This window comes from Balaenoptera acutorostrata, chromosome 7, assembly GCF_949987535.1.
Source record: "Balaenoptera acutorostrata chromosome 7, mBalAcu1.1, whole genome shotgun sequence".
NCBI classification, from domain to species: Eukaryota; Metazoa; Chordata; class Mammalia; order Artiodactyla; family Balaenopteridae; genus Balaenoptera; species Balaenoptera acutorostrata.
The window spans coordinates 108,502,695-108,744,385 of record NC_080070.1 but is presented as its reverse complement, the minus strand read 5'-3'; the positions used below and the strand labels follow the sequence as shown (position 1 = coordinate 108,744,385).

The 241,691-nt window shown below is 47.3% G+C and overlaps 7 protein-coding genes, 1 long non-coding RNA gene, 1 other non-coding gene and 1 pseudogene across 21 annotated transcripts; 6 read left to right on the top strand and 4 right to left on the bottom strand.

Annotated features, from left to right (window-relative positions):
• The first annotated feature begins 1,311 nt into the window (after positions 1 to 1,311).
• On the top strand, positions 1,312 to 3,850 carry PURB (purine rich element binding protein B). The gene has a single exon (XM_007187785.2). The coding sequence runs from the start codon at positions 1,481 to 1,483 to the stop codon at positions 2,396 to 2,398; it is 918 nt and encodes a 305-aa protein (XP_007187847.2). The 5' UTR covers positions 1,312 to 1,480; the 3' UTR covers positions 2,399 to 3,850.
• Positions 3,851 to 18,115: 14,265 nt separating this feature from the next.
• Positions 18,116 to 18,222, top strand: LOC114238574 (U6 spliceosomal RNA). The gene has a single exon (XR_003623906.1). It is a non-coding gene; the product is annotated as a U6 spliceosomal RNA (small nuclear RNA).
• A 9,249-nt stretch (positions 18,223 to 27,471) lies between these two features.
• Positions 27,472 to 38,431, top strand: LOC103002779 (histone H2A.V). The gene is made up of 5 exons (XM_057550041.1): positions 27,472 to 27,652; positions 31,466 to 31,543; positions 33,697 to 33,810; positions 35,896 to 36,025; positions 37,227 to 38,431. The coding sequence occupies exons 1-5, from the start codon at positions 27,650 to 27,652 to the stop codon at positions 37,286 to 37,288; spliced, it is 387 nt and encodes a 128-aa protein (XP_057406024.1). The 5' UTR covers positions 27,472 to 27,649; the 3' UTR covers positions 37,289 to 38,431.
• A 10,762-nt stretch (positions 38,432 to 49,193) lies between these two features.
• Positions 49,194 to 53,245, bottom strand: PPIA (peptidylprolyl isomerase A). The gene is made up of 5 exons (XM_007187700.3): positions 53,105 to 53,245; positions 50,992 to 51,022; positions 50,815 to 50,903; positions 50,273 to 50,445; positions 49,194 to 49,439 (listed from the first exon to the last, which is right to left on the bottom strand). The coding sequence occupies exons 1-5, from the start codon at positions 53,171 to 53,173 to the stop codon at positions 49,307 to 49,309; spliced, it is 495 nt and encodes a 164-aa protein (XP_007187762.1). The 5' UTR covers positions 53,174 to 53,245; the 3' UTR covers positions 49,194 to 49,306.
• Positions 53,246 to 74,362: 21,117 nt separating this feature from the next.
• Positions 74,363 to 90,542, bottom strand: ZMIZ2 (zinc finger MIZ-type containing 2). 7 transcript variants are annotated; one of them, XM_057550383.1, is made up of 19 exons: positions 90,482 to 90,542; positions 83,913 to 84,047; positions 83,638 to 83,752; positions 83,117 to 83,319; positions 82,648 to 82,873; positions 82,161 to 82,409; positions 81,831 to 82,007; positions 81,100 to 81,177; positions 80,742 to 80,910; positions 80,011 to 80,155; positions 79,724 to 79,934; positions 78,975 to 79,080; positions 78,624 to 78,781; positions 77,899 to 77,966; positions 77,582 to 77,650; positions 77,067 to 77,311; positions 76,396 to 76,556; positions 76,072 to 76,311; positions 74,363 to 75,362 (listed from the first exon to the last, which is right to left on the bottom strand). In XM_057550383.1, the coding sequence occupies exons 2-19, from the start codon at positions 83,960 to 83,962 to the stop codon at positions 75,255 to 75,257; spliced, it is 2,778 nt and encodes a 925-aa protein (XP_057406366.1). In that variant the 5' UTR covers positions 83,963 to 84,047; positions 90,482 to 90,542; the 3' UTR covers positions 74,363 to 75,254. The 7 variants fall into 7 exon arrangements, with proteins under 7 accessions (XP_057406366.1, XP_057406370.1, XP_057406365.1 ...); XM_057550387.1 differs by lacking the exon at positions 90,482 to 90,542 and adding an exon at positions 90,116 to 90,398 and having other exon boundaries at positions 76,155 to 76,311; XM_057550382.1 differs by lacking the exon at positions 90,482 to 90,542 and adding an exon at positions 90,116 to 90,394 and having other exon boundaries at positions 83,913 to 84,050.
• An 18,148-nt stretch (positions 90,543 to 108,690) lies between these two features.
• On the bottom strand, positions 108,691 to 188,103 carry OGDH (oxoglutarate dehydrogenase). 6 transcript variants are annotated; one of them, XM_028167853.2, is made up of 24 exons: positions 188,004 to 188,103; positions 172,977 to 173,225; positions 158,265 to 158,456; positions 156,613 to 156,703; positions 150,028 to 150,072; positions 141,928 to 142,043; positions 138,788 to 138,942; positions 138,515 to 138,661; positions 137,898 to 137,988; positions 137,342 to 137,521; positions 133,214 to 133,342; positions 125,183 to 125,362; positions 124,691 to 124,843; positions 123,863 to 123,965; positions 123,305 to 123,433; positions 122,803 to 122,953; positions 122,435 to 122,562; positions 122,092 to 122,270; positions 121,545 to 121,616; positions 120,830 to 120,958; positions 120,149 to 120,221; positions 110,209 to 110,372; positions 109,856 to 110,010; positions 108,691 to 109,776 (listed from the first exon to the last, which is right to left on the bottom strand). In XM_028167853.2, the coding sequence occupies exons 1-24, from the start codon at positions 188,091 to 188,093 to the stop codon at positions 109,656 to 109,658; spliced, it is 3,222 nt and encodes a 1,073-aa protein (XP_028023654.2). In that variant the 5' UTR covers positions 188,094 to 188,103; the 3' UTR covers positions 108,691 to 109,655. The 6 variants fall into 6 exon arrangements, with proteins under 6 accessions (XP_028023654.2, XP_028023653.2, XP_028023656.2 ...); XM_028167852.2 differs by lacking the exon at positions 156,613 to 156,703 and adding an exon at positions 156,372 to 156,474; XM_028167855.2 differs by lacking the exons at positions 156,613 to 156,703; positions 188,004 to 188,103 and adding exons at positions 156,372 to 156,474; positions 186,629 to 186,775.
• A 51-nt stretch (positions 188,104 to 188,154) lies between these two features.
• Positions 188,155 to 197,636, top strand: LOC114238562 (uncharacterized). Of its 2 annotated transcripts, none has more exons than XR_003623885.2 (3): positions 188,155 to 188,403; positions 195,902 to 196,029; positions 197,241 to 197,636. It is a non-coding gene; the product is annotated as an uncharacterized LOC114238562 (long non-coding RNA). The 2 variants fall into 2 exon arrangements; XR_003623884.2 differs by having other exon boundaries at positions 188,155 to 188,556.
• A 3,362-nt stretch (positions 197,637 to 200,998) lies between these two features.
• TMED4 (transmembrane p24 trafficking protein 4) lies at positions 200,999 to 205,386 on the top strand. The gene is made up of 7 exons (XM_007187705.3): positions 200,999 to 201,005; positions 201,780 to 201,957; positions 202,184 to 202,950; positions 203,153 to 203,253; positions 203,366 to 203,491; positions 203,751 to 203,897; positions 204,333 to 205,386. Exons 1-7 carry the CDS (start codon positions 200,999 to 201,001, stop codon positions 204,480 to 204,482), a joined length of 1,476 nt encoding a protein of 491 aa, XP_007187767.3. The 3' UTR covers positions 204,483 to 205,386.
• A 3,261-nt stretch (positions 205,387 to 208,647) lies between these two features.
• On the top strand, positions 208,648 to 218,251 carry DDX56 (DEAD-box helicase 56). Its single transcript, XM_007187706.2, has 14 exons — positions 208,648 to 208,736; positions 208,826 to 208,987; positions 209,579 to 209,739; positions 209,885 to 210,055; positions 210,169 to 210,259; positions 210,840 to 211,084; positions 211,331 to 211,450; positions 211,961 to 212,074; positions 212,172 to 212,266; positions 213,403 to 213,476; positions 213,604 to 213,693; positions 214,392 to 214,497; positions 217,016 to 217,089; positions 217,504 to 218,251. Exons 1-14 carry the CDS (start codon positions 208,677 to 208,679, stop codon positions 217,579 to 217,581), a joined length of 1,641 nt encoding a protein of 546 aa, XP_007187768.2. The 5' UTR covers positions 208,648 to 208,676; the 3' UTR covers positions 217,582 to 218,251.
• Positions 218,252 to 218,383: 132 nt separating this feature from the next.
• Positions 218,384 to 218,822, bottom strand: LOC114238563 (cytochrome c oxidase subunit 5A, mitochondrial-like; annotated as a pseudogene).
• Positions 218,823 to 241,691: the final 22,869 nt, after the last annotated feature.

Here is a 241,691-nt window from a genome sequence, read left to right as displayed (position 1 = left end):
TGCAGGGAAGTGGTCTGGTTAGCAAGAAATTAGAGAAGGAGCTTCATGGACACCTTTTATGAAGGCCAAGTGATGCCTGACATCACATTCCTTCCCTAGGGATTTGAAATGTCCAAATCCTCTCCAGGATTGAAATGGTCAAGGCCCCAGATTTGATGTTTTCCCCTGGACCCTCCTGTGTTTGGTTGATAGCTATTATATAATTTTGTTTGATTGGGTCTTTTTTATGAAACAGGAGAAAGGGTGATTAAATACTTGGGGAGGGACTTCACTGGCGGTCCAGTGGTTAGGACTCCAGGCTTCCACTGCAGGGGGCCCGGGATCGATCCCTGCACCGTGGCCGAACCACGGCCAAAAAAAAACGCCCCCCCCAAAAAAACCTCGGGGCATGCTTCTTCTGTGCCAGGTGTGCTTTTATGTGCATTATCTCATTTAATTCTTACAGCAACCCTACAAAATAGGTACTATTATTCCCATTTTACAAGTGAGGCAACTAAGAGATTAACTGAAATGCTCAAGACTTCACAGCTAGTATGGGATTCAGATCCAGGCAGAGTGACTCTCAGCACACACCTCCTCCCACCGAAAGACATACTTTTTTACTTTTAAAATCCATTCCTGTTTCTTCACACAATGTAACACATGAAACACGTATTCTTCTTGTAAAATGGCTGTCAGTCCCTGTACACAGGTGTTTGCTAAAAGTTAATTCCTTTCTTAAGCGCTCCATCCCCACTACCACTGCTTAGTTCAGGCCATCATTTTTTCTTATGCTGCTGTGACGGTGACGATGTTATCATGCATGTTCCAGGCACTATGTACGATATTCCACGAACTAAAAATAAGAGTGCAAATTTAATGAGCACTCACTATAACTCAGGTATTACGCTAAATATCACTCACGGCTTATCAGCCAGCAATCCTATAAGGTTAGTTTTGTTTTGAGTACAGATGACCCCCATATCCTCCCTCCTTTAATTCCTCTTTGCTTATAAATATAATAACTGTATCATTTCCCTAGAATAAACCGCACCTATTTAAAGCGTACATTTCAGTGAGTTTTGACATACTTGTGAAACCACCACCACAAACAGGACGCAAACCGTTCCCGTCGCTCATAAACTTCCCGAGCTCCTTCCCAGCTTAGCCCGCCCTGACCCCGGGCCCACGCGGGCCCGTGACGTCACTGCCCTGCGCCCCGCCGTCGCTGTGCGCGGCGCTTCCGGCAGCGAGGACGTGGGGGGCGGGGCGGGGTGGTGTCACGGAGGCGCGCGCCGGAAGCGGGCCCGGCGGAAGTCGCGGGGCGGGGCGCGGGGGCGATGGGGGTTGGCGGCGGTGGCCGGCGATGAGCACCGGGAGTGCGTGAGCAGGTCGGCGGGCGAGGCTGGGGGGCCCCGGAGAACGAGCCGCAGGGCGGAGGGCGGGGGCGCGAGCGCGGCGGGCGGCGGGCGGCGGCCTGGGCGCGGCGGCGGCCGAGAAGATGGCGGACGGCGACAGCGGCAGCGAGCGCGGCGGCGGTGGCGGGCCCGGCGGCTTCCAGCCCGCGTCCCGCGGCGGCGGCGAGCAGGAGACGCAGGAGCTGGCCTCGAAGCGGCTGGACATCCAGAACAAACGCTTCTACCTGGACGTGAAGCAGAACGCCAAGGGCCGCTTCCTCAAGATCGCCGAGGTGGGCGCAGGCGGCTCCAAGAGCCGCCTCACGCTGTCCATGGCGGTGGCCGCCGAGTTCCGCGACTACCTGGGCGACTTCATCGAACACTACGCGCAGCTGGGCCCCAGCAGCCCCGAGCAGGTGGCAGCGGCAGCGGGCGCCGAGGAGGGCGGTGGGCCGCGGCGCGCGCTCAAGAGCGAGTTTCTGGTGCGCGAGAACCGCAAGTACTACCTGGACCTCAAGGAGAACCAGCGTGGCCGCTTTCTGCGCATCCGCCAGACGGTCAACCGCGGCGGCGGCGGCCCGGGGCCCGGCGGCCTGCAGAGCGGCCAGACCATCGCGTTGCCCGCGCAGGGCCTCATCGAATTCCGCGACGCGCTGGCCAAGCTCATCGACGACTACGGCGGCGAGGACGACGAGCTGGCTGGGGGCCCGGGCGGCGGCGGCGGGGGCCCCGGGGGCGGCCTGTATGGGGAGCTCCCGGAAGGCACCTCCATCACGGTGGACTCTAAGCGTTTCTTCTTCGACGTGGGCTGCAACAAGTATGGAGTGTTCCTGCGCGTGAGCGAGGTGAAGCCGTCCTACCGCAACGCCATCACCGTCCCCTTCAAGGCCTGGGGCAAGTTCGGGGGCGCCTTTTGCCGGTATGCAGATGAGATGAAAGAGATCCAGGAGCGGCAGAGGGATAAGCTTTATGAGCGACGCGGCGGGGACGAGTCAGAGGGAGAGGAGGTGGATGAAGATTGAAACGCCTAGCTTCCCTTACGGGCCTCCCCACCCCACCGCTAGAGAGCCCCCCTTCCTGTTCATCCCAGTGAGCTAGTGGAGGGGGAGCAAGGGAGGCTCCAGAAGGAGAAAACAAAATTTAAAATAGTTAATTAAGAGAAATAACCATAAGAGAGAACAGTTAACGGACAATTAGAGAAAAGCAGTAAAGTTCCAAGGAATTGACAGCAACCTACAAAGAGAGGACAGCAGCGCCTCCTCACCTGAGCAAAAGTCTCAGCTTCTGTTGCTTCCCAGCTGGGGTTCCTAAATCCATCAGGATAATCCTGGGTGGGGTAGATCCTTGCACATTGGCCAAGGAACACCTCTTGAGTTACCCAGACCCACTGATGACAGCTGAATTTGTATTATACCTGGGTAACCTGGTCTTAAGATAGTGTCTGTCCCTTCACCTCATTGAAATCAGCGTTTTGGATCTAGATCTTCATGGAATTCTTGTGAAGAGAGAGGCATTTGCAGTTACCCAGTTCTGAGGGTACAAGTTTTATGAAAAGGAATGCAACTTTTAAGAAATCATAGACAGGCAAAATAAGAATTCAAGAAGCCACCAGGGAATACAGAAACAAATCGGATCCATTTTTTTTTAAATGGTTTTGCATGGAACCTGGAACAAGGCCCATGTCTTGTCTTTGCAGAATTATTTTCCGGGATGCAAATGGATTCAGATGTCAGTCCTTGAACTAGAATCCGTTATTATAATATTTTGGAAGTTGGCAAAATTTTTTCAAAGATAAAAGCAGTTTTTTTACATTGGGGGTTGCTGAGGTAGGCACATGAAGAAATCAGGCATAAAGCACAAGGAAAACTGTTTGAGTGGATTGGTTGCTGCTCACTAAAGTTCTTCCCCGATCTCCAAATATGGAGGTCATGTCTTAGATATGAATGAGAGCCAGATCCCCGTGGCTCCACCGTGTGAGCCAGTGAATTATGGCTAATTCGGCAGTTTCAGCCACTGGTTGGCTGGATTTTAAACCGTAAAACTTGAAGATATCTACAAAAGGAACAGTGGCTACAAGCCTGAGCTTTAATGGAATATAAGTCCTCACAGCAAAGTTCGAAATAACCAAAACTGAAGTCTTCATCTACCTTCAGTTTAATCTGTGGATTTGTTTAAATACTAAAGATCCTCAGGTCCAGAATTCCAGCAACATTTATTCTTTTAAAATAAATTTTTAAGAACTTGATCCATTGTATCAGTACCTCACAATCAAAGTTGGCAAACGATGGATGAGTGATTCAAGCACCGTGCCCTTTGGAAGCTGAAATCCATCTGAATGGAGCTGAAGTGAACGTGAATATGCTGACTATATCCTGGAAGCATTTTTATACCATCTTGAAATTTCAACAAACTGCCTTTTGCCAGTTTATCCAGCTGTCTTTCAAGAATAAAAGTTGGGGTTTTCAAGGATCGCCTCTTCTATATTTTAAATGGATTTTCAGTATGATCTTTACTAATCAAGTTAATCCCACCCCATCAAAAGGTATTCCTAGAAGTGTCAGAACCTAGGTAACTGAATTGAATGGGAGCTAATGTTCTTTGCAAAGTTTTCAGGTATATTTTGTGCAACACCTTCTCAACCAGGAGGCAAGTAACCCCACTTCCACAATCTTAGTATTTTTTTTTAACTGCATGCCTGCCCTTTATTTGAGCTGCCTTTTAATTTATTGCATACCCTTTTTATTATCTTATTTTGGTATTCAATCTATACAGTCTTTTTGTATTTATTGGGAAATGAGTAATATACAAAAAGGTCGTTTTCATGAATTAGTGGCTGAGAGGGAGGGAATAATTGTGTATATAAAATTAGGCTTTTTTAAAAATTAGATTTGATTCAGAATATCTGATCTTAGATTTTTAAAAAATAGTGGAAGAGCCACAAACATTGGTGCCCTTTTCAGACTATTTCTCTACTCTCATCATCCACAGTAGACTTTTTAAACAGATTTTTTTTAAAGCAATTTTTTTTTTTTAATTTTTCTCCGTTGCAAAGAATGTTTCCTAAATTGTATGGGAGCAATAGTATTTTTGATGTTTTAATGACATCCGTATACTTGTACTGTATTTTGTACTACAAGGCAGCTGTTTTCAATAATGTCCTGCTGTATTTACCTATGTGTTTTGAGTGTTTATTTCTTTGCTGCGGAGAACAAATCCCTAAATAGTTTTAGTAAAGGAGCTGAGAAGCTAGCGTTATTAGGTTTGCAGAAACTGTTTAAGTTTCAAACTCTGAGGCAGCAATGAAAATTAAGGTTGCAGCTCTTAGTTGATTGCTGTAACTTTTTCATTTTCAAAACATGTATAATTCCTGTAGAGACCAACTTGTTTTCCTGCTTCAGTGGTGATTCTGTTGCTCAGCTGCCGTGAGCCAGTTCAGTTTTGCAAAGGTGCAGTACCTCTCCTTTCTAAGGGGTTGGTTTATTCTTTTTTCTTTTCTTTTTGTTTGGCTGAATTGCAGTAACTAGCCTTGCCCTTTCTAGTCTGTAGAAATGACAGGGTCTTCACAATCCTTCACCAGTGGCTACTAAGCTATAATTAGCTGAACAGAAAGAATGTGGAAGTGGTCTGAGGCATATAGAGTATATGCCAAGAACACTACCATATATGGCATCAGCTTTGGTTACCAGAGAAATTTTCTTAGTCATTAGACCATATAACAGTAGTATATCATATGTAAATCTTTAGATATCAATTTGAGAATCCTCCAAAAAAAGGAGCAAAGAATGCATAAGCTATGTGTTGGAAAAAGTAATTTATATTAAAATTTTGACCTGCCTATGTAAGATTAAGTGGTAAACGTCATAGTGGTGGGTTTTTAAGTCTTAACCAATCTCAAAGGTTTGTTTCTCCTGCAGGGGGTGGTTCACGGTCTCTTCTCACTGCAGGAAGATTACAGGAGGATGTGGATTAATTGTAGCATTCACTGATCCTCATTCCAGTACTAGGGACAATAGAAATCTGCAAAGCATAGAGACTACACTTTTGGTGTGTGGTTTGTTAAACAAGGTGATAGTAACAGGCTAGCTTTCAGAAGTCATTCAAAATATTGCTTATTAAAGGAAATGATCTTTGTTAATTTCAGTCAGAAAATGGCATTGTACAGACTATGGGAAACCAATCTTTTTGGTTTTGTCTTTCAACCACTATTATGAACAGTGACTTAGGGCTGTTTTTCAGCTTTGGCAAACATCCCAGCTAATCACATGTTCAAAACAGTCATATTCCTGAGAAGTAGGGAACTAAAATTCCTTTTCAGATAATTGGTAGAATGTTTGTTTCTCAAACTACTGCAGTTACAGACATGAGAAATCAAACTTTAGGAACAGAATCAAAAGAGCAAAAATCTGTGTCAAGATACTCCTCTTCCCTTCTGGTTTCTATTGTCCCTACCTATCATTCAAGTAGAATGGCAGTTGTAGTCGGCAAAGAAGATTTTTCAGTGCACATGCTGCACAGTACAAACTGTAAATCTGTATGGTACCAAAAAATCAAAGTGAAAACCAAACCAAAAACCCGGACACCCTATGTTACTATGGGAGGCATGTAGGTGGTGTAAATGACTGTAGCTGTGGTGCACACATGGCTACTTGTCAAGTCACTTTCCATAATTATTTACTGCAAAATGATTGAGAGGCTTTGGTGCAGGCAGCCTATTAACCTACTACTTCCTTTGTTACCTCTCAATCACTTTGCAATAAATTGCAGGTCTTTTAAGAGGTTCAAGCTTCAGTTTTCTCAAAAAACAAAACAATTTTCCTGGCTTATCTGAAAATGCAGGGTTGTGGGCAAAAGAGGCTGGTTATAATAATGCCCTCATATTGAGTGGTCTGTAAATGGCTGCACACTTCAGGCACTATAGTTGCTGAGGATGCTTTGTTACATGTGACCTTGACTGGCTTTACAGGGGGTAGAATGTGCTCTACACAAGGTATTAAAAGGTAACTGTTCATTTGTGTCTACCTTGCTCTTGAGGTGGATGAAATTAAGAAGCTTGAGTGTGTAAGCCATGCACATAGGTATTCTTCACTGTAAATTTTGTTTTCATTTTTAACCCAATTATGGTACTTTGTCCAATGCACAACTGATCTCTCAGTAGATATTCATTTGAAACTAGTGTGGCCTTGATCGGTGAGAAGGGGAAGGAAAGAAGTGACTTTTTGCTTATGTAAAATGACTCGTTTGCCGAGAGTCATTCTGCAGCACTCTTAGTGTCTAATGCGTTTGTGATCAGTCTCCTTGTTGATTGGGGAAGTTAATGTTTTTGACCCTGGAGTTATTAATTCAATTGAGTTGTCTTCTGTTTTTAGGAAGTATCAGAATTGCTGTGATAAATAACAAAGTTGACTGCTTTGATGTCCAATCTCAGGTTTTAGAGTATATATAGTGGTGTAAAATTCCACTGTTAACTCTTAAGACAATTTTAATTTCGTACACCCTAAACGTCACCTGCATAAGACCTGTTCAGAGAGCAGAGCCTCCCATCTTTTTGCTCCTTTTCCACTTTGTACTTCACTTGAGAAAGTGTCGCGTGATTTTACATTGTATATTTCCATTTTAACCCTGACATATTTCTCAAAGATAAAGCACTTTTTGATCATGAAATACATGGAATCTTTGTGTGATATGGATCATGGTTTCTCAGGCTCCCCTAGGTAATTTGCTTATGAATATCATTCTAACTGTGTCAGAAGAGTGGAAATCTTTGCTAATGTTATAAAGTTTGTATTATTGATCTAGAATGCATTTTGCTAGCTTCCAATGGATGGGAGAGTAAATAATGCTGCATTCACAATATAATAAGTTACTTTCCCTTGAGCCTTAAGGTAACTTTTTTTTCTGTCAATAACAGCACTGAAGTTATAGTAAATGAATGAGATTACCAGTTTTCAGGGTTGGTTTTAGAGTACTGTAAATCAATTAGCTGTCTTCCTAAACAGTTACTATTCCCATTGAATAAACTGGATAATGGGTTGTGGGGGGGGGGCGGGGGGGTGGGGATTGTTTGTAGAAAAGAAAAAAAGAAAAAAAAAAAAGAACCACATTTACCTAAAGAAAAATATAGACACAAAAGAAAGAAGTAATGACAATGCCTCATTTGAAATTCCAGACATAAGGTGGAAATGGCAAATTATAACCTCATTTCCCTGTTTTTAATCTAGAAAAGCAAAGTCATTAATTTTCAAGTGTTAGCCCCCAGAAGTTTCAAGAGATAGACTGAATGATACTGATGTTGAGTTAAAGCAACTTTAACTAAATAGCAGACAGATATTGATGTATCAAGAGAATTCTTCTTGATACATCAATATCTGTCTGCTATTTAGTTAAAGTTGCTGTTCCCAGCCCTCAGTCTTAAAACTTAGTTTCATTACTGATGAATTTAACAGACTCTTATTTCAGTAAATGTGGTCCAATTGTCAGTATGAAAATTAAATTTGGAAAATACTACTGCATCATGAAGACTTATTACTCTAGTAATTTCCAGTTGATATCTGTACCCCTGATCTAAGTAAGACCTTTATAAATGTATTTTATATTTCCTAATGAAATAGAGAATATGCCATCAATGTAATCACCTTTATTTGCAATCTTTTACTTTTCATTTGAAAATCTAACTCACGCCTCTCGAATTAGACATTCCAGTGGGGATAGGTAAAGCCATGTTAAAACAATAGCAAATGCCAAATTGGTAGTGTCACTGCTCAATAGACTTCTAATAACAAGAGAGCAGAGCTTTATTTGATGCAAAAATGTTATTTTTTTCCATAGGTGATTCTAACAAATGATTTGATGAAAGAGTATGACTGTACTTTTGATTAACGTGGGATTTTGCGTCTAGGAACATATTTCATTTTCCCTATGTTACATGTAAAATATCCATTGACATGGATAAGAGAGGGCTTATCATACCTTTAGTATGATGAAATGTGGGCCCAGAGTATTGAAGAGAAAGCAATAGACCTATTCAAGTTCATTGTCCACTAGCATATTGCAAAAGAAGGAGTTTGTCTTTTTTTTTCTTCCCTATTTCGAAGACATCAATGGGTAAACCTTTCAAGAAAATTGATTTAGATCATCTCTTATTTCTTAAAGGCAAACTCTTATCCACAGTCTTGCCCTGTGTTTCAAGATCAGGCTGGCTCAAAGAATCTTTACACGTACTTGGAAATAGAGTGGCAAGTAGTAGATTTCTTCCCTTTTTAAATTCCTTTTTCAGGGACATATAACTGCAGGGAGAGTCCCAAGAAACTTGAAAAACAGGTACGTTTGTATCGTAGGAATTTGAGAGTTTCATTTTAAACTGTTCAGATATGAGGCGTTAAACCCTTTTCTCCCAGCCCACGTGTCACGTCAAAAGCTCTCTGGATTCCTAGAAGCTAATAGATTGGGAAAAGTCCAGAAAATGATATTAAATCAGTACAGGGCACACTTAAAAAGAGTTTTGCATGTTATGGTAGCAGGCAAGTAAATTTGAGTATTTTTCCGATGATTATCAATATTTGAATAATAACTAAAGTTACCAGTGTATTTGGACTTCTTTTTTCTAAAGTTCTAGAATGATTAGTAGGAATTTATTCTTCCTTTTGCACCTTCATGCAGATGTTTTTCCAAGACCATTTTTAGAAGTCTGTCCATCTTGATATATATTTCCAGATGACTCGCTTTCTATAGTAACCTTCATTGCCAGTCATATCTACCAGGGGCTTCCTTAGACTGGATTCTTCTTCACTCCAAAGTTGGGACTGATGTCCTGCCAGTAGAGAAGTAATTTGAATGAATTAAAACCAAATCCTGATAGCAGGAGACAGAGCTTCCTGATCTAGATGTACAACTAGAGTTTAGGTTAGAAGTTACTTTAAAGGGGGTTTTGGGGGATGTCTTCAGTCTCTGTAAATATCCACATGCTTGTGCATTGTAAACCAAGTGTGTACTCCTATGTATGAATTTGTAGAACTGATTTCTGCTTCAAGAGAAGCTGCACCTTTAATTTTATAAGGTCCCCTACACCTGTTACCCTATAAATATTTGTAAATAGAACACTAAAATTTGTAGTGATAGGATCAATTTGGGAATATCTGCTGAGAGACCAAAAAGTTCATTTTTTTAAGTACCTTGGTTAAAGAGTAAAGATTATTCCTCTTATTTTTTAAAAGAAGAATGCACTTTAACAAACACAGAGCTGCATGGTCAATTCAAACAAATCCGTGAAATGCAGTACCCATTCAGTAATCATACTTCCTGGAAACCGTTCAAAGAGTGTAGATGGGCTGTTGATCTCACTGCCTGGAGGTTGAAGCTCAGATTCCGGTCAATTTAAGAGATGAGCAGGGCTGCTTCAAAAGAGCAATGTGAATACAGCCAGAAGCTTCAGTCAGGTCTGTAAAATGGCGGGTCCCGTATTTACCACTAACTAGCAAAACTGACAGAAAAACTCAGAAAAAAGAATCCTTACTGCTGGTGTGCACTCCTTACAATAGCAGACTTTTGCAGATGGAGTTTTACAGTCTATATTTAAAAAAATTGTATGTTTGTAACAAATAAAGTATGCGAAAAAGTGAATGATAATCTTGTGCTGGTGTCTCTAATTTAAGGGATTACGTGGTGACCAGGAGGGAAATACCACACACCATCTGCTGGGGTTCGTAAATGGGTCTGGAATTGGGTGAGTTCCCACTTGAAATGACTTAAAAGCTGTTGCACATTTCATCTGAAATACAGCCAGTTCTAGACCCTCTGGGTTCCCATAACCCTTTTCTAGTTAGTAAGCAATCTATGGAGTAAATCAAAGTTGCACATAGTTTCATGCTTTGGTTCATATTCCAGACGGGCCACTTGTTGCTTCCCTTAATTTCTTCCTATTCTACCTGCTTTTAGTCCCTATCACTTCCAATGGCTGTAAAGAAACTGCTACCCCACGTGTTCACTCATCATTTATCATAACTGACTGCTTAGAGAGTAGATTAGGCCAGTCTCCTATACCCCAAACTAAAGGAAAAATAAAAATTTTATGTCCATACATCCTGGCTGTAGTTCCAAATTTTTTGGTCTCACGAACCCCTTTACGTCCTTAAAATTTACTGAAGACCTTCAAGGAGCTTTTATCTTTCAGGGCTTTATCAATTGATACCATATTAGAAACTGAATTGTTTTCAAGACAAAAATAACATAAGTACATGTTCCATCTGCTGTAGAGCAATGACCTCACATCATTTAGCCTCTGGAAAACTTAAAAACTTGTGAGAGAATGAAAGTGAACAAGGCAGCTAACAATGCTGTTAGGAAAGTAGATTAGACTTCTGGACTCCCTAAAAGTCTTGGGCCTCTGGAGCTTTCTGGATCACCCTTTGAGAACCACTGAACTAGACTGGTATGTAAATCATGCTTTTCTGAAGATAAGGGGTGGAGTTGGAAAAGACCTAAGATAGCTTAATCCTTTAGTTCTCCCTATGATCTCTTTGTATTAGAGGCTCTTACTATAAATTACTCCTATCACCACCCCAGCCCACACACATACGTAATTTTCCTGTGACTGTCCACTTCTTTGACCTGGCAGTGCTCAATGCTGGCTGCAGAACCACTTGGAGAGCCTTGAATATTCATGCCCAGGCACCATCCAGACCAACTGGATCAGAATTTGGGGGACATAAACCCAGTGTTTTGTGTGTTCTGTTCTACCTTTTTTAATTCCTGAGCTCCCCCAAGGGAGTCTAGTCAGGGATGAGACCCAGTGGCCTGTGGTATGAAGAGAAAGGGATGAAGGGCTGGGAATCTCTGCTAGAGGGAAAAAAAGAAACTCAGGATGGCAGAGCATTCCCTGAACGTATGGCTTTCACCTTGTGACTCCTGTTGCCCACGTTACCCGCACTACCACTTAAACCCCCCAATAACTAATCATGGGAAAAGTTTGCAAATGGAATCATGGAGCATTGTATTGGTAGACCCCTCACTGGGGAAATCGGGCTTTTACTAGCACAGAGAACCCTTCAGTGTGCACTGGAGTCGCCTGGAGAGCTGATTACTGAGCCACCTGACACCCCCCCACCCACGCACGCCGCCAGGTTTCTGAGCGCGCAGGTCTGGGTGGAACCTGAGAAGCTACATTTCCAACAAGTTCCCAGGTGATGCTGATGCTGCTAGTTGAGGATCAGTCTTCGAGACTCGCTGCAGAAATCACAAAAGTTCTGGTAAAAATTACCTCACTTGCCACCAACTGACAGAGGTCAGGAAGCCTTTACCCTGATGCATTAGTTCTGCCATAGCCCCGCTGAATTTTTTAGCTTGGTATGAAGTTGTCACCTAACAAATTTAAGGACTAGATGTAGACAGGCTATAACCTGAAGAGTTCTGTTGGAGCCAGCGCCTCAAGGAATAGGGGTTTTACTTCATAGTTTCGGTATTTTGGATGTTGTAAGCTAGGTTCTATCCCTAAATCTGTCATAAACTAATAGCGTGACTGAGCTAGTATCTTTAACACTTAAAAATCCTAAGGTCCTGCAACAGTGTCTAGTTTCCCCAGAGAAGGCAAGCCTTTGGTTCTCAAGAAAGTGAGAGCCACCTGGTGGTCAGTGATGAAATATTTTTAAATAACCTTTGTGAGGTCATACCATTTGTAAATTCATTCATTCAGTTCATTATTAGGTAGCTACTATATGCCATGTATTATACTAGGTGTAGAAAATATGGTCCACGGTCCGAGTGGAACTTACAGTTTAGTCCGGAGAAAGAATAGAAAGCTTTTAGAAGGAACTAGAAGGAACCAAGTCACATTGGGCTGAGGTATATTTAGGGTTCAAAAGTCCTGGTTTACGTGACCCTGGGTCTCCAGGAGGCTAGGATGGGTTGCAGCTCAAATTTACTAGACATATCTCCCTCCTCAGTAAAACACCTCTGTGCAATCTCAAATCCTGAGAAGCCGGGCTTCCCTGGTGGCGCAGTGGTTGAGAGTCTGCCTGCCAGTGCAGGGGACACGGGTTCGAGCCCTGGTCTGGGAGGATCCCACATGCCGCGAAGCAACTGGGCCCGTGAGCCACAATTACTGAGCCTGCGCGTCTGGAGCCTGTGCTCCGCAGCAAGAGAGGCCGCGATAATGAGAGGCCCGCGCACCGCGATGAAGAGTGGCCCCCACTTGCCGCAACTGGAGAGGGCCCTCGCACAGAAACGAAGACCCAACACAGCCATAAATTAATTAATTAATTAATTAATTTAAAAAAAAAGTTAAAAAAAAAAATCCTGAGAAGCCGCTTCCCCAGACCCCAGGGAGGCAGTGGGCCCAGCGTAGGTGGACAGAGGAAGGAAGGAGAAGGAGAATCAGCTCAGAGCCCTGGTCCGTGTTCTCATCATACAGTTAGGACCTGGGAGGGGCGAGGTTCCAACGCCGGGGCATGGGCTCCAAGCTCACACGGAGAGTGAGCACTAGCAATGGGCTTCAACCAGGTCCAGCAGGTGCTCCTCCTTGCTCGTGCTTCCATCAAGAAGAGATGAAGAGGGACTTCCCTGCTGGCGCAGTGGTTAAGAATCCACCTGCCAATGCAGGGGACATGGGTTCGAGCCCTGGTCCAGGAAGATCCCACATGCCGCGGAGCAACTAAGCCCGTGCGCCACAACTACTGAAGCCCGCACACCTAGAGCCTGTGCTCCACAACAAGAGAAGCCACGGCAATGAGAAGCCCGTGCACTGCAACGAAGAGTAGCCCCCGCTCGCCTCAACTCGAGAAATCACACGCATAGTAGCAAAGACCCAACGCAAAAATAAATAATTTTTTTAAAAAATTGTCTAAAAAAAAAAGAGAAGAATTGATGAAGAGGGACTTCCCTGGTGGTCAAGAGGGTAAGACTCCACACTCCCAACGCAGGGCAGCCGGCTTCGATCCCTGGTCGGCGAGCTAGATTCCCGCATGCCACAACTAAGGAGTCCACATGGCACAACGAAGAGCCCGCGTGCCGCAACTAAGACCCGGCACAGCCAAAATAAATAAATAAATAAATAAATAAATTTTTTTAAAGTGAGAAGTTCCTAATGAGATCTGAGTAAACCAGTCTCCCTCACTAGTAACCAGGCCTCAATCCAGGCAGTTGAGAAATAAAGAATTAGATTTGGGCTTCCCTGGTGGCACAGTGGTTGAGAATCTGCCTGCCAATGCAGGGGACACGGGTTCGAGCCCTGGTCTGGGAAGATCCCACATGCCGCGGAGCAACTAGGCCCGTGAGCCACAACTACTGAGCCTGCGCGTCTGGAGCCTGTGCTCCACAACAAGAGAGGCCGCGATAGTGAGAGGCCCGTGCACCGCGATGAAGAGTGGCCCCCGCTTGCCACAACTAGAGAAAGCCCTCGCACAGAAACGAAGACCCAACACAGCCATAAATAAATAAATAAATAAATAATTTAAAAAATAATGACTCCCTTCTTTAAAAAAAAAAAAAAAAGAATTAGATTTGCAACATCATTCCTGGCCTGGGCCTTTACTCCTTAAAGAGACAGCACCATTGAAACCATAAACGAAGGTATTCCCCACTCAAGAGGTAATTTCTCTTCCGTAGTACTCTGGTAGACCTCTCAGTGGGCCCAATAAAGGGCTCCAAACTAGTCAGTGGCAAGAGTGAACACACATCTAAATTGGTTCTCTCATCTGCTATACCACACTGCCACAGAAAGGAGAACACTCCTATGCTAGGAGCCTAAGATGACACATGATGAACCCACAACTATTCCACAAAGCTCTGCAGAACCTCATGTGATTTCTGCCCGAAGGCAGTCAGATGTAGAAACTGTGGGTCACACTCATTGTTTTCAGGATATGTATCTGAGAACAAAATTTAAAATAGTTCCCCAAGTTGAAAAAAAAAAAGATAAAAGAAAAACATGCCAATTTGATTCATTTGTATCAACGATCGAAAAATAAAATGCTAGTCTTCCATCAGGGCAAACAGCTTAGGATCCCCAACTCAATCATAAGTACCAACAGCACACCCTCTATCTGTTAAAATCATGTCCTCGCCAGAACACAGATGGTTACACAAGTCACACTGCCGGAGTGGACTGGAAGCAGATAGGTACACAATACGAAATCAGTGGCATAAAGCAATGCGGACCTGAAAATAGCTCCTTTTATGTCATTTTGTATTTTCCCTATCCTAGGTGTCAAACCAAGAAATATCCAAGTCAGTAAGAATGAGCAGTGGTCCATTTATTCAACTATAGATCAGGATTCCCATGGGTAGTTTATAGAACAGAGGTTGGGGAGGATGGACCAAAGCTCTCGAGCCCATCGGTACAGGACTGGCCAAGACACAACCATCACACAGGCTTCCCCATCTTCTCAACTTCGGGACTCTTCCAGGAAGTTCTCCCTAGATATCCCACCCTCAAAACTGCCCTGTCCTTGGCCTCATTTATTCACTACCCCTCATAATTGACGGGCATTGTTTTTGGCAGTTATAATCTCCAAACTTTCTTTCATCATAAAAATTAATGCAGGGACTTCCCTCGTGGTCCAGTGGTTAAGACTCTGTGCTCCCAATGCAGGGGGCCTGGGTTCAGTCCCTGGTCAGGGAACTAGATCCCACATGCCGCAACTAAAAAAAAGATCCCATGTGCCACAACTAAGACCCAGCACAGTCAAATAAATAAATATATTTTTTAAAATTAATGCATACTTATTTTAACAAATGTGAACAGAAGGGAATCACTGTAAAGAAACAAAAATGAATGTGCTCTCTTTCTCCAAACCCACTTCTTAAAGGTAACTACTGTTAATTTAGCATACATCCTTTTGAAATTTTTCGATAGTTTAAAAAAATCTCAACAGTATTAAACGGCCAATCACATTTATGTATGTATTGATATATATTGAAAAAAATGTTGTATTAACTAAATAGGTTTAATAAGGAGTTCATGTTAGGTACATTGATGGCTGTTTCCTGTGGTATTTTCTTTTTTTTTTTTTTTTTTTAACTGTTTTTTGTTTTTTGTTTTTTTTTTTTAATTTTATTTATTTATTTATTTATGGGTGTGTTGGGTCTTCGTTTCTGTGCGAGGGCTTTCTCTAGTTGCAGCAAGTGGGGGCCACTCTTCATCGCGGTGCGCAGGCCTCTCACTATCGCGGCCTCTCCTTTTGCGGAGCACAGGCTCCAGACGCGCAGGCTCAGTAGTTGTGGCGCATGGGCCCAGCTGCTCCGCGGCATGTGGGATCCTCCCAGACCAGGGCTCGAACCCGTGTCCCCTGCATTGGCAGGCAGACTCTCAACCACTGCACCACCAGGGAAGCCCCCCTGTGGTATTTTCTAATGTACATATTTTTAAGCTGTGCCACAAAGCCAACAACTCTTAGGCAGAAATTAAATTGAAAAGCAATTTAATTTTCATTATTTTAGGTTCCATTCAATCTGGCACAGGCAAACATACCTTCTCTGGTGGTAAAACAAAGAACTCTCCAGCCTCCAGATTTAGAGAAAATGTCTGTATTCCGTGAGTTCTGATAAATGGAGCATTTGCTGGTTGCATTTCATAGATCTGTTCTACTTTGTGTGTATTTCTCTTTCAGGTAAACAACTTGCATATAAAATTAATAAATCAATAAATGAAGTGATTGCTGAGAATTCATTCAGCTGGGTACAGGGACCCAGTTACCCTTAGCTTTTGTGTTAAGAAATTATTGTTATGAATAAGAAACTTTATTAGGTTTAATTTGTTATATGACCTACAGTGAGGTATTTTTGTCTGTACATTAAAAAAAATTATACCTACATCTAGCTGCTTCTGATCTTGAAGATTTTGCTCAGAATTCAGAAACCACCCTTATGAATATATAGTGTCCTCTATAATGCATAGTTCAGAAGAGAAAGGCAGATTCCCCACCCTAGTATAAATAATGTAAAAAGAGAAAGCATGTTAGGTTCTGAGGAAGAATAGCAGAAAACAGTCTTCTGACAGAAGGAGATCTGTTGTCAGCAATGTGGAATGTTCTAGTCCAGCAGCTGCTGATTTTCCAGCAGTGAAAACCCAGCTGGTGACATCACTCAGGAAAGTGACTCATCAGCGCAGTGGGATTTCATTTGTCTACTCCTCATCCCACACCATACCTTTTCTAGTGGGGACTGCAAGTTCTCTTTCGGATACAACTGCTCAACTCTCCCCAACTTTTGTCAGCTCAAGGTTTTCTCTTTTGTGGACAAGAAACAAGTTTGTGGGGAATTTGGGGGGCTTTTGTTTTGGAGTTTCTACACTGCACCTACCATTTAGCCTTCAAAGGTCACACTTTGATGGGGCTAGCTCTTCTATTTTCCCTAAAAGCTGCTTTCATCTGCCCTCTAAGGACCAGACCTGACGTTGCTAGGGTGTGTTCCAGAGTAGAGCAGGAGGCAGTGGTCATTCTTTCTTTAAGCCCAACAGGGGGCCTTTCCACGTGCCCATCAAGCCCACAAACTTGGTCTTCCCAGGATTCAGTGACCAGGCATTGTGATGTTTTCACTGTACTAACTTTGAAACAAGGAGCACATAGGTTACTATGCTCAGGAGAAGGTACTCTACCATTGTTAAAATTCAATAAATATTAATAGATGACTGACACACAGAATGTTCCAATTACAACTCTCCAGACTGATCCAGGTTCCCAGAAGAAGAGCTAAACTCTCCATAACTGGCAGTTTTTCAGTGCCCTGTGCTAGAACTATTTATTTTGTGGCATTATAGACTTACTTACAGGCAAAGAGTGGCAACAGTTAAGAAAATATGACTATTCTGCCATGGCAGTTTCTGGATCCTTTATTTGGGTCCCGGGGATTCTGAATACATCAAGGTAAAAGCAAATCACGCGTGTATAAGAAATAGATACAGACAATTCATAGAAAAAAAAGTTATACAAATGGTCCATAGTAATATGTTCAATCTCATTCATAAAAGAAATGAAAATTTAAGCTATACTGAGATACCATTTCCCACCTACCAAATGAGGAAAAAAAAAAAACAACCCAACAGTCTGACAACAAACTCCATTGGCAACCATTGGCAATTCTGTGGGTAAACAGGCACATTCATATATTGCTGTGGGACCACAAAATCCCCTGTGAAAACATTTGGCAATACCTAGCAACATTATCTAAGAAGTTACCCTTTGATCCAGCAATTCCATTGCTAGGAACCTACCCAAAAGATAGCTATAGGTTTTATAGAAATAAATAAAAAATAGAATTTATATTTCTTACTCATTTTTTTTTTAATTTATTTATTTATTTTTGGCTATGTTGGGTCTTCGTTTCTGTGCGAGGGCTTTCTCTAGTTGCGGCGAGCGGGGGCCACTCTTCATCGCGGTGCGCGGGCCTCTCACTATGGCGGCCTCTCTTGTTGCCGAGCACAGGCTCCAGACGCACAGGCTCAGTAGTTGTGGCTCACGGGCCCAGTTGCTCCGCGGCATGTGGGATCTTCCCAGACCAGGGCTCAAACCCGTGTCCCCTGCATTGGCAGGCAGATTCTCAACCACTGCGCCACCAGGGAAGCCCTCTTACTCATTTTTGACCAAATGTCTGTGTTAAACTATTACATACTATAATCCTAACCTTTTCTTTTACAGCAAGCTGAGAAACTTTTTACTTGGAATAACAAGAGAATTTCTTATACTTTTGTCTTTTCACTGACTACAAGTCAAATTTGAGGAGCCTCAGAATATTGTTTAAAAAGAAACTATAGGATGCTCGCTTCAGCAGCACATATACTAAAACTGGAACAATACAGAGAAGATTAGCATGGCCCCTGCGCAAGGATGATACGCAAATATGTGAAGCGTTCCATATTTTTTGAATGGGTAAAGAAGATGTGGCACATATATACAATGGAATATTACTGAGCCATAAAAAGAAACGAAATTGAGTTATTTGTAGTGAGGTGGATGGACCTAGAGACTGTCATACAGAGTGAAGTAAGTCAGAAAGAGAAAAATAAATACCGTATGCTAACACATATATATGGTATCTAAAAAAAAAAAAAAAGGTTCTGAAGAACCTAGGGGCAGGACAGGAATAAAGACGCAGACGTAGAGAATGAACTTGAGGACACGGGGAGGGGGAAGGGTAAGCTGGGACAAAGTGAGAGAGTGGCATAGACTTATATATACTACCAAATGTAAAATAGATAGCTAGTGGGAAGCAGCTGCATAGCACAGGGAGATCAGCTCAGTGCTTTGTGCCCACCTAGAGGGCTGGGATAGGGAGGGTGGGAGGGAGATGCAAGAGGGAGAAGATATGGGGATATATGTATATGTATAGCTGATTCACTTTGTTATAAAGCAGAAACTAACACACCACTGTAAAGCAATTATACTCCAATAAAGATGTTAAAAAAAAAAAAGAAACTATAGGGACTTCCCTGGTGGTCCAGTGGTTAAGAATCCACCTTCCAATGCAGGGGAAACAGGTTCCATCCCTGGTTGGGGAACTAAGATCTCACATGCTGCGGGGCAACTAAACCCGAGCGCACCGCAACTACTGAGCCTGCATGCTGCAGCGAAGATCCTGTGTGCCGCAACTAAGACCTGATGCAGCCAAATAAATAAATAAACATTTTAAAAAATAGAAAGAAACTATAGACAGGTGGGTTTTTTTTTAATAAACAGATGGTATTCTATACACTATTTTATCTCTTGCTTTTCTCTTTAACTTTTTTTTTTAATTTAATTTTGGCTGTGTTGGGTCTTTGTTGCTGTGCGCAGGCTTTCTCTAGTTGCGGCGAGCAGGGGCTACTCTTCCTTGCGGTGCGTGGGCTTCTCACTGAGGTGGCTTCTCTTGTTGCGGAGCATGGGCTCTAGGCGCGCAGGCTTCAGTGGTTGTGGCATGTGGGCTCAGTAGTTGTAGCTTGCGGGCTCTAGAGCTCAGGCTCAGTAGTTGTGGCGCACAGGCTTCGTTGCTCTGTGGCATGTGGGATCTTCCTGGGCCAGGGATCGAACCCATGTCCCCTGCATTGGCAGGCGGATTCTTAACCACTGCGCCACCAGAGAAGCCCTCTCTTTAACTTTTAAAATAGATGTTTACATATTTCAAAATCAAAGGAATATGAAAAGGAAATTGAGAAGTCTTGTTCTTAACTGTCTCCATCCATCCCCAACCTTCCCACAGGTAGTGTTTGTTCTAGACAGTCCCATTTTTGTCTGTTGTCTCAGTGTCCCATTTGTCTAAGATTTAGCATTTGCCCAAGACTTTGATTTATTAAAAGGTAATATTTCTACTTTTATGAAAATAAGCAGAGATGAGTTTTAAAATCGAGAAATGTGAGTCCTCCAACTTCATTCTTTTTCAAGATTATTTTGGCTATTCTTGCTCTCTTATATTCCCATATGAATTTTAGGATGGTTTTGTCAATGAGTACAAAGAAGCAAGCTGAGATTCTGGTTAGACCTTTAATTTTTTTCACCAATGTTTTGTAGTTTTCAAAGTATGTCTTGTGCTTCTTTTGTGAAATTTATCCCCAAGTACTTTATTCTTTTAGATACTATCATAAATGGAAGCGCTTTTCAGTTTATTCATTGCTAATATATGGAATACAATTGACTTTTTTAAAGATTTATTTTATTATTTATTTTTTATTTTATTTTGGCACGTTGGGTCTTAGTTGTGGCACGCGGGATCTTCGTTGAGGAATGCGGGATCTTTCATTGTGGCGTGTGGGTTTCTCTCTAGTTGTGGTGTGTAGGCTCCAGGGCGCGTGGGCTCTGTAGTCCGTGGCACACAGGCTCTCTAGTTGAGGCGTGAGAGCTCAGCAGTTGTGGCGCACGGTCTTAGTTGCCCCATGGCATGTGGGATCTTAGTTCCCTGACCAGGGACCAAATCCGCGTCCCTTGCATTGTAAGGTGGATTCTTCACCACTGGACCACCAGGGAAGTCCCACAATTGACTTTTTTTTTTTTAAGCTTCTTTTTTTTTTAATTTTTATTTATTTTTGGCTCTTTTGGGTCTTCCTTGCTGCATGTGGGCTTTCTCCAGTTGCGTCAAGTGGGGGCTACTCTTCGTTGCGGTGTGCGGGCTTCTCATTGCAGTGGCTTCTCTTGTTGTGGAGCACAGGCTCTAGGTGCATGGGCTTCAGTAGTTGTGGCACACAGGCTCAGCTGTTGTGGCTCACGGGCTCTAGAGCACAGGCTCAGCAGTTGTGGCGCACAGGCTTAGTTGCTCCGAGGAATGTGGGATCTTCCTGGACCAGGGATCGAACCCGTGCCCCCTGCAATGGCAGGTGGATTCTTTTTTTTTTTTAATTTTTGAATTTTATTTATTATTTATACAGCAGGTTATTAGTTATCTATTTTATACATATTAGTGTATATATGTCAATCCCAACCTCCCAATTCATCCACCACCACCACCCCACACACCAGGCAGGCGGATTCTTAACTGCTGTGCCACCAGGGAAGTCCCACACAATTGATTTTGTATATTGTTCTCATATCCTGCAATCCTGCTGCACTTGTTTCTTAGTTTCAATAGCTTTTTTAAAAAATTTTTTTAAGATTTTTTAAAAATAAATTTATTTATTTATCTTTGGCTGCATTGGGTCTTCGCTGCTGCACGCGGGCTTTCTCCAGTTGCGGCGAGCGGGGGCTACTCTTCGTTGTGGTGTGCGGGCTTCTCATCGTGGTGGCTTCTCTTGTTGTGGAGCACGGGCTTCAGTAGTTGTGGTGCACAGGCTTCAGTAGTTGTGGCACGCGGGCTCAGTAGTTGTGGTCACGGCCTTAGTTGCTCCACAGCATGTGGTAACTTCCTGGACCGGAGCTCGAACCCGTGTCCCTTGCTTTGGCAGGTGCATTCTTAACCACTGCGCCACCAGGGAAGTCCCAAGATTTTTTTTTTGATGTGGACCATTTTTAAAGTCTTATTGAATTTGTTACAATATTGCTTCTGTTTTATGTTTTGGTCTTTTGGCTGCAAGGCATGTGGGACCCTAGCTCCCCAACCAGGGATTGAACCCACACCCCCTGCATTGGAAGGCGACGTCTTAACCACTGGACCACCAGGGAAGTCCCTCAATAGCTTTTTAGTGGATTCCTTAAGATTTTCCATATATACAAGATCATGTCATCTGTGAAGAGATAACTCTTTTTCCTTTCCAATCTGGATGCCTTTTATTTCTTTTTCTTGCCTAATTGCCCTTACTAGAAGCTCCAGTACAATGTTAAATAAAAGTGGCAAGAGTAGACATCCTCATGTTGTTCTGGATCTCAGGAGTGAGTATTCTTTTACTGTTAAGTATATTAGCTGTGGGTTTTTCAGATGACATATATCAGGTTAAAGAAGTTCCCTTCTAATCCTAGCTGTCGAATGTTTCTTTGATGAAGAGTGTTGCATTTTGTTATATGCTTTTCCTGCCTCCATTGAGATGATCATGTAGTCTTTGTCCATTATTCTATTAATATGGCATATTGATTGGATTAAAAGGATATTGGCCAGTGGGGTTTTTTTGTTGTTGTATCTTTGTCTCATTTTGGTATGAGTAACACTGGCATTATATAATGAATGGGGAAATGTACCCTTCTATTTTTTGGAAGAGTTTGTGATGGATTGGTATTAATTCTTTTTTAAACATTTGATAGAATTCAACAGTGAAGACTGGGCTTTTCTTTGTAGGAAGATTTTAAGTCACTAATTCAATTTCTTTACTTGTCATAGGTCTATCAGATTTTCTATTTTTTTCTTGAGTCAGTTTCGGTAGTTTATTATATCTTTCTAGGAATTTGCCCATTTCATCTAGGTTATTTAATTTGCTGGCACACAATTGTTCAAAAGTGTTCCCTGATAGTCCTTTTTATTTCTGTAAGGTCAGTAGTGATTTCCCCTTTAACTTCTTAGTAATTTGAATCTTCTTTTTTTCTTGTTCAGTCTAAAGATTTGTCAATTTTGTTGAACTTTACAAAGAACGAACTTTTGATTTCATTAATTTTTTTCCTATTGTTTTTCTTCTCTATTTCATTTATTTGTCTCTCTAATCTTTTTTTCTTCATTCTGCTTGCTTTTTGTTTGCTCTTCTTTTTTGTCTTATTGTTTAGGTAAGCAATGCATGCACATTGCACAAATTCAAGATGACCCAAGCTTTTTGTAAGGAAACTATTTTCCTGTAAAAATATTTGCTGCCCCTTTCCTTTACTTTGGATTTGCTTCAACATAATCCAGTGGGGGGAGGGGCAGATGTAAATATGAATGTAAAATAAAACAAAAGTGGCCATGAGTTGATGATCATTACAGTTGTGTGAAGGGAACATCAGGTTCATTTTACTATTTTCTTTACTTTGTATATGTTTAAAACTTTCCATAATAAAAAACTGGAAATATATATATCATAGGCTTATCAGTCAAGGTCCATTCAGGCTGCAGAAAACACACGTTATTTGAACAGAGAGAACTAACAAAGTATTGGTAACTGGATATAAAGTTAACTGTTAAAGGGTAAAAAGAGAACTCTAAGGTGTCATAGAGGTTAACAAATAGCAGTTACCTTGAAGAAACAAAGGGAAAACCTTAGAAACCTAGAGGAAGGGCCCTGTGAAGCTAGAAGAACTCAAACCTCTGAGGAAGGAGCTGCCTGGTTGCTGGTGAAGGGGGAGGGAGCAATGAGGCTGGTTTCACAAATGTTGGAAAAGCTGATTTAGCTGCTCCTACCAAAGGAACTGCTGCTGCCAGAGTAAAGAAGCATTGGCTGGGTGATGGTGCTCGGAGGAACAGAAAGCACACAGAAAGGAAAAAGTCCCTTCTCCCTCCTCCACTCTTGGAGTTTCCCTCTAGTGCTCCCTACTGGCAAAGCCTAGCAGGGAAGCAGAAGGCAAAGCAGAAATGTTTGCAGAGTCCCAGCCTCAGGATCACAAAACTGAATGTAGGTAGGTGGATACTGCATCCTGATTGACCTCATTAGAACCAAGCAGGTTCTGGCTCATGGAAATAGCTGCCCAGCCACTGGGATCTGGCATAAAACTCCAGAGATTTTTTTTTTAATATTTATTTACTTATTTTTGGCTGCACCGGGTCTTAGTTGAGGCACAATGGATCTTCGCTGCAGCATGCGGACTTCCTTAGTTACAGCATACGGACTCTTAGTTGCAGCATGCATGCGGGATCTAGTTCCCCAACCAGGGATTGAACCCGGGTCCCCTGCAATGGCAGCTCAGAGTCTTACCCATTGGACCACCAGGGAAGAGCAGGGATGTTTTAAAAAATAAAAAGAATTTGACTGTCCTTTATTAGAGTGACTAGAATTTCTGTCTCTTAAAGACTTTATAATATTTGGGGGAAGTACTGCAGTGTTAAAGGGAAATTTAAAACTGAACACAGGGATTAAAAACTCCTGGAATCTATGTAATCATTAAGGCTCTCCTCTCTAAAGGCTAAAATACTTTTACTATCCTGACAACACTGGCTGCCTGTGCACAGGTAAAATGGATAACTGGAGAAGGGATGGGAAGAGTCTTTTCACTGTACAGCCTTTGTACCTTTAAATTTTTGTACATGTGAATACACAGCCCTATCAAAAAGTGACTAAATTTTTGCAGAGAAAAGCCATTGTCTTAGATCAGGCTTCCCAGCAGACTCTAACTGCCTTCAAGAAGTTTACTGTGATTCCACAGTAACACTCTTGGCAACATTACTATAAGAAAATGAAGGAAGCAGGATTAAGTAGAGGGAGAAGTTGAACTGCCATACAGTTCAAGCACTGGTGTTAATCACACAGAAAATTCTGGAGCTGGAACGGCCCTTCAGAGTTGTCCCAAATTAAGGTAAAGCAGCTGTGCAGTTATCCCACTTCCACCAGTCGTCGGAAGTAGGCTGCCCGCTGAAAAGGGGTTAACCTTGGGTGATGCAGCTCCTTCTGGCTATGTACAATTCCGGGGAAGAGTCTACTGGGCAATGATCGGTCAACACTCTCAGGAGCCGAAGGAATAAGTGCCTCAGTTTTGAAAAGGGCTTTGGAACTCTGTACCATAGCTTATACTATACTGGTGGTTCTCACATTTTAGCGTGCACCAGAAACCCCTGCAGGGCTTGATGAGCCCCACCCCACTTTCTGATTCAGTAGGTGTGGGTTGGGGGTCAGAATCTGCATTTCTAACAAGTTCTAGGCGGTGCTGATGCTGCTGCCTAGGGACCACACTATGAGAACCATTCCACTGTATCTTCCTGGGTTGAATCCAGCAAAGCTGAATCGTTTGGTATTTATAATTTATAGATGCTAGTACCTAAGATTCTCTGGTTAGACGTGCTCCTTATGAGCTCATGCTGCCTTCTTTGCAACCCTAGTTCACTGTAAATTAGACTTTATTCACTAACACACTTGCTTTATAAAATAGTTAATAGGCAGTTTTTCTGTTTACAGATGCCAGAAAACTTCCATCCATTTTCCTTCAGTCTGTGGGCCTCAATATTTCGTTCATCTCTAAACAGGATGTATAAATCACTAAAGGGATTACTATTGTCTGTGATGAGAACCAGTTTCTGTCAACCTGACTCCATTTTCATCAAATCTGAATCAATGACACGAAGGCTAAGGGGTAGAGAGTGGCAAGTGAGAAAATGAACTTCCTGTTAAGAAAAGAAGGTAACATTTATTGGATATTTATTACATACTAGGTACAGTGCTAAATACTTTCTCATACGTTACTGAATTAGTGCTCGGTCACAACCTGTAAAATAGGTATTGCTACTTTCAGTTTTACAAATGATAAAATAGATAATATTAAATCCCTCACCCAGATCACACAACCAGTAAGTAAAGGAGTCTGGATTCAAACTCAAGTCTTTCCACAGACCACAATGCCTATCTAAGTGGCTTAAAAATGAGTTAGTATTCTTTCTTTTCATTAGCCAAGTGACATTTTCACGGTACTAGGTACTGTACCAAGCAAAGAATGACAACCTAAAAAAAAGAGTTCCGTGCGCCAAGGGAGACCAACACAATTCAGCATGACAAGGACTGATGACAGTAGAATACACGGGGTCATACAGGGCACTTAATCCAAATCAGGGATGTCAAGGAAGACACACTGAAGAAAGTGATGTCTGGGTTGGCCCTTGAAGGATAATTAAAAGTTAGCCAGGGAGAAGCTGAGACTGAGGACTGCTTCAAGCAAAGGCATGTGCAAAGGCAAGATGGAGTTTCAGGGGTGGTAGGGAGAAGCAACAAAACATAAGATGAGCAGGGGCCAGAAAAAGGTAGGGCTTTCTATGCCATGCTAAGGGTTTGAATTTTGTTCTCAAGTCAGTGAGGTTAAAGGAAAATATAGTAAGATTTGTATTTTAGAAAGAGTGGAGGATGCAATGAAGGAGGAAGAGAATAGGACATTAGTTAACAGGTTTTTGCACTGATCCAGGAGAAAAATGACAAAGGCTAAACTGAATCAGTGGCAATACACAGAGCAAAAAAAAAAAAAAAAAAAGCCAGATTTGATATTCAGGAAGTAGAGGGATCTGGTCAGAATTACAGCAGCCAAACTAGCCTGCTGTAAGTCCCTTCACAAGGGACAAGTCTTTCTCACTTCAAAAGCCTTTATACTTGCTCTTTCTTCGTGGAACACTGCTAAATTACACCCTTTCTAAATTCCATTTACTCTGCTTCTGTCTCTCAAAGCACTCTGTTTCTTCCCTTCCATGCACTTGCATTTCTTGTAATTCACACATCTGCCTGTTTACTTCTTTAACATCTGACCCCTGCTGTCAAGGACCGTTAGGGCAGGGACAGGTCTATTTTGCCAACCCCTGAATCCCCAATACCCAGCACAGCGCCTCCAAACAGTGCCAACACATCACTCGGTGACTGGTTGACGGGGAACTCACAGGTGGATGCCTTGGCGGACGTGTAATGCCAGTCACCAAGGCCAGAAACAGGAAAGGAGGGGCAGCGATTAACAGCGGTTACTGCTTCCTGAATTAACTCCTAACTCCTCCACCTACTTGTCAGGTTTTCCATTCATCCGGGCAACCTGCTCTCTGCCTCCAACTTGACAGGCCCCTCCTTCCTCACGCTCGTCTACACCTTCACTCGCATTTTTCCAAACTCTTATTTAGAAGCTCAGCCCCTTCCTCTCCTCGAACTCAAGTTACATTTCCTTAAAGACTCTCTTCCGTGTCAGACGGAAGAGAAATCTCACTTTGGGACAGCATCTGCCCACCTGGTGATGCTTCTGAAATGCCCGCCTGGGGAAATCCCGCCAGAACCGAATCTCCGCGGGGACGGACGGCTCCGCACACCCGGAACGCTGCCCGGCGCGGTCAGTGCAGACAACTGTGAAAAGAAGCAAAGGTTTCAAACTGCAGCGGGTGAGAACTAGCCCCGAGCCCGGGCCTGGGCCCCGGCGACGGCGGGCTGTGCCGTCCCGAGGACAACCGGGCCCGCACGCCGCATGGTGAGGGGTCGGTGGGCGGGTAGGGCAGCCGGGGGGAGCAGCCATGGGCAGGCAAGCCCTCCTTCGCGCCCGTCCCTCAACTTCGCAGGGGGAGCGGGGACACCGACCCCATTTCCGAGTTTATTTCCTTTTCGTTGGGCGGCTAACCTAACGCCAGCGGGAAGGCGCTGAGGAGAAGGGCTGCCAGGCCCGGAAACAGTGCCCGCCGCGGAGCGAGTCCCCGCTAGCACGGAGAAACCCTCGGAATCTGTGAAAAGCAGCCAGCAGAAGCAACGACAGCAACCGTTTCCTTCCCAAACAGGTCTCAGAAACCGCAGAGCCGATGCTGAGAAAGGGCGGGAAAGCCAAAGCCACCACCAATTTTTCCACCTATTGGCTAATCCCGCTGTCGTTCCCGCAGGCCCGCCTTCCTTGCTCGCGGGCGATGTTCTTACTGGCTGACTTCCGCCAGCCGTCCGCTCTCATTGGCCAGTCCCTCCGTTCGTCAGGCTCGGGCCTTGGAGACAGGCGGAGAGTGGCGTTTGGCTCCGCCCCCGGTCGCGCACAGGCGCGTCTGTGTTGGGGTCGGAGGCTCCGCCTCCGCGTGCCGTGTGCAAAAACAAACAGCCGTTAGGGAGGAGGTGCTGTGGGGCGGGGTTTGGTTAGAAGGAGGCGCGCAATTGGGCGGTCGCCGGGTTTCAAACGAGCAAGGAGAGCGGGCATTGGTCGGGGTGGCGCGAGGCGGGCCCCGGTTATTGTCCGGGCTCCGGCGGCGGCGGCGGCGGCGGCGGCGGCGGCGGCGGCGGCGGTCGGTGCTGCTGGAGCGGCGGCGGCGGCGGCGGCGGCTCGGCGGGACCGAGGGCGGGAGCGGCCGAGACCATGGTGAAGTCTGTGGGGCGGCCGGGTGGGTGGCGGTGGCCGGGCGGCGCCGCTACCTGTTGAGGCGGCGGGCGTCAGGCGGGCGGGCGTCAGGCGACTACGACGACGGCTGGGCTGGCGTCAGGCGGCGGGGTTCCCCGCGGTCCCGGCCTCGCCCGCCGCGGCGCCGGCGCGAATTGAGGTGCGCGGGCCGAGGCCGGGTGGCCCTGAGCGGGACAACCCTGGCGGCTCTGCAGCACCTCCGCTGCCCCTGCCACCGACTTTGACTCCTGAATTGTGCGTTGGTAAAAAAAAAAAAAAAAAGTGCGGCTTTTTAGAAACGCGAGTAGAGGGAACTTGGCCCCTTGTGAAGTTGGGAGGGAAAGGCGCTGGAGGGTGGCCGTGCCCCGCGCGGGAGCGAAGCAGCGACGCCGAGGCGACGAGCAGTGTCCGCCCGAGCGCCCTCCGGAGACAGCCCTGCCCGGGGCTGAATCACAAACAGAAACTGTGGTTATTGTGACGTTCTCGCGTCTTAGACCTGGCTTCGACCCTGTGGATGGTCGCACCCCGTCTCTAACTTGTAGTTGTGCAGTTAACGGAAGCGCTTCCGCCGGCCGACTCAGGCACAGATTAGATCTGCTCTGTAAACTGATTTGCTCGAGCGGATGATTCTCTTGGTCCTTGCTGGTGTCGAAGGTGTCACTCATTTAATTTCTAGCGACCTGCCACATATTGGCTGTCCCTTTACCAGCATCTAAAAATACATGCACGATGGCATAAGCTAAAAATACAGGAGGCGTGGAGTTGTCATTCTTGTTTTGAGAATTTTGAACTTGAGGGGACGTGAGCATGTGTCTGTTGAACTGATACGCAAGTTTCTTGGCATCCAGTTTTCAACTTTTCCTGAATGAAATAACACTCCAGCTGGCTCCATAGGCGTATTTTCTACCGAGATGCTTAACCCAGGTTAATACTAACTCAGTTCTTAGAATCAAAAATTTTATGGTGCTTGTATTTTGTTTCTCAGTCAGTCATCAAACGTATTAAAATGAATGTGTGAAGTTGGAGGGTGTATATACAGAGTTTGAGGGGGTTGTGAAAAGAAGGTAATTATTTACTGTACAATTTTATATTCGCACAAGTTTGATTCCATAAGACTTTGTTTTTGTTAAGTATGAGAAATGTATCCGGAAACCACGGAAATAGTCATTTAACTTACAGAGTTGTTTTTTTTTTTTTTTTAATATTTTATTTATTTATTTATTTTTGGCTGCGTTGGGTCTTCGTTGCTGTGCGCAGGCTTTCTCTAGTTGCGGCGAGCGGGGGCTACTCTTTGTTGCGGTGCACGGGCTCGAGGCACGCGGGCTTCAGTAGTTGTGGCATGTGGGCTCAGTAGCTGTGGCGCACGGGCTTAGTTGCTCCGCGGCATGTGGGATCTTCCCGGACCAGGGCTCGAACCCGTGTCCCCTGCATTGGCAGGCGGATCCTTAACCACTGCGCCACCAGGGAAGTCCTAACTTACTGAGATTTTTTTAAAAACTGATTTCATGTCTACTTCCTTAAAAAGCAAATAGGTAAAATAGCAAGTATGATGTATTTGAAGTGATAAAATTGCTTAAGAGCAGTAAATTGGGACGCCTGGGAAGTTTTGCAGTTGGTAGCTTTTAATGGATAACTACTACTTATTTCATAATTCAGTCATAGACAGTGATTATAGTTTTAGACTCATGCACCAATAGAGAGGTTTTTTTTAATGTATTTACAGCAGGGCAAATAGAGCTGAATAGATTTATTTGAAGAAGTGAGAATATATGGTTACTCCCCCATATGGTTTTGGGAGATAAACATGCGGGGGGGGGGGTGATTTTTAGCCTAAAAAGTATTTTAAGGAAACCATTACAAAGGGACAAAGGGGATGCCATTTCAAAGCTTACCTTCTGCTTCAAAAATATCCTCAAACAACTAGCCAGTCATGTAAACTGATTTCTTTAACTAATTTTTCTTTTAACAGAGAAGAAATAATAGATTTAAGTAGTAAAATCAAACAGCCCAAAAGAGAATATTGGTTTCCCTCTCAAGTCAGATCCTTAGTATTTCGTCCCTAGAGGCAAATAACTTTTCTGATGTATTGTGTGACCTTCTAGAAATGTATATGTACACACACTCTACAGTACTCCACTTTATGTAAACAAAAGCTCACTGCACTTGCATATACCTTGCCTTTTACACAAATATGTTTTGTGAGTTGTTCCTTATCAGCACATGTCTGTAACTCATTTGTTGAAATGGCTGCATAATATCCCATTGCATGTATATACTGTGTCCTATTTGTGACCATTCATGTTATTTGAGAAATATTTCTTTTATATCAGTTGAAAGTAGTATTTGTTTAACCCCTTAAGAATGTTTGCATGTCTTTTTTTTTTTTGTAAAATACACATAACAGTTGACCATTTTGCCATTTTTAAGTGAACTGCCAGTCATCTCCAGAACTTTTTCATCTTCCCAAATTGAAACTCTGTACCCATTAAATAGTAACTCTCCATTCTGCCCCTTTCCCCAGCCTCTGGTGACCACCATTCTGCTTTTTGTTCCTATGATTTTGACTAGGTACCTCATGTAAGTGGAATCATACATATTTGTCCTTTTGCTTATTTCACTTAGCATAATGTCTTCAAGGTTTACCCATGTTGTAGCATGTATCAGAATTTCCTTCCTTTTTACAGCTGAATACTATTCTATTGTGTGTATGTACCACGATTTTGTTTATTCATTCTTCCATGGTGGACATTTAGGTTGTTTCTGCTTTTTAGCTATTGTTTATAATACTGATATAAACAAAATAGCAAATAGTATAGAAAATATGTTTGAGTCCCTGTTCTCAATTCCTTAGGTATGTGCCTAGAAGTGTAATTGCTAGATCATAGAGTAATTCTCTGTTTAATTTTTTTTTAAGATGCTTTTTTTTTCTCCCCATAGAGCTAAGTTCTGAATATTTCTGTGGAAATGATACACACTGACATTTTTTAAAATTATTTTATTATGAAATACTTCTAGCATGAGAGTTATATTGACTTGATGAAGATTCTTCAGTCTGAAATTTGAAAAATATGTTCAAATTTTTAGAAATCTCATTTTTAAAAAGTATTTAAGGTTTGACCTTGTTTCTATATAAATTAATAAATGGTGGACTTCCCTGGTGGTCCAGTGGTTAAGACTCCCCGCTTCCACTGCAGGGGCTGCAGGTTCAATCCCTGGTCGAGGAAGTTCCACATGCCGCAAGGTGCAGCCAAAAAAAAAATGAACATCATCAGTTGTGGGACAAATAAAATTATTAAAAAATAAAATAAATGGTGATATAATACATGTATATTTAAAATTGAAGATCACCTAGATTTTTTTAACTACCTAAAGTAAAACTAGAAGAAATTTTATTTCCTAAGTTTAATTTTTTCTTTTTTTTAATTTTTATTGGGGTATAGTTGATTTACAATGTTGTGTTAATTTCAGGTGTACAGCAAAGTGAATCTGCTATACATATACATATATCCACTCTTTTTTAGATTGTTTTCCCATATAGGCCATTGCAGAGTACTGAGTAGAGTTCTCTGTGCTATATAGGAGGTCCTTATTAGTTCTCTGTTTTATATATAATAGTGTGTATATGTCAATCCCAATCCTCCAATTTATCCCTCCCCCCGCCTTACCCCCTGGGACCATAAGTTTATTTTCTACATCTGTAACTCTGCTTCTGTTTTGTAGATAAGTTTATTTGTAGTCCTAAATAGTTTTGAAATAGCATTTTTGATTCTTCATCTGGAACTTTTTTCCACCTAGGCTGGAGGCAAAGCTGGAAAGGACAGTGGGAAGGCCAAGGCTAAGGCAGTGTCTCGCTCACAGAGAGCTGGGTTACAGGTAACATCCCCGCTGTTGTAATTCATTATTAAATTATTTTCTTTACTGTTACAATTCATGACTCGTAGATGTTTCTTTAATTACAAAAGTGTACTTGTACTACTGGTCTTTGATAATGAGATTAATTGGTCAAAATATAAACCACAAAGCAACTGCTTTATTTGTTTGTTTGTTTGGCTGCTCCGGGTCTTAGTTGCAGCACACGGGATCTTTTTTAGTTGTGGTATGCGAACTCTTAGTTGCGGCATGTGGGATCCAGTTCCCTGACAAAGGATTGAACCCCAGGCCCACTGCGTTGAGAGTGCAGAGTCTTAGCCACTGGACCACCAGGGAAGTCCTGCAACTCCCTTTTATATAATTTGTATTCTCTTCTTCTAAACAAGGACAAGTTATGAAAAGATCTTAAATGAATTTGGTGATTTTGCTCTCTTAAAATCTATTATTTCTAGATTATAATTATGTTCCTAGTTCTTTTATAAATTGTATCAGATTGAAGTGAGTATGCTGTGGCTTTTATTTTAAAGAGTGTTTGTTGTGGTACATCGGCTTTCAGGATGAGAGAATAATGAACTGTCCACTGATCCTGTGACTCTTTCCCCAATACCTTCAAGTGTAGACTCAGTGATATACTCAAAGCATTAAATGGTTTCAAATTTTGTATATTTAAATTGTTGCAGCTTTAATCCACAAACTCAGAATTTTCTGGATGAGTAAGAATTATTCCCTACATGTAAGAGATACTTTTTAAACAGGAAAGTTTGAAGTCCAGACTATAAGGTTAGGATTTTTATCTTCTTGGCAGTAGTGAGCCATTGAAAGTTTTTGAGGAAGAGGACGACATGATCTGGATGGTACTGAAGGAGGGGGGTGGGGCGAGAACTTGTACTTGGTGGGTACGTTCTATATTTTAGAACATCATGCAAATCTCAATTAGAATTTATTTTGAAGTGTCCTTACTTTGAAGTGGGAGATGGAAGACAGATACAGGCTATTGCAGTGGTTTAGGAATAAGGTAATAACATACTTGAACTTGAGTGGGATGGAAAAGAATAGAAGGCTTGTCTATGCTCCCCAAAAATGGGAGGAGGGGTATGGGATTGAGAGGATGGTCAAAGAGAAGTTTCTCTAAGGCTTAGACCCTAAGGAGCAGAAGAGTTTGTAGTAGGGGCAAGTTATGAAATAATAAATTTAAGTGCAGTCGTCTTGAAGTTCCACTAAAACATCCATATGAAAATGTCCAAAAGTTGTAGATTTGAGTCTAGCTTTCCAAGAGAGGTGATCAAAAGAATTACAAATTTAAGGTCACTTACGTAAAATTGGTAGCTTGTGCTGTGGATAAGTTTCCTAAGTAGAGCATGAGGAAGGATCAAAAAGGCATTGGTGGACCCCTCACCATATTTGATATGGTATTTGAGTCAAAGAATGAAAAGACTGAGGAGTAGTCAGAGTTCGTATTAGAACTATGTAATTGCTTCGGCCTAAGAAGAAGTGGTTTTTGAGGTTCTCTGTGTCAGACGACATAACATGCCGGTTACTGAGGATGCAGAAGGGAGTAAGACATGGATCCTGGTCTCGGGGAGCTTAGAATTAGGGAAGGATGTAAACAAAACAATCATGCCTTTTCTCTTTAAGGATGCAATCTGGAAGTGGCTAGTAGATTTGGTAGTTAAAATGTTACTGCTCGTCTTTCAGAATTGTGCTTAACAGAAGCCAAGGTTGCATTAGTAGAAAATGGGTGACAAGAAAGGGGTTTCAGGGTTTGCCTTTAAATCTTGCCTTTGGAAAGGAGATGTCTAGACTGTAACTGGAGGCAGTTGCTGTAGACACGTGGAGACGTTTTAAGTGAAGTGTGCAGAAGGAAAGGAGCCAGCGAAAAGGAAGCAGTTGGAGCTGTTGAATGATGGAGCAGTAACAGGGTAAGGAAGGTCCTTAAGAAAGTTGGGAGTGGGGTTAATCAAAGACACAGACAAGTGGGATTAGGGAACTTTGGAGATGAGAAAGTGCCTATTCTCAGAAAGTAGAAAGAAAGGGTCACAATGAGAGAATGGTGTTGGTTTTTAGTTCATGCTTTACTCATATTATTCAGCCTTTGATTACATTCAGTGGCGTGATGTTAAGACTTCAGTGCTTCCCATTTGGATGGTCTCTTTCAGTTTCCCGTGGGCCGCATCCACAGACATTTGAAGACTCGCACCACAAGTCACGGAAGGGTCGGTGCCACTGCTGCAGTGTACAGTGCTGCAATTCTGGAGTACCTCACTGCTGAGGTTAGTGGGGGAAATGTTATATATGGGAATCCCAGATGTGTCCTGGACATAAATGGCTAAAACCCATGGAATATGGGTTTGAAATAAAAAAGACACACTCTTGTTAGTTTCTTTTAATAGCAGTTTTAGATGCATCTTATCAACCTATTACCTAGTACCAGTGTCAAATAGAACTTTGGTGTGCTCTTTTTTAAAGTTAAGTAAGGGTCAATGATCCATATTTTTAAGTGACGTGACAAGTGTAAAATAATTTAAATACCATACTACTAATTAAACGAACTCTGAAATACGTATATAATCGATAGGTAATATTTGTGAAGTTACAGCATAACTTTTTTTTTTTCTTTTTTTTTTACAGCATAACTCTTAGTTAATAAAGATTTGAGGTGGGGCGAAGTCTTGGCAGTGTGATGATAACATATTTTTTAAATATCACAACTATATTATGATGATAACAAAATTTGGTAAAAGACCTAAGCAACCTTCTGGTTCTGTGCATGGTTGTATGCATAAAATGCTGTATCTTACTCAGTTTGACTTTTCAGGAAGATAAGTTAATTGGGCAAGAGTTCTTAATTCTTAGGTCATGGACTACCACTTCCTCCATTCTAATCCCTCCTAAGGAAAACAAAAGGGAAGCCATGAAACTCCTTCAACGACATTCCAAGCAAGGGAAGTAAGTTGAGTAGCAAGCAAGTCAACTGATAGAGATAGCCAATCTAATAGAAACGGGGAAGCTTCCTACTTGGGAAAGATGTGGTTGGGAGCTAGGTTGAAAGATTTAGCTTTAACCTGTTTGTTAATTATCACTGCTGTCATTTCATTAACCTTACCAAGTCATTTATTTTCCCATTGGAGATTTAACATTGATAGTTTCAACTTCACTATGTCACAAGCAGGGATTTTGTGTTGGTAATGTTTTTGTATTGGTACTAGTTAAGAGCCTTTCTGCTTTATCACTCTTATACCAGTTTTTATTTGTTTACCTGCAGACTTTTCAGAAAGGTATGCATTTTGTTCACTCATGTAGAGGCATAGGCTTCTGGTTCAGAATTTTCAAGTCCCATCTAAACTCCCATTATCTTTATTCTTAGGAACTTTATGATTTTTTAGTTTAAGATTAAACAGCAATCATATACATAGATACATACATATGCAGTCAACGTGTATTTTCCAAATATTTAATTTTGGGATTTTAGTCAATAATAGATGTAAAGAAAATACTGAAATCTAAGTTTAGGGGTAATCACTTTTCAACGTTGGCTTCACACTAGGATCACTTATAAAGCTTTCAAAAGATACTGGTACTGGTGCCAGGCCTCACCCCAGACCAGTCAGAGTTGCAAGGGAGAATGGAGTAGAGAGAGTACTGGTGGTTTTTAAAGCACGCTGATTGCTTTGGATGTACACCGAGGCTTCCCACCACTCTGTTTAAGTGAGGAGGTTCTGTGGAGTTATTTTTGTGTTACTTCCATCAAAGGTTTTATAATGCCAGTACAGTCTATGGAGGCAAAAAAAGAAAAAGAAAAATGCAGTTTTATGGCCAACTGGGACTTTGAAATTTCTCTAGTTGAAAATTGCCCTTATAGAATAAAGGGCTTCTAGCTTATTGCCTACAGATTATAGGGCCCAGTGATGTTAAAAACTCTGAATAAGAAATTATTTTTAATTATATTTTAAAATTTTTCTAAAAGTGCTAAGCAATAAATTTCAGCTGTTAAGGGCCATGAAAAAATAGACTACATGGGTATATTAAAATATATTTCTAGATGTTCACATTTATTGAACAGATTCTTGGCTAAGGGATATTATCCCTTGTCTTTATTTCTTTCTATAGAAGTAGATTTTTGCTCAAGTTTCCAGTTCTCTTGCAGAGAATGAATATAAAAGGACCAAATGAAGTAATAAGAGTTCTATAACAGCATTATAGAAATTTGGAAAAATTTTAGTGTTGGTTTATATATGTATCTTGTGTGTTTTGTGTGTAGATGCTGTAGTGATCTTTTTAGCTATAATTGCAGGCCTAAACCGAATCCTTAAACACTTCACCCTTGTTTGATGTGCTGTCTCACGGATGCTTTGTAGGTGCTGGAGCTGGCAGGTAATGCTTCCAAGGATCTCAAAGTTAAGCGGATCACTCCGCGCCACTTGCAGCTTGCAATCCGTGGTGATGAAGAGTTGGATTCTCTTATCAAGGCTACCATAGCTGGGGGTGGTATGTATTATTTTTTCTTCAGCCTAGATTGTTAACTGGCCTAACTAATAGATAATTCAGATCGATGATCCAATACATTTGTATCACCAACTAGAGAACATAGAAACTTAAGTTCCAAAAGTGTTAAGTCTGACAGTTCTAGACTTCTTCTCATTATGATCTGAATAAATATTTCTTCTCCTTGTAGCCATATACAATGCTATTTTTATTTTAGCAAGTTCTTCATCTAAATTTCATATGTGAGACTTAAAACCTGGTGTTTAAAATATTTCCCATATCCTTTAAACTGTGTTTGAAAAATGATCTTGAGAAATTGCTTAATATGATGCTCTTGAAAGTCAGGGCTGAGATAATTGAATGAGTCAGGATCAGTGAAGGTGAGATATAAATTGGTGGTTCTTAATACTTTTTGGATCACATTTGGAGAACCTCTTGAAAGCTGTGGTTACTCTTCTCTAAAAAAAAGCACATAAAATCACACCATTTTACATACAGTTTTAGAGGGGGTTCCCAGGCCCCAGGGTGGGGACCCCTTGGTGTAGATACTTTAACAGAATCAGAATGTGAAAGGGGACTAAAGTAAATTTCGTTCTTTTTTAAAAGCCTTTTTGTTTGTTTGTTTTTTTATATTAATTTATTTATTTTTGGCTGCATTTGGTCTTTGTTGCTGCTTGTGGGCTTTCTCTAGTTGCAGCAAGCGGGGGCTACTCTTCGTTGTGGTGCACGGGCTTCTCATTGCAGTGGCTTCTCTTGTTGCGGAGCACGGGCTCTAGGCGCATGGGCTTCAGTAGTTGTGGCACGTGGGCTCAGTAGTTGTGGCTCGCAGGCTCTAGAGTGCAGGCTCAGTAGTTGTGGTGCACGGGATTAGTTGCTCTGCGCCATGTGGGATCTTCCCGTATCAGGGCTTGAACCTGTGTCCCCTGCATTGGCAGGCGGATGCTTAACCACTGTGCCCCCAGGGAAGTCCTCATTCTTTATATAATTGCTTTTTGGGGTTGAAGCCCTAAAGTGTTAATATATAGCCAGTTTAGGGACTTCCCTGGCAGTCCAGTGGTTAAGACTCCACGCCTCCAGGGGGCACGGGTTCAGTCCCTGCTTGGGGAACTAAAGATCCCACATGCCTCTCAGTGCAGCCAAAAAAAAAAGATAAAGCCAGCTTAAAGTTTTTCTACTAATACTGTTTCTTTTCATTTCATTCTAGGTGTGATCCCTCACATCCACAAGTCTCTGATTGGAAAGAAGGGACAGCAGAAAACTGCTTAGAGAGTTGTTTTAACCAACCCTCTTCCTCCCCGTCATTGTACTGTAACTGGGACAGAAGAAATAATGAGGATATGTGGAATTTTTAAAACAGTTAAGTGGAAAAGCATAGACAATTACTGTAGACATGAAAAAGAAACATTTGTATGTTCTTAGACTCGAAGTTTGATAAAAATACCTTTTCATGTGGCAACAGTTGTGTGTTGATTGGCTAGGTTTCTCCCATGTGTTTTATACAGAAATGGAATTGATAAACCATTTTTTAAAAAAATGATTTGTCTCAAAACCGTTCTGTTTGTGCTGTGTTGAAAATATTTTGCTCATACTTCAAAATTTTTTAAATTTCAAATTGGTTATATATTCAGAAAAATCTTAAAACAGAAATTGGGAATCTACTGCTATCATGATTGATACCATATTATATTGAATCTTGGATGCTACCTGTTAGTAGTAGGGAGCAATTATTTTACATACCACTAAAGAAAAAAACTGCCAATTAAACCATAATATGCTGTCAATTATGAGATGCATCCCAATTTCAGAGATGTTAGAGTATGAAAACATGCATTTAGAATTGATGAAATAGGATAGTGGAATTATTTGAATTATTTAATGAGCACTTACTATGTGGCAAGCCCTGTGCTAAGCGCTTTATTGATGAAGAAATTTTATTACCCCCATCTTAAAGATGTAGAACCTGAGGCTCACAGAAGTTAAATGGCTTGCCAGAAAACATTTATCTAATAGTTAGAAAAGGGCAGAACTAGGATATAAACCTAGATTTGGCTGACTCCAGAGCCCACACCCTTACCTAGAATTGAAGTTAAGGTTATCAAAGTTGTCTGCTTTTGGCTTAAAATTCCAGCTTTTAGTGATCTTTTATTGATACAGTAACATTCAGTAATTTGTACAATATTTTAAAAATTATTTTTGTTTGTCAGTTTCTGAGTAACTTGTAAGATTTAAGTTAATGTATCAGTTAACAGTCCATCAAAAAATTATATTTTTCTGGAAGTCTGGAAGTCTTCATTAAAAATGGAAATTCTTTAATGTTTTATAATACAACAGTATCAAAACAAAACTCTCATTTTAAAAAACTTATTTTATTATGGAAATTTTCAAAAATAAAGAGAATAGTATAATGAACCCCCGTGTACTCATCCTGCAACTTCAGCAGTTATCCTGTGGTCAGTTTTGTTTTACCTGTATCCCCAACCTGAACCCTCATCCCAGTTGATTGGTTTGAATCCCATTCCAGGCATGATTTATTTTCATGTCCACATACTTAAGCATGTGTCTCTAAAGATGGGGTACCTTTTAGACCATAACCACAATACCATTGTCTTAAAACAGCTAACACATCTTATAATAACAAATATCCAGTCAGTATTCAGATTTCTGATTGTTTCATAATTTTACAGTTGGTTTGTTTGAATCAGGATCCAGACACTATGTCTTACATTTTACTAATAGCTCTTAAATTTCTTTTTAATCTGTAGGTTTCTTTTTTATTATTATAATTTAATTTTTGAAGAAACTGAGTTGTTTGTCCTATAGGATTGTCTCTAAGTGTAGATTTCACTGAATCTTGGCACATATTTTGAAGAAGCTTCTATATTGAAAGGATCTACGATTATCCATGTGTGAAGTTTTAGTAGTTTTTAGAAACCAAAGAAGCAACAGAAAAGAAGGCAAAATAACCTATCAGAGAATAGGGTCTTTTACTAGAGTTTTCTAGATAATTGCTTCAAATATCTGTTTCCTTTTGGTAGTGTAATTATTTGCTTCCTACTGTGTTCCCAGGATTGTATTTTTGTTTTCTGATGGAAAAAAATAGAACAACTGGGCCATGTGCTCTGGGCCTCACCCCCACGTTTGGTCCATCTTGCTTCACCTATACACCCCTTCCTCCCGCTGGCTTTTTTTAAAGCGTGTCCCAGCCATCATATTGCACCTGTAATACCTTAATAGGTAACTCTAAAAGAAAGCTTTAAAAAGAGGGCTTTTTATAGTTTAAAAAAGACGGTACCTCATTGTGGTTTTGATTTGCATTTCCCCGATTATTAGTGATGTTGAGCATCATTCCATGTGCCTGTTGGCCATCTGTATGTCTTCAAACAAATGTCTATTCAGATCCTCTGTCCATTTTTAATTGGACTTTTTTTTTGCTACTGAGTCATTTGAGTTATTTTTATATATTTTGGATATTAACCCCCTATGAGATACATGATTTTCAAATATTTACTCCCATTCCGTAGGTTGCCTTTTTTTCTTCTTTTTTAGTTATTTGTTTGGCTGCATCAGGTCTTATTTGCAGCACACGGGATCTTTTGTTGCAGCGCGTGAGCTTCTCTGTAGTTGTGTGCGGGCTCAGTAGTTGCGGCACACGGGGCTCTCTAGTTGTGGCGTGCAGCTCTCTAGTTGTGGTACACAGGCTCTAGATCCCACAGGCCTAGTTGCCCCACGGCATGTGGGATCCTAGTTCCCCAACCAGGAATCGAACCTGCGTCCCCAGGCAGACTCCTAACCACTGGACCACCAGGGAAGTCCCTGTAGGTTGCCTTTTTATTTTTTTGATAGTACATTTTATTATGAAAAATTTTTACTATGCAGAAAAGTTAACTATACAGTGAATAATTCTTAACACTTACCACCTAGATTCTACAATTAATATTTTACTACATTTGTTTTATAACATCTATTCGTCTGTGAGATGGCTCTCATTTGCCTGCTGTTTTTATTCTCTGCTTGTCCAGTTATTTCTTGTTAGAGAAGTTCTTAGACCAGATCATGTTGTTCATTATATTAGATGATTGAGGGACTTCACTGGTGGCGCAGTGGATAAGAATCCGCCTGCCAATGCAGGGGACACAGGTTCGAGCCCTGGTCCGGGAAGATCCCACATGCCGCGGAACAACTAAGCCTGTGCGCCACAACTAAGCCTGTGCTCTAGAGCCCGCGAGCCACAACTACTGAGCCTGTGTGCCACTACTGAAGCCCACACGCCTAGAGCCCATGCTCTGCACAAGAGAAGCCACCACAATGAGAAGCCCACACACTGCAATGAAGACCTAATGCAGCCAAAATTAATTAATGATTTTTTTTAATTAAAAAATAAAGTGCGGTCTCCACTCGGGAGGCTCATAGCCTAAGTGGGGGGACAGAGGTGGACACAGAAGTTTCCGAGTGGGGCTTCTTTGGTGGCGCAGTGGTTAAGAATCCTCCTGCCAATGCAGGGGACACAGGTTCGAGCCCTGGTCCAGGAAGATCTGCGGAGCAGCTAAGCCCATGCACCACAACTACTGAGGCTGTGCTCTACAGCCCGTGAGCCACAACTACTGAGCCTGCATACCACAACTACTGAAGCCCGCACACCTAGAGCCCGTGCTCCACAACGAGAAGCCACCTCAATGAGAAGCCCGCGCACCACAACGAAGAGTAGCCCCAGCCCACCACAACTAGAAAAGCCTGCATGCAGCAACGGAGACCCAACGCATTAAAAAAAAAAAAAGAGGAGCCTAGTACCTAGAGAACAGACTTGTGGTTGGCAAGGGGGAGGGGGTTGGCGGAGGTGTGGAGTGGGGTTTGGGGTTAGCAGATACAAACTGGTATATACAGAATGGATGAGCAACAAGGTCCTACTCTATAGCACAGAGAACTATATTCAGTATCCTATGATAAGCCATAATGGAAAAGGATATTTTTTAAAAGGGGCATATATGTGTAACTGCATCACTGCTGTACGGTAGGAATTAACACAACGTTGTAAATCAACTATACTTCAATTAAAAAAAAACATGGTGGCCACATGGAGGACAAGGTGAAGGGGAAGAGAGCTTAGGATAGACAAACCAAGAATGAAGGGTGCCGGGTCTGGATAGACACCCCGTATTCTACTCCAGAGAAAGGGGACGGCCTTCGCCAGCTCAGCCAAGGAGGCAGGGCCTCGCGGAAGAGCCTCTTGAAGGCAGCACGTTAGAACCGTTTGCCGCAACCAGGAGTGCTGCCGCCAGAGCGGTCAAGGCTTTGGGAGGACCCTGGGCCCTGCAGCCTTGACCCAGGAGGAGGTCCCCAGAGTCACAGCTTAGTCTAAAAGTTTGCTGCCAGAGGACAAAGGGAGCCATTTAAAATTCACAAGTTGTTGGAATAAACCCCAGTCAGTTCCTGTCTTCCCTATGCCTCATCCTTCCTTAGGTGTGAAGAGGAGAAAATAAAACTTCCTGTCTCTTCAGCCCAGCCTGAGATGGTCACTCACATTTATCCACCTTTCTACAAGGTCATCGATCTGTCCTCTACAAGGTCATTGATCTGTTCTTCTAAAAGCTCATTGGTCTGAATTCTGTAAGGTTATTGATCCGTCCTCTGCAAGGTCACTGATCCATCCTCTCCAAGGTGGCTGACTACACCAGCACACCTGGTGCTCAGCTCCCTCCCAGTTGATGCCAGAGGCTGTGCTGTGGGAAAGCACTCCTCTGCTCTCACGGGGAGCTGGTTCCGGAGCTGGCGTAGCATCAAAACCCTGTGCAGCTTTCACAGCTCTACCTGTGGGTTTTCCTGCAGTCAGGATTTCCTAATATTAACCCAAACAAATGTACAACGAGAGGGCTTTCAACGCCAGCCTCTCCAGCACATTTGCTTCCTCTGCTGGCTCTGACTCTTCCAGCCAGCCCTCCGCAAGAGTGGCGAGCAGTGTTCCTTCCATAAAATGTCAAACTTTAATATCCGCGGGTACCTAAACAGGAGTTAGTCCTGTGACCGGTATATGTGCACCACTTCCTCTCGACATGTTTCATGTGCATCGTGGGAAATAACTGTAATAAACTGAAGCTGTTCACTTACTGAGTGCAGTTGGCTCTTACACAGTGAGACTGATTCTTCATTCTTTCGAATCACTAACCATCGCTGGGGCTGGTTTCCGGACCCCTGGGGCAGCCCCACCCTTGGGTTGCAGGCTTACCTGGATCTGAGCCCCCAGGGCCAGTCCTTGGCCCTCCTCCCTCCCTTTGGGGCCCAGAACAGAGGTCCCCAATCACCCACCTTTGCTCTCCCAGAACACCACTGATTTCAGGCCCGTCCAGACTGGGGGCGCCCCAGGCCAGCGCTGGAAACGGCCAGGAACGCCTGATGGACTCGAGGGGGTGGTGAGGGGTGGGTTGGGGGCCAGTGTGGCAGCAGAGTCACAGTAAGCGGCCAGCGACTTCTCCGGCTCTAAGTAGATGTAGGTGGCAAACCCAGGTAAGCTGAGGTTTCAGAACGGGTTTCCCTCGAATCCTATGTGCTTCTAGCACCAGCAATACCGCCCCACCAACTAGTGTGGGATTTCAGGGGCCCAATTCACGTCCAAAATGTTTCATCAGAGGGAGGCTCAGGAGTTGTGGCACACGGGCTTAGTAGCTCCGCGGCATGTGGGATCTTCCCAGACCAGGGCTTGAACCCATGTCCCCTGCATTGGCAGGCAGATTCTTAACCACTGCACCACCAGGGAAGCCCACAAATTCCTTTTTAAGAAATGAGTTGCTGAGGCAGCTGTAAAGTATCTGGCAGAAGGTAGTTAGTATTCTGCATTATATGAAAGACAACCCAGACATGAAAGAGACATGGCCTTACAAGAAAACAGTAGACAAATCGGAGAGTCTTTTCTAAGGAAAAATAATATGCTTAAGATATATATGGGTCAGAATTATTTTTTAAATATTTATTTATTTATTTTTATTTATATTTTAAATTTTTATTTTATTTATTTTTATTTATTATTTATTTATTTATTTTGGCTGTGCCGGGTCTTAGTTGTAGCACTCGGGATCTTAGCTGAAGCATGGGGGACTTCTTAGTTGCAGCATGCGAACTCAGTTGCAGCGTGCATGCGGGATCTAGTTCCCAGACCAGGGATCGAACCTGGGCCCCCTGCATGGGGGGCACAGAGTCTTACCCACTGGACCACCAGGGAAGTCCCCCAAATTATTTTTAACCAATACTTTTCAATTCATCACCTTCAATCCTGACTGCCAGGAGAGACTTCTGCTGTATAAACGGGTGGACAGTCACCCCTCTGCAGACAACTTAACATCTGATTGAAAGGTTGACCAACATGAACAAGAAGGTAAATGAAGGGAATTGCCTGGCAGTCCAGTGGGTAGGACTCCGTGCTTCTACTGCAGGGGGCACGCGTTCAATCTGAATCCTGCAAGCCACGCAGCGCTGCCAAAAAAAAAAAAGTATGTCTTATTTTACCCATATAATCAGGAATGATTTCTAGCTTTTGTTTTAGGAAAAGTCTAATTTTTTTGAGCAATATCTTTATTTTTTTATTGTATTTTGTTATTCTCTACTAAATTTTATATTTTATTTTTTAAATTTTTATTGAAATATTGTTGATTAACAATTTTGTGTCAGTTTCAGGTTTACAGCAAAGAGATTGTCATATATACATATATATATATATTCTTTTTTAGATTCTTTTCCATTATAGGTTATTACAAGATATTGAAAACAGTGAGTCCTTGTTGGTTATCTACTCCATATATAGTAGTTTGTATATTACAATCCCAAACTCCTAATTTATCCCTCTCCCACCCTTTCCCCTTTGGTAACCAGAAGTTTGTTTTCTATGTCTGTGAGTCTATTTCTGTTTTGTAAATAAGTTCATTTGTATCATTTTTTACATTCTACATGTAAGTGATATCATGTGTTATCTGTCTTTCTCTGACTTACTTCACTCACTATGATAATCTATAGGTCAATCCATGTTGCTGCAAATGGCATTATTTCATTCTTTTTTATGGCTGAGTAGTAGTCCACTGTGTATATATACAACATCTTCTTTATATATTAATCTGTCGATGGACACTTAGATAATATCTTTTTTCTTTTAAAGTAAATTGTTTTATTTTATTTATTCATTTTTTTTGCCGCACCATGCAGCATGTGGGATCTTAGTTCCCTGACCAAGGATCGAACCCACACACCCTGCATTGGGAGCGTGGAGTCTTAACCACTGGACCGCCAGGGAAGTCCCAATAATATCTTTCTTATATTAAGCATTTTGAAGTGAGCCAAATATAGTCATCCCTCAGAATCCATGGGGGATTTGTTCCAGGACCCCTTGGATACCCAAATCCGCAGGGTGCTCAAGTCCTTTATACAAAATGGTGTAGCATTTGCACACAACATTGGAACATACTCCCAGATACTTTAACTCATCTCTAGGTTATTTATGATACATAATACAATGTAAATGCTATGTATATAGTTGCAGAAACAATGTAAATGCTGTGTGAATAGTTGCCAGTGCATGGCAAATTCAAGTTTTGCTTTCTGGAAATTTCTGGAATTTTTTTTCCCCAGTATTTTTTTTTTTTTTTTTTTTTTAAGGATTTTCTTATTTATTTATTTATTTATTTATTTTTGGCTGTGTTGGGTCTTCGGTTCGTGCGAGGGCTTTCTCCAGTTGCGGCAAGCGGGGGCCACTCTTCATCGCGGTGCGGGGACCGCCCTTCATCGCGGTGCGCGGGCCTTTCTCTATCGCGGCCCCTCCCGTCGCGGGGCACAGGCTCCAGACGCGCAGGCTCAGCAATTGTGGCTCACGGGCCCAGCTGCTCCGCGGCATGTGGGATCCTCCCAGACCAGGGCTCGAACCCGTGTCCCCTGCATTAGCAGGCAGATTCTCAACCACTGCGCCACCAGGGAAGCCCTCCCCAGTATTTTTGATCCATGGTTGGCTGAATCTGTGGAGGCAGAACCTGTGGATATGGAGGACCAACTGTACTATTGATTCATTTTAGAATGTATATTTTTGAAATTTTAAATATTTAATACAGGTAAAAGGGATATGTGGTGACAAAGTCCTCTCTGCCTACAGGCCTTCACCCGTCTACCCAGAAACACCCACTGGGAAATATTTCTCTGTATCCTCCCAAGGGTATGTACAAGTATAAAGATACACTTCATTCTGCTTTTTACAAAAACTGTAGCATATGTTATATTGTGTTCTACTGCTCTTTGTTTTCTTCACATAAAATTCTAGCTGAGGCTGTTTTGGAGATGCACTACCTTGTTCTTTTAAATTAATTAATTAATTAATTTATTTATTTATTTATTTATTTATTTATGGCTGCTTTGGGTCTTCGTTGCTGCACGCAGGCTTTCTCTAGCTGTGGCGGGTGGGGGCCACTCTTCGTTGCAGTGCGTGAGTTTCTCATTGCTGTGGTTTCTCTTGTTGCAGAGCACAGGCTCTAGGCTCATGGGCTTCAGTAGTTGTGGCACGCAGGCTCAGTAGTTGGGGGGGGGCCAGGTTCGATCCCTGGTCTGGGAACTAGATCCCGCATGCATGCCGCAACTGAGTTTGCATGCTGCAACTAAGAAGTCCCCATGCTTCAACTAAGATCCCGAGTGCTGCAACTAAGACCCAGCACAGCCAAAATAAATAAATAAATAAATATTTAAAAAATAATTCTGACACATATATATCTTAAGCATATTATTTTTCCTTAGAAAAGACTCTCCTATTTGTCTATTGTTTTCTTGTAAGGCCATGTCTCCTTCATGTCTGAGTTGTCTTTCATATAATGCAGAATACTAACTACCTTCTGCCAGATGCTTTATAGCTGCCTCAGCAACTCATTTCTTAATTTCTTCCCACTGCGCCACCAGGGAAGTCCCTACTTTGTTCTTTTAACAGCTGCATCCTATCTCATTACGTCAGTGATTTTTAGCCAGGAGGCACTTTGGAAATTTGTGGGCCTCTGACAGTGTGGATGGGGCCAATGCTGGACATATTATAATGCCTGAGACTGCCCCACTGACTTCCAAACGTCTGGCCAGATGTCAGTGTATGTGAAAAACTCATTTATAATTATGTAAATCTAAACTCCATTTTACATATTAACATGAAGGGTTTGGTTTTGGGTTGCTGAAAAATTTGAATATCCCTGGCACTTCCGAGGCCTCCAACTGCTGTGTAATGGAAGGGAAGCCTGAACTTCAGAAGGGCTTAAAGGCTACTGGAATCATGTCAAAGAGCCACAGAGGTCAACTTAGAGGGGCTTGTACTAGCCAAATTTGGGATGATTTGAGTATCAAAAACAATGAGTGCAGGAACTTCCCTGGTGGTCCAGTGGTTAAGACTCCGAGCTCCCAATGCAGGGGACCAGGGTTCGATCCCTGGTCAGGGAGCTAGATCCCACATGCCACAACTAAGACCCGTCACAGCCAAATAAATAAATATAAAAAATAATGAGTGCAATTGTTTGTAATGCGTTTAATGAAAATCCATGAGTCCATAGTGGTAGGAGGAGGGAGAGAGAGATTAGAAGATTACTCAATTTTTGGCAACTACACAATAATTGACTCAGGGGAATTCCCTGGTGGTCCAGTGGTTAGGACTCCTCACTCAGGGGTTCAGTCCTTGATCAGGGAACTTGGATCCTGTAAGCCACGTGGCGTGGCCAAAATAATTTTTTAAAAAAATTGATTCAGGTGAAGATCATTAATTGATGCTAAAAGAAAACAATCAGGTGAAAGGTCTGGGAGCAGGGTCTTCACACAGAGGCAAAGTATCATCCCACAGGTTACCTACTCAGCAGAAAGAATACAAAGTACCTTTCCAGTGGAGCAGTCTGACCTGTTGAGTCAGTCTGAGATTATATGCTACCTGACAAGAGGCAGGATTAAGTGCATATAGCATCACCTACAACGCCTTCCTGCATAAAATGTTGAACGTGTGTCCATTCAAGCTTCTCTGCCTAATTTCCAGTTTACAGAAAATACAAGAGCCAGAGGAACAAGCAAGTAACACAAAATGGAGACATCAGGCAGCTCCAAAATCAGGGACATTCGACGAAGTCAATGTCCTGGACTGTTTAAGTTGATGTCAAAAAAAAAAAAAAAAAGCAGAGGCCAAGACCACACAGTGTAGGACTCAATTTATATGAAATGTCCAGAAAAGGTAAATCTAGAGTCAGAAAGCCAACTTGTAGTTGCCAGGGACCGGGAGTGAAAGCAGGAGGGACTGCAAATGGGCACAAGGTCTTCCTCGTGTGGTGGATCATGGTGATGGTTGCACAACTCAGTAAATTCACTAAAATTATTGTACTCTTAAAATGGGTGAATTTTATGGTATATAAATTATCTCAATAGGCTTTTTAACATTAATAAATAGAAATTACAATATGTTAAAAAGTGGAAGGACTGTTCTAGATTGAAAGAGACAAAAGAGACCTAACAATCAAATACAGTGTGTGAACCTAGGTTGGATCCTTGGGGGCCGGGGAGAGCGTTATGAAAGACATTCTGATTGTATGTAAATTATACTTTTATAAAGCTGATTTTAAAAACACCTCTAGGGACTTCCCTGGTGGTGCAGTGGTTAAGAATCTGCCTGCCAATGCAGGGGCCCACGGGTTTGAGCCCTGGGCCGCTAAGACCCCACATGCCACAGAGCAACTAAGCCCGTGTGCCACAACTGCTGAGCCTGCACTCTAGAGCCCACGAGCCACAACTACTGAGCCCACATGCCACAACTACTGAAGCCCACGCACCTAGAGCCCATGCTCCACAACAAAAGCCACGACAATGAGAAGCCTGTGCACACCGCCAAGACCCAACGCAGCCAAAATTAAAATTAAAAAAACCACCACCTCCAGAACCAGTGGGGGAAATCTGAATAAGGACCATACACTGCAGGTTTTATGGATTTTGCTTATTTTCTGAGGTGTGCTAAAGGCACTGGGTGAGCCCTACCTTACTGGATGCATGGCTGGCCCACTTCTCTGGAAGCAGCACTCGTGCTTAGGGAAGCTGAGGCCACACTGTAATCCAGGTTCTGCTCACCTTGCCTTGCTGGAGGCCTTCCTCATGTAGCAGCCACTTACCCTTTGCACAACTAGGTTTAAACTTGCTTTTCCAAAACTAAACAGTATGTTTTTAGGGACACACATAGGTGATAGATCGATAAACACAAAAGCAAAATCAGGGTGCCCTCAAAAAAAAAAAAATTGTGGGCCTCTGGTGAGGGATAAAGTATGCAACTGGGGAGGACTCCCAAGGGGAGTTCTTGATCTTAAAGGCAACCATGTTCATGAACATAAAGGCCTCATCTGGACCAGATTATGGCTCAGACTGCCAGGTCTGCACTATGGAATGAGTGCAAGACCTCAAATGACCATGAGGGCCTCTACAACTAGCGAGGGAGAAGTTCCCTAGTCTATAGACAGTTACCTGGTCACCAGTTGGTCTGGGGCAAGGCAGAGCCAGACGCCTTCTGCAGGTAGGCTGCGCCACACCAGGCCTGCCTGCCTTTCTCTGCTGCAGACTGAACTTCACAATTGAGCTGTCATAAACCCCGTACTCTGCAGTTACATTCTCAAACAGCTACAGATATCCCAAGAACATGGTCCAAAGACCCTTCCCCACAGAGGCTAAAGCTTGACATTATTTCCCTCAAGGAGGGCCACCACAGAATATGCCCAAATTAAGCTTTGTTAAAATTAGCTATGATTTTCAATTTGTTAATTTTGATGGATAACCCTAAATATGCCAAGTGAGAATTTTCCACTGTCACCCTTAAAGGAGTACTGCTCCAACCTGGTCACAATCTCGAAGTTCCATTTTCTCCCTGCCCAAGCCTACATCTTCAGTATTCCACTCACAGCTTGCCCTTGGGATACTCAATCAGCAACACTTAATTCTTGGATCAGGGAAGCAAAAAACAAGATACTCTTTTAAACAAACACAGCAACTGTTGTCTTAGAAGTAACATGTTGCTGCTTAAATGAAACCTGCATCAACACCCTAATCCAAACAAGGACAGACAACGGTTGTTTAGTTTTTATTTCATAACCATAATCTTAACTTTGCAATTCAGCTAAACTTGGAGGGGAGTAAGGAAAATATGGAACCCAAAGAAGTGCAATGAGAGGACAAAGATTATAGTATATTTTGAGCAGATGGGGATGAAGGGGTGCTCTCCTGAGCTACAGAAGGAATGGTCTGGTGGTTAAGATAAAACACAAGTCAAATTTATTATTAGATTTGTCCACAGTCAGCAATGGTGATCTTCTTGCTGGTCTTGCCATTCCTGGACCCAAAGCGCTCCATGGCTTCCACGATATTCATGCCCTCTTTCACCTTGCCAAAGACCACATGCTTGCCATCCAACCTGGAAACAGAAGAATAAACATTACTAACTGCGACCTGCAGGTAGTAATGAAACAAGAGAGAAATAAGCAGCCTGCATTGTGCATTGGGATAAGAATAGTGTCCCACAAATCAATATAGCATACCCAAGCAAGAGAAGACCAGAAGAGTGGTTTATCCAGCTTTTAGTACTAGCTAATGTCGACTAGTTAAATACTAGAAACATTTTATCCTTTTACCTAAAAAAAAAAAGTGGTAACACCAGATTACTTTAAGCCAGTCTAAAAAAGGTGGTCTCCAAGAGTGTTTAATCACTGTTTAGAATCCTAATTTTAGAATGGACCCCTAAAAATGAGCAAACAAATCACATGCTAATTAGATGAAAGCACCACTCTTAAATTCAACTACTCAACAAAGTGCCCTGGTTTTGCTATTACAGTATCTCACTTTCTTTTTTTTTTTTTAGTTTATTTATTTTTGGTTGTGTTGGGTCTTCGTTTCTGTGCGAGGGCTTTCTCTAGTTGCGGCGAGCGGGGGCCACTCTTCATAGTGGTGCACGGGCCTCTCACCATCGCGGCCTCTCCTGTTGCGGAGCACAGGCTCCAGACGCGCAGGCTCAGTAGTTGTGGCTCATGGGCCCAGTTGCTCTGCGGCATGTGGGATCTTCCCAGACCAGGGCTTGAACCCGTGTCCCCTGCATTGGCAGGCGGATTCTCAACCACTGCGCCACCAGGGAAGCCCAGTATCTCACTTTCTATAGCGCACTATCTAAATTGTGACTATTCATGTCCTTCTACTACTTTAGAGCAGGAAACAACAGGGAAAGGTTGCCTTTGCTATATGTTCTGCTCTTACCACTCAGTCTTGGCAGTGCAGATGAAAAACTGGGAACCGTTTGTGTTGGGGCCAGCATTTGCCATGGACAAGATGCCAGGACCCGTGTGCTTCAGGAGGAAATTCTCATCATCAAATTTCTCCCCATAGATGGACTTGCCACCAGTGCCATTATGGCGTGTGAAGTCACCACCCTGTGAACATAAAAGAGGAACCTGTCACTTTTCGCAACACAATTGGAAAACATGCCAAGTGTGCAAGGTTCAAACTTTAAAACTCAAGTTTAAACTAATTAGAAGGTGCAAGTGGAACCAAAATGGTAGAATTAACATTTTAGTTCATATATGCACTTAAAAAAAAAACAAAACATTTGTTTATTACCGACCACAGCAATTTAGATGGCATGGTATCAGTGCAAAATTGTCAAATAGACATATATAACAGAAAATAAAGTATAAAAGTAAACTGGCACCAATGCAGACAGACCATATGTGCACATTCTGAAGTGTTCTGGCTCAATCCCAAATTAAGAGAACCCAAATCAGTATCAGTAAATTTCATACCTGGCACATAAATCCCGGAATTATTCTGTGAAAGCAGGAACCTTTATAACCAAAGCCTTTCTCCCCAGTGCTCAGAGCACGAAAGTTTTCTGTAAAAATAAAGTGTATATGTATATAGACACAACAGTTAAAATCAGAATACCTTTGTTAAACATTCAAAAAATAAATAAGACTAACCTGCTGTCTTTGGAACTTTGTCTGCAAACAGCTGTTAAGAGAAAACGACAGCTAATGAAAAACATCTGCTTACATATTTTGTTGCTTAGTACCCTTGCCTTTAGGGGCTTCTGAATCATAAATTCATTTTCTCACTAGAAGAGAATGCTTCTCCAGTAATTACTCTGAATCCCAAATAAGAACTGCTCCTGACAGCCTTAAGGTCCTGCGGGGTTGGGTTAGCAACATGACACCCAAAGACATGCCAAAAATCCAGAACCAGGAATGACTCAAATAGTGTGAGGCTTCTAAAAAGTGACTTAAAACTTTTATGTGTATCACACCTACTTCTAAACAGATACATAGTCTCTCAAAGGTACATCACCTCCCCCAACTTCAGCTTGAACCTAAAGACAAGAACTTTCAAGAACAGTAAGTACTCCTGCACGATCAGGGAGTAAATAGCTGTAATTTTAGTCACTGGTAATGAAAATGCTACTACCTCCAATCTGTTAACATAGCTTTATGGATTGGATGAGCAGTCACTTCTTGGTTTCCAGGTCCCTTACCTAGTAGTGGGGTAAAAAATAAAGATTGGTTTCTAGAACAACTGCTTCGAACCTTTCCTGCATATATCAAACATTTTGGCTAAAAAAGCTTAAATACCGTAGAAAACGCAAGCCCTTGCATAAAGACAGTTTAAAGTACTTTATGAACTATTCCACAGACCTGTGATTTAAATCTACTGAAATCCCTGGATGTTTCTTAGAAGACTTGTTATTTAGCTTCTAAGTACTGTATACAAAACACACGGTCTCTTGTAAGTATTAACGTGTCTCCAACCCTTGTACTCACTCGTTTCCCTTTTAGACTCTTACTAAAGTTAAAGCTGCAGTGGCAGTTCCACCTCCATTCTCACCAAGGGATCTGTCAGAGCGCCTCTCTCATTTCCATTAAGCCCTGTGGCTAACCTGAGACACACAAGCTACAAAGGGTTAGGCTCAGGCCAAGTTTCCACGTGGCCCCTGGCCAATCATCAGCTGACTTCAGATAAACGTGGAGTATACATCTACTGGATGTAATATTTCTCCAGAGAGTTTTTACGTCAGGGCAAGTTTCCACATGGGCCCTGATCAATTCTTAGCTCTGACTACAGTGAGAGTGGGCTACAGACTGATCTGCATGGGGGGCTATCTAAGCTTGGACTAAGATCCTACAACCCGATCACTGGCGGCTCTTTGAGCAGTGGTAAAAGAGGATAAAACCACTTAGGGCTACACCCCAAGACCTACCATGTTGGGTTAACTGGAACGGAATCGCATTTACCGTTTGAAGAGCCCGCCGAGTTACTTAGCTACCCTGCTGTGATTACAAACTGATTAAGTACCCATAACACGCCTAAACTAATTAGGAAACCACGGGAGAAAGCCTGCCGCGCTGCCGGTCTCGACTAGCCCGTTCTGCGCGGGGACGACTGGGAGGGGCCCGGGCGCCTCCCACCCGCCGTCACCGCAGCGGAAGGCGGGCCTCGGCGCCAGCGGAGGGAAGGCGGCCGGCACATTTCCGCTCGGGGTGGGGGCGGGGAGGGGCCTCTTTTTACATCAACCTCGCGATTTTACAACACCCGGGGAAGCCCTCGAGCCGACCGACCCCGCACCCTTATCACCCACCCCTGAACTAGCAAGCGTCCTCCGAGACAAGGGATGGGCTACTATCCCCACCGGCCCTGGCGCGCCCGGCGCGGGAAAAGGCACCCTTCAGGTGCGGCCGCCGTGTCGGCTCGAAGGAAGCGGCTTCCGAGTCCTCGAGGGCGGCCCCGGGAAGGTCGCGGCTGCCCGGGGCCGGCGCCCGCCTTCCGTTTGGGGGCGTTGCCGACCCTCAGGGCCCAGCGGTCCCACGCGGCAGCCAACGGCTCGCGGCCCGAGCACGTGCGCGGCCGGAAGGGCGCGGCCGCGCCTCCCCCGCCCGCCCCGCCTTTGTCTGCCCGCCGCCCCCGGCCTCCCAAAATGGCCCCTCGTCAGGAAATGGCGCCGCGCCGCCCGCGTTCCTCAGGCGGGGTGCCTGCACCCAGCCCCTCGGCCTCACCCCCCGCCGCCCGGTCAGGCCCACCCGGCGCGCCGCCGCCCGCCCCAACCTCGAAGGAGACGCGGCCCAAGGGCTCGCCGTCGACGGCGATGTCAAAGAACACAGTAGGGTTGACCATGGTTGGGCTGCGCGGGATGTTCCGGGGTGGCGGCGTCTGCAAAGCAGCACGAGCCCCACCGCCCGCCTCTCTTATAGCCGGTTCAGGCCCCGCCCATGGCCGGTCGCGCGCCTCATCTCTGGCCAATCGCGACCGTGGGTCAGTCGAAGTGACGGTGTGGCTGGGCCTATGGGTGGAGATGGCGCCGGAGAGGAGGGACGGGAGACGCGCGTGCGCGCTGCAAGATGCAGGCAGGTTCCCGCCCGCCGACTCGGTCTCCGCGTTGCGGCGTGGGGTCGCGCGCCCGCGACTGGTTTGGGGACGGGGCTTGGAGACCGCCCTGGTGGGCCGGTTGGGTCGGTGGGAGCCCGAGAGACACGCACCTGCCTGGGCCCTGGGCCAGGACGTCTTCCCATCGCGCAGAGGGGGCAACTGAGGCAAACGCAGGCCTCAAGGTCGCGCCGCCCGCCAAGGTCGCTCGGGGTCCAGGGCCCGTGCTGCTCTGGGAGGCCAGGTGGCTTTGGGCATCACCATTTTCCCACTGCAGATGAGGATGAGGCGCAGCCGCCGCCCTCTCTCCCTTCCCCCTTTCTCCCCTAGTCTGAAAGGTTATGAAATGCTTCCAAAATACCCTACTTTCCGAAAATATCTTGTACACTCTGCTTGAATTTTCTCCAGGAGGAAGACATTAAAACAAGAGCCTGTCACTTCCCTGGTAGCGCAGTGGTTAAGAATCGCCTGCCAATGTGGCGACATGGGTTTGAGCCCTGGTCCGGGACGATCCCACGTGCTGTGGAGCACCTAAGCCCTTGCACCACAACTACTGAGCCTGTGCTCTAGAGCCCGCAAGCCGCAGCTATTGAGCCCACATGCCACAATTACTGAAGCCCAGGCGTGTAGAGCCCGTGCTCCGCAGCAAGAGAAGCCACCACAATGAGAAGCCCGCCCGCTGCAACAAAGACCCAACACAGCCAAAAATAAATAAATAAATTTATTTTTTAAAAAAAGAAAAAAGTGAATTCCCTTAGGCAAAGATATTAATAATACTTTTATTACTAGTACTAAATGCACTTATATGGCCCTGGTCTTTTGTTCGGAAAATCTTGAAAAGAAAATTTATATATCCTCTGACATTCAGAATGTTATTTAGTATCTCCAAAACCAGGATAGGGTTGTGAGAAGCAAATGAGAGTCCTTATGAAAGATGAAATCCAGTATCTGGCATCATGCCATCGCTATTAATAATGGCATTGTGAGCCTACATGTGCTCAGAATTTATAGAGAGTGTGGTTTTGTTCTCACAGCCACCCCCAGAATCCCCATTTACAGATGCGGAAAGTGAGCATCCTTCATGTTAAATAGCTTGCTCAGAGTAACCAGCTTAGGAGTATTAGCAAAGCCAGAACTGGCAACTGCTTTTTTGACCATTCCTCAGCACCAGTGCTTTGTGACCTTGAGGAAGCTGCTTGTCCTAATCTGACACTGAAAAAATGACCCGAGGCCCTCAGGCATAAACTCCCTCAACTTCTCTCTCCTCCACCCTGAACCTTAAAGCAGTTAGGAACCCCTCCTAAGAAATAAATGAATAATAAGATCGTCACTTATGACTTTCCTCGCATTACTATTCAAAGCCCTCCCTTCTCTTCACCATCAACATAGTCCTCTCACTTCTACCAAGAACTCAGAGGGGCACCCTCCACCTGCGAGGGCTAGAGGCAGTGAGGGGAAGCCAGGCTGTGTCCTGTGCAGGCCCCAAAGACGGGGGTCTCTGTGGCGGGCACGCAGGCGTGGCCAAAAGGATCCTGTCTGCAGCCAGGCCATCCTGGGCATTACTGACCTGAGTTAGGTGGTAAAATGTGCAGTAGTTTTTTGTTCTGTTTTGTTTTCTCTCTCTCTGTCTCTTTGACTTATGTATGCATTTCTTTTTCTTGCTGCACTGTGCAGCGTGCGGGGATCTTAGTTCCCCAAACAGGGCTCGAACCCTCGCCCTAGGCAGTGAAAGCACGGAGCCCTTAACCACTGGACCGCCAGGGAATTCCCTGCATTTTCTTTTTTAACAGCTTTTAACAAGTGAATTTCATGGTATGGAAGTTTTATTGAGATGTAGTTTACATACCATGAAATTCACTTGTTTTAAGCGTACAATTCAGTGACTTTTTAGCAAATTCAGAGCAGTGCAGATATCACCACAATCTAATTTTAGAACATTTCCCTCACCCAGAAAGAACCTTGTGCCCATTTTTAGTAACTCCCTGTTTCCACCCAATAACTGCTTTTAAAATTGTGTAGTTAAAAATTGATTTAGACTTGTGGTTTCAACTGGAAATATTAAAGTTTATATATTACTTTTTTTTTTCTTTTATTTTTGGCTGCACTGGGTCTTCGTTGCTGCACGCGGGTTTTCTCTAGTTGTGGCGAGCGGGGGCTACTCTTTGTTGTGGTGCATGGGCTTCTCATTGTGGTGGCTTCTCTTGTTGCGGAGCATGGGCTCTAGGTGCACGGGCTTCAGTAGTTGTGGCTCACGGGCTTAGTTGCTCTGCGGCATGTGGGATCTTCTCAGACCAGGGATCCAACCCGTGTCCCCTGCATTGGCAGATGGATTGTTAACCACTGGGCCACCAGGGAAGTCCCTACATATTGCATTTTAACATTTAAGAGAACTTTAGGTTCAACCTATTTAAAAGTTTATCAGAATTGTTTAATGCTCAGGGAGGTTTTTTCATTGTTCATTTGGACGATGAAGTGCTTTAAAAGGAAACCAAATGTATTACATCTATAAATGCAGTTTAAATGTTTGAAGATATATTAAAAGAGTTCAAATCTGCCATACCTATAAAGAGATGTGTAAGCTGAAGAACTATGTTTTGAATTGTAGTTTAATAAATTAAATATCAGCTGTTAAAATATAACAAAATAACTCCTGAGTAGTCTTGCTACATAAGAAAAGATGCAGGGCTCCAATTCTCACATCAGGGAACCCAGGGGACTTTACTCCTCACCCCACCAGCCCGTCCTCAGCTCCAGCCCCATCACTTCACAGCTTCACAGGTGCCACCACCTCCCTTCCCCTCCCACATCCCCCAAGTTCATGTTCAAGATCGTCTGGCTGCCGCAGAGACTAAGGAAGGGGGAGAAAAGGAAAAGGGCAGAAGGCTCGGGAGTGGTGTCATCACAGTCTTGTTTGCAAAGCTTTCCCAGGAGCCCCACCCAGCGGCTTTCACCCTTGGCAGCAGGAATCCAGGATGATGAATATTTTGATCTGGGCACATTGCCACCTGAGCCACCCAGCTTCTGATAGTAAGGAGGAAGGCAAGATGGCTGCTTTGGAGAGACAGCAGGCAACGTCCGAGGCAACAACTTTTGCTGACCCAGCAGAAAAGGGATGGACTGGGAGGGACCGGGGGAGTTCTCAGTCCTTAGGAAACCTGCACGTCAGGGCACAGGGAGAAACCCACCTCAGCCTGGCCTGGGGGAGGACCACCCCCGCAAATGTTGGATTTGATGGCAGGGTGGGCGGGACCGGGGTGGGGCTGCATCTGCTTAGTGAAGCCCAGATCATTCTCCATCTCCCTGGATCACCCCAGATCACCGGAGGCTGGGAAAGGTGGTGTCTGGTGTGCTCACATAAGGTGGGGAATTTCCCTAACACAGAAAGGGGCACAGTAACCAAAAAGGGGGAAATGAGGCCTAAGTTAGTTAATTCAAGATTCCAGAAAATATCGGGTGCCATTATTATGATCATTATTTAATTCTCATAGCAATCCTTTGAAGTAGATACTATTATTTTGGGGTTTTTTTTTTTTTTTTTTTTGGCGGCGCTGCACGGCATGCAGGAATCCTGACCAGGGATGGAACCTGTGCCCCCTGCAGTGGAAGCGTGGAGTCCTAACCACTGGACCACCAGGGAATTCCCTATTTTTCCTGTTTTTCACAAGAGGAGACAGAAGCTCAGAGAAGTTGAGTAACTTCCTCAAGGTCACACAGCTGCTAAGAGGTAGAGCCAGATGTCCATTCTACCTGGTTTTGGGCCCTGTGCTCCTCACCACCATGCCACATCCTGAAATTTTAAAAAATTATGGTAAAATATACATAACATAAAGTTTACCATTTTTGCTATTAAGTGTACCATTCACAGGCATTAAGTACATTCCTATTATCGTGCAGTATCCCCACCATCCATTCCAGAACTTTTTCATCTTCCCAAACTGAAACTCTGTCCCCACTGAACACTAACTCCCCATCCCCTCCCCCAGCTCCTGACGCCCACCATTCTCCTGCTTTCTGTCTCTATGAATTTGCTTGTTCTCGGAACTCCATGTGAGTGGAATCATACAATATTTGTCCTTTTGTGACTGGCTTATTTCGCTTAGCATAATGTCCTCAAGGTCCATCCATGTTGTAGCATGTGTCAGAATTTCCTTTCTTTTTGTAGCTGAATAATATTGCATTGTTTATCCCTCCTTCCATCAATGGACACTTGGGTTGCCTCCATCTTTTGGCTATCATGACAAATGCTGCTATGAACGTGGGTGAGTCCTTTCTTTCAATCTTTTTGTGTATATACTGTGAAGTGGAATTGCTGAATCAGACAATAATACTGTTAATTTTTTAAGGAACTGCCATACTGTTTTTTAAATTAATTAATTAATTTATTTATTTTTGACTGCGTTGGGTCTTTGTTGCTGCGCGTGGGCTTTCTCTAGTTGCGGTAAGCGGGGGGCTACTCTTCGTTGCGGTGCACGGGCTTCTCATTGCGGTGGCTTCTCTTGTTGCGGAGCATGGGCTCTAGGCACACGGGCTTCAGTAGTTGTGGCTCGCGGACTCAGTAGTTGTGGCTCGTGGGCTCTAGAGCGCAGGCTCAGTAGTTGTGGCACACGGGCTTAGTTGCTCCGCGACATGTGGGATCTTCCCGGACCAGGGCTCGAACCTGTGTCCCCTGCATTGGCAGGCGGATTCTTAACCACTGAGCCACCAGGGAAGCCTGCCATACTGTTTTTCACAGCGGCTGCACCATTTTACATTCATACCAGCCATGCACAACGGTTCCAGTTTCTCCACATCCTCACCAACACATGTTATATTTTCTGTTTGTTTGTTTTTATAATAGCCATCCTAATGGGTGTGAGGCAGTACTTCATTGTGGTTTTGACTTGCATTTCCCTAATGATTAGTGATGCTAAGCATCTTTTCTTGTGTTTTTGGCCATTTCTGTGTCTTCTTTGAACAGAGAAACATCTATTCAAGTCTTACCTATTTTTCAGTTGGGTTGTTTGGCTTTTTGTTGTTGAATTTTAGGAATACTTTACATATTCTGGATATTAATCCCTTACCATATATATGATTTGCAAATATGTTCTCCCATTCTGTGGGTTGCCGTTTCATTCTGTTGATAGCGTCATGATTTTTTTTTTTTTTTGAGTGCCCAGGTTGCATCCATTGGCTGGATCTCAACTTTGGCTGCATGATAACTCACACTCAGTTTTGACGTGTGTGTGGGTCCGACCACCAAGGGAAGGTCAACATTACTCACAAAGCTCAGTTCTCCAAATTCCTGGGGTGATTTCAGCAAAGTTCCTGTGGTGACCATCCTGGCCTCCTCCTCTAATGCTGAAGGTGGAACTACAGTAGGTGAAGACAGAACCAGGAGGGGAAACTGAGGCAGGGACCATTCAGTCCTCTGTCCAAGAGCAGCTACGTCATGTATAGAGCCCATAGCAAAATGAAATGTGGGGCCCCTTATTCAAAAATTGTCAGGGATTCCAAGACAGAGACGGCAGAGCATTAAACCAAGCACAGGGCCCTTCTGAGCAGGGAGCCCTGTGGGGCTGTGTGGGTCACATGCCCCTGATGCTGGCCCTGCCACTGCCTTTGGTGGAAAACCGTCAATCCCTGGGAGCCCTGGACACAGGGGACTTTACACACCCCCCTGGCTCTTTTCCAAGAGTCATCACCAAGTGCTCATGAGGAAGACGGGAGGCTGGTCCAGGAGATGGAGAAGACTCCCTGAGGCTCTGAGGGAGGAGCAGGGGTCCTGAGAGACCCTCCAAGGACAGGGGCTCTGCAGTAAGCACCTGGTAGTGACTGTCTGCCCTGGGGGATCATGAGTAAGACCTGGCCCTGAGGGTCAGGCACGTGGCGCTACTGGAGCCTGAGGGTGGACATGCCAGGCCCTACACCGTGTACCAGTGGGGGTGTGTCAGGAGAGCTGAGGCCTCCTGAAGGACAGGCACATGGGGCCTCTGAGAGCAGGGGGATCAAGAGAAACACTACAGGTGTCCCCAGGCCACACCGACTGCCAGGCAGTGGCCATCCACCACTGAGAAGGTGAAAGAGCAGAGTGAGACCACCCGCCAAGGTGCAGGGGCACAGGGCCTGCTGCAACAGACCCTCACACACTCACATGCCAACCCTGCTAAAGGAAGGTCTGATCCTGCTGCCTGTGGCGAACTGAATCTAAAGCAGCAACAAAGTCCAGACTCAGCTCACCCACAGGCCAGATGGGCTGAGCCCAGCACCAACAGCCAACACAGAAGGATATGCCGTTTCCTGGGCATCCAACTCTTTACTTCAGCCTCTGCTATTCTTTACACACTGTGCTTGGTATTCAGTGACAAATCCTGCCTGCCTGACTGCCTTTGAACTGGGGCATTGGGTTTTTCCTGTCTTTGGACTGGAACTTACACCATTGGTTCTCCTGGGTCTCCAGCTTGCTGACTCACCCCACAGATCTTGGGGCTTGTCAGCCTCCATAATCAGGTGAGCTAATTCCTCATAATAAACAAACAAACAAATACATATGTCTCCTATTGGTTCTGTTTCTCTGGAGAACTCTGACTAAATGTAGACACCAAAAACAAAAACAAACAGACCCCAAGATAATGTGACCCATCATCTAGAAAGGCAACAATCAATAGAACCAGACCCAGAGATAGCCTGTGTTATAAGACAAGAGACTTTAACCATGGTACATGTGTAACAGGATATACTGCAAAGGGTGGATGATGTCACGACAGGTGGGATTTTCAACAGAGAGATAGAAACAATAAAGAAGAGCCAAATGGAAATGCTACAAAGGAAAAATATGAAATTAGAAGAAAATATGATGTCAGAGATGAAGTCTTCATTCATGGCTTTACAGCAGATTGGACCCAGCAGAGGAGAGAACCATTGAATTTGAAGACAGGAGTTATGGACTGAATGTTTGTGCTCCATCCCCACCCCCAAATGCATATGTTGAAGCCCTAACCCCAAGTGTGACTCTATTTGGAGATAGGGCCTCTAAGGAAGTAATTAAGGTTAAATGAGGTCATGAGGATAGGGCCCTGATCCAATAGAACTAGTGTCCTTGTAAGAAGAGACACCAAAGAGCTCACTCTCTGTCTCTCTCTCCATGCACACACACCAAGGAAAGGCCAGGTGAGTGAGAAGGCAGCCATCTGCAAGCCAGGAAAAGAACTCTCACCAGAAACCACATCAGCTGGAATCTTGATCTTGGACTTCCAGACTCCAAAAAATAAATGTTTGTTGTTTAAACCACCCAACTTGTGATATTTTGTTATGGAGCTCAAGCAACTAAGACAACAGGACAATAGAAATGATTCCATCTGAAGTACAAAGATAAAGAATGGGGAAAATAAAACAACAGACAGACCATTCAAGACCTGTGAGACTATTGAACAGTCTGACATATGTAATTGAAGTCCCAGAAGGACAAGAGGGAGAGAATGGGGAAGAGTAAAATTTAAATAGATAATGGTCAAGAATTTTCTAAAATTAATGAAAGAGGACTTCCCTGGTGGCGCAGTGGTTAAGAATCTGCCGGCTGATGGATCTAGAGACTGTCATACAGAGTGAAGTAAGTCAGAAAGAGAAAAACAAATAGCGTATATTAACACATAGATGTGGAGCCTAGAAAAATGGTACAGACGAACCGGTTTGCAGGGCAGAAATAGAGACACAGATGTAGAGAACAAACGTATGGACACCAAGGGGGGAAAGTGGCGGAGGTGGTGGTGGTGGTGTGATGAATTGGGAGATTGGGACTGACAGATATACACAAATATGTATAAAATGGATAACTAATAAGAACCTGCTGTATAAAAAAAATAAATAAAATAAAATTAAAAAATTAAAAAAAAAAATCCACCTGCCAATGCAGGGGACATGAGTTCAAGCCCTGGTCTGGGAAGATCCCATATGCCACGGAGCAACTAAGCCTGCGTGCCACAACTACTGAATCCCACGTGCCTAGAGCCCGTGCTCCGCAACGAGAGAAGCCACCACAGTGGGAAGCCTGTGCACCGCAACAAAGAGTAGCCCCTGCTCACCGCAACTAGAGAAAGCCCACACGCAGCAACAAAAGACCCAATGCAGCCAAAAATAAGTAAATAACATAAATAAATTTTTAAAAAATTAATGAAAGATATCAACTGAACCACGAAGCTCAGAAATCCCAAAACAGAATTTAAAATGAACACACACAAAATTTAAAAACTGTATCTGGGCACATCATGGTCAAACTACTGGATACCAAAGATAAAAAGAGAACCTTGAAAGTAATGAGGGAATAAAACACAAAGGGGAAAGAAACTGTAAGAATATTACTGACTTCTCATCAGAAACAATGAAGGCCAGAGACAGTGGGATGACATTTTTAAAGTGTTGAAGGAAAAAAAGCAAACAAACCAAGGAGCAGAGAATGGACTACTCAACTAATGGTATTGGGGCAGTTGACTGTCTCTTTAAAAATAAAGTTAAATCTCATAGGTCATATTTACTAATCATGTTGTTTAAATATATTTTGCTGTTTTTTTTCTTTTTCCATCAATTACTGAAAAACATATGTTATAGTATCTTATTATGACTGTCGGGTTTTTTATTTCTCTTTTTAGATCTGTCAACTTTTGTTTTATATATTTTGAGGCCATGTTCTTAGGGGCATACACATTTTTTTTTAATAAATTTATTTATTTTATTTATTTGTTTTTGGCAGCATTGTGTCTTCATTGCTGCGCATGGGCTTTCTCTAGTTGCAGTGAGTAGGGGCTACTCTTCGTTGCGGTGCGCATGCTTCTTATTGAGGTGGTTTCTCTTGTTGCAGAGCACAGGCTGTAGGTGCATAAGCTTCAGTAGTTGTGGCACGAGGGCTCAGTGGTTGTGGCTCACGGGCTCTAGAGCGCAGGCTCAGTAGTTGTGGTGCGTGGGCTTAGTTGCTCCACGGCATGTGGGATCCTCCCAGACCAGGGCTTGAACCCCTGTACCCTTCAATGGCAGGCGGATTCATAACCACTGTGCCACTGGGGAAGTCCCTGGGCATACAAATTTTAAATGAAGATAGAGTATTCTGCTGTCAAATCTGTCCATTGATCTGAATTTCAGCTACATATTTTTCAATTCTTAAAGTTCTATTAGGTTCCTTTTCAAACCTGCATTATCCCTTTTTACAATGTACTGCTTCCTGTAGATATTTTTCAAGCTTGATTCCCATTCTTGAAACACAATAAACATAGTTATTTCATAAAATGGCTCTGATAATTTGAAAATTTAAAGTCTTTTTCTGTTTCCTACTATTTCTGTCAGTTCTTGTGGGCCTGGTTACCTTTGAATGAAGGCTGAAATTGTATTTAAAATTTTATTGTCATCAGGTGAAGGTAACTTCCTCCAAAGAAGACTCTTGCTGGCTTATTCCAGGTGTTGGGAGCAATATGATGTAGGGCCATTGTAACTCACCAGACACCCAGATGGGAAAGCCCCCGGGCTACATCCCTGCAGAGCTGGTTCACTGCTGGTTTTCCCTCCTCTGGAGGTGCGGCCCTTTAGGGTACTAGCTTAATGTTCTTGGGGAGGGGGTGTCACACTCCCAACCTTGGGTGGCCCTTGAGCCTTGGCTTGTTCCCCAGGCCCCTAAAAGGCCAGCAGACATCCACCTAGTTTTGTACCTTTGATAGGAACTGGCAAATGCTCAGGGAGAAAATAACCCAGATTGACTTCTCTGGGTTCTTGCCTTCTCCTCAAGTTTGGTAACTCCACACCATCTTGTTAGCTCTAAGATGTTTTAAAGAATATTTTAAAATATTTTGTTCAGGTTTTTACTTGCCTTTAGCAAGAAGGTTGCTCCAAAGTCATAGTCTCCCATCGCTGGAAGTGGGCACGCTTCCCAAAGCTAAAGGTCTACCTCACCCCCCAGATATGCAGTTCTAATGTTAAAGTTAAATAAAAAAGAACCAGAACTAAAGAATGAGGTACTATTTTTTACAGTCTTGGGGAAGAAAAGGCCATTATAGGCTGACATGAAGGCCAGAAGCCATGAAGGACTAGATCAACATACTAATAATAACAAAGTTAAAAATCACTTCAGCAAAAGACTATGAACAAAGTTAAATGATGTACATGCACAACAGGCAGGTTAATATCTTTAATAATATTTGAAGTGTTCCCTTTTAATTAGAAAAAAGATAAACACTACAGACACTACAGATGAAAACCAAAAAGATGAACAAGCAATGCACACTAAATATGAAAAAGAGGATTTATCCCACTAATAATCAAAGAAATGCAAATCATAGCAACAAGAAGATCATCTATAATGTCCATTCTGGGCAAAGATTAAAACAAGAAATAATGCCCATACTTATCTCGAGGCTATGGGTTGGACACATTAAACATGCACAGCTTTTTGTATATCAATCATACCTCAATAAAGTGGTTAAAAAAAAAGAAAGAAAGGAAGAAAATAAATAATGCCCAGGGAGTTCCCTGGTGGCCTAGCAGTTAGGATTCCGGGCTTTCACTGCTGTGGCCTGGGTTCAGTCCCTGGTGGGGGAACTGAGATCCCGTAAGCCGAGTGGCGTGGGCAAAAAGAAAAGAAAAGAAAAGAAAAAGAAATAATGCCCAGATCTTGCAGGGAAGTGAGAATCTGGTCTAACAGGACAGCAATCTGGGAAAGAGATCACTGTTTTACATATACATGGCCTTTCATCAAATAATGTCGTCTAGGGCAGCGGTCCCCAACATTTTGGCACCAGGGACCGGTTTTGTGGAAGACAATTTTTCCACGGAAGGGGGGGGCCGGGGGATAGTTCAGGCGGTAATGCGAGCGATGGGGAGCGACGGGGAGCAGCACGTGAAGCTTTGCTCGCTCACCCTCCACTCACCACCTGCTGTGCCGCCCGGTTCCTAACGGGCCTCGGACCGGTACCAGTCCACGGCCCAGGGGTTGGGGACCCCTGTTCTAGGGAATTCCCTGGAGATCCAGTGGTTAGGACTTGGCACTTTCACTGCCATGGCCCTGGTTCAATGCCTGTTCAGGGATCCAACAAGCCACGAGGTGTGGCCAAAAAAAATGTCTTCTAGAAATTATCCTGATAAAATAATGGAGCAGCTTCAGAAATATCTATTTGCCTATAGATATGAGCATATGAATTTGTTCATCATACCATTGTTTATAAGAACAAAAAGTTGGAAATAACCTATTTTTTTTTATTGAGGTATAGTTGATGTACAATATTATATAAGTTTCGGGTGTACAACATAGTGATTCACAATTTTCAAAGGTTATATTCCATTTATAGTTTTTATAACATATTGGCTATATTCCCTATACTGTACAAAATATCCTCATAGCTTATTTATTTTATACATAGTAGTTTGTACCTCTTACTCCTCTATTCCTATATTGCGCCCCCCCCCCACTTCCCTCTCCCCACTGGTAACCACTAGTTTGTTCTCTATATCTGTGAGTCTGTTTCTTTTTTGTTATATTCACTAGGTTGTTGTATTTTTTTTTTTATAAGGAAGGAACTTTGGGTTTTTATTTATTTATTTATTTATTTATTTTTGGCTGTGTTGGGTCCTCGTTTCTGTGCGAGGGCTTTCTCTAGTTGCGGCAAGCGGGGGCCACTCTTCATCGCGGTGCGCAGACCTCTCACTATGGCGGCCTCTCTTGTTGCGGAGCACAGGCTCCAGACGCGCAGGCTCAGTAGTTGTGGCTAGTTGCCCCGCGGCATGTGGGGTCTTCCCAGACCAGGGCTCGAACCCGTGTCCCCTGCATTGGCAGGCAGATTCTCAACCACTGCGCCACCAGGGAAGCCCTGTTGTTGTACTTTTTATTATTTTTATTTGTATTTATTTTGGCCGCACCAAGTGGCTTGTGGGAGCTCGGACCCCAGCAGTGAAAGCACCAAGTCCTAACCACAGGACTGCCAGGGAGTTCCCTAGAATCCACATGTAAGTGCTATCATATAGTATTTGTCTTTCTCTGACTTATTTCACTTAGCATAATGCCCTCCAGGTCCATCCCTGTTATTGCAAAATGGTAGAACTTCATTCTTTTTTATGGCTGAGTAATATTCTATTGTAGATACATACCACATCTTCTTTATTCATTCATCTGTTGATGGACACAGGTTGCTTCCATATCCTGGCTACTGTAAATAATGCTGCTATGAACATTGGGGTGCATGTGTCTTTTCGAATCAGTGTTTTCATTTTCTGCTGATATATCCAGGAGTGGAATCGCTGGGTTACATGGTAGTTGTATTGATATTTTTAGTTTTTTGAGGAACCTCCATACTGTTCTCCATAGTGGCTGCACCAATTTACATTCCCACCAGCAGTGTACAAGGATTCCCTTTTCTCCATATCCTTGCCAACATTTGTAATTTGTGGGGAAATAACTTAAATGTTAATATGAGGTTGTTAATGAGCCATGGCCCGTATGTACAACAGAACATTATGCCACTGTCAAAAAATAAGGAAAGTCTATGATACAGAAAGCTACCCAAGATCTTTTGTTTGTTTGTTTTTGGCTGCACCGTGCGGCATGTGGGATCTTAGTTCACCGACGAGGGATCGAACCCATGCCCCCTGCAGTGGAAGCTCAGAGTCTTAACCACTGGACCGCCAGGGAAGTCCCCCTCCCATGATCTATTTTTAAGGGGGAGAAAGAGGACTATGTGGAAGCAAACATAGCATGATCTTATTTATGTAAATATGTGTGTTTATATAGAATCTAAAATAATGTTAACTAAGCTTTTAATAGTGGTTATCAGGAATTCCCTGGTGGTCGTGGTTAGGACTCCACGATTCCACTGCAGGGGACACAGGTTCGAACCCTGGTCAGGGAACTAAGATCCTACATGCCCTAAGATCCTGCATGCCATCTGGTGTGGCCAAAAACTAAAGCAACAGCGACAAAACAAACCCAGTGCTTATCTCAGGGCAGGAAGGGGAGGAAGACCTAATAGGAGATTTTTATTTTCTCATTATTATTAGAATTTTTTACAGCAATTCAATTTATTCAGCTTAACAAATGCTTATTTAGTGCCTATTATATGCTAGGCACTGCTTACATATATCATAAAAAATAACAAGTCGACTTCCACTAAAAAAGGAACTTCTCAAAGAGCGAAGTAACTAGTAAGAGAGAACTGCACAAAGCAATTAACTTTAGGAAAAATGAGAGGTCAGGGAAGTGAAATGTGAGCAGAATCTTGAAGAAAAAGGAAGAAACAGGGTGGCAGTTGGAGTGGACAGGGGTGGGGGACAGGCTCCGCCCATGTCTTCCCTACCATGCAAACTTCCGGTGCCGGCATCTAGGGCACATTTGTACATTTGGGCAGGGGCAGTGCTCCTGGATGTCATTCCTACACCAACACAGCAGGTGGAGGTGAGTGGACCACGTACACAGATCCACAAACCAAACCAAATTGATCCCTGACCCAGTTTGCCCTGGGCTGGATCCCAGAAACACCTGTGGCACCTCCAGCCCCACTCAACATAAGAGAAGTCAGATGATGGGCGAGTCAGGGTGGAGAGAGACAGGTTAACTGTGGTCTGGCTCCAGTGTTGCCAGCTGCCCTGCCCTCTGGGGCCCTGGAGCACCCTGGTGAGTCAGCCTCTTTTCCTGCCCGGAGCGCCCAGAGGGCAGGGGCCCCGGGACACTCGGGCCAGACTTCGTGTGGCCTTGCACCACGTACAAAGGGGACCTGAATTCTCTCTGAGGACACAAACTACATGCAAGCAGAGCTGTCAGAACTGTAAATAGAACATGATCTCTTCTGCTATAATTTCACCAGCCTGGTCTTTTCTGTATAAGACCCTTTTTAGATCTTGTCTTCCCCATTCTTTTTCTTTTATTTCTTTTTAATGTATAAATCAGAACTTTCCTGGCTGTCCAGTGGTTGAGGGGTGCAGGGGGTGCAGGTTCAATCCCTGGTCAGGGAACAAAGATCCCACATGCTGCGTGGCCAAAAAAAAATGTATAAATCATGTTGTGTGTACAATCTTATTGCCTAGCTTTCAACTTAGTCCTATATCATGAGCATTTAGTTTGGTTCCAGCCTCCTTGATATGCCTTATACAATGTTGGGCAAAGTTCCATGCAGTGGAAGTTCCATAATCTGCTTCACTCCTTTATTACTAAGCACTTCTCTCTCCTGAGCTCTTTTTTATCTTTATAGTAAGTATGTGGTTTTCCCATGCAAGGAAACCAGGGACCACTGGGAAAATGCCCGACCTAGGGTCAGAGGCAGGGAAAGGTCAAGGTGAGCCCCAAACAGCTTGGGCCAGAAAGCAAGAGTATTCAAGTCCAGATGGGTCGAGGAGCCAGGGTACCAGGGTACCACCTGTCAAACTCGGGTCAATTTAAGTATCAAGTCAATTTAAGTATCAAGAAGAATAATGACAGTAGTTACGACACATTGGACAGAAACAAATCCAAGTCCACAGTGATTCTAAATAACAAACGTGTATATAAGGGGGGGTCGCTCTTCTTCACAGAATTCCAGGCAATGCATATAGAAGGAAAGATCAAAGGAGGAAAATCACTTTGCAGTGCAATCATGGGCATCGTCAAGGACCCTCAATGGAGGCTAAAACCATGTTGAAATGATGCTGAATGTCCTTAGTCTGCAGCCCACTCACAAATACAGTAGGCGAGAGGCCCCTTCACCAAGGCAGGCTGCTGGTTACCACTGAAAATAGCCAATGATGAGACAGCTGACCTTACAATGCAACGAGGCCACTTAGGCAGGACTCCAGACTCTGAGGAGCCCTAGACACAGCAAATGTCTTCCTGGACTCCATGTGCACAGATAACTTCTGACAGACCATATAGGGGTCCTTCCTGCTTTCCACCTGTTTAGGCTGTTTGTTTCTTTTAAAGTCAGTAACAATAATTAAGAATCGTATTTACAAATAATATGTAAGATACCAATTTTTTAACAGACTTTTTAAAAAGAAACTTTTTAAAGAACAGTTTTAGGCTCATAGGGAAATTGAGGAGAAAGTACAGATATTTCCCATATATGCCCTGTTCCCCACCCCTGCCCCCGACCAACCTCCCCCATTATCATCATCCCCCACCAGAGTGGTGCATCTGTTACAATCGATGAAACTACACTGACACATTATAGCCACCCAAACCCACCGTTTACATTAGGGTTCTCTCTCAGTGTTGTATTGATACATTCTATAGGTTTTGACAAATATACAATGACATGTACCCACCATTACAGTATTACACAGAGTATTTTCACTGCCCTAAAAATCCTCTGTGCTCCACCTGTTATCTTTCAGCCCCCAACTCCTGGCAACCACTGATCTTTTTACTGTCTCCATAGTTTTGCCTTTTCCAGAATGTCATATAGTTAGAATTATACAGTATGTATTCTTTTCAGATTGGGTTCTTTCACCTAGTACTATGCATTTAAGGTTCCTCTATGTCTTTTTAAATTTTTTTATTGAAGAACAATTGATGTGCAATATAACAAAAGTTACTGGTGTACAACAGACAGCTCATTTCTTTTTAGTGCTGAATAATATTCCATTGTCTGGTTGTACCACAGTTTATTTATCTCTTCACCTATTGAAGGGCATCTTGGTGGCTTCCAGATTTTGGCAATTATGAATAAAGCTGCTATAAACATCTGTGTGCAGGTTTTCGTGTGGACATAAATTTTCCACTCCTTTGTGTAAATACCAAGGAGCCTGGGGACTTCCTTGGCAGTCCAATGGTTAAGACTCTGTGCTTCCACTGCAGGGGACACGAGTTCGATCCCTGGTTGGGGAACTAAGATCTCGTGTGCCATGTGGCCAAAAAAATTTGAAAAAAAAACAACAGGGAGCCCAGCTGCTGGATTGTATGGTAGGAGTATGTTGAGTTTTATAAGAAACAACCAAACTGTCTTCCAAAGTGGACGGACCATTTTGAATTCGCACCAGCAATGAATGAGGGTTCCTGTCGCTTTCGTGTTTTATTTTTTATCATGAGTGTGTATTTACTGTACAAAAGCAGTGTTTCCTGCTCATGTTGCAAGGAAGTCAAGCAGACGGTGACACTGTTGGCAGGTGACGGCTGCTTCACCGAGGCCTCTCCTGTCTTGGGCTCCTGCGGAGAGGGTGGGGGAGAAAAGAGCAGACACCAGCCGCCAGAAACCTCGGGCTCTGTGGTCCTGTGTGGGCTCAGTCAGGAGGAGTTTTGGCTACAGACAGAAAATACCACACAACGCTGGCTCCGGCCACATGGACCTGTTTTGACATCAGCTATGGAATTACTGTTCGTTTTCATAGGTGTGATAATGGTAACGTGTTTATAACAGAGAACATTCTTGTTTTTCCAAGATGCGTACTGCAGTATTTAGAGATGAAGTGTGGGGACTTTCCTGGCGGTCCACTGGTTAGGACTCTGCGCTTCCACTGCAGGGGGCGTGGGTTTGATCCCTGGCAGGGGAACTAAGATCCTGCATGCTGCACAGTGCGGCCAAAAAAAAAAAAAAAAGTAGGGATGAAGTGTCTCTCTGCAACTTACTTTCTGAAGCTGGCAACAAAAAAAGCGAGTGTGTGCATTAAAAAATACAGATATATGGAGGGAGTGAGAGGGAACAGTAAAGCAACAGGGCAAAATATTGACAGTTGGTGAATCCAAAGGTTGTGTGGATGTTCACTGTACAATTTTTTAACTTCACAAAGATAATCTATTTAATTGTCTGTAATTGATCAGCTACAATGGGGACCATGACAGCAACCCACAGGTGAACCATGGCCAGAGCAAGAGGCTCCGACTCATTCTGGAAACAGAGAGCTCCCTGGGGAATCGGCAGTTCAGCCAAAGCCTGAGCTAAGGTAAGACACTGAGAAACCTGGAAATCTTCAGACGGGGTGGCGAGTGGGGAGGCGGAGGTGCTGCCCTCTGTGGCCGGGAAGCCTGGCTGAAGGAGGTGAGGCCAGGCTGGGCTGGCTTTGAGTTAAGGAATGTGGACCTCATCCTGGGGCGTCTGGGGGCCACCTGCACCGCCTTCTGAAAACTGACCCCTCTCTCGGGAAGCGCTCATGATCCCACTCTAGTCACGGGGGCCCCCCTAGCTGAGCCAACCAGAGCCAGACCGGAAAGCAAACAGACGGTCAGTGCCTTTCTGTGGTGAGTCAACTTGAGCCAGGCTTGGAAGCTCAGGTCTGGAGAACAAACCTTTCAGAAAGGGGAGAAATGCCATCCTGGGGTGTGCCTGCCCGTGTCCAGCTGTCCCTGATACTGACCAGGGTTCGTGACCTTCCCCAATCAATAGAAATTGACCAGAGGCCAGACAAGAAATGCAGGCAAGGCTTTATTGGGGCCCCTGCTGCAGCAGGGGGGAGAGAGAACAAGTAACAGTTTCCCTTGCCGGCTCCCCCAGGCAGGGCGAGCTGGTTCCTTATATGGGGTGAGGGTAGGGGTGTGTCCAGGGGTCGAGCTTAGGTGGTTTACCCACCCCTTTGGTGGTGCTGTGTGCAGGGGGCATGCACAGTACCCTGCTTTTGCTTCTGACACCCTGTTTTTGCTCCTGGCTCTTCAGAAGCGGCAGTTGGGTTTTTTTTTGGTCTTTTTGTATCTTTTTGTCCATAATTTGCCCCAAGATGGTTCCAAGTGGGTCATGGTCACTTGCAACCTGGGTCGTGGCTAACACCCCATGGAGAGGTTTTCAGCAGAGGAGCACCCTGGCCAGAAAGAGTTGGGTGTCGGAGGCTGGGGAGCGGTGTTAATCACTACTGGTCATAACTAGGAACAACTTACAGTTAAATGAAAATAAAAACATGAGCTTTAAGGGTCAGTTAACCGAGGGGTGCAGACCTATGATTCACTTATATCAGGTTCAAGACCAGGCTAAATTCATCTCTGGTGATAGGGTCCAGAACAGCAATAGCTGAGGGGGTGGGGGGAATGGTGGAAACATCTGTCTTCACCTGGACAGCAGTTCCACAGGTGTATGACCTTACAGAACTCAGTTCTGTATGTCAACTTTAAAAAAGTGGATCAGGCCAGTGGCCAATGACTCCCAACACAAAAGGTAAACAGTAAAAAAAAGAAAAGAAAAAAGGCTTCAGCAGTCCCTGGGCCCATGAAACACTCCCTTGATCCTGTCTAGAGACTTCTCCCTCCAACCATTGCCCTGACGTCCTTGCTTCTCTCGTAGAACCTGTGGCAGACAGAATGAATGGCCTTGGGGCCACCCAAGCTTGAAAGGTTGTTGAGGACAGGGCTGCAGGGGGTAGAGCTAAGGGGGCAGGGGTGGCAGCCCCTTGCTGCAGGGAGAGGACACAGGCCACCGAGCCTGGAGCGAGAGAAGGCCAGGAACATGGCAGTGCTGCTGGCAGGGAGCTGCCGAGAAGAAACACTCAGGAAGTAGTCCCTCCTCTGCAGTGTTTTGTTTTTTTTTTTTTTTTTTTTAAAGCAAGGGTTTTTTTTTTTAAATTATTTATTTATTTATTTATTTTTGGCTGTGTTGGGTCTTCGGTTCGTGCGAGGGCTTTCTCCAGTTGCGGCAAGCGGGGGCCACTCTTCATTGCGGTGCGGGGACCGCTCTTCATCGCGGTGCGCGGGCCTTTCACTATCGCGGCCCCTCCCGTTGCAGGGCACAGGCTCCAGACGCGCAGGCTCAGTAGTTGTGGCTCACGGGCTTAGTCGCTCCGCGGCATGTGGGATCTTCCCAGACCAGGGCTCGAACCCGTGTCCCCTGCATTAGCAGGCAGACTCTCAACCACTGCGCCACCAGGGAAGCCCCCTCTGCAGTGTTTACAAGGGTGGGATAAAGATTGGTCTAAGCCTTTAAATGGTAGGATTCACCCATGAAGGGATCTGGTCCCAGACTTTTCTGTGTTGGGGGAGGTTTGATTATTGATTCAATATCCTTACTCATAGGTCTGTTCATATTTTCCATTTCTTGTTGGGTCAGTTTTGGTAATTTGTATTTTTAGGAATTAGTCCATTTCTTCTAAGTTATCTAATTTGTTGGTGCACCATTGTTCATAGTATTCTCTTATCCTTTTAAGATAAGGTCAGTAGTAATTTCCCCAAGTTTCATTTCAGATTTTAGTCATTTGTTTCTTTTCCTTTAGTCAATCTAGCTAAAGGTTTGTTCATTCTGTTGCTTTTCAAAGAAACAACTTTTGCTTACGTTGATTCTCTATTGTCTTCCTATTCCCTCTGTTCTAATAGTTATTTCCTTCCTTCTGCAAACTCTGGATTTAGTTTCTTTTTTCTACTGCCTTCAGTCGTAGTTAGGTTGAGTTCTCTTTTTTGCTACTTTTTTTTTTGTAGTATTCATTCATTCATTCATTCATTCGGCTGTGCTGGGTCTTAGTTGCGGCATGCAGAATCTTTAGTTGGGCATGCGAACTCCCAGCTGCAGCACGTGGGATCTAGTTCCCTGACCAGGGATGGAACCTGAGCCCCCTGCACCGGGAGCACGGAGTCCTAGCCACTGGACCACCAGGGAAGCCCCTCTTTTTAAATGTAGACGTTTACAGCTATAAATTTCCCTCTTTACCACTGCTTTCATTGCGTTTTAGATTTTGGTGTGTAGCATTTTATCTTGTAATTCATTTGTGATTTCTTCTTTGACCCTCTGACTGTTGAAGTGTTCATTTACACATATTTGTGAGTTTTCCTTTCCCTTCTCTTATCTAGCTTCATTCCACTGTGGTCACAGTAGGTACTTTGTATGATTTCAATCTTTTTAATTTATTGAGGCTTGTTTTGCAGCCTAACGTGTGGTCTCTCCTGGAGAACGTCCCACATACACTTAAAAGGAACGTGTACTCTGCTGTTGTTGGGTGTTGTGTGTGTCTGTCAGGCCTAGTTAGCTTTTTAAGTTGCATATTTGGTACGTACGTAAGGATATACAACACGAAGCATAAGGTGAAAACCCATGAAACCACTGCTTCCCTTGAGGGTCAGAATACCACTGACACTGTCACTCTCCCCAGACGCACCCCTGTGCTGTTCCCACAGGGAACACTGTGGCCACTGTGTTGACTGCCTTGCCTTCCTTCCTCACTGTCGCATGTGTGCGGATCCCATGAAATGTAGACCTGGCGTTGCGCTTTATAAAAACGGCATCACACCGCGTGAACTCCCACACCTTGCTTTCATCCCGCACTGTTTGAAAAGAGGTGGCCACGGTGACGCTGGGGCTGGGGCGCCCCTCAGACCTTTCCCTACCTCTCTGTGGGTGGAGTCCAAGCAGCCCACCTCCCGATCTCTCCACCCCACCCAGCACCCAGCACGTCACAGGCCCAGGGTGCAAAGCTGCCCCACACAGTGGGACAGCGCTCCCAGCTGTGCCCAATATCCCCCGCAAAGGAGCCCCCCACCCCCTGGGGGTGGGCTCTGCTGGGTCTGGGCTTCTGGGCAAACCCCGGGGCCTGCCTCTTTGCTCCCTGCGGCACTGGGGGCGCTGTTCCTCCCTCAGCCAGAAAAGCCAGAAGCAAGGCTGCAGAGGGACAGGAAGGCCCACAGCTGGGGTTCCAAAACATCAGCGGGCAACGTGCAGCCTGCCCACACAGGACGCTCCCCCCGCGGCAGGTGTCCGGGGGCGCCCTCCCTCCTCCCCCACGGGACGCATAAGCCTTTTCTGCTGGACAGGAAGGCCCTCGGGGCGGCTCCGGGCAGCTAGCACACAGGCGAAGGCACTGGGTCCCGGTCCCGGCCCCTCCTGAGGCCTCTGGCCCCATTGCTGGCTCCCTGCCTGAGGCGAGCCCACGCAGTGACGCGGTGGCAGATGCGTCTCCCAGCCCTGGTGACACTTCACCAAACAGCTCTCCTGCCAAAGCCAACTTGGGAAATTCCAGGGACAAGGAAATTTACCCAGGGTTGCGAACAGCTGGGCCTTGGCTTGGAGCACGGAGCCCCACCCGGGCACGGGACGCAGGTGGAGCAGGAAGGAGGGACTCGCCAGGTCCACCACGAGGGAGTCCTTTAATAGAGACGGGCAGACAGGGGACACAGCTCGGCCCTGCACAGCTCCTCCTCCCCCACCTGGCGTGGCCCCAGGGTGGACATGGGAGAGGTGTGGTTTTAAAAAACACAGCGAGACCAATTCTTCACTTTCACAGAGAAGGGGAACTCGGGGGAGCCGCCTGCTGAAGAATCTGTACGGGGAGCTGAGTCCGAGCCCCGCCTCCAGCGGGAGGGAGCTCGCTGCCGCCCACCCTCCCTGCCTGCACGGGGCAAGGGCAGGAGCCGCCGGCTGCACAGAGGCCCAGCCACCCTCCATCTGTCAGGGTTTCTACGCTACGTACACTGTTGTGCTGTAGAGGCCCCACCCCCAGCGTCAGCCTGAAGCCTCGGGCAGGAGGAGGGACCCCCCCCCCAGCCCCTGCCACAGGAGGCTGGGTGAGACGGGGCCCCGGTCCTCACCGGCCCAGGGCCAAGGGGTCATTGAAGTAAAAAGGTCAACGCTGGACAAGATGCAGGCCGGTGAGAGCAGGCAGGGGTCAGGGGGCCTGGGGCGAGGCTGAGGGGCCAGGGCGGCAGGTGTGCATGAACCAGGCAGGGCTGGACAAGCATGGGTGGGGTGCGGATGGGGCCAGGGCAGGGACAAGGGCGGGGCTGGGGAATCTCATCAAAAACAGTTCTGCAGCTGCAAACTGGGCCAGCGAGCACCACCGCCCAGGGGTCCCCTCCCAGCCAGTGCAGGGCCGCCTCCAGCCTCCAGGGCCAGGCGTCGGGGCGCGTCCCGGCTCCAGGTGTACGTGTGGGGAGGGCCGCTGGTGTCAGGGGTGGCCGGGCTGGAGAGGAGGGTGTGTGACATCTGTGGGCATGTCCCCGTCGGCCAGGTGGTCGACAGGATCAGTTGTTCTCGAAGAGAGAGAGCAGGTCGTCATTGCTGTTTGTGGGGAGGTCGGGTGGGCCCAGGTAGGACAGCAGCTCGTCAGGGTTAGTCAGTTCTGGGAGCAGCTGAGGACAAAGCAAACCCGCCAGCTTTGGGCCTGGGTCCCCAGCCGGGGCCCCAGGCCCAGCAGGGATGCGGAGCACCCCTCACCCCGACACAGGCTGGCACTGGAGCCCCTCAGCCTGCTCTGCACAGGGGCTCTTCCAGCAAAAGACTGCTCTGTGACCAGGAATCACTTGTGACAAGCTGTCCAAGGACAACATGGGACACCCAGGACGTGAGGGGTCCCTAATGTGAACAGGGCGAACGCAGAAGGTGGGATCCCACTCCCTGGGATTTTCTGCTTTGAGCTGGGCTTTCCACATTTTTTCACGTTGAACTTTGTATTCATTTATCATGGTCAAGGGACAGTTACCTGTCTTTCATGCACTGATTCTGGCTCACATACCACCTGTGAGTCAGACAGGTCAAATCAGACCCTAAGGCCAGGGTCACCAGCTACAAGCCAAGTCTTCTCAGGGACTCTGCCCATGCCACGGTGGCACCCAGGTCCCCAGGGCCAGGTGTCTGGACACAATCACCCCACGGCTACTCTGGATACCTCACACTCGTCAACAAAAGCGCTGACGTCACCCGACCAGCTCTCCCTGTGTCTGGAAGTCACGGTGGTATCACTGTCCTCCCTTCTATGAAGCGTGTGGACCCTGGGATGACAGATAAGCCACACCCCAGCCCCGGCTCCACGTGCTCCCCAGCACGGGGCCCAGTACTCACGTCCAGGGCCGGTTCCGGGGCCTCCCCTGCCCCAGACACGGGGGGCCCCATCATGCCTGTGGCAGCACTGAAGGCCAGCTCACCGATGGGACCCGAATTCACCGGGCCCCGGGGCTGCCGGGATGCCGGGGGAGGGTTTGGATGGTGCAGCTGGGGCCCTGGGGGGCCTCCAAGGTTGGGGGCGTGCAGCCCCGGAGGCCCAGGGTTATGCGCCGGGTCCAGGTGACCCGCTGGCGCCATCTGGAGGAGGAGAGAAGAACCTAGTAAAATGGCCCAGGGGCTCTCTGGGTGGACAGCTCCTCAGCCCCCCGACTTGGCACTGACCTGGCCTGGGAGGCAGGGGGCAGATTTCTCCGGTGTCAGGAGGCTACTGGGAATGTCGGATTGATAGGAGACAGGGGGTGGCCCCGGGGTGAACTCAGTAAGGGTCGGCGTGGTGGGCGGGAAGGAGTCGGGGAACGTCCCGGGTCCCAGGAAGCTGGAACCTGAGAGAGGAGAGCCAGGTCCAGGTGAGGGCAGGGGGCTCATGCCGGTAGAGCACGGAAACAGGCCAGCCACAGCGTGGGCAGGACTCACTGAGCTCACCCAGATAACGTCTGACTTTATGGAAGTTGCTATTCGGCAAAGGGCATTTCTTCTCATTGCTGCTGGGGGAACTGGCTGATGACACTGCCAGGAGGCTGCGAGGGGACAGGAACGGGACCCACCACACCCAGACACTCCAACACGCGTGGTCGGACGGGGCCGGTCCGTGGAAGTGTGCCAGCACAGACCTTTGCTCCAGACTACTGGGGAGGCGCGTGCAGCTGCAGCCGCAAGCCCTGCTGCCCACCCCCGCCGGCTCGGCCGAGGCTGCGCCTATGCCACCAAGTCCCCAACCAGGCCCCCAGGCTCGTGGCCCCCGGAGTGACACGTCCACAGGCGGCAGACTGGTGGGAGAGGACAGATCATTTGCCCAGGGCCGTCTGTTTCTAGGGCGAGTCCCCTCTACTCACCCTGGCTGGGGTAATCGCCGGCAGCCGGGGCTGAGGGGGGCTGGAGGGGGGCGAAGGGCGCGGCCCCAGGGCCCAGGGCAGCGATCATCTCCATCACGCTGGGCATGAGCACGTGGGCGGGGCTCACGGTGCGGCAGCGCTTCAGCACCGGCCCGTCCGGCTCCTCCTTGACGTGCACGTCAGGCTTCACAGGCACTGGCTTCCAGCTGCACGTGGGGTCGATGGTGATCTCCTCGTAGTCAGAGCTGGGCGGGGACACGCGGGGCTGGTCACCACCTGTCCTGCTGCCTCTCCTGGCCCCGGGCCATTTTTAGGCAGACCTCCCACTCAAATGCTCGTGGCCACCCAGCACGTTCCACGTGCTCGTGGGCTGCGGGCCCGGGTCGGATGTGGCCTCCATCCACGGCCTGGAGTCGAGCCCGCTCCACGCTGGGTCAGCATGGGGTGTCTCTCCACCTGTCCCAGGGCCACCCCCTGCTGACCAAAGGCGCCGGGGTTGCAGGAAGGAGACTCACTTCTGAATGTAAATGAGGATGCCCAGCATGTACTGGTCCACCTCCAAGCCCTCCAGCAATGCCGTCTTGCTGTAGAAAACCAAGGGGACACACAGCTCAGAGGGCTGGCCCGACCTCCTCCCGGGCACAGGCCCTGTCACGTCTCAGCCCCCAGGGTGAGGTAACCCTGCGTGACGTCGCTGCCCTGAGCCACTCCGTCCCTCCTAGCCTGTGCTGTGAGCCCCACACCCGGCTTGTGGAAGGAAACGCCCATTAACAGCCTCAGAGGAAGTGCCACCCGCCCCCAGAGCCGTGGGGACCGTCTCTGACACACTCACTTGCACACGGGGCACCTCCAGGTCCCTCGCTCACAGTTGAGCTGTAAATAGGACTCCAAGTCGAAGCACTGCAGAGAAAGGGCGAGACAGTTCCTCACACTGGGGCCGGGGCAACCCGGCCATGCTCTGTGGTTTCAGGAACTTGGGGCGTATTTACTGCCTGTGTGAGAAGGCTCGGCTCCCAGGCTTTCACCACGGCATCATCCTAACAGATGTAAGAGACGGGACAGCCTACGCAGCCCTCCCTCGGAACGACGTGTGGCCAAAGCAAGAACTGGGCAGCTGTGCTGACAGGGAATGACCTCCAGGACGTGGTGTGGAGGAAAAAATGGCGCAGTGATGTTTACCGCTTATGTAACCAAAATGTGGGCGGGGGGGTGGGGTGGAGGGTGTGTGTGCACGTACTTGTCTACACGCAGAGCGTTTCTGCAGAGACAAACCAAGGCGCTGCTCCTGGGGGCAGGGCGGGGAGAGGACAGCGCCCTGCATCCGGGATGCCGTTTAAAATCGGAGCCCCGAGAACGCAGTAAAACGGCTGTTATACTTAGAATGATATTAGAAGAAACAAAAGCCCAGTCTGAGGGGAGAAGGCAGGGGACCCAGGCCACCTGCCCACTGGCCGGCCTGTCCTGTCACCTGCCAGCCGAGGTGCTCAGAGGCCACCCCCGCTAAAGACAGTTAAAGGGCAACAGAAGTTCTGGCAAAGCTCTGCAGCGGCCACCTACCTGAATGTGGCGGCAGTCGTGGCCTCGGGCAGGGAGCTGGATCCTGCGGAAGGTGATGGGGCACTTGAGAGACACCTTGATGGCCGTCTGCTCCACCCCGTCCTCTCCGTTGGGCCCAGGGGTGCCAGGGATGGTGCCGCTGCTGAAGTTCCGCTTTACTGACATTGACAGGGGAAAGGAGGACGTGGGTGAGGGCCGCCAAGCGGGAGCCGGCCACTGCTGGCTCAGCACCTCCGAGGGGCGTCCCAGGGCTGACTGCTGCTCCCTGCACGCAGCCCCCGCCCCAGAGGAGGCAGCCTTGTCTGTCATGGGGCCGGCTGCCTAGGGCCAGGGAGAGCAAGGGCCACTCACTCTTGGTGATGCAGTGCTCGGCAGGCAGGAGGCGCTTCTTGAGGAGACCCTGCAGCACCGAGCGGACGGATGGCCGGTGCACCAGCTGCAGCACGAAGAGGTGGGACTGCAACAGGAGGATGCGGTCAGCGGGACGTGGCCCGGGGAGGCGTTATCGCAGGCCCGTTCTCCTCTTGTGGCCAATGCACAGGCAGGCCACCTGCTGCCCCTCCCCGGGGAGCCCAGGGGACCAGGCCCACACCTATCTGGAAAGCTCACTGTGTGTCTGCACCAACCACGGCCTCTCCGTCGAAACACAATTATCTGAGAGGCCCCTGAAGGTGCCCTGCCTACAGCATCCACCTTTACCTACGCTGGTCCAAGTGGGAACATCCCAGAACTGCGTCGGGGCTGCCCCACCTCTGCCCCCTCCCACCCGGGCTGACCAGTGCTGTGCGGCTAAGTGCACCCCGCCTCTTCTAGTCCTGGATCCGGAGCCTGCTGGAACCTGAATGGCACCTTAACAAAGATCCAGGGTCAGCTGGCACTCAGGACCCTGTGAGCTTCCTCCAGGGAAGAGGCAGGCTCAGCTAGTTTCTCTTACATAATTAACACGAGCATCAAATTTAGTTACTGAACCTAACCCGAAAGCAGCGAGGGCATTTTTATTTGAGACCCTTTACTTACAAGGCCCAGGATGGGAAGGAGGAGAGCCAGTGCCTTTTTCTTTAGCCATGACGCCCCAACCCAGCCCCGCGAAGGGCACTCACACAGCAGCAGGCCGTGACGGTGATCTGGATGGTGTTGCGGCCCGGCTGGCACACGTGCTTCAGGTAGAGGGGCTTGTGGGAGGTCTTGTTGTCACCGCGCTCGATGGTGAGTGGGGTGGCGTTGACGCTGACCTGCACCGAGGCCGGCCAGTTGGTGTTCATCTGCCGGTCCTCGTGGTGGTAGCACTTGAACTGCAGCTCCAGGTCAGGCCTGCACGGGGAGGATGGATGCTGAGAGCGAGGGGGCGGTGCGAGGGGCTGCGAGCTGGGGGCGGGCACCCACTCACCTCAGCATCAGGGTCTTGTAGACGGAGTCACGGAGCTGGAAGGCGTGATTGCTCACGGCCAGGTTGTGCTGCAGGCGGAAGGGCTCCAGGACCACCCCATCCCGCACGGGGAAGGTCAGCCGCAGCTCGTCACAAGGGCCGCCGCCTGGAAGCAGGCCATGCTGGTGTGAGCAGCCTGCCCTCGCCCCATCGCGGGGACCGCAGCCCCTCCTCCCCTTCCATGGGGCTGGGGCTTGGGCAGCATCTCCCCTGGGACCCTGGGCTCGGCCTCCACCTCCAACAGATCTTGGTGTCCCGCCATTCTGTCCTTCAGTAGGAGCCCCGAGAATGATCCCTGAATCACGACCAGAGAACATGCCCCACCAACCCAAAAAGATGGTGCCTCTGGTGCTTTCAGAGGGGGTAGGAGGCAGAAGAGGTGTGAACGGGCCACCTGCCGTCACCCTAGTGCTCAAGCTAGGGTTTTAGGACCCGCAACTGCTGCTGCAGTGGTCTCCCGGAAAGCAGGAGTTCTTAACCAGGAGTGGGCTTCAGGGGGGCCCTGAAACCATACACAAAACTTTGTGCACGTGGCTATCTTTCTAAGGAGAAGATGGATGCCGCAAATGGATTTGCAAAGAGGTCCATTAATAGAAAATGAAGATGAAGCCCCCCCTCCGCCGCCCCCACCAAGGTCCCTGCAGGACTCTCTGGAGCTCTGCCCATCTGTCCTGAGAGCAGACCTCACTCACCAGGCGGTGACGGGTGCAAGCTGCTCACGCTGGGCTTGAGGTCGGGCAGGAAGGGAGACTTCACCTCCTGGCTGGTGGACATGTAGGGGATGCTGCTGCCGGGGGTCATGGGCGGCGTGGGGCTCCCTGGCAGTGGGGAGCTGGGGTAGCCGGGGATGGAACGGGCGGGCTGTGGGGTTGAGCAAACAGTCAAGGTGGAGTGGTGTAGGGGTGGAGCTTGTTCTCGGAGCGCCCAATGGGAACGGTCAGACCAGGAACGGGCAGGGAGTCCACGCTTCCTCCTGCCTGGGCGCCCTCTCTCCAGGCACCCACCCCACGAGCCTCCCGCCCGCCTGCCCGCCTGCCCCGCCGCCCATACCCCACTCAGGCTGGGCTGGCTGTAGCTGACGCTCCCCCCGTTGAAGCTGGCACCCTGCCCGCTGAACTGCTCTGCGGGCTGCAGGAGAGAAAACCGCGTGTGCCTGGGACTGCCGCCTGCCCCTGAGCCAGGGCCCTGGACTTGACCCTAGGAGAGGGCTGGGGACAGGGGGCCCACCACACGCACGGGTGTTGGCTTCTTTCTTCTTTATACACTTTTTGTGTCTTCTAAATAATCTACAGGGAGCACATGCTGATTTCATAATTTTAAGAATGACCACTACAGAAAAAGAGCTGACCCCACGCATCAGAGGGGTTTACAGGGAAGCCAAAGAGAGGCCGAAAGGACACAGGTACACACAACTCTCCGCCCTCCAGCGGCACTCTTACCGCTCGGGCCCCTCCCCTCACGAGCTCCTGGCCCCTCTGGCCTGTCCCCTCGCTGGGCTTCTCTGCAGCAAGCAGAGGGGATGGGGACACTCAGGTGGCGTGGGTGCCTGCCTGCTGCTCCCTACGCCGAAGCTCACAGAGGGGCCTTTCATACCTGGACTCCCCTCCTGGGAGCTGCCCTACGCTGATCAGGGCCCCCGGGAAGCTCCTGGTTGCTCGGTCACCCAAGCACACGCGAGCCCACTCCCCAGCCAGCTCCGGCTGCCACAAGGTCCGCCTGGGTCCCGCAGGGCTTGGCGTGGGCCAGCAGGGGCTGCAGAGGCCCGGGAGGAGCGGCCCTACCTTGTAGTGCAGTCCCGCAGGGCTGGGGGTGGACAGGGACGGGCCCGCGCCCTGCTGCAGGGGCAGCCTGTGCCCAGGGTAGGAGGACGGGACGGGGGGCTGCCCGGGGCCAGGCGCGTACTGGGTGGCGGCGGGCGTGTACTGGCCTCCTGGCAGGTACTGCTGCCCGGGATACACCTGAAGGAGGAAAGAGGCAAAATGGCCAGAAGAGGTATTGGGGAAGCCCGTTCCCGGGGAGGGATGGTGGTACCCATCCTGTCAGGCACAGCCCGTTCTCCCTCCACACAACGGCTCTGAGGGCGCTTGGGGTGGGGGGGCCTGGCCACTCACCTCACTGGAGTAAGCTCTCTTGACGCCCTGTCGGGGCAGGGGCTGGGCCTGGGGGGGCCCAGGGTACCCATGCTGGGGCAGGCGCTGCCCTGCATACAGGGGCGCCAGGCCCGCTGCCCGGGTGGGGTTCATGCCCGAGGGGCCCATCAGCCCTCCCACGCTGGCAGGGTTCATGCTGCTGGGGACACTGGGCCCCCGGGGACCGCCGTGCTGCAGGAACTGGCTGTTAAAAGACTGTCCGGCCCCCATCTGGGAAGAGAAGAGAGGAACCATCCAGGCCTTACCCACCGCTGTGGGCGCCAGCCTTGTGCCCGCCCCCTGCAGGCGGGCTCCCCCCTCGCGCCCCCCACCCCCGGCCCGGGTCCTCTCCCCTCAGCTCCCCACTCCTTTCCCGCCTCATCTTCATCAGTCCCGGCACACAGCGTGCGTGTCCCCAAGGCCTCATTCCTGGCTGCCTGACAAGTCCCTGCCTTCTGGACCAACGCACACGGGCCGCACAGGAGGAGCTGCGGGGCCTCACCGCTCCGTACTGGCTCAGCTCCTGGCTCTGCTTCTCCTGGAGGGCGGCCACGGTGGCCGTGGCCGTGGCTGTGGCCGTGGCGGCAGCAGCAGCCACGGCAGCAGCTGCCGCCGCTTGAGTAAAGTCGGTGGAGGGCCGTGCGGCGTGTGAGGGGAGGCCCAGGCTCCCCGGGCCCCCCGGGCCCCCCGCATACCTGTAACAGACAGACGGCTCGGCTCAGAAGCGCTGCCCTGCCACCTCCCGGGGGGTACACGGCACCCGAGGGGAGCCCCATTCTTTCCCACACCCGCCCCTCGTTAGCTCGGGAGCCGGCAGGAGCAGCAGAGATGCCACGTTCAACACATCAGTGTCACACAGCTCCCAGACGCCCAGCAAGCTAGCAGCGTCGCCCCCAGAGGGCTCCTAGCACGCCTGCCAGGGGAGGGGTCCTGCTTACCCAGTGGTGAAGCCGGGGCCCCCGGGGTAGCCCCCGCGGCCGTACACCCCTTGCTGCACGTAGCCCTTGTTGGCACTGCCCTCACCGAACGCCTGCTGTCCCAGGCACTGTGGGGAGTTCAGGGCAGAGCTGCCGCCTGCCATGCCGGGCATCATGGAGCTGCCGGGGGGGCTCCCTGCAGGGCCCATAGGGTTCCCCAAAACCTACAAGGAAGCAAGAAGCACTAAAGGACACCATCCAAACAACTTGCTTCATGCCGTGGTCCTAAAGTGCTGGAAAGGAGAGGCCGGGCAGGTGAGGAGGTGGAGGTGGGGGCAGAGGGGAGGGTGGCCCAATGGGGGGGCAGCTGCTCACAGGTGGGGTGTGGAGGCCAGGTGAAGACAGGAGGAGGAGATCCCACGCCACGTGTGGAAGAACTGGTCTCTGAGGATGTGGGAGACTCAGGAAGCCCTGGCTCCACTTCTCCGAGATCTCAGGGGGGCTCTGGCGCCTCTCGGGGCGGGGGCCAGGTGTGGGCTCACCTGGCTCTGCGCCGCGTTGCCGACTCCCCACACGGTTGTGACCACGGACAGCGATCCTGCTGGCTGAGTGGCACTCTGTTGCCAAGGCACCGCCTCATAAGCGAATGGACCATCACTGCAAGGAGAGGGGCAGGCGGGGAGGCTCGGTCAGGAGGCCGCAGGTGCCTAGAACCCCACCTGGGAAGAAGCGAAGGCTGGGAGCAGAGGGGTCCCGCTCTACCACCCACCTGTGTCCTGAGGCCCGAGAGGGGAGGGCAGCAGGAGACCCCACTCACCTGTGTGGCGCGGGGGGCAGGGCGGGTTTCATGGGGTTCATGGGGTTCATTGGCTTGGGAGCAGCCTAAAGGCCAGGTCTGTGGGTGGCAGGAAGCAGCCCTCACTGGTGCTTACGTGGGACTCAGATGCTCTGGCTGCTAGGACAGGAGGGAAGGAAGTCAGTGGAGATGCCGCCGGGAGATGCCTGTCAGCACCAAGCCCCATCCTTCCTCTGCTCCAAGCGATGAAGGGTAGGGCAGGTGAGACCGGGACCCGGGGACCCGCTCAGGGGGCTCAGGGCAGCCCGGCATTGGCCCTACCCGCATTGCCCACCCTGGCAGATCTCTGCCCTCCCCAGCCCCAGCCCGGAAGCCAGCACTGACCCTTTCTGGCCGGGCCCTGGCACCTGGAGCCCCCAGAACGGTTCTGGAAGTAGGCTTTCTGATCCCCCAAACTTTCCACGTTCTCCCTCCCCGACACGAAAGCCTGGATACGCATAAAAGCCAGGGGACATCCAGGACCCAGCTGCCAGAATCCCCCGCCTCCACCCCACCCAAGGCCCGGGGGCGGCGGAGGACAAGGCCAGAGGCCGATGGAGGGCCAGCCAGTGGGCGTCACCTGCTCAGGGTCTAGGGCCTGCCCACTATGGGGAGGGGCCTCTGCATGCCGGGTGGGGGGGGGGTGGGCCGCAAGGTCAGCTAACCTGCAGCCTGGGGCCGGGCGGGGGGAGCGGGACGCCTGCCGGAACTAGGTGTGGAGCCAGCAGCCCATCCCTGGCTGGCAGCCCCACAGCCCCAGGGCTTCTCCCCAGGGCAGCAGAAGGGCGACGTGCGCACAGGGGCAAGGCGGGCAGACTGACCTCCACAGATCGCGGTGACACTCACGGTGAGCTCCCAACAAGGCGGGGACGCACACACAGCGCAAAGGGCGAAGGGTTGGTGGGCACCCAACGGACATGGCAAGGGGCCAGTGGGGACACAGCAGCCGTGGCCGGGGGACACGCGTGGAACCTGTGTGCTTGTGCCGGCATGGGGCACCGCTTCCTCCCACTATGTGGGGCTGGCTCTCTTCCCCTTAGCACCTCCGAAAACGAGCGAGGCAGCGGCCGGCTGCTCCTCCCGGCTGCCAACGCCTTCCGACACCTCCACAAGCAAACCCTTCACCAACCAGGCCTCGGGCCCTTGCTGGCACCGCCAGGGCCACCTCCCACGCACACCTCCACCCAGCCGAACCACAGAGGCACGCTGGCTGTGGTTCTCGGGGATCTCCAGGGAGGCCCGTCTGCCTTCTTTGGGTCGAGGTTCCATCCTAGAGCACCACTGCCTTTTAGGGGCTGCAAGGCCTCACGCACACAGACACACCACCTGGGCAAGCTAACTTCTGATGGCTCAATCCCGCCGCCTCAGCACTCACAGTGCCACCCACCCAACCCCAAGGCTCGCATTCCTGAGTGCTGACCAGGACCTCACGATCAGGGCAGCCCAAGCGAGGCAGGATTATATCATCACGTCCTCTGCAAATACACTCCTGAAGGCGGCACGCTGGGGACGAGTCCCTGACCAGGGCCCCAGCGCAGGTGAGGGATACAGTGGGTGCTGTGACTTGGGCCCAAGGCCTCCCACAGAGCACTGGGGTGAGTGGTTCCCAGAATCGCAGCAGAGCCAGGGCTGGGAGGGAAGGTGACGGACCGGTCAGACAAGAGGAGGAGTGAGGCAGCTGGCGTGCCTGCCCACCTCACGCCTGGCCCTGCTCTCCTTCCTGACGCCCCTCCCAGAGGAGTCGGGCCCCAGACCACATGCCAACCAGGAAGCAAAGGCCAAAAAAGCAGGAGGCCGGTGGCTCCAGAAGGCTCAGGGGCCCCTGGACTCAGCCCTCGGAGCCAGAATCACCCAGTCAGGCAAGGGAAGGCTGGCTGTCCCCAGTGAGGACAACCACCAGGATGGTGACACTGCAGTGGGAGGTTGGGGGCGGGGAGCGCTGCCAACAGCCAGAAACGCCCCCTAAACCTGCTGAGTGGGGCCTGGAGCAACACGCAGCGTTTTCAGGACTTAGAACATAGGTGGGCTACTCTAGACTGTGGTATTGGCAGAAGGACAGACACATAGGTCAATGGGACAAACTAGAGAACCCAAGACAGACCCAGACAAGAGTTTCTGACAAAGGTGCAAAAAAAATGCATTGGGGGAAGGACAGCATTTTCAACGAATGTGCTGGAGCTATTGGACATTCACAAGCAAAAGACAAAAACAAAACAAAACAAAAAACCCCTAAACTGCACATCTTATACAGAAACTAACTCGAAGTGGGTCACAGATTTAAATGTACACCACAAAACCGTAAGAACTTTCTTAGATTTGACACCAAAAGCATGATCCATAAAAGGAAAAACTGAAAACTTTTGTTCTGTGAAAGACCCTGCTAAGAGGATGAAAAGACAAGCTGTAGACTGGAAGAAATATCTGCAAGCCACATATCTGACAAAAGACTAGTATCTAGAGTATATAAAGAATTCTCAAAACGCGAAAGTTAAAAAAAATTAGAAAATAGGCAAAAGACACAAAAAGACATTTCACCAAAGAAGAAATACAGATGGCAAATAAGCACATGAAAAGATGTTCAACATCACTGGCCATCAGAGAAATGCAAATTAAAACCACATTGAGGTATCACTACACACCTATCACCATGGCTAAAATAAGAAATAGTGATACCACCAAATAAATGCTGGCTAGGAGAAACTGGATCTCTCGTGCATGGCTGGTGGGAATATAAAATGGTACAACCACTCTGAAAAACGATTCGGTAGTTTCTTATAAAACTAAGCATGCAGCTACTATACAACCCAGCAGCTGCACTCCTGAACATGTATCTCAGAGAAGTGTAAACTTATGTTCACACAAAAATCTGTACGTGAATGTTTCCAGCAGCTTTATTCCTAATAGCCAAAGAATGGAAACCCAGATGTCCCTCAGCGGTGATGAGTTAACCAACTGTGAGCCTGGAGGCATAAAAAGGAAGAGCTACTGATACAGGCACCAACCTGCAGGAATCTCCAGAGAATCATGCTGTGTGGAAAAAGCCAGTCCCCAAAGGTTACACACTGTATGATTCCCTTTATATAACATCCTTGAAATGACGAAATTATAGAAATGGAGAGCACACTGGTGGTTGCCAGGGGTTAAACGTGGGGAGAAGGGAAGCGAGTGGGAATACAAGAAGGTGGGGATGGAAATACATGTATCTCAACTGTATTGATGGAGTTAGTACCCTCCTGTGATATTGTGCTACAGTTCTGCAAGATGTTACCACTAGGGAAAGCCAGTAAAGGATACAGAGCTCTCTGTGTTATTTCTTATTATAAATCTATAATTCTCTCAAAATAAAAATTTATTTAATGTACAACCATGACCAGCTCTCTCTCCCCACAGAGATGCCCAGGGCAATCCTTTCCCAAAGCTGGTTGGATTGGCCAGGCCCACTCTGCTATCCCGGAAGCAAAGGACAGGGAAGAGCAGGAGGGAGACGGGAAGACAGGCCCCCTGGCCTGGGTCAGAGCCTCAGGGCAGGTGGTGCACGCCCGAATCTGGGACTGCTCAGCCCCACTCTGAGTTCGCAGCGTGGGGTGGGGCCTAAGACGTGCATTTCTAACAAGTCTGCAGGTGCTGCCGCTGCTGGTACTGGGACCACAGTCTGAGAGCCCTGGGGAGCTGGGGAGGAGGGGGACAGGGCAGGTGCAGGGCGGGGGCCCCCGTGGAGGGTGCTGGCCTGGGGCCCAGGGCAGCTTCCTACATCACGTGACTCTGGGGAATTCCACCCCCACGACTTCTCTGCTGTGGACGAGACCACAGACATTTCCAGTTCCCCCTGAGCTTTCTGTGCGGGGGCAGTGACTTCCTGACTTCCTGCCAAGCTCCTGAACCAAGTCTGGTCTCCTCCCTGAGAAGCCCCAAACTCTCCAGGTCAGGGACCCCGTGACCCTCTGCTCCTGACAAAGGGAGAGGCATGCTGTGAGCACAGACCCTCCTCCCACCTCCTGGCCTCAGAGGCAGAGGTAAGAAAGAGCTTGGGTGTGTGTGCTTCCTGCCAGCTGGGGGCTCTCCCTGTACACGGACACTCGCTGGAAGCCAGGACCTGGGCAGAACGTCCTGGCTTGAGGTCAGTCTAGAAGGCCACAGGGTTTTCTGGGGGTCAGATTACATCTTCCTCCCGAAAAAGAGCTACAGACAGCTCACTACCCAGACCCTTCTTCCCCAGGACCTCACAGCGCCTGCACCGCAGTCTCCAAAGGCAGACATTAACATGGGTCCGCCCTCTTCTACCTCCGCTCCATTACCCCAGCCTAGTCACCCAGGAGCAGCAGGCCCCGCGACACACCACCCGACCCCAGGAGGGCAGGGACTCGCTGCCTCCCCCCGCAGCGGGGGGTCCCAGCCAGAGGAACACCGGACACGCTCAGAGAACGGAGAATGACAGCCCGAGCATCACAGGACACAAAGGGGGGGGCTCACATGCTCCAGTGGCTGAAAGTCCTGCCCCTCTACTTGGGAGGCCACACACTGATTGGCCGTAAGTGTTAAGAGTTCATGCAGGGGCTTCCCTGGTGGCGCAGTGGTTGAGAATCCGCCTGCCAATGCAGGGGACATGGGTTCGAGCCCTGGTCCGGGAAGATCCCAAATGCCGCGGAGCAACGAAGCCCGTGCGCCACAACTACTGAGCCCGCGTGCTGCAACTACTGAAGCCGGCGCGCCTAGAGCCCGTGCTCCACAGCAAGAGAAGCCACCGCGATGAGAAGCCCACGTACTGCAATGAAGAGTAGCCCCCGCTCGCTGCAACTAGAAAAAGGCCGCGCGCAGCAACGAAGACCCAACACAGCCAAAATAAATAAATTAAATAAATTAATTAAAAAAAAAAAAGAGTTCATCCAAAATGCCCAGGAATGAGCATTTCTGAATGGCCCAGGTGTGGGTCATTTCAGAGAACAGTTGAAGGGTTGCACTCTTCTGGGCCTCAGTTTACAATGTGTAAAATAGGTACGTGGTGGTCACTCTAGGACTAGGAAAAGGGAGAACACGTGACCACCTTTAAGTCATCAGCCCCGGCTCCCATCCTGGACCCAAGCGCTAGTGGACACTCCATGGGGAGGCCTGGCTGCCCCTGGAGACCAATCCAATGAGCAGAAATCCTCCCCAGGCATACCCTACCAGTCTTTCACGAGTGGCTCTGAATCTGTCATTCATCATCTCACCTTTCTCTTCCCAGCCACGAACCACCCTCTGGGTGTGACAAGTCCCCAAGGCCAGTACTCACTGGGTGAGGCTGAGATTCCTTCACTTATCCTGTTACCTCTCTCAAGCTTCTTCAAGGGAAGCTCTCTGGTTCTAGTATGACAGGATTTGGTGGGTGAGTCTGTGTTCGCCCTATCAACTGTCTTACAGATCGAGTCACATGTTCTGTGTATTTCCCTGTGAAATCTTCTGAGATAATATTATACGAATGACTTAAAGACATCACTATGGATATTCTGCAACTATCGGGAAGAGAGTATGGGGAGCAGGCTGTAGGGGAGCAGGTCAGGGGGGAAAGGGGAGCAGGTCGGGGGGAGGTGGGGAAGGTCCGGAGGAGCAGGGCAGCGGTAGCAGGGTAGCGGGGTGGGGGGGGGCACAGGGCAGCGGGGAACAGATGCGGGAGGCTAAGGCAAGACACGCCGGGGGACAGAACACCCTCCCGCCTGAGCTTCAATATGCCCTGTTGGGAACAGGGTATCTCCACCAAAAGCACGGCTGGGGGCTGGAAGGTCAGGGTCGCCAGCCCCAGAGCATATCTCCGCGGACCTTACATCCGCGTGCCGGCGGCGCGCACGGCCCGGAGGGGCCCAAAAGGTGAGCCTTCAGGCCACAGCGCGGAGAAGAGGCAGCGGGACCAGCTTGGGCGAGGGCCCGGGTCAGCCTCCTGCCCCAGACCCCTCGGGCGCTCGGCCGGATTCCGGCCAGCCCCAACAAAGGCTCAGGTGAAGGGTCGCCTCGGCGCGCACGGGGCCAGTCGGCCCAGGACCACGACGCACGCGCGGCAGGTGCGGCAGGTGGGCGGCAAGGCCGGCTCCAGCCCCGCCGGGGCCCCGCCGAGGCGCTGCAGAGCCGGGCCCGGGGACGCCGCACCTGCCGCCGCCCGCACCTGCCGCACCTGCCGCCCCCGCCGCCCGCACCTGCGCGCCCGGTCCGCTCACCTCCAAGCGGCCCGGCCCGGCCCCTCGCCGCCGCGGCACCCGGTCCGCGCCGCTCCATGCGCTCAGCCCGCCCTCAGCGCCGCCCGCCGCCCCGGGGCCGCCACCGTCCGCGCCATCTCGCCGCCGCCCGCTCCGAGGGCACAATGGAGCCGCCGCGCTGCTCATGCATATGCATGACGCCGCGCGCCGGCCCCGCCCCCAGGCCAGAGCAGTGGAGCCCCGAGCCGGCGCTCAGGAGCGAGTGGCCGCGGGCCTGCGCAGGCCAGGGCGGCGGGCCCAGCGGCGGGCCGGGCGGGGGCGGGGCGGGGGCGGGGCGGAGAGGGAGGGCGGGTTGGGGGCGACCTGCGCTCCCCGCCCTCTTCACACCTTTCCAAACGCGGCGTCTGCAGAGTCACCCGCGCTTCCTCTTCGTTCTCCGCCGGGGCGGGGCGGAGGAGGCGGGTCCAGGAAGAGGGCGGGTCCAGGAGGAGGGGTGGGACGGGGCGGGGCCTAGAAGGGGGCGGGGCCTGCGGAGGTGACCCGGTGTCAACCGGCCACTTCTGGGAGGGGTCTTGTAAGGAAAACCACACGGAACCAAACAACTCACTTTCCTCCCTGTTCTTCCCTCTTCCCAGAGGGCGGCCCTGTTGAAGCATTCTAAAAGTCACTCGAGTTCTAGCCAGATGAAGCAACCTCTGATCAATTGGCATCTTCATATGCTATTAGCAGCCTTTATTTGCAACTATTTTCTACCCTTCCTTTAGGAAGACCACATTCTCCCGATTACCCACAATTTTTTTATTGTGGTAAAATACAATATCAAAGTTTACCATCTTAACCAGTTGTAAGTGTACAGTGGCATTAAGCACATTTCCCACTGTTGTGTATCCATCACCACCATCCATCTCCATAGCTTTTTCATCTCCTAAAACTGACACTCTGTACTCATCAAACAATAATTCCTCATCCCCTTCCCACCCACAATTTTACTTTCTGTCTCTGAATTTGACTACTCTAGGGACCCGATAGAAGTGGAATCATACAGTATTTGTTTGTGACTGGCTTATGTCCTGAAGTTTCATCCATGTTGCAGCTGGCATAATTTCCTTCCTTTTTAAGGTTGAATAATATTTCATTGTGTGTGTATACCACATTTTGTTTATCCATTCCTCTATCAATGGATGCCTCACAATTAACTTTTTTTAAAATTTTTATTTGGCTGCGCCGCGTCTTAGTTGTGGCATATGGCATCTTTGTTGTGCCGTGCGGGAACTTTAGTTGTGGCATGTGGGATCTAGTTCCCTGACCAGAAATCCAACCCGGCCTCCTGCATTGGGAGTGCAGAGCCTTAGTTACTGAACCACCAGGGAAGTCCCACAATTAACTTTTTTTTTTAAACAATTCTTCAGTTTTTTTTATTTATTTATTTAATTTGGCTGCATTGGGTCTTTGTTGCTGAGCGGGAGCTTTCTCTAGTTCCGGCCAGCGGGGGCTTCTCTTGTCGCGGAGCTCGGGTTCTAGGCACGTGGGCTTCAGTAGTTGTGGTATGCGGGCTCCGTAGTTGTGGCTTGTCCCACAATTAACTTTTAATATTGCTGAAATTTCTTCCCTCAAGGCTATCTGAACCCTGTGCTCTGTATCCTTTGAGAACCATTACTTCATTGAACAAATATGGCCGGCCTGCTGTGTGCCAGTCACTGGTCTGTGCTCTGAATGCCCCAGTGACCACGTTTGAAAGTCCTCTCTGGCCCCACTAGAAGGGACAAAGAGAAGGAAATGACTCACCAGGTAACAATGTTTCCATCAGGGCAAGGGTTAGGAAGAAAAATAAAGCAAGACCGGAGGATGGGAATGCTGGGAAATGGGAGGGGGGAATTCTCTAGAGAGCTGGCCCAGAGAAGAGACAGCGTGAAGGGGGAGGCAGGCCCCATGGAACCTGACCCTCTTCTGCCTCCAAGAGGCTGTGAGTTTGGGGGAGTTGCAGGCAGGTTCCTGGAAGAGGCCAGAAGTGGCCACACCAGGGTGCTGCATTTGAACTCTGCAGGCAGCTCTGTTACCTCCTCCCAGTGCCACTGGGAGATGCTGTTTGGTGCCCACTCCCATCTTTGATTATGTGGATTGTTAGAAGAGTCTCCCTTAGGGGACTTCGCTGGAGGTCCAGTGGTTAAGACTCCACTCTTCTGGGACTTCCCTGTGGCGCAGTGGTTAGAATCTGCCTGACAACACAGGGGACATGGATTCGATCCCTGGGCCGGGAAGATCCGCGGAGCAACTAACCCCGTTGTCACAACTACTGAGCCCACGTGCCACAACGACTGAAGCCCACACACCTAGAGCCCATGCTCTGCAACAAGAGAAGCCACTGCAATGAGAAGCCCACGCACCGCAACGAAGAGTAGCCCCTGCTGGCCGCAACTAGAGAAAGCCTGCATGTAGCAATGAAGACCCAACGCAGCCAAAAATAAATAATAAATAAATAAATAAATATAAAAGACTCTGCTTTTCCACTGCAGGGGCCGCAGGTTCAATCCCTGGTCAGGGAACTAAGATCCTGAAAGCCATGCAGCCAAAAAAAAAAGTCTCCCTTATTTACTGGAAAAAAATCTGCCTCCCTAAAATCTCCCTTCTACAACTGTATAAAATGAGAATCCTCATTTTGGTATTTGACAGCTCTTCAGGTATTAGAAGAAACTTACTCCCTTGGAATCTGCTGTTGGAAGACAAACACGCCCAGTTCTTTAAGTGTTAACAGCCACAGGATTTCCAGACCCCATTCGGATTGGCCACTCTCCTTCAAATGCACGACAGTTAGACAGTATCCTTTTAAAAGTGACACTGAGGGACTTCCCCCGTGGTCCAGTGGTAAAGAATCCACCTTCTAGTGCAGGGGACGCAGGTTGGAACCCTGGTCGGGGAACTAAGATCCCACGTGCCATGGGGCAACTAAGCCGGCGCGCCACAACTACTGAGCCCAAGCACTCTGGAGCCCGCCCGTTACAACTAGAGAGAGAAAAACCCACACGCCACAAGTAGAGAGAAGCCCACACACCACAACGAAGAGCCCAAATGCTACAATGAAAGAGCCTGCATGCCGCAATGAAGGTCCCACGTGCCGCAACTAAGACCTAATGCAGCCAAAAATAATTTTAAGAAGGAAAAATTTAAAAAAAAAAGTGACACAGAGAAGGGAACACAATATTCTACATGTGGCCCGCCTAGCACAGCATGGGGGCTTCTGTGGGCCTGCTCTTTCCTGCAGTGAATGTGGCCTAAACCTGAATTTGTTTTTTAACCAGGACCTTCAGTTATTATGAATGGCTCTTAAGCACAATAGTTTGACATGTTCTCGGCTTGCAAAACTAACTTTTAAAAGAAAAAACGGGCTTCCCTGGTGGCGCAGTGGTTGAGAATCTGCCTGCCAATGCAGGGGACACGGGTTCGAGCCCTGGTCTGGGAAGATCCCACATGCCGCGGAGCAACTAGGCCTGTGAGCCACAACTACTGAGCCTGCGCGTCTGGAGCCTGTGCTCAGCAACAAGAGAGGCCGCGATAGTGAGAGGCCCGCGCACCGCGATGAAGAGTGGCCCCCACTTGCCGCAACTAGAGAAAGCCCTCGCACAGAAACGAGGACCCAACACAGCCAAAAATAAATTAATTAATTAAAAAAAAAAAAGAAAAAACTGCTACTTTTTTTTGCAACATATTCTAATTGTAGAGAATACAGAAAAATGTTCATAACAAATCAAAACCTTCCACCTTCCAAATGTTGAGAGAGAATCCCTGTTATTTTGGTCTATTTTATCTCTGATGGTTCTCTCTGCATATCTGTGTGGTTTGGAGATTATAGCCTTTATGTGGTTTTGCATCCTTATTTTTTCACTCTATTAACAAACATTTCCCTTCTTATTATCATTATCTGCGATCCTCATAAAATAAATGCTGCAAAGATTTATGTAAAAGGATGTTTGCTGTGGCATTATCTGTGATATTGAAAAATTAGACACAAGCTGTATTCATTCATTCAACCAACTTTTGTTGAGCTTCTATTTGCCAGACACTGTTCTCATTGCTGGAAAGGTGGCAGCTAGAAAAACAGACAAAAATCCCACTGTTGTGGAGCATTCATTAGTAAGCCAACAGTTCAATTCTCCTAGGTGATAGTTTAGTAAAACACCCCCATAGGCTGGAATTTATGCAGCACCCAAAATCACATTTTTGAAATATTTAAAGGTATGAGAGGGACTTCCCTGGTGGTCCGGTGGTTAAGACTCCACACTTCCACTGCAGGGGGCACGGGTTCTATCCCCGGTCGGGCAACTAAGATCCCACATGCGGTGGGATCGTGGCCAAAGAAGAAAGAAAGAAAAGAAAAGAAAAATAGGATACAAAGTTGTATGATGCTAGCTGATAAAAAACATTTATGGATGGGCTTCCCTGGTGGCGCAGTGGTTGAGAATCTGCCTGCTAATGCAGGAAACACGGGTTCGAGCCCTGGTCTGGGAAGATCCCACATGCCGCGGAGCAACTAGGCCCGTGAGCCACAACTACTGAGCCTGCGCGTCTGGAGCCTGTGCTCCGCAACAAGAGAGGCCACAATAGTGAGAGGCCCGCGCACCGCGATGAAGAATGGCCCCCACTTGCCACAACTGGAGAAAGCCATAGCACAAAAACGAAGACCCAACATAGCAATCAATCAGTCAATAAAGAAATCTTAAAAAAAAAAAAAAAAAAAAGTTAAAAAAAAAAAAAAAACATTTATGGAGCAGAGAGTCTTCCACAAGCCACTAATCATTATGAGTAGAGAAAGGTACCTTTACAATAAAGACATGGATCAGACACTATGTTAACCAAGTCAGCATCACCAAGTGTGGGACCAGCTGACATCCTATGCCCTTGGTGTGATGCTCGGTGTTGACACAGAAAACTGCATTTGGAAGTTCCAGCCAGAAAGGTTCAACCTGAATCGAATCATGAGAAAACCACTGGTCTAGTCCGTACAGGGGTCAGCCTCCAGAACTGACCTGGACTCTTAAGAAATGTCAGGTCTGGAGAAATGGTCTAGGTCAGAGGATGTTGTTGAACCCAAGTTCTTATGCCCAACGCACAGTGAGGCGGAACAAACCGAAAAGTCAGAGTTTGGAGCAGAGCAAAGTTTATTGCAAAAAACATGCAAGGTGAGTTTTTCTAGGCAAAATTTGGGGGGGGAGGGCTGCAGGGTGTGTGACCTTCTTCTGATTGGTTAGTGGTGAGGTAGCAGGGTGGTGTTCCAGGAATCTGAAACATCAGCCTTCTGGTTCCAACCAGTCTGGGGTCTATGTACTTGTGCTCAGCCTGAAGTTACCATCCTCCACCAGGGTGTGGGCCCGAGCTCCTGCAGAAGAAGTCAGAGATCTGCTTCAGATTGCTGGGCACACCCCCCTCCCTCCACCCCAGGAGGAGCCGGGACTCTGCCCCATGGCTTCACTAGTTTTTCTTGACTGCCTTTCCTTTGTTTCTGCATTCATTCACTCCCGTAATTAGTAACTGTTTGAATCTGCCCTTTGGAACTCAGGGAAGGTCTAGGAGGCTGAAGCCTTTTTCCTATAAATAAGAAACGGGGGACATGCAAAGGCTTTTGTACCCTAGAGGGCCCCACAGGGTCCTGCTCTATTTCAAGGACACCAGAAAGACCAAGAAGTAAATGCAGTGCCACGATCCTTGACTGGACTGTGGATGGAGGAAAAAGACACTATTGGGGGGCTTCCCTGGTGGCGCAGTGGTTAAGAATCCACCTGCCAATGCCGGGGACATGGGTTCGAGCCCTGGTCCGGGAAGATCCCACATGCCGCGGAGCAGCTAAGCCCGTGCGCCACAACTACTGAAGCTGTGCTCTAAACCCCGCGAGCCACAACTACTGGAGCCCGCGCGCCTAGAGCCCGTGCTCCACAACAAGAGAAGCCACTGCAACGAGAAGCCTGTGCACCGCAAAGAAGAGTAGCCCCTGCTCTCTGCAACTAGAGAAAGCCGTGTGCAGCAATGAAGACCCAACGCAGCCAAAAATAAATAAATAAATAAATTTTTAAAAAGAGAGAAAAAGGTAAAAAAAAAAAAAAGACATTATTGGGACACTTAGGGAAATTTGAATAAGGGCCAGAGATGAGATAATAGCGTTGAATGGATGTGAAATTCCCCGAGAGTGGTGGCTGCATTGTGGGCTTGGAAAATGCCTTTCTTCTTAGGAGACTGTCAAGGAGTATTTAAGGTGAAGGGTCATGAGGTCAGCAACTAAAGCTCACATGATTAAACCAAAACAACTAAGTGTGTGTAGATAGAAATAAAGGAATGTGGCAAAGCGTTAGCTGGGAAATCTACAAAAAGTATTTTTAAAGGCATTAAGAAATGATAGGAAGGAATAAGCCAAATTGTGAGTAAGGATGGATGCATTATTTGTAGATTTGGTAAAAACTATTTAAAATTCTTTAAAATACTCTTGATGACTGCCTACTTTATTTGATAGGTGCTTCATGATTTTCCTTATAGGCAATAGAAAACTGAAACCAATCAAGCAGGGTAGAGCACCAATATCCTGTTTTGAGAGTTCTGACTCATCGGGTGAGGGGGGACCACAGCCAGGAGCTACTGTCAGACTCTCCACGTAAACAGATAGGTTAGGGCGTCCCAGAGAAAGAGAACCAGGCATGGCTTTCTTGACATAAGAGAAGACGATTTTGGCTTAAGCCATTTTGTGATCTAAGCCAGACCAGAATGCTTGGTCTTGAACAGGTCTCAGTAATTAAAAATCTTAAGGATAGTGAGGGAGTGTAGGGACAAAGGAGAAGCAATCAAGAAACAACAGTTCAGTGATAAAAAACAGTCCTAGTTCCTCCTCAAGGAATATATATGTGGGGCTACATCCCACAGGCCTACAAGGCCTGCACCTGCTCAGATTCAAGACCTGAGAAAGAGCCCGGAGTCAGCCACAGAGACATCAATGGTTTAATGGATGGGGGAGCTTACAGTTCTAAAGCAAGGTCCTGGAACGACTCCCCCCCGGGCGTGCTGGACTTGGCGGAAGTTGACGCTCTGGAGGTGGGCGGGGGCGGGGGAGGTTGCCAGTTACAGGGGGAATTGATGAGTCAGATTGGCTCATCGGTTACCAGGGAAACCAGCAGAGGGGCACGCCCCTCACCGCCCCTTTGATAAGAACAATCATTAGCCGGGGCTTGGAGCAAGTAGGAAGGTACCTTCAGTCCTGTGAGCAGCATGTAAGTGAAGCAGGCACTGGTCGAGCTGGGGATGGACAGAGAGCAAGAGAACGGCCACCTTGAGTGGCCTGACCGTACACAGTTTCTCCCCGAAGAGCAAAACTGGGGAAGTTTGAAGCTAAGAGTACATGCATGTTCGTGTAGCGGCTTGGGCAGTGGACAGAGTCCAAGCTTTACTTGATTGAAGTCACGAGGCTCAGAAGACGTCACCATCATCATTAACCTTAGGTTCCTGTTGATCTAGTGGTTGAGCACCTGAGGGGGGATTAAATTCTGCAGAATGGCTCAAGAAAGTGCTTCAGGCCAGTCTTTACCAAAGAAGCAGAACTGGGAGTCTGGATAACAGGTGATTTGTTATCTTTGCTATTGTTACTTCTCTTGCCTGATAACAGTTTGATCTTTTTTTTCCCTTAAGATCATTATTACTGAGAACTGTTTAAGGGCAAGCTCTGTGGCCAGGTTTAGATCACAAAATGGCTAAAGTAAAAAATTGCTTCTCGTATGTCAAGAATGCCATGCCTGGCTCTTTTTTTAAAAATTTTAAATGTATTTATTTATTTATTTTTGGCTGCATTGGGTCCTCGTTGCTGTGTGTGGGCTTTCTCTAGCTGCGGCGAGCGGGGGCTACTCTTCATTGTGCTGCACAGGCTTCTCATTGCGGTGGCTTCTCTTGTTGCGGAGCACGGGCTCTAGGCGTACGGGCTTCAGTAGTTGTGGCTTGCGGGCTCAGTAGTTGTGGCTCACAGGCTCAGTAGTTGTGGCTCGCGGGCTCTAGAGCACAGGCTCAGTAGTTGTGGCGCACGGGCTTAGTTGCTCTGCGGCATGTGGGATCTTCCTGGACCAGGGCTCGAACCCTTGTCCCTTGCATTGGCAGGCGGATTCTTAACCACTGCGCCACCAGGGAAGTCCAATGCCTGGTTCTTTTTCTCCAGGACCCCCTACCTCATCTGCTTATCATACCCGCTTCTTGTCCTTGGGTGTAGCTCCATGCAGTGGGCGGAATGGTGGCCCCCAAAGACATGTCCACATCCTAGTCCCTGTGACTATCACCTCATATGGCAATAGGTGTAAGTTGTGAGAGGAGTATATCCTGCATTAGCCAGGTGGTCCCTGAAAGCATCAGAGAGAGGCCGGGGGAGTTTAGAGACAGAGACACATACAGCAATGTGACCACAGAGCCGAGACTGGAGTCATGAGGCCACCAACCTGGAAGCTGAAAATCCTGCCTTAGAGCCTCCAGAGGTAGTGCAGCCCTGCCAACACCTTGCTTTCAGACTTTGGCTTCCAGACTGTGAGACACTGAGTTCCTGTTTTTCTCCGCCCTGGTTTGTGGTACAGTAAGTCCCCTACATACGAATGAGTTGTGTTCCAAGAGCACGTTTGTAAGTCCAATCTGTTCGTAAGTCCAAGAAAGTTAGCCTAGGTACCCAACTAACACAATCGGCTATACGGTACTGTACTGTAATAGGTTCATAATACTTTTCACACAAATTATATGTACATAAAAAACAAACACAACAAATAAATCATTTTTAATCTTACAGTACAGTACTTTGAAAAGTACAGTAATACAGTAGAACAGCTGGCATACAGGGGCTGGCATGCACGTTCACATCTTTGAAAGTTCACAACTTGAAGGTTCATATGTAGGGGACTTACTGTGATTTGTTACAGCAGCCACTAGAAACTCATGTGCTCCTGCAGTGCTCTGGTTCTCGAGGACTCAAAGGTCTCCTTTCCTGCAAAAGGTCCATCAGTGCCTCCCACCTAAAACTGGTGAGCAGACCATTGTTCCGGGACTGCTCATCTCCCTGGAGCCACCTCCCCTTTCTCCAGACTGGCTGTTCCTCCCCTCTCCTCCCCAGACACCCTGACTCAGCCCGTGCTTGTCAAGGGCAGTCCTGGCCGACTCTCGTCACAGCGGCACCTTCCCCGCCCAGAGACAGCCAGCCCCAGGCTCAGTCCCAGGGGCATCTTCCTCCCCACTCATTCCCCAGTACGTAGTAAAAATATCAGTGGAGGCCATGTGGGATTAGCAAGATTCTCATACCCCTCCCAGCCAGGGAGGTAAAAGTGGAAGCCTAGTGGGGAACAGGAACTCTCAATCCACCCAGCAGTAATAAGGAGACCTCTCTCATAGGGTGTCAATGGAGGACCAGTGGGGAACACCTACCTTGCAAATAATAAGGAGATACTCTCCCATCTCCGGCTGAAGTGATATAAGAAGAAGACATTTTAAATAAAAGATTTAAATAAGATCCAAAGTCTCATAACATAATCTCAAAAGGTCTAGTTTTCAATAAAAAATCACTTGTCCTACCAAGACTCAGGAAGATATCAAACTACGTTTAAGAAGACAATCGACGCAGGCTTCCCTGGTGGCTCAGTGGATAAGAATCTGCATGCCAATGCAGGGGACATGGGTTGGATCCCTGGGCCGGGAAGATCCCACATGTCATGGAGCAACTAAGCCCGTGCGCCACAACTACTGAGCCCACGTGCCACAACTACTGAAGCCTGTGCACCTAGAGTCCGTGCACCGCAACGAAGTGTAGCCCCTGCTCGCCACAACTAGAGAAAGCCCACTTGCAGCAACAAAGACCCAATGCAACCAAAAATAAATGAATAAATAAATAAAGAAGACAATCAACAGATGCTAATAGCAAGATGACAGAGATGTTAGAATTATCTGACAAAGATTTAAAGTATCCATTGTAAAAATGCTTTAACAAGAAATTATGAACATTCTTGAAACAAATTTGAAAAATAGAAAGCCCCAACAAGTAAATAGAAGATGTAAAGAAGAACCCAGTGGAAAATTTAGAAGTAAAAAACATAATAACTGAAATTTTAAAACTCAATGGATGGGACTTCCCTGGTGGTCCAGTGGTAAAGAATCTGCCTTACAATGCAGGGGACACAGGTTCGATCCCTGGTCAGGGAACTAAGATCCCACATGCCGCGGGGCAACAAAGCCCACGTGCCACAGCTACTGAGCTTGCATGCCTCAACTAGAGAGCCCGTGTGCCACAAACTACAGAGCCCACGTGCTCTGGAACCTGGGCGCCCCAACTAGAGAAGAGAAAACCCGCACGCCACAACTAGAGAGAAGACTGTGCGCTCCAAAGAAAGATCCCGCATGCCTCAAGGAAGATCCTGTGTGCTGCAACTAAGACCCGATGCAGCCAAAAATAAATAACAATAAATTAATAAATAATAAATAAATCTTAAAAAAAAAAAAAACTCAATGGATAAGCTTAATGGTGAATGGAGAGGACAGAGGATCAGGGAGCCAAAAGGAAGAACAATAGAAATTACCCAATCTGAACAACAGAGAGGAAATTGACTGAAAAAAAATAAACAGAACCTCAGGGAATATAACAAAAGATCTGGGCCTTCCCTAATGGTGCAGTGGTTAAGAATCTGCCTGCCAAAGCAGGGGACACGGGTTTGAGCCCTAGTCCGGGAAGATCCCACATGCTGCAGAGCAACCAAGTCCGTGTGCCACAACTACTGAGCCTGTGCTCTAGAGCCCACGTTCCACAACTACTGAAGCCTGTGCTCTAGAGCCTGTGCTCCACAACAAGAGAAGCCACCACAATGAGAAGCCCACGCACCACAATGAAGAGTAGCCCCCACTCGCCGCAACTAGAGAAAGCCAACACGTAGCAACAAAGACCCAAAGCAGCCAAAAATAAATAAATTAAATAAATTAAAAAAAAAAAAGATCTAACATTCGTTTTCATCAGAGTCCTGGAAGAAGAGGAGAAAGAGGGCAGCTGAAAAAGTAGTCAAAGAAATAATGGCTAAAAACACCCCAAATATAATGAAAGTCATAAACCTACAGATTCAAGAAAGTGAGCAAATCCCAAAGTGAATAAACCCCAAGAAATGAATGTCAAGACACATCATAAGCAAACTTCTTTTTTGTTTTTTATGGCCATGCTGCACAGCTTGTGGAATCTCAGTTCCCTGACCAGGGATTGAACCCGGGCCATGGCTGTGAGAGCACCAAATCCTAACCACTAGACCACCAGGGAACTCCCATAAGCAAACTTCTAAAAACTAAAGACAAAAATTGTTCAAAGCGGCAAGGCAATTAATATGAGAGAGGATTTCTCATCAGAAACCATGGAGACTAGAAGGAAGTGGCACAACATTTTTCAAGTACTGAAAGAAAAGAACTGTTAACTCAGAATTCTATATCTAGCAAAAATGTCCTTTAGGAATTAAGAGGCAGTCAGTACATTCTCAGATGTAGGAGAACTAAGAGAATTTATCACCAATAGACCTACCCTAAAAGAACAGCTAAGAGAAGTTCCCTAATCAGAAAGGAAATGATAAAGACATCTAAGAACACCAGGAAGGAAAAAATAACACAGAAAGCCAAAAATGTTGTTAAATAAAATAGAATTTCTTTCTCCTCTTGAGTCTTCTAAAGTATTTTTGGTGGTTGAAGCAAAACTGATAACACTGTCTGATGTGGTTCTAAATGTATGTAGAGGAAATATTTAAGACAAATATATTATAAATGGAGAGGGTAAAGGGACATAAAGGAAGGTACATTGTTCTACACTTTGCATGAACTGATAAAATGATGACACTAGTAGATTGTGATAATTTATGTATATATAATATGATACCCAGAGCAATCACTAAAAAAGCTATACCATAGATAAATACCAATGGTAAAAAAACACCATGGATTTAAAAAATGAAATTATAAAAAAAGTTTTTAACCCACAGGAGGGTAGGGGAAAACTTAAGCTCTAACTTAGTAACAATTACATTAAATGTAAATGGTCTAAATATACCAATTAAAATATGGAGATTGGAAGAGTGGATTAAAAAATACACGACCCGACCATATGCTATCTACAAGAAACTCACTTAAAAAATAACTTGTAAGCAGATTGAAAGTAAAAGAATGGAAGACATACATATAAATTCAAATATTAATCAAAGAAAAGCAGGAGTGGCTATATTATTATCAGATAAAGCAGACTTTAGAGCAAAGAAAATGACCAGAGTCAGAGAGACACATTATATAATGAAAAAAGGGTCAATCCACAAGGAAAACATAGCAATCCTAAGTGTGCATGCACCAAACAACAGAGCTGCAAAATATGTGAACAAAAAACTGATAAGATTGAAAGAAGAATAGACAAATCCATCATTATAGTTGGAGACTTTATCATCTCTCTCAAGAGTTGATTGAAAAATAGACAGAAAATCAGCAAGGATACAGAAGGACTCAACAACACCATCAACCAACAGGATCTAATGAACATTTATAGAACACTTCACCCAACCAAAACAGAATGCACATTTTCTTCAAGTGCCCATGGAACACATACCAAGATAGACCATATCATCAGCCATAAAACAAATTTCAACAAATTTAGCAGTACTGAAATCATACAGAGGGAATTTCTCTAACCACAATGGAATCAAACTAATCAATAACAGAAAGATAACATGGAACGACACATTTCTAAATAATCCATGGCTTAAAGAGAAAGTTTTTTTTTAAATTAATTAACTAATTTATTTATTTGGCTGCATCGGGTCTTAGTTGTGCATGTGGGATTTTCATTGTGGTGCATGGGCTCTTCATTGTGGCACAGAGGCTTTTCTAGTTGTGGCGCGTGGGCTCCAGAATGCACAGGCTCAATAGTTGTGGCACGCGGGCTCTCTAGTTACGGCGCATGGGCTCTAGAGCACATGGGCTCAGTAGTTGCGGCACGTGGGCTTAGTTGCTCCATGGCATGTGGGATCTTAGTTCCCTGACCAGGGATTGAACCCACATCCCCTGGGTTGGAAGGCGGATTCTTAACCACTGGACCACCAGGGAAGTCCTGAAAGAGAAAGTCTTGGGACTTCCCTGATGGCCCAGTGGTTAAGACTCCATGCTCCCGGGACTTGTTATACAGTAGGACCTTGTTGTTTATCCATTCTATATATAAAACTTACATCTGCTAACCTCAACCTCCCACTCCATCCCTCCCCCAACCCCCTCCCCCTTGGCAACCACCAGTCTGTTCTGTATGTCCATGATTCTGTTTCTGTTGCATAGATAGGTTCATTTGTGTCATACTTTAGATTCCACATATAAGTGATATCATATGGTATTTGTCTTTCTCTTTCTGACTTACTTCACTTAGTATGATAATCTCTAGTTGCATCCATGTTGCTGCAAATGGCATTATTTCATTCTTTTTTATGTCTGAGTAGTATTCCATTGTATATATGTATCACACCTTCTTTATCCATTCATCTGTCGATGGACATTTAGGTTGTTTCCACATCTTGGCTATTGTGAATAGTGCTGCTATGAACATAGGTATGCATGTATCTTTTTGAATTATAGTCTGGATATATGCCCAGGAGTGGGATTGCTGGATCATAAGGTAATACTATTTTTAGTTTTCTGATGAACCTCCATACTGTTTTCCACAGTGGCTGCACCAGCTTACATTAAGGGAGATTTAAAAATACACCAAACTCAATGAAAATGGAAATACAACATATCAAAATTTGTGAGCCACAGCTAAAGCAGTGCTGAGAAGGAAATTTACAGAAGTAAATGCATATACTTCAATAAAAAATAATGAAATTTTTAAAAAGCAAATGCATACATGAGAGAAGAAAAAAATTCTCAAACCAATAATCTATACTCCCACTTCAAGAACCTAGAAAAAGAAGGGCAAAATAAACCCAAAGCAAGTATCAATAGAAGGAATTAAAATTTAAAGATAAGACTAGAAATCAATGAACCTGAAAACAGAAAAACAATAGAGAAAATCAATGAAACTAAAATATGGTTCCTTGAAAAGATCAATAACATTGACAAACCTCTAGCAAGACTGAAAGAAAAGAAAGAGAGAAGAAACAAATTACCAATATCGGGACTGGAATAAGGGAAATCACTACAGGCTCTGCAGACATCAAAAGGAAAATAAGGAAATATTATGAACAACTCCACACACATAAATTTGACAACTTAGAAAAAATAAACAATTCCTTGAAAAGCACAATCTACCATAATTCATCCAATATGAAATAGTTATTTTTTTTTCTGTTATTTTTTTTTTTTTTTTTAAACTTTGGGTTTATTTATTTATTTATTTATTCATTCATGGCTGTGTTGGGTCTTCGTTTCTGTGCGAGGGCTTTCTCTAGTTGGCGCAAGTGGGGGCCATTCTTCATCGCGGTGCGCGGGCCTCTCATTATTGCGGCCTCTCTTGTTGCGGAGCACAGGCTCCAGACGCGCAGGCTCAGTAATTGTGCCTCACGGGCCTAGTTGCTCCGCGGCATGTGGGATCTTCCCAGACCAGGGCTCGAACCTGTGTCCCCTGCATTGGCAGGCAGATTCTCAACCACTGCACCACCAGGGAAGCCCTGAAATAGTTATTTTAATAGGCCTATAATTATCAAGGAAATTGAATTCATAATTTAAAAACTCCAGAAAAATAAGTGTCCAGGCCAAGATGGTTTAACTGGACATGTCTACTAAACATCTGAAGAAAAATTAACACCAGTTCTACATAAATACTTCCAGAAAACAAAAGAGGAAACACATCCCAATTCATTTTCTGAATCCAGTATTACCCTGATACCAAAGTAGACAAAAGATGGTACAAAAAAAGAAAACTACAGACCAATATCCCTCATGAATATAGATATAAAATCCTTAACAAAAAATTATCAGATAGAATTCAGCAGTATATAAAAAAGAATTATATACCCTGACAAAGTGGGGTTTGTTCCAGGAATCCAAGGCTTGTTCAATGTCCAAAAATCAGTATAACAGACTAATGAAGAAAAACAATCATATGGTTGTATCAGTTGATGCAGATGAAGCATTTGACAAAATTCAACACCTATTTATGGCAAAAACTCCCAGAAAAATAGTAATATGGGGGGACTTCCTTTACTTGTTAAAGGGTATCTGCAAACAACTTACAGCTAACATTATACCTGATGATGAAAGACCGAATGCTTTCTCCCTAAGACTGGGAAGAAAGCAAGGATGTCTTCTCTCACTGCTCTTATTCAACATAGTGATGTAAGTTCTAGTCAGTGAAATAAGGCAAGAGAAGGGAATAAAGGGCATATAGATTGGAAAGGAACAAATAAAACTGTCTCTATTGGGAGTGGCTAAAGCCTGTTCTTAAGGCTGAACTTCTGGAATCGGGGGAGTGGAGGGAAATCAGCAGGGAAATCAGAACCTCAAGTCGTGAGATGGAGAAAGCCCCAGCACAGAGGAAAGCGGGGGTGTGTGTGTGAATTCCCTGGCGGTCCAGCGGTTAGGACTCTGAGCTTTCACTGCCAAGGCATGGGTTCTATTCCTGGTCAGGGAACTAAGATCCGACAAACCACAGGCCAGGAAAAAAACCCCAGACAAACAGAGAAAGAAAGAGCTCGACCCCAGAGCCTCCCTTAGGTGGCCACACCTGACCTGGGGTCCCAGGGTGCTCAGCAGACTTTTCTGTTCCGGTGTTCCCTAGAAGGTGGGGCAGAGGGGGTGCAGGGAACAGACACTGGGGTGTTGTGTGTCCAGGCCAAGGGCTGCCAATGGCAGGGAGATCCTGGGCTGGGGTCCAGCTCTGGGCTGGGGAGACAGGGCCTTTGCCCACCCACCTAACTCTAGCATATGGGGCAGGTGGGGTGGGAGAGGGTGCAAGGGTTAGGGAGGCCATCCCAGCCCCTCCCAAACCCAGGCACAAAGGGGTTAATTGAAGCTGGGGGTGGGAGGGAGGAGGGGCAAAGGGAGGCCTTGCGGGGAAGGGGAGGCCTTAGAGAAGGGTGAGACCCTGGTTGAAGATGGTCAAAAGGTACAAACTTCCTGTTATAAAATAAATAATTCATGGAGATGTACAGCATGGTGACTAGAGTTAATAATGCTGTATTGCATATTTGAAAGCTGCTGAGAGAGATCTTAAATGTTCTCATCACAAGAAAAAAAAATTGAAACGTGTTGACATATGTGAACTAGACTTATTGTAGTGACCATTTCACAATATATACAAATATCGAATCATCATGCCGTCGTTAATTTTATTGGATTATAGTTGATTTACAATGCTGTGTTAGTTTCAGGTGTACAGCAAAGAGATTCAGTTATACACATACATATATTCATTCTTTTTCAGATTCTTTTCTCATATAGGTTATCACAGAATGTTGAGTAGAGTTCCCTGCGCTGTACAGTAGTAGGTCCTTGTTGGTTTCCAATCATTATGTTGTACACTTGAAACTAATATGTTATATGTCAAATATATCAATTAAAAAAAGGGCCAAGAGGGAGTTGAGGTCCTGGGGGGAGGTGATGGGGCTGCGGGGAAGGGGGTCTGCCCTGGTGGGAGTGAGGCCCTGGGGGAGGCGAGGGCGTGGGGGAGGGTAGACTACAGTGCAGGGGTGAAGTCCTGGGGGTGAGGCCGTGCGGGGAGGGGCAGAGCAGCCCTGCTGGAGGGGACCTGGACTCCATTCCTTTCAGGATGCCATGAGCTGGGTGTGGCAGCTGGGACTCCCAGGGGACAAGAGAGCTGGGGGAAATCTGAGAGGTGTGGTTAGCTCTGTAGTCCGGTCCCAGGTGAATACTACCCTACGGGGCAGCTCACTGCCCCACCTAATTGAGGGCAGAAATAGGTTTCACACAGATTCCAACTCCATTTCCACTGGAGATAAAATCACCCCACTGGGTGGACACTTGACACATCAAGGGTGAACTATGGGTAAGGCCTCAGCCCCACCTGTGCCTCATCCCGAGCCCCCCCTCCCCCCCCCCTCCCCCCCCCCCAGGCCCCCCTGTCCTGGGGGCCGCTCCCGGGGACAGCCCCCTCCTGTGCGGCAGGCTGACCCTCTTGCTACACTTTCACAGGTGCCGGTGTCAGATGGGCCTTTAGTATCCAGAAAGGCCAGGAATCCACGTCAAGCGGCCCAGGCACTCTCGTGCACAAACACACTTATGCATACACACACACACACACACACACACACGCATGCATGTGCACACAATGACATGCACACACATGCACGCTCTCACACACTGGTCTGGGTGCTCTGGAAGTCTAAGCATATAGGCTGCTGTCCTAGACTGTGAGGCTTCTTCCTTCTCACCATTGCTCTTTTCCAGTTTTAGGAAAGGGGCGACTGAGAACCATAGTAGAACAGAGCTGACCAGAGAAGCGTTTGTCTGGCGGGTGGCCCAGCATGGCCTGATTGCCCCTCATCTGCCGACCCGACCCACGCAGAGCCGTGGGAGTGGGAGAGGCCTGAGTCCCTCGCCCTGCCCCTCGCCTCGGCTCCTGCAGATGGGCCAGTGGTGGTGGCTCCTGGGAGCCCTGGACTCCCTCAGGTGCCCCACCAGGAAGTGCCCAGACCCCCTTGGGCTCTTGGCTCCCCTGTACCTACCGACCAGATTAGAAGCAGCAAGAGGTGAGGGCCCAGCTTCCATCCCGTGTCTCACCCCTATGTGCTCTACCTCGGGGTAAGAGTGGAACCCTAACTCACCACACAGAGTGCAGGATGGGGACAGCTGCCCCCTTAGAGCACCAGGATTCTCTCCAGGGAAAGGGGCTCCTGACTCATTTTTTGCCTTTTAGCTCTAATCTGCCTGGCTGACAGCATCAGACACGGGGACAGGGTGCTGGTTTTGGAGCACACACAGACGCACAGGGGCAGGTGACAGCTTTTCCCCTGCCACTACCTGCCCAAGGCATGCCAGGCCCGGAAGACCCTTGGCCAAGCCACAGGACAAAATGAAGACATTCTGAAAAGGCTTCAAGGACAAGGGACCCGGGTGTGGCCCAAAGGATGGGGTGAACAGCAGGGGGCCCCACTGCTGGAGGGTACCCCTATGTCCACACCCAGGCCTTTCCCTGAGCTCTTTTTCAATGCTGGGACCTCTCCACCCCCCAGAAAACCAAAGCTGGCGTGCTGTGGGCTGAAGGGAGTGGGGCTCTTGTCAAGAGGGGACACAGCCTCATAAGGGCTCGGCTGGCACGGCCGGCTCCCCTCCAGAGGTCCAATGAGCTGCTTGGGCTTCTGGAGGCTGCTGACAACGTCCCAGGGCAAGCCCACCACGCACGCCGGCTGAAGCACAGACTGCAGAGTACTTTTTTAGGTGGCGTGTGTTGGGGGACCTGGGAGCAGGGGACACTCAGAAACCAGGGTGTGTCCGACACAGTCTGCAACAATGATGACGGCGAGGCCAGGCCAGAGGGAGGACGGCGGCTCGGCCTCCCCTGTGCTGCCCCGAGCACGCAGGCTCTGCGGTGAGGAGGGGCTGCTTCCCAGGCAGGGCGGAGACGCCTGGGGCGGAGCAGAAACAATGACACCACACAGGCCCAAGGATAACTTAGTTTATGGGTCAAGCCAAATGCAATGCAAAGTTGTTTTCGTTATTTTTTTTTTTAACCAAAATAAATAAATCAGATCTGTCCCTGTGACAGGTCAGGGGAGCTGGCCCCTCGGCCTAGTGACGCCCCTCACTCCTGCCCCTCCTCTCCCCCTTCTGACCAGCTTTGGCACAGCAGAGAGAAGGATGCTTCGGAGTCTCCATCGTGTAGAAGGAAAGAGGAAAGGAGGTGGAACCGGAGGTTAAGGGAGGGCAGGACCCAGACGAGCAGCCTGCGCCCCGGCCCTAGAGCCCCGAGTGGCGCTTCCCGCCACGCACACCCCACGGGCCCGGGCGCCACCCAGCCCCAGGCGGGTGGAGTATGCACGGCCCCTGTGCACGGCCCGGGACCCTCTCGAGGGGAGGACGTGGACGCTGGAGAGAGCGGGCCCGCCCTCTCTGTGCAGGTCAGTCTCGGGCCATCTCCCACCAGCCACCCCTCGGCAGCGCCCTCCGCTCACCGCACGGCAAGGGCCCTGACAGAACCCTCCCAGCCCACAAAGCCTCTGACAGTGGCGGCTCCTCCGAGGGGTCTGGGGCGCAGCCTGAGGAGAGGAAGCCACCCTGCTGGGTGACAAGGACCGCCAGCACAAGGGCATGCCACATGAGGCCGGTCCTGGGGGTGATCTGGGGGGGTGAGGGCAGATCTGACCCTCCCAGGACACCTGTGGGGGCTCCCTCTCCTCCTCCCGCTCCCCACTGCCTCCACGAAGGCTGCTCAGCTGGACAGAAGTCACAGAGCCTGGGGGGCAGCCGAGCACGTGAGGGGGGAGAGCAGCCTAATTCCTAAGTGAGCAAGGGGGCGTGTGTGGTGCAGGGACGGGCAGAGGTGCGGGCAGCGCGGAGCGCTATTCTTTAGTGGAGAAGCAAGGGGCAGTCGTGAGGTGCAGGGCGGCCTAAGCAGCCCAGGCAGCATCTACGAGAACTTCTTGAAGGCGTCCAGGTCGAAGGCCGTGTCCAGGAGGCGCTGCAGCTCCGTGAGGTGGGTCTTCTTGTTGCCGGTGGCTGGAGCCGCCGCTGGGTCCCGGCCAGCATACCTGAGGGGAGCGACAATGAGCGGTGACGGCAAAGGCCACCGAGGGGCCCCGGGCCCCAGCCGACTGCCCACAGCCTTACCACACAGGCTTGGCGCGGTTGATGGTGGTCCGCAGCCTGGGCTTCACGTAGTCGTAGTAGCCTTGGTTCTTGTGCTCCTCCTGGCACCAGGCCAGCTCGGCATTGGGGTACTTCTGCACCTCCTGCAGCAGGAGGTCAAAGGGGAAGGGCGACAGCTGGGGAGAGAGAGAGGAGCTCCTGTCAGGAGAAGGTGCTCAGAGTACTGGGCGAGGCTGGTGTCCTAGAGGGGCTGGTGTCCCAGGTGAGGAGCTCAGTGACCCCTAAAGGATGTTCCGGAAACTCTGGGAAAGCTCTGGGGCCCAGACACCTGCAGGAGGAACGCCAGGACCGACCTGGGCACCACCTGCCCTCACCTGCTCGATCCTCGTGATGGCCACTTGCTCTGCCATATCCCGCGCTTTGCGCTCTCGCGTAAGATCATAGTACACTTTGCCGGTACAGAAGAGAAGTCTCTTGACGTTTTCTGGGTTTTGGGCTGCAGGGCCATCTTCTGGGATCACCCTCTGGAAGTGGGTACCTACAAGAGAATCCCCACAGCCGGGGGTTTGCTCAGGGCTTGGCTGAGGGTGTCTAGGGCCCTCCCTCCACGAGGTGGGGCTGTGCCACAAATGACACCAGAACATTTAGTTTCTGAGGGTTAGGGCTCTCCCTCTCTCGCCAGCCTGTGATGCCCTTGCATTAATCCACACTGAGAGAGCCTAACAGGCACAGTAGGCAAGGCCAGCCTTGGAGAGCAAGTGACATCAGTTCATTCTTCAGAACGACCTGTCTCAGACTTCAGGGACAACTAGGTCTAGAAGAGCATCCCATGACCACTCTGCTCAGACTCCTCATGAGTTTACAAATACTAAAACTTTCCACACTGGAAACTAGAGCAAATACTCAGATGCTCACGGCCGGGACCATTCCCCTGCGAACAAGGCCGACTTCAGGAAGCTGCATTCAAAATGAGGGGTTCCCTTAGTGACACATAAGCAACACACAACATGCTCACATTCACGTACACACGCAAATGCTAGGATTAGAAGGAAACTACCTTCACACGAGAAAGGCCAGATATGAGAAACCCACCGCGAACATCATACTCAAGGGTGAAAGACTGAAAGCATTTTCCTAAGACACAAACAAGGCAAGGATGTCCGTTCTCACCACTTCTATTCAACATAGCACTGGAATTTCTAGCCAGAGAAATTAGGCAAAAAAAAAAAAAAAAAAAAAAGAACTAAGAAGTGTCTAAATTGGAAAGGAACAAATAAAATTATCTGTTTGTTTTACATGTAGAAAACCCTAAAGATTTCACATACAAAAAAAACCTGTTAGAACTAATAAATGAATTCAGCAAAGTTACAGGATAGAAAATCAACACTCAGAATTCAGTTGTATTTCTATGAACAATCCAAAAGTTAAGAAAAAAAAAATCCCATTTGAAACAGCATCAAATAAATAAAATTACTTAGGAATAAACTTAACCAAGAAAATGAAAGACTTGTACACTGAAAACTACAGAACATTACTGAGAGAAATTAAAGAAGATACCAATAAATGGAAAGTCATCCATGTTCATGGATTGGGAGACTTAATATTGTCATGATGTTAACACTATTAAAGCAATCTATAGATTCAATGCAATCCTTACCAAAATCCCAATGACAGGGACTTCCCTGATGGCGCAGTGGTTAAGAATCCGCCTGCCAATGCAGGGGACATGGGTTTGAGCCCTGGTCCGGGAAGATCCCACATGCTGCGGAGCAACTAAGCCCGTGAGCCACAACTACTGAGCCTGCGCTCTAGAGCCCGAGAGCCACAACTACTGAGTCCGTGTGCTGCAACTACAGAAGCCCGTGTGCCTAGAGTCCGTGCTCTGCAACAAGAGAAGCCACCGCAATGAGAAGCCCGCTCACCACAACGAAGAGTAGCCCCCGCTCACTGCAACTAGAGAAAGCCTGCGCGCAGCAACGAAGACCCAACACAGCCTAAATAAATAAATAAATAAATACATCTTAAAAAAAAAATCCCAATGACATTTTTTGCAGAAATAGAAAAGTCCACCCTAAAATTCATGGAATCCCAAAGGACCCTGAATAGCTAAAATTATCTTGAAAAGAGAAAAATAAAGCTGGAGGACTCATGCTTCCTGATTTCAAAACTTACTACAAAGCTACAATATCAAAGTGGTACTGGCATAAAGACAGATATATAGACCAATGGAAGAGAACAGAGAGACCAGAAATGAACCTTCATGTATATGGTCAAATGATTTTGACAAGGGAACCAAGACTTCAATGGGGAAAGGAGAGTCTCTTCAACAAATGGTGCTGGGAAAACTGGATATCCACATGCAGATGAAGCTGGACCCTTACACCATACAGACACACTAACTCAAAATGGATTAAAGACTTAAATACAAGACTGAAATTATAAAACTTAGAAGAAAACATGCAGAGATTGGTTCAAGATGGAAGAGTAGAAGGACGTGTGCTCACTCCCTCTCGTGAGAGCACCGGAATCACAACTAACTGCTGAACAATCATCAACAGGAAGACACTGGAACTCACCAAAAAAGATACCCCATATCCAAGGACAAAGGAGAAGCTGCAATGAGATGGCAGGAGGGGCGCAATCACAATAAAATCAAATCCCACAACCGCTGGGTGGGTGACTCACAAACTGGAGACCACTTACACCAGAGAAGTCCACCCACTGGAGTGAAGGTTCTGAGCCGCACGTCAGGCTTCCCAACCCGGGGGTCCAGCAACGGGAGGAGGAATTCCTAGAGAATCAGACTTTGAAGGCTAGCGGGATTTGACTGCAGGACTTCGACAGGACTGGGGGAAACAGAGACTCCACTCTTGGAGGGCACACACAAAGTAGTGTGCGCATCAGGACCCAGGGGAAGGAGCAGTGACCCCAGAAGAGACTGAACCAGACCTACCTGCTAGTGTTGCGGGGTCTCCTGCAGAGGCAGGGTGTGGCTGTGGTTCACCATGGGGACAAAGACACTGGCAGCAGAAGTTCTGGGAAGTACTCCTTGGCGCCATTAGCCCCACCAAAGAGCCTGTAGGCTCCAGTGCTGGGTCACCTCAGGCCAAACAACCAACAGGGAGGGAACCCAGCCCCACCCATCAGCAGACAAGCGGATTAAAGTTTCACTGAGCTCTGCCCACCAGAGCAACACCCAGCTCTACCCACCACCAGTCCCTCCCAGCAGGAAACTTGCACAAGTCTCTTAGGTAGCCTCATCCACCAGAGGGCAGACAGCAGAAGCAAGAAGAACTACAGTTCTGCAGCTTGTGGAAGGAAAACCACATTCACAGAAAGATAGACAAAATGAAAAGGCAGAGGACTTTGTACCAGATGAAGGAACAAGATAAAACCCGAGAAAAACAATGAAATGAAGTGGAGATAGGCAACCTTCCAGAAAAAGAATTCAGAATAATGATAGTAAAGATGATCCAGGACCTTGGAAAAAGAATGGAGGCAGTGATTGAGAAGATACAAGAAATGTTTAACAAAGACCTAGAAGAATTAAAGAACAAACACCTAGAAGAATTAAAGAACAAACAAACAGATGAACAATACAATAACTGAAATGAAAAATACACTAGAAGGAAACAATAGCAGAATAACTGAGGCAGAAGAACGGATAAGTGACCTGGAAGACAGAATGGTGGAATTCACTGCTGTGGAACAGAATAAAGAAAAAAGAATGAAAAGAAATGAAGAAAGCCTAAGAGACCTCTGGGACAACATTAAACACAACAACATTCACATTATAGGGGTCCCAGAAGGAGAAGAGAGAGAGAAAGGACCCGAGAAAATATTTGAAGAGATTATAGTCAAAAACTTCCCTAGGGCTTCCCTGGTGGCGCAGTGGTTGGGAGTCTGCCTGCTAATGCAGGGGACACGGGTTCGAGCCCTGGTCTGGGAAGATCCCACATGCCGTGGAGCGGCTGGGCCCGTGAGCCACAATTGCTGAGCCTGCGCGTCTGGAGCCTGTGCCCCGCGACGGGAGGGGCCGCGATAGAGAGAGGCCCGCGCACCGCGATGAAGAGCGGTCCCCGCACCGCGATGAAGAGTGGCCCCCGCTTGCCGCAACTGGAGAAAGCCCTCGCACGAACCGAAGACCCGGCACAGCCAAAAATAAATAAATAAATAAATTAATTAATTAAAAACAAACAAACAAAAAAAAAAAAAAAAAAAAAACTTCCCTAACATGGGAAATGAAATAGCCACCCAAGTCCAGGATGCACAGAGAGTCCCAGGCAGGATAAACCTAAGGAGAAACACATTGAGACACATAGTAATCAAACTGACAAAAATTAAAGACAAAGAAAAATTATTGAAAGCAACAAGGGAAAAATGACAAAAAACATACAAGGGAACTCCCATAAGGTTAACAGCTGATTTCTCAGCAGAAACTCTACAAGCCAGAAGGGAGTGGCATGATATATTTAAAGTGATGAAGGGGAAGAACTTACAACCAAGATTACTCCACCTGGCAAGGATCTCATTCAGATTCGAGGGAGAAATCAAAAGCTTTACAGACAAGCAAAAGCTGAGAAAATTCAGCACCAACAAACCAGCTCTACAACAAATGCTAAAGGAACTTCCCTGAGTGGGAAACACAAGAGAAGAAAAGGACCTACAAAAATAAACCCATAACAAGAAAATGGTAATAGGAACATACATATCGATAATTACCCTACTCATGAATGGATTAAATGCTCCAACCAAAAGACACAGGCTCGCTGAATGGATACAAACACAAGGCCCATATATATGCTGTCTAAAAGAGACCCACTTCAGACCTAGGGACACATACAGACTGAAAGTGGTGGGATGGAAAAAGATATTCCATGCAAATGGAAATCAAAGAAAGCTGGAGTAGCAATACTCATATCAGATAAAACAGACTTTAAAATAAAGAATGTTACAAGAGACAAGGAAGGACACTACATAATGATCAAGGGATCAATCCAAGAAGAAGATACAACAATTATAAATATATATGCACCAAACACAGGAGCACCTCAATAAATAAAGCAACTCCTAACAGCTATAAAAGAGGAAATAGACAGTAATGCAATAATAGTGGGGGACTTTAACACCTCACTTACACCAATGGACAGATCATCCAGACAGAAAATTAATAAGGAAGCACAAGCTTTAAATGACACAGTAGACCAGATAGATTTAATTGATATTTATAGGACATTCCATCCAAAAGAGCAGACTACACTTTCTTCTCAAGTGCACACGGAACATTCTCCAGGACAGATCACATCTTGGGTCACAAATCAAGCCTCAGTAAATTTAGGAAAATTGAAATCATATCAAGCATCTTTTCCGACCACAATGCTATGAGGTTAGAAATCAGTTACAGGGAAAAAGACGTAAAAAACACAAACACATGGAGGCTAAACAATACGTTATTAAATAACCAAGAGATCACTGAATAAATCAAAGAGGAAATCAAAAAATACCTAGAGACAAATTACAACAAAAACGTGACGATCCAAAACCTATGGGATGCAGCAAAAGCAGTTCTAAGAGGAAAGTTTATAGCAATACAAGCCTACCTCAAGAAACAAGAAAAATCTCAAATAAACAATCTAACCTTACACCTAAAGGAACTAGAGAAAGAAGAACAAACAAAACCCAAAGTTAGTAGAAGGAAAGAAATCATAAAGATCAGAGCAGAAATAAATGAAATACAAACAAAGAAAACAATAGCAAAGATTAATAAAACTAAAAGCTGGTTCTTTGAGAAGATAAACAAAATTGATAAACCATTAGCCAGACTCATCAAGAAAAAGAGGGAGAGGACTCAAATCAATAAAATTAGAAATGAAAAAGGAAAAGTTACAATGGACACCACAGAAATACAAAGCATCCTAAGAGAAGTCCTAAGACTACTACAAGCAACTTTATGCCAATAAAATGGACAACCTGGAAGAAACGGACAAACTCTTAGAAAGGTATAACCTTCCAAGACTGAACCAGGAAGAAACAGAAAATATGAACAGACCAATCACAAGTAATGAAATTGAAACCTTGATTAAAAACCTTCCAACAAACAAAAGTCCAGGACCAGATGGCTTCACAGGTGAATTCTATCAAACACTTAGAGAAGAGCTAACACCCATCCTTCTCAAACTCTTCCAAAAAATTGCAGAGGAAGGACCACTCCCAAACTCATTCTGTGAGGCCACCATCACCCTGATACCAAAACCAGACAAAGATACTACAAAAAAAGAAAATTTCAGACCAATATCACTGATGAATATAGATGCAAAAATCCTCAACAAAATACTAGCAAACAGAATCCACCAACACATTAAAAGGATCATACACCATGATCAAGTGGGATTTATCCCAGGGATGCAAGGATTCTTCAATATATGCAAATCAATCAATGTGATACACCATATTAACAAATTGAAGAATAAAAACCATATGATTATCTCAATAGATGCAGAAAAAAGCTTTTGACAAAATTCAACACCCATTTATGATAAAAACTCTCCAGAAAGTGGGCATAGAGGGAACCTACCTCAACATGATAAAGGCCATATACGACAAACCCACAGCTAACATCATTCTCAATGGTGAAAAACTGAAAGCATTTCCTCTAAGATCAGGGTCAAGACAAGGATGTCCACTCTCGCGACCATTATTCAACATAGTTTTGGAAGTCCTAGCTAAGGCAATCAGAGAAAAAAGAGAAATAAAAGGAATACAAATTGGAAAAGAAGAAGTAAAACTGTCACTGTTTGCAGATGACATGATACTATACATAGAGAATCCTAAAGATGCCACCAGAAAAATACTAGAGCTAATCAATGAATTTGGTAAAGTTGCAGGATACAAAATTAATGCACAGCTCTATTTACAATAGCCAGGACATGGAAGCAACCTAAGTGTCCATCATCGGATGAATGGATAAAGAAGATGTGGCACATATATACAATGGAATATTACTCAGCCATAAAAAGAAATGAAATGGAGGTATTTGTAATGAGGTGGATGGAGTTAGAGTCTGTCATACAGAGTGAAGTAAGTCAGAAAGAGAAAAACAAATACAGTATGCTAACACATATATATGGAATCTAAGGGAAAAAAAAAGGACATGAAGAACCTAGTGGCAAGATGGGAATAAAGACACAGACCTACTAAAGAAGGGACTTGAGGATATGGGGAGGGGGAGGGGTGAGATGTCACAGGGTGGGAGACTGTCATGGACATATATACACTACCAAATGTAAAATAGATAGCTAGTGGGAAGCAGCCGCATAGCACAGGGAGATCAGCTCGGTGCTTTGTGACCACCTAGAGGGGTGGGATAGGGAGGGTGGGAGGGAGGGAGATGCAAGAGGGAAGAGATATGGGAACATATGTATATGTATAACTGATTCACTTTGTTTTAAAGCAGAAACTAACACACCATTGTAAAGCAATTATACTTCAATAAAGATGTTAAAAAAAAATTAATGCACAGAAATCTCTTGCATTCCTATACACTAACAATGAAAGATCAGAAAGAGACATTAAAGAAACAATCCCATTCACCATGGCAACAAAAAGAATAAAATACATAGGAATAAACCTACCTAAGGAGGTAAAAGACCTGTACTCAGAAACCTATAAGACACTGATGAAAGAAATCAAAGATGACACAAAAAGATGGAGAGATATACCATGTTCTTGGATTGGAAGAATCAATATTGTGAAAATGTCTATACTACCCAAAGCAATCTACAGATTCAACGCAATCCCTATCAAATTACTAACGGCATGTTTTACAGAACTAGAAAACATGCGGCAAAAGCTTCATGACATTGGGACTTCCCTGGTGGAACAAGTGGTTAAGAATCCGCCTGCCAATGCAGGGGACACAGGTTTGATCCCTGGTCCAGGAAGATCCCACATGCTGCGGACCCACTAAGCCCGTGCGCCACAACTATCGAGCCTGCGCTCTAAAGCCCGTGCGCCACAACTACTAAGCCCACGTGCCACAACTACTGAAGCCCGTGTGCCTACAGCCTGTGCTCCACAACAAGAGAAGCCACCACAATGAGAAGCCCGTGCACCACAATGAAGAGTAGCCCCCGCTCGCTGCAACTAGAGAAAGCCTGTGCGCAGCAACGAAGACCCAATGCAGCCAAAAATAAATAAATTTATTAAAAAAAAAATAGCTTCGTGACATTGAATTTGGCAGTGATTTCTTAGATGTGACTCCAAAGACACAGACAACAACAAAAAAAAGAGAAAAAGTGGACTTCATGAAAATTTAAAAATTTTGTGCATCCAAAGACGACACACAGGGACTTCCCTGGTGGTCCAGTGGTTAAGACTCCGCACTCCCAATGCATGGGGCATGGGTTTGATCCCTGGTTGGGGAAGCAGGATTCTACATGCCGTGCGGTGCAGCAAACAAACAAACAAACTTCACACAGATGGAAGAAAATAGTTGCAAGTCACATATCTGATAAGGCATTGATATCCAGTAAATAGAGAGAAATCTTACAACTCAACAACAAAACAAACAACCCAATTAAAAAATGGGCAAGGACTTAATTAAACATTTTTCCAAAGACAACATACAGATGGCCAATAAGCACATGAAAAGACGCTCAACATCACTAATCATTAGGTTAACAAAAATCAAAACTGTGATGAGATACTACCTTCATGGTCACTAGGATGGCTATTATGAAACAAAAACAAAAACCAAGAAAACAATAACAGAAAACAGTAGTGTTGGCAAGAATGTAGAGAAACTGGAACCCTTGTGTATTGCTGTGAACCACTATAGAAAATGGTATGGTATGCCTGAAGAATTACCATATGACCCAGGAATCTGCTTCTTGGTATATACCCAAAGGAATTGAAAGCAGGGTCTTGAAGAGAGATTTGTACACCCATGTTCATAGCAGCATTATTCCCAATGGCTAAAATGTGGGGGTAACCCAAGTGTCCACTGACAGATGAATAGATAAACAAAAAGTGGTATATAAATACAACAGAACATTATTCAGCCTTAGAAAAGAAGGAAGTTCTGACACTTGGTACAACATGGATGAACCTTGAGGATACTGTGCTGAGTGAAATAAGCCTGTCACATAAAGACACATACTGTATGATCCCACTCACATGCAGTTCCTAGAGGAGCCAAACCCACAGAGACAGAAAGCAGAATGGTGGGTGCGGGCTGGGGAAGGAGTGGTGATGGGGGAGTTCTTTAATGGGTGCAGAGTTTCAGTTTGGGAAGATGAAAAAGTTCTGGAGATGGACGGGGTTGATGGTTGCACAATGACGTGAATGTGTTTATTAATGCCACTGAACTGTACGCTTAAAAATGGCTAATAAGATGGTAAATTTTATATTATGCATATTTCACCATAATAAAAAAAAATGGGGGGCTTCCCTGGTGGCGCAGTGGTTGAGAATCCGCCTGCCAATGCAGGGGACACGGGTTCGAGCCCTGGTCTGGGAAGATCCCACATGCTGCGGAGCAACTGGGTCCGTGAGCCACAACTACTGAGCCTGCGCATCTGGAGCCTGTGCTCCGCAACAAGAGAGGCCGCGATAGTGAGAGCAGAAGCCCGCGCACTGCGATGAAGAGTGGCCCCCGCTTGCCGCAACTAGAGGAAGCCCTCGCACAGAAACGAAGACCCAACACAGCCAAAAATAAATAAATAAATAAATAATTTATTAAAAAAAAAAAAAAAAAAAATGGGAAAAAAAACAAAGAAGGGGTTTACCTTGACCGAAGACTAAAGGGGGCTCCATGGCTGGGAGTAAGTGGGCTCCTTTGGCCCTGTAAGCCTGGGGATGTGCAGGCCCACTGTGTGCTGTGTCAGCCACCTGATGTCTGCTGTCCGGGGGGAAATCTCAGTGCTGTGGGCCTCACCTCACACCACTGAGCTGCCGTGTTACATGGCAGGCCCTACCCACCGGTGCTTCTCCTCTGTCCCTGGTGGTGAGCTGCCATCAGCACCCCAGGAGCAGTGCCCAGGCAGCAGCGTGAACTCTTAACCTCAGACTCACATCACTGCCTCTGGAAGAGTCCTGGGGGGCCCACCCAGGCAGAGGCCACAGACCCCGGTGGGACGCGAGACATGCTGTTTGACCAATTTGCACATGAGCTCTGACATCCAGGCTGTCGTGTTCAGTGGTCTTTACCCAACAACCAAAAAATGTGGCAAGGACCAGAGTGAGACTGACAAGTATAAGCCCCCCCGAGAGTAGCAGTGAAGATCTCCTCCAAATGCCCACCCCCCTCAAGCCTACCTGGAAGCATCTCATCAAAGCTGGATCTGGCCTCAGGGTGCCGCAGAAGGGACTTGGGGGTGAAGATGATTAACTGAAACACAGGAGCACAGGCTCAGGTTCTAAGGATTCCAGAAGGAGGGCCGAAAGCAAGGGGCTGCCCAGGCCTCGTCTTCAGAACAGGCATCTAGCGCTGCCCTCCCAGCTCTACGGTCAGGGGGATCCGCAGGTTAGAGGTGAAAAGGGAAGGAAGACAGGACGATGCGGTTTCCCCTTGTCCCCTCTCCTCTGCCCTGAGACACTGGGCATCCACTCCTCCAGGGTCTGCCCCAGCCTGCTCGGAGCCCTGGGTGCCCCCTACCCTGTACCTGGGGAAGACCCCTGAGCCCTTCCTGGACGTCCCTGCCTGTGGCCAGGGCTGTCCTGTCCCATGGGCCTGCCTGGCCCTGCACCGTGACCGGCAGCAGCAGGGGGCATTCTCCCCTAGGACCCTTCACTCACACTCCTACTCACCCTTCAACACCTCACCCAGGAGCCTGCTTCCCAGGGACTCTCTGCTCCCTTGGCCCCTGCGGGGGCTCAGCTCTCCTCCAAGCTCAACGCACCATCTACGACCACCCGCCCACAAGTCCATCCTCCCATTGGGCTGGGGCCCTGAGTTCTCAGGCCAGGCCTCTCTGAGCTGGGACACCCCCAACTGACCGGCTTCCGGAAGGGCAGGAGAATCTGGCGACGCAGCACATGGAAGAAGTTGCCAGGGGTGGAGCAGTTGACGACAACCCAGTTGCAATCATACAGCTGATTTATGTCAAAGTTGGCTTCCTTAAGGTCCTGGAGCAAGAAGGGAAAGGGCCAGAGGCCAGGCGGCACTGAGCACCCCATCGCAGGGGGCATCAAGGCAGAGGGCCTCACGGCCGCAGCCTTAGGGTGCCACAGCTCCTCCAGAGATGCACACACAGGGGACACTGACGAGAGCTCAGCCAGCCAGCCCCACGCTCTGAATGGGATTCTCAGTCCCATGTAATCCCTATTTCTCTGAAAACTACTGCCTGGCCTGGGACAGACACAGCTTCTACCTAAAACCAATTCTGATGTTCCTTAGAAACAGAACCCCCAAAATTTCCTTTTAGCTCTTAAAGTTTCACTAAAATCACCCCAGAGTTCTTTCCTCTAAACTGTCTGCCTGAATCAAAATACAGGCAGTATCACTCCTAGAAGCTTCTGCTATAGCTTTCAGCGCCTCTGCTTTCTACAGCAGCAGGGACGACAGGAGGCAGCCCGGCACTGTCTTCTGTTCTCTAAGAAGGCCTCTCACTTTGTGGAGACCAGCAGGCTCGGGGCCCACCTGCAACTCCTGAGAGGCACAGAGCAGTCGTGCCTTCAGAGTTGCCCACAGACGCCCAGGTGCACCACTCACCGGCAGGACGTCTGGGTCGTCATTGCACATCTGCAGGAACCGCTCCGGCCTGGCGGAGGAATGTTCCGGACCCTGGAACCAGAAACACAAGTTACAGATCAGGAGCTTCCCCCATGCTGACCGTTGCTTTCAGTACGTCTCTTCCTTAACCAACTTGCTCATTTTGGTCTGAAAAACACCAACTTGTCTCTTTCCTGCTGGCAGTTTAATTCCTTCTCCTCCTGCCCATGGAGCGTGGAGGGGGCGTTTCCACGTCAGGACAGGGCCCAGCACTCCTGGTTCCTCCAGGTTTCCAAACCCGAGTCTTAAGCAAGCAACCCCCCCAGGGCCTGGCGGAGGAGGAGGAAAGAGAACAGGGAACACCGGAGCCTGGGAGGCCCCTGTCCGCACAGCCACTTCTCATCAGTAACGGAGCAGGACCTGCCTCTTGCCTTCCAAGGGAGGTGGGGAACACCAGCGGAGCCCGTACGGTGCCAATTTCGGGGTCAGGGTCCTAGGCAGGCCCTTCCCACGTTCTAGGTCTGCCGGGAAGGGGCGGGGGCCTCACCATGCCCTCCATGCCGTGGGGCAGCAGCAGCACGATGCCGTTCTGCCGCACCCACTTGGCTTGTCCCGGGCAGATGAACTGGTCGATGATGCACTGGGCCGTGTTGTGGAAGTCACCAAACTGGGCCTCCCAGAGGACCAGGGCGTTAGGACTGGCCATGGCAAAACCCAGCTCAAAGCCTGCAGAGCAGGAGGGAGGGAGAAGACGGGACAGGAGTCAGCTGGTGGGCGGGAAGGGGGCTGTGGTGGGGGAGAGTGGGACGGAAGGGAGGAGGGGGGAGGGGTGGCAGGGGAAGCAGTGGGGAGGTGGCAGGGAGGAGGGCCTTGCAGGCTGGGGTGCTCACCCAGGACCCCGTACTCGGACAGCGAGCTGTTGCACACAGTGTAGGGGGCCTGGTTGGGCCAGAGGTGGTTCATGGGGATGCAGGTTCTCTTGTCCACGTTCTGGTCGTGCAGCACGTGGTGGCGATGGCTGAGGGAGAACAGCACAGATCAGCGGCAGAAGCCAGCCCCGTGCACTGCCGCGGGAGCACAAAGCCCCGTTCTTAACAGAAGTGTCTAATCAGAGCAGGGAAAGGGTGCTTCTGGGTCTGAGCAATGGGATCTGATGACTGTCTCCTGGCAGGGATTTTCTTCTGGGAGAGGAACTCCAGAGCCCTTCCTTTCCATCTCCCGTGCTCTGAAGGGCCCACAAGAACACTGAGACCATTACCTAAAAGTGCCCCGCTCCACGTCCTGGCCGCTCAGCCGGATATGGATGCCCTCCTTCAGGAGGGAGCCAAAAGCCATGTACTCTGCCAGAGCCCAGTCCACCGTCCTGTTCTTCACCAGCTCGCCACGCGTCTTCAGGATCCGGCTCAGCCCTGCGGAGACAGCGTGCTCACCAGCCGCCCGGCACACCCTCCCGCTCGGGACAAGAGCTGAGCTTCCTTCGCTCCCAGCTTTCGGGAGTCCTGATTCACCGGGAGAGCGGGGAAGGGAGCTGAGTGGAGACCAGGCCAGAGAGGCTGTGACATCCCGTCCCGTCCTCCACTGCTCCGCTGGCTGAGGACCTCGCCGGGGCAGGGGCGAGGTGAGGCGAGGGCTTCCCTCATCCAGCCACCCCGGCCTTGAACGAGCAGGGACCGCAGGTGGGCGAGGACTGGTCTCATGCCGGGACACAGCTCGCACTGGACTCGGCCCAACACTTCCAAAGGTCCGGGTGGCGCCCTTACCTCCGTGAATGGTGAAGTTCTCCACAGGCACGGAGCTGGCCACGTTCCCAATGTGCGTGAGAATATCCTCCGTCAGGCCCGTGGAGGGGCAGGTCATGCTCCTGGGCTGCCCATCCAGGGTGAAGAAGCCTAGCGGGGAAGGGGCGAGCTGACACACAGGTGCCACTCCTCACGGAGCCGTGGACACGCGAGACGCTGTGCAGCGGTGGCCAGGACCAGGAGCCGAGGTCAGGGGTCTGACTCTGGGGCCCACAGGTGCTGTGGAGTGGGGAGGGGCTCACTGGTGGCACTCCTCACTCACCAGGACCGGGAGCCGAGGTCAGGGGTCTGACTCCGGGGCCCACAGGTGCTGTGGAGTGGGGAGGGGCTCACCGGTGGCGCTCCTCACTCACCAGGACCGGGAGCCGAGGTCAGGGGTCTGACTCCGGGGCCCACAGGTGCTGTGGAGTGGGGAGGGGCTCACCGGTGGCGCTCCTCACTCACCAGGACCGGGAGCCGAAGTCAGGGGTCTGACTCCGGGGCCCACGGGTGCTGTGGAGTGGGGAAGGGCTCACTCACCAGGCCAGGGGGAGTCCAGCCAGTGCTTGATGTGCAAGATCTTCTCGTCCTTGGACCTGGTGAAGGCCTCCTCACAGATCTTGTCATACTTGGAGATCTCCTCCTGGAGGGTCGGGCCCGACACAGCCATCAGGGCCGCTCTGCACAGGGCACACCAGCCTCATGGCCAGTGCGCGCCTGGACTTCCTGAGTGCAGAGTCCCTCAGACCCCACTGGCCTCCAGGCCTTCTCCCCGCAACACGCACCACCCCGTGAGGTCTGTGGGAAGCTTCCGTTTTACTGTTCTCATTCCCGTAGCTGCTTCTCCAGTTGCTGGCTGCAGATCCTGCTCAACGCTGGAGCCCTGTCCCCGCCCACCATCTCGCCATATTCTTTCTGACGAGTTCTCATGGCTCCAAGCGCAGCCCCTGATCTTCCCATACTTCCGACTCAGCTTGCTCATACGCAGCCCTGCTCCTCTCTCTCCGTCACCCTGCACGGGCCTTCGCACTCATAACCAGCCAGAACTGACCAGGTCACAGCAGGCCCTTTACGAGCTGGATCCCTCATCAGCCTCTCGGCCTCTCACCCCTGTGCACTGGACTCTGTAAGCCAAGGAGGCCACTGCCTTGTGCCAAAGTGCTCTCAGGTCCCACCTCCCTCACGCAACTCCTCAGTAGCCTGGACTCTCCAAGAAGTTCTGCACCGAAATGCTATAGTTGGAAATATTTCACATGTTCTCACTTGGATCCTAATTACTCTGCAAAAGCGAGCATTTGCCCTGTGGTGGGCCTTCTCTATCCCTCCTTGGCTCTGGAAAGGCCCACTGGGACCAGAGCCGGGACGCACCTCATACTCAGGCTGGTTGACCACGCCCTGCGACACCAGCACCTCGGCATACTTCTGCAGCACGGGCTTCTGCTTGCGGATCTGCTTATACATGAGCGGCTGCGTGAACATGGGCTCGTCCATCTCGTTGTGGCCATTGCGTCGGTAACACACCTGAACACAGCCAGGAGACGCCAGCATCAGGGACCATGTTGGCCGGGACCCAGGACCCACGAGGACCTGCCCCATTTCTCCTACGTGACACCTCAGTTTACCTCTTCTAGAATTAGGGTCCTGTCTCTCTCTCCTTCACTCGCTAGAATTGCTTTGACTGTCACATGAGATGAAACGAGAGTGACCTGGGACTATCTCGGGACAGGATCCCAACTACCTTCTTCCCCAGGTCAGGTCACCCAGGCCGAAGATGCAGGAGCTCTCAGGAGGGGCAGTGAGATGCCCTGGCTCTAAGGAGCCCTGACCCCTCCCTTCAGGACACGGGCTAAGGTCACTCACCAGGTCCACCACCACGTCCTTGTGGAAGGTGCTCCTCCACTCGGCTGCCACCTTGCACACGTACATGACTGCCTCCGGGTCATCCGCGTTCACGTGGAAAATGGGGGCATTCACGACTCGGGCCACATCGGTGGGGTAGGGTGAGGAGCGGGCCATGCGTGGGTCGGTGGTGAAGCCGATCTGCAAGGGACAGGCAGCTTGGCCAGGGGGCTTGGGCATGCTGCTGGGCATGGGTGGGGCAGAGGTGGGGTGGGCCAGAGCAGGCCCACCCTCCAGGCCAATGGCAGGGTGGAACCAGGACAGGGGGTGGAGCTGAGGGCAGGGCAGGATAAGAGGGCAGGGCAGGAGCAGGAATGTTATGTGTCTGAGGGTGAGGGCGGGGCTAACGGCAGGCAGGGTGGAGCCTGAAGGCCACTTGCTGGAGGTCACTTGGCTGCCCTTGGCTTACTGTAAGACAGTTCCCAAACACTATTTTTTTTTTAATTGTTTTTTTTTTCCTATTCTGCTAACAAAATTCGTACATGTTCAGCAGAGTTTGGAAGACAGTATGAAAAATTAAAGTCACTATATTCTACCAGGTTCAGTGTAAATATTTTGATGTTTTCCTTTCCAGATGATTTTCTTTGCATGCATACACATGAAATATAAATATAAAATTTCAGATCCTATCATTTCTGTAATTTTGCACTTTGGTCACTTAACATTAGCATTTTTTTCTTTGAAAATTTAAAGGCCTCACCACTTAGATGTACTAAAACTTAATCACATATTCGTAATTTTATAACCTGCATTTAACATTTATTTTCATGGGGACTTTCCTGGTGGTCCAGTGGTAAAGAATCCGCCTTCCAGTGCAGGGGATGCAGGTTCGTTCCCTTGTCGGGGAACTAAGATCCCACGTGCTACGGGGCAACTAAGCCCGCGAGCCACAACTACTGAGCCTGCGCGCCTCAGCGAGAGAGCCTGTGTGCTGCAAACTACAGAGCCCACGCGCCACAACTAGAGAGAGAAAACCCGCACACCACAACTAGAGAGGAGGCCGCGCGCCACAACAAAGAGCCCACATGCTGCAACAAAAGATCCTGCCTGCCACAGCTAAGACCTGACGCAACCAAAAAAATAAAAAATAAAATAAAGAAAACAAATACCTAAAATTTATTTTTGTGAACTACTTCAAACATATAGAAAGTATGATAATACTATAATGATCACCCATGAACTCACAAGCCAAAATGAACAAATCTTAACAGTTTCAGGACTTTTTATACATTTCTGCTACAGCTGGCCCACACACAGGAAGCACGGCCCTGGAAGTGGAGGACACAGTTTCTACGTGTTGCAATATGTATTCCATACATCTATAAACAATATATAGTATCTTCTTAGGCTTATTGGTCACTAAAATTTTGATATCATTCAGACTTATGGAAAAGTTGAAAGCATACAGAGAACTCCCACACAGTCTTTACTCAGATTCACCAACTGTTGCCATCTTGCCCCTTTTCTTATTCATGCTCTTTCCATTACACACGAACGCACACACACACATTTTTCCTAAACCATTTGCAGGTAAGTAGTAGACGTCCCTATTCCCTAAAACATGGACATTTCATTACCAGCCAGAGTGCAGTTCTTGGCCCAAGCAATTTAATATTACAGAATACCGTTATCTGACCCTCAGTAGACACATTCCACCAATTGTAATAACGATGGCCAGTCTTTCTTGCCTTAGTCCCGTATCCAATCCAGCACATCACCCTGCATTAGTTGTCACCTCTCTCTAGTCCCCTTTAATCTTGAAGTCTTCTTGCTTTTCTTGGTTTTTCATAGCACTGACATTTTGGAAGAGTATTTCCATGTTTTTTAAACCATAGAGATATATAGTCTATGTACCTTACATATGGTGTCATACTCTATATGCTGTGCAAATCCTTTGCAACTTGCTTTCTGTTCAGTATTTATATTCAGGGTTCATCCAGGTTGAAACATGTACCTCTACTTCCTGTAGTAGAGCTTAGTGAAATCTAAGTACTGAATAGTATATACCACAGTTCATTTATCCATTCTCCTGTTGTTGGACATTCAGTTGTTTCCAACTTGTGGTTAATACATTGTTACACATTCTTATGGAGGTTTTCTCAGCAAACACTGAGTTTCTCTGCAGTACTCCTAAGAAGGGAAAACTAAGCCACAGGGTCAGAACATTGTACCTAAATACCATCAAGTGCTCTCCAAAGTGGTTGTACCACTCACCCTCCTACTAGCAGCATGAGTACCCTGCATTTCCACTCACCATATTGTGACCGTTTCCCCAGGATATTAAATATTTTAATGATTATATAATACTGCTTCCTACGGCTTTGCCAAAATTTATACAAAGACTCTTTGGTTTTGATAAACATTTTTTTTTTTTAAACTCTTCCCTGAAAAATCTTTTCTTAAAAAAATAAATTTATTTATTTATTTTTGGCTGCATTGGGTCTTCATTGCTGTGCACGGGCTTCCTTTAGTTGCGTCGAGCGGGGGCTACTCTTCATTGCACTGCACGGGCTTCTCATTGCGGCGGCTTCTCTTGTTGCAGAGCACGGGCTCTCGGTGTGTGGGCTTCAGTAGTTGTGGCCCGTGGGCTCTAGAGCGCAGGCTCAGTAGTTGTGGCACATGGGCTTAGTTGCTCCACGGCGTGTGGGATCTTCCCTGACCAGGGCTCAAACCCGTGTCCCCTGCATTGGCAGGCAGATTCCTAACCACTGGCCACCAGGAAAGCCCAATAAACATTCTTTTTTTTAAATAATTTTTTTTGTTCTTTGTTTTTTAAATTTATTTTATTTATTTTTATTTTTGGCCACGTTGGGTCTTTGTTGCTGCGTGCCGGCTTTCTTTAGTTGCGGTGAGTGGGGGCCACTCTTCGTTGTGGTGCATGGGCTTTTTGTTGCGGTGGCTTCTCTTGCTGTGGAGCACAGGCTCTAGGCACACGGGCTTCGGTAGTTGTGGCACACGGGCTCAGTAATTGTGGCTTGTGGGCTCTAGAGCGCAGGCTCAGTAGTTGTTGCACACAGGCTTAGTTGCTCCGTGGCATGTGGGATCTTCCCGGACCAGGGCTTGAACCCATGTCCCCTGCATTGGCAGGCGGATTCTTAACCACTGCACCACCAGCGAAGCCCCCTCACCCCCCACCCATAAACATTCTTATACAAAAACATTTAGCATCTGATGGCTTCCTTAGAAGAAAAATCCAGAAGAGGAAATCCTACGTATATCCTTAGAGAAACAAGAGCCTCAGCAAAGCACGTCTTTCCTTTCCTGCTACAGATCTTACTGGCCCCATGTCATGACTGATATCAAAAACAGTAAAAAGATTTAAGAAAACATTAGCAAAACCGTAGTTCTTACAGAAGTCTGAGAATTCTTTATTTATTTATGATGAATTGCTTTTACATAAACTCCTTTATTACACTGACTAAAGAAAAGATTAGAAATAGTCACAAACTGATGAGAACATTAAAAAAAGATGTACCAGGGAGAATTCTGATGAGCACTTACAGAGAACCTTGATCAATCCCATGGTCCATCTGGGTCTGGGTCTCGCCATAGGGAAATGAGGGTAGGGACCAGGTAAGACAGTGATCATAATATGCACATTACAGCTAGAACATCACAGAAAGTGAACTGCTTCCAAGTTTTGAGACCTCAGGCCCCCAGCTGCCCTGCCCAATATCCACCACTGTTACCGACTTCATCTTTTTTATTTTATTTTTAAAAAATATTTATTTATTTATTTGGCTGTGCCGGGTCTTAGTTGCGGCATGCGGGATCTAGTTCCCTGACCAGGGATTGAACCCGGGCCCCCTGCACTGGGAGCTTGGAGTCTTAATCACTGGACCATCAAGGAAGTCCCTGACTTCTTCATCTTTAAACACATATGGTGGGTGTACGCATACCCACCCACTCACACACACACACGGAGATGGAGCTATACTCCACATTCTGTTCTGTACTTTTTTCCCCCACTTAATGTATCTTATAGTTCATTTCAACAATATATATAGATCCTACTCTCTCAAATGGTTTTATTACATGGCGGTTGCAGTTAACTTACATTAGTGCTTATTTATGGGCCAGGCATTATTCTGAGCACTTTATGTATATTAATTTATATGTATTAATTCATTTAAGCCTTGTAACACATGGATGGATATATCATAAATTATTTAACTAGCTCCCTACTGATGTAGTGGTAGAAATTTTGGTTTCTAGTCTTGCTGCAGCAGTGATAGCTTCCCCACAATGCCCCTCCATATTATTTATTTATTTCAGTTTTGTACATTTATTTTTTCTTCCAGTTTTATTAAGATATTAGTTGTGCAGCAGTGACATATATATTATGTACATATATATATATATATATATATATATATATATATATATTTTTTTTTTTGGCCACACTGCGTGTCTTGCAGGATCTTAGTTCCCTGACTAGGCATCAAACCCGGGCCCTGGCAGTGAAAGCACCGAGTCCTAACCACTGGACAGCCAGGGAATTCCCTAAGTGATATCTTTAAAGAAATCTCTCAGTAGACGTTTGGGAGTGAGTGTACTAGTAGGAAAACCCCACAAAGTGGAACTGCTGGGTTTGAGAGCCAGAGGGGACCCTAGAGCCAAATGGTCTATCCTGGTTGAAGCCCTGTTTCCTTCAACCCTGCAGCTCTGTCCCTGGCTGCCCCCATCCACACCACTACCCCTGCTCCCACATGGGCCGGGCGCTCTGCAGCCTTCAGGGCTACCGCATCAACTTGCAGATGCAGCTGGGTGGGCCTGAAGGCCCCAGATTTGGCTAACTAAGGTCCTCACCCAACCCGGACTCTGCACCTTCTTCCCTGTCCCCTGTTTTCAGTGTCTTCCCCACCCTATTAAATTTCATGCGGTGCAAAAAAAAAAGGAACAGGTCTGATTGTTGGAAGTTCTTTTCATTCAGCTGAAATCTGCTGCTTCTTGGTAATTGCTATGCATTGGTGCGGACTCTGCCCATTATATTCCTTGCTTTGTGAAGCATTCATTTATTTGAAAACAGCTCTTATGCTTCTAGGAGTCTTCTATCTTCTGGGCTACATGGTCACAGCTTCCTTTTAGAGTAATTTTCCAGACACTATGCGATCCTAAGACTCTCTCCTCTGGACACAGTCTCACTTAAGTTCAACCAAAATGCTTGACCTTCTGTCATAAGAAGTTTGACAAACCAAAGGCTTACCTGTACTGTATTTGTGTCATGTGATTCTTAAATTGAAATACTGTTAAATGTTTATATTGCCAAGAAGGAAGGTTTCAAATCAATGAATAATAAATAAGAAACTAGAAAGAGAAGACTAAATTAAACCCAAAGCAAGTAGAAGGAAAGAAATTACAAAGAGCAGAAACCAATGAAATAGAAAACAGGAAAACAACAGAGAAAATGCAATGAAACCAAAGCTGTTCCTTTGAAACCAACAACAAATCTATATAACCGAGAAAAAAAGAGAAAACACACAAATTACCAATATTAGGAATGAAAGAAGGGATAAAACAACAGACCCTAATAAGAGAACATTGCAAACTTTATGCTCATAAATTCCACAACTTAAATGAAATGAAAAAATTCCATGAAAGACAGAAGTAACCAGAGCTCACCCAAGAAGAAACAGATAACCTGAATAGTCTTATATCTACTAAAGAAATGGAATTTACACTTAAAAAAAAGTGCTCATAGGGACTTCCGCTTCTGGAAGATGGAGGAGATGTACCTTTCCCTCCTTCTCCTGCTAATAAGTACAATTAAAAACCCAAGGCAAAAAAAACAAACAAAAAAAAAAAACAAAAAAAAACCCAGGGCATTATATATATAAAACAAACACTGAAAGTAAACAGAAGCAAGCAGATGAGCCGGGGACCTCAGGTCCCGAGGAATGACTTGTGATCATTCCCAGCGCTACCTTTTTGCCTCATATAGCCCAGATTTAGGGCTAGAGAAGCAGGCAACTCAGAAACGCCAACAGGCATAGCAAAAAGAAGTTTCAAGGAAAGTGGCTCTCTCTGGCCAGAAGACCAGGAACAGGCCACCTAGCAGTACAGAAGATTTTTAGACAATCACCACCCTGCTGCAGCCAACCCCACAGAAAACACTGTGGCCACCCCCACTTGCCCCAGCAAAGGCCCGGTGTCCCCAGCAGTCCCCATAGGCTGCTGGTAATTAGGCAACCACTACATCCTTGGTGTTAGCGGAGGCCACTTGGGAAGCAGTAACAAAGCACCCTTGTCCCACCCTCCGTCCCCTCCCTTCCCTGGGTATCAACAGACCTGGGGTGGGGAACCTGGACCCCTACCCCACCTGGCAGTAACAAGTGTCCCCCCACCCCGACCCGAAATGTCCAGAGGACATCTGCTATAACAGGAGATTTAAATAAGATTCTGAGTTTCATAACATATCCTCAAAATGTCTGGTTTCGTAAGAAAGCACTTGTTATACCAACAACCAGAAAAATCTAAGCTTGAATGAGAAAAAGCAATCATTAGAAGCCAACACTGAGATGACACAGATTTTAGAATTATCTGACAAAGACTTCATAAAATTAAAATTCATAAAATTCAAAGCAAACTTCATAAAAATACCTCAATAAAAATTATGAACATGCCTGAAATACATGAAAAAATAGAAACTCAGCAAAGACACAGAAGATACAAGAAGAACCAAGTGGAAACTTTAGAGTTGAAAAAACAAAACAAACAAACAAACAAAATCCCCCAGGGGGTGGAAATCAGGGAAAAAATCCCCCAACCTGAATGGAGGTGCTCTATAGCAGAATGGAAGGGAGAAAGGAAAGACTCAGTGAACTTAAAGATGGAACAGAAATTACCCCATCTAAACAAATGGAGAGGGACTTCCCTGGTGGCGCAGTGGTTAAGAATCCGCCTGCCAATGCAAGGGACACAGGTTCTAGCCCTGGTCTGGGAAGATGCCACATGCCGCGGAGCAACTAAGCCTGTGTGCAACAACTACTGAGCCTGTGCTCTAGAGCCCATGCGCCACAACTACTGAGCCCACATGCCACAACTACTGAAGCCCATGTGCCTAGAGCCCGTGATCCGCAACAAGAGCAGCCACTGCAATGAGAAGCCCGTGCACCGCAATGAAGAGCAGCCCCTGCTCGCCGCAACTAGAGAAAGCCTGCGCGCAGCAATGAAGACCCAATGCAGCCAAAAATAAATAAATAAATAAATAAATAAATTTTAAAAAAAAGAATAAATAATCAAAAAAACCCAAAAACCAAAAACCAAAAAACACCAAAAAACCCAACCAATCAACCAAACAAAAAACTCCTGGGATGGAATTCACCTGACTCTGGAGACTACTCATGGAAAAACTTTTTTCTTAAAAAAAAAAAAAAATCCCCCTGTGTCTTGGGCTTCCAATCCCTGTGAATGATCTTTGCTATACTCTGTCCAGATTGAAGACCATTCCTGTTAGCATCTCAGCCCCTACCCAAAAAGCAGTAATGACTCTCTGTGTTTGGTCATCTGTTTAAAACACAGTTCAGAGATAGGTTGTTTTTAGACCTTTCTCTTTCCTTGGCACCTTTTCAATATCTATTTTATGAAACAACCTATAATGAATATTTCCATTAAAATTAGTATTTTAAGAATATATAATGCCATGAGAAAACACTGTGGTAAATAAGAAGTGGATATAAAACTGTGTATATAGAACCCAGTTTCTTAAAAGAGGAAAGCCATCTATATGCTTGTGGGTATGGAAGAAAATATTCTGAAATAACACCACGATCTTAAACACTGTAATTAAAATCTCTCCACTTTAAAGAAAGTTTCCTGTTTGTCCAAGTTTACTAATCAGAAAACAACAAGTGTATTAAATGATGAAAACATGTCATTCTAAGTAAGGCTGATGTGAGCATAGAAGCCTCAGGAGAAAGTCTAATTGATGCTGTGGCCTCCGCAGCCTTCTCTGCTGCAAAGACCCCAGAGCCCGCCTGGAGCCCAGGTTACCTGGTTGTTGACGACCACGTGGACAGTGCCGTGAGTCGTGTAGGACGGCAGGTCACTCAGGTGGAAGGTCTCGTACACGATGCCCTGGCCGGCAAATGCAGCATCCCCGTGCAGAAGGATGGACATGACCTGCAGACATGCAAAGGAGACCCCAAATGTGACATGGTCCTGACCACCATGTCCACAAGGCACACTGGAGATTCAGTCACAATCCACTTTTCAAAAAATGATGTATTTTGAGATAATTTCGAACTTAGAAAGAAAATGGCAGGAAGGCACAAAGACCCCCAGGCGCCCCCCAGCACCCCCATCCCCCCGAGGATGTGCTCCACGAGGGTGCCCTCCAGGTCTGCACACCAGCCACCCCGCCGTCACCTGCTGCAGAGCCAATGCCCACCACCCCTGCACCCACCACGCAGGACCCTCTCATCAGGAAAGCAATGCTGGCCCAGACCCCACGTGGACATGCTCTTAGGGCCACGCCTCTTTAGCCTCTCGACCTGGAGCAGCCCATTGTGTCTCCCGCCTCCACGGCGCGGACAGGCCTTGGGCTCCGATGGTCCTGTGTGACCAGACTCAGGAACGGTGCATTCCATGCCAGGGGACGCCAGAGCTGGCCTACCCCACGTGGATGAAGTTGACTTGGATCACCTGGACCGGTAGCTGTCTGTTTCTCCCTTTTTTTTTTTTGGGTCACGCTGCGCGGCATGTGGGATCCTAGTTCCTCAACCAGGGACCGAACCTGCACCCCCTGCAGTGGAAGTGGAGTCTTAACCACTGGACCACCAGGAAGTCCCTGTTTCTCCCTTTAAACTCACCATTTCTCCTCGGTAACGAGAACAGTGAGGAGAACTTCTGTATCTTGCTCCTTACCACACCTCCAGCCACCCAGCAGCCTGAGCGGCACCTCTGGGGTGCTGCCAGGTGTCACTCCTACCTTCATGCGCTGGCATTCCATAAGAGTTTTCTCTTCTCGACTTTTATTTATTTGTATTAATATGCACTCACGGATTCCTGTTTTATTCAACTGGCTGTAACTGACTAGTATCTGTAGTTATTTGGACGCTCACACTGTCCCAAACTTGGCGTGGGGGTCCCGTGCCATCTGGACAGGCCCCATGGCTCATTGGGGGCCTCCCTGCTTTCTGGCACAACAGAGATTTCAGCCCCCTGCTGCACTGTTCCTGCCCAGCCCTGGAATCAGACACTTCTCTGAGGAGCCTGGTTCCTTCGGTGGAGGACGGCCCTGAAGACTAATACTCGTGTGCTCATCACCACTAGAACAGCACCACTTCTAGGCTCTTTCCGCACAGAGCCAAAAACCAGATGTACAGGTGCACGTACACAGAGATTTCTAAATCTGTACACTGTACAACTATGATACCTCCAATTCCAATCCTTTTTCTGGGCCTTCCTCCTTCCGCATTTATAAACACCTCCTACACCGCGAGACGCTGTTCCCACTGTCCTCAATACGTTACCTGTTTGCTTGGTACAGCCTCACGGCCCTGCCACCCCTGCTCCTTGACGCCCTCTTGCTGTCTTTCCTCAGCTCCTGTCACCTCCCTGGTCCGCAGCGCCAGGAAGGAAAGGTCCATGTGCTCTTCAGGGACAAAAATCTAGATTTTTTTTTTAGCAGAACCCCATGTGTCCTGCCCTGGGGGACACAGGGATGGTCTATGACAGCTGGAAGTGGACACAGTGTCGGGTTTGCGCAGGGACATCCTCAGAGGACTGCAGCCTTGCCAGGGCCCAAACGACCAGGGGACGTGGCGCCTCTTCCTGCTCGCCAGGACGCGCGTTTCTCTGCAGAGCCTTCTCTGTACGACCTCGGCCTTCTGCCGTCGGGCACCTCAGGGTCAGCCTCCCCTCTCCTCACGCTGTTTCTCTTGATCTTCTGGAGAAGCTGCACTGTGTCCCTTGCTAGGCTGCATTCGGTCCCTCGTGTTCCCTCAGCGCAGCGCTGCTTGCTCAAATCACACACCCTGGCGGCCTGATCTGGACCCAGGTAGGAGCGGGCCTCCATCTGTGGCAGGCTACCTGCGGCGCTAGGGAGCTGCTTTCCCACACGAATGCCCCAAGGGCGACATCAGCCCTGAGCCAAGCTGGGTCAGGCTCAGTCTTGCACCAGGTTATAGAACAACCTTGGCCACATTTATAGAAATTACATAGTTTTTTTCTGAAACACTGAAGGTTATGTAACAAATACTCCAGCTCCCTGGATTCTGGGTTCAACAGAAATCAGATAATTGCCTAAGGATTTGGGAAGAGTAGCAAGGAGAGCAGGTGTGAAGGACTAGTGGGGTCTGGACCCACCCGCTGAGCATGGGCAAGGGTGGGCTCAGATAGAGGGGCGGGGGCAGGGGCCTGGAGGGATGGGCCGTCCACGCCAGGCAGGGCACTCCCATGGACAGGGCACTCCCTCAGAAAAGTGCCTGGTGACCACACAGGGCTAATCAGCCTCTCCTGGCCTCACAGGATGGATTGCTGTGATCATCTGAAGCATGTTAGATACCCTCCACCACTTTTCTCTAGTTATTTCATTCCTTTTCAGGATGTTTCCAGCATTCTAAGCAAGCGATGCTGGAGTGGCTTTTTGTCTGTAATTAATTAATTAATTAATTAACTAATTAATAAAATTTATTTATTTTATTTATTTATTTTTGGCTGCACTGGGTCTTTGTTGCTGCGCGCGGGCTTTCTCTAGCTGCAGCGGGCGGGGGCTACTCTTCGTTGTGGTGCGTGGGCTTCCCATTGCGGTGGCTTCTCTTGTTGCAGAGCACGGGCTCTAGGCACGTGGGCTTCAGTAGTTGTGGCATGTGGGCTCAGTAGTTGTGACTCGTGGGCTCTAGAGCGCAGGCTCAATAGTTGTGGCGCACGGGCTTAGCTGCTCCGCGGCATGTGGGATCTTCCCAGACCAGGGATCGAACCCGTGTCCCCTGCATTGGCAGGCAGATTCTTAACCACTGCGCCACCAGGGAAGCCCTGTCTGTAATTTATGAATGTGGATGTCACAGAGTTTTCTGCAATCTCGTTCCCTTCTCTGGCCCCAAATGCCTGGGCAAGGGTCCCAGCCACAGACAGCGGAAATGCTGGAGGCACTGGTCACTGATGCTGGTTTCCTCCCTATCTGTCCCCAGCCACTGTGTCACTGGTGGTCTCGGGGGCTGCACAGGAAGCCACATTCTACCCGCCTGGAGTTTCTGAGGCACCGTCCAGGCCCCCAAGCTCAGCGAAGTAACTCTCATGTCCCGACACCCTCCCCATGGGCCACACTCTTCGTGGTGCAGGAACCACTTCCTGTTCCCAACGCCACCTCTGGCCGGGATCCCGTTACCCTCTAACCATCCAAACACAGTACGAGTAGACTCACAGTGTTTTAAATTATAGAACCTAGTAAACTAATACTTGGTTCCACCTCTAAAAAGTCTGACCCCTCTCCAGGGCAACCCTGGGCCAGGATGCCCCCGGCCCCAGCTCCTCCCTGCTCTGCCCACAGCACAACCCCACCTCCATCTTTGTCCTTCTTTCATCTCCAGAGAATGTCCTTTTCTTCCCGTCTACCTAAATCCTGCTGTTTAATTAAATATGACAACTACCTGCTCTATCGATGAGAGGGTTTGACTGCCTTTCATTCCACTTCCTTCCACATCCATATACCTCTCTTCTGAAGTTCTTTACCAGTGAACCTGCAGCTTTACATCACATTGCTGTTCTCCATCTCTAAACGGTGCCACCCTGACACAAACTCGACCACCTCTCCTCCCATCTGTCAGTTTTACAATTCCCCCTTTAGGCTCACCCACACCTTTTCCTTAAGACTCTCTCCTCCTGTTCAGTGACAAACCCTCTTTGTCCACCATGATATTGTGCAAGACTAGCTTCTCCACAGGTGTGGTGACAATGAAAGCAATCTACTCCCCACCTAGCTCTGGTGGTCACAACTTGGAAGGAAGCATTATCTGTAACTGGGATTAATTTATTAACACTATGGCTACTCTTTCAAGATCCATTCAGAATATTTTGTTAAATTCCAGAAACATGAGGTCTGGGACGTGCCTGAGGCTGTGAGCCGGTCCTGGACCATCTGGCCTCAGGGCCGCCCCTGGCCAGCCCCCGTGGCCTTACCTTCTTTCCCTCGGTGTCCCCGCAGTAAAACTGCTCAGCTTTAGTCTTGCCCATCACCACGGGATCGGCAGCCTCCAGGTGGGAAGGGTTCGCCACCAGTGACAGGGTGATGTTCCTGTCGGTCACACGGTTGATCCGCCGGTGATACATGCCCAGGTGGTACTTCACGTCTCCAGAACCCTGAAGGTACAAACAGTCAGTCTTTATCCTGGGCATGGAGATGCTTACTCTTCACGACAGCCCTGTCCTGTGTTATTTCTCCTCCCAGAACCCCCATCCCTGGAAGGATGGAAAGCCTTTCCCCAGAATGGCTCCACCTAGGGCACAGGGAGAAGGTCCCTCAACCAGAGGTGCATGTCCCAAACCCCAGCGGGGAGGACTGCAGGGGCTGCCAGGCCTCTGATCTCTCTTTTCTCCGGAAGGTCGGCCACCGGCCACCTTCTTTGCGAGTGGTATGGAAGATCCCAGGCCCAGGTCCTTCCGGAGAAACAAGTGGAACCAGGGTCTGGTGTGGGTCGGAGCTATGCTAGTTTCTAAAAGAAATCAGGTGTCTCACCTCATCAGCTGCCTCCAGCTTTGAGTCGAACTGACAGAAAATCTGCTCCAGCTCCTTCCTGATGACGTTTGCAAGCACGTTCAGCCGCCCTCTGGTACACAGAGGAGCGAGCAGGGCCTGAGCTGTGTTCCGGGCAGCAGGCAATGCTGTTCTAGCCCCTTCCTCCCCCGATGGACAGGCAGTGCCTCGGTTTGCAGCCCGAGAGGAGCTGAGAGCAGAGCTGATGTGGGACACTCAGCCTCTGCTTGCCCGGCACCCAGGGCCAAGACGAGGTGGGAGGAAGAAAGGTAGAAAACGGAGAAACACTGCCGGCCTGCGGCAAACGCTCCACCCTCAGCCTCCGCTGCTGCCTCAAGCTGAGGTCTCCGCTCCACGTCACCGAGCAGCCTTCCCTCTAGGTTAACCTCCCTCAGTGGTGACCCCGACAAGGGCATGAGGCCAAGATGTCTGTCTAAAACCACTATGGCCTTGAGTGTGACAGTGGCTACCGAGGGAGGGGGATGCCGTGGCGACGGCTGTCCCGGGGCAGGGGTGCAAGTGCGCTCCAGGCGAGCCAGCCTCCTCGCTTGCCTAGTGCCCCACCCCGTGCTCCGGATGCATGAAGGGCGGCCAGGTACCTGTGCGGCATCCCCATGATCACATAGTCCACTCCGTTCTCACTTGACTTGTCAATGATGGTCTTGAGGGCAGGAATCAGCACCTCGCAGCCTTCGAGACCAAAGCGCTTCTCAGATGACCACTTCCGCTGCAGGAACTCCTCAAACCTGGACAGGAACCAAGCCAAGTCACCAGGGCCAACCTTGCTCGCGTGGGGCTGTGGCCACACTCCAAACCCACCCACCCCTGTCAACAGGCTGTACCACACTGACGGGACCAGTGCAGCCCCGTACCTGGTGGAGCGCACGAGCCGGGCCAGCAGGGTCCGCTTCTCCTCGTTGGTGAACTGCAGGATCCCAGGCGTCTCGAATTTCTGCCGGATCCACTGGCACTGCTCCAGGTCATTGATGAACATGAACTCCACCCCAATGTGCTGGCAGTACGCCATCTGTTTTTCATGCACACACACACACACGCACACACACACATATGATCAGGGGGATGTCCCCCCAGGTGTGTTGACTGCCTACTCAGCCAGAAGGCTGGCAGGAACAGGTGGCCTCCCTTTCAAATGCAACAGAGCCAGCTGTGACCTGGGGCACCAAGTCTGGGCCCACAACCTCCTCTCACTCCGAACCTGGCCATGAAATACTTCCTCCACAGAGTACAGAGCCCAATAGGCAGGGAGGGGACAGTGAGAACCACTAAGCCAAGACATTCTCCCTCCATGGCGGGAGGACAGAAGCACCAGCCCGGGGACGGGGAAGCTCCTGGGGAAGACAGGTTCTCTGACCTCAAGGTCAGACTGTGCCCAGCACCCTGAGAAAGAAAGGTCCTGTGCTGCCGGTGGATATCACAGCTCAGTGGTCACTTAAGTTTAGCAAGCTTGTATTTATTTATTTTTAAAATAAATTTATTTATTTATTTATTTTTGGCTGCATTGGGTCTTCGTTGCTGCGCGTGGGCTTTCTCTAGCTGCGGCGAGCTGGGGCAACTCTTCGTTGCGGTGTGTGGGCTTCTCGTTGTGGTGGCTTCTCTTGTTGTGGAGCACGGGCTCTAGGCACGCGGGCTTCAGTAGTTGCGGCACGCGGGCTCAGCAGTTGTGGCTCACGGGCTCTAGAGCACAGGCTCAGTAGTTGTGGAGCACAGGCTTAGTTGCTCCGCGGCACGTGGGATCTTCCCAGACCAGGGCTCGAACCCATGTCCCCTGCATTGGCAGGCGGATTCTTAACCACTGCTTTTAGGAATTTAAAAAGCAATGCCCTGGTGTGACAATAATTTGTTAAAATTAATCAATTTATATATATATATATATATATATATATATATATATATATATATATATATATATATATACCTTTTGGCCACGCTGCACATCTTGTGGGATCTCAGTTCCCTGAGCAGGGATCAAACCTGGGCCATGGTAGTGATAGCGCTGAATCCCAACCACTAGGCCACCAGGGAACTCCCGACAATAAGCTTTAGAGCCCACAAATGCCTTTCAACGTCTTCGCAGCAGCCATGCTGACCAAGCACTTGGAGGGCCGAGTTCTGCTTGGCGGTTCTGTCCGTGACCCCCTTTGGTTTTCACTACAGACATGGAAACTGGCTGGCACAGTGCAGGGTGAGGATGCACCTGGGATCCCAGTGGTGGGTCCAGATCTGACACCAGAGCAGGGGTGGGCACCTCTGCATGTTAATTCCATGATAATGAAACAAAGGGACATTTGCCTGAACTCAAAATAATGGCCGACCACAACGCGCTCGCTATCATCCTAGCCAAGAGAAGGAAAATCTTGCCTAGGGACAAAAAGAGGAAATAGAGCTGGGAAAGACCTTGGTGTTTAAGGTATTTTCGTTAACTCCAAAACTATATTTCCCTGATGACACCTCACGTGATAAACTGGGAACTTTTAAACTGGATGCACAAGAAGCCCAGGGATGGGGGGTGCTGGCCTGCCTTCCCTGACTTCAGAGCCAGAGCGAGTCACCACTTCCACCAGAGCTGTACAGTGACAGTGCCCTGATCTACTGAGCTGCAGAAGAAAGTGTATTTCTACACAAACACATTTGAGAAAACATGGCCCAGCCACAGCATCTGTTAACATGAACGTTGAACTTTCCTCCATCAGCTTAAAAAAGGGTGCATCTTCCCTGGGACCCAAGTCTGAGTTGTAAGCCTAGCAGAGAAGAGAGGAAGGGGTGGGGAAGAGGGCAGGGGGAGGGGAGAGGGGAGGGGAGGGGAAGAGAAAGAAGGAAGGGAAAGGGGGAGAGGAGGGGGAGGGAGGAAGTGGGGAGGAAAGAGGAGGGGAGGGGGAGGGGGCTCCCTCCTTTACCCATGGAGGCAGGAGAACACGCCCGTGCTCCTTATGCCTGATGGGCAGTATGTCCATTACTGAACAATTAAAGGCTCAAAGGAAACTATTAGGTCAAAAACAGTATGTCTCCATTATTATCAGCATGAATTTATCTATTAACTTGGACACATAGTTACTGGGCCCCTGGATCATATTTTGTTTTTCTTTTTCTTGGCTCAATCCCCAGGAGAAAAGGGCAGGGAGTTTTAGGTGCCGATTCTTAGCTTCTCTCTCTAGTGAGACGTTAGGAAGCCAAGGAATTGCACTCGCTCTAAATATTCAAAGAGCTGCAAGTTGATTATTATGTCACGGGACCAAGAACATACTTAAGTTCTGTCAGCTCACACAGCCGCCCAGTGCATGCACATGTCACGTGTAAACATACCCAACCCACCATCATCGGGCGAGTTTACACAAATATCTGTAAACAACAAGAAGGGGTATTCCGAACTGGGACAAGTCAGAATGGGAGGCTCTCTTGGAAGAGCCCTGGACGTGGGGCCCTCTGGGGACAGGGGGTGCTATGGCTGGGACCCCTGGAGTCCAGGTCCAAGTGTCCACAACAGCCCAACTCCTGGGTTCTGGCATTGGATGAAATGAGAGCCGTGCATGGCTCTCTGCCCCTTTCAAATGCTGGATCAGTACAACCTGGGGCTCGAGCAGTCGCTTGCAAACACAGCTGTGTAGCCCTATCTCTGGGAGATTTGTAAAAATGCGCATTTCCAGGCTCCAAAACCAGAGCTGACTCAGTTGGTCGTAGGTGGGCCAGGAATCTCCCCAGGCGTTCCTATTCAAGCTGGCTTGGGAATGACACCCTGTATTTACCTAATGCTTTAGGACACATTTTTTAAAGTCGGAAGCAAAGTCTACATTTTGTTATGGTTGATTGTAAAAATAAAAAAACATGGATTTTCATCAACAAAATAGCAAAAAACAAAACAAAACAATTCCCTATCCCTTACATTAAAAAAAAATATAGGATCAAGAGAAAAACAACCTAGTCTGGAGGCCTCCTGCCAACACAAGTTTTTAGCAAGTCCACTGGAGTTTTCTGGAAACGACTTGTGTTTTCTTACCTCCAGGCGTCGGATGATCTCCCGCAGCGGAAGGGCCGACTCCTGTCCGCCGATGAACGTGGTCGTGGGCAGGTGGAAGACCTTGTCCAGGTCAGACTCGTCCAAGCCGTAGAACCCTACGGGGGTGAGGAGAGACGGGCACAGCCATACGGGGGCCACAGTTTAGGAAAAGGGGGAGGGACTCCCCAGGGGAGAGAAAAAAGAAGAACAAAATCATAAAAACCTCTGTTATGTACGAAAATAAATACTATATTACAGCCAGAAACACAAACTTTAGCAACAAACAGAAGCTGAGTATATTACTGGCATCACAGGTAAAGGAGAATAAATTCATATGATGCATATATTAGTCCAGTGCACCAATTATTTATAATTTAGAGAAAAATGTATTTCAAGGTCCCACAGACACAAAGCAATTTAGCTTTGAAAAGGCACTGGGTAAGTCAATCAGAAAGCAAATGAAAAATAGTTAAGGAGAGAATTCAAGTAGAAAATGAGGAACTGGACTAGACTAGGTCATATATGTCTCAATGGCGATGGCATTTGTACGTGGTGAGTGGAAGCTAGGAGACTGAGAAGTGAGGGACAGTCACCAAGAAGCCCAGTGGCCTGCGGGAGAGCTGCCAGGCAGCAGGGCAGAGGCTTCCACAGCCACCTCTGATGAAGGACGGCGCCGTCTCCTGGAAGACCTCCAACTGCACATGAAGACCCATCCTCCAGACAGCGCTCATAAGTCACAGATCTGATTATTGCTCTCCCCAGTCCAATACCGACACGTATTTACTGACTAATTGCTAAGGAACCGACTATCACTGACTCATCACTGCTATTTGCTGAGCACCACGTGCAAGGTGCCTCCTCATCTGAAAGCATATTTCAAACTGACAAACATGTGATGGAGTAGAGGGGCTCTTTCCAGGGCATTATGCGCTTGTTTCATGTTGCAATAATTATCAAAGGGGAAGAGACTTGGAGGAAAACTGTCCAGTGACACTATAGGTTAGGCTCCCACCCACAAGATATTGGCTGGAGTGAGGCAAGGTGCAGGTCACAATCCCAGACGCCAGGATGAAATGTGAAACGAGCACCCACAGTCTCTAACACCTGACTGTGCAAGATCAGACAGTCTCCCATTTCCTGGCCTAATTAAGTGTAAATAAGACAGAGGGCCCAGTAAGGGACCTAAGCAGTCGCTTGCAAACACAGCTGTGTATCCAAATCTCTAGGGAATTTGGGAGAGTTGTAAAAATGCACATTTCCAGGCTCCAATGCCAGGACTTGACTCAGCTGGTCATGGATGGGCCACGAACATCCCCGGATGATCCTATTCAAGCTGGCTTGGGAACGACAGCTTTTATTTATCTAATGCTCTAGGACACTTTTCTTTTTTAAGTTTTAAAAGCAAATTCTATGTTTTTCAACCTTTTTTTGTTTTATTAAAACAAAAGCAACCTGGCTTTTTTTCACCTTGGGGTGGAGGCGGTGGTGATGGTAGAGTGGCTTGGTTAAGCTATGCACCCGTTTCCTGCTGTTATTCTATCAAGAATGAGGATGGGCCATCACGTGGGCTTGATAAAGCATGGCTCTGGCCCTTCACAGCCCAGCTCTCAGTGTTTATGGAGGAAAACCAGAGTTATGTGGGGGACACTTTTCCTAGCTCATGGGAACACTCAGCAGTGGGGGCTCAGGGAACCGGGGTATCCAAAGAGTGCACACTCTGTTGGGAACATTTTGAACATTTTGATTGTGGAGTTAACCAATGACCTGTGTGTCCCAGAGGAGAACATGGGCTTGTCGTGACCTTTCAGCATGAAGAGCCCTCTGCCTCACCATATGTGTGATTTTTCATTTCCATCACCGTGAACTGATCATTCTTGGGCTCTACTACTGAACTTCAAAAGTGCTGGCCTTGCTTCTGAGTTCTTCAGTCATTTGAGAACTTAAATCTACAGACGTCTGGGAAGGTAGTATAGACATACTCCTACCTACTCCCCCACCAAGTGCAACTTAAAACCCCAGATATCATATATAAAACAGATGTAAGATGACGCCAAAGGGTGGAGAAAAAAGCCAACCAGCCAAGGAGGTCCCTGGGTTTCCTTTTGGGCTCCCATATCCCAGACTTGGAGCAAAGAATGTGTAAATTTCTACAGGTGTAGACAGAAAAAGCCCCAACAAAAGCTGCTCTCTTTAAAGGACCAGGAGAAAGGCAGCCTCGCAGGACAGAAAACTTTTAGACTGTAACTGCTCTGCTCCACCCAAACATACAGAACACACTGCAGCTCCATCAACACCCTTGCCAGGCTGCAGAGCACTCTGACCTCTGACCCCACCCAAAGGTTTCAGAAAAGGCCCAAGAGGAAGCCCAAACTTTCATTTCCTCTGGGAGGTAATGCACTAGCCCACTCCCCCACCCTAATGTCAACAGAGACTTTGGGGCCCAGAATGTCCATCTCCACTGGGGAGTAACTAGGTGGGCCCCTCCCTACCAGAGCAGTGTTCAGAGGAGCCTGGCTATAACAAAGATTTAAACAAGATCCCATCTCATAATACCCAAAATGTCCTGGTTTCAATATAAAAAAAAAAAAAAGAAAAATCACTTATAACAAGAACCAGGAATATGTCAGATTGAACGAGAAAAGATAATCAATAGACACTAACACCAAAATGACACAGATGTTAGAATTATCTGACTAAGATTCTCAAGAAGCCATTATCAAATAATTTCAGTGAGCAATTAAAACATGAGAGACATGAAAAAAAAAAATTAAGTCTCAGCAAAGACATAGAAAGTCTCTGCAAAAAATTAAGATACAAAGAAGCACCAAATGGGAAATTTTGAAACTGCAAAATATAATAACCCAAATTAAAACTTAGTAAATGGGCTCAATGGCATTATCAGAGGACAGAGGATCAGTGAACTTAAAGGGAGAACAACAGAAATAAACCAACCTGAAGAATACAGAGAAAACAGATTGGGGGGAAAAAAAAGGGAAGAAAGTCCTGGGGACATGTGATGCTGTAACAAAAGATTTCACAGTTGTTCTGATGAATCCTGGAAGGAGAAGAGAAAGCGGGAGGCTGAAAACTTCCCAAATATGGCAAAAGACTTACCCCACAGACTCAAGAAGCTCAGTGAACTCACAGAATAAAGCCAAAGAAATCCATGTCAAGATATGTTACAATTAAACTTCTGAATTTAAAGACAAATTTAAAGACAAAGAAAAAATCTTGAAAGCAGCCAGAATATAGTGACACTTTGCCTAGAGGGCAAAACAACTCAAATAACAGTGGATTTCTCAACAGAGGACGAAACAACTCAAATAATAGTGGATTTCTCAATAGAAGCCATGGAGACCAGAAGTAGCACCACACTTACCAAGAGCTGAAAGAAAAGAATTGTTTCCCCATAATCCTATATACAGTGATAATATCCTATAGGAATGAAGGAGAAATCAAAACATTTTCAGATGAAGAGAACTAAGAGAATCTGTCATCCTAAATGAATGGCTAAAAGAAGTTGTAAACAGAAAGGAAATGATATCAGAAGGAATCAGACAGGAAGAAGGAAGAAAGAACATGGAACTAAAAAATACAGGTAAATAAAAGACTTTCCTTCTCCTCGTGGGTCTTCTAAATTATGTTTGATGATTGAAGCAAAATTTGTAATATTATCTGATGCAGTTCTAAACACATGTAGAGGAAATATTTAAGATAATTATATATTTTACATGGAGAGAATGAAGGGATGTAAAGGGAGGTAAGTACACTTCACTTGAACTGGTAAAATGATGACACCATTAGATTGTGATAAGTTATGTAGTGATATAACACCTAAACAGCCACTAAAAAGGCTAAAAACCACTAAAAACACAAAGAGATATGATAAAAGACTATATATAAATAAAAATGGAATTTTTAAAGTATAGGTTTAAAAACCTATAGGAAGTCAGGAAAAAGAAAGCAGAGAAATGAATAGAGACAAACAAAATGAAGGATAAAATGGTAGACTTAAGCCCTAACATATCAATAGTTACACTAAATATAAATGGTCTACTTAAATGACAGAGACTGATGGAGTGGATTAAAAAAACAGGACCCAACTATATGCTTGACTTCAAATACAGTGATTTAGGCAGATTGAAAGTAAAAGGATGGAAGAAGATATGTCATGTAAAACATGTCCAACAAAAGCAGGAGTAGCTATATTATCATCAGATAAAGTATACATTAGAGCAAAGAAAATTACTAGAGACAGAGAGGGACATTGTATGATAAAAAGATCAATCCACCCAGAAGACATAGCAATCCTAAGTGTGTGTGCACCAAACAACAGAGATGCAAAATATGTGAAAAAAAAAAAAAACCCTGAGGACTGAAAAGAGACAAATCCACAGTTTGTCTGGAGATTTCAAAGCCCTTCACTCAATAATCGATTAAAAAAGTAGATAGACAGTTGCCAAAGATATAGAAAGACTCTACAACTGACAGGATCTAATGGACATTTATAGAACACTTCACCAAACAACGGCAGAGTATGCATTCTTTCCAAATGTCCATGGAACATATGCCAATTCAGACAATATAGTGGGCCATAAAAACACCTCAACAAATTTAGCAGAACTGAGGGACTTCCCTGGTGGTCCAGTGGTTAAGCATCTGCCTTCCAATTCAGGGGATGCGGGTTCGATCCCCGGTCGGGGAACCAGGATCCCACATGCCATGGGGCAACTAAGCCCGTGTGCCACAACTAGAGAGAAGCCAGTGCGATGCAACTGGAGAAGCCCACGCGCTGTAACAAAAGATCCTGCATGCTGCGACTAAGGCTCGACGAAGCCAAAAACAAAAAAATTTAGCAGAACTGAAATTATGTGGAGTACATTCTCCAACAACAATGGAATCAAACTAGAAATCAATAAGAGAAAGATAAAAGGAAAATCTCCAAATTCTTGGAAACTAAACAACACCTTCTAAATAATCCCTGAGTCAAAGAAGAAATATTAAGGGGTATCAAAAAATACACTGAACTTAATGGAAATGAAAATACAACATGTCAAAGTTTGTAGAACAGCTAAAGCAGTTCTGAGAGGCGAATTTATAGCAGGAAATGCAAACATTAGAGAAGAGGAAAAGGCTCTAATCAGTAATCTATAAGATCTTACCACAAGAGCCTAGAAAAAGAAGGAAAAAAAAAAAACAATACAAAGAAAGCAGAAGTACGGAAATAAAGATAAGAGCAGAAATCAATGAAATTGAAAACAGCAAAACAGAAAAATCAATGAAACAGCTGGTTCTTTGGAAAGATCAGTAACACTGACAAACTTCTAACAGGACTAACAAAGAAAAAGAGAAGACACAAATTACCAATATCAGGAATAAAAGGGGATATCAATACAGACCCTGCAGATATCAAAAAGATACTAAGGGAATACTATGAACAACATACACTTGACAACTCACATGTAAACAAACCATTCCTAGAACAACACAAACTGCTGTTACCCACCCACTATGAAACAGATAATCTGAATAGCTCTAACTTTTAAAGAAATCGAATTCATAAATAAAAAGCTTCTGAAAAAGAAATCCAAACCCAGATGGTTTTGCTGGGGAATTCTACTGGATGTTTAAAGAAGAATTAACACCAACTCTACACAGTCTCTTTCAAGAATTAGAGTAGGAAGAAAACTTCTCAGCTTATTTTACAAAGCTAGAATTACCCTGATACCAAGAGCAGACAAAGACAGTCAGAAAAAAAAAAATTACAGACCAATATTCCCTACAAATACAGACGCAAATACATATATATAGATGCAGCAATATGCAAAAAGAATTATATACCATGACCAATTGAGGTTTATTCCAGCAGTACATGAAGTTTGGTTTAATATTTGAAAATCAATCGATGTAATCCAACATTGATCAGGAACAAAGCAAGGATGTTCATTCTTATGCCTCTTAGTCAACATGGTACTGGAAGGTCCAACCAGGGCAATTGGGCAAGAAAAGGAAATAAAAGGCAAACAGATTGGAAACGAAGAAATAATTGTTCCTATTTTCAAGTGAGATGATTGTCTACCCAAAAAATTCTGAAGAATCTACTAAAAAAAAAAAGTCTTAGAATAAATGAGCTCAGCAAGGTCACAGGACACAACATAAAAACAATCAATTGTACTTCTAGATATTAGTAATGAATAGATGGACACTAAATTTTTTTTAAAAAAGGAAGTACTAACATGTAAATCTAACGAAACATGTACAGAATTTGTATGCTGAAAACTACAAAAAGCTGATGAAAGAAATCAAAGATCTAAATAAGTGAGACATACTATGTTCATGGATTGAAGGGCAACATAGTAAAGATGTCAATTCTCCTTAAATTGATCTATAGGTTTAACACAATTCCTACCAAAATGTCAGCAAGAGTTTTTGTAAATGTAGACAAGCTTATTCTAAAATTTACATGGAAAGAGATAGGCCCTAGAACAGCCAAGGCAATTCTGGAAAAGGAAAATAAAGTTCAGCAGCTACAGTAATCAAGACAGTGTGGTACTGGTGGAGAGACACACCTATTAAAAGAATAGAGAACCCGGAAACAGACCCACTGAATAAGGCCAACTGATTTTTGATAAAAGTGTATAAAAGCAATTCAATGATAAGAAAGACAAACTTTTCAGTTAATGGTGCTGGAGCGATTGACATCCACAGGCCAAAAATAAACAAACCTTGATCTAAACTTCATATCCTATACAGAAATGAACTCAAAATGGATCATAGATTTAAATGTTAAATGCAAAACTATAAAACCTTTAGAAAAATACAGAGGAGAAAATCTTCAGGATCTAGAGCTAAGAAAAGAGTTCTTAAACTTGATACCAAAAATATGATCTTATGGATCATGGGAAAATTGATACACTGGACTATAGAGTTTAAAACTTTTGCTCTGTAAAAGACCCTATTAGCCAAAGAACAGAAACAACATAAAGGTCCTTCAATGAGTAAATGGTTAAAACAATTCTGGGACATCTATGGAGAGGAATGCTACTCAGCAATTAAGAAGGAAAAAACTAGTGTTAGAAAATCATGTTGACTGAAAAATGCCAATTCCAAAATGTTACATACTGTGATTTGTAAAACATTCTTGAAATGACAAAATTATAGAAATGCAGCACAGAACAGTGGTTGCCAGGGGTCAAACATGGCGGTGGGGTAGAAGGGGAGTCAGTGTGGCTACAGAGGGGCAGCAGGAATGACCGCTGGAGTGATGTAGACCTCTGTGGCTTGACTGCTGTCAGTGTTGGTATCCTGGTGTGATGTACTACGGTTTACAAGATGGTACCACTGAGGGAACTGGCTGAAAGGCATATGAGAATGTCTCTGTTATTTTTCATAACTGCATACAATTATTTCAAAATGAAAAGTTTAATCAAAATTAGAGTCTCACAGACATTATAAGATGGAGGAAAAAGAGAACTTCTGAGTGACACCAGGCATGGAAGGAAGACTGGCCACTGGGGCGAGTGACAGCAGGCAGATGACCCCCGGCTCCCCACTCTGGATTCTTCAAAGGTGCTCTGCCCAGAACCAAGGGTCATTAAGGATTCCTTACTTCATTAAGTGACTTTTTATCAGTACTTCAGTTGTCCTTCAAACATGGGAGGATCAAAAGGGAAAAAATGCCCAGGAAGCAGAATCTGAAAGAATCCAGAGTCCAGTCAAAGGCACAGTGCAGGATGTGGAGGAGAATGTGCCAACATGCAGCATGTAGTGTGGCCTCGGGTCCCCGCTGGCTACAGCAGGAGCTGCAGACAGCCTACGCTGAAGACGGAAGCCCAGCGAAGCGATGGTGAGACACACGTGGAGGTGAAAATGCTCTTCAGAACACAAATGGACAGAAGCTAATATGACATGGTAAGTAGCTCTACCTGTTGGATAACAGCCAAATGACAGGAAAAACATATCTCAAGACAATTAACAAACTTCAAAACACTCGACAGAGTTGTGTCAACTTTCCCCAAATTGCATGCTGGGGAAAGATGCACATCCTGTTCAAATGAGCTCCTCAGCTCCAGAAAAGTGAAAGGCTCGTTATTTTCATACCTCCTACTGTTAGCATTCGAAGTCGTTCCTTGAAAACTGCAAGATCTGAGAGGCAGAGTGGGATAGCATGGGTGAGCGCAGAGGGAAAAAGACAGGTGACAGTTAGTTTAACAAAACCCAAAACACCCAAAACCCTACACCATTACCGCAGGAACAGGTAGCACAAACACTGTCACACAGACATAGACACTGAAGGAGAACAAGGGAGGGGGGATAGGTGGTCTGAGAGCTACTTTGATAAACATGGAAACGGTTCATGAACAGCTGGAATAAGGTGAATCTGAGGGAGGGAAAGGCAGCTCCCTGAGACTGAGAAGCCACCGTGTGGCGGCAGCTGAGACCTCCTCACTTCCCCACCCTGAACAAGTGGCCGACACAGAGCTCTCCTGGGAAGTCAAATCCACCCAGTCCAGACTGCTTTGGGATGAAAAAACTGGGGAAAAGAAAATGAAAAAGCCTAATTATTGAGCCCCATTCCTCAGAACTGGAGCATCAGGCAGCAGACTAGACCCAAAACCTCAAGCTCCTGCTGGACTCTAAAGAGTAGAAGGTAGGTCCTCGGTCTCCCCTCTCGAGAAGGTAGAACCAGGATGGAGGAACTCATCTGCTGAGGACACAGGCCGAGAGCCACACACGTGCACAGATGCACACACTCCTGCCCCACACCTGGAAGCTTGCCTGGCGCTAGTGAAAATCAAGATGTTGACCTGGACACACAGAATACCTCCTGACGCTGGTTCCCTGGGAGGGTGGGCCTGAGGACTGAGGGGTCAGAGCATGGTCACTGGCACTGTGGCTGCTCCCTGCCCTGGGAGTAGAGAGGAAGGCCAGCCAATGCATCCTTGGAAGCTGATGGCAAGAGCTCTGACTCAGAGAGGACGGAGACGCCTGCTCTGAGCGGGTAAAGCTCTCCTCCTCGCCCTCGAGGACGGCAGCACCTACCAAAGACCTCAGAGCAAGGGGCTCTCAAGACAATGGAACGTCCAGATCCTGCAGAAAAGCATGGATGCTTTGCTTAAGCCAAGGATGAAGACTCTTCATTTTTTTCCTTCAATCCTCATGATCAAGACACAGGACCACGCCAAGAAGCCATAAGCGTTGCCTGCGGGACTATCTCTCCACCTCCTCCGCCACCTCCCCACGCGACGCTGGCCTCAAAGGGAACTGCAAATGTGCGTGCGTTAAAAAAAATCTAGTGACTTCCCTGGGGCGCAGTGGTTAAGAATCCGCGTGCCAATGCACGGGACACGTTTGAGCCCTGGTCTGGGAAGATCCCACATGCCGCAGAGCAACTAAGCCCGTGTGCCACGACTACTGAGCCTGCGCTCTAGAGCCCGCGAGCCACAACTACTGAGCCCACGTGCCACAACTACTGAAGCCCGTACGCCTAGAGCCCGTGCTCCGCAACAAGAGAAGCCACCGCAATGAGAAGCCCGTGCACCGCAACGAAGAGTAGCCCACACGCAGCAACAAAGACCCAATGCAGCCAAAAAATAATAAAATTTAAAAAAAAAATCTAAAGGCAATATGGTAAAATGTTTACATTTGTTCACTCTGGGTACTGGATATGTGGATGCTTTTATTTTTATCTGCACTTTTTGGATAGTTTTAAAATAAAATACGAAGAAAAGACACAAACCGAAGGAGAGTGGAAAGAGAACAGATATGCTGGTCGTCATTTACAGAAAGCACAAGGGATTCCCAGCACCTGAGCACTTTAAAACATTTTTAAAAATTACTTCTTGATGAGCACAGGATGCTCTGCTGGAGAGACAGAGAACGGCTGAGATTTGGCCGTGTTGTTTCTAAGCGAAGCATAGCCGGCAAGAAGCAGGGACGTGCCTTGGTCTGCCAGCTCCTGGGCATCCAGGAGGGAGGACACCCCTGCAGGGGGATGTATCCACAATGACCTTAGCTTGGCCCGCCCTCCTGAGTCACTTGGGGAACCTGATTCCAACTCTTCGCTCAGCGGTCTGGTGGCGCCACACACTGCACACAGCAGCCAGTAAGTGCTAAGTAAACTGCTCTCTATTGTCCTGAACTTATGAAAGCAGATTAAAATTCAACTCTCGTTTTAGCTCATTCTTGCCAGCCGCCAAGGGGGCAAAACTCAGCCAGAAAGAACGTTCTGGAAGCTCAGAAGGGTGGGGAGACTTCATGTCCTGCTGTGCTGGACACGAAGTCGCTAAAATGTTGCCATAATTTGGACTTTTGAAGTGCCCTTTTAACTATTTAACTCAAGTTCATTTCCTAAGTTTGACAACTTGCAAACACTAATGGTAAACAGAAGTTTCACGCCTTCCTCTCTTTTATTTATAGAATTTGTTTTGAGTTCTCCTTTAATTGTTTAAATCTCACATTTAAGTAAATTTCAATCATTTTTGTCACTGTGAAGAGTTATACTATAGAATTTATACAGAAACCACAGACGATGGCATTTTTAAGCTGGAATCTAACTCAAATGCTGCACTTGGAAGAGGAGAGGAAACTGAGGGCAAGAGCTAATGAGAACTTTCTCCACGTCCCCACCCAGCCAAGGGCAGCTCTGCTGAGGCCAGAAACAAGACTGCCCCACGCCCCGTCCTCACCCCAGCGAAGCAAGGACTGGATGCCAGCGCAGGACTGCAGCCTGGAGGGGAAAGAGCACACAGGCTGTCTGGAGTTGATTTGTTTCTACTGAAGGTGGCAACAACCCCGACCCCAAGGGACTCGCTGTCAAAAGCTGCACGCTGACCCTTCTTTAGGGCCAACCAGGAGAGGCCTCGCTAGGAAACCTGATCCCATCTGGAGACTTCCTGCCTCTCCCTAGGGAGGAATGTGGAATGTGTGCCCAGGCATCTCAGGTTGGAGCTCAACTCTCCTCCACCCGACGACGTGTGGTCGACGGCACAGCCTGGCATAAATCAAGATGCGCTTCTGGGGGCCACCTGGAACCTGGCTCCTAACATAACACATGCTGGGAAAAGGCCCCCCTTTCCTAAGCAGTCACCGCACAATTCTAGAACATAACCCACACCTAACTGAGAAACTGTTCTAACATTAATTTTTAAATTTTAATCAAAATAATCAATAACCCCACCATCTCAATGATATTTCTGTTGCATTCACAGTATGTTCTGTGTGCACGTGTCTCATGGTGACCCTGACATGCTGGGACCATCCAGGAGCTGGAGCATGTCGGCCAAGTCTGCTGTCTACCCGTTAACACTCTCTCTACGTGTCACTGCAGGGGCCATGAGTATTTCTAGGATGTTAGCATAGGGAACCTAGGCCAGCGTTTCCCAACCTTCTCAGAATTAGTCAGAAAAGGGCAAGCACTCAGCGGAAACTCTTCATATTTTCCACCTTATTAAAAAAATTTTGAGAGGACATCAGCCCCGCTCGCCCTGCAGACCTGCACTGGCTAGCGCTGCCCTTGGGAACGGCTTCCTGACTTCACCCAAGGCTCACAGCTGCTCCTCCCCCCCTTGTGCTGCTCCAGCAACAGCACAATGCTCAAATACATGGGGGGTGATCACCGCCTGGGCCTCGGTTTCCCCACAAGAGGATGGAGAAATTGTGCTGCATCCACCGGGAGAAAGGAAGGGCAGCTAAGAGGTGTCATGAGTGGGACGCAAGCTTGGGGAAGGCTTCTGTGCAACAGAGGACACTGCTGCAGTCACTCACTTACCCCAGACCAACACGTGGGCCACGCTGACCCCCCCCCCCCCCACACCCTGCTTTGGCAGGTCCCTGCACCGGAGCTACCCTGCTTCCTCGTCACTCAGGTTGCACCCCAGTCCTTACTACTACCAACTCCTGTGGGACCGACTCTGGGTTATTTGCTCCATTTCTTGGTTTCTAAATATATATCTTTACCAGAGAGACCAGCAGCTACTTATCTCAAAAGATGGTTAATAATCACAGTAGCTCACACCTTCATGGAGCTTAGTAAGCTCCAGGCACTATTCTAAGGAGTTTATTTAATTCTGAAACAACCTAACAGATGAGGAGACAGAGACAGAGGCACACAGCTAGCCCTGGCAGAGCCGGGCTTCCACATAGGGAGTTGGCTCGAACCCAGGCCCTGAGGTTCGGATAAGATGGTGGGCAGGAAAGTGCTCTAGGGACTGTCCAGTGTCCCTGAACAGAGCGGTCACGTTGGACCAGCTGTTTTCATAAAGACCTACATACATCAAGGGTGAGATAATTCAAGACTAACTTTCCTACGCTAATCCCATTGCTCATGACCTTTATGTCACACTATTTTGAATTCTCAGGATGCAGTGCCCTTTTCTCCTGCACAGGAGGGGGCTGCCGCCCAACTCTCTCCTGGTGTTTCTGAAGGGCTCCCAGCTGGAGGATGCCCAGTCTTCCTCAAATGAGCGCAGGAAGTTCTGGGCCACCTCTGTGTGCTCTGGCTTATGACCCTCGCCATGCTGACGCAGAACCTCACAGAGGCACGCTCGGGGCACTATTCCAGAGTTGGATGTAAGGCAAGGCCGAGATGGCCAAGAAAGAACTAGAAAGAACGACAGAGGTCCTGCCTCTGCCCCTGCCCCTGATGAGAGCTGTGAACGGAGGAGCCAGGCAGCATCAACAGGCCTGGGGGCTCTCACCCTTCACAGACTCCTGGGCTGGGGTGGCCTGGGGGGCACTTCCAAGAAAGCCCCGCCTGAGCCTGTGGGCTGCGGCGGGCGCCATCCCACCCTGACCAGCCTCGAGTGGGACAGAGAAGAGCTCCAGGCTCCCCAGGCAGTGCTAATGAGCTGCGAACCACCGAAAAAGGTCCGTTTTGATACCAAGAAACTAGCAACCAGGGATGGCACAAGGAACAGGGGAGATGCAGTTTCAGACGGGAGAAGGAGACCCCATCTCCCCTGTGCCTTTCTTGTTTAAATGCTTGACTGTGCATGGGAACGCCAGCCTCTGTGGCCTGTGCCGGGCTGGCTCTGCAGTCATCCTTTTCTGGAGAGACAGCTCCAGGGCACAGGACCTTGCGCTCTCATCAGGCAGCTGGTGCCCTGGGGCTCGCAGGCCTCTCACGTAGGGGCGGGTGCTCTGCCCTGCCCTAAGCACCTGGAGGGGACTCACGGTGCTGAGGGGGCTTCAGCACCGGTGAGCACAGCTTGGGTCGGGCCTGGGTGCTGGGGGGACTAAGTGGCGAGCAAGAGGAAAGGAGCTCCAAGTGTCCTGGGGGACACTGCAAAGAGAAGCTCACTTCTGGGGTGCACTAAGTTGTCACCACTCAATAAAGTAGCAGGATTAAGCTCACGTCCTGCTGACAATCTGAACTGGCCCTATTTAATCATATTCAGGAGGGCTTCTCTAATCTGTCTTCCAAAAACTGCTAAAGTGCAGGTACAAAGTAGAAGAAACCCTGTATTACCTAGGAGTGTTTCTGAAATGAAGACAGAGCAGAGATAAACCTCTAACAGCAATCCCAGGGCCAACACTGTTTGAAATCCAGCCTTACCTGACTAGTGCCTGACCTCCCACGTCACAACTCGGACACGCCTCTAAGGGCATTCGGGCACCACAGAGCGTTAGTGACTGTTATTCAGGAGGCAAATTTCGTCCCCTCCCAAAGAGCAGCGTTAGGCAGGTAGGTAATCATCAGTTCTATTAGCATGCACAGTGTTTCTCGGAAACAACCTGGCCATTTAAAAATTAGTCACGTCGTCATTTCTGTAGCACAGGTTAGCAGCACGGTGACTCAGAGCAGGTTAACCTGAGAAAGCAACCGCAGGTGTGAGCCCAGCCACGCCCCTCTGCTCAAGACAGAGGGGGCACGGTGTGCGGGACTACAGCGCCTGCGCGCCGCGTGCGCCTCCCTGCGCGCGGGGACGCCTTCCAAAGTTTCCTCAGTATGATCACCGGCATTTGAGAATCGAGACACCCAAACTGCACCACCTGCGCTGGAATTCGCCCTGTCAAAGGCAGGCCACACCGTGCTTCAGAGCAGACAGCGTGTGACAACGGTCCTGAGCAGTGCCCCGTCTGGGGCAGCACTGACCTGAGATCTGGAAACCGAAGCCAGATGAGCTGGTCTCTGGAATATCTTCTGACCCGCCTGCCTGGGTGGGTCATCTTTTTCTCTGTGCCACAAACCTTTTCTGCCCCCAAATTTTACTTTCCAATTTTGAGACTTAGACAATTGAGCTCATACGATCTGGCTGAAAAGCTGAGATAAAAATAACTTGCCCAAAACACACTAAGGTTACATGACTGATAAATGTCAAGTGATCAGAACGAAGGAAACTTAAGAGCCTTTCCCTTCCGCCTGTGGACGTCCTGGCTGCCACAGGCTGGGACACAGAGAGAGGAGCCAAGCAGCGCAGCGCTGGCCACTCTCAGACCCTCACCAAGTTTGTCTGTGGATGAGATAATATCAGCGGGCACGGAGGAGTCCAGATCAGCATCCAAAATTCCCAGGGGGTCCAGCTGTGCTACATGGTGCCCTCGTATCTACGAATGGGCCAGCGATGGAGAGGGAAGGACACACACAAAAGGACAGGAGAAAAAAAAAGAGGGAAGGGGTAAAAAAAAAAAAAAAAAAAAAAAGTAAAATTACATTAAAATTAGTGTTTACAGATTAATTCTCACCCACGTTTGAAGAAACAGTTACTGGAGCATCATCAAAATTTACACAACTAATTCCGAGAGGATCAAGTTTTGCAATGTGGTGACCCCTGACCTGGAAGCAATAATACAAGCAGTCATTAAGCAGGTCCTGTGGGCTGTGGCGAGGGGTAAAAGTTGCACTTGGTCAAACCTTTCCCTGAGAGCGCCAATGAACCCAAACAACAAAGTCAGTTTGTAAAAAACCTTACAATAGTTTGTTTTAAAGCACTATTGTGCATAAATGCACTTTTATAAAAAGGGGATAAGCTCCTCAGGTTTTGATAAACCTGGCAGTCTAAAAGGACTCATTTCTCGGGATCCTTACACAGTTTTCCTGGATAAACAGAAATGGGATATGCTGGGGACTTTAGCTCCAGTGCGAAGGCCACTCAGCTTAGAACACGCAGAAGTCCCTAAGGAAGGTGTGGGTGTGGCCCTGCTGCGTGGGTCAGGGCACAGGGGGCACAACAGCAGACAGCTACAACAGGGACCTCGGCGCCTGATCTGAACCGTTTAAAAGCAAAAAGACACAGAAAATCCCTTCCAATTTTGTTTCTTTAAGTCTTGGATACTTTACTCCACCGTTTCTTGCTAACAATTTGGGAAGGGGAGCAGCTGCTGAGAAGTCACTTAAACACCAACAGAAATGACTGAAACTGAATGAGACAGGCAGTGGTCAGCACACACCACCTGTGCCTCTTTCTACAGAAACACCCACTGTGAACGGCGTGCGTCTCGTCATTTGCCCTGGGGAGAGAGCCTGACTTGCCAGGCTCCAACAGGACAGGCCCACCCTGTGCTACCTGTCCTGACACCTGTGGCAACTGGCCCCGTGGGCGGAGGGGAATGGTCCACACGGCCGTTTCCAGGAAAGAGAATGTCAGAGAGAGAACTCTGTGGTGTGACACCCCTGCTATGATGCAGCAATGCCAGAAGAGGCAGCAGGGGAGCCCAGGTCCTGGGGGCTCCCAGAAGGGCCTCCCCGGGCCTGATTTCTCCTCCTTTCCTCCTGAGAACTACTCACAGACCAGGTGGTAAGGTCTGAATTCTGGGCTCTTCTCCACGCCAGGCGGATATCCTGGAAGGGGCTTCTGGGCTCTGAGAAAGGCCACGGGAGCCCTTGGTTCTGCATGAGCCTCCTCCAACGGGGCTGACCGCTGACCGGAATGCTCCCGGAGCGGTGGTCCCTCTGCAGGCTCAGCTGCCCTCACCTGCCTCTCCCTGCTTCCATGGGCTCGGCTTCTGTCCCCAGACCCTACAGGTTCATTTTCTCTTACCGCATTTGGGCCCTAGCAACTGAGAAGGGGAGCAGCACCCCCCTCCCGGTCACTGCTCCCTGCTGGGGATCGGCACTTCCCCTGACGCCCGGGCACTGACTGTGTTTCCCTGCCTACAAATCATCCTTGCCAACCTATGGGAAGAAATAAGGGCAGGTGCTAAAGGTGGCCGAGGATCTGCTCAAACCAGGTGGGACTGCCTGGGCTCCTTTTCTCTTGTCATATGTCATTTTTGCCTCCCTCCAGCCCAGAGCAGGGAGACAGAGCACCTAGTGTTTGGCTGGGGTGAAAGTTAGGCGACAGCCTTCACGGGGTCAGCGGGGCGCTGTCACGGGTGGCTGGCCGCTGCCACCTTACCTGGTAGGCCCTGATGAGAGACTGCACCGCCAGGTGATCCTCCACCAGCTTGTCCACGTTGGGCTGAGCCTCCACCAGGGGCTGCGCTCTGGCCACAGCTGCCAGGGAGCCCAGGCTCAGGGGGAGCGGGCTCTGGTAGGCGGTGCCCGGGGGCGCTCCGGCGTTGGTGTTTCGGAAAAAAATGTCCCACGACTGAAGACAAAGAAGGAACACACATGTCACTCCATTGCTCCCCTAAGGCCTAGGACTCATTTTTAGCCAAAAAGAGAACCGTTCTTGGCAGGTAAGTCTTGATTATGTCCATCTACCAGTAGCCTGGCTGGGTCAACTTCTTCCTACTCTGGACAGCCTGCTTCTGCCCCTAGAGGGCGGGTCTCTCAGAGGCTGGGCCCCTGCTTCCATCATTCCCTCAGATGCGCCTCCTTACCCCCAACCCTACGACGCAGATGCCCTCCCATCAACACCCCCAAGGCCCAAGGCCGCGCAGCTCTGCCCGGCTTGCGGGTGCCAACTGCTTCCACGGCAGGCAGCCCAAGAGGCAGGTGAACAGAGGCCTTCCTGCCCCATCTGTTCCCTGCCTAGTCATCCGGAAGACCAATGCTCGCGGCCCTCCTGCCTGTAGGGCTGCAGCTGCCCCAGGTCCTCAAACCCCAACTGGGCCTCCTGAGGGGAACTGAGCACATTTAGATCCACTTTCCAGACCCCAGAGGCGTGGCACAGCCTTTGAAGCCCAGGCCTGCCTGCTTGTGCTTTCTCCCCGGACACAAAACAGAATCAGGGGGACTTCCCTGGTGGCACAGTAGCTAAGACTCCACGCCCCCAACGCAGGGGGCCCAGGTTCGAGCCCCGGTCAGGGAACTAGATCCCAACACGCATGCCGCAACTAAGAGTTCGCATGCCGCAACTAAGACCCGGCGCAACCAAATAAGTAAATAAATATTAAAAACAAAAACAAAAAAACCCCAAACAGAATCAGGGCCTTCATGTAAGAGGCAGCCCGGAGCTCAGACCGGTGAAGCCTGAAGCGTCCCCACTGACACCTACAGAAACAGTCTTGTCACTAAGGGCTCAGAGTGTGCAATCAGAGGCAGAACCTCAAATCTGAGCTCTGAGATCTTGGCAAATAACCTAAATTTCTGTGCTCAGTTTTTTCACCCGTAAGATGAGGACAAAAAAAAAATCTATATATTCTTCATAGGTTTTTTTTTTTTTGTAAAGACTAAAGGTATTTAGCACACAATCTGGTAGGCAGTTGGCATTACTGGTAGTAACTGGTATTACTTCTGGTTTCAATTTCCTTTGTGCTAATGTGAACTAACTCCTCTTCCTATTATTTTTGGCTACTTTGTGTCTGATTCAATTTTTTCTTTGGCCATGCTGTGCAGCTTCTGGGATCTTAGTTTCCCGACCAGGGATTGAAACTGTGCCCCCTGCAGTGGAAGTTCGGAGTCCTAACCACTGGACCACCAGGGAAGTCCCTGATTCAATTTATAATCTGCACAGACACTGCGAACTATAATAGTTTATCTCATACAAAGACGTGAGGCTTAAAAAAAAATTTTAGAGGTCAGAGGAACTAAGACAATAAAATTCCATTGCAAAAAATATATATATTAAAACTCAGAGAGTTTAGAAACATGAAAACATTATCTTTCTTCTCTGCCATGCATTTTCGAGTTTCTAAGATTCTTCTGTCAATAAACTCTGGTTAGACTTCTTGAAAAATCTGGAGAGGAGAAACTTCACTAGATTTTTGTTCGCCCTCCTAGTTAAGTGCTACCACGATGTTGTCCAGATGGGCTCATCTGGGAGCTTGGGCAGGTATCGAATGGGTCTATCTGTGTCTGGGCAGAAACCTTGAGACTGGCCCTGAAGGCTGAAGGTCTTCTGGCTTTCTCAGGCAGGCTCTTTATGACGTGTAGATGTACTGACTTGGACGGTCCGAGAGATGGATGCATGCTGCCGCCAATCACAAACCCCTGGGATGCGCACAGGCCTGGAGCATCACACAGGGCAGCCCGGCCTCTCACTGTAAGTGTTTCTGAGCAGAGTTTTCCAGAATGTTTATATCATTCTACAATAAGAACATAGCCCTCTCGTATTCAAAAAGATTAATTAAAAAAATCAAACTATTAGGGAGATGACAGTACAACATGGTGAATATACTAAAAACCAGAATTGTACACTTTTTACATGTGAATTCTATCTCAGTAACAATTTTTAAATGTTTTAACATATCTCACTATTCAAGGTTTTACTGTTTTTACCTTTCTGGTTAATTTTCGGCATGTCAGCTGATGATAGAAGGGAGATCTGGGGTTCTCTTTTGGCAAAGGCCACAACACCGACTGCAGAGCACCGTGTATCACATGACCTGACAACCAGGGGCATTCTACATCCAAGGCTTGGAACCCCAAGACCATTCTATCCCTCTGAGTCCTCTAACAAGGGTAAAAGCAGTATGCCCACCAGAGAAAGCAACTGACTTACTCTTGTGAGAGAAAGGAGAGGGTGCCTCAGGGTCAGCAGCCTTGGGCAAGGTAAGGCTGCCCCAAGCTCGGCACCCACCTGGTTCCTTACAAGGGCCTAAGGAGCAGACTCGCTGGACACCCCCAAACATTTCTGACTCTGTGAGCTTGTACAGCAGGCCATGCAAGCTCCACGCATTCTGGGAGCAGCTCTGGCCCAGGGCTCTCCCTGGCCCCCACCCATACCTCCAGTAACCGAGGGCCTGGACTAAAAGGAGCCCCGCTGATAGGGCAGGGAATGTGGCAGGAGTCAGCCCAGCCTTGCATGGCAAGAACCAACAGCACCCTGCTCCTGCCTTGTAACACCTGATCTAGTTTCTACTTTGCCCCTAGCGGGCTCTAGCACTGGCGTCCCCACCCTTACGTGTGTCCAAGCCAAGTCCTGCTCTGGACACATACCCTGGGGCTGCAGGGGGGCTGAAGGACAGGGCATGACCCTGAAACCAAGTAGCCTCTGGAGAGCAGCACACAGGATCTCAACTTTCTTCAAGCCTTAAACACTGTCTTCTGCCCCACAGAACGCATGAAGACATGTGTAGAAATGCAGTGGCAGTCGCCCAACGACAAGACCTTGGATCGAGAGGGTCCCCTGCCTGCACGCCAACCCCTCACCCTGATGGGAACCAGCTGCTGACAGACCCAGAGCCAAAAGGCATAGCAAAAACCACAAGTTCACCTCTCTTTAGAAAAATCAGCTTTGAATAACAAGAACAGTGGTGGCAGCCACAGAGGTAGGAGTAGTTACCACACTGATGTTCCAAGCACCTGGAATGCCAACCACAGCCTCCTGGGGAGAGGTTCAGGCAGGCAGGACTGACACAGGGTGGTCACCAGGCAGGGAGACTGATCAGGTTAAGTAAGACAGAGCAACCCTTACATAAACAGCATCTCTCAGGCTGGCTTACCCTTGCCAAAGCCAGCAAACAATAAAATCAAAGGATTTCCAGGGCTGACACCCGGAGGGCGCAGGCCAGGCCCCTGGGTGGCGGTGGGGCGGGGAGAGAAATCGCAGACATCGGGCCTCCTCTCTCTGACCTTCTTTTGTGCTTGGGATAAAACTCCAGGTGATTTTCAATTGGCTGAGGACAGCGACACAGACTGAAATTCTGCTCAAGCTGGAGGTGGTCAGAAAAAACTGGTTCCTACCAGTATTGCAGAGAGCTGGGAACCACTGGGAAAGAATATGCCAGGAATGCAGCTTCCTCCTGTCCCGTAATTCACCCCCACTGCGCTCAGCTTCCCTGCAGCTCCGGCAGGCCCTCCCCAGCACGCTCTGGGCAGGTGTGGGTACCTGCACTCAGATGAGGGCCCGGCCAAGGAGCCCACCCCAACAAACAGCAAGCCCCCTTCCACCAGATCCAATCAGTTTGCACACGTGGGTGACAGAAAGTTCCTGGCGGCACACACTTTGCAAAACCCTCGCACTGCTGCTTAAAACTGGTAAATTTTCATGTAAGTCAGACCTCAAAAAAAAGTTGACTTAAAAAAAAGGCTGTGAGGGCTTCCCTGGTGGCGCAGTGGTTGAGAATCTGCCTGCCAATGCAGGGGACACGGGTTCGAGCCCTGGTCTGGGAAGATCCCACATGCCACGGAGCAACTGGGCCCGTGAGCCACAACTACTGAGCCTGTGCGTCTGGAGCCTGTGCTCTGCAACAAGAGAGGCCGCGATAGTGAGAGGCCCGCGCACCGCGATGAAGAGTGGCCGCCCGCTTACCGCAACTAGAGAAGGCCCTTGCACAGAAGCGAAGACCCAACACAGCCAAAAATAAATAAATAAATAAAAATAAATTAAAGTAACTTTCATCTAAAAAAAAAAAAAAAAAAAAAAGGCTGTGAAAATGAAGGTCATTTTTTTTGGCTTGCAGGTTTCACCGCCCTTCAGAGGCCGAGCTTCTCTCCCTCCAGCACCTTCTCCAAGATGCCTCTTCCACCTTTCCCTTCCCCACACCTGAACTGGCTTCCGCCTTCCTTCGGTAGTAGCCTGCACCTCCCCCACTCCTGCTGCCTGGAGAGCTCATCCCCTCTCCACACATTGGCCCGCATCATCTTCAACCTGTGGCTCTGTCACTATCTGGAGAGGGTTCCCCTTCTGATAATCGCAGCCCTCATTTGCACACATCTGAACTTGAGGCTTTGTTTACCCATAGGTCTACCTGCTGCCAGTTCTGGTTCTCTCCCCAGCAGTGGCTTCCCTGCTGCCAGAACCAAGTGTCTGCAGACCCGCTGCAGGGACAGGTGACCATGAGGCTGAAGTGACTGGTCAGTGGGCCCTTTCCCAAATGAAGAGAAAGCTTCAAGAAGAGGACGCCTGTGCGGTCCCACATGCCCCCTGCACGTGGAGCTTCGCGGCCTCCGTGCCATAGAGGCGAGCAGCCCTGGCCCGTCAACGGAAGTGTAGGCTGGCCACCCACCTCCCACGAGTGGGTTTAAGGCCATCAACTTGTTGCCAAAATGACTTAAACCAAAACACCATAGATTTCAAGTACAAATAAGTATAACATTCTGGCTGAAATGAAACCAGAATGCTTACATTTAATTTTAGATAACTAAAAGCATTTAACTGTAGTACATGAAGGCCTGTTTTCAAAAGCCATCAGCTCCTATGCTCCCCCGTACACCTCCCAGACTTCTCACAGCCCCAACGGGCTTTCCCTGACGCTGCCAGTCCTCCTCTCCCCAATTAGAGGCAGCTCTTCAAAGCTGCAAACACATCCCTTCTCCTCTGTAACGTCTAAGGAAGCTGGTCCGGTGCTTTGCACATAGTAAGTGCTCAACACACCTGCTGAGTTAAGTTCAGACAGGTCAGACTCCTTCAAAGGCGAACATCTTGACAGGTGTGGTGTCAGATGCAATGTCAGGTGCAGTGGTAGGGCTGGTATCAGGTGTGATGCTAGGTGCTGTGCTCCCTGGGATGTCAAATGTGGTGCTGCGGGGTGTTAGCTGTGGTTCTAGGGGTGGTATCGGATGCAGTGTTAGGTGTGATGCGAGGTGGATGCCAGGTGCTCGGTCTGGTGTGGTCCTAGGTATGGTGTCAGGTGTGGTGCTAATAAGTGCTGTGCTAGGCGGGGTGTCAGATGCAGCAGTGGGTGCGGTGACAGCTGTAAGACCGTGGACCGTCCAGAGTCCTCATCTCAGATAAGATGCTGACCTCAGTGGGTGTGGGAGTGCTAACCAGGGGACGCGGGCGTCAGTGGTTCAGTGAGGCAAGCAGACTTTACCCTGTTGATTGTCAGCAGATCGCAAGAGTCTCAGGGCCAAGTTCCTGTCTGTGAAGGTCATGACAGAGACTTGTTCACGAAGGGTTTGGTTTTGGAGGGGTTGCAAACCTGCTACCAAGCGCCGTTCCCCACCCCGTCTCAAAGGCCCCCGATGTGTGTCAGATACGCGGGCCAGTGCAACTGGGTGACGTACCAGGGCCACACACAGGCTGAGCCCACCAGAGTGGGCCTGCCTGCTGCCCGCCTGCTCCTGGGGGTTGGGGGCCCCCGTCCTGGCCCCCACAGGCTGGGCGAGGGCCAGGGAAGTCGCTTCAGCTCTCTGTGCCTCATTCCTTGCCTATAAAAGTAGGGAGCACAGGTTACTTAGGACACCCCTATGCTTGTGTAGCTTTTTACACCTTAAAAAGCACCTGTAGGTATACTCATATTTGTTCAAGAAGCTGATGATCAAAGCTTAACCCTAGGGTTACTAATGCTTATTCTAGTTGCTCAATTCTATGACTCTGGGTTCTGGACTGAACAGACCACTTTCTATCGTCCAAAGTCCCCTTCAGATGCCCTGCTGTCTCGTCTCCACCTTAGCTATGGAACAAACCCCACCCACCCGCATTATGCACCCTGGTCTAGAACATGATGTCACCTGCTAGCCACCACCACCCTCTGCTGGCGCCCCGCCAAGGACCCTGACGTAAAACACCATGCCGGGGATGGGGTGGGGCAGCCTCTGGCCACCTCTTGAATGGACCAAACCCCAGGCTCAAAGGCCATCACAGTTGATAAACTAATGACTGCCGGCTCTGGACGTCAGATGCCAGCACTGTCACAAACAACCATATCATTATGTTCTGATACTGACAATGCTTTTTAACTGCCACAAACGTGAAATTCAAAGGAACAAGTGACCAAGGAAAACACATGCATGGCCAAACAAGGGTTTGGCAGGTTCAGGCTAATTCAGTCAAATAAATGGACAGGCAACAGCTCCCTGAGCCAAGGATGGTCACCCGTGACTCGCTGGCCGACAGGTGCTGCTCCTCAAGGACCCCAGTGCCCTGGAGGGAGCTGGCACTGCTCTGAGGCTGCACGTCTCCCTACTCACCCTGCACAGGGGCTCTTCCAGCTTAGAAAGTGCGCTGGCAAATTCTGCATTATTTCCTAAGCGCCTAGCTTTCTGTGCACACCAGCCCAGCTATGGCGTGGAGCTGAGTGATTCATGTCTGTGCTGTGTATGAAAAGCCTGCATGGGGCAGTGTCTACAACCCTCCTGGTGTGCCCTGTCTGTGCCAACTGCTGGGCTCCATGCCTTTCCTGAAACCACCGTGTGGGACTATCCAAACGTCCCGACGAGACGATGCCCGGGGTGAGGGGGCGAGAAGACCTGCGGTGGATGGCCACAGATCTGCACAAAAGGTTCCTGCTTCAGGGCTAGGCAGTCTCGAAAGACATGCACAGTGCTGGGCTGCAGACCCCTCCAACCACAGGCAGGGCCTTGCTCAAACTGTCCCCAGTTGAGAACGGGCAGGGCCATGTCCCGACCCAGCTCACTGCCCACCACCACGTCTAGGAGGCACCAGGACCTGGGCCTGCCTGACCTGTCACCACAGACCTATTTACACTGGGAGCAGTTAAACTTGGGGGTTCTGCTTGGGGATGCCTCAGCCAGAGAAGCCAAATGAACTGTGCTCGATCAGAGCGATGCTGTTATTTTTAAAGCACAGTGTAGTACAGGCGAGAGAACATCTCCAGATAAGTTCTACTATCTTCTCTCTGTATGGGTGTACAGGTAAAACGGCAATAAACACACAAGATTAGCAAAGAAAAGCTGCCTCAGCTCTTCTCTAAGGAATCTGCTGATAGAGGAATGATACTCCCTGGGTTTCTGCCCTAGACTAAAGGCAGTGGCCCATCAGATCATTATAGAAAGGACTGTGGTAGGCTGCCCGGTGGCCACATGTCCTCCCAGGTCCACAAAAGGCCCCCTGCAGTGGCCATGTGGCTCCCCCACTGGAGGTGAGCCCTTGGGGGCTGGCCTGAGACTTGCTTTGACCAAGGCCATGGGTGGGAGTGGCAGTGTGAGTTCTGGGTGGGGCATCCAAGGCCTGCAGCCTCTCCTCCCTTCTCCTCTTGGAGCTACACTGAGGACTCGTGAGGGAGTCTCTCTGGTCCCCTGGCTGATGGCAGGGCCTGGTGGATAGGTAGCACCAAGCACCAGATGTGAGGGGGTCCTTTGCGGGGCTGCAGCCTGGCCAAACCTCAGCTGCACGGAAGCTGGGAACCATGAGAAAGACTTCACTGGTGGTGTTTCGAGTTGCCAAGTCTTGGGGTGGTTTATTACACAAATGCTCATAGAAACCAGACTTTTACTGCAGGAAAATATCATACGCAGGACGCCTGTGACGGCTCTCATGCGCAGTTTTTCTGGCATTCCTCAGGAAGTGAGAGCCCTTGCCCTCTGCCTGGCTGTCCGCACCCAACAGTGCATTCTGTCAACTCAGAACTGCGACTCTCCAGGGCGGCTGTGCGGGACCACAGTGGGCATCTGGTCCCCACACGCCTAGTGGATGGCCCCACCTGGAGGGCCTAGCCCAGCTGAGCCAAGCGTCAGGCTCCGAGAGAATTCTGGCTCTGCGAGTCAGGACCACTTAAGAGACAAGGCCCTAAACTCACAACCTGCCCATGGACGGCAGAGTCCAGAGCCCAGCAGACCTTCAGACCCCTCGCGGGGGCCTGGCACAGGCGGAGTCGGGGAGTGAGTGGCCTAGGGACTCTGGGCGGACGATGCGATCACCATCACAGCCCCTTTCTGGGAAAGGCCCCAAAGAACACCTCCCGCTGACAGCGCGCTCCTTCTTCCCTTCTCCAGAGAGGAGGCGCCGGGCAGGTGGCTGCGCCCTTCTCAAGAGCTGCCCCAGGGACTTCCCTGGTGGCGCAGTGGATAAGACTCTGAGATCCCAATGCAGGGGGCCGGGGTTCAATCCCTGGTCAGGGAACTAGATCCCACATGCATGCCACAACTAAGAGTTCACATGCCACAACTAAGGAGCCTGAATGCCACAACTAAAGAGTCCGCCTGCCACAACGAAGACCTGGTGCGACCAAAAAAAAAAAAAAAAAAAAGCTGCCCCGGCCCCGAGGTTGACTCGCTCCTTTCTTGCTCTTGGTGTCCACCTTCCCCTTGAGGTCGCTCTGGATCTCTCTCTCCAGTTATCACTGACATTTAAAAACCCACGATTCTTGCTTAAGGTACAGTACAAAAGGACAGTCATTAAAAAATCACGCTCCCAAAGATGCAGCACGCCTTTACTCCCAGCCCGCCCTCCGGCCACCGCAGGCTTAGATAGCTCTCCATCAGCGCCTGACACCCTCACTTTCTGCCAACTGCTCAGGGGTCCACACTCCCACAGCGTTTCACAAACTAAGCCAACACCCCTCGGCTTGATCTCGAGGCCTCTCCACGTATGTCGCAGCTCAAACTGCTGGTCTTCACTTTGCTGCCTTGGGCTCCTGGCGCCAAGCCTCCCAGGAGCCTCTGTGAGTGCTCGCTGAGTGCCCTCCGGCCCTCCCCGGACCCCTGCGGCCCTCTGCCTTGACACGCGCCTCTTCTGGGTACAGCCACCCTGTCCCTGGCCAGGCCCCTTCCTTACCCTTCAAAACTCAGAACGACTGGCGCTTCCCTTCAGAAGCCGGTGGGGTTTACTCTGTATTCTAACTGTGCTCGGCTTCCCGAAGTCCCCACGGGCCCGCGAGCTAGTGGGCCCTGCACACTCACACCTCCTGGCAGCCACTCGACTCAGTCCTCCAATAAAACTGTCACGAGCTGCAAACTGCTACACACATAAGGTGAAGGCACTGCTTCAGGACCCTTACACTTTCCAAAGGTGTTAATTTTATGTCCCTGACGGTATAAACACAAATCCTTTAAGAGTAAAATACTATACTGAAGTTAGGGAAGATGTCCTTAGTTGGTTTAGTCGATTTAACACAAAAAGTCACCAGGGTTGAGATTCATCCTGATTTAGGAAGCTGAGTATGGAGGGGGAACTTCAAAGTGAGGTTTAACAGCCTCGATCACTGAAAGCCCATGAAGTATACCACATGTGTGTTTTTCCCCAAGGCCAGCAAAGAACTAGGGCGAACCGCGGCTGAGTTTTTAAAGTGCAGCCAAGGCAGTTTCAAAGCTGCAGAATGAAAAGGAACGGTGTCACCCCATACTGGGGACAACGTGTGTCTCTTTCTGCTCTGCTTGTCTGGTTCAATTACAGAAAATAACAGCATCGTGTTTCACGAGCATAGAAGGAAAAAGCAGAAGTGCCCGGGCCAGAAGGGTGGCATGGCCGAGCTCAGAGAGGTGGGACCGAGAGTCTAGGATCTGCATGTCGAGCGCCACACGGAGCTCTTGTGGCGACCACACTGGACCAGAGAGCTGTTACTACACGTGGGAGCTGGCCCGCAGAAGGCAGGAGAGGAAATGGACGCAGTCAGCAAGACGAGGAAGACAGGCTTTTAGGAAGTGGGCAGAGGTCACTGAGAAGGCCCAGGCAGGGGAAGTGAGCTCCGATGCACCAAGGACGGCCATGGTGGCCCAGTGAGCAGGGGCACAAAGGGCACCACAGGGTGGAGAGGGCACACGGCCCAACCCTGGGTCCTCCCCGCAGGGCTGACACCACGCTGTGACTGTGGCGGGGGTGGAGGTGAGGGCGGGCACCTGCCTCTGCTGCACAGGAGGGGCCCGGTGAGGGCTCAGCAACTCTCAATTACCTGTCTGTGTGAAACACTAACAAGGGCAATCTGGCTTTGACTCTGTTTTTAAGACATAAATAAAAATAAGATGCCACCTTCTGACTTGTCCCCAGCATGGCCAAGACCTTAATGAGGGAGGGCTTCCCATGCTGACAGAACAGGCCCTGGCTGACGGGTCCTAGGGGTTCAAGGAGCGAGCTACACTTGACAAGGTGTTTAAGACTGGAGCGCAGAGGCCAGACTGGAGAAAATGATGGGGAAGAGACGGCTGTCTAGGAGAGGACCACACCAAGGGACAAAGAGGAGAGGGATGGCGAGATGGAGTGCAAAGGCAGACCCTGGGCCGGCCAGGTAACTGGGCGCAGAGGCACGGAGAGCGCTCGGGGGCTTGCACCCTTGAACTGCTTGATTACTTTACCACAAACATAACATTCCCCATTAAACATTTAGAAATAGAAGTTTTCTTTAAAAATAGGGATGCGACAAAATTATAAAGTAAATTATAAAGTCAAACGTGAAAGGGCAGCTTTAAGGTAATCACAAACAGCTGAATATAGACTGAGAATGAGATTATAGTATTAGAGAAGTATCTTGTTAATTTTGTTAGGTGTGGTGAAGAAACCATTCCCTTGATAGAGCCACTCAGATGCATTTATGACAGAAAAGTAAGTGGGGAAGGAACAGATTTTTAAAGACTGGCAAACTGCAGAGAGCTGCTGAAGTTGCGTGATGGGTCTCCTCACGGAGGTTCATTTCACACTCCTGTCAACTGGGGGAGGAAAAAAAAAGCACAACGTGAGAGTTGTGAGTTAAGTTTTATTTGGGGCAAAATGAGGACTATAGCCTGGGAGACAGCATTTCAGAGAGCTCCGAGAAACTGCTCTAAAGAGGTAGGGGAGAAGGTCAGTATATTTGTGATTTTGGTGAAGGGGGAGTACATGCAATCGAGCACATATTTTCTGCAGAAGGTTGTTGCTAGTCACGAGGAGCACACAGCACCATGAAGGATTTTAGTGCTTTTCTAGATACAGGGAGATGACAGAATTGGGCTCATAAAATCTTCTCCTGAAAATATCTATCTGAAGACCTGTTCTCCCAGCTTTTCCCAGAGCACAGAGTGCTTCATTCCTGATCTCCACCCCCTGAACTCCTTTCAGGGGGTGTTGAAGGTCAGCAGCTGCAGAGTTCATAATTTGATCCTTGTAAAGGTAGATGGTAAGTGTCAATTTGTAATTGACACCCCTATTTTATGTTTGAAAACGTCATAAGAAGTTTAAAAAATAATAGGAAAGCAGAGCGTAGAAGGGCAGGGAGGGGGAGATGCTAAATTTGTGCTGTTTCTGCTGAACACAGAAAAATTCAGTCCTAGCAGTTCCTCATAAGCCCTCTGCACAGGGAGGGAGGAGAATGATGACAGAACCAGCTCTCAGGACAAGGAATTTGACATCCCTTATCTGATGCAGAAATGAGAGCTCAGAAAGATGATCAATCTAAATCTTAAAACCTAATTTTCTTTATCTCTCCCTAAACTATTTTTTCTAACACAGAGCACAAACGAAGCATTCTTAATAAAGCCAACGATTTCCAAGGCCTTCCGTGGGTCACAAATGCCTTTGAAAATCTGATGAAAGCTCTGGATCCTGTCCGTCAAAAAATGAGCATACAACAGGTATTGGGCCTAACTCAACTTGGAGAGGCGATCAAGTCCACTTTGCTGGGATGGCCGTGGAGGGACACTGCCATTGTAAATGTCCACTGATTTACACCATCCTGTCCCTCTCCCTCAAGGAGATGCTGTGTCCCCTGGAGAATCCTGACACAGAAACCAGCACATAAAATCTGGCCCAAAGACGCCAATCTGCATGCATTCTCTTATTAAACTGAAAAGTCCTTTTTTGAGATCCTTTACCCATATCCCCCGCAGAATCTCTCAAAGAGGTGCTAAAGAGGTGCTTGCTCTGACCTGCGGAGCCCAAGGACCCAATCCTCACTCTGGACTCCTCATCAGCAGGCTGCCTCTGTGCCTGTCAGTAGTCCTCTCACTGTGCTGTCCTCATCCCTGGGACAGATGGACACGGTGACCATCCCATGCAGCCTGAGAACCCCCAAGTGTTACCTTCCTTGACACCATGTGATAAAAATACTTTTCAAGAATAGGTGGAGCACAACTACTGAGCCCGTGTGCCTAGAGCCCATGCTCCGCAACAAGAGAAGCCACCACAATGAGAAGCCCACGCACCGCAACGAAGAGTAGCCCCTGCTCGCCGCAACTAGAGAAAGCCTGCGCGCAGCAACGAAGACCCAACGCAGCCAAAAATAAATAAATAAAAAATAAATTAAAAAAAAAAAAAGAATAGGTGGAGCACAGAGCATTTTTAGGGCAGTGAAAATACTCTCTATGATACTATAATGGTGATACATGGCAGTATGTATTTGTCCAAAACCACAGAATGCACACCACCAAGAGTGAACCCTAATGTAGACTATGGGCTTTGGGTGATGATGACACGTCAATGCAGGTTCATCAACTGTAACAAATGTTGTAACTCTGGTGGGGGTGTTGATGGCGGGGAGACTGCATGTGGGGGGCAGGGGTACATGGCAAATCTCTGTACCTTCCCCTCAATTTTGCTATAAACCTAAAACTGCTCTACAGAATAAGTCTTTTAAACAATTTGTTTAAAGCAATAATGATAACAATATTAATACAAATACTAATAATGGTAACAGCCACTGTGATGCTTTCAGCCCCCCTTTCCAGAGCTCTGCACCACAGAGCCACAGTGTGCTTCTCCACTGCAACCCATTCCCGTGATGCCAGGCATTCACACATGGACGTTCCCCGACCTAGATCCCTGTTAACTCGCAATAACTCACTCAGGTGCTATTCTCCCTGAAACCAAATATAACTTAAGAAGACTTGGTTGGTTCCACAAAGAGGTTACGTCTGAGAAAAGGAAGGCAAGGGACAGCCTGGACACAAGATGTAAGTCTGATTCTGAAACCTCTGGGCTAAGTTTATTTGAGAGATAACCTTGTAGCAACGGTCTTCAGAAACCGCTAATATCTGACATCACAGGCAGAGGCACTTCTCTCCGGGCAGTGCATTTGTCTACAATCTTGGGAAACACACCCCAGATCTCCTCCCATAGGAAACCAGGTCTCATCTTGCTCACGGAGCAATGCAGCTTCCAGGTTGCCATGGAAACCTTGCTGGCCAAGGAGGTTCAGACCAAGAGGCGGCATTCCTGATGAAACGGGGCTGGTGGCTCCCGCAGTCAAACGTACCCAATCTAAATGTCACTAATGCTTCAGGGTAAAAGGGTAAAGCTTACGCTCAAGGGCCCAGTGGAAGCAGGCTGCCTTTAGATAACAAGTCCCTAAAATTCACAAGGAAAGAGCCAGATCAACAGTGACGACAGCCAGCCTCTGGGGAGCACTTCCTCTGCGCAGACCCTGAGCACCTCACACGTACTGTCTCCTTTACACACCCCGCAATGTGGCACAAGGAGTCTGAGCAACTTGGGGGTCTACCCTCCAGCTTCCGCTGGGCCAGCTGCCTGACCTGAAATCCAAGAAACGGTCATCAAAACCCATACATATCACTGGCCAAAATGCTGTGAAGAAGTGCTCCCACTAGGCACGCTCTGTATCAAGTAAACGTGTGAAGAGAGAGGCTCTAAGGAAGAGCCTCACTGGTTAACACAGAGAAATTAGAAGGAAGACTTCACAGAATTTACTTTCAAATACAAGAGAAAAACGTGAACATACTGATCTAAAATGTCATTTATACAGAAATCACATGAAATGGTTTCCAGGTGTTCCGAGGACAGAGGGACAGAGGAGCTTCCTGCGGGGTCTCTCCTTCCGTGGGCTTCCTTTCTGCGGCATCACCATCCTGCAGCAGCCTTGGTGAGAGCCTGGGAGTGGTGCAAGTGCTTCTCTACATCCTTGCCGGTTTAACACGTTGGCTGTTCCAGGGAGCAAGGCCTTGAGCGCGCCGCACACGGAGAGAGGGACACGCCCCTCCAGAGAAGGCGGTTCCAGTTGGGCCTGGTGTGATGGCCGAGTTGGGCTGACGCAGAGAACTCGGGTCGGTGGGGCTTCCAGCCACCTGCCTGCCTTCCTTCTCGACGGTCCTCAGAACACATGCACTTACCTGGATGGCCAGCCACCATCAGCCAAGACTCCAAACACACGAAGACACCTGCTCCTCTGAGCCTTACCTTGTGTACACTTTTGGGGTTTTCCAACCAAGCATAGTACATTTCCTCCACATAGTTCGAACTAGTCCCGCTGAGGAAGGGCTCCGCAGCAACGGGGGCAGTATAGCACCGGATCTGCCCAAACGTCCTAGCTGCTGCTGGTCTGTTTTGTGAAAATGTCTTCACAGTCTGGGAAGCCGTCAATGGCCTCAACTTAGCAGCACAAGTCCTTAAGTGAAACATTCTTGTCCTGAAGTCTCTCACGACTGTCTGCACCAAAAAAAGAAAGAAAAGTTAGAAAGAGCATTGTAGCAGACAAGGCTACTGGGGGAAAACCTCACAGACTGTGGCTGGAGGAGAAAGACCCTGTAAATGCATTTGTGGCCGCGTGCCCTGCTTCAGAGAGCACGACACAGCAAGAGGTAGTCAAACTGACCAACCTTCTATGTACAGGGCCTGTGCTCGACATGGGGAGGAGAGAACACAGCTGCAGAGGTTATGGTCTTCGCCTGCAAGTTTCAATCTAGTTTGAGGGATACGATATATCATGATAAATATGTGACGCCCTGTAAGTTTATACGTTGTATAAAACAATTATAGGAAAAGGCAACAAAGATTAATTAATGATTAGATTAATATTAATTGTAAAATGACAAAGATACTTTCTAATCTATCTGGAGACTACCGAGTACCCGCTGGACTCATGGTATTCTGGAGAACACGGAGACATTGGAAAATTATTTTGCTCACCCTCAAATAATTTATCTTTGAGCAGCAAAAAAAAAAAATGTAAAAAATTAAAACTTACAGCGACAGCACTGAGCGCTTGAGAGGCACAGAAAATGCCAACAGAACTCCATGGGAGAACCCACTCCTCCCAGGTGTCCCTTTCCAGCGGCTGGGAAAGCTTGGGGAAGGGCGTGGAGGACAGGGGGGATTCAGCTCTGGAGAGGTGGGGACGGCAGGCATTCTAAATATAAGAATCAGGAGGAGGAAAGACAGAGAGGTGGAAGGGTGCGAAGAACACAGGGGAGGAGCAAGAATCGTCTTGTCTGCAGGAGAGGTGGACTCGCTGGGGTGCTGACCCCTGTTCCCTAAGACTGGGAGCGGGAGGAGGGCTGACAGCGAGGGAGCGGGCTCCGCAAGAGGAAGCACGGGCAGCAAGGACCACAGAAGCGTCTACCTACCTTGGGGCGCTCTATGGTCATCAACTTGACATGTTAGGACTCTTCACGAACCCCACCAACTCCCTAGAAGGCAGGCGCTAGCTCTTGTTTTACAGGTCACCTTTCTGAGTTTAAGTTTTCCCCAAGGTTGAATGGACCTTGAGTTTGAGGATTGTAATTTTACTAAATCTAGTATGTAACTCCATCTACACTAGCCATTTTACAAAAGCAGCTGATGCACCCACCAGACCATGAAAGAGTTTAGACTGTCCCCGGAGGGGTCTTGAACCACTTCCAAGCATCTTCCAAGTCAGAATCCAGATGCCTCCGGGAAGGGACCCAGTCAGGAAGGGATAAGGACACTGTGCAGTTCCTCTCCCCATAAAAATCCCGGCAGCTTCCCGTCAAAGCGAGAGAGGCTGTGGGAGGGGAAGGGAGCCCCAGGGCAGGGGCGAGGCTCACCACAGCCCTCTGCCCTGAGATACGGTGCCTGCTGGCCTAACACATGGTTGCCCTTAAATCTGCCTTGAAGCAAGTGCCCTGGCTGTAAAGTTGGAATTACACCCCACCTCCACTCCTGCCTGAAGGAAATCCAAGCTCTGAGACATGCTGAGAACTACCCAGAAATAAATGTTACATAAACTATCCTCTACACTGTTTATAAGAACCCTTCCTCTTAAGCCAAATATGATCAGAATACGCATAAAGGACACTGACAGAGAGCGTGTCTGGCCTGTTCTGCTGCTCAGAAAAGACAGGTCAGCAAAAGGGAAAAGCAGAACAGGTACTTTAAAAACAAACTAAACAACAAACAAAAACTTGCTCCTTAAAAATTAGAGGGCTTCCTTGGTGGCGCAGTGGTTGAGAGTCTGCCTGCCGATGCAGGGGATGCGGGTTCGAGCCCTGGTCTGGGAAGATCCCACATGCCGCGGAGCAACTAGGCCCGTGAGCCACAACGACTGAGCCTGCGCGTCTGGAGCCTGTGCTCCGCAACAAGAGAGGCCGCGATAGTGAGAGGCCCGCGCACCGCGATGAAGAGTGGCCCCCGCTTGCCGCAACTGGAGAAAGCCCTCGCACAGAAACGAAGACCCAACACAGCCAAAAATAAATAAATAAATAAATAAATTAAAAAAAAAAAGATACAGGACAATCCCATCATCCCAAAGTTTCCCTTCACACCACCCTCCAAGCTTCTTTCACTTAGCCTAGTACATTAGTAGCAGATCCATCCATGTTGTTTAAAAAAAAAAAAAAAAAAAATTAGAGATGAACAAGCCTATATTTTGCTATAGAATGCCATCTTAACTCCTTTTCTTTTTAACCTTAAGTAACTTCAGTAGTTCTTCCTACCTCCAGCTATACTCCCATTCTCTCTAATAGGCAGACAAAGAAAGACACTGATGGCAAAAATACTACTACTGCTGCTTTCCACGTTAATTTTTTAAAAATTCAGGTCCAAAGGAAAACACTCATTTTTTTCCTCCAATGTCATTATTATCTAGGCAGCTTGAAACACTCGATGGCCTCTGAGTTGGGGTTTTCTCCTAGAACACAGCAGTATCATCACCTCCAGTAACTGTCATTACTCAGTTGCTGCGATACCCAATTAACAGGCACCACAATGACAAGCACAAAACTGCTCGTTTCATGTGTTCTTCCCAATGCAGTCCTTCCAATATGATACTATGAACAAACCACGTTACCTAGCTATCTACAGTCACCGAATCTGACAAATAGCTCAGTGTTGCCGAGCACTGTTACTAGCAATTTTCAAACTTCCCTTAAGATGACTCATCGGAAAACCTGCCCTTCAGCAGATGGCTCAACATCCCCAGCCTCCACCCCGGGAAGACCAGGAACAGCTGTTCTCTATCCACGATCTGATGGACCCACAGAGCAGACAGCAGGTATATACATTTCAGATTTTGGTAGGTTCAGATTCCATGCTTCCAATTCCAGAGTCAACATTATGAATAGTGCACCATTTTTGGTAGAAACATTGAATTGTTCACTTTCATGAAAGCTTCGGGTTGTCCAAAAAGTCCAAGTGTTCTGACTTGTGGTTTAGAACAATATTTCTACTTGACAAGGGGGCCAAAAATTCTCAATGGGGAAAGAACAGTCTTTTCAACAGATGGTGCTGGGGCAACTGGAGATCCACATGTGAAAAAATGAAGTTTGGACCCCTGTCTCACACCATATACAAAATTAACTCAAAATGGACCGAAGACCTAAATGTAAGAGCTAAAACTGTAAAACTCTTCGAAGTTTTATAACTTCCAAGTTAAAATGGAGTAAATCTTCATAGCCTTGAGACAAACAACGTGTCTTAGTTAGGACACCAGAAGGACAAACAACAAAAAAAATAGACAAACTGGACTTCATCCAAATAAAAACTTTCGTGCTTCAAAGGACACCATCAAAAAAGAGAAGACATGGGCTTCCCTGGTGGCGCAGTGGTTGAGAATCTGCCTGCCAATGCAGGGGACACGGGTTCGAGCCCTGGTCTGGGAAGATCCCACATGCCGCGGAGCAACTGGGCCCGTGAGCCACAACTACTGAGCCTGAGTGTCTGGAGCCTCTGCTCCGCAACAAGAGAGGCCGCGATAGTGAGAGGCCCGCGCACCGCGATGAAGAGTGGCCCCCACTCGCCGCAACTGGAGAAAGCCCTCGCACAGAAACGAAGACCCAACACAGCCAAAAATAAAAATAATAAATAAATAATAAATTTTAAAAAAAAATTAAAAAAAAAAAAGAGAAGACAGTCTAAGAGTAAAAGGAATATTTGCAAATCATACAGCTGATAAGAACTCTTTTTTTTTTTTTAATTATTAGCACCTTTAATTATTATTTATTTATTTATTTATTTTGGCTGTGTTGGATCTTCGTTTCTGTGCGAGGGCTTTCTCTAGTTGCGCCAAGCGGGGGCCACTCTTCATCGCGGTGCGCGGGCCTCTCACTATCGCGGCCTCTCTTGTTGTGGAGCACAGACTCCAGACGCGCAGGCTCAGTAGTTGTGGCTCACGGGCCCAGTTGCTCCGCGGCATGTGGGATCTTCCCAGACCAGGGCTTGAACCCCTGTCCCCTGCATTGGCAGGCAGATTCTCAACCACTGCGCCACCAGGGAAGCCCGATAAGAACTCTTATAATTCAATAATGAAAATAAAAATAACCCAATCAAAAAATTGCCAAAAGTGACTTCCCTGGTGACGCAGTGGTTAAGACTCCACGCTCCCAACGCAGGGGGGCCCGGGTTCGATCCCTGGTCAGGGAACTGGACCCCACATGACGCAACTAAGAGTTTGCGTGCCGCATGCAGCACAACTAGGAGCCCTCGTGCCACAACTAGGACACGACGCAGCCAAATAAATAAATTGATTAATTTTTAAAAAATTGTCAAAGGATACAAACAGACATTTTCCCAAAGAAGACACACAAATGACCAATAAGCACATTAAAAGATACTCAACATCATTAGTCATTAGGGAAAAAAATGCAAATCAAAACCACAACAAGATACCACTTCATGCCCACTAGATTAGATACAATCAATACAAGCAAGTGTTGGAGAGAACATGAAGAATTTAGAACCCTCATACAATTCTGGTGGGAATGTAAGCTGGTGCAGTCACTTTGGAAAACAGTTTGGCAGTTCCTCAAAAAGTTAAACATAGAATTACCATATGACTCAGCAACTCCACTCCTAGGTATACAACCAAGAAAAACAAAAACATACGTCCACACAAGACCTTGTACACGGATGTTCACTGTAGCATTATACAAGCCAAAAAGTGGAAACAACTCAAATGTCCATCAACTGATCAATGGGTATTCAGAATGTGGTATAGCCATACCATGTAATAGTATTAGGCAATGTAAAGGAATGAAATACTGACATCTCTTGCAACATAGATGAACTTTGAAACTTTTAAGTGAAAACAGTCATTCACACACAAAAAACACAAAATGTTGTATGACTTCATTTATATGAAGATGTTCAAAAGAGGCAAATTGATACAGACAGAAAGCCCAGGACTGGGGATAGCAAGGATAAGACATGACAACTAATGGGTATGGTTTTGTTTTTTTTTTTTGGGCGGGGGCGGGGAATGAAAATGTTCTAAAACTATTGATAGATAATGCTGATGGTTTCACAACCTTCTGACATACTGTAAAATGTTAAATTGTACAATTTAAATGGGTGAATTGTATGGTATATGAATTATACCTCAATAAAGTTTTTTGCTTTTAAATGTTTGTGAACAGATTTGCCCAAACCTAAACTTTATTTTTTATTTTTTTGCCACACCGCGCGGCATGTGGGATCCTAGTTCCCCAACCAGGGATCGAACCCACGCCCCCTTGCAGTGGAAGCATGGCGTCCCAACCACTGGACCACCAGGGAAGCCCCTCAATAAAGTTGTTTTTAAAAAAGTCTAAGAAGAAACATAAACGAGCCTATCCCTGTCAATAAAGTACACAAAGTGACACTATCTGTAACCCATTAATTTCAAGATGCAAGTATAAATCTATACATTTGAGAAAAATAACATTAAAAAACCCCCCAAAACCAAAGCAAAATTTGTTTTTAAGGGTTCAGTGCTCTGTCCTTAGGAAAATAAAACAGAACTTTATCTGTGCCTGGACATTCCCCAGTCAGGCAGCACACACCTTACCCAAGGCCACCTCCCCATTCACAGGATGAGGAGATAAACTGACTCTCGAAGTCTACCACCCTCATGCTGGCTAGGCAGAGGAGTAATTAAAGAGGCAAAAACAGCCTGGGCAACTTCTCAGGACATGAGTCTTTTTGGGAAAAACACATGCATCATTAAATGATTGTTACCATTGTGTGTCGCCTAAGAACCATTTTAAAAAAACTTACCTTGAGAGGTTTTTTGTTTTTTGTTTTTGGTTTTGTTTTGGACGCATTAAGATTTTCATGATGAACCAAGAAAACAATGCTTACTACATACCTATGGCTGTTAATCCATTATTCTAGTTTTAGCAGTGATACAAAGACATTATGTACAGAGAGAGCACAAGTACCAATTTTCTCTTACTGGATGAGAATCTCAAGAGGATGCAACGTCTTTCACTTGTGATGCTGCATCAAACATAAACTGAGGGGTTGAGAGGTAGTGCAGAGTACGCTTAAACTACAAAGGTATTTTGCCATTATTAGACAGAAACGGCAGTTGAGCCTGCAGGGCAAACAGGCAGAGTGACTCTTCCTTGCTGTGTGAGCCTTAAATGTGTCACTTGATCTGTGTTCAGTTTCCTTTGCCATAAAGTGAAGGAAGCAATCACTTCTGCTCCCTCAATGTTTTTTGTAACTATGATACAAACATGAAAGAACTTTGCACACTTTAAAAGTACTTTTATGGGACTTCCCTGGTGGCACAGTGGTTAAGAATCCGCCTGCCAATGCAGGGGACACGGGTTCCAACCCTGGTCCGGGAAGATCCCACATGCCGCGGAGCAACTAAGCCTGTGCGCCACAACTACTGAGACTGCACTCTAGAGCCTGCGAGCCACAACTACCGAGACCATGTGCCACAACTCCTGAAGCCCGCGTGCCTAGAGCCCGTGCTCCACAACAAGAGAAGCCACCGCAATGCGAAGCCTGCGCATCGCAACGAAGAGTAGCCCCCACTCACTGCAACTAGAGAAAGCCCACGAGCAGTAACGAAGACCCAACACAGCCAAAAATAAATAAATTTATTTTTTTTAAAAAAGTATTTTTATGACTAAAGGACTACAACCTACCAGAAAAAAAAAACAAAAAACCCACTCCACAACTAATGATATGTCTTAAAAAGCTGAAGTTCCCAAGGTAAAACTAAACAGAAGTAAATTTGGAGTGGGTAGCTGACCAGATTGCTGGGGGGGCACTTCCACCTCTGAAGTGGGAACCCCAAACAAGCTTCAGTGCATGGGTCTGAAGACTGATCCATCCTTCCCAGACCAGCACTGTGTTACCAAAGGTGCCCTGACTGCAGTGGTGTATGGTATAAGTAAACAGGCACTTTTTAAAGGTGTTGGTTAAAGTAGAAATTATTAAATTTTTATGGAAAGCAAGGACACTTGTCAATATTTATTAAAAATTTAAAAAGCACATACAGGACTTCTGTTTCCCACTAAATGCAGCTAAAAACATGAGATGCTTCATTTAACACAAAACAAAACAAAAGACTCTGAAAGGTGGAGAGGAGACAGACTGGGAAGGGACTTCAGGGCCCAAAAAGACTGAGCATTGAGTTCTCGGTTTTCCTTTTGCCTCATATATTCCAGGCTAGGTTCTGAAGAAGCTGGTAACCCAGAAATACCAACTAATGTAGACCCAAAAAAAAGCTGCAGTAAAAGTCTGCCCTCTCTGGCCAAAGGACCAGGAATGGGGCAGCCTAGCAGGACAGAATATTTTTAGACAATAACCGCTCTACTGCAACCAACCCCACAGAAACACTGTGGCCCACTCCCACTCCGCCTGGTAGTGTCAGAGGAGATCAGGGACTTCCATCCCCACCCCAACTATCTAGGAGGGAGCCTGGATTCTACACTCGCCCAGCAGTAACAGATCAGCACCTCTGCCTTCCCAGGCAGGGTGGAATCACAAAGGTGTAATTGGGAAATTACACCCACACAACAGTAACAAGGAGTCCCTGCCCACAGATACCAAGGAGGCCAGGTGAGGAGCCTCCACCTCCATAACCAGGCAGCACCTCCTACCCCCCTAGCAGTGTCAGAGGAAGCTCACCAACACCAAGATGACACAGATGTTAGAATTATCTGGCAAAGATTTTCAAAGAGCCAGCATCAAAATGCTTCCACAAGCAACTAGGAACATGCTTGAAACAAATGAAAGTAGAAAGCCTCAGTAAAGAAAAAGAAGATATAAAGAAGAACCAAATGGAAATTTCAGAACTGAAAATTACAATAACCAGAATAAAAAACTTGATGGATAGGTTAAACTGAAGAAAGAAGAAACAGTGAACATGAACATGAACAAACATGAACAAAAGGAATTTCGCAATCTGAACAGAGAAAACAGACTGGGGAAAAAAAAAAAAGAACAGGACCTCAGGAACATGTGGGACTATAACAAAAGACCTAATGCTGAATATAAATGTCATCAGAATCTCAGGAGGAGCAGAAAGAGGAAGGGGCTGAAAACATATTCAAACAAATAATGGCTGAAAACTCCCCAAATTTGGCAAAAAGACATAAACCTATAGATTCAAGAAGCTGAGAGAACCCTAAACAAAATAAACCCAAAGAAATCCACTCCAAGACCCATCACAAGCTTTTGAAAACTACAAACAACTTGAATAGCATATTTCTCACCAGAAACTATGGAGGCCAGGAGAAAGTGGCATAACACTTTTCAAGTGTTGAAGGAAAACAACTGTTAATCCAGAATCCTATATCCAGCAAAAATATCCTTCAGGAACAAAAGGGGAATAAAGATCTTCTTAGATGAAGAAAAACTAAAAAAATCTGCTGCCAGAAGACCTACCCAAAATGAATGGCTAAAGGAAATCCTGTAAACAGAAAGTAAATGATAAAAGGAATCCTGCAACATCATGAAGAAAGAAAGAACAACAGAAAGACAATATATGGGTAAATATAATTTCCTTTTCCTCTAGAAATCTTCTAAATGATGTGTGATTGATGAAGCAAAAATTTCAACACATCTGATGTGGTTCTAATGATATGTCCGTAAAGGAAATATTTAACACATTACTGACTGGGGGATTTTTGCAGAAACTAACGTCTGTGGCCGTAATATGTCTCCAGTCAAAAATGTGTTAAAAGACAATTTTAAGTGGAGCAGGGTAAAGTGATGTAAACAGAGATATGGTTTCTATACTTCATTCAAACTGATAAAATGATGACACCAGTATACTGTGATAAACTATGTATATATAATACCTAGACAACCACTAAAAAAGCTACACAAACAGATATACTCAAAAACACTACATATAAATAAAAGCAGAATTTAAAAATGTGTTCAAGTAACCCACAAGAAGTCAAGATAAAGAAAGCAGAGGAACAAAAAACAAAAAAGGAAATAAAGGATAAAATGGCAGACTTAAATCCTAACACATCAATAATTACTTGATATGTTATGTAAATGACCTAAATACACCAATTAGAAAACAGAGATTGGCAGAATGGATAAAACAACAGGATCCAATAATATAAGAAACTTCAAATGTAACAATACAGGAAGGTTGGAAGTGAAAGGATGAAAAATTATATACCATGAAAACATTAATCAAAGGAAAGCAGGAGGACTATATTATTATCAGATAAAGTAGACATCAGAGCAAAGAAAATTACCAGACACAGAGATATTAATGACAAACGGTTAATCCACTAGGAGGATATAGCTATTTTAAATGTGTATGCACCAAACAACATAATTGCAAAATATGTGAATCAAACCAATAAAAGAGAAAGGAGAAAAAGACAAACCTACAATTATAGTTGGAAACTTCAACACCCCTTTCAACAAGAGATGGAAAAGCTAGACACGAGGTCAGCAAGGATACAGAGAAACTCAACGAAAGTACAAATTACCACAACTCACCCAATTTGAAATAACTATTAAAGAAATTTCATATGTAATTTAAAAGCTCCTGATAAAGTAATTTCCAGGGAATTCCCTGGTGGTCCAGTGGTTAGGACTCTGCACTTCCACTGCAGGGGTCACGGGTTCGATACCTGGTTGGGAAACTAAGATCCCGTAAGCCATGCAGTGCAGGAAAAAAAAAAAAAAAGAAAACATTATTTCCAGGCCCTGATGGTTTCACTACAGAATCCTATCAAATGTTTAAAGATTAATTAACTCCAATTCTACAAAATCTCTTCCAGAAAATACAAGGAGGAGAACTTACCAATTCATTTCATGAAGCTAGTATGTCCCTGAAATGAAATCCAGACAAAGATAGAAAAAAGAAAAAGGAAAAAAAAGCTTTAAACTCATATTCCTCATGAATACAGATGCAAATAAATAAATAAATAACCTTGACAAAATATAGCGAATAGAATTAAGCAATATACAAATACAATTATACACCATGACCTAACGGGGTTTATTCCAGGGATGCAAGGCTAGTTCAATATTCAAAAAACAATGTAATCTACCATACTGACAGGCTAGAGAAGAAAAATCACACGCTCGTATCAATAGATGCAGATAAGCACTTGATAAAATTCAACAACCATGATAAAAACTCTCAGAAAAGTAGGAATAAAGGGGAACTTTAACTTAATATAAAGCATCCACAAAAGCCTACAGCAAACACATACTTAATGGTGAAAGACTGAATGCATCTTTTTAAAACTGGGAGCAACGTAAGGATGTCCACTCTCATCCCTACTACTCAGCGTAGTACTGAGAGTTGCAGCCAGTGCAATAAGGCAAGAAAAGGAACTAAAAAGCATATGTAACAGAGAGTAAAAAATAAAACTACTACTATCTGCAGATAACATGACTATCTATGACAAAATCTCAAGGAATCTGCAAAAACACTCATAGAACTAATAAGTGAATTCAGCAGGGTCACAGGATACAAGATAAATATACAAAAAAAAACTGTATTTCTACAAACTATCAACAGACACATGAAAACAAAAATTTTTTTAAAGGAAATAGTATAAGTCTAACAAAACATGTGCAGGACTTGTATGCCAAAAACTAGAAAACACTGATGGAGAAAGGAAAAAACCTAAATAGACATACCTTGTTTAAGGATTAGAAGATTGAACATAGTAAAGAAGTTATCTCCAAATTGATAAACAACTTTAACACAATTCCTATCAAAATCCCAGCAAGAATTTTTATAGATATAGGCAAGATTATGCTAAAATTTATATAGGAAGGCGAAGGAATTAGATCAGCTGAAACAATTTTGAAAAAGAATAATGAAGTGGGAAGAACCAATCTACTTAATTTCAAGATTTATTATGTAGCTGCAATAATCAAGACTTGTGGTACTGATGGTGAAATAAGACAAAAAGACCAAGGGAACAGAATAGAGAACTCTAGAACAGACCCACACAAGCACAACCAACTGATTTTTGACAAAAGAGCAAAAGCAATTCAATGGAAAAAGAACAGTCTTTTCAACAAATGCTGCTGGTTGGATACCTATGGGGAGGGAAAAAAAAAAAGAAAGAATGAAAGGAAAAGAAAAGAAAGAAACCACTCAAACTAGACTTCACACCTTATACAGAAATCAACTCAAAATGGATTATAGATTTAAATGTACAACACAAAACTATAAAACTTTTAGAAAAGTATGTAAGAGATGGGCTTCCCTGGTGGCGCAGTGGTTGAGAATCTGCCTGCCGATGCAGGGGACACGGGTTCGAGCCCTGGTCTGGGAAGATCCCACATGCCGCGGAGCAACTGGGCCCGTGAGCCACAATTACTGAGTCTGCGCGTCTGGAGCCTGTGCTCCGCAACAAGAGAGGCCGCGATAGTGAAGAGGCCTGCGCACCGCGATGAAGAGTGGCCCCCACTTGCCGCAACTGGAGAAGGCCCTCGCACAGAAACGAAGACCCAACACAGCCATAAATAAATAAATAAATAATAATAATTAAAAAAATTAAAAAAAAAAAAAAGTATGTAAGAGAAACTAAAGCCAGGCAAAGAGTTCTTAACTTGACACTAAAAGCACAACACATAAAAGACAAAATTCATAAACAGGACTTGATCAAAATTAAAAGCTTTTGCTCTGCAAAAGATACTGTTAAGAAGATGAAAAGACAAGCTACAGACTAGAGAAAATATCTGCAAACCACATATCCAGGAAAGGACTAGAATGTATAAGAAATTCTCAAAATGAAACATTAAAAAAGACAAATGATCCAATTACAAAATGGGCAAAAGATATGAAGAGGTATTTCACTGAAGAGGATATACCCATGGCAAATAAACACATGAAAAGACATTCAATATCACTAGACATCAGGGAAATGCAAATTAAAACCACAATCACTACACATCTATTAGAATGGCTAAAATTTTAGAAAATGGTAACATCACCAAACTCTGGCAAGAATATGGAGAAACTGGGTCACAAATACATTACTGGTGGGAATGTAAAATGGTACAGTCACTCTGGAAAACTGTTTGTCTATTTCTAAAAAAAAAAACTAAACATGCAACTACCATATGACCTAGTGATTACACTCCTGGACACTTACCTCAGAGAAATGAAAACTTATGTTTACATAAAAACCTCTATATAAATGTTTATAACAGCTTAATAGCCAAAGAATGGAAACAATCCAGACGTCCTTCAATGGTTGGAGAGTTAAATCAACTGTGGTACGTCAATAGCCTGGACGCATAAAAAGGAACAAACTGCTGACACAGACAACACCCTGCATGCATTTACAGAGAATTACGCTTAGTGAAAAAAGCCAACCCCAAAAGGTTACTTACTGTATGAGTCTCCTTATGCAACATTCCTGACACGTCAAAATTACGGAAATGGAAAACAGATTAGTGGCTGCCAGAAGCTAAGGAATTGGAAGCAGGATGGAAGTGCGTATGGCCATAAAAAGGTAACAGGAGGGATGCTTGTGGTGATAGAAATGTTCTCCATTTTGACTGTTATCAATGTCAATACCTGGTTGTGATATAATACTGTAGTTTTTGTAAAATGTTATCATTTGAGAAAAGTGGGTAAAGGGACACTGAGGCCTCTCTGTACCATTTGTTATAACTGCATATAATAGATTTGCATGTACAATTTCTCAAAATTATACCATTCTAAAATAAATTTCTCAATAATTGTACAATTATCCCAAAATAAAACTACCTAAAAATTTTAATGGAGATGATACAGTACTTTCGTCAAATGGGGCAGTGAGGAGTAAGACTGATTAAAAGCAGATGTGATGGGAACATATGTATATGTATAACTGATTCACTTTGTTATAAAGCAGAAACTAACACACCATTGTAAAGCAATTATACTCCAATAAAGATGTTTAAAAAAAAAAAAAAAGCAGATGTGATACACATAGATGTATATGCAAGATATACATGTAATAAACACGGTAAACATTTCACATTTAATAAACTGTGCATTCAAATTTAAATGAAATCAACAGAAATTCATATTTCTGAAATTAAAGTTAGTCTTTAAAAGTAACTGAATTTTGGGACTTCCCCAGCAGTCCAGGGGTTAACTCTGTGCTTCCACTGCAGGGGGTGCGGGGTTGGATCCCGGATCCCGCATGCTGAAATCTGGTGATGGCTGCATACTGTAAACACACTACAAACCACTGAACTGCATACTTGAAAGAGTGAATTGTATGATACATGAATTGTATCTCAATAAAGCTGTTAAGGAAAAAAAAAGTACTCGAAACGTGGAAAGTGCTCTCAAAAATATAATCAGGATACTCTGATATTTCTCCAACTTTCAAGAGCTAGTCCTCAGCTAATATGCAAAGCTAGAATAGTATTATATATTTTCATACCGCGCAGGTCTTGCACAAAAATCTGTGCGGTTGGACTGCTGCACGTCCTGACACAGTGCAAACAAGGCTTCATCTCAGGCGATTCATCCTAAAGCTGCTCAGAGCAGTGTACCTGGAAGTGGGCCTCTAGTCCCTGCTTCAAAGCGCAGGCCTGCAGAACAAGGCACAGAGAAACCCCAAGACAGAGTTCACACCTCAGGCCTGAGTCATCTGTTCTGGGCGAAAAGCAGAGATAGCAGTTTCTTATCTACTCAGTGTCTCGCTACCGGTTTTCTACTAAGTCTCCGTACCCAACTTACACTGACATCAGGTAAAAGGGAAAAGGTACACAAGTGTGTTCCTCGAGGAAATGCACTTCATCTCAGCATGAGCTATCAAACCCCTGGAAGAAAGAAGAGTATGGTGGTGTACTGAGTACGGTAGGGTACTGCAGGGTATTCAACTCATCAAGGGTGTCACCCCAAAGAGCTCACATAGAGGATAGATACCGAGGGTGCTGAGTATGGAGAGATCCTGAGTATATGGGTACAGAGTACGGTAGGGTGCGGCAAAGTAATCCACTCATCAAGGGCGTCACGCTGAGGAGCACGGAGAGAATGGGTACGGTGCGTGCTAAGCACAGCAGAGATACTGAGTAAGGTAAATGCTGCAGGGTAATCCACTCAAGGGTTCACCCCAGGAGACGGCAGGGAGGATGGATACAGGGGGTACTGAACACAGAGAATACTGAGGGGTAATCCGCTCCTCAAGGGAGTCACCCCAAGGAACACAGGGAGGATTAGTACGGTGGGGTACTGAAAAAGTGGGGGTACTGCGGGGTAATCCGTTCCTCAACGGTTCACCCCAGGAACGAAGGATCAGCCCGGACAGAAGCCGACCAGCGTCTCCGCGCTCTGGAAAGGGAGGACTGCCCACAATTTGCAGCCGCTTCTTCAAGGGCGTGCCACCCTTCCATCCGTCCGGGTGGGGAGAGGACACTGCCGGGCGACTCCCACGTGACGCCTCCTCGACCTTGGGGGTCACCCGCGCCGCGGCGCCCATTCCCTCACATCCGCCGCGCGGCCCACCCCCTGCCCGTTCCAGCCAATGGAGCGCCGCTCCGCGCCCCGCGCGACCTCTGCGCACGCCCGCACCCGCCAATCTCCGCCCGCCAGGAGGCGCCCGCCGCGCCATTGGCTGCCACGCCCGTCTGTCAGGCCCCGTCCCACCCACCTATCCCCGTCAGCCCCGCTCCAGCCAGCTTCACTCCCTGTCACCGGGGCGCCGGCCACAACGAGGGCGCGGCGGCCTTGCCCCCTGCCGCGACCCCCGCCTCCTGCCCGACCGGCGCGGAGCCTCCCAAATCCGGCCGATCCCGGCTGCAGCCCGAGCCTACCTGTCTCCAGCTCAGCTCCACCCGAATGAGGCGCCGACACCCCACTCCGGGGCACCAAACTCTCGGCCCCGCCCCAGCGTGTGGCGTCATCACGCCGCCCCGCCCTGGGAGGAGAGGGGCCGCCCCTAACTCGTGAGCGGGGTCTTGACGTCACAGAGTTGCGGCCGCGTTGCTCCTGGCGCGTTCTTGGGGGAGCGGTGCAGGCGCCGAGGCTGCGGCTGGGAGTCCTCCGGCCGGTCCCTACCGGGTTGCGTGACGGGTCTGAAAAGGGGGTCTGCACGTTGCTAAGTAGTGTTTCTTGCAGTGGGCTCTCAGGAGTCCTCTGATGGAGAGCTGACCTAGTCTGTGCTGCCAGACCGAAAGGAACCTTGATCAGCAATGCGCGCTTGAGGCGCAGCAGGTAGTGGCCCGGGGGAATGAGAACCAGGAGGCCCCAGCGCCGACACAACGGTTTCCCAAAGTGGGCAACGGGATCGCGGGGGCATTCACGTGGTGTGCATGGACGGTGTATCATGCCATTTCATCGAATACAAATGGTCATCTGCTTTCAGAGGTTATTTTACTTACTGCTGAAAAAGAAAAAACAGTGTTACTATGACACCTTGATCGTAAGATGCTGCTGTATTTCAAAATGTGGGGGGAAAACGGTCAGATTTGATGAAATATGGTAAATTGTAGTCAATCACATACTGAGAAAGCCCTTACAGTTCTTCTGTCTTCATTACAGCAAGGAGAAAGCCTCATTTTGTGCTAGTGTATCTTTAGCTCCACTTTTTCTTCTTTCCCTTTTTTGACAAAGAGAGATAAGAAATTAGGCTGAAAATTTTGGGTGGATAATAATATAGGTAGAACTTAAATTACTTTGTCTTCCTGATTTGTGACAGTTTATCTTTGATATTTATGGCAAGTGATACTGGTTTTCTGATTTACAGTAATAAAAAGTTTTCCTTGGGGGGACTTACCTGGTGGTCCAGTGGTTAAGACTTAGCCTTGCAGTGCAGTAGGTGCCGGTTCGATCCCTGGTCAGGGAGCTAAGATTCCCACATGCCTCAGGCAAAAAAAAAAAAAAAGCAAAACATAAAACAGAAGCAGTATTGTAACAAATTCAATAAAGACTGTAAAAATGGCCCACATCAAAAAAATCTTTAAAAAAAAAGAATATAATTAAAAAAGTTTTCTTTTGTAATAAAATATTCCATTTTAAGGCTATATTAACTAGATAGTAGTATGGGAAGGTGGCATCCAAATGACTGACATTAGGGAAACACTGTTCCACACTGTCTTGAATTGTTCTTCGGTGTTTATTCCCCAAAACTTGAAGACAAGGGCTGTGTCATGTGGCATAGCCAGGAATACTGGGGTGACAAAGGCCAGCAATCTGACCATAGGGATCTGACCATGAAAGCTCCATAGAGGACACAAGTGTCTGAATCTGGGCTGAAATTCAAACTGAGGACTTTGCCACCTGCTCACAGGTGTGATAGACTTAGAGCGATTTCTAAATTTCTAAAAGGGAAAGGCAAAGTAGGAGGTGTTTTTTTCTTTTTTGTTTTTTATGTAGGAAGTATAAGTGCTTGTACGAACAAAATTGGTCTGATATGTGGGATAAGGATCTGGAGACAGAAAGTGAAGGAACCAAGGAACAAACTTCAGTATTTTATCTTCCTTTCTCTTTTTACTGTGGTAAAATATATAAAAGAAAAAAATTTTGTCATTTTAAAGGACAGTTTAGCAGCATTAATCACATTCACAATGCTGTGCAACCATAACCACTATCTATTTTACCACTCCAATGAGAACTCTGTAACCATTAAGTGATAACGTCCCATTCCCCTCCCCTCTTCTTTCTTAGTAACCTCTATTATACTTTCTGTCTCTATAAATTTGATGACTCCACCTACCTCATATAAGTGAAATCATACAGTACTTATCTGTCCTTTTATATCTTGCTTACTTCACTTAGCATGTTTTCAAGGTTCATCTATGCTGTAGCATGGGTCAGAATTTCCTTCCTTTTCATGGCTGAATAATATTCCATTATAGCGCTATACTGCACCTTGCCTATCCATTCATCTGTTGATGGACGCGTGGGTCATTTCCCCCTTTTGGCTTTTGTGAATAGTGCTACTGTTACTGAACCAAACTTGGGTCCGCTCACCTGACTGGCAGCAAAACTGGGTTGACACTGGGTTGTGAAAGAAAATACAGTATTTATTGCAAAGGCAAGCAAGGAGAAAAGGCAGCTCATGCTCAAAAGACCAGAACTCAGTGGCTTTCAGGAAAGGGTTTTTAAAGGCAACAGTAGGGGAGAGGGTTGCAGGGTGCCTGGTCAGCTCGTGGACCTTCTTCTGATTGGTTGGTGGTGGAGTAACTAGGTGGTATTTCGGGAGTCAGCAACATCAACCTGGTTCCAACTGGTCTGAAGTCTATGTGCTTGTGGTCAGCATGCAGTTAACTTCTTCCACCTAGTGGGGGTTTTCGTATCTGCAAAACAAGGAGATTGTTCAGAGTATTATCTGTGGCCCTTGAGGAGGAACTAAAGGTTCTTGCCTTTGTTTTATGCCTAAACTATTATTATTTGGTCTTGTTTGACTGTTTTCCTTTGTTTCTGCATTTTCTCACTTCTCTGATTAAATTTGCTCTTTGGAACATGGGGCAGGCCTAGGAGGCTAAAGCTTTTCTACAAACAAGAGGCAGGGGAGGGACTTCTCTGGTGGCACAGTGGTTAAGTCTCCACACTACCAATGCAGGGGGCCTGGGTTCTATCCCTGATCAGGGAAATAGATCCCACATGCATGCTGCAACTAAGAGTTCGCATGCCACAACTAAGGAGCTCATGTGCCGCAACTAAAGGAGCCTGCCTGCTGCAACTAAGACCTGGTGCAACCAAATAAATAAAATTAAATATGAAAAAAAAAAGAGGCAGGGGACACTGGGGTCTGTCCCTGGGAAGGTCCCGCAGGGTCCTTCGTGGTTTCACTGCAATGATCATTGGCTTACAAGTATCCTTCGAGTACTTGTTTACAATTCTTTTGTGTATTTCCTAGGCGTGTAAGTGGTTGGTCATATGGTAATTCTATGTCTAGCTTTCTGAGGAAGTGCTAAACTGTTTCCCATAGTGGCTGCACCATTTTACATTCTCACCAGCAATGCATGACATTTCCAATTTCTCCACATCCTCTTCTTATTTTCTTTTAAAAGTTGTATTATAGCCATCTTAGTATGTGTGAGGCGATCTCATTGTTGTCTTGTTTTGCATTTCCTTAATGACTAATGATGTCAAGCATTTTTTTATGTGCTTATTTGCCATTTGTATATCTTTGGAGAAAAATTTATTTGAGTCATTTGCTCTTTTTTGTTTTTAATTTTTTTTATTCATTCATTCATTTATTTTTTGGCTACATTGGGTCTTCCTTGCTGTGCGTGGGCTTTCTCTGGTTGTGACGAGCGGCGGCTACTCTTCGTTGCGGTGCGTGGGCTTCTCATTGTGGTGGCTTCTCTTGTTGTGGAGCATGGGCTCTAGGAGCGTGGGCTTCAGTAGCTGTGGCATGCAGGCTTAGTAGTTGTGGCTCACGGGCTCTAGAGAGCAGGCTCAGTAGTTGTGGCTCACGGGCTTAGTTGCTCCACGGCATGTGGGATCTTCCCAGACCAGGGATCAAACCCATGTCCCCTGCATTGGCAGATGGATTCTTAACCACTGTGCCACCAGGGAAGTCCCCTGCCCTTTTTTGAATTGGGTTTTTTGTCTCGTTGAGTTGGAGGAGTTCTTTATATATTAATCCCTTATCAGATATGTGAGTTGCAGATATTGTCTCCCATTCTGTAGGTTGTCTTTTACTTTCTTTATAATGTTCTTCATTAAAAAAAAAATATATATATATATATTTATTTATTTATTTGTCTGTGCCGGGTCTTAGTTGCAGCACGTGAGATGTTCATTGCGGAATGTGGATATTTTAGCTGTGGCATGTGGGATCTAGTTCCCTGACCAGGGATCAAACCCGGGCCCCCTGCATTGGGAGCGCAGAGTCTTAACCGTTGGACCACCAGTGAAGTCCCCTTTATAATGTTCTTTAATGAATAAAAGTTTTAAATTTTGAAGTCCATTTTATCCATATTTGTTGTTGTTGTTGCTTAGTGTGTTATGTGTCATAGCCAAGAATCCATTGCTAAATCCAAGATCATGAATATTTCCCCTTATGTTTCTTCTAAGAGTTTTATGGTTTTAGATTTTATATTTAGGTTGTTTATCCATTTTGAGTTAATTTTTGTATATGATATGTGGTATGAGTCCAGCTTCATCTTCTTCCATGTGGAACTCCAGTGATCCCCATACTATCTGTTGAAGAGATGATTCTTGCCCCATGGAATGGACTGGGCACTCTTTTGAAAATCAATGGACCATATACGTTGGGTTTATTTCTGTATCCTCAATTCTATTCCATTGGTCTGTATGCTCTCTTTATGCCATTACCACACTGTTTTGATTACTGTAACTTTGTAGTAAGTTTTGAAATCCAGAAATGTGATTTCTCCAGCTTTGTTTTTCTTTTTCAAGATAATTTTGGCTATTTGGAGCCCCTTACAAGTCCATATAAATTTGAGGATTGGCTTTTCCACTGCTGCAAAAAAGACTGTTAGAATTTTGATAGGGATTGTGTTGAATCTGTAGATCTCTTTGGGTAGTATTGACATTGAAACCAAGGGTAATCATCAGTTAGATCCATTAAACTTGTAACCTGCCTTCACTGATCAAGCTCGCTTTAATTGTTCCTGTAAAAAAATTCTGGGAATTCCTTGGTGGTCCAGTGGGTAAGACTCTGTGCTCCCAATGCAGGGGGCCTGGGTTGGATCCCTAGTCGGGGAACTAGATCTGCATGCATGCCACAACTAAAGATCCCACCTGCCACAACTAAGACCCGGTGCAGCCTAAATCAAATCAATCAATCAATGTCCTCCAAGTGTCGTGCAGCCTAAACAATAAAATGTTTGCCCAAGTTGTTTTTCAGGAACTTGGAGTCAGCTATGTCCAGTTTGAGCTCGTTAAGACTGGTTAAGACTACCAAGCAAGTGTCCACTTGAAGACCTTTTGACATCAGAGGGCCAAAAATTCCACCCTCAGAACATGCTAACACCGCCTTTTTCTGAACGTGTCCCATGATGAAGCCTGTAGCTTAGTTGCACCTGTGCAGAATGATGATTATCTCACCTTCTTATTTCCAATCACCTTTCCCCACACTCCCCATGCTTCAGCTTTATACCGTAAATATCCCAAGCCCTATGTCTTTTTTTTTTTTTTTAAATTACACTATACTAGGTGTGCTTTATTTATTTATTTATGGCTGTGTTGGATCTTCGTTTCTGTGCGAGGGCTCTCTCCAGCCGCGGCAAGCGGGGGCCACTCTTCATCATGGTGCGCGGGCCTCTCACCATCGCGGCCTCTCCCATTGCGGAGCACAGGCTCCAGACGCGCAGGCTCAGTAATTGTGGCTCACGGGCCCATTTGCTCCGCGGCATTTGGGATCTTCCCAGACCAGGGCTCGAACCCGTGTCCCCTGCATTGGCAGGCAGACTCTCAACCACTGCGCCACCAGGGAAGCCCAAGCCCTATGTCTTTGGAACGGTAGACTTGAGATTTGTTCTCCCATCTCCTCACTTGGCTGCCCTGTGAATAAACACTTTCTCTGCTGCAAACCTCCGAGTCTCTGAGTTTGGCTTGCTGCTTGTCCAGCAAACAAACCTGGTTTGGTTCAGTAACAACATCTTAACAACAGTAAGTCTTCCCGTCCAAGCACATGGGATGTCTTTCCATTTATTTGTCTTCTTTAATTTCTTTCAGCAATGTTTTTAGTTTTCAGTGTACAAATCTTTTACCTTGGTTAAATTTTTCTTAGATTTTTGGGGGGATGCATTTGTAAGTAGAATTGCTCTCTTCATTTCTTTTTTCTGATTGTTCGTTACTGGTGTATTGATTTTTGTGTATTGATATTGTGTCTTACAACTTCACTGAATTCATTTATTAGCTCTAGTAGCTTTCTTTTGGATTCTTTAGGATTGTTTCCATATCTAGGATTGTGTCATCTGTAAATAGAGATAGTGTTTCTTCCTTTCCAGTTTGGATGCCTTCTGTTTCTTTTTCTTGTCTAATGGACCTGGCTTGAACATCCAGTACAATCTTGAATTGCAAGGGTGAAAATAGACATCCTTGTCTTATTCCTGATCTTAGGGGGAAAGCATTCAGTCTTTCATCATTAAGTACGATGTTTGCTGTGGGATTTTCACAGATGTCCTTTATCATGTGAAGGAAGTTACTTTCTTTAACTAGTTTTCTGAGTGTTTTTTGTGATGAAACAGTGTTGGATTTTAAGTGCCTTTTCTGCATCAATTGAGAAAATCATGTTTATTTCCCCCCTTTATTCTATTAATGTGATACATTACATTGATTGATTTTCTTTTTTTTTTTTTCACACACACACACTGTGATTGATTTTCTTATGTTGACTCACCCCTGCATTCATGGGATAAATCCCATTTGGTCATAATGTATAATCCTCATAACATACTGTTGGGGGAACTCCCTGGTGGTGCAGTGGTTGAGAATCCGCCTGCCAATGCAGGGGACACGGGTTCGAGCCCTGGTCCGAGAAGATCCCACATTCTGCAGAGCAACTAAGCCCATGCGCCACAACTACTGAGCCTGCGCTCTAGAGCCCGCGAGCCACAACTACTGAAGCCCCTTGCCAAGAGCCCATGCTCCGCAACAAGAGAAACCACTGCAGTGAGAAGCCCGTGCACCTCAACGAAGAGTAGCTCCCCCCCGCCCCCGCCCTGCCGCTCGCCACAACTAGAGAAAAGCCTGCGCTCAGCAATGAAGGCCCAGCGCGGCAAAAAGAAAAAAAAAAAAATACTGTTGGATTTGGTTTGCTAGTATTTAGTTGAGGATTTTTGCATCTATATTCATAAGGGATTTTGGTTGAATTTTCTTTTCTTGTGATATCTTTGGCTTTAGTATCAGTGTAATGCTGGCCTCATAGAATGAGTTAGGAAGTGTTGTCTTCAATTTGTTGGAAGAGTTTGAGTAGGATTGCTATTCATTCTTCCTTAAATATTTGGTAGAATTCACCAGGAGAGTCCATTCTTGGACTTTTCCTTATTGTGTCACTTTAGGTAATTTGTGTGTTTCTAGGAATTTGTCCATTTCATTTAAATTATTTTATTTGTTGTTGTGCAGCTGTTCATAGTATTCTCTTATTCTTTTTATTTCTGTTAGGTCAGTAGTAATGCCTCTAATTTCTGATTTTTTAGTGATTTATATCTTCTTCCTCTTTTTTTTGTCAGTCCAGCTAAAGCCTTGTTAATTTTATTAATCTTTTCAAATAATCAACTTATACCTTCCATGGACTCTATTGCTTTTCTATTCTGTTTTATTTACCTCTACTTTTTAAAATATTATTTTTAAGATAGCCTCATTTGCCATTTTTTCTTTCTTTCTTTTTCCTTTTTTTCTTTCCTTTTTCTTTTTTTGGCAGTGCTGTGCAGCTTGCAGGATCCCTGAGCAGGGATTGAACCCACACCCTCAGCAATGAAAGCGCAGAGTCCTAACCACTGGACTGCCAGGGAATTCCCTATTTACCTCTACTTTAATCTTTATTATTTCCTTCCTTCTGCTAGCTTTGGGTTTAGTTTGCTCTCTTTTTTTTTCTTTATTCTTTCTTTCTTTTTTAGTTCATCAAAGTGTAAAGTTAGGTTATTGATTTCTTTCTTCTTTTTTAATGCAGGCTTTTACAACTATAAATTTTCCTCTGAGCATTGCCTTCACTGCATCCTGTGGCTTTTGTTCAGTATGCTTTTTCATCATAATATACATTCTGCATTCATTCAACAAATATTTCTACCAGTTTGGTTCCAGGTGCTGGGGATACAGAAGTGAACACAACAGACAGGCAGGATCTGTATTGTCATAGTGCTGACCTTTTAGGGTAAACCAACAAGACAGAAATTGATGATCTGAAATCCATAAAACAAGGTACTGTGATAGAGAATTGCGGTAGCACTGCTTTTGTTTTTAAAATATATTTTATTAACTAGGTAACACATCCACTTGGTTCAGAAATCAAAAAGATATTAAAAGGTCTAGTTTGCAAAGTCTCCCTTGCACCACCCCTGTTACCGTCCACCTCATTATCTGCTGGCCTGGCAGACCCCTTCCCTGCCAGGGGTAACTATTTGTTGGATCATGGCGCAATCAGGTATCCCAGGATGAGAGCAGAGATGGAGGGAATTCAGGGGCTTGGAGAGTGGCCATTTACCAACTAGGACAGAAGTATTTCTGTAGTTTACACAGCACAGCCATACTGGTGTATATTTGCTGAATATTCATGTTACCTATAAGTAACCACTTATATTATCGTCTTATATATTCTTCCAGCATTTTTCATGCAAATACAAACACCAAAGATAGCATACTATGTCCTCTCTTCGGCACCTTGCTTTTTTAACTTAGCAAAATATCCTGGAAATGTTTATAAATATATCAGTTCATAAAGAGTATCTTCACTTTCTCCAGTGGCGTAATTGCATGGAGTGGTTTCGGTGGCGACAGCTCATCTTTGTTCCATATGGTATTGACTGAGGCAGCTCCTCTGGGACTGAAGGATCCAGAAGAGCTTCATTCTGTTAACTGGTGGCTCAGGCTGGATCTCATATCAGCTGGGTTCCAAGAGAGTGAAAATGGAAGCCACAAGGCCTCTTAAGGCCCAGGCACCAGAGCCATACAGCTTTCCTTCCACTGCATTGAATTGGTCAGTGCAAGTCACAGGGTCAAAACCAGATTCCAGTGGAGGGGAAATGGATTCCACTCCTCAGTGGGAAGAGCAGCACGTGGACATGGGGATAGGAGGGATTGTTGGAGAAGGTCTTCGCAGACATTCTACCACACCAAGGTCCAATCAAGGTTCACATGTCTTAATTAGTATTATCCATCTTTAGTTTCTTAAATTAGTATTTACATTTCTCCCACTTCCCCCTGCCCCTTTTTTGGCTTTAGTTTTTGAAAGGTTGGAGTCAGTTGTTCCATACTCTAGATTTACCTTATTATTTCCTCATGGTGTCTTCTAACTTCTGAATTTCCTGTAAGCTGTAAGATGGACAAAGGCCTAATTGAAATTAAACATAACTTACAAAAATATTTTGTATTCATTGATTACATTTTACAATGATTATCTTGTGCCTGAACAGGATCATTTAAAAATCTAAGGACTTCCCTGATGGTGCAGTGGTTAAGAATCCGCCTGCCAATGCAGGGGACACGGGTTTGAGCCCTAGTCCAGGAAGATCCCACATGCCGCGGAGCAGCTAAGCGCATGCGCCACAACTACTGAGCCTGTGCTCTAGAGCCCACGAGCCACAACTACTGAAGCCCATGTGCCACAACTACTGAAGCCCATGTGCCACAACTACTGAAGCCCATGTGCCACAACTACTGAAGCCCGTGTGCCTAGAGCCCGTGCTCCACAACAAGAAGCTACCGCAATGAGAAGCCTGTGCACCACAACAAAGAGTAGCCCCCGCTCGTCGCAACTAAAGAAAGCCTGTGCGCAGCAATGAAGACACAACGCAGCCCAAAATAAACAAACAAATAAATAAATTTATTTTTTAAAAAATCTGAGATCAAGTCATTCCTTACTCAAAACTCCCCTAAGAGGTTCTCACTCTCTCTCCTCCTGCCACACTGGCCTCCTTGACTTTCCTCAATTCACCAGACACACAACAGCCTTGGGGCTTTCACTGTTTCCTCAGGTATCCATGTAACCTGCCCCTTAAGGGCCTCTCTCACACAGCATCTTCTCAGGGAACCTTCCTTGGCCACTCTTCTGTATCCCATCCCACATCTGACCAGACACTCGCTATATTAGTTTCCTGTGGCTACCATAACAAATTACCACAAACATACTGGATTAGAAACAACAGAAACTCATTCTATCACAATTAGAGAGTGCAGAAGTCCAAAATCAAGTTGTCAGCTGGGCTGTGCTCCCTCCAGAGGGTCTAGGAGAGATTTCATTGCTTGTCTCTTCCAGTTTCTGGTGGCTCCAGGCATTCCTTGGTTTGTGGCTGCCTCACTCCAATGCCTGCCTCTGTGATCACACGGCCACCTCCTTTTCTCTGTGTCTCTTTTTTAACTGTACAGTAGAATGGCATTAAGTACATTTACAGTGTTGTGAAACAGATCTCCAGAACTTTTTCATCTTACAAATCGGAAACTCTGTACCCATTAGGCAACTTCCCATTCCCCCCTTCCCCCCAGCCCCCTTGTAACCACCATTGTACTTTCCGTTTCTCTAAATTTGACTACTTACTTCTCCAAGCATAATGCCCTCAAGGGTCATCCATGTTGTAGCATATTGCAGAATTTCCTTTTTAAGCCTGAATAATACTCCAGAGTATATATGTGTCACATTTTGTTTATCCCTTATCTATTCACCCATTGATGGACATTGGGTTGCTTCTACCTCTTGGGTATTGTGAATAGTGCTATGAATATGGATGTGCAAATATCTTTTCATGATCCTGCTTTCAATTCTTTTAGAGATCTACCCAGAAGTGGGATTGCTGGGACATACGGTAATTCTATGTTTAATTTTCTGAGGAAACTCAATACAGTTCTCCATAGTAGTTGCACCATTTTACATTTCCAACAACAGTTCACAAAAGTTCCAGTTTCTCCACATCCTCATCAACACTCGCTATTTTCTGTTTTTCTTTTTTTTTTTAATAGTAGCCATCCTAATGGGTGTGAGGTATCTTCTGTGTCTCTCATAAAGACACTTGTCATTGGATTTAGGGCCTGCGTAGATAATCCAGGATTATCTCATCAAGATCCTTAATTACATTTGCAAGATCCTTTCTCCAATTAAGGTGACATTCACAGGTTCCTGGGACTCATACATTGACATGTCTTTTTCCAGGCCACCATTCAACTCATTATACTCCCTTTATTTTCTTCCTTGATACTTACCTCCATCTGACATGCTATATATTTACTCATTTATCTTGTTTATTGACAGACAATAACCAAAATAAATCCTTGAGGACAAGGATTTTTGTGTTTTGTTAACCAGTGTGTTCCCAGGGTTTAGAACAGTGTCTGGCACAAATGGCTACTCAGCAGATATTGGCTGAATGAATGAATGAAGGGATAGCTAGCCTAGGTAAATGTTGGCAGAAATTCCCGCCTCCCACCTTTGAGGGGAAAAGGTTTGGGACCTCGGGAATTAGATTACTTAAGGCAGGTTTCTTCCTGTGGGGAATGAGAGCTTCTTAAAATTACCCATCAATTAGGACAAATTTCAGGGTTCTCCTAAAAAAAAAATTAGAAATACAGATACTATTTCTTGCTAAAAGTGAATTAGGATTCCTTGGATAAATGGCTGATTTTGTGTCTAGGGCAGGAAATGTACAAAATGGAATGTAAGGAAGCCCCTGAAGGCTACTGGAATTGTGTCAAAAAAAGCATAGCAAAAGTGTTTTATGAGAGAATTTGAGCTTTAAAAAAGGGTAATGGGTTTAATGGATTAAAACACATTTTGTCTTACTGTAACTCCTCCTTGGCTCTAGATTTAACTGTTTGAAGGATGTACCAAGGACAGAGAAACCTGTTAAGTGACACATGAAGAAACAATCAACCAAATCCAGACTGTGGAAAATTCTATCGGTCAAATGATCCAGTTGCTTCAATAAGTAAATGGCATCATCATCACCATCAACAACAAAAAGGGAAGGGGAATTGTTAATACAGTAGTCCCCGTTATCCATGGATTTGGCTTCCTGTGGTCAACTGCAGTCTGAAAATATTAAATGGAAAATTCCAGAAATAATTCATAAATTTCAAATTGCTTGCTGTTCTGAGTAGCGTGATGAAATCTTGCTCTGTCCTGCCTGGAATTAATCATCTCTTTGTCCAGTGTATCCTGCCCATTTAGTAGCCCTCTTAGTTATCAGATTGGCTAGCCCAGTATCACAGTGCTTGTGTTTAAGTAACCCTTATTTTAATTAATAATGGCCCCAAAGTGCAAGAGTAGTGATGCTGGCAATTCAGATATGCCAAAGAGAAGCCGTAAATTTCTTTAAGTTGAAAAGGTGAAGGTTCTTGACTTAATAAGAAAAAAATCGTATGCTGAAATTGCTAAGATCTATGTTAAGAATGAAACTTCTGTGGAATTTTAAAGAAGGAAAAAAGAAATTCATGCTGGTTTTCCTGTTGAATCTCAAACTGCAGAAGTTATAACCACAGTGCATGATGAGAACTTAGTTAAGATGGAAAAGGCATTAAATTTGTACAACAGAATATTTTTAGGGCCCATATTCACATAACTCTTATTAAAGTATAATTGTTCTATTTTGTTATTGTTAATCTCTCACTGTGCCTAATTTATAAATTAAACTTTATCTGAGGTATGTATAGAAAAAGAACATGGTATATATAGTTTGGTACTATCTGACATTTCAAGCATCCACTGGGGGTCTTGGAATGTATCCCCCCTTGGATAAGGGGGGACTACTGTGTATCAAGAGGTTTAAGAGATATATCAATGAATGCAGTAAGCAGACCTTGTTTAGACATGATTAAATAATCCAAAGTTTTTTGAGATGGGGAGGGGGGAGGAATTGAATATATACTAAGTATTAGAATTATTAAAGAATGATTTTTAATTGTGTCGGGTATGATAATGGTATTTTTAACGGTCCTTTTCTACTAGAGACACACTGAAATATTTATAGGTGAAACTATATGATGTCCAGGGAGTCTTTAACACACTTGAGGAAACAAAAATGCAGAAAGGGATAAATGAAATAAGAAAGGCAAAATCTTGATTGTTGTTGAAACTGGTTTATGAGTATATGAAAGTTCATTGTAGTTATTCTACTTCTATGTTTCGAAATTCTCTTATTAGAAAATTTAAAACAAGTTTTCAACCTTTCTTTGTTCTAATTCCATGCCCAGTAAGAAACTTTCTGGTTTGATTTTCACCTTCCTCCATCCCACAATAGGGGTGCTGTAACTAGGAGATGTAAACAGGCCTCATGGACCTACTCAGAAATTCTGAGTTTTCCTCATACTTTTCCTCAATTTTCTTAGCCCAGATCTTCAGTCTCAAGTTGTACCAGTTTGTTCCAAGAAAGGAGGGAGAAAGACGCAGAGAACCTTGAAGGGAGGAGCCGGCAAACAGGTTAAATCACTTAAACCAGAAGACTGTCCCCCACTGGATTTGTATGAGATCACATGTTGTTCACATGACTCACTGCTGAATGTGGCCAGATTGTGCCTTGTTGTTCATTCCATTAGAGAAGAGTTGAGCCATAGTCTAATATTTGACAATCAGATTTCATACTGAAACCCAAATTTCCAGCTTCTTAAAAAGTTCTTATTTTCCATCCTCACCGCAGAACTGCTGCTGCTCAGGGAGGTCTGCCTTGTAAAACTTCTTTAATTCCACAAGGATGTTTGCTTTGGTTCAATCCCACTTCTTACGGATAAATTGGAGCATATGCAACACTAAGCACGCTATTACAGGGTTTCTTTGTGTTTAGCAAGGAAGGCAGGCAGCAGAGCAAGCACTGGGCCCCCACTTCCACTTGTCACGGGCCCATCGGAGCCACGAGGCCAGGTTTCGTTCTGCTCCACATTTCTCTCCACTCTGAGCCCCAGACCACTGCGGGCCAGTGGAGCAGACCCGCAGTCCAAGGGACCGCATGTCCCAGATCTTCTTCACCTAGGGGACAATGAGCAGTCGGACAAGTTGAGAGAGCAATACGGGCTGGAGAACACAGACGGAGACGCCGCCAAGCCTCGCCCCGCCCTTCGGGAGCAGTCTAGCGACAACTGGACCGTCTCGCATCGTCCCTCCTCCCACACATCTCTCACCTGGAGCCCAATCTCCACCTCCTCTCCCAGGTCAGCACCCCCGGGTGACTATCTGTGGATACTTCAGTGTGTACCCCTAGCAGGGGAGTGTCAGAAAATAACCACCGCAACACTGACATGGCATGCAAAAAAAACCCGACAAACTCCTAAAATCAGGAACACCTAAAAGCCTGTTGGAGCCCCACTGGCTCGGAATATCGTTTCCTGTCGGCTGGACTGCAGCCCCATCCAGGCAAGGCCTCCTCTCCCGGGTCAGGGCCTCCAAAGGCCGGACGGGCCGCTCCTCCAGCCGGCACCGGACGCGCCTAAGGCTCCTGCACCCCAGAAGGACTCTCACACCGACACCCGCCCGGCCGGGGTCTCGGGAAGTACCCGTCGGCCCCTGGGCTCCGACTTTCCCGCCTTGCGCGGATCCCGAGTCCGGACGCCCCGGGGGACCCAATCTTCCAGATCTGGGGCCCGCCCTCCAACCGTCCAGATCTGGGACCCAAGCCCCGGCGCAGGCCAGAACTCTAAGCAGGATCTGCAAAGAAGGCGTCAGTCGACGCTTACTCTCCACTCCGCCGTGCCGCGTTTATTGGGAGCGGGGCGTAGGCGCGCGCATGCGCACTGGGTGTAAACCGCTAGTTGGCAGGGGACCAAACCAACTGCGCAGCCAGAGAGCGGGAGGGACCACCCGAGTGTCGTGCGCCTGCGCACTCTCCCCTCGGCTGTGCATCCTGGCCTGGAAGACGCGCGCGGGGCGGGGCAGAGCGGACGCAGGGAGGGAGGCACCGCGCACGCGTATTCTGCGCCGGGTCTTGCTGCGTCGTCGGAGAGCTGGGCGCAGGTGCGCGCATGCGCACTGGGAGGAGGGGCGCGCGTTGGCAGGTGTCTGGGCTGGGCGTCGGCGGGCAATGGGGTTGCTGGCGCTGTTGCTCATCGCGCTGTGCGCGGCGGGCGTCCGAGGGCTCTATTTCCACATCGGCGAGACCGAAAAGCGCTGCTTCATCGAGGAAATCCCCGACGAGACCATGGTCATCGGTCAGGCGGGGCGAGGGTGGACAGGGCCCTGCGTGTCCTCCCGACGCGGTCGGGCTCCCACCTCCTAGCGGCGCGCTGTGGATGCCGGACCGTGGCCGGGGGAGCAGTGCCCCCTGCCCGGCGTCCTGGGAACCGCGGCGCCCCGCGGAGTGTGGGCGCCAGACGGACTAGGTAGGTTGTGACGGCTCTGTCTGCTCCGCAGGGAACTACCGCACTCAAATGTGGGATAAGCAGAAGGAGATCTTCCTACCCTCGACCCCCGGCCTGGGCATGCATGTGGAGGTGAAGGACCCTGAAGGCAAGGTAAGGCCACCTTCACTAGAGTTCTTGGGGTGGACAGAGCTCAGAAGACATGAACTTGCACTTGGAGAGGTCAGAGTAGAGGCGGGGGCTTTCACTGACTGCTGTGCTGCAGGTGGTGCTGTCCCGGCAGTACGGCTCAGAGGGCCGCTTCACCTTCACTTCCCACACTCCTGGTGACCATCAGATCTGCCTGCACTCCAACTCTACCAGGATGGCTCTCTTTGCTGGCGGCAGACTGGTAAGAGTATTTTCTCTTTGGCCATAGCTCAGAATCTCTCACTTGGTTACAAAATTTTGATTTATTATTCTTATCATTTGTAACACTTTGTGGCACAGTCACAAGCAAGAAATAGACGTTGCCCTTCTGTCCCACAGCCAGGGACAAGAGTGGGTTCCATAGCCTGGAACAGACCATCGGAGGTCCCACCACTTAGACACCATAACCTCAGAGTGTCTCTGACCTTACGACTTTGGGGTCCAACCCTGTTTCCTCCTAGCGTGTGCACCTAGACATCCAGGTCGGGGAGCATGCCAACAACTACCCCGAGATTGCTGCCAAGGATAAACTGACGGAGCTGCAGCTCCGAGCCCGCCAGTTGCTGGATCAGGTGGAACAGATCCAGAAGGAGCAGGATTACCAACGGGTAAGGGCATGTCACTGTACTTGGACATGGCAGTTGACCTTTATACCCACTACACTTACTGGAACTTTCTGCCTGGGGCCTTCCCTGCTTGGGAGATCAGCTGTTCAAAGACTGGAACGGAGAGGGCTATCAGCCGTTTTTCAGCTCCGTAGAATAAAGGGTAGAGAGGACAGTTCACACTCTAGCAATAGTCATTGCCTACCTCTTTACATTGGGATCTTGCTGAAATGGTAAGAGCATGATTTCTGTCCTAGCAGAGATGCTTGTGGAGGGGCAGCGTGTCACTTCCTTGGGGGCACTTCCAGGGGAATCAGAGGCGGTATTTCAAAAGGCGTTTGGTCCCACAGTTGAGTCGTCGCACAGGAGGGAGGGGCCTCGCAAATGCTGGGACTGCCTCTCCTGCACATTTAATCCTGCGTCCATTGTCCTACGCAGTATCGTGAAGAGCGCTTCCGTCTGATCAGTGAGAGCACCAACCAGAGAGTCCTGTGGTGGTCCATCGCTCAGACCGTCATCCTCATCCTCACTGGCATCTGGCAGATGCGTCACCTCAAGAGCTTCTTTGAGGCCAAGAAGCTGGTGTAGTGCCCTCTCCATATGACCCTTTCCTGTCACCTCAGTTGTTTGGTACTTTCCCCACCCAATACCTTATCCATATGGATTTTGAGGGAAAAAAACAGTGAAAAAAAGAATATAAGCCACATTGGTTCCATGGCAACAAAGCATTCAGATCAGCCACTTGTTAACACTGGTTCTCAAGGACACAGGACATTGGTCCAAGCTTTCAAAGATCTGTCTTGGGGTTTGTGGGGAGTCAGAACTGACCCAGGGCTAAGTCTTGCTTCTTTCGCCACTAGTGATTCCTCTCCATCCTGTCACAAAATGAGCAAATGTCTCTCCTATTGCTTTAACCTCTCTCTTCGTCTGCTTAGAAAGTAGGCGACCAAAATGCCCCACCGAGGAGGCCCCACCTCACTGCTCCCCTGTCAGTCCTGGGTTCACTCAGTGGCTTCGTGAATGTAAATAAGGGGCAAAGGCCCTAGAGGATTGAAATGTTTTTCTATATATTAGAACTATTTTTTGATAAAATTATATATTTTCCTTCCTAGTTGAAGTGTTAACTGCCTTTGTGTGACTAGCTAAAAACACCAATGCAGTCCCTTCTGCATTGTTTATCCATGCATTCTTGATAACTACCTACCATGGCAGCTCTCAGGATTTCAGCTCTTAGGGCCAGAAAGCAGACATCACAGCTGCTCTCAAGGCCTAATCAGAGGGCCAGGCAGAGAATTCTCTGGGACACCTGTGATTTCCATCACACAGGGCCTGAGTTCAGACTGAGGCAGTGACAGAGCTAGCACAAGGCAGGGCACTCTTACCCTTCCATTTCCCTTAACCTTTATTTAAGCTGTGGTAAATGTTTTCTTCGTGGGAACCAGATTTGGTTCTTTATACAGATTTTTCCAGTGAAATAAAGCGTGTTGTAGTAGCTGTGTTTGAAATGAAATAAGAGGCTGTGGGCAGAGGGGAGGCACAAAGGGAAATGGAGGGAAGGCTCTTGGTCTGGGTGCCTCTGCGGCTGACCCGGAGTGGATTTCAGCATGTGGGCTTGTGGTGCTAGAGCCTGGCCTGACTGGAGACTCGGGGTTGTGGGAACGGACAGGGTGGTGGCTCGGCCATTCACAGAGGTCAACCAGGTAGACCTGTCAGCAGGGAATACTGTGAGGAGATTACGTACCCGTTTCTTAGCTCCCTGGAATCATACATTTAAAACACATCTTAGTGTACTTCCCTCATGCCCTTCTGCTGTATAAAGCTTAATGCCCTTAGTTGCCCATTCTTGACGTTTTATTTCATGGTTTTATTTACTTAAAATACATTATTTATCTGATGTACATAAACTAAATTCTGCCCTCCTTGTTTTTTATTTATTTATTTATTTATTTATGGCTGTGTTGGGTCTTCGTTTCTGTGCGAGGGCTTTCTCTAGCTGCGGTGAGCGGGGGCCACTCTTCATCGCAGTGCGCGGGCCTCTCACTATCGCGGCCTCTCTTGTTGCGGAGCACAGGCTCCAGACGCGCAGGCCCAGTAATTGTGGCTCATGGGCCCAGTTGTTCCGCGGCATGTGGGATCTTCCCAGACCAGGGCTCGAACCCGTGTCCCCTGCATTGGCAGGCAGATTCTCAACCACTGCGCCACCAGGGAAGCCCTTGTTTTTCTCTTTACGTTCTATACTATTCCATGTGTGTACCTATCTTTACTTATAAAAGTATATGCAATTTAGTTTTATAGGCTTTGTCATTTAATATTTTTGTAGATATTTTAAAAATTCTAATTCTGGATGGCCACGTTAAGGGTCCAGTGAGGTGAAATGCCATAAATGACTCTTCCAAAATTCTCTGGATATTTAAAATAGTTCTTAATTGTCTTCATGTTAGAATTAACACAGGGAAAATCAGGTAGCCTTGGAACTAGTCAGCGTGTGGACCTCTGGCCTGAGCCTCTTGGGGAGCATGGGATGTGTCAGGAAGGGAACACATTTCTGCTCTGTGGCTGATACTAGGAATCTAGCCAGCAAATCAGACACTGGAGACTGGACTGTGGAAATATAGGGAACTACACAGTGCTGGGGTGGCCTTCAACAGTCTGTCCAGCTGTGCATCTCAATTATGCTGATACATCAGTGTGTCCTCAGTTTCTCCTCCTGTGAATTTTTTGATAGGAAGGGGAGTGAAGTGAGGACAAAGGTGGGAGTATAGCACACCTTTACACTGATGGGCACTTGGAATCTCGATTGCCAGAGGACAGGCTAACAGGTGGTGGCTATGGGCAAAAGAAGGATTTCCATACTGGTGTGTGGTATTCAGACACATTATGGCCTAGGAAATTGTTTTTGAAAGTTCGGCTACATCCAAGGAATTCTGGTGATTTTTCCCCCCCAATACTACCTTGATTCCATTCTGAAAGTCTTGCTTTCTTAGATTATATAACACCCTTATCAAACAGCCTTCTACCTCCTTACCACAAAAAGGGGGTGGGGCGTAGGAGCCATTCTACTCATCCCATCATCCCTGGCCCAGTCCCCAGCTCTCACTAGGACTGGCAGTCCCCATCTCCATCTTTTGGTCCCAGCCCCACTTTACCTGTGGTGCATGAATTGCTCTCAGTTCTCACCCTAACAACAGCCAGAGCCTAACCTCTGGCTCTCATGCTGGGCCCATGTCAGAGTAGATTCATAGCGTCATCTGAGAAACTTGTCAATATAGATTCCTGGGCAACACTCAGGTCCAGCTGATAAGTAGGTTTATGTTTGGGGTGGTGTGGTAGGCAGAATAATAGCCTCCCAAAGATGTCCAGTTAGATATACTAATTCCTGAAACCTGTGACTATGTTACCAAACATGGCAAAGAGGAATTAAGGTTGCTGTCATCTGCCTCTAAAATAGGGCGATTATCCTGGATTATTGGGGTGGGCCCAATGTCATAACAAAGGTTCTTTAAAAATGGAAGAGGGAGGCAAAAGAAAGTTGCAGTGATGCGAGGTGAGGACCCAACTCTCCATTAACAGCTTTGAAGATAGAGGAAGGGGGCCCCAAGCCAAGGTGGGAAAGGCAAAAAAGGGATTATTCCTCAAGAGCCTCCAGAAGGGAATGCAGCCCTGCCAACATTGTAATTTCAGCCTAGTGACGCCTCGTCAGACTTCTGACCTACAGAACCATAAGATAATAAGTTTGTGTTAAGCCACTAAGTTTATGGTAATTTGTTACAGCAGCAATAGGAAACTAATACAGGTGGGGACTAAGAATCCTTTTTTTTTTTTTTTTTGGCTGCGCTGCACCACTTGTGGGATCTCAGTTCCCCCAAACAGGAATTGAACCTGGGCCACCACAGTGAAAACCCGGAATCCTAACCACTAAGCCACCAGGGAACTCCCAAGAATTCTTATTTTTAACCAAGCTGTGCAGGCAACATGGGCTGCTAGGTTTGGGAACCCCAGAGCAACCTACCTTTTTGTTTCTCATGCCACTCATTCTTCCAACCTTCATCCTTGTACAATCCAATTGCTATAGCCTGTCCTGTGGACTGCCTGTGGCCCTGAACCTTAGCCTAGCCTCGGTGACCTCTGTTATATCCTGGTACACCCAGCGTCACTTGCTTTCTACTCTCAAAGCCATTGCCCCGTTACAGATTCCCACTGTTCCCACCACTGCTACAGGCAAACAGCCCTGGAACACATTAAGCTGGTGCACTTTTCCTGAGCATAGTAGGTGGCAGAGCAATTAGTGCTTACACATAAACCTGACAGAGATCCTCCAGATGCATAATGGTAGGAAAGGGCGTAGGACTCACCAGTGTTTCCCAAACGTGGTAAGCTACCACCGTAGCTTGCCTGTTCCTAGGTAGTATACAGACGAGCACTCTAAACATTGATGTCTTTGTCAATATAACTAATGCCAGCATTACTGCTAGGGCGAGGCTGCCCCTGCCGCTGGTAACCTTAACCTAGCACGCCATTTGGAGGTCGTGTCAGAGAACTGGCGAGGACCTGAGGGGGGGGGGTCCCCGCCCGGGGTCCCCGCTCCCAGCCCCCCGCCGCCTCTCCCCGAGACCACGGGCCGCACTAGCCACCGCAGCCGCAGAACCCCGGGGAACACCCGAAGCCATGGCTTCCGGGAGGTGCTGACTCCTTTGAAGCTGATTGGTTGCTGCTTTGACCAGCCCACGCGTCATTGCGTGCTCTTCCTGTCGCGCGTGCGCGCTGTCACTACAGAGCAGCAGCATGGAGGATCCCGAAGCGTTGGGCTTCGAACACATGGGCCTGGACCACCGGCTCCTACAGGTACCGGGGAGGGCTGAGGAGCCGGGCCGACGTGGAGAGGGGCGGCGGCAGGGCAGCGCGCCGCCTGAGCCGTCCCTTGTCTCCTCTAGGCCGTCACCGACCTGGGCTGGTCGCGACCCACGCTGATCCAGGAAAAGGCCATCCCACTGGCCCTGGAGGGGAAGGACCTCCTGGCTCGGGCCCGCACGGGTTCAGGGAAGACCGCCGCTTATGCCATTCCGATGCTGCAGCTGTTGCTCCACAAGAAGGCGGTGAGTCGGGGGAGGGGCCGGGGAAGGGAGCCGCAGGCGTCTGAATGGCGTTGTGCCCTCTTGGAAAGCTGTGCCCGCCACCCGCACGCCCCCAAGTCTTTCCCAAGAACCGGGTTTTCTTCTGACGTCTTACCCGTGAAGCGTGGTCTTAGAGAACCTGTTGGTTTTGTGGTAAAACGCTCTGGGCTGGGATTCAGGTTACTTGGGTTCTAAGTCCGGGCCCTGCGACCACCATTCTTTGTGTAGTCTTGAGTAAATCGCTTTCTCTTGTTTATACTATAAAAAGGAGGCACATTTTCTCCTCCCATTTGTAGGATTATTGTGAAAAGCCAATGTCGCAACTGGTACATTTTAAGTAACTTTGTAACCATAAAGTAAGTTATCCATTTTGAGGTCAGTGCCTGGGAAAAGAGTCTTCTATCTACATTCTGAGGTGGGTAAAGTAAGTGAAGGGTTGACCAGAACACAACTGGATTGTCGTGAGGAAGTCACAGCAGTTGGGTCAGATTGTCTGGAAGAGGTAGAGAAAAGCATGCAGTGGCCGTGATGATGTGAACCGACTGGCTGAAGTCTTTAATTCGTCTCTTGCAGACAGGCCCCGCAGTAGAGCAAGCTGTGAGAGCCCTTGTCCTTGTGCCGACCAAGGAACTGGCACGGCAGGCCCAGTCCATGATTCAGCAGCTGGCTGCCTACTGTGCTCGAGACATCCGAGTGGCCAATGTCTCAGCCGCTGAAGACTCAGCCTCTCAGAGGTGGGTGAAGGCAACAGGGCTGTAGGGGAATGAGTTTGCACTGGGATGTGGGTTTGGGTTTATGTGCAGCAAGAAAGAGGGCTAATCCAGGGTGAGGTCCCAGCTGCTACCCTCTCCCCAACACTGAGGTGTTGCCCACCTGCAGAGCTGTGCTGATGGAGAAGCCCGATGTAGTGGTGGGGACCCCATCCCGCATATTAAACCACTTGCAACAAGACAACTTGAAACTGCAAGACTCCTTGGAGCTGCTGGTGGTCGATGAGGCTGATCTTCTTTTCTCCTTTGGCTTTGAGGAGGAACTCAAGAGTCTTCTCTGGTAAGGAAAAGGGGTTGTGAATAGACACTAGGACCTAGAGCGAGGGGGCCAGTTCCTCTGCCACAGTTAGAGGCTTTGGAGCTGGTGTCTGATGGGGCTCTGTTTCATTTTAGTCACTTGCCCCGGATTTACCAGGCTTTTCTGATGTCGGCTACTTTTAATGAGGATGTACAAGCACTCAAGGAGCTGGTACTGCATAACCCGGTAAGGGCCCCGTGGAAGCATCTGGAGGCGTTGACATGATACTCAAGGACTTGCTTCTCCCTTCTCAAAGGAACCCTTTGTTATTTGGGGTGGGAAATTATTGGTTTAGCATTCCTGGTTCTGATGTACTAGAAGCCAGTAGTTGTAAACCATCCCCCTATCCCCCAACCTAAAATCACTATGTAGTTCCAGATGTCTGCTGGGGGCTTCAAACCATGCTTTGCCTAAAGCCTGAAAAGGGACCCCCACGGGGCACAAAGGCTACTTTGAGCAGCAGGGCTAAAGTTCTCACCTTATGTGAACTTTACTCTTCAGAAAGGTTGCTGCTCTAGGGGTTCTCTCCTCACTACAGTAATTTATAGTGTGTTTCTCTTTGTTCTGTGCCCCAAATGTTTGTGTGTAGTTTTATGTTCTCTGTACACTACAACGGTTAGCGTGCTTTGAAATCTTACATTACACAATTGGAGGGGACCCAGGGTGCCCTACACTAACATGTTTGTGCTGTGGTTTGTGAGCCAGTGGCTTGCAGTAGCATTTCTGTCTTCTTTTCTTTCCTGACCACAGGCCTGTCCTCCCCTAGGTTACCCTTAAGTTACAGGAGTCCCAGCTGCCAGGGCCAGACCAGTTACAGCAGTTTCAGGTGGTCTGTGAGACTGAGGAAGACAAGTTTCTGTTGCTGTATGCCCTGCTCAAGCTGTCATTGATCCGGGGAAAGTCTCTGCTCTTCGTCAACACAATGGAGCGGAGTTACCGGCTGCGCCTGTTCCTGGAGCAGTTCAGCATCCCCGCCTGTGTGCTCAATGGAGAGCTCCCACTGCGCTCCAGGTGTGTCATCTCCCGTGTGTTGGTTGAAGATAGTGCCCAGGCTCTGGGCTTGACTGATCCTCGCTGACTTTATCTGTCACAACTCTGCGGTACCTACTGTAATTCCATCCTCATTTGAGGAGGTTGAGGCACAGAGATTAAGTCGGGGAAGAGTCAGAAAGGGTGACCGTTGTGGCCAAGCAGGGGGCGGGAGAGGGACCTCCAGCCTGCTCTTGGGGCTCACTTCCGTCTGCTCTCGGGCCACAGGTGCCACATCATCTCGCAGTTCAACCAAGGCTTATACGACTGCGTCATAGCAACAGATGCTGAAGTCCTGGGGCCTCCGGTCAGGGGCAAGCATCGGGGCAAAAGACCCAAGCGGAACAGGTGAGCGCACGCTTCTCTCCTCCCAGCCCTCCCCAGGGAGACCCGCTTTTCAGCCTTTCAGAAGACTGTGAGTGTGGGGGAAGGGACTGAAGGGCCAACACACGTGCTCCGTGGGCAGCATGAAGGGCCAGACTGCCTGGTTTGTTGGCGCGCCATCATCCTGTGAGGGGAGGCGGCCCAGCCTCCAGTGGCTGTGACTTTTGGGAAGGATCTTTCTTCGGGGGAAAGAGGAGTCCCCGGTCTCTGTCTGCCTAACGGGTTGGCTGGCTTGGAATTGTTCTCAGATTGCCTGTGGGCAGTGTTGCCCCAGAGCTGAGGTCAGAGCCCGGTTTGGCTGCCCCCACTACCCTAGTTCCTGTTCCAGTTCTGATGCTTAAGAGTCTTACACGTGTCAGGGTCCGGTAGTTCCATACAAGGCTTTGTGTAGAGATTTTGCTGATTAAATAAGCTTGAGAACGTGGCCTTGGAGGAGAGGAGGGGTCTGTCTGAGGTTGGGGCGTTTTCCTGCAGGGCCGCTGATCCGGAGGCTGGTGTGGCCCGCGGCATAGACTTCCACCACGTGTGTGCTGTGCTCAACTTTGATCTCCCCCCCACCCCCGAGGCCTACATACATCGGGCCGGCAGGTAGGAGAACTGGGGCGTGGCAGGCTGGGCACCTGGATGGAGGGCACACTGTAGGACACATAGCCAGAAACACGGGCTGGGCCGTCTCTCCTTGCAGGACAGCGCGTGCCAACAACCCAGGCATAGTCTTGACCTTCGTGCTGCCCACGGAGCAGTCCCATCTGGGCAAGATCGAGGAGCTTCTCAGCGGAGGTAAGAGCCCAGCTCTCACTGGCCTGCACCAGGGCCAGGCTTCTGCCATGACACCGCAGACCCGGTGGTGGTGATGGCAGCAGGGACACCGGCACGAGCAGCAGCCCCCCGCACACTTGGCCACGCTGTGCGCCGTGTCCGTCCGCCTGTCCTTGCCCTTCCCTGGGTGGCAGGCACTGTCCCCCTTCACAGTCAAGCCAGCTGAGGTCCAGAGCCGTCATGTAATTGGCCAAAGTCATGTTTATTCTCTGCCTCATGGGGCAGAAGGGCCAAGGGAAGAGGTTTGGCAGACAGGGTGGGAGTGGTGGCATCTCAGAGAAGACCCTGGGAGAGGGGGCTGCTGGGGGGTTTCTGCGCTGGCGCCTTCGGGAGGTCCTGCTGCAGCGGGGCAGCCGGGCAGCGTTCCAGGCTGCAGGAAGAGCGCGCTAGCCGGGGCTGGGCAGGGCTGCTCCACCGTCCAGCAGGTTATGGGGGAGGGTCCAGCCTGGCTTCTTGTGGGGCCTCACTGCTGCTCGCCACACGGGCCGAGAAAGGACATGCTCACCGCCTGGCATTGAGCCCTGGCCTTGTGTAGAAGGTGGCCTGGGGCACCGCTTGACGGGGGATCGAGGGACGACACTGGGCCTTGCTTCTCTGTGCCCTGGTTTCCTTACCTGAAATGGGTGACGCCCCTGCTGCACCGCCAAACCCCCCCGCGCCCCCCCGCCCCATCTTCTTTTGCTGTAAACATTGAGTGACCCAGTACGCTACTATGACAGACCAGCGTCTGACTGAAAGGGCCGGTGCTCCTTAGTGCTCCGCGGCTGTCATCACGGGGACCTTGTGGCTGGAGTAGCCTTGGAGGAGGAGAGTGGGCGGGGGGGCAGGTCCTGAGGCTGAGAGACGTGACAGGAACCCAGGACGTGGGGACAGCACGCCGCCCTGGCCACAGCAGAGCGGGTCGCCTGTCGTGAACTGTCCGTGAGACGCAGGTTTTCTTGCGCACGCGTGCGCTGCGGGGAAGGAGCGGGCTGGCTCCCCGGCTGCCTCGCCCCAGGGAGTGGGTGTGGGTGTGGGAGGCTCTAAGCGGTAGGGCCCCCACTAGACCGCAGCCGGAGCATTCAGCCCGGGGAGCCTCACTGCCGCCTCCTCCACAGGGAACGGAGCCCCCGTCCTGCTTCCCTACCAGTTCCGCATGGAGGAGATCGAGGGCTTCCGCTACCGCTGCAGGGTGAGCGGGGCCCCCGGGGAGTACTGGGGCTTCTCTAGGACCCAGCGTCAGGCCCTTGCTGCTGAGCACCCCCGCACGAGGGCTGGCTCGCAGCCCCGCCGTCTTGACCTTTGGTATCTGCCCCCAGGACGCCATGCGCTCAGTGACTAAACAGGCCATCCGCGAGGCGAGGCTGAAGGAGATCAAGGAGGAGCTTCTGCACTCCGAGAAGCTCAAGGTGAGGGGCCCTGGGGAGGGAGGGGCGGGGCTTCAGGGCATCGCCCTTCCAGGAGGCTGGCCCAGCTGTGAGCGTGAGAGGCAGTGGACTGGACAGCTAGCTGCGCCTTCAGCAGATCGGTGGGGAGGAAACAGGCCAAGAGCGGGTGAAGGACGCCAGCTGTCCTGTTGGGAGGTGAATCAGCCTGGCCTCTGTGGTGGACAGTGGCCGTGTCCATCAGAATCACAGCTCCTGGAGCTTATTCTCTTGACGTGCACAGTCGCACGTGTGCCCGCGTTCGTCATGATTCCCCAGGTGGAGACACCCGGGAGTCCTCCACAGAGACGCGGGAAGCCAAGTCGGGTGCATCCACGCGGTGCGTGTTACACAGGAAAGGAAGAGGCGGCTGCTTGTGTGTCAGTGCAGGACGGCCCGTGGGGTGATGATCAGTGAGGAGGGTGCGGCAGGCTCCTGGCCTCCCCACGGAAAGGGGAGTGGGAATGGGGACACATGCCTTCCCACGTGTGCAGAGCACTTGAGGGGAGATGAGAAACCGGATCAGGAGCTGGCTCTGGAGGGGGACCAGGTGGCCACAGATGAAGGCGGTGTGAAACCTTAGCCCTTGAAATTCTGAAAGACCGATTACCTGTTCAGAAACTCCCCTGTGAAATTGCAAAAGGAGGACTGATGCTGCAGTGCCCGCTTCTCTCCCCCGCCAGACGTACTTTGAAGACAACCCCAGGGATCTCCAGCTGCTGCGGCACGACCTACCCTTGCACCCCGCTGTGGTGAAGCCTCACCTGGGCCACGTCCCTGACTACCTGGGTGAGCAGGGCTGGGGGACAGGGTGGGCGTTTGTCCCTCAGCTGCCGTGCGCTGGGCTGACACAGGACCATGGGGACTGGGCAGCAAGCACGTACACAGACACAAACGCACCTCTGTTCACTCACCTGAACTCATCCGCACAGCCTCCTGGGTAGGCATTGCTCTCTCTGTTGGGGAGACAGGAAACCGGGCATTCAAGGCCAGGGGTTTTCGCCCCAGAGCCTGGCCCAGTGAAAGAGTGAGCCAGTACCTGGCCAAGCAGCCGCCTGGGCGTGGAAGGGAGTGACCAGGTGCGGGGGGGTCGCAGGTAAGAGGCAGTGCTGCTTGTGCTGGAGAAGACTCGGGATTAGTGACCGGGCCAAGCCGGGGGTGGGGTGGCTGGAGTCTCTGGAGCAGTTGGCGGAGGGGACAGAGAACAGACCTTGTGGGGACAAGGGGTGTCTGGGTTGCAGCTGTGAGGACAAGAATGGACCCTGAGATGGTTTCTATGATGTAGAGGAGGCCAAAGCCCAGCTGAGGTGTTCAGGGGCCTGCCTCCATTTACACCTGGGTAACGACGTCCCTTGTGTCTTTGGTAACGGGTATGTGTGACTTCTATGCTGAAGATGCTTAAAGTGGCTTAAGGAAGAAAAGTGGTGAGTGCAGGCCCGCTTCCCCAGCACCCCCCTGGATTGGCATAAACTGGCAGGTGTGGCAGGAGAGGCCCCAGCGAGTGGAAGGGAAGGATCCAGGAGATACGGGAAAATACCAGGTTCCCTCAGGACAGTGAGCTGGCGGGGACACCAGCCGGGGTCCTGGTCTGCGGAGTGAGAAGGGAGCGGGGAGAAGGGGTGGGAGCGCTCTCGGGTAGCTGTGAGGTGGCTGCAACATGTGGCAGCCTGAGGTGGGATCTCAGTTCCCTGAGCGGGAGTTGAACTCGGACCGTGGTGGTGCGAGCGGCGTATCCTAGCCCCTAGACCACCAGAGACTAGGAGTGCCTAGGAGCAGGGCCCTGGCTTTTGTCTGCTTTGAAGAAGGAATTCAGCAATTCTTTAAAATTCAGCAAAAAGTAGTGAGGTAAGTAAAGTGTTATTAGGAGGGAAGATAGGTGCAGAGAAAGCATGGGTGGGCTCAGAGAGAGAGAGAGAGAGAGAGAGAGAGAGAGAGAGAGAGAGAGAGAGAGAGCACGAGCCAGCCGTGAGCTTTTGGGGTGGTTTAAATCACTTACATGGAGGCAGTTTTCCAGTTTTCATCTGGCCAGTCATCTTGCTTTATCTGGCTCCAAGTCCATATCTGGTCTGACTGAGGGCCCTGCCAGATGTGCACGTGCATCTTTTAGCCAAGATGGATTCCAGCACGAGGGTTTTTGGGAGGTTAGCAGACCATATTATGGTCTAGCGCCCCCTCCCCTGAGGAACTGTTTTGCTCATGCGTAGTCTGGGAGGTCTCCTTGACCCCAAGAATGAGAAATATGTGGTCTCCTTATCTTTTACCTAAGCAGGGCTTAACCTCTCTCTGTTCCTGCCATTCCCGTTACCTTGAGGTGTCCACAGGAGACAAAGACCAACTGCTTATCCTGTTCCTATTATTATCTTTATTTTCAAAGTGTAAACAGGAGGCTAGTTGTAAGTGTCTAACCTGGGGCCCATCTATCTCCTGCCTCAGGAGGGAACTCCATCCTCTCTGTCACAAAGGAGCAAAGTCATTGCCAAAAGCGTGTGACCTAAAGGGGTCAAGGTGACGTGGGAGGGTGTGGCGGTGTGAGGCCCAGAGGCCTGTCAGGACCTGTGTGGCCTGGCCGGATGGGACCCTGCGCTGTGCCGTGGGCAGGTGGGAGTGACAGCAGAGCCCAGGGATCGTGTAGCAGGTCACGCGCAGTGATGGTGGCGCCTGACAGGTGAGGAAGGATATGGGAGGAGGGGCCACAGAGGAAGAAATTACATGTAGGGTTTTTTTGTTTCAGCAACATTTTCTTTCCTTTTTTTTTTTTTTTTAATACTTACTTATTTGGCTGCACCGGGTCTTAGTTGTGGCATGCAGGATCTTCGTTGTGGCATGCGTGATCTTTAGTTGCAGTGTGTGGGATCTTCAGTTGTGGCATGCGGGCTCTTAGTTACGGCATACGGGAACTGGGTCCCTGACCAGGGATCTAACCCGGGGCCCCCCTGCATTGGGAGAGCGGAGTCTTAACCACTGGACCACCAGGGAAGTCCCAGCATTTTCTTTTTTCTGTTACATACTTACTGTGACAAATGTAAATACTGTAAAGAAGTGTTTTAGACAGTGAAAGTCCCCAGAATCCCACCCCTGGGGATAGCTGCTCTTCTGGTCCTGTGCATGTGTGATAACAGATAGTTGTGTGTTCTTCGGCGTTTTAAGTGTGGACTGGAGTGCCAGGCACTGGCTCAGAGTTGGGGAGAGCACCCTGGGAGCCAGCTGGAGGGTGGAGCTGGCGGGCTTTCGGACGCTGGCTGCGGAGAGGGGCTGGGAGCTGGCGCACGGGGTGGGCGGTGGCCGCTGAGCCAGATATCTTTTCCAGTTCCTCCTGCTCTTCGCGGCCTCGTCCGCCCTCACAAGAAGCGGAAGAAGCCCCCTTCCTCTAAGAAGGCCAAGGTATGTCCCCTGGGGCCTCGGTGATAGCTGCAGGGCTCCCCTCCCACCTTGTTCCATTGTCGCCAGGATGTGCTCGCCCCTTGCCCTCAGGAGGGAGGAGAGAAGTCCCGAGGACTGGCCCCAAACTCCAGGCCACTGATCAAAGTTGTGGGTGCTGGGGCTCTTCCTTGGCCACCCATGGGGCAGCTTCAAGAGCAAAGGGGGACCTGCTGTTCTGTCCCCACTGCCCTCCCCATCCTCCAAGCTACAGGAGGAAGAAGGTGGGCCCCTGCGGTGTCCACAGCAGCTCCTGTCCTTGGCTCACGGCCTGTATGGCTTGCCAAGTGGCAACGGCACCCCCTTCTCTGAGTCTGTCTCCTTTTGCGCACACAGACGTCCATTCGCCACAGCTAATCTACAGTTTTGCCCCCACAGAAGGCGAAAACCCAGAACCCACTGCGCAGCTTCAGGCACAGAGAAGAGAAGCGCGGACCCACAGCAGCGCCCTCCTAAGCTTGTCCGGGGCCTCTCCCGGGGCTGAGCACAGAGTGTGGAGCAGGCTTCCCAGCCTGGAGGGAGCTTGATTCCCGCACCAGATGGGCTGGATTCACGGCAGGCAGCACTGTGGCCCTCTAGATTCATGGCCAGGATGGTGCTTTGCCTTTAACAACAGAATAAAAATCCTAGCTGCCCTGGTTTGTGCCTCCTGCCTGTAGGAAGGGGCCATCCCTGGAAACCTTGGGAATCAGAAACCACTTCCACTAAGCAGTGCCTGCCTCTCTGCCTGCCGTGTACGGTGCCTCCTTGGCCAGAAGAGGTCAGCCATGCCATGCTGCAACCTGGTGCCTTCGGGCCCAGGAGACACCTGCCCTCCCGCCGGCAGCTCCGGCCTTCCTGTCTAGGATCAGGCTGACAGCCTCCCTTCCCTGAAGCTCGGAAACGACTTCTCACCTGCCTGCCGGGAAGATGGTCCTTCCTGACGACACCTCTTTCTCCAGACGTGGGTACGTTGTGAATTCAGCCTTCCACTCTCTCAGGCAGCCAGGCACAGCTGTCTCCTCCCCAGACTGCTCCCTGCTCTGCTCCGTGCAGCACACCTGGGTGCAGTTTTTGTTTTTGGTTTTTTTTTTTTTTTTTTCAGTTCAAACTCATTTTCCTTTCATTAAAGTCCAAGTTATCGATACATTACATGGTTTGGTACTCAAAAAGGAAAACTTGTTCAGGTAAGGTAGTATGTTGTCGTCAGTATTTCCAGGTGATTGTTTACAATCAAGTAGCATTATCAGTAAATCCTTGGGAAGCCCATCCGTGGGGTTTATGCTTTGTCAAGGCGCGGTTCCTCTGGAGTGGAGATTCCCAGTTCATTTAAAGTTCGTCTGAGTTCCTGGATGACGTAAGGGTAGATTTCCTTATGAGGTCCTGCTTTAACCTTAACCTCGAGGATGTGAACTGCACTAGCAAAATCATTTAAGTGTCTGCACGCCTGCAGTGATTTTGCGTTCTGGAACCAGATCATAGCCAACTAGCACGTTCATCCGTTTATGCAATTCCCAAGCATCAGTGTCTGGCTTACTGAAGTATGTCACCCAGCGAGCATCCCACTCCTGTCTCACGTGACCCACGGGACTAGCAGCAAGTTGACTGGCTAGCGGCAGCGGGGCCGGGACTGGAGCGGGGTGCAGGAGGACTCGAGGGCTGGTCCGGGCGACTGCGGCCGCTGCTACCGAGCGCCGGCAGTCAGCGGCGCCTAGCATGATGGCGATGGCGGCGCAAAGGTTAAGGCCGAGGAGAGGCTGGGTGTGAGCTCAGGGCCACTCAGGAGCTCGTGGGGGCCGGACTCCACCTGGGTTTTTTTTTTTTTTTTTTTTTTTTTTTTTTTAAATTTTATTTATTTATTTATTTATTTATTTATTTTTGACTGTGCTGGGTCTTCGGTTCGTGCGAGGGCTTTCTCTAGTTGCGGCAAGTGGGGGCCACTCTTCATCGCGGTGCGGGGACCGCTCTTCATCGCGGTGCGCGGGCCTTTCACTATCGCGGCCCCTCCCGTTGCGGGGCACAGGCTCCAGACGCGCAGGCTCAGCAGCTGTGGCTCACGGGCCCAGCTGCTCCGTGGCATGTGGGATCTTCCCAGGCCAGGGCTCGAACCCGTGTCTCCTGCATTAGCAGGCAGATTCTCAACCACTGCGCCACCAGGGAAGCCCTCCACCTGGGTTTTAAATGCACGAGTGGCAGTGTGACACCCACATGCCCTGTTCCTTTGCTCTCAGCTCAGCTGCAAGGTTCTAACAATAGAGGTCCCAACCCCCATCCGGGCCTCCCAGCTGCTGTCTGGAGGAGGGGGGACGCTGATGACTCAGTGCCCTTGATTGTGCTGGGGAAGAAAGTCAAAAGTGCTTGAGTATTTCGTTCAGAAAGAAAACCAGGCATCAGCGCAAGCTGGTCTGCATGGCGGGAGGAGCCTGGGTCTCCGGCTGCTGTTACGGTATGGTGGGATTGGGGTTGGTGGGACCTCAGGTTCGGGGTCTCCACATTTCCTGCTCCTGTTCTGAGGATTTCCAGGGAGCCAGGGCGTGCATGGTAGGGGCTGCTGCTTGGGTGGGATTATCAGTGAGTGCAACAGTAGCCCGTGCAATGCGGCCAGCGTTCCTGCGGTCTGCCCTGGCTCGGGCGCCCTACGGAGGTCAGTCAGTGGAGCTGAACAGAGATGGCTGCTTTATGAGTGTCTGCTGGGTCCCAGAGCTGTACCAAGAGCGTTGTGGGTGTCACTGCATGTGGGAGGAGCCGGCCTTGGAGAGCATCCTGGCCCCCGCCTGGCTGCTGCCTTCAGTCCCTGCCAGACCTCCCCACCTGCTGCCTGAGGCAGGTGAGGAGCTGAGGCCTGGCCCTGGGGACACGAGAGAGAGCCCGGGACATCGAGGAGGCTGTCTGCTCTACAATGCTGTGCCAACCTTGCACTGTAACCTTCCCTGTTCCTCTGACACTGCCACCTCCAGGCATCCTGGCCAGTGAGCTTACATCCAGAATCAGCCCGGATGCAGGAGAGTGGGCGCCTCGGGTTTCCCCAGTGATGTTCCTTCTCAAAGGGGCCTCTGCTCTGGGCTGTGTTCCCAGCTGGGGACAGAGCTGGGGCCTGGTGGCCGCGTGCTAGTTGCAGGCTGCGTGCCGAGACCCGTGCTGAGCGTTCTACCAACATAAGGCTACTCCCGATTCCTAGGTGGGAGGCTGACGCTCAGAACTTAGCTGGCGTCAAGGTCACAGGGCAGGTGACGGCAGGATTTGGAGGTCAGCACAGGCCTGCCCTGGTGTCTCGGGCTGGCCCGGCGGTCCGCGCCCGCGGAGGAGTAGCCGGCGCTCTCAGCAGCATGGGTCAGTTGCCATCCTAGGCACTGTATTACATAAGCCTGGGCTGTGTTTACATAACCCTCGCTCAGCTGGAATGGGCCCTGGCACTTGGTGGGGTCTGAATTGGGTGGGTTGAAGAGAGAGGTGTGTCCCCATGCCCTGGGTCTGCAGAGGGAAGGTGTACGGATGTCTCATTCAGTCACACAGCCTTGGGTGGAGGCACCGCTGTCCATTTACACGTGGGGAAACAGGCCCTCAGAGGTTGAACTTGTATATCTGATACCGAAACCTGTGCCCTTGATAAGCACGTTAAAAACAGAACTGGACAGGCCCTGGGACACAGGCGTGCACGTGATGGGTGATCTGGGCTTGGAAGGAAAGAGGTGGGGTTAGCCTGCCTTAAGCTCAGGTTCATTAAGCAACAGATAAGCTTGGCCCGTTTCCAGCCATTTCCAGGCTGGCTACGCATAGAGCTCACGGCAAAGGGGGCAGCAGAGTGCAGGGACTTTCTCCACCCCTGGGTGGCCTAATCCCACCCACGCGTAGGCTTGAATGGGTGCCACTGTGTTCCTGGCTGTGGGCTAGGGTCTAGGGGAGATGGACAGAGCACAGCCCCTGCATGGGAGGAGCTTTAGAGGGGTCAAGAACCAAGCTTTCAGTACATCCCAACCTCCCCCGAGCTACAGACTCCTGAAGCACCTTTCTGCTCTGCCAACACTTGTTGGAGCTGCCAGGTGCAGGTGCTGGGCTGGGGGCAGGAGGGAGCGGGCCGGGCCCTCCAGCCAGCGCACTGGTGGCTAGACTGGCACCCTTCTGGGACGTCCACGGTGCCAGGAGGGTTACCTGGGGCCTCACCCAATTGGAGGAGTCCGGTGAGACTGGAAGGGTGGGGGGAACAGCAGTTCTGAGAGGGAACAGTGTGTGTAAGTGCTCCGGGTGGGAGGGAACCCAGCACATCTGAGGATGAAAAGAAAACCAAAGCGGTCGTCACCAAAACAGGCAAAGACTGAAAAACTAATCTGATTTATTTTAAAAAGATAATAGTCACATGTTAAAAATTCAAAAGACACCAAAAGGTGCCAGTGGATTTGAAGCAGGAGAGCACCCTGATCAGATTTAGCCACGGTGATAACGCATGGGAGGACAGAGTGTCCCTAGAAACCTCTGGACCCAGAGCACGAACCAGTTCAAGTGCATTTCCCATTCCAGCTAATTCTCTCCCCATCTGCTGAGGATCGGTGACTCAGCCTTTGGGGAATCAGTTGTTCTCGGGACTTTGGTCTTTAGCGGCAGTTTCTCCTGGAGGGAGGCAATGTCGATCAAGCTGAATTCGTGCAGGGAGGCACCCCTGCCAAATGCCATCCTCTTTTCCCCGGAAAAAAGCCTTAGGGTGTCCGGCTTCTCAGCAGGGCCAAGAGCCACTTCTCGTGTGTTCACCACAGCCATGTGTATGTGGAAAAAGAAGACGTGATCCTTCTGGGCAGGAAAAGTCACCTCTGCCCAGCCTCCCACGGTGCGCCAGGCACCTCGCTGGGCAGACTCAACCTCACTCAGCTCAGAAGCTCTTCAGAGCTCGAGTGTCTGCCCACGAATCCCTCCTCAAGGCCGCCGAGAAGCAGTGAGATCGACGTGGCACGGCCGAGCTGGAGAGCATGGGCGCACCCGAGGTCCTCAGACCAGCTCCAAGGGCTGCCTTTGTGGCAGCCGAGATGTGGCAGCCCGGCCTCCCGGGAAGCGCCTCGCTTTTCTTGGCCGCCTCTGGGGTCTCAGCTGTAAGTGGGTGTATAGCGGCCTCTCCGAGTGTCCCTGTGTGTGGGATGACCCAATGAGGCCTGGGAGCTCCCGTCCCCCAGCGCCCCCCGCCCCGTGCCTGGCTCTGGGCTAGCCCCTGGGTCCCGTGGGACGGCTCTGCACACAGCGCCCTCAAACTTGAATGCACACCTGGATCACAGAGGCTTCTTCTCGGAATGCAGGTGTCATCCCGCAGGTCTGGGGCAGGGCCAGAGATTCTGCATTTCTAATAACCTCCTTCCTGTGGGAGCCCGATGCTGCTGGACCCCACACCAGCCCTCGAGAGGCGAGCTTGACTGTCCCCACACCCATCCCATTGTACAGGTTGGAAAACTGAAGCTCAGAGAGAGTAAGTAGCCAGCCTAGTGCCAGCCAGCTAAGTGGCAGAGTAGGAGGGTGCTCAGATCAGTGGGCCCCCCTCTGGGACCCAAGGTCCAGCCCTGTCCTGTCCCTTCTCTGAGTCTCATCTTCATCTGTGAGGGGTGTAACTTTCTAGCCTAAGTATCAACGTATCCCATCCAATATTTGTGACATAGTAAAAAATTATTAGTTGTTTATCTGAAATTTAAATCTCGCTGGGCGTCTTCCTCTGTATTGGAAGACTTCCTGATCCCTGGCCTGGGCTGGGCACCTTTTTCTCGGTGTGTATCTGATACTGCCCTTGACCTCATTAGACTTGTCTCTGGGGCCTGGTCTCTACTCTGGCCTGGGAGCTCTTGGAAGCATGCACCATGCCAAGTTGTTAGTGGGTTCTTGGGCCCAACCAGGACTCGCCCATGTTCATTAAAAGCTTTTCCCCTGAGAGTGTCCCTGGTACCTTGAGGGTAGTTCATTGTCACAAGCCCCTCTCCTGTCTGAGGCTCTGGAGCACTATTTCCAGTTAAAAGTGGAAGGAAGGATATGCTAAGCAGGCTGGACTCTGCCCCCGATGCAACGGGCTGGACGCTCCCTCCAAGTCACCTCTGTGACTCAGGGCAGAGACCAGGCCAGGCCATAGTCCTGGGCCATCCTCTCCATGGACCTGCAGGCCCTTCCCCACCTCAGGCTCCGGAGATGCTGGGCGAGCAGGCTGGGTGAGCAGACTCCCGAGATGCTGGTGGCTGCCCCACCGGGGATGGGGACAGGGGACCAGACAGCCCTGAGCTTTCTGGCTTCCACACCAGTGCTTCCTGACTGCAGCTGAGCTCCAGTGAAAGACAATCTCATGCGTTCACTGAAATGCATAGATTGGACCCTTATATGTGCAATATCCCTGCCCCCAGGAACCAGGAACTCAGCTTGCAGGAGCAAAACACATACATAAGGCAACAGAGAGGCCAAATGCTGTGATGACTAGAGCATGGAAAGCCCGCCTGGGCCTGGGGTGGTGGGCAAAGTCCCCGCCACGCTGAAGAATTTGACGCGAGTTGTGAAGGACAGGCAGGAATTGGGAAGCCATGGAGGGGGCCTTCGCGGCGTCACAGCTGAGCTGGGGGAAAGGGACCCACAGGACACGTGGAGAACGGTGAGCAGGTTAGCTGGCTCAGCAAAGGCTTCGTGGGGCAGTGGTTCTCAACTGGGGTGATCTGCCCCAACGCGGCCTCTGGCAAGGAGCGGAGACAGTTTAGATCATCACATCTGGGGGTGGATGCTACTGGCATCTAGTGGGTAGAAGGAGGAATGCTGCTAAATCCTGCAGTGCCCAGGGCAGTCCCCACGAAGGAGAGGTATCCGGCTGAAAATACCAGCGGGGCCCTGCAAAGCACCAGTAGGGGATGCTGAGAGCCAGGCGGGGGCGAGCAGGGAATTCCAGGCCACGTCACTTAGGACTGCGCATAGCTGCGGTAAGAGAAACCCCATGGCAGGGATGTACACGGAGAGGGGTCGGAATAACTGGAGCTGCATGGCCGCAGGGATCCGAGTTCTTCCATCTTCCTGCCCTGCCGTCCTTTTTGAAAATTGTGGTAAAATATACATCACAGAAAATTGACCATCTTAATCATTTTAAGTGTATAATCCACATTGCTGAAGTGTGAAGTATATAAAGTACATTCACACTGTTGTGAATTCACCACCATCCATCTCCAGAACCTTTTCACCTTCCCAACCTGAAACTCAATACGTGTTAAACAATAACTTCCGACCCACTCCACGAGCCCCTGGCAACCACTATTCTACTTTCTGTCTATGGATTTGACCACTCTAGGGTCCTCGTATAAGTGGAATCACGGTGTTTGTCCTTTTGTGTCTGACTTATTTCACTTAGCATAATGTCTTTGAGGTTCATCCGGGTAGTAGCATGTATCAGAATTTCATATCTTTTTGTGGCTGAATAATAGTCCAAGCATGTATATGCCACATTTTTATCCATTCATCTGTTGATGGACACGTGGGTTGTTTCCACATTTGGGCTATTGTGAATAGTGCATCAGTGAACATTGGTGTACACCTGTTCCTGCTTTCAATTCTTTTGGGTATATACCTTGGAGTAGAGTAGAATTGATGGATTATATGACAATTCCATGTTTAACTTTTTGAGGAACTGCCAAACTGTTTTCCATAGTGGCTGCACCAGTCTATATTCCCACCAACAATGTGTGAGCTTTCTAACTTTTCCACATCACTAACAACACCTGGTATTGTCCATTTTTTTAATAAAGGCCAACCTACTGGGTGTGAAGTGGTATCTCATTGTGGTTTGATTTGCATTTCCTAATGACTAATGATGTTGAGCATCTTTTCATGTGCTTATTTATTGGTCATTTGTCTATCTTCTTTGGCAAAAAAGTCTGTTCAGGTTCTTTGCCTGTTTTTGAATTGGGTGATTTTTTGTTTGTTTGTTTTGGGCCTCACTGTACGGCACGCGGGATCTTAGTTCCCCCACCAGGGATTGAACCCGTGTCCCCTGCAGTGGAAGTGCAGAGCCCTAACCACTGGACCACCAGGGAATTCCCTGGGTGGGTTATTTTTATTGAATTTGGGGAATTAAAAAAATAGATTCTGCATATTAATATCAACCCCTTATCAGGTATATGCTTTGCAAATATTTTCTCCCACTTTGTGGATTGTCTTTGCAATCTCTTGATAGTGTCCTTTGATGAACAGATTTCAATTTTGATGCATTCCAATGTATCTTTTTTTTTTTTTACTATTTATTTATTTGGCTGCGCTGGGTCTTAGTTGCAGCATGTGGGATCTTTAGTTGAGGCATGTGGGATCTTTAGTTGCGGCGTGTGGGATCTAGTTCTCTGACCAGGGATCGAACCCCGGCCCCCTGCATTGGGAGCATGGAGTCTTAACCACTGGACCACCAGGGAAGTCCCCAATGTACCTATTTTTTTTTCTTTTACCTGAGCTTTTGGTGTCATAGCAGCAGAAATCATTGCTAAATTCAATGTCATGGAGATTTCCCCCTAAGTTTTCTTCTAAGAGTTTTATAGTTTTCCTCTTTCATTTAGATTTTTGATCCATTTTGAGTTAATTTTTATATATGGTGTAAGGTAAAGGTCCAACTTCATTCTTTTGCATGTGGATATCCAGTTTTTTCAGCCCCATTTGTTGAAAAAAACTATCCCTGGTCTATATATGTCTTTATTCTGGTACCACACTATTTTGATAACTGTAACTTTATAATAAGTTTGAAACAAAGTGTGAGTTTTCCAACTTTGTTTTTTTTGTTGAGACTGTTTTGGTTATTCAGAGCCCCTTGAGTTTCCACACAAATTTCTGCAAAAAGTGTCATTGGGATTTTGATAGGAATTGCATTGAATCTGTAGATCTCTTTGGGTAGTATTAACAACTTAACAACAGTAAGTCTTCCATTCCTGAATGTGAGGTGTGTTCCCATTTATTTGTGTCGTCTTTAATTTCTTTTGATTTGATTTGATTTGATTTAGTTTTTTTACTGAAGTATAGCTGACTTACAGTATTATATTAGTTTTAGGTGCACAACGTAGTGATTTGATTTTTTATGTATTACAAAATGATCACCACTTCTTTAATTTCTTTCAGCAATGTTTTATAGTTTTCACTGTGCAGGTCATTCACCTCCTTGGTTGAACTTATTCCTGAGTATTTTATCTTTTGATGCTATTGCAAATGGAATTCTTTTCTTAATTTTCTTTTCAGATTGTTCATTGTTAGTGTATAGAAATGCAACTGATTTTTGTGCAACTGATTTTGTATCCTGCAACTTTGCTGAACTTGCTTATTAGCTCTAGTAGCTTTCTTGTAAATTCTTTGGGATTTTCTATATATAGGATCACATCATCTGTAAATAGAGATAGTTTTACTTCCTCTTCTCCAGTTTGGATATCATCTGTTTCTTTTTCTTGTCTAATTGATCTGGCTAGAATATCAGTACAATGTCAGATAGCAGCGGTGAAAGGCATCCTTGTCTTGTCCCTGATCATAAGGGAAAATTTTCAGTCTTTCACAATTGAGTATGATGTTTGCTGTGGGATTTTTGTAAATGTCCTTTATCATGTTGAGGAAGTTCTCTCTCTCTCTGTTTTTTTTACAATAAATTTATTTATTTATTTTTGGCTGCGTTGGATCTTTGTTGCTGCGCATGGGCTGTCTCTAGTTGCGGCAAACGGGGGTTACTCTTTGTTGTGGTGCGCGGGCTTCTCACTGCGGTGGCTTCTCTTGTTGCGGAGCACGGGCTGTAGGTGCACAGGCTTCAGTAGTTGTGGCACGCGGGCTCAGTAATTGCGGGTCGCAGGCTCAAGAGCGCAGGCTCAGTAGTTGTGGCACATGGGCTTAGTTGCTCCACGGCATGTGGGATCTTCCCGGACCAGGGCTTGAAACTGTGTCCCCTGCATTGGCAGGCGGATTCTTAACCACTGCGCCACCAGGGAAGTCGGAGGAAGTTCTCTTTTATTCCTAGTTTTCTGAGTGGTTTTTTGGTGATGACAGGGTGTTGGATTTTGTCAAATACCTTTTATGCTTTAGTTGAGATAATCATGTGGCTTTTCCCCTTCATTCTATTAATATGATGTATTACATTGATTGATTTTCTTATGTTGATCTACCCCTGAATTCATGGGATAAATCCCACGTGGTCATGATGTACAATATTCTTAATATGCTGTTGATTTGGTTTACTAATATTGATATTTTGTTCAGGACTTTTGCATCTGTATTTGTAAGGGATATTGGTCTTTTTTTCTTAGTCTAGCTAAAGTTGAACTAACTCTTGGTTTCATTGATTTTTCTCTATTGTTTTCTAGTATCTATTTTGTTTGTCTCTGCTCTCATTTCTATTATTTCCTTCCTTCTGCGAGCTTTGGGTTTAGTTTGCTCTGCCTTTTCTAGTTTCTTAAGGTGTCCAGGTAAGCCGTTGATTTGAGATCTTTCTTCCTTTTTTAAAAAAATTAATTTTTATTGGCGTATAGTTGACTTACAATGCTGTGCCAGTTTCTGCTGTACAGCAAAGTGAACCAGTTATACATATACATATATCTACTCTTTTTTAGATTCTATTCCCATGTAGGTCATTACAGAGTACTGAGCAGAGTTCCCTGTGCTATAAGTAGGTCCTTATTAGTTATCTATTTTATATGTAGTAGTGTGTATATGTCAGTCCCAGTCTCCCAATTTATCCCCCCCCTTTCCCCCTTAGCAACCACAAGTCTGCCCTCTATATCCACGACTATATCTCCATCCTGTAAATAGGTTCATTTGTACTATTTTTTAAGATTCTACATATAAGTGATATCATATGATACTTGTCTTTCTCTGACTGACTTACTTCACTCAGCATGACCATCCTCAGGTCCATCCATGTCACTGCAAATGGTATTCTTCTTCTTTTTTAATGTATACATTTATAGCAATAAATTTTTTGCTCATCACTGGTTTCCCTACATCTCATAAATTTTGGTAAATTGTGTTTTTATTTTTGTTTGTGTGAAGGTATTTTATAATTTTCCTTGTGATTTCTTCTTTGACCCATTACTTGTTTAAGGGTGTGTTAATCTTCACAAATTTGTGAAATTTTCAGTTTTCCTTGTGCTCTTGATTTCTAGTTTCATTCCGTTGTGATTGGAAAAGATACTTTGATGATTTCAATAATTTTAAATGATTAAGACTTATTTTGTGGCCTAATATGTGGTCTGTCCTGGGGAACATTCCATGTGCACAAGAGAAAAATGTGTGTTTTGCTATTGTTGGGTAGAGTTGTCTATATACGTCTGTTAGTTCTAATTGGTTTATAGTGTTGAGTCCTCTATTTCCTTACTGATCTTCTGTTTGGGTGTTCTATCCATAATGAAAGTGACGTATTGAAGTCTCTAACTATTATTATAGAATTGTCTATTTCTCCCTTCAGTTCTTTACAGTTTGGGATTCTGTTGTTCTCTGTATGCACGTTTATAAGTATTATAGCTTCTGGATGAATTGACCCTTTAGTTAATATATGATGTCTTTCTTTGTCTCTTGTAACAGTTTTCAACTTAAAGTCTATTTTGTTTGATATTAAGATAGCCACTCCTGCTCTCTTTTTGTTACTATTTGCATGAAATATCTTTTTACATGCTTTTATTTTTTTTCTCACTTTATATCTAAAGTTATTCTCAAAGTAGTTGTGGCTCGCAGGCTCTAGAGCACAGGGTCAGTAGTTGCGGTGCACGGGCTTAGTTGCTCCTTGGCATGTGGGATCATCCCGGATCAGGGCTCGAACCCATGTCCCCTGCATTGGCAGGCGGATTCTTAACCACTGCGCCACCAGGGAAGTCCTACTTTTCTATTTCTCCTCCTCAAACTTGATTATTTCAATTGCTTTATCTTCAAGTTCACTGATTATTTCCTCACATCTGCTGTTGAACCCCTCTAGTGGATTTTTCATTTCAGTTACTGTACTTTTCAGCTCCAGAATTTCTTTTTGATTTCTTTTTAGATTTTCTATCTCTTTGTTAATTTTGTTCATACTTTTTTTTTCTGATTTCCTTTGGTTCTTTGTACCTTTTTCCCTTTGCCTTCTTGAGTATATTTTAGACAGTTGTTAGTTTTGTTTTGGTATTTTTTTTTGGCTACACTGCACAGCTTGTGGGATCTCAGTTCCCCGACCAGGGATTGAACCCAGGCCACAGCACTGAAAGCACCAAATCCTAACCACTAGACCACCAGGGAACTCCCTAGTCAGTTGTTTTAAGATCTTTTCTTATGGGCTTCCTCAGGGATGGTTTTTGTCAATTTTTTTTTTTTTTTTTTTTGGCTGCACCACGTGGCTTGTGGGATCTGAGTTCCTCGATCAGGGACTGAACCCATGTCCCCTGCAGTGGAAGCTCAGAATCCTAATCACTGGACTGCCAGGGAATTCCCTGTCAATTTTTTTGTTACTTTGAATGGGCATATTTTCTTGTTTCTTTGTATGCATTATCAATGTTTTGTTGAAAACTGGGTATTTGATTATTAAAAATGTGCTAACTCTGGAAATCAGATTCTCCCTATTCCCTAGCATTTGCTCTTTTGGTTTGTTTATGTTTTTACTGTTGAAGTTTGTAGTTGTCTGCTTATGTTTATACTTTTCCAAACTATTTTTGCAAAGACTATTCCTTGTGTGTGCTCACTGAAATCTCTGCTCCTTTAGCTCATGATCAGCTAATGTTTTGGTAGAGATTTCCTTGAATGCCAGGAGCTAAACAAACAAACAAAACACACACACACACACACACACACACACACAGAGAAACAGAAAAACAAACAAACAAAACTCCACCTCTCCCTTTTTTTCAGATTGGCTCTGTGCTGGGATTATCCTTTAACATTTATGCAGGCTTGCTCTGAGCCTAGGCATAAGCCCAGGGTGAAAGCGTCAGATCTCTGCAGGTCTTTTCTGGGTATGTGTCTTGTGCTGTGCATGCATGTGGCTTTCTAAATACCCCTTATACACAGCTGCTTTTGAATGTACTAACTTTCCAAGCTTCTCCTCTGGGCTGTGTTTGATCTGTTGTATGTCTCCACTCATAATCCCTTGCCTCAGATGTCTTTTAGGAGCAGTGGCTGTTGCTTTGTCCACCTGACTTCCACCTGACGTGAAAGAGAAGCAAGTGCCTCACATTTCTTTATGTCGCCGTTCTTTAGGTCTCCCCAAGACAGGTTAGAATGTATATACACAGTAATTTGCAAATAAGGGTGCCTCAGCTTCCACTGGTTTGAGGGAGGGGATTAGAAACTGTGTTACCATCACTTCAAGATGAAGACCTCCGCTGTGCCAGAGAGGGGGTGGGGCATGGTTGAGTAGAAACACCGGAAAACTTTCCTACTGTCTTTTTTGGTTTTTTTTTGGCTGCACCACGTGGCATGTGGGATCTTAGTTCCCCGACCAGGGATCAAACCTGCACCCCCTGCAATGGAAGCATGGTGTCTTAACCACTGGACTGTCAGGGAAGTCCCCTACTGTCTTTTTTTTTTTTTTTTTTAACATCTTTATTGGAGTATTACTGCTTTACAATGGTGTGTTAGTTTATGCTTTATAACAAAGTGAATCAGCTATACATATACATATATCCCCATATCTCCTCCCTTTTGAGCCTCCCTCCCACCCTCCCTATCCCACCCCTCTAGCTGGTCACAAAGCACCGAGCTGATCTCCCTGTGCTATGCAGCTGCTTCCCACTAGCTATCTATTTTACATTTGGTAGTGTATATATGTCCATGCCCCTCTCTCACGTCGTCCCAGCTTACCCTTCCCCCTCCCCGTGTCCTTAAGTCCATTCTCTATGTCTGCGTCTTTATTGCTGTCCTGCCCCTAGGTTCTTCAGAACCATTTTTTCTTTTAGATTCCATATATATGTGTTAGCATATGGTATTTGTTTTTCTCTTTCTGACTTACTTCACTCTGTATGACAGACTCTGGGTCCATCCACCTCACTACAAATAACTCAATTTCGTTTCCTTTTATGGCTGAGTAATATTCCATTGTATATATGTGCCACATCTTCTTTATCCACTCATCTGTCGATAGACACTTAGGTTGCTTCCATGTCCTGGCTATTGTAAATAGAGCTGCAATGAACATTGTGGTACATGACTCTTTTTGAATTATGGTTTTCTCAGGGTATATGCCCAGTAGTGGGATTGCTGGGTCATATGGTAGTTCTATTTTTAGTTTTTTAAGGAACCTCCATACTGTTCTTCATAGTGGCTGTATCAATTTACATTCCCACCAACAGTGCAAGAGGGTTCCCTTTTCTCCACACCCTCTGCAGCATTTATTGTTTGTAGATTTTTTGACGATGGCCATTCTGACTGGTGTGAGGTGATACCTCATTGTAATTTTGATTTGCATTTCTCTAATGATTAGTGATGTTGGCATCCTTTCATGTGTTTGTTGGCAATCTGTATATGTTCTTTGGAGAAATGTCTATTTAGGTCTTCTGCCCATTTTTGGCTTGGCTTGTTTGTTTTTTGATATTGAGCTGCATGAGCTGCTTGTATATTTTGGAGATTAATCCTTTGTCAGTTGCTTCGTTTGCAAATATTTTCTCCCATTCTGAGGGTTGTCTTTTCATCTTGTTTATGTTTTCCTTTGCTGTGCAAAAGCTATTAAGTTTCATTAGGTCCCATTTGTTTATTTTTGTTTTTATTTCCATTTCTCTGGGAGATGGGTCAAAAAGGATCTTGCTGTGATTTATGTCATAGAGTGTTCTGCCTATGTTTTCCTCTAAGAGTTTGATAGTGTCTGGCCTTACATTTAGGTCTTTAATCCATTTTGAGTTTATTTTTGTGTATAGTGTTAGGGAGTGTTCTAGTTTCATTCTTTTACATGTAGCTGTCCAGTTTTCCTAGCACCACTTATTGAAGAGGCTGTCTTTTCTCCATTGTATATTCTTGCCTCCTTTATCAAAAATAAGGTGACCATATGTGTGTGGGTTTATCTCTGGGCTTTCTAACCCGTTCCATTGATCTATATTTCTGTTTTTGTGCCAGTATCATACTGTCTTGATTACTGTAGCTTTGTAGGATAGTCTGAAGTCCAGTAGCCTGATTCCTCCAGCTCCGTTTTTCTTTCTCAAGATTGCTTTGGCTATTCAGGGTCTTTTGTGTTTCCATACAAATTGTGAAGTTTTTTGTTCTGGTTCTGTGAAAAATGCCATTGGTAGTTTGATAGAGATTGCACTGAATCTGTAGATTGCTTTTGGTAGTAGAGTCATTTTCACAATGTTGATTCTTCCAATCCAAGAACATGGTATATCTCTCCATCTGTTTGTATCATCTTTAATTTCTTTCATCAGTGTCTTAGAGTTTTCTGCATACAGGTCTTTTGTCTCCTTAGGTAGGTTTATTCCCAGGTATTTTATTCTTTTTGTTGCAGTGGCAAATGGGAGTGTTTCCTTAATTTCTCTTTCAGATTTTTCATCATTAGCTTATAGGAATGCAAGAGATTTCTGTGCATTAATTTTGTATCCTGCTCCTTTACCAAATTCATTGATTAGCTCTAGTAGTTTTCTGGTAACATCTTTAGGATTCTCTATGTATAGTATCATGTCATCTGCAAAGAGCAACAGCTTTACTTCTTTTCTGATGTGTATTCCTTTTATTTCTTTTTCTTCTCTGATTGCTGTGGCTAAAACTTCCAAAACTATGTTGAATAATAGTGGTGAGAGTGGACAACCTTGTCTTGTTCCTGATCTTAGAGGAAATGGTTTCAATTTTTCACCATTGAGAACAATGTTGGCTGTGGGTTTGTCATATTCCCCTACTGTCTTGAAGATGGCTTTTTCTTGGTCGAGCACTTGCTTGGTTGCTGTAGACCTTTGAATTTTTTCCAGAGCTCCTAAAAAGTTGGTTCTGACAGTTCTGCTTGTTTTTATAAATAAATAAATAAATAAATAAATAAATAAATAAATAAATTTATTTTTGGCTATGTTGGGTTTTTGTTGCTGCACATGGGCTTTCTCTAGTTGCAGCGAGCTGGGTCTACTCTTCATTGCAGTGTACGGGCTTCTCTTTGTGGTGGCATCTCGTTGCAGAGCACGGGCTCTAGGTGTGTGGACTTCAGTAGTTGTGGCTCGCAGGCTCAGTAGTTGTGGCGCATGGGCTTAGTTTCTCCGTGGCATGTGGGATCTTCCTGGACCAGGGATTGAACCTGTGTCCCCTGCATTGGCAGTCAGATTCTTAAGCACTGCACCACAAGGGAAATCCTCTGCTTGTTTTTTCAGTGTTTTTGTGGGAAAACAAGAGCTTGGAGCTTCCTAGTTCACCATTTTGCTGATATCACTCCCTTTGTGATCTTGTGCATCTTGCCTTTCTCCTCATGTTTGATGCCTCAGGGCCACAAGGTGGTTGCTACACCTCCAGACATTCCATCTAAGTCTAGGGCAGTGAAAAGAGCGAAATGCTAGAATACCATGCCCGCTGCATACATCCCATTTAATGAGGGAAACAGAAGCCTTCATGTTGGGGAAAGAAGATCATGGGAAGCTGATGGAGTAGGATGTACCAGGAATCTGTCTCCCCACCTAGACAACAGTTGCACTGGCAGAACTTGTCTAATATAACTATTTTGGAAACCTGGAGTCTGTTGAAGGCTTGCAACTTCCAGGGGAAGACTTGGAGGGTAAACTGGGGTTAATTTTCCTCAATTTCAGCCCTTTGTACAGTAGCACCTACCCATCCCCGACTTCCAGCCTGTCGGCAGGCAGCTGTGCACAACAGCTAGTCAGAGCCAGGGTGGACAAAAAGGACCCTATCCTCCAGATACTGGGGATCTGTGCTCTGATGGCTGATTGCTGGTTCAGTTCACAGAGGTGCAGACAAATAGGCACCTCCCCCGTTGTTGCAAGCCCCTCCCCCTCCAGGTGAAGTGACCTCCAGAAGGTTTAAAGGACCAATGCCCTTCTATTCCCACCTTCCTTTTTCACTTTTTGCTCTTTCAGGGGCCAGACATTAAAATCTAGGACATTCAAAAACAACTGCATATACAGAGAAAATTAGAAAGTGACCCTGCATGCCCAGGAAAAGTCTGAAAAAGGACTTGAGAAGACCTTAAGTTTATACCTTAGGTTGATCCTGGGCACAGAGACAGCCTATAACAATCAGAAAACAATACACAATAAACAACCTGAAACTAACACAACATCATAAATCAATTATACTCCAATAAAAATTTAAAAAAAAATACACAATAAACAAAAACAATAACAAACCCCCACAAACCCTGGGGAAGGAGAGGAATCTGATTTCCAGAGTTCCCTCATTATTAAATTCACATGTCCAGTGTTTAACAACAACAACAAAAATCACAAGGCATACAAAGAAACAGGAAAGTATGACCCATTCAAAGGGAAAAAAAAAATCGACAGAAACAGTCTTTGAAAAATATCTACTGGCAGAAATACTAGACAAAGGCTTTAAAACAACTGTCCTAAAGATGTTGAAAGAACTAAAGGAAAGGGACTTCCCTGGTGGTGCAGTGGTTAAGAATCCACCTGCCACTGCAGGGAATACGGGTTCGAGCCCTGGTCCGGGAAGATCCCACATGCCGTGGAGCAACTAAGCCCATGCACCACAGCTACTGAGCCTCTGCTCTAGAGCCTGTGAGCCACAATTACTGAGCCCACTTGCCGCAACTACTGAAGCCCACGTGCCTAGAGCCTGTGCTCTGCCACAAGAGAAGCCACTGCAATGAGAAGCCCATGCACTACAACAAAGAGTAGGCCCCGCTTGCCGCAACTAGAGAAAGCCCACGCACAGCATCGAAGACCCAACACAGCCAAAAATAAAAACAAACAAATAAATTTATTTAAAGAAAAAGATGAGAGAAGCCTCCAATTACTAAAATAAAAAAACGAAAGTGGGAACATTGCTACCAATTCTACAGAAATAATGTATTATAAGAGAGTACTATGAACAGCCAACGAATTGGATAACCAAGATGAAATGGACAAATTCCTAGAAACACAAAATTTACAAAGACTAAATCATAAAGAAACAGGTAATCTGAATAGACCTAAAACTCGTAAGGAGATTGAAGCAGAATCAAAAATCTCCCAACAAAGAAAAGTCCTGGACCTGACAGCTTCACTGGTAAATTCTACTAGACATTTTAAGAATTAAGACTAATAATCCTCAAACTTCTCCAAAAAATTGTAGAGGAGAGAACACTTCCTAACTCATTCTCTGAGACCAGCATTGCCCTGACACCAAAGCCAAACAAAGACACAAGATAAAACTACAGAACAATATCCCTCAGGTACATTGATGCAAAAATCTTCAACAAAATACTAGCAAACAGAATTCAGCAATACATTGAAAGGATTATACAGTATGACCAAGTGAGGTTTATTTGTCAAATGCAAGGATGGTGCAGCATACTAAAATCAATCCATTTAATATGCCACATCAACAAACTAAAGGAAAAAAAACCCACTTTATCATCTCAGTTGATTCAGAAAAAGCATTTCACAAAATCCAACATGCTTTCATGATAAAAAAAAAAAACAACACTCAGTAAATGAGGAATAGAAGGAATACTTCATTACAATAAAGGTCTTATGTGAAAAACCAACAGCCAACATTGTACTCAATGGTGAAAGACTGAAAGCTTTTCCTCTAAGATCAGGAACATGGCAAGGATACCCACTTTCACCACGTCTATTCAACATAGTACTGGCAGTTCTACTCAGGGAAATTAGGCAAGAAAAAGAAATAAAAGGCATCCAAATTGGGAAGGAAGAAGTAAAATGGGGGGCTCCCCTGGTGGTGCAGTGGTTAAGAATCTGCCTGCCAATGCAGGGGACACGGGTTCGAGCTCTGGTCCGGGAAGATCCCACATGCCACGGAACAACTAAGCCCATGCACCACAACTACTGAGCCTGCGCTCTAGAGCCTGCGAGCCATAACTACTGAGCCCTTGTGCCACAACTACTGAAGCCCGTGCGCCTAGAGCCCACGCTCCACAACAAGAGAAGCCACTGCAATGAGAAGCTCACGCACCGCAATGAAGAGTAGCCCCCGCTCGCTGCAACCAGAGAAAGCCTGTGCACAGCAACAAAGACCGAACGCAGCCAAAAATAAAAAAATAAAAAATAAGTTTAAAAAAAAAGTAAAATGATCATTGTTTGCAGATGAGATGATCTTATATGTAGAAAACCAAAAAGATTCCGCAAAAATACTTGTTAGAACTTAATAAATGAATTCAGCAAAGTTGCAGGATACAAATTCAACCCACAATCTCTATACCCGACACAATTCTATACATGCAATTTCCATACATGAACAATAAACAACCTGAAAAGGAGATTACGAAAACAATTCCATTTACAATAGCATCAAAAAGAATGAAATACTAAGGAATTAACTTCACCGAGGAGGTGAAAGACTTATACACTGAAAACCACAAAACATCACTGAAAGAAATGAAAGAAGATGTAAATAAATTGAAAAACATCCAGTGTTCATGGGTTGGAAGACTTAATATTGTTAAGATGTCAATACTATCCAGAGCAATCTACAGATTCAATGAAATTCTTATCAAAAGCCCAATGACAGCTTTTGCAGAAACAGAAAAATACACCCTAAAATTTATATTGGAATCTCAATAGCCAAAACAATTTTGACAAATAACAAAGAACACTCACATTTCCTGATTTCAAAACTTATAACAAAGCTATGTAATCAAAACAATGTAGTATTTGTATAAAGCCAGAGATGTCGACTAATGGAATAGAATAGAAAACTCAGAAATAAACACTTGCATGTATGGTCAAATGATTTTTAAAAAAATATTTATTTTATTTATTTTGGCTGCACTGGGTCTTAGTTGTGGCACGTGGGAACTTTGTTGCAGCATGCGGGATCTTTAGTTGTGGCATGTGGACTCTTAGTTGCAGCATGCATGTGGGATCTAGTTCTCTGACCAGGGGTGGAACCCGGGCCCCCTGCATTGGGAGGATGGAGTCTTACCCACTGGACCACCAGGGAAGTCTCTGGTCAAATGATTTTTGATAAGGGTACCAAGACCATTTAATGCGGAAAGGACAGTCTTTTCAACAGATGCTGGGAAAATTGAATATCCACTTACAAAAGAAAAAAGGTTGGACCCTTATTAACACCATATACAAGAGTTAACTCACAATGGATCAAAGACCTAAACTTTAGAGCTGAAAGTATAAAACTCTTAGAATAAAACATAGGACAACATTTTATGACATTGGATTTGGCAATGATTCCTTGGATATGACACCAAAAGCACATTTAGCAAAAGGAAAAACAGAGAAATTTGACTAAATGAAAATTAACTTTTTGCATCAAAAGTCACTGTCAACATAGTAAAAACACAACCCACAGAATGGGAGAAAATATTTGCAAATCATATATCTGACAAAGGATTAATAACCAGATTATAGAGAGAACTCCTAAAACTCAACATCAAAAAACAAAACAAACAAGAAAAAAACCTAATTAAAAAATTGGTGAAGGACTTGAATAGACATTTCTCCAAAGAAGATATATGAATGACTAATAAGCACATGAAAAGATGCTCGACATCACTAATCATTAGGGAAATGAAAATCAAAACTACAATGGGGTACCACCTCACACCCATTAGGATGGCTACTATCAAAAAACTAGAAAAGCACAAGTGTTGGCAAGGAAATGGAGAAATTGGAACACTTGTGCACTGTTGGTGGTACCATAAAATGGTATAGCTGCTGTGGAAAATAGTATGGCAGTTCCTCAAAAAATTAAAAGTAGAACTGCCATACGGTCCCATAATTCCATACCTAAGGATATTCTCCAAAGAACTGAAGCAGAGTCTGGAAGGGATATTGTACACTCGTGTTCATAACAGCATTATTCACAATAGCCCCAAAATGGAAGCAAGTGTCCATTGACGGATGGATAAGCAAAATGTGGTGTATACATACAATGGAATATTATTCAGTCTTAAGAAAGAAGGAAATTTTGCAAGATGGATGAATCTTGAAGACATTATGTTAAATGAAATAAGCCAGTAACAAAAAGACAAATACTGTATGATTTTACTTATATGTGGTACTTAGAGTAGTCAAATTCATAGAGACAGAAAGAAAAATGGTGGTTGCCAGAGCCTGGGAGGAGGGGAAGATGGGGAGTCAACATTTAATGGTATCGAAGTTCAGTTTTATAGGATGAAATGAGTTAGGAGGATGGATGGTGGTGATGGTTAACACAACAGTGTGAATGTCTTTAAGACCACTGAACTGTACACTTAAAAATGGTTAAGAAGGTAAATTTTATGTTATGTGTATTTTATGAACACAAAAAAATGTATGCACAAAGAGCAGCGGTTTTCAGTGGTTCGGGTTTAGGGAGAGCAAAGGATGAGTAGGTGGAGCACAGGGGATGTTTAGGCTGAGACACTATTCTGTATAATATTATAATTGTGGATACATGTCATTATACACTTGTCAAATCCCATAGAATGTACACACCAAGAGTGAACTCTAAGGTGAACTATGGACTTCAGTGAATAATAACATGTCAATATTGGCTCATTGATTGCAACAAATGTGCCACACACTAATGCAATAGAGTCATAATAGACGAAACTGTTGAGGGGATGAAAGGGCATGAGGGAACTATGTACCTTCTGTTCAGTTAAGAAAAAAAATTTTTTTTAGAAGGATATTTATTTATTTTTGGTTGCATTGGGTCTTCGTTGCTGCGAGCAGGCTTTCTCGAGTTGCGTTGAGCGGGGGCTACTCTTCGTTGCGGTGCTCGGGCTTCTCATTGCGGTGGCTTCTCGTTGCGGAGCACGGGCTCTAGGCACATGGGCTTCAGTAGTTGTGGCATGTGTGCTCAGTAGTTGTGGCTCACGGGCTCTAGAGCAGAGGCTCAGTAGTTGTGGCGCACGGGCTTAGTTGCTCTGCGGCATGTGGGATCTTCCTGGAACAGGGCTCGAACCCGTGTCCCCTGCATTGGCAGGTGGATTCTTAACCACTGTGCCACCAGGGAAGTCCCCCCAATTTTTTTAAAATTGAAATATAGTTGTTACAATGTTGTGTTCGCTCAATTTTTCTGTAAACATAAGACTGCTCAAAAATTAAATCTATTTTTTTTTTTAAAAGAAGCCTTCACATTGGCCAGAACAGGATCACAGAACCATCGCTGGCTGCAAAGGAGGCTGGGAGAGCAGGGAGCAGCATCTTTCGCCTGGACTGTGGACACAGTCCTTCACCAAATAGAATTGGGGTCTGAGGGCAAAGAAGATGAAGGGTCCACTAAGTGACCAGGCTCCAAATCTCAACCTGTAGGCCGGTTACCCCTGTGAGCTGGAAATGACCGTAAACTGTTCACATCGCTGCAGGTCAGAGCCTTGCACACACAGTTAGCCAGGTGCCATGGCCTGGACCAGCGACTGGTGGAGAATCACCGTCTTACCCTGACCTCTCAGCCCAGACTGCAAACCCTCAGCACGCTCCTGGGGTGCAGAGAGGCAAGCCAGTGAGGCGTGCTGCTTCGGCCAGGCATCCCTGACCCCAGGAGCCTCCTATGCCGGCAGCTGGCCCCTCCTCGCCGCCTCCTGAGCTTAGCAATGGTGTTCAGCTCCAGTTCCCTCTCTGGGACAGCTGGAGCAGGTTCAATCCCACTAGTAATAAAGGAGAATTGAAAACGAGGCATCTTTTTACAGTTATTAAATTTGTAAAGTCTGACAACAGATCGAACACACAGTGAAGGTGAGCCTAGTGACTTGGCACGTTTGGTTATTGCTGGTGTCAGTGAAAAGAGTCGCAACCCTTGGGGAATCCGTGTGTGTCCACCATCTGAACCCTTCACCCGACACCAATAAGCAAGAATCTGATAATTACTCAATACATCCTAGATTAGATTAGCCCAAGGAGAGAGCTGATGAACTGTGTGAACTTAGGGCTGTAAACGTGGTAGTCGTTTACACTCCCATCTCATGTCTAGAATCCTGGATTAAGGAAGGTAAATACAAAATAGAGGAAATACAGTTAGGCGCAAAGATATTAACCAAAAACTTCTTTATTGGAAGCAGCCGACCTTTGGCACTAGGAGAGCAGACAGTCCATCGCTCTGTGGGACACAGCCCAGTGACACACACGCTAGTCAGAGTCTGAAGGAAGTGTTGAGTCTGTGTTAAATGTCAGGAGATAAAGTGGGACACGGGAGTGTACAAAAACTGTGCTCATGACAGAAGTCTGTTCCCCGGGGTGTGGCCTTGGAGACCCCGCACACGCACAGGGAGCCGGGTGGGTGAGAGTTTTCCTCTTTTACTCAGAGTTGGATGCTGCCGCTCTCCCCCTGTGTATGTTTCAGAGAAGACCCCAGAGACCACACATCTGGGCTCCGTCTCTGGGGGCCTCCCCTAGGGACAAACTAGGTCAAGGGGCTGTGCCCGGGGGCTCCAGAAGTGCCAGAGGGGCCTGGGGCTGAAGCTGCAGAGAATGTCCTCAACCAGCGACCAAAGAAGATGATGGGCAAGCACACACCCTTGGGGCAGGCTCCCCACCATCTTCCGGAGGTTCCCCGTGAGGCTGTGGGTATCCAAGCCGGAGCCCACTCTTTTTTTTTTTTTGGCCGCACGGCGCACAATGCGGGATCTTAGATCCCCGACCAGAGACGGAACCGGTGCCCCCTGCAGTGGAAGCATGGAGACCTAACCACTGGACCACCAGGGAAGTCCAAGGAGCCCACTCTTCAATGCACTCTGGTTGCTTCCTTCCATCCCCTGGCTCATCCCCACTGTCTGCTGGTGCCCTCTGGGATCACCTTCCAAATCAACTCTCTGCATTGGAATCCCTGCCTCAGCGTCTGCTTCGGGGAAAAGACATCTAGGAGAGAGGACAGAGTCCCTAGGTGGGAGCTGGAGTCCGAGCATCCGCCTGCCAGGGTGTATGGGGGCGGGGCCCGGGAGCTGCCGGATGGAGGTCACTGCACACGGCAGCCCCTGGGCCGCTGGCTCTCCTCTCCACCGTGGCTGGCTGGGGGCTTAGGGGTCCGCCTGCACCTGCCCTGGCAACCCCCCTTGGCGTCTGGTTCCCCCGCTTTTGGCTTCTGTCTTCCCCTGTATGTGTTGGGTGGCTCGCTCTGAGTCAGGCCAGGGTCTATGAAGCAAACACAAGACCAGGGAGACAGCAGTTTCCTTCCTGCAGCTGCCTCTGGCAGGTGGCCACATGAGAGAGAGTCCCCACGGGCTGCCCTTATCTGCTCAGCCTTGGCATGGGGGCCAAGGTCTGACCCATTCTGGTGATAGGGAGAGCCCAAGGGAGGCCTCAGAGCTCCCTATCTGGAAGGAGCGGAAGGTGAATGAAGTGTAACCTGGGCCCAGGGGGGGCGGGACTGCTTGCCTGGGGCTCCCAGCAACACTCAGCCCCTCCATGGTTGGTGGGGACAGACCCGGGCACGGGACATAAGGGAGGGGTCCGGGGTGGAAGAGCGAGGCTGTGTGTACCCGTCGCACCTGGGGTCTCTGTGCGCTGTCAGACCCCAGCGAGCTGGTGTTTGCCCCTCCGCCCAGAGGAGACTACTGTCACTGTGTCACTCCACCCCTAACTGCC

Coding starts and splice junctions, on each gene's coding strand:
- PURB (XM_007187785.2), top strand. CDS start 1,481: ATGGCGGACGGCGACAGCGGCAGCGAGCGCGGCGGCGGTGGCGGGCCC.
- LOC103002779 (XM_057550041.1), top strand. Junction 33,811..35,895: donor TGGAGTACCTCACTGCTGAG/GTTAGTGGGGGA, acceptor GATGCTTTGTAG/GTGCTGGAGCTGGCAGGTAA. Junction 36,026..37,226: donor GGCTACCATAGCTGGGGGTG/GTATGTATTATT, acceptor ATTTCATTCTAG/GTGTGATCCCTCACATCCAC.
- PPIA (XM_007187700.3), bottom strand. CDS start 53,173: ATGGTCAACCCTACTGTGTTCTTTGACATCGCCGTCGACGGCGAGCCC. Junction 51,023..53,104: donor TGGGCCGCGTCTCCTTCGAG/GTTGGGGCGGGC, acceptor TTCTCTTAACAG/CTGTTTGCAGACAAAGTTCC. Junction 50,446..50,814: donor TTCCGGGATTTATGTGCCAG/GTATGAAATTTA, acceptor TTATGTTCACAG/GGTGGTGACTTCACACGCCA.
- ZMIZ2 (XM_057550383.1), bottom strand. CDS start 83,962: ATGAACCCCATGAACCCCATGAAACCCGCCCTGCCCCCCGCGCCACAC. Junction 79,081..79,723: donor CCGTCACGGCCTGCTGCTGT/GTGAGTGCCCTT, acceptor CTCCTGTTGCAG/TCCCACCTCTTCGTGCTGCA. Junction 77,312..77,581: donor ATCCTCATTTACATTCAGAA/GTGAGTCTCCTT, acceptor GTCCCCGCCCAG/CTCTGACTACGAGGAGATCA.
- OGDH (XM_028167852.2), bottom strand. CDS start 188,093: ATGACGCCACACGCTGGGGCGGGGCCGAGAGTTTGGTGCCCCGGAGTG. Junction 137,989..138,514: donor ATCATGGGGATGCCGCACAG/GTACCTGGCCGC, acceptor TCTGTGTACCAG/AGGGCGGCTGAACGTGCTTG. Junction 123,966..124,690: donor TCAACCAGCCTGAGTATGAG/GTGCGTCCCGGC, acceptor CCGACCCTCCAG/GAGGAGATCTCCAAGTATGA.
- TMED4 (XM_007187705.3), top strand. Junction 203,254..203,365: donor TGAAGGACCCTGAAGGCAAG/GTAAGGCCACCT, acceptor GCTGTGCTGCAG/GTGGTGCTGTCCCGGCAGTA. Junction 203,492..203,750: donor TCTTTGCTGGCGGCAGACTG/GTAAGAGTATTT, acceptor GTTTCCTCCTAG/CGTGTGCACCTAGACATCCA.
- DDX56 (XM_007187706.2), top strand. CDS start 208,677: ATGGAGGATCCCGAAGCGTTGGGCTTCGAACACATGGGCCTGGACCAC. Junction 214,498..217,015: donor CCACGTCCCTGACTACCTGG/GTGAGCAGGGCT, acceptor TATCTTTTCCAG/TTCCTCCTGCTCTTCGCGGC. Junction 217,090..217,503: donor CTTCCTCTAAGAAGGCCAAG/GTATGTCCCCTG, acceptor TTGCCCCCACAG/AAGGCGAAAACCCAGAACCC.